This window comes from Ixodes scapularis, unplaced genomic scaffold (genome assembly GCF_016920785.2).
Source record: "Ixodes scapularis isolate PalLabHiFi unplaced genomic scaffold, ASM1692078v2 PGA_scaffold9__187_contigs__length_104089568, whole genome shotgun sequence".
Lineage (NCBI taxonomy): Eukaryota > Metazoa > Arthropoda > Arachnida > Ixodida > Ixodidae > Ixodes > Ixodes scapularis.
In genome coordinates, this window is record NW_024609884.1 from 20126360 (window position 1) to 20414717 (window position 288358).

At 48.1% G+C, this 288358-nt stretch overlaps 3 protein-coding genes and 1 non-coding gene across 5 annotated transcripts; 2 read left to right on the forward strand and 2 right to left on the reverse strand.

The window, feature by feature from the left end:
* The first annotated feature begins 19775 nt into the window (after positions 1–19775).
* Positions 19776–20486, forward strand: LOC8037050 (NPC intracellular cholesterol transporter 1). The gene has a single exon (XM_002412127.5). It carries the CDS (start codon positions 19776–19778, stop codon positions 20484–20486), a length of 711 nt encoding a protein of 236 aa, XP_002412172.1.
* Positions 20487–58569: 38083 nt separating this feature from the next.
* Positions 58570–185334, forward strand: LOC8037048 (BTB/POZ domain-containing protein kctd15-like). 2 transcript variants are annotated; one of them, XM_029974709.4, is made up of 4 exons: positions 58570–59390; positions 132260–132346; positions 161420–161584; positions 184157–185334. In XM_029974709.4, exons 1-4 carry the CDS (start codon positions 59305–59307, stop codon positions 184884–184886), a joined length of 1068 nt encoding a protein of 355 aa, XP_029830569.1. In that variant the 5' UTR covers positions 58570–59304; the 3' UTR covers positions 184887–185334. The 2 variants fall into 2 exon arrangements, with proteins under 2 accessions (XP_029830569.1, XP_029830577.1); XM_029974717.4 differs by having other exon boundaries at positions 58626–59390; positions 161423–161584; positions 184157–185327.
* A 29277-nt stretch (positions 185335–214611) lies between these two features.
* On the reverse strand, positions 214612–215665 carry LOC121045780. The gene is made up of 2 exons (XM_042287250.1): positions 214775–215665; positions 214612–214641 (listed from the first exon to the last, which is right to left on the reverse strand). The coding sequence occupies exons 1-2, from the start codon at positions 215465–215467 to the stop codon at positions 214612–214614; spliced, it is 723 nt and encodes a 240-aa protein (XP_042143184.1). The 5' UTR covers positions 215468–215665.
* Positions 215666–269301: 53636 nt separating this feature from the next.
* Positions 269302–269376, reverse strand: Trnas-gga. The gene has a single exon. It is a non-coding gene; the product is annotated as a tRNA-Ser (tRNA).
* Positions 269377–288358: the final 18982 nt, after the last annotated feature.

The window sequence follows — 288358 nt, forward strand, 5'->3', positions numbered from 1 at the left end:
AAAACACTGTTTCCCCTTTGACAGACTCCCGAGGAGAAGATCGAATACTTGGAACCTTAATAAGCGCAGAGGTGGTCACCGAAAAAATGATTACCTTCAATATGTAGGCTATATAAGGCTCTAGAGCAGTCAACGGGACTGTGAATGAGCTGTTCAGTGCGTCATGGTGTTTGTGTTCGTTTCTAATGTAGCTTTGTGAGATGTATCAGGGACACCATTTGCTGACAAAATCGAAAATAAAAAAAAAAATTGGTTAACCGGTTTTTAATGCACAAATGGCATCTTGAGTGTGAAGGAATAATATTTTTGGTATATCTAAAATATTTTTTGATTCATATTTATAATGTATTTTGAATACATTACGCGCGCATTTCGAATGCGGCCAAAATAATACAGAATAAATACAAAATGAATATTCGTACTAAGTATATTTCAACTTCGTTTGAAGTACGGCCTCTTTTTGCTAAGGGGCGCGTCTACTTACCCGCAAAACACTCGAAGAGCCAATCTCTGCGATCTACAAAATCAGCACAGCGAATGATGTGGCGGAACATCCGTTTAGACCTTGAAATGAAGTCTGCGCTGTGGCATTACTCAATGCAAACATGATACTTTTCATTGCGTAATGCTACAGCGGGCGCAGACTTCATTTTGAGGTCTAAACAGATGTTCCGCCCCATCATTCGCTGAGCTGATTTCGTAGATCGCAGAGATTGGCTCTTCGAGTGTTTTGCGGGTAAGTAGACGCGCAGGAAATTCATAAAGTGAATAGTAAAAAACAAAAAAAAACAAAAAAAAAGTTCGCTGTTACGTACTATACTTTAAAAACATGGCATCCCGGAGGAGCAGAACTTTCGCCAGTTCTTAAAATCTTGATGATGAGTTTGACAGCGACGAAGCTGATGCCAGTGACAACTCCACAGAAGGGTCCCGTTTTTGGATGATTAGTCGGTAATAAAACAGACGGCGTTTAGGGCATTAATGGTCCAATCAATATGTTAATCGAATAATTGCATAGCCCTGCCTGAAATCCCTTACTCCTTTTCATATTTTTCCTACTCACAGGTTTGGGGAGAGGGACTAAGGTGCTAAGAAACTCAAGGAGAGGATCATTTTGAAGTTATCGCTGTTTGACCGCGGCCGACATTGCGGACGACTGTGGGAAAACGCCGGGTCCAACTTACAAAAATATTTTAGGCAGTCTATAGAAATCTTGCTCACATTTTAACGACCTTTTCAACTTCCTGTACAGACACCTCGGGTCCACTATCTTCAATAGATTACTATACAATTGCTATCACGACGCCTCAATATACTTTTGCTCACCATATTTATATAGCATTTCTATAAACTAGACTTGATAGAATAATAAGTTGCAGTACAGAGAGCGACATCGCACCCAGTTGGCACCCCCATGTGCGGAGGCTGCTTTTTTCGTTTGTGTCAAATAATTATCGCTTCTCACAATGCTTTATATTGGGAGATGCAGATCACCAACTTTTAGTAAACGCATTTCGTATAAATCATTTGTGAAAAAACAAAAATCATACTTTGTATCTTCTTATCTTGTTCAAATGATTGTCTTTCAAGGGATTGGTAACTATGGTGGTGGAGCAGTCAACACTACTGAATTACTTGTGTGATGACTGCTCAGTAGCGTGAGTATTCGTGATGTCTGAGTATGTGCACAAAGTAAGTGGCGAGTGCATTCTTCCATGAATGTATTGTGACAAACCTAAAATGGATTTTCAGGGTTCTTCTTTCACAAAAAAATAAAAACTGGTCCATTATCTGAAGAAAGGGGATAGAAATGTTGTTAGAATCACTGTTTTCCATTGAATTTCAGTCCAATCTATATACACTAAGATTTCTATACATTAAGTTCTAACTTCTATACAAAGTCTACAAAGCGACCAAAAAGCTATAGACTGTGGATACAATTTTCTTGTAATATCTATTCGCGACTCCAGCGACCTATAGAGGGCGCCACCACCGAACAAACATGGCGGCTGAGTCCAGGTCGCGGCGGCTTGGCCGGGCCGCCTGAACAGGTGGCGCGTTCAATTTAACAGATTTTCTTTCGTTTAATGCCCAATTTTATAGGTATTTGAACTGAGACGGTTAAGTGTAGCCGGTGCAGATAAACTTGCAAAGCATAGTTTTGTTTTGCCGGTGTTTTTTTGTTCTTTTCGTGTCAAACTTTCGTTTCGGAGATTTCGTTCAAAACCGAAACTATGGGCTCCGGAGAGACGGTAATATACTAATCAGTTTTGATCATCTAAGGAAAGCGGCGATGACTATAGAATTGTACCACAGAGAGTAACTTTTCAGCTAACTCACATGCCTCGACCATGCGACTTATCTATCCGCAAAATCGAGCTTTTGTGCGTATCCGCGTTTACGAAACAGCTCCAGTCGTCTGCTCGGCCAACAACGCAGGCTGCAGGAAAATTACGAAAATTAAGCAACCGGTGAGAACTTGAGATTGGGCGAGTTGGTTGTTCATGTTTGTCGACGTTTAGCACACCGAAGTAACGAAATACAAAGCTGTTAGTGAGCGCTGTGTGAAAGGAGTGTTCTTTGGGTGTGTGAATGCTTGAATGACAGTTTTTGAGTGCGCTAAACGTCGACAAACTTAAGCAACCGCTTCTTGAGCCAAGGACCATGTTAACCCGCCGGCGCCCCACTAAGCAGCTGATACTCGTATTTCAATTCAGGTTTTAGTAGCAATCGAGGTCATTTTGACGAGCGGGTTATGTATTATATTACGTACTATGGGGGGTCCCACTAAAGCGATATTAGTATATCCTTTATATCCTTCGGGTTGAAATATGAGCTTAGTTGACTAGCTATTAGGTGAGCTGCTGAATAAAAGTATATTTGACAGACGGAGACATACTACTTAAACTTAGCCAAATGGTTCTATAGCCGGCAGCACGGAGACAAACTGAAGAGAGTCTTCATTGAAGATCCACGCAGAACCTCTCTGCATTGAACTTTGCTTCGAATCCTGAATGGAGAAAATTAGTATTTTTTTGTGGCCGGTCAACCTGACCAAGTAGACGTATATTGCTGCTGGCTTCGACGTCCTCGTAATATAAATACTGAAGGCGCGATAGGTCAAAATGCCGTGACAGCATCTAACGTTGCGAGACTTGTCTCCCACCTTTTGAAAACAGATAATTTCCCTCATTCATCATTTGCAGCCAGCAAGTTTTCCTGAAACAAGTAATTACGAAATCAGCCCAACTCCTTCAGTGTGGTCCAGAGGCTTTTTCGGCGAAAAGCAGCCAAGATAAATAGCCAACGCACCGACCGGCGTGGGTGGCTCAAACTTGAAGCTAACCGAACACAACCAAACTCAAGAAAAGCAGCTAACGAACCTTCCCATTCACTTGACTGCAACTTTGATGTTCCCTCCAGTATCAGTTACCAAGCAGTCGTCACTTTGAATGTGATTCGGGACAGACAAGAAATCAAAAAGTTTTTCCGTGATTCCTCTCCATCCAAGAAATCGAAAGCACGCGACCGTGTGCTGTGGAGTAAACGGGCTTTCAAACACGTAATAGAAGAAAACAATCTACTGAGGCTTCACCACACTAATGATCACTCAGGCAAACTTAAGAAATATTCGGACTAGAGTGCCTTCATGTGCGCTTCGCATAGAGTGATGCCAACTGCCTGTTTCCCTTTCCCACACCCTCTTCCACCGCCATTTTGTTCCTCTCATTGTTTCCCCGTGCGCCGGAAAGTGGCCTTTGTGTTCATCGGTAATCCCATCCGAGGGGGAAAATGCTAATCCTCCCTCCGTGGGTTCCACAACGCTGCTCCGAACTTCTGAGATAAGGTGCTTGTTTCCGGGAGGGTTATAAGCCCCACGGATTATCGCCGAGGAACAAAATGGCTGCTGGTTTGTCGGCGAGTGGTATTACAAAGGGTGGCATCACCCTAGGAAAGCGCACATGAAGGCTCCCTAATTCGGACCTTCGTCAAATTACATTGTTCGCCACCGCGCCGACAACACGTCTCCGCGAAAGCCACCAGAGACGCGGAGGGGCGCGGAGCGACCTGGACCGGCTGGTTCCCGGTTTTCCCGCTTGGAGGCGTCCGTTTTGCTGGAGTCGCGAATAGCCTCTATAACCTATGTCCTATGGAAATCATGTAGAAAGTGGAGAAATCATTTTTTTTTTTTTTTTTTAAGGGCTAGTCAATTTTCGCGGTAACTTAAGGGTAGACCTCTCCAAGAGTGTCGCAAGGGAAAACTGTGGCCCGGCCGAGCCCTCGCCAACGAGGACGCACCGACGGGGCGGCCGCTCCCAGACGATGCCGACGTCGTCGTCGCGGTGTCAACAACGCAATGGTGGCAGCAGCAGCATTCGAGTGCCCCGGCAGGTAGAAAGGTGGATGTTTGTCTAGAGACGAGCGCGCCGCAGCAGCGAGACCCGGATATCGCGCTGATTACCAGCCCGAGGCCCCGGGAGCGTCGTTTCCGAAGGCAGGCGGGGCGTCGCGAGCGACGAGGAGCCGCAAGAAAAGCGCCCGCGTGGCAAAAATCAAGCCAGGAGGGAGAAGCCGCGCGTGGGAGGCGGACCTCTTTTGCATTCTGCGCGGCGGTCCCCGCTCACGTCGAGCTCCAATCCAGCCTCGAGGTGAGCAGCTGCCGCTGCCCGGGCAACAGCAACAGTGCCACGAGCAGCGCCGAAGAGCGAGCGAGGGCACTCTGTTTGGTTTGCTCCAAACTTTCCGCGGCGCACAGATATTGTTGTGTTTGGACTCTGTCGAGAAATCGCAGGCTGTAGCATCAAACCCCGCCGTGCAACCCGGCGTGAACGCGTATTTATCCGGTGGTGCTGCCGCCTCCATCCGAGCAGCCCCGGTGGACAAGAACAACAAAGAGCGGCGGAAACTTTTTTGTTGCCGCGACTCCTGGCGCGACTCCTTTGTTTTTCCTTGCTCCAAGGCGTGCTCGGATGCTGTTATTCAAATTCAGATGCATGCCTGTCCCGCGCAACCCGCGAACATTCCTCCCAAACAGTCGACAGAAGGTTCGGCTCGTGGGGCAGGCGGCAAAGGCCGTCGTCGGGGCATGCTCGCGCCTGCTCGACGACACCCGCGACCTCCGTCGGTCTCGAGCCCTCGACAGGGAGAACCAGCCGCAGAAAATAGCTGGGTTCCCTCCGTTGCCGCCCGCTTGTTTGGCCTTTGCGCTGAGAAAGAAAAATGCGCGCGCACACTCGGGGTTAGGAGAGTCGACGAGCGTTGTTCCAGATCACTCAGGCAGCACGCATGCAGCAACGGCAGAAGTAAACAGTGCGCACTGACACCGAGCGAAGCGAGTCGTATATTATTGAGTCCGTGGGGGGATCGGAGACGGGGGTATAGAAAAAGACGTGAAAGCAAATATTGCTCGATAGCTGGTGGCCGGTTATACTGCCACGCCCAGATTTCTCACAGCGGAGGCAACAGACGCTAGAGATCTGAGCGGGCTCGAGCAAGCCCGAAAACTCGAGCCCGACCCGCTTTCCGGTCAGGTTTGGGCCAGCATATGAGCGCCCTGTCCGGGCTCGGGCCGGGTTCGGGCCTATTTATTTCGAGCTGCCTCGGGCTCGGGTCGGGTCGCGATTGATGTGTTGGGAGCCGACAACCCGACCTTGCCAAATCTAGAAAAAGCAATTTTAGGAACAGCGTAATTCCAAAACACGCAAAAAGAAGCGGAGAGCGAGTGCAAATTGTGTCGCAAAAATGCCGACGCAGGTGACGCGCCGCAAGAATTATTTTTCATACAAGGGCTGCTCAACCAGACAATGGGGAGTTTTAGGATATCACTTCCGACAATACCCGATAAAAAATTTTCGCAGCAAATTTTTGTTATTATATCTTGCAGAATGAATATAACGGAAAGAGTACGAGACACCGACGTGCACAGTCTTTCAATTCACAACATAGCAGATCGCTATTTGGTATCGTTATCGGAGCGCAGAAAATTATCTACTAAAATTCCTTAATGTGTTTTTGTCGTGTCCGTCAGAAACCTCGTGAGTTCCGATTTCTACGGAAAACGCAGGCAGTCTATCACTGCGAACAAAGGAGAGATCTTAGCCATTGACGAAGCTAGGATTGCACAAGCTACGTTACACTCGGACCTTGAGACGGGTTCGGGCCACGTCCGGGTCAGGTTCATGCTGAAAACAAGTCAGGCTTGGACTGGGTTTGGGCCAATATATACTAATCGATCGGGTCGGGCTCGGGCGTACGTTCACAAGCCACAGTCGAACTTGGGCCAGGTTCGGGTCAGGACTTTATCGGGTCGGGTCGGGTCGGGTCGGGTCGGGACTAAGGCAGTCTGCCTTTAGGACAGGCCCGTGCTGAAGGCAGATAATATCCCGCCGTTTAGTCCATAGAACAAATTTCGACGTAATAATCAATCTTACTACTGACATACGTATAGACTGTAGGCCTTGCAGCCTGTCCCCTCGAAGATCTTGAATTTAGGCGTTTTTTCACGCTCGCCTGGAATTGTATTCTTCTATCGACGTGAATCGTTTTAGGCTCATCCTAAGAAATTTGGAGCGTCTCGTGTCCCGCGAGGCACTTGGCAGAGCCAATCACTGCAATCTGCGGAGCTGCGGAGCTCGGCAAAGGATGAGCTTTAGAATACCTTTAGGCCTATCAAAAAACTGTCTGCGTTGTGATCACTGAGCACAATATTCTACCATGCTCAGTGTCACAACGCGGACTGTCATATTAGCTCTAAACATATTTTAAGCCCCGTCATCGGCCGAGCTCCCTCTAAAAATGAAATGAAATTAAATCTTTATTTCCAGAAATTTACTCTGGCGTGCCTCCAGACGAAAAGCTACCATACGGTTACTTGACTGGGTCTGGGGCTGAAAGGTGTGATACGTTGAAAAGCCTCGTTATACAGCATATAGAGTTTCTCTTAGCAACTAGGCATGTGCTTCAGTAACAATAAACAGAGTAAACATATGAGAGCGCAGGAGCGTTCGGCAGCAAGCATATTATGCGGGGACAGAATGAGCGGGTTGGTATGGATAGTAAACTTGAGGAAGAAAACGAGAAAGGACGGACAGAGTTGGAAGTTTGTGTTTGTCCGTCCTTTCTCGTTTTCTTCCTCAAGTTTACCATATTATGCGAAAGCAAGAAAAAAAAAACTCATACAAAGACATCCGCGTTAGATAAAACACATATACAATTTAGGTCTAGTCAGAGAGTATATATCTCTGTTTTCTAGATGGTACATGTTGAGTAGAGAAGGTAACATATGGCGAAGGGATTGTAAAGCATTGTTCGTGCGGAAATGAGGAACATACCATATCTCAGAGCAGCGCATACTGATCGAGATTTCCTTTTTGTTCAAGTCCGAGGTGCGCCCAAGAAATTCATTGAATTCATTTGTTCCGAAAAGGAATGCTTAAAAAAGACGATACACGTGGAAATTTTTAATGGCAATAATCGTGAATATTTCGAACAGCGCGGTTTAGACTCATATAGGTAGCGTACATCAGCGATGATACGTAGTATCTTTCTTCTTTTTTTTTTTTTTAAGTAGCAGTATTGTGTTTAAATTCGAACTTGTTGTTGTGCCCTACACGAGGTGAAAATAATTAACATGAGACGGGAAAAATGGCATGATAAATCATGAGTTTAATGTTAACAGTCAATACTGAGTGGCATCTTCTAATAACGCCAATGACTCTACAACCTGCAGACCAAATTATCAATATGGCGATCCCACGACAGATGTTCAGAGAAAATTACGCCCAGCGTTTTGTGGTGCTTAACTATATCGATTACTGTACCACCTAAGGTAAGGAATTTAGCGAAGCAGAAGTGCTTATTCAATGACCCAAAATATGAGTGCCCTGGTTTTGTTTAGATATTTTAAAGCAATTTACCTCACACCATCTACCAAACTGCGTGAGAATATCGTTCCCCTTAAAAATTAAGCTTTCTGCGTCTACGCCAGACACAAAAAGGCTGGTGTCGTCGGCATATATTACAAACTGCGTAAGGGTACTAACCTTTACCACGTCATTTATAAAAAAAAAATGTTAAACAGCCGAGGGCCCAGTATTCTACTCCAGGTGAGGCACGCCGCAGGTCACGGCTTTGAGGGAAGATGATCGCCCGTCGATGCTGACGCACTGCAGGCGATTGGAGAGATGGGAGTCCAAGAGTGAGAGTGCTGGACCACATATTCCATAGCACTTTAATTTATCAAGGAGTATTTGATGATTGAGGCAGTCAAACGCCTTACTAAAATCAATAAAAATACCTTGCGTTAAAACTTGTTTTGAATGTTATTTAGAATTACTCCTTTCTGGAGTAAGAGCGCTGACTCTGTCGACCTTCCCTTTCTAAAACGAAATTGGGCATCAGTTGTTATTTTATATCAATGAACAAAACTTTCTACGCGAGTTTTGACAAGCATTCCTAGTCTCTTAGAAAAAATTGGCAGGATGGATATTGGTCTATAGTTGGTCATTAGCTTCACATCACCTCCCTTGTGAATCACAGTAACTTTGGCAAGTTTCATATTTGCGGGGAACTCACCGCAAGCCAAGCTGAGGTTAAATATAAGTGCGAGGTACGGTGCAATTATGTCAATGACAAGCTTGACTAATTTCATTCGAAAATCGCTAATATCACGACTGTTACTATTTTTGAGTCGCACGAATATTTTGTAGATCTCAAATTCATGTGTTGGATTAAGAAAAAGGGACGAACTTGAGCTCTGTGTAATATATTTAACAGCATCTTCATTATATTCGCGACTCCAACTAACTATAGGTGGCGCCACTCATTTTCCAAAATGGCGGTTATAGTGAGGGTTGGAGATGCGTGCCGGGGCTGTTGAGCCTGTCTAGTGTGCTGGCTTCACTGAACGATACAAATTATTTCTGGTAATACGAGGAAGCTAGGGTGTTATGACCGCAGGTCACCTCTTTACCCTGAAAACAAGAACGGTGTTTAGCGTAATATTTACGCAAGGATGCTCGTTTTAATTCTGGAACAAAACCGAAACTAAGGTCTATTTTGGATGTAATTTCTCGGTAGAGGTTTTAATTTCGAATTCTCTCATAACTCAAGATGTGTCTCACATTGTGATTATTCAGTTGGGGAAGTTGTTCGCGAAAACTTTCTTTTGTGACTACATGTTCGATCCAGGCTGATATTTGTAGTTCTTGAAAATATTTGTGCTAATATTTGTGCGTTCTCACTACCTTTTCTCGCTCAGATAATTGTCATGAAAAATAATGATCCAATTTTACGATATGTCCACAAAACGTATAAATTAATAAACGCTGATCTCACTGCAACAACCCAAAGACGGAATCCGAGTCAGACAGCTGATGTGTGTGCGTGTGTTTTATAGCAACGCGTGACGCATAGGACTTTATTTTACCATCCAGTGTTTGACTGTTTGTCTGTCTTAATAACGATTTCAAGAGCTTTTCATATGCCAAAAAAACAAAAAAAAGGATACCTTTCTGGGAAGACTATTATCGCTAGATGGCGTATTTTCGTGATCTTGGCGTTAATTGGGGGCATACATTGCCGCGATTTGTATTAATAATAATAATAATAATAAAATTAAGATATTTGATTACGTAATTTTGAAGCTTTAATATATTTTGTTGCTTATGATCTAATTTCAAACGCGCGATCAAATATGACAATCAAAAGTGTGCTAATTACCATCACTGGTGCCAATCGCAGCATTTTTACTTACCAAGTAATAAAATGAATAGTTTTAAATCAATAAAAACATTCTAGCTAACGTGAGAAATCCACGTAAAATTACCTTAACTGTGGGTAAAGTATATTTTGCTATCAAAGTCGCGACCTTTGACTCTCGGCAAAACCTCCAAAGTCACCGCCCATATCCTTCCAGACTCTATGCCCAAAAATAAAAAAATAAAAGATTTTTTTTTATATTCCTATTTTTTTTCATAACATATAGTTACTTTCATTTTTACGGTCCATCGTTTTGGCAATCTCAGCCTTTCCAGTTCAAAGGAACGCCTACTTGCTTGCACGTCTGCTCGCTGCAGCACGTTGCGTTGGCTTGGAAGCCGGTGAAGCAGTAGTGACGGTTTTAGTATTGCGTGTACGAGCGAACGCAAGCGCTACGTGTTCGCGTCAGCTTTGCTTGTTCCACACTGCGCGTGCGCGGAGCCCAAAATTACGGTGCTGGATGGCGCAGGGCGATGAGGCGCAGGCACAACGTGGGGCACGCAACTCTAACGCAAACGCACACCACTTGCGTTGGTTTCTATGCGCATTTTATGCACAATACTAAAGCTCTCCAGTAAGGAACTATCCCACACCATCAGCAGCACTACGTTGGGACAGTGAAGAGTGTTGTTTTCATTCGGAAATGACATTTCGCGAGCCATGATCGCGAGCAGTTCCGCCGTGCCCGCTGAGCAGGAGAATCGGGGGACCCTCACTAGAGCGCTTCCCGTTTCCGCCGCGGGAGGGCGAGCGTCGAGCTGGAGACGCGAATATGCTTGAAGCAAGATTTGCCAAGTAAAAATTGAAGCATTCTGCCAGAGGGACACCGGATAGCATTTGGTCATTGATCAATAGTTACCCCATTTTATCGTTACGTAGGTAGCGCTGGGGAACCTCATTTACAGATTTCCATATCACAGCAGGATAATTTTTTTATTTATATCTGAAAAGGTTTGCATGATACTGTGATTTTGCTTGTTTTAATATAGACTTTAATTTGTTTAGATGTTTTTTGAAGGATGTCAAATTGTCTGGGTGTCTCGAGGAAATAAACTTTATGAACAAGGTATTCTTTTGTTAATCATTTTGATGTGATCAAGCGTGATCCAAGGTTTTCGTGATTTTCTCTATCGAGATATTATTTTATACGGAAAACATTCATCATAGCACTTTTTGAACAAGTCATGAAAAGTATCCTAGGCAACGTATACGTTGGGTTGTAATGTCACAGATGTCCAGTCGAGAGCAAATATTTTGTTTCGGAAATGCAGTAAACCGTGTTCTGTCAGTGATTGAAAAGAAAAAAAAAAGTTTCATTTCGCTCTTGATTTTAAATCACAGCAACGAAAGGCGAGGAAGATGGCAATATGGTCGCTGATGCTGCAAATGATGGTACCAGCTGCAGGAAGTCTTTGGCACATATTTGTAATGAAGAGAACCAGTACGCTTTCACTTTCAAGAGTAGTTCTAGTAGATGAGAAAATCACATTCTCATACCCGAAAGAGCTCAGAGCATTGCTAAATTGGGTCCCAGCATGGGAAGGTTCTATCATATCAATATTAAAGTCGCCACCGAGAACAACAGAAAAATTATTTGTTGAAGCAAATTCCAGATAAGTATCCAAGAATTATAAAATTCTGCAACGTTGACCGACGGCGGACGATACACGACCGAGAAAAGCCGACTGCCACTAGTTAAGGTTAAAATTTCGTAGTCTTCATTCATCATAGTCAGGCAGTCTAGTATTTGGTAAGGTTCGCGTTGCTCTGCAGAGATGGTGACACCGCTACCCCTCCGACAGATTCGATTTAGGCAAAAATGTTGATTATCCAGGCAAATTTAGTACGGGCTGGTCATCTTGGTATCACGTCTCTGAGAACATTATGACATCAAAAACAGCATCGCAGTCATCCAGAAGTGTGCACACATTGTCCTCATTGGTTCGGAAGGAACGCACGTTAAGATGGAAAACAGTAACATTTTTTAGATTCATGTGCTCCTTAACGTCTGATGACAAAACACTGGCACATTCAACTATATTTCAATGCAGCGATTGGCTCCCCCAAGTGACTTGCGGGAGAGTAGACGCTCCAGAAAGAGTGCATATACAATGCTTCATGACTTCTATTGAACGTGTTCAAAGACGTTTCGTAGAAATTCTCTTTTACAGCAAGAGAAAGAGAGAGAGATAGATAATAAATGATGAGTGTGTCAAATCCACTCTACTAGGGAACTCCACGAAAGTCCAATGGCATGGCACAAAGAGCTAGTAATTGCTGGACGCGTGACGCTCTGGGGGTGTTCCCCCTTTGAATCCCGAGGGGTGGCTGCTGCCATCTGTCGTCGTGGACAGCCTTCGAGACAGCGGAGACGGCCGTCTCTGCTGTCTTGGGGAATCTAGTGTCTCGATGATGAGGCAGCCCCCTCCTCACTCGGCGCAGTGCGATGCGCGTGCGTTCTCTGAAAGCGGGCTGCTCCCATCGCTGGGGGAGGATTTCCATTCATCGATACTATTATTCCAAACATGGAATAAAATAGGAGTGGCACAGTAATGAAGCATCAGGTACAAGACAACGTGCAATGTAAGTGTAGACCCCCGCCACCACAATCCGCAAAAAAAAAAGAAAAAAAAAGACCTGAGGTACAATTGACAGTAGTGGGTCGTCAAGCATTCAGATAAAAAGCAGCGCGGCAATAACAGCACATGAAAAAGACTGTCCAGAAAAGGGTAACAGATATGACGCAATGGTAGCTTTGACAGCGAAGCGCCGATTACAAAAATGTACATAATTATACAGTTAAAAAGAGTTGCTCAAGAAACAGGAAAACACTGGCACATTCAACTATATTTCTAGGCAGTTAATTCCAATCGGGCGCAGTGTGCGGGGAAAAAAAGTGTGCTTAAAGGACAACTCCGGTCAATATTTTTGAATTTAGGATTACGACTGTTTTCAGCTAAAGCTGTGTCCCTAGATTGAAAGATTTTTTTATTTATTTTTAGATATTGTGTGTATAAATATTACAGCTCAAAGTTTGGTTTCGGGTGTCCGCGGCAAAACCGAAACTATCTGCTGGAGGGATAGCAACACTGATCATCAGCCCTACGGCCGCGACGTGACGTCAACGTGATGCTGCGGTACGCGGTACGAGGGCAATCAGAAACTCTTTTGAATTTAATATTCATAAATGAGAACCTTATAAACCACTCATTTGGTTGCAAGATTAACCCGGGAATTTTGGACCAGAACACAGCACATTTTCACCTTTTCCTTAAAGGCTAAGCTCAGGAGAATTGAAATTACTTCGTATAAAAATTTTGAAAAAGCCAATGACGAGCCAGTTATTGGTCACCTTAGCCTGAACTATGACAACTTCAAGCACCTAGCTGGCAGCCCGTTGATAGAAGTGGATGACCTGTGGCTCAAGTTTCAGGAAATGATACTTCAATGCACTCGTATACGTTTGTCCCAGTGGAAATAAGAAAGAAAACCTTGAACAGTCCTTGGATTACAAGGGACATAATCCACTACAAAAGGCGATTATCAAGGTGTAGAGCAAGAGCACGCAAAAATCACGACGGGTTTCAGCAGGCAAAAATACAGTCATTGAGCAAAGAGCGCAAAGCAAAAATAAAAGCTTCGAAAACGATTTTCTTTCATGTAAAAATGGAAAACGTTTTGAGATATTCACCGCAGAAGTTTTAGCGGCAATTCAAATCAAGTAAAAAAGTAGTTATCAAAGTGATATTAGAAGAAGTGATTGAGGACAAGACTAACATTGCAAATTGTTGTAACCAATATTTTGTCTGTGTTTTTTCCGCTGATAATTACATTTTACCGACATTTTGTTCGTTTGAGAATGTGCCCCCAATTGAAGACGTGGAGGTTTCAGAGGAGGGAATCTTTTCACAGCTACTTCTTATCGATCCAACGAAAGCCGCCGGACCGGATGGCATTCATAATCAATTCTTGAGGCGTTATAGCGAATGGTGTTCAAAATATCTTACCATCATTTTAGTAAATCGTAGCTTTCAGATGGGTCCCTTCGCAAAGACTGGAAGCTGGCCGAAATAATACCTGTTCTTAAGACTGGAAATGGTCGTAGGGCCACTAATTATAGACCCGTTTCATTAATATCTACTTGTAAAATACTTCAGCATGTTGTTTCGAAGCATATAAGGATGTTTTTAGATACCTACTCTGTACTTGATGAAAAAACAGCATGGATTTTGAAAAAGCCTGTCTATGACAACCCAATTAACAGAATTAATTCACGATTTTTCTTCAACTCCTGACAAAAGAGGACAAATTGATGTAATGTTTTTAGACTTTCAAAAAGCTTTTGATAAGGTAAACCACAATAAATTACTTTTAAAGCTCAGGCATTTACTAAAATACGCAGAAGTTTTGCGATGGATAGAAATGTTTTTTTGTTGTTTTTTTTTGTGGAAGGCAACTTGTGAGTGTTGATGGACACGCTTCCATGCCTCGTGGGGTCGATTCGGGAGTCTCCCAGGGTTCTGTACTTGGACCCCTGTCATTTCTGGTTTTAGTCTATGACGATCTTTGCGATATTACAGTAAAAGCACGACTGTTTGCTGCTGTACATTGTATACCCATATAAACGATGATTCCGATCATGTTCAACTAAACGATTGTTTCCAAAAATTATTAGAAGATGGTGCGAAATCTAAAAAATGTCTGCGAAATCTAAAAAATGTCTTTAAACAAAAAAACAACAAAAAAGTTTGCGTGTGAAAAACATATAGGAAAAGTTCTTCAGTGGATAATTACTAGAAGAGGGAAATATTGTCTAGGGTAGATGAATTTAAGTATTTAGGGATAACAGTAACCAGTGATTTAAGTTGGAACAAACATGTTAATAATATAATCAAGAAAGTCACAGCTAAACTCTGGTCACTAAGACGATCATTAAAAATGGCAACCTGGAACTAAACTGCTAGCTTATAAAATGCTAATAAGACCTAGATTATAGTATGCTAGTGAAGTCTGGAACCCTCACACGAAAGGTTTCATACTGAAATTAGAAAAAAATTCATAAAACGGCACTACGTTTCATTTTTTCAAAAAATACAGATGACTGAATTCACCAACGGAGCTGAATTGTAAGGCAAGTCTCACCTGATTAGAAGAGAGGAGAAAAAAAAGCGTTTCAAAATGTTTTTAATGGTTTTAGATGGAACACTGCAGATGGATAAACCCAGATTAATTAAACCTCATTTATCTATAATCACACGTAGTAAGCCTACTAGGATAATCGGAGAGTACAGATTCGCCAAAGAATGTTTCAAGAATTTGTATTTCCCTCGGACGATAAGGGAGAGGAATATACTGCCCGAAAGCGTTGTTAAATCCAAAACGGTTTTGGATTTCGTCAAGTGTCTCCCATGTAACCAATAGACCTCGTGTTATTATTTTTGTTGTACTTTTGTGTTATTTGATATGAGTATTAGGTGCCGTATAGTCCTTCATTTTTGTCATTGTGTTCTGCATGTCTATTACATTGTCTATTGTTTTTTGGTACTCACTCGTATCATAGACCCCACTGGGGGACTGATAGTATAAGGAAACACATAAATAAAAATAAGTAAACCGCGGCTCCACCGCGACGTGACGTCAGGAGGGTGATGCGCCAGTGTTGCTTGACTAAAAGCTAACCCGCTTGCCGCCCACTAAAAAGCAGCTGGTCGCAATTTTAGAGTTGGCTTTTGTGGAGTACGCGGCGTCACTTTGACGTAATATTTCGGCTGTGGTCACATTTTGTGCCACTAAAGCGATACCAGTCATTTCGTTTTGTTTCGTTTTCGACCAGAGTTGCTTTTTAAAAGCATCTGCTTGGGTGTGACATTCGATAATTGTTTTCGAGCGTGTGAATTGAGTGTCTGTCCTTTCGGATAGAGTAATATATTTATCTTGTGGCATTCTTATGGGTTAGATAAAGTGTTTTGAGCCGGGATATCCTTCTTCGGGATGAGAGTGGTATTAAGTCCTTTTGAAGCATTAATTCTGAGGTCGAGTGCTTTTTTTCGTAGTTGTTGAAGATAAACCTAAAGGCCCGTTCACACTCTTGCGATTGAGTAAGACCGAAATTGACCAGACCGGTTTTATGCCTCTTGCGATCTCTTAGGACCAGCTCCGCTGCAGCGCATCCGGTCCTAAGAAGTCGCAAAAGGCTTAAAAACTGGTCTGGTCTCTCTCGGTCGTACTCGGTCGCATATATGTGAACGGCGCTTAAGAGCTTTCCTCTGAATCATCTCTTGTTCGTCTACGCTTTTTTTGTGTGAAGGGGTCCCAAACGGCTCTGGCATTGTGCAGTAGGCGCGCTATCTATAAAACAAATTAACAAAGTAGAATGGTTTCTCGTAGTAAAGTACTTGAGAGGGGAGAGCTCGGCCTTAAAAACGGCTACTTCATAACTTAAAAGTAAACAAAACATCAAAGTAAAAAAATAAATCGCGCAAGTGTTACTGCAGCTATGATACGTTGCTTAGAATGCTGGGATTGTACCATTTGTTTGATAGACGACGGTTCCGCGAGTTGTGGTTTCTTGCTTGCAATTGTCAGTGGGGCTGTCGATTCGCCACTTCTGGTAATCCCTGTTCGGTTTCGCTGTTCCTTTGGGTCTAGTAGCTTTCAGCGTTCTTTTTACAAGTGGGCATTATCCAATACGCCGTCACTATCAAGAATAAAACTTGCGTTCAATATGATAGACCAATTTTGTCATCGACATTTTTAGTGGTGTAATACTTTCCGAAAAAAAAAATGGAGCCGAAGTATGCGCATAATAAAGCTTTAGTTTTGCTCCTTTCCTATTTTAATTTACTGAAGACCAGGTGCTCTTTATGGAAGTATCAAGATAAAGACTGTGATTACGATTGACTGATTGTGACTTTGACTCGTTGCAAATGCTATCTATCTCGTGTCTGATTGACAGATGAATCGGATGTGTTACGTTTATGTTATTTGCGTCAGCCAGTATACACACACTGAACATTTTACACTGCTAACAGTCTAAATCAACTTGCCTCGCGGCAATGACACTTTTTTGATTCTGGTGAAAATCATAAAAATAGGACGCGGGAAATCTCAGCAACCTCGTATAGGGATAGTTTCTCTCGAGCAACGCTTTTACAGCAGCAAGCACCACATGCATTCTCACATGCACAAAAAGACATGTACAGACCCAATGAATTCCGCACGAAAGAGGAATCACAACCCTGTTATCTGCTGCACCACCTTACGTATATACTAACGCCCTTTTTCTAAACATGCTTCACTTGTTTGTGCATTTTTTTAATTTGCTGTTTGAGAAAAAGTGACTTTTTTCGTTTTTATATATTGTGGTTCACCATAATCGTACACATGCCTGCAAATGTCTATTGCAATATATCGAATATTTACGGACAAATAAAACATTTTCGGTAAGCCAAATCATGTTTCGGGAATATGAAACTTCTACGTTTCCTATTTTCCAACAGCTGTATACCCTAGAATAATGATCGTACTCTCGTTGGAAAGAGCATTAACTCACAGTTTCAGTACGTTAACCCTATCCGTACGAGAATAAGCACAATTTGGGAAAGAACACCATACAAGTCCAGCTTTCCCCTTGACGAGGGTATACACATGGCCAAGAATCGAAAAGCTTGCCCTGATTGAACAGAAAACTAACTAACACCAACATTCGTTTATAGGAAGTCACGTCGGTTTGTCTGCTTTGTATTTCTACAATGCTTGCCCTACCCATAATTGCTGACGCTGGTTCGTGTATTCCAAGCGTATCCAATTCCTCATTGGTTTCCTAATCAATGTCCACATGTCGACAACAAAATGACTCTTGAAGAAAGTGTTTTAAGTTCTGACTCACTCAGCAAGGCCATGCAGGAGATCGGATGTAAGCAGAAGGCACCAACTATACTCTTGGTGCCTTTTAGTTGTCACCATCACCAGTAAAATCAAATGTAGTGGTGTGTAAACTTCAAATAGGATTATCTCAGTTTCACTTTTTTGCAACAACTTTCGCTTTCGGAAATTATGATTTCGATGAATTGCGAAGTTTATTCTTCACTATGGATGTTTCTGAATTGAAATTTAATGAGGAATGCGCCTAGATATGTATGTTTCAATTTAAATGAAGCTCTTATTGCCACAAAAGTAGGGTTTTGATGAGGAGAAAATGCCTCATTATGTGGAATACTTTTCAAGTTGTCATTTTGCATAAAAAAAAACACAGATTTCAGAATAAAAATAGATAGCCGCACCCCCCCCCCCCCCCCATATGTTCTAGTTACGGCTGAAGCTTACACAATGCTCAATATTTTGCAGCCATTTTTAATTATAGATTTTCTTGCTAAGTGAGACGACTTACATCAATAGCTGTATACCTCTCCCTGTAGGGTATCGGAAAATTTTCCTATGGATGTGAAATGTTATACAGTGCATTTAGGCAACGAAATAAAAAGGCCCTTTAAATGTCATCAATAATAAGTGACTGGTTTCAAAGTCAAAGTTGGAGATGATGTCACCCTTAATATGTATCCTAAAACCCCAGTAGACTATTCTTTAGATGTAGGCCGTAGGTAAAAAACAAAACTCGCACGAACTATGGTTTGCAACAACTTGCGTATCTCATCTCTTTCCCGATCGACTAAACAGACACCATGTCATAACTCGTCCCCGGACATTAAAAACAATACAAAAACAACTTCAAAAATATATTAACTCTATCTTATGATCCGCAGTTGGTACCTCAACTTGTTCTACGCGCAAGTTTTGGTAGGTGTCCGATGGTGATTTTTTTTTTTTTTTTTTTTTTTTGCTTTGTCTCATTTTTTTTTTCTGAGAGCTGTAACCATGTTCTAGGTCCCGTGAGAAGATATACTTGTCTTTTTTCGCCCTAGCCCCTCAACTTTTTTTTTTCTTTTCTGAAATACAATTTAAGGATACACATTCGCAGGTGACCGTATTCAGCAATACGAAGATTAGAATTATACTGCTTGGTTCTCGGCAATACTTCACGTAAAGCCTATTACATTTATGCCCAAAAAATGCATTTCTAAGTAAAAAGCATTGGTATTGACAATTATTATTCGAAGCAGTCTTTAATACAACCTTTGCAAAAGCTCTTTGAAGCGGGTGTCAGTGCAGCGAACACCCTTCAAAGATGGTGTTCGCCTCACGTCAGCACCTTTCTCACACCCTTTTTACGCCCCTTAAAAATAATGGGTGTTCCACGAAACAGCAGCCCATTTACAGAAAAAGGGGCGTACCACTTGAAATAAGAGTGCTGAAAGGGTGTAGCCATGTATGGAGCAAGCGTCTGGAACATTCTTTTTACACGCTTAAGAATGCAACATTTCTTGCTCAGTATTTCAGGCTCCAAAAGAATTTTCGCTGAATGCACCAACCTTTTTATTCTCTTTCAAAAGAAGCAGAGCCAGACAAACATTAAACAAGGGAACTCTCTATAATAAGATGACTCCACGCATGGCGTGACACAATGACAACGCGCAAATTAGCCTACTGCGTTGTCCTTCTTATGCCAACAAGAGGGCGCTCATTAGAAACGCTACGGTGCATCGCAGTCGCACGACGCTCTCGGCCCTTACGAACCAAGTCGAGCAGAAAGAGTCCGCACGAGGACATATCGGCTTTTCGGCGCCCGCGCTATCAAAAGAGGCAGAAGTCGTCCAAGTGGCAGCACAGCGTGCGGACGGCCACTTCATCTGGACCCGGTCGATTCTCACCCACGCTCCAGAGGTCTTCTTTTGAGCAGCCGGCCTCTTTCCCGTTGGCTGCCCTCGATTTCAGATTCTCGCCCTCTCCGACTTCCTAGGAATAGGTCCAGACGCACCAGACGCCCTGACGAACGCTCATCCCGTCCGCGATAACGACGCGCCCAGTCGCGCTCCGAGATACCCCACGCCCTCCGGCACCGGCCCGTGGGAACCTGCCTTCGCAGAGGACTCCCTCCAGTCAGTTGGCCCCCAGCCGCCATGGCCAGCCTTGCAGAGCGGCGTCTGGCTCTATCGCTGCTCTTCGGCTTGCTCGCCCGCGGCGTCACGTCGAGCTGCGAGTTCAGGGGTCACTGCGCCAACGACGCCGACACCGACAAGGCGATCCCATGCGCGGTGCACCAGGACGCCGTCGCCTTGGAAACGCCCACGTCCTGGCAGGCGTTTGCGAACCTGTGCCCGCAGCTCGCCGCCGAGATTCACCCGGACCGCAAGGTCTGCTGCGACGTCAGCCAGGTCGAGGACCTGGCTCGTGAACTGGAGCAGCCGGCTCGACTGGGCATGGCCAAGTGCCCCGGCTGCATGCTCAACTTCAGAGACTTCCTCTGCCGCATGACCTGCTCGCCCAAACAGTCCGACTTCCTGGCCGTGAACGCGACGGCGCGGGAAGGCATCGGTCCGCACGTCGTCGAGATGATCTACGCTGTCAGGGAGGAGTTCGCCCAAGGTGTGTACGACTCGTGCAAGGACGTGCGCAGCGTCGTGCTGGGCATCAAGCTCATGACGCTCATGTGCGGTGGCCGCGTGTTCGGCTGCACGCCCCAGCGATGGCTCGAGTTTTTGGGGTCCACGGCTCCGGAAGGCGGCTACTCTCCTTTCAAGATCCACTACGTCCTCACCGGGGAGCCCGCTCTGCAGCGTGCTGGTCGCAATTTGACTCCGCTCAGCGCGCCTTTCCTCAAAACCTGTTAACCCGGCTCATCATTCTCCGCGCGATTGATAGCGCACTGGCGCGGCCCTAACCTCTTGCCGGCATTCAAGCAGGCCTCTTGGCCACTCTCCTCCGATGAATAACTTAATTTTTATTCTTCGTCCCGGGTCTCAGATAGTGCACGTCTTTACGGTGTCGGGGATGTTTAATTTCGCTGTCATCGGGCTGCGTACAACCGCAGACTGCGAATGAGAGGCTCACCGTAACACGAATCGATTCAGACGCATCCTGCTTACAGAAAGCGAATCCATGGTAGCTGTCGGGGCGTTTGTATTTTACGCTGTGATTGAGAACATTCATGCATTTTTGGTCATGCTTGTACCGTTAAACCACGTATATGTTCCGAATGTACCAGTACGCATTAGATACAATAAATATGTTGAGAACCGACTGTCGCTTCATCTCTTTGTTTGCAGTTGAAGCAAATGGCTCGCGCGTCAAGTTCCCCTTCAGTTCCCCTCTAAGCACACGGAAAATCAAGCACGGCAAGAAATGACCAACTTGTCACACTGTCGTCACATTGTAACATTGCCCTAACAAGTCGCATTATCGAAGAGGACCGTGAGCTTAAATACCTCAAAAAGCGCGTCGAAATAATCGAACAATATAACACGGAGGCGGAGCTGAAGCAACTGAAGCTCGCAGTGCACGACCTTGAGTGTCGAAGTGGAAGACTGAACGGAGAGTTCCACGGAATCCGAAAGATCGAAGGCAAAGACCAAATAAGCAAAGTAAACGAGATAGCGAAAAAGCTGAATGCACCCAAACTGACAAAGACCGACGTCCCAGCGAGTCAGCGACCCACCCATTGCAATCAAAGCCTGTTAAGATTTCCGGACTCATTGTCAGATTTGTAGCACAAACAACCAGAGATGCCTGGGGCCCAAAACTCGTAAAACAAAGTTGGAGCCGAAAGTTCGCGGAGCGCGCCGATTGGATGCCGACGACAAAAAGCGCGAAGTCATTGTCGTGACAGTCCAATCGGTGCACTCCGCGAACTTCGGCCCCAGCTCTGTGTTTGACGAGTTTAGAGCACTTGGTTGGACAAGAAAGCAAAGCTAAGAAGCACCGGTGTTAGCGTGTGCAAGATTGAGAACATGAGAATGCCTTTTCAGCCAGTTTGAGGTTGCTTCAATGTTATCACATAAACCGAAACCCGCAGGTGTTCCGATGAAGGGGAGGTCCTTAACTTGCCATCATATAAAAGCTATTGTTTTAATCCCACGGCTATACTTCGTTTCAGCTTCGGTCCGAGCGCGGCCGATGTTATGAGCCAAAGGGCCAATCAAGCACCGCAAAAAGCGCAGCGTCATGTCGTGCTCTCTCCGCTTGATAAGACTAGCCGGCGGAGGAGCGCGCACAGAGAGACGCAATTACCGGCTGGTCCTATCAACTGCAGACAGCACGCCATGATGTTGTGCTCCTTTCGCTGTTTGATTGGTCCTTCAGCTCATAACATCGGCCGCGCTCGGACCGAAGCTGAAACGAAGTATAGTCATGGGTGGTGGGGGAGTGTGTACGCCAATTGAAGAAAGTATGGACAGTCAGCCATTACCTAGGTTTTGCTCAATCACTGAGAACTATGCAGCGTTCTCCTTGTTAAGAGAAAATACAATTGTTTCTGTATTTTACCACCCACCTGATGGCAAATTTTAAAATTTTCTTGCTGTTGTTGAAACGCTGCTGAGATTTAGTATAGCGATAACAAATTGTGTGTGCTAACTGGAGGTTATTTTAATGTTAACATGCTACAATATGCTACCCCTAAAAATATAGATATTCTACTAGCAACATATCGTTCTGTGAAAGTGATAACAAAACCAACTAGAATTACAGAGCATACGGAATCTATTACTAGGATTTTTATTACGAATGTCGATAAATCTCATGTAATGATCGGAATTCTTACTTTTAATATCACTGACCATTTGCCAATTTTCTTGTGCATATTAGGTGCACATTGGGAAGAGAAAGACAGAAAGTCTAGCAGTCATTTTTATAGTGTCACGCTATAAACACTATAAATCCGGTGTTATCAGGGTACTTCAAGGGTCTATTAGGACTTTTTTTCACGTTTATGTGAACGATGTTGTGAACATCGACCAGACTACTAAATTCGTAATATACGTAGACGACACAACCCTTCTCGTTGCTGCTGATGAGGCAAATCAACTTGTATCTCTGGCAAACACAGTATTAGATAAAATAGGCGTATGGACCGAAAGGAATGCTTTAAAAATAAACAAAAATAAAACAAAGGTGATTATATTTTGGCCTATAAAGTGATTACTTCAACAGCTTGCATTTATTTAAATGAGTTTAGTATTGAAATAGTTGATTATTTTAAAACTCTTGGAGTTGTGCTTTAAGAAACTATGTCATGTTACATATTGAGCATCTAAGAAAAATGTTGGTAAAGGTTATAATTTGGCTATTTTGAAATAGATATATCATTCCGAAGTCAGTTAAAGTATTGTTGTATAAAGTTTCTTTTTTATATTTAAATTAATGTTATCTGGTGTGGGGTACCACCGCGGCAACAAATCTTGAGAAAATGCAATTGTTTCAAAAACGAATGTTACGCACAATTGGAAATGTTCTTTTTGGCTTACATAGCCATAACCTATTCAATAATGATCATATATAGAGAACCTAGAACATATATACTTATAGACTTTTGATAAGGCTTCAAAGTTAGAGCTGAGTTGCTCAACAATAATAGTAAGTACCTATTTGGTAGAATTGTCTGGTTTGAACCAACATATTTTAAAGTATCAATTTCGCAACTCCGAGCGCTGGAATGTACCTACATGTCAATTAAATATTAGATAGGAAATGTTACCCTCCAAACTTTCTAAACTGCTGAATTTTTTTTAGTGATATTTTAATTGAATAGTAATGAAGGAATTGCGCATGTAGAGCATGTAAACTAACGCTTTTAAGGCACTTTAGACGGCCCAAAAAACGAAAAATAGGTTTTTCTCAACTTATCGCGCTATGATTTACTACAGAGGTACAAGCAAGGTGTGGAAGTTTACAGTGAAAGAATCAAGTAATGAACTCACCTCGTTCAATCTACGCCGCCACTTCGCAGACGATGCACGCGTAGTGAGAAGTGCTCCCGACAGATGGCGTACGCCGCGTCGAAAGATTGCCGGCCGATTCAGGTTATGATAGCAGTCGATCCTGAAAAGAACCCAAATCGGCCGGCGCTCCCTCGATGCGGCGTACGCCATCTCTCAGTAGCACTTCTCACTACGCGTGCATCGTCTGTGAAGTGGCGGCGTAGACAGCCTAGAACAGCTGAACAGCTTTCTGTGTTTTGTTTTCCTTCTTTTGAGCGAGGTAAGTTAATTCCTTGATTTTTTTTTTTTTTTTGACAAAAGCGTATGTGGGAGCGTGTGGAGGGTCAACAAGTGCACGAGGTGCTCGAAGAACAAACGAACTTGCTCGTCGTATAGTCTCTGACAGCCTAAGAAGTACAAGCCGAGTCCAGAGTCTTATTGTCGCTCCGCAGTAAATGAGATTGCAACGTTACGCCGAAGAGCGAATTACGAAGCAAGGAGCCTGAACATAATAAGTCATGCACGCCCTGCATTTCTTGAGACGTGTGTGACTAATAGCCCAAAGACACACTCCTTTAGAGCCCAAGGACCGCACCCCCCCCTCCCCCCCCCCCCCCCCCCCCACACACACACACTCCCCCCTAATCAAACGAACACTTTGCACCTAGCTAAACACACAAACTATGAAATTTGTCCCGAAATAATTGACCTCAGAGAAAGCAGGGGTGCTTCTTGACGGCCGATGCTATACCGACAACACAAAGTAACCAAATGGTTACTGTTGAGATCGACCTTGCATTATTGTGCGGACGACGAGGAAGCGAACGGCGAGACGGTTGGTGTGCGATCACCTGTAACCGAAGAAGCGTTCTCGGTTCAAGTGCAAGGGATCGGACGTTACCGTCGGAGTGGCGTCTACGGCGTCTGCAGTGTCCGGATTCCACGGGGACGCCAGACAATATCCGATACTGAACAGATGTGGCGTGTATTGTGTCTGCGTCTCCTGCGAGTAAGACAATCCCCCACTGGACTTCTTCGATTCTGTGAAGAACAACGACCGAGCATCAACGTCGCGAGGAGGTTGCTGACGTCAGGACCAGCTTCGGATTACGGGACTAACCGAGCAATGGCACGGGGACTCCAGAATCCTGCCTTTTATTATATAAAGACCCGTTCGCTGCCATTTTGTGTCTACTCGATGTGCCATTACGCTACTAGCGACACCCAGGTAAATAATCTAGTCTTTCCGTCCTGCTACTTCCGCCTCCACTTCGGCCAACGAGGGAATGGTGGAATGGACGTCAGCTTGAGCACTGGGGCCTTCGGACGGGCAACACCAAACAACACCTCGAACGCGACGCAGCAGACCGGCATTCAACGTGAACACTTTAACAGCCTTTTGATTAAATGATCGAAGGCAGTTGGATAATCGAAGGACCAGCTTATGCTACGTGAATCCCGAGGAGCCGTGATCACGAGCTGATTCGTGGAACTCCCTCTGCTTTAACAGCATCTGGAATGTCCATGAAGCGGGAGTATTAGTTAAGAAAACTGCCGAGGTAGTGCGTTCGTAAACGTAAGCTATGCCTCACTGCAATCGTTTCAGACATCACCGTAAACACACTTGAAGTTCGGAACTCGTCGCACGACTGTGCGGCGCTTTCAATATTTTTTTTAATATATATAATAAGGTGTCCTCTCGACGTCCATCACCCTGTTTCCAATTGATAGAAAGACCGTCAGTTCCGCCTATTTTACGCTCGACAAAGCGTAGAGCGACCTCCCCAAAAAAGAAGAATAAAAGAAAAAAAGGCGAGCGACCTGTTCAACAAATGAAGCGGGAACACCTTTTGAGGTTCCCAATCGAGAGGGCGACGTCCAGCGCCCCGAAGAGGTGTTCGCGCAGAACACAATTGGCCCGGCCAACCGCCCGTGCAATTGCGCGTCGACCGCCGGCAAGACTCGCTCGGCCCCATAACGGGAGCCCAGCGCGCACACACAAAGCACTTGCTCGAGAGCGGCTGCTCAGACAGCTTGAAGCCGAGCAACTCGGTGTGCAAACAGAGTGAGCGCCTCTGCCGCAGGAGCCCCGAAGCAAGGCTTGGAAAGCGGCGAAGCACCGAACGCGCCGCCGCAGAAAAGCGTCCCAGAAGAGTAAAATATTTTGCTTCCATCAGCAAACTGGCTCCGGGGCACAACCGGGAAAGCTGGTGGCGGCTGCGGCGGTGGCAGAGGTGTGTATTTCACCTCCCGATAATGAAATGCAGATGAGATTGAAAAGAATGCCAAGGCTTTCTCTTTTGCCCGCTCCACGCACTTGGTTCCGTCTTCGTTCTTTCTTTCCGTTTCTTTATTGTTAATACGGGTGTTTTAATCGCGTTTTGTTCCCTTCTCGAGTACTATTTTCTTCTGCCCCGAAGGCACCCTCGCGGCGCTTGGAAGCCCGAACGAGAATTACAAAACAAACGCCAAATATTAATAAGAAAACCTGAGCGCTGACAGTCGATATACCACTGCATGCATAGACACCTCGGGTGCTTCTTGGGCGGCACCTTTTTTAGTTCCACAATAAAAAAAAAAAAAAAAAAAAACGTTTTTTTGCACAAAAATAACAAAAATAAAAAAATCTGCTGTCAGCTTTTTTTTTTTTTTTCAGCCTGGTTTCTTCGATCTTGCTTTCTTTTTTTAATTATTATGTCAGTCTAGGTTTTGCGAGATTTTACGTAGAAGGAAAAAAAAAAGTAAAATATATTCAAGTCGCACGGTAAGCATCACTGTCCCGGGGGCGGTATGCATTTTTGAACAGACAAACTGCAAAGAGAGCGTGTCGAAAACCGCCTCGCGAAAGTCGGACTAATTGAATCATGGTACCATCGAGCGATTTTTTTCGCCATTTTCGTAAACGATTTTAAAGACATGGCAGCTTCCTGCGCACTCCCATTAGAGTACCCCGAATAAAAAATGAAGGTCGAGACATTGAAGTCCGGAGATCTTGCGACTTGCCACTACGGTAGGCGTCTAGAACAAAGTAGTATTTTATGCTCTACTCGACATTGCAACTACTGAACAGACCGATCTCACCCTTGTGATCTCACCAGCCAGTTTCGATGCGCCACCGCTGCCGGGATGCATTGTGGGAACTGTAGTCTTTCCTCACGCGCGAGCAGAGCACGAAACGACACGAGCTGTGTCGTGCACTCGCACCCCAGTGAACTACAGTTATGGCGGCGTCACGCATGCGTGGAACGCTTAAAAATTGGGTTGTCTGTATGTTTGTACGGCCTGAACTTAGTCTGACTCAACGGGCGACTTGTCTCTCAGCTGTAGACGAGCGATTTGGCCAGTGCAGTATAACCGCTAGCCTGGAGTCTTTAACGTCCACAACGCGGTAGTGATACAGGACCGCACGCCGGTACGATGCTCATCCAGATCGAAGCGGGCAGGGGTGGGGATTGAACCTAGGATCCCTGGGTTATGCAGCGCAAACGTGGAACACTTAGTGAGATTCGTTTTGGTCATTTTTTGACGGTCTGCGTGCCTAATCGTCATAGGTTCCGCTACGCGCCCCTGTGCACATTGTTTCTGTTCAGCCCACGGAGACACAAAATTGCTGTTCATCACAAAAACGAGGCAGTAACATGCACCTATATATTTTAGAAGTTAAATACGTGTCAGGAACGCACAAAATCAGAAATTTGTTTCATGCTCTCCCAAATCACTTATTTATAAGTGATTTTGGAGATTAAGTGATAATCACGTGTATACACATGCTTATCACTTAATCACTCATCACTTATTATTACCCTTGATAAGCACGTGTATGCACGTGCCTATCAAGGGTAAAAACGTCGGAAAAGATTTGTAGAGCATATTTCAGATGATTTGGGGGTGCATTTACTTATGATGTATATCTTTAAGGTGATCACCCCTTCATTTGGGTTGTAAAATATTCAGTCAGTAATTAAATATGTTTTATTATCATCAATAAATTTGACTCTGTGAAGTTCGCATAACCGACTGGAGGACAATACTCGAAAATAAGCCACGCTGTTAAACCAATCTGCGGAATTTTTTTTCCCTGCTTGGCAGTGTGAAACACCGGGTCGCGGGCTCTGCCAAAAAGAACTTTGTGTTCACATGATATATCTGAAGGCAAAAATACGAAATGTGAAAAAAGTGCTAATACATTTTATTCTTCAAAAGAATTCGATGCACAATGCCTTACTGCAGAAAGAAATACAAAGATGTAATGATATTCCTACTTACACATAAATAGCGCGAAGGTTAGACAAATATTCTTATAATTTTAACATAAATCACATTTGGGCGTCGGCCTGCATAAACTCGAAACTTTGTGAAATACTGTCTCGGGAGGCTAATGTTATATTCGGTTTTATGTGCAGTTTATTGAGCCCTCACTTTAGGAAACTGTGCTTTATCAGACATGCGCTATAACAATATATGAGGCTGCCGTAGATCACCTCAAAACTGTTATATATAATGCAGAACTTTACACTTCGGATATCTACATTTGCTAGTGTTGCGAACACCGGATTTCACCAGAAAACTAAACTGTTTAACATGGTTTACACGTGCCGTTATCCACTATATGCTGGTGGTCATTGCGATTTGTTTTTGCTGGGAAAACCAAATCCGGTGGTGCAAAATGCACACTGCAGAAGGTTCGCGCTCAGTGCAAGCCATCCATTTCAGAGACACAAATTATTCTTGTTCGGCTCAGCGTCGTGAGGAACGGCGCGAGCGTCTGGCACAACAGACGTGCGTTTTCTGGCAAGAGTGCTTCTGCAAACAAAGTAGTTTCCGGGGCCACGCTTTCTGGCGTGTGCCGTAGATGTGGAGCCGAGGAACCTTTACAACACAGTATGCTTCTAAAACTACCCCCCCCCCCCCTCGTCTTCCTTTCCTTTTTATTCCTCAGAGACTCTTTCCTCCATCTGGGGGTGTTAATTCGACAATTAGATTTGAGTCACTTGTTAACAGTAATCCTGTATTGCTTTTATTTTGCATCCAACAACAGTGAAGTTTAAACAAAATATGGAGGTGGTCAAAGCTTGGGGAAAAACTTGAGAACGACATTCCTGTGAGACTTAGAGTGGTTGCCAACGCTCGGCTGTCCCTTTGAGGCCACTAGGATCTTTCTCTTCAGATATCCCTCTCGTGCACACTTGTAGTTCTATGTAATGTCGGGTGAATGAGTCACATTTAGTCCTTTCAATGTTTCTATGCTCGGGGACAACTTTCTGAGGTGTTTCGGCAACAGCGAAAACATGTTTGGGTGCCTCAATGACGTGTATATGAAAATATGGTCGTGCAACAATGTTTACACTTTCAGAAAATACCACTAAGAACCAATCCCTGGTCCTGGTAACTTGCAAAAACACCCATGACTTTTCCTCTGCGCGCAATGGCAGACGCAGCAAAATTGAAGGAAGGAAACAGCTTTCACCTCCTCAACTCTCAATTACAACAAGCTGAGACATGATCTGACTAATTATATACCGTCAGTGGTCATCATAGTCATGCGTGACTCGAGGTGACTCGAGGTGCGAAGACGTGATGTCATGTGACATCGCGGTTTCAACGACGCTAATAAATCTAGTGACTTGCTCAATTTAAATCGACTTGTCGCAGTGTGTCACGTGACTACATCGCGTGACGTCACGGGGCCACGTGACGTGTCTTTACTTCACAGCATGTGTCTTGCCACCATGACGTCACGTGACCACGTGGCACGTGATTTATCATAGTGCCAATACAAAAGCGCCACGAAAACCCACAATTTCTTGTAAGGGTTGTCCGTAAAATAAGGTTCCCATTAATTTTTCACAATAAACGACATGTTTATCTGCATTAAAAATACATTTTTAGAAAGCTTAGACATTCCCCTATTTTTCAACATAATTGCCCTTGAATTCAATGCATTTTTGCATGCGGTGGACCATCTTCTTTATGCCTGAATAGTAGAACTCTCCCACCGCGCCGAGAACGTAGCTTAAAACCTCTTCTCTCAGCTCCTCCCCGGTTTCGAAATGCGTCCCTCCCAGGTGTTTCTTCAATTCAGGGAAGAGATGGTAGTCACTTGGGGTTTTATCTGGGCTGTAGAGCGGAGGTGTGACAGTATCCTATCCAAATTTGTTGATGAGATCGTTTGTAAAGCGGGCGATGTGCGGACGAGCGTTGTCCTGATGGAAACGCACTCCCTTTGTTAGCATGCCTCTCCTCTTGTTCTGAATCGCGCGGCGCAGGTTCTTCAACATCTCCCAGTAGCAGTCCGCATTGATTTTTGCACCGGCAGGCATGAATTCGCGCAACAATAACCCCTTCCTGTTCCAAAAGACGCTCACCATCACTTTGCCGGCAGACAGTGTTTGTTTGAACTTCCGCGGCTTCGGCGACTCTGGATGTTTCCACTGACGGGATTGTTGTTTCGTTTCCGGTGTCGTGTAGTGGACCCAGGTCTCGTCCCCACTGACAATAGATTCCAAGAATTCCTCGCCCTTGGTTTCGTAGGCATGAAGAAATTCGCGGGCAGCTTCAACACGTTGCCGTTTGTGGTCTTCCGTAAGCATTATTGGGACCCACCTTGCACAAACCTTGGCATACCCTAAATGATCTGTCAAAATTTTGTCAGTGCAGGTCTTGCTGACATCAGGGATCATCTCGCAGAGCTCCCGAACCGCCACCTTTAGATCGCAGCTGGCGGGAGAAGCGAGCGGAAGCTCCATCTCTAACAGTTGCCAAGCCAAGACTGAGCGTCCAGCTCCCCGGGGCGGGGACTGGGAGAGGGGGAACCAACCTACACGCCAGTGTCGCCGGATCCCGCGTAACAGCGTTTCTCGTGAATGCAGCTCATTGGGAACCTTATTTTACGGACAACCCTTTATACTGCATTTCTGTATATGACGATTTGGTCAATACAGTAGAAAAAGAGTTGCAATTTTTTTTATTCTACAATGTTCATTTTGTGATTCTAACAAAACGAAGAAAAAAAAAACCGCGAACCGTCTTGAACCGGCTACCGTTATATTTTTTTTTCGGGTTCAGTTCCGGTTCAGTTCCAAGATGGCGGCGATGATTTCGGTTCAGTTCCGGTTCGACTGAAAATAACGGTTCGGTTCCGGTTTTCGGTTCGGTTCGACACTCTGGTATGCACTTGGCCGTGCTCTCAGCGTCGACTGGCGCCGACAAGTTGGGGTCGGCAGTGAAGGCACCGCAAGCACCGCATTTTTAAGCGTCAGCTTCAGTGATGACACCGCTGTTGTTGGTTACTTGTTTTGGTGGTTTCTTTCCTCGTTGAAGCACGCCTCACCCAGCATAGAATTGTAGGGGAGTCCTGAGGTCGCCGCCGAAACTCCACCCGAAAACGTCGGTGGACCTCTTTCATCCTCTGCCACTCCCCTTAAGTTACACCTGAAAGCAGCACGGATGAAAGTTGCAGACAAGAGACGAGGACGCGATGGAAACCAACGAGTGCAAAGCAGACGGCAACGTGTAGCCGAAAATATAATTGTGGAAAAAAAAAAAAACGAGACATCGCATACGTTCTTCTTTATCTTCATTTTTTATGCTTTTATTGTGATGATAATAAAATCATGCACTGACAGTTCGTGCAGAAAAAGAGCGCGTCGCTTTTGGGGAATCCGGAGGTGCAATGGGGGATAGCAGGGCTTAGGGCGCCGGCGGGGTACAAGTGGGCCAGGTGGGTTAATATTTTTAATGAGCCATTCGCAGACTGTCGCCTCGAAGCGGCGTAAATGAAGGAGGTTGGGTGGGTTAACACACGCCCCAGTGATACATCCGCCGTCCCCCATTGCGTGTCCGAAAAGGGAGACCCGACTAAGAAACGTCGTCTGCTATTGCCCTTCTCCGGACGCCCGTGCGCTCTGTTATCGCCTGCAACCGCGGCTCGGTTCAATCGGACTGCGTGCTATCTTACGTGCCGCCATCTCTCGGTTTTTGCGCCAATCAGAAAGCCTTTTTTTTTTTTTTTTTTTTTTAAGTAGATGACCGCCGAAGGTAGGGATTGCACGTTTTTCGTTTCGAAAGTTTTACTAAGGTAAGTTTGTTCAGTGAAATTTTTATACCCTTTATGCCCGATCTTCGGCCAGCTCTCTAAAACAAAACAAAAACAAATTCTCTCAATACGTTTACAAATTGATTTATGCGCTCCCTTTGAACAGCCATCGATCCCTTTGACCCGCCCCTACTGTAGCGCCTGAATCGCTAACTTACGTATGTTCACACGGGTCTCTGCAAAACACGTCCCATCGAAGGCGAACCCCCCCCCCCCCCCCCCCCCCCCCCAACATCGTCTTATATTTTGTTGCCGTAACGCTCAATGACGCGATGGTGCCGTCACTTCGTATAGACCTTCCAACATGCAGAAGCAGATTGGAACTGGTCACGCCCCGAGCTCCTTCCACATGGGTGTGACAGAGCAACACCGATTGCGGACCGATGTCTTTCCATCCGCGATTGGTCGCATCATCTAGGGATTCGATCTGGTCCACGAAGACCAGGTGGGTTGGCGCAAATCGGCCATTGGGCGCCGCGTGTCCTGCAGGCACCGAGCCAAGGTGGCAGGGACGCGTTGTTTGCTTCTGCACCGCCCACCGGAAGAGAAACGAGGGACACAGGCAGCTGCCCTTCCCGATTTCTCGGCACGTAGCTGCCATTACGGACTTCTATGAAGCCGCGGCGCGCTTGCGGCTTCCACCACGTGTCCTTGGAACGTCACCACCTCCGCCGGAACACATCCATACCTCGGGCCCGGGAGCGTGTGCGGAATAGGATCGCGTGCTACGCCGGCTCGGGACGTTCGAAAAAGTCTCCGAGCACCCGGTCATTGTGGTGGAAATGAGCTGCGCCGGCTTCGGGAGGCGGACGCCCGTCGACACATCCGTGCCGACTGGAGACGTCGCGCCAAAAGAAAAAAAAGAGGGAAAATGAAAGGACAATGGTCGTATATTGTTTAAGAAACTCGCGCGCCGGATAAGTATTTTGGGGGATTTTATTCTTGCCGCTCGACGACTCGGAAGATTTTTGCTCGTCGTAGATCTGCCACCTGGTGCTATCAATGCTTGAAACAAAGAAACCACCCGGCAAAGTATATACAGGGTGTCACAAAAGAAGATTTACACGGTCTTTTTTACCGCAAAAATAAACTAGGCATCGCCGAACGCTCATTCTTCGCCCAAAGGTAGAGCTAGAGGTCACAGCCAGAGGCCAAAGTTTCAGCCCGATCCGATGACTTAATCAAAAGTTATAAGTGATTTTCTGAAAATTTCAATGGGAAAATGGAGCCCATTTTTGCTCGTTTTCGGTTTCTGGTGCCATAGAGCCCCATGTGTTCGAAAACTCCGTCGGCCGCCATTTTCCCATTGAAATTTTCAGAAAATCACTTATAACTTTTGATTAAGTTATCGGATCGGGCTGAAACTTTGGCATCTGGTTGTGACCTCTAGCTCTACCTTTGGGCGAAGAATGAGCGTTCGGCGATGCCTAGTTTATTTTTGCGGTAAAAAAGACCGTGTAAATTTTCTTTTGTGACACCCTGTATATATATATATATACTTTGTCGAGTGGGTTCTTTGTTTCAAGCATAGATAGCATATATATACGTGAAAGCTATTCGAATATGGTCTCTGCAGGTGTGTTGCACGACCAGGGGGACATAAATATAGAGGGCTAATCGTCGCGATAAGTCGGATAATTGCCTAAACTTTGTTAGTTATTTATTTTAATTAGTGAGAATAGACATATGGTACCAACTAGAAACTTGCTAAGCGTCATCAAAACCCACGAAATAAAAAAAAAATAAAAAAGCAGAAACATTTGGAGCGCGTGAGCAGGGCGATGGAGCGCTCAAGTTACCACTGGTGCAGCGGGCGCAAGGCTGCTGGTGAGAAAACGCGGTTGATCATCTTATCCAAGTTGGCTCACAGCCAGCCTTGCGGCTGTTGCACCAATGAAACTTTAGTGCATCCCTGCGCTTTCGACGAGCTTTAAGTCGTTCGAAATAATACAAATTTAGTGGTTGTCCATGACGCCAAGCAAGGTTCTAATTGGAACCATATGTCTATTTATAAAAATCGAGTCAATTAGAATAATTTGTTAAATATTCTACTTATTGTGACAATTTGTATGACCCCCAGGCTGTATAACTCAACTGCATAGACCGCATTCGGTCACCTTTCAAAACTTTTGTTTAATAGAGCTCTTCGAATTAAAACGAAACACTCTATATCACTGCCACTGGCAATCATTTTTCACTTGATATTGCGTGAAAACTGTAATAATAAACCTTAACGGCTGGATCTGCAGAAACTGATATTATGTTTTATGCCGTATAGGCCGTGTATCATCTAGTTATAAATGTATGAATAAAACCCAGTCTTCGAGAGAAAAAACATAAGAAACAGACCTCAGAAACGTCATCGGAGTTTTCCTGTCACCTCCCTCTAGATGTATGCATTAGCGAAAACGTTAAACAAACAAGAAATATATGCACGAATAAGGTTTATGAATCATTCCACAAAACGAGGTCGGACAGCTGTTGAAATTTCTTTTTTGGTTCTTGTGGTGCGTTACTGGCTTCAGAAACTGAAAAAAAAAAAAAAAAGGAAGCAAAAAGTGTAAGCTGTGCAGTTGCAACTTTTTAAACCCCGAGCTCTCTTCTTATACTTTTTTGGAAGTAAAAACCTACGTATTCGTTACCCAATTTTTTTTTTCTTCCGAAACAGGTATTGCACATGTTCAGGACGAGATACATAGTCCGTAGGTGTGAGATGAATATCGGAGGATTCTCTACGCATCGTTGTCTGACACTTCGATTAATTCAGCACACGGTTTGTTCTCGACATCTGCCCGCTCGTATGTGCCAGCTTCGAGGATTAAACGAAGCAACGACCGAAACGTTGGACCCCGCGAACAAGAGGGGCATTTGATAGGTCGAAAAGAACGGACGAAGAGGTCGGTTTAACGGCAGACAAATCTAACCCCAGCGATACGCGGAATTATAGCGCGACCCGCGCGTCCATCTTTTCCGTTCGAGGAACTATAAATAATTCGAGGGCCCTATTTTATTCCGAAACACGCGGCGAGCGCATACGCACACCAGACACAACGCAATCTTGCGGCCATCACGGTAGCTTCACAAGGGGTGCGTGCACACACATACACTAACAAAAAACGAAAACAAACAAAAAAAGCGCTTCCGCTTGCGTTTGGATTTTTAAGAATCCCAAATCCGGCCGCAACGGTCCACACAAAGCAAGCGCGACAAAAGAAACAAACAGAGGCATCCGAACTCGACTCCACCCCAAGTTGCGCCACCAGGAAAACGCAACTCGTTGTGAGGCGAAAGAGACAAGAGGAGGGCACATAAAGAAAGTGGGAGGCGGAACAATACGAAACAACGAAAAGCAAGCGCAGCCTAAACGTGCGGAAAGGTTGGAGGTGAAGCGACACGACCGCAAGCATGCCCGCATTTGCCCTGACAGCTGACCGAATTTATTTTATTCGTCGGCGGAACCCGCGCCCCGCTTCGGTTTTTCACGGAACCCCGAGCGAAGGTATTCTGGGAAGCGGTGAACGACGCGATTGCCGCATGCATCGAGAAGCGAGGACTCGAGCGCCTTGTTTCCGCGCCCGAAGAATGGGACTGAAGAGCGGCGGGCGCGGTCAACAGCCCCGCGCGCAGCTGCCGAGCGGCCCTTTCTACCACCGGACGCCCAGCCGCGGGCGATCCTTCGAAGGATGGCCACATACGCGCTTGCTTACACCACATTTGAGCAGCGTCGGGCGTCCGCAAGAGCGGCTTCATACGCGAAGAATGCGTGACCGCGCCGTGGTCCGCCAAGAGAGAGCCAAGGCTGGATGGACTCGCTGCGCGCGGAAACACCTCCATTCATTTCACTCGGAGTTGTTTGCCGACGGGGCCCCGGCGGCAGTCTCGGAGTAGGTGTGGCACCAGCAGGAGCGCGGTAACGAGCGGTAGACGTGGAAGCTCGTTGGCACGAGGTGACAAGAGCCCAGATGTGACTATAGGTGGATATTCGCCGATTGGCCCAAAGAGGATATACGGTCCTTGCGGAGAGACATTTGTTTAGTCGGAGACCGCTAGTAATAAGGTGCGAGCGTTAAAAAGGAGGTTACAAACTGCCTTTCGGGGAGCTTGCGACACCCGGCGACTTATCATACATACGAGCTGAAACAACTTACTACCGCTTACGCAATTGCGTTTGTGCTTGTGTTCTTTTTTCTTCTACGGATCGAGAAAACACTTCGCAGAAACGACGTTTGGGTGCTGTGTATATTACTCAAGCCGTAACGGCGTTTAAAACTTGAGATTTCGTGAAACTGACATGTAACTTTATTACAACAATACGCAAATATCGAATGCTACACATGGCTTGCATTTGGTCAAACGATGACAGCTTTCTTTACAAAAGTGCTGGCTACCCCGCTGGCTGTGTTAGAAATGATCACACATTAGCCAGGACTTTTTCCAAGTCAATGTAACCACGACTTATTAGTAGGGTTCCTTGTTTCCGGCATTTACCGTGAAAAGCCGAAAAGTAACCCAAAAGGAGGCATCTTCGGAATTGGGGACGACCGAGAAACTCCTCTTTGAAGCTGTCCTTGAGTAAAAGCTCGCATTGAACAGTTCGCGAGTCGGCTCTTTTTTTGGGCACCATACCTACCCTCCCATTTCCTTCACTGTTTATGAAATGCGAACGCTATATAAAATTGCATTCACTGTGAGAGCATAGAAAGCCTCGAGAAAGCACCGATTTATAGTCGACACTGAAAGGGAGGGGGGGGGGGGGGGGGGGTTGCCATGCCATCAATTAAAGAAAAAAAATTGGAAAACACAAATTTTGCCTTGTGAAGCAGTCTGTACACTGGTGCACAATCTACGCATGCTTCAGCACTTCACTCTAGCAGTACGGCGAAATGAAGGCACTGATCGAAGTCGTTTGTAAATGGCGCTGGGAGCGAACACGTGTTATGTGCAAGCAATACACTGGAAAACACAAAAACGCTTTCTAAGGTATCATCTCCGACAGCACGCAAAAAATGAAGACATATATTTCAGAACTCTTCTAGGGGTATATCAGCTGAGTGCTCTTCTTCGAAGTTCCGAATCGGAGAGCTTTTGAGGGAGACAAGTTTTTTGCGTGCAAGTTTTTGACCGAAAAAAAAAAAGGAAAACATTTTTTTTTTTTTTTTTGGGGGGGGAACAATATTTTTCGTTGTGTTGTGCGAATATTCGAATTTACGAATAGTAGCTTTAAATAATACGCTATTCGATATTCACTTCGAGATGAACTGTGGTATTCGTATTTTTTAGTATTACTCGCGTCAGATTCGCACCGTTAAGCGCGCTTCTTACCAAGCAGCGGTGTACTGCGGAGAAGCAACACCCGCGAAACTCGCTTTTGTTGGTGTGACTTCTCCGCCGTGCACCAGTGCTTGGTAAGAAACGAACTTAACGGGAATAACCCACCGTGATCAACACTTCAAAAAGTACAAATATCGTACCCGCGTGGTTAGAAGGAAAGCAAATTTCCAAAGCCAGATGATGCACGTGCGCGCCTGGTGCATTTAAAGGGTAACTTTGGCCAAACATGAAACCAAAATAAATGACTGGTGGCACGAAATATGATCACAGCCGAAACATTACCTCGAAGTGAAGCCGCGTACTCCACTAAAACCGATATTAAAGATGCGACCAGCTGCTCTTTAGAGGGTGGCAAGCGGGTTAGCTTTTAGTCAAGGAACACTGGGCGACTCGTACCGCAGCACCCCCGTGACGTCACATCACGGTTGAGCCGCGGTTGATCCCGCACGTTGTTCCGCGTACCGCAGCACCACGGTGACGTCACCTCGCGGCCGTACGGTCGATGATCACTGTTGCCATCCCTTTACTAGATAGTTTCGGTTTCGCCGGAGACGCCCGAAACCAAACTTGAAGCCGTGATATAAAACGGCACATATTATCGAGAAACAAAAAATATACGTTGTGATTCAGGTACACTGCCTGAGCTGAAGACAGTCGTAATCTAAAATTCGAAAATATTCACCGGAGTTTTCCTTTAAAAAGAAAAGGAGGCTGAGTGAATGATGATATCTACATTGCAGTAAAAGTTTCAAAATTAGACAGGCATGCATGAGTATATGCAGGGATGCCTTGACACCCTGTGTCAATCATGCGTGATTTAAGAAAACAATATTTGCATATAGCTATAATATTTATAAATTCCTTTCATTAGGTATAGCTGGGCATCTTTATAGGTTAAATTTTATGTCAAATGCGTCGTTTACTTGCCATCCCAACGTAGGCGCTGGACGTTCGGAGGTCACAGTCAATATAAATATAGTTATATTAAAATTAGCTGAGATATGGACAAGTGGAAGCTTGGCAACAACTTTCACAAGTTCAGCTGGGATTTTGTTTAAGCATGTTAAAGTAGCAAAATGCTTAGAGAAACTATTCGATATATAAATCGATATTTCATTCGAAAAACTACTATTTACTTTGAATACGCTTCGAACTCACAATCCACGATTCGCACATGACTAGTTTTTGGATTATTAATCGTTTCTTTTGACGCAAACTATGCAATTACAAAATAACAAAAAAACTTTAAAAAAGTAGACAGGTCCCCCCCCCCCCTCCCCCCCCCCCCCCCCAAAAAAAAAGTTTTTTTTTGGTTGACAATTGACTGAAATTAAACGGGTCATCTTTTTTTGAGAATTACGCGACTTGAGCATTTCTCTGAGTTCCTCCTTAGTCGCTACTATACCGTTGTTCTTACGAGAAAAAAAAGCTATCGGCAGAACGCCTTTACTGGTTATATAGAAAGTAAATTTCTCACCACATGCCTATTTGTGGAAAAAGTACCTCACTGCTGGCGTTTTGACGATGTTCAAGACCCGGCCACCCAGAGACCGTGCCGCCACCGGCATGGGGTTCCACCAAGTTGGTTAGTTCACTTGCAGAGCTGTCAAACTCAGAACGTCAATTATTGCATCTGGCTCTCAACTCGCACAACTGTATTTAAAGTCAGAAACAGCTGGAGAATTGTGGTTGAGCTCACAGTCAGATTAAACTTGAAATGCTGTTTTTTGGGGTTGTTTTTTTGCAAAGCACAAAGCTGAAATGAGTGAACATATCCGATTCATTGCCCTATGCCTTCCCATTTTATATTGTTTTCCCAATCTTTTCCGTGGTTTTTTTTTTGTATTTTTCTAGAATGTCTTGCAAGGACTGAATCCTCCCGCTGATTTCATTTATGTATACCACAAAGGCGTCTTTTTGGGCGCATTACGTGAGGGGGATCGTCGGCAAAGGGGAACACACGATGAACATTATACAGGAAGTATAAAATGCGACATATAAATACTATAAAAATAAAGTACACAAGATACACAAATTCGTACACAGATTATTCATAATAGAAACACCTCACAGAGTTACTTAAACAGTACAAAATTTATGTTGGTCACGATTTGGTCTAGCAAGTTGTTCCACTCTGCAATGCTCAGAATCATAAAGGAAAGCCTGAATTAGTTATTATGCGGCCGGTGTTGCTCAAGTTTGCACGAGTTGTCTGGTCGAGAAGAAATATCATGAGCTGATTAGTAATAAGTGTTCCCGAAGTATGAGGAACTGTAGTAAATGCCATGAAAGTAACGTTAGTTTGGCGCAGAGTGGTTAATGAAGAAAGACCAAGATTTGATTATAGGGCGAAGACACTGTTTTCAGGTGAAGAATCGTTGAATATAAAGAGGACTGTTTTATTTTGAACGGACTCCAATGAGCACTTATGGTCGGTGACAGATTAAGAGTGAAATGGAAAGTCCTCCCACCTCTTTCCACTTTAGTAAAGAGAACATGAAAGAGAATGTGCCTCGCACCAGTTCCAAGTTTAGCATGGCAAACCCTGGAGAGGAGGCGGCCTCCTCTCCAGCTTTCGCTCTGCTAGAGTGGAAAGAGGTGGAAGGAGCTTCCCCTGGTCTCTTTACCTGTCACCGACTATAGTTTTGATGTGGATGTCATATTATTTTGACATATTCAAGTTTAGGGCGAATTATTGCTTTGTACACAAGTAATTTTGTTGCTGAAGGGACAAGATAGAGGTTTCGCCTCAAGAAGTAATAATTGAAAACAAGCGTGATTGTGAATAGATCCGAATACTTGAAAGGATAAAACATAAAGGACGGGGACGGAAACAGGACTTTTTTCGTTGAGCAACACCATAGAATGGCACAAACTTCTACCCCCCCCCCCCCCCCCCCCCCCAAGGTTTCAACGTTCCCGAAAGAAAGGAGAAAATTGTTAAAAGGGAAAGGGAATTTACTATCAATATAAAAGTTCAAAAAGCGCTGGCGTCACGATCCAGTAATCTAGTTATCTCTGGTGCAAATAATTTGACCTCTGTAATTGTCAGTGATAATGAAGGCGCTGAAATATTGTTATTGACAGTCCCAAAGAAAAATTCACTATAAAATTGGAAGTTTAAAAAGCACTAGCGTCATGACGAGGTATCGGTAATCTAGTCATCTCTGGTGTTAGGAATTCGACCTGTCTTTGTCAGTGATAACGAAGGTAAATAAATGTTGTTGTTGACAGTGCCCATGGCAAATTATTTAATGATTTCTCTCCGAAGTATGTTGTTGTGCCCGCCCAGTATTCTAGTATCAGAAAAATAAGGAGTACAGTCATCGCACGTGAGGCTGTGAACGACGATCGGGTGAAAACACTCGTTTGAAGCCTTTGATGCTTCCAAGTTGTGTTCTCTGAGTCGATGGTTGACGCATCTCCCAGTTTGTCCAATGTAGTGACTGCCGCAGCTTACTGGAATTGAATAAACCTTTCTTTCTTCGCACTCTACGAACTTTCTGGCATGTTTTACATTGCACCCTCTGGGTCTGTCGCTCCCATTAACCTTTTTACACATCTGTGTAAGCAGGCACGTAGCCAGGATTTCGATTCGGGGGGCGCCAATGACAAAATGCTGTATCAGGGGTAGGGGGGAGAGGAGGCTCCAGCAGAATGGAAGATCGGGGGGGGGGGGGGGGGGGGGGGGTCTGGTCTGAGAATGAATCTTTCAGAAGTGGAACGAAGTAGGTCCACAGGAAAGCCTGCTTTTTCCAACCTCTGATGCTGCAACTTCAGGATACTTTCGGAGAAATGCGTACACGACTTGGAGAATGAGGACTTGAAAAGTGGCCTCACTATGCCATGCTTAACTGACTTGGAGTGAGCACTGGCGAAAGGAAGGACTCGCTTCTCCGCTCTCTGCTGGAAGGCCCAACAAAGACCTGAGGAATGAGGATGTAACTGTAAATTCAGGAATTGTAATGCGATGTCTCGATATGAATCAAAACAGGGTCACTGATATTCTCCATAATGGTGACAAACGTGACGCACTGTGAATTAGTAGTGAGAAATAAATCGTATATTGCATTGTTGCATGTTGGTGCGGTGATCACATGCTGATAGTTGTACACACTTGTTATTGTAAGGAACTCCGTACACTTCCGATATTTCGCACAAGCAGGGATGGGCGTTAACATAGACCAATCTATTTCGGGGTAATTGAAGTCGCAAGCAAGAAAGCACTGATGATTATGACAATTTTTTGTTACAGTTCCCGGTGCATTATGCAAAGAATTATTAAACTCTGTGTGATTAAGATGAGGTGGACGATAGCATACACCGACTAAAACACTGCGGTAATCATGCTAATTACGAATCCAGAGAATTTAGATATCAGAAGGGGATTCTATTTTGGAGCATAACAAATGTTTTAACAGCAATGGTTACCCCCCCCCCCCCCCCCCTTTTTTTTTTAGCGAGCTGTTTATCTTTTTGGTAAATATTATATGAGCGGCTTAAAATTAGTTCATCGTTAGGCCGAGAGTTAGGTTTCTGTGCCAAGAATAACACCTGTGTCGATAGAAGACGTGATGCTTTCCAGATCACCTTGTTTTGAAAGGATGCTTCTACAGTTTGCTAAAGTGAAGTGCAGTGCGATCAGAGGACTTCTCGCTTGCAGAAAGATTAGAGGACTTGCGTTCCGCAGTGCAAGTCATTAACTACACTGGTTTCACGGCGCGTACGGAGCGAGACAACTGAGTCCCTCTCGGAATCGCAAACATATGTATACACCAACTCAACTCTCCTACGTCACGCCGCGGTGGTGGCGCGTCGGACGCACTTCCGGTATGGGGTGGTGGGCAGAAGTCGCCGTGCCAGACATGCATTCCTGTGTTCCTTTGGAAGAAACGAGACAAAAAACCTGCCTTCTCGTCAAAATGCTGTGACGGAGGCTTTACCAAGAGAGTCTGGAAAAGTTTGAAGATCAGTTTTCATGTGTTTTTGCACCCTCCGTTCGTCCGAGAACGTGGATAGTAGCCGTGAAAAGGGCAAACCAGACGCTGTCGAACTACGATTGCGTGTGCGGACCACAATTTGTGGTCGCCAGATGTATTTGCTTTGTTCCAACATGAACGAGAGAAAACCCCCAAGTCGTCCGGGCCACCCACGGGTTCAGTGCGTCTTCAAATTCACACGGCCGCCTGATCGTTCCAACTTTCGTCTGCTCTTTCAAAGTTGTCTGCTTTTTGTAGTCTGCTCGTTCAAACAAAAGCGGTCCGTTGACCAAACTTTGACCCGGTGATTGCGATAAGAAGTGATTGCAGGCCTCTCGGTGTAAACAGTAGATACAAGATGTTAATTATTGGTACCGGTGACCATCACCTACTTGTTACGCTTGGTCTGTTCCTGCTTCCGATTTTCAGTATCGACGTCGATCATCGCCGCTACCTTTTACACTTTTGCAGCACGAGCGACGTCGCGACCGAAAATAGCAACAAGAATCTCGTCATGGTTTTGGCGTCCATTCTGCAGCGTTCGTGCGAATGAATCGCCGCACGTCAAATTATTTACGGAAAGTTTAGCGGCGTAACGAGCCTTGATAATTTCGCTCAGGCGATTCAGGTGGTAAGACATTGCGATGAGGACGCAGAATCGACAACTCCAACGCGAAAAAGAGTATGCAGACTCACAGACGCCGACAACGTGGCATTCGAATGGTTTGTTGACGCGGGACGCGGTGCTTCTTGCCCGTACTCCATTGCGCGTGCGTTCGAACTGTCGTCTGCTCTTTCAAACTTGGCTGCTTTTTGTCGTCAGCTCGTTCAAACGACAGCGGCCCGTAAACCAAACGTTGACCCGGTAATTGCGATAAGAACTAAGTGCAGGCCTCAAAACACCTTTGAAGGTTGGTTGGGGTAAGTCGGCTAAGTGTAAACAGATACAAGAAATTGTTGATCATTGTTACCAGTGGCCATCACCGACTTGTAATGCCCGATTCTACTTGCGGTTTTCAGTATCGATGTCCACCATCTCAGCTACGGTCCACGATTTTGCAGTCCGAGCGACGTCGCGACTGAATATAGCGAGCGGAACCTCATCGTGGGAGTCAGGCTTTAGCGCCCATTTTGCGGCGTCCACGTGAAATGAATCGCCACACGTCACATTATTAACGCAAAGTTTTGCCTCGTTAGTTTTACTGAAGCCGCTCAAGTAGTCAGACATTGTTAGGAGGACGTAGAATCAACAATTCCAACGCGAAAAAGAGCACGGGGACTCCCACCGACGCCGACAACAACGCAATTCAATGGTTTGTTTATGGGCGACGGCGGGCTTCTTGCCCACCATCCACCGCGCATGCGCGGCGCCGGTGGCGTCCGCTAGGGGCGCTCCGGTTTGTTTGTAAACATGAGTTGGTGTATAGGTACAGAGACGTAGTTTGTTGGATGTCAGTTTGTATCTCGTCCCGCTTTCTCTGAGTTGTTCTGGGGATTTCCCATAGCTTCTGCAGCGGATATCGTACCTAGCTCATCAGAGAAATCATCGAAACTTTGAATCACGGATGTGACATCCTTCAACTTGAAACTATTATGAAGCACTCCTTCTCTGCTTTAGAAGTGGGGACACCTCATGATGATCGGTTGATTAAAACCTGGACGTTTTCGCCCTAATCTATGGGCCCTGTCGATTTCGTCTAAATCTACTGCAAGGGTTTCTTTTGCGACACCAGTGAAAATGACTTTGGCGTCCTTCCATGTCTCGTTTTCAACTTCGGTCAATCCTTCAAATATTATAATATTTCGCCGCATTCTGCTTTCCATTTCATCAACAGTGTTGTTTATTTCAGACATCTGCTGGAGAGGCTACCGAGTCGCATTTTCGGCTATTCACCGCTGTTTCCAAAGTGTTTCAATTCCCCTGGATAGCCGCGATTTCATCCACTTTAACGTCAAGGTGGGGGACTCCTGCCCCGAGGGCAGCGATGCCGCTATTTATTTGACCGAGCTTGGTAAACTTCTTCCTGATTTGCGTTGGAAGCTTCAATAAGACTGTCAACAGCTTTATGCAGTTGATCTATTTTTTGGGCATTTGTTTGGGGCCCGGGGTTACTCTCAACATCTCCGGCTGTAGCCAGAAGCATGAACAAAACGATAGCCACCAGTACCAACTTCATAGAGCTAAACACATCTCTAACAGGAAGGGGCAGACACTTTGCTGGTGCTGTCGAGGTTGTTCTCTTTCTAGGTACAAAACAGCCGATGCGTGCTCTGTAAGTAGCAATGTTAACACCTATCACAAAAAAAAAAAAAAGACTGGAGCTAAACAGAATCAGAATTTGGAGATTCACAGCACTTCAAGTGAAAACGAAGCTCGCGCGTGGGAAGCTTAGTTCTCACCTGCAACGATATTCGACGGTGTTATTGTGACTTGGCTCTTGATCGATTAACCTACCGATTAATCGATGTAAACTTTAACCGCGGTTAATTTTTTTTAACCGGTTAATCGTTTAAACTATGACACACCACAAAATAACTACAATTTTAACGCGTTCCCCACGCAGACGTGGATGAGTAGACCTGTATGAAGTCAAACTTTAGACAAAATTTTTACCTAAATCAAGCTCTAGGGGCGAGGTTTGTAACTCTAAACAAGTGGAGAAGGTTATACATGTCCCATCGACTTCAGCGCCGTGAGAGTTTCCATTTAGCTCAACAGAGGCTATTGTGAACAATCAAAGGAGTTCGCCCCCTGTTGCCGGATAATATCAACCAACCTCTTTGCCTCTTCGGCTGAAGTAATAATTTGTGAATGTAGGTGTCCTTTTTACTCTTCTTTACTACATATCAAGGTTGATTTAAAACCCGAAATCGTACATTGCCCCGTTTTCATCACATAGAGTATTCACCAAAAACTGTAATTTTGATTTTTTTTTTTAACTATCATGCATGGAAATGAACGAAACCGATTGATCGATTAATTATTTGATTAAAGGGCGGCGATTAATCGGGTTAAAACTTTTAATCGACGCCCAGCTCTGGTTGTTAGAGGGAGGGGTTGAGGGCCGTTAATCCAGCGATGTTCCTTGCGGCGCCTGCTTTTGTAGGCGTCTGCTTGGCTGACGTGCGCAGCAAGTGGCTTGATCACTTGGTCACGAGGTTTCTTCTTTCGCTGAGTCAAGTAGGTGCCGGCATTGGTATCCTCGGGAAGGCGTAGGCGCTGATCGTTCAATGTCGAGATACCCAGTAGTATGTTCGCGTCAAATCCTGCCACGAGTTTCGATGGTGTTCGAGGAAGCGTGAGCGGTTCTACTTTTCCATTGTCCATTTTTATGGGTATGCGATTTAGTGAAATTTCAGCTCGAACGGAATGTCCAATCGAATAGTGCAAAATATTTGCCAAGAATGCAAATGTCGAATCAAATATCAAATATTTTATTTGTGATCCACAGAAATTAAACAAAAAACCGCTTAGACAATACAATAAAAACAATACAGAACGTTTGCTTATTCTACCGCCAGCATGCCGAACGAAGAGCGGCTAGCACGAAGAACAGCGTTAATGATCACTTTCCAAAGACTAACTTGAAACACTGAATTGAATGATGTACCCACCAATTCACGCGTGGGTACACACAGAGCGTCGACACCGTGCTGGATGGAGAGACATATACGGCTTAGCTGTTTGAATCGGAGCGATGTCCTGCGCCGGCATCTAGCCGTAGTACCTCGTTCACACCGTGGGAAGCAACGGGTTAGCAGGAGAGTCGACGAGGCGGGTTAAATTATAGTTTTTCTTCGTGTTTTGGTATTTCATGCTTATATTATGGACGCACAACTGGTTTGGAGCGCAAAGGAATGGCGATAGGTGACACGAGGTGCTTCAACATACGCTACTTCCAAAATTCCCTGCACGCAACACTGCTCGCGTTGCATTATGGGAACTGGTTGTTCACGGAGATGAGAGGCATTGTTTTGGATTTCTATCGGCCCGTTCACAAAGTAGAGGGCATGTTGCATTGCATCCATTCATCTTCGTGAGAGCCCTCGTTGAACTTGAAACACGGACCTCCAGCGGCCTTAGGGGGCGTGCTGTAAGCTTAACGAGGAGTGGGAGTACGGCCTGCCGCGTCTCTCACCTTTCTGGCGGTCTGACGACCACTTCAGTGTGCAGCATGAGACGTGAACCTCCCGACTCACGGATAATTTGAGAAGCCTAGGACATTGGTGTAGAGGAAGGGGATGACCGGACTAGTATATTTGTTCTTCCACGTGTCATAGTTGTCCTGTGTTTACCTGCGCACAAACTCCAGCACGTCGAAAATCTCCCCCCCCCCCCCTCCCCCCAGAAAAAAAAAAAAAGTGCTTTAGCATTTTACCCGTGCCGGTGGGCAACACATTTACAGTATTATTAACCTAAGAAAAGTGGCATATCCAAACAATGCAAGCACTGAATTTGAGCGTGACAGGCTGTTGACAAATAGAAACCGAAACTAAGTGGCCATCCAGTACGCAATATCTTTTGTGTGGCATATTGCGCCGTAAGGATCGCTTCGATTCCGGAAGAGGTCTGTTCGTAATGGCCACACGCGTGTTTTGGTGGTTTTCGTGGAGCGCGTCGAAGAAGCTCGAGCGTGACTGCTTTGTTCGAGGAACACGAGGAAAGGAACTGCTTTCTACCAAAAATAGTCAGTCACTCAAGACTACTAAACGCAGTCTTGATTTGTATACAACCAGAGCCCGCAAGGACTTGGTCACCGTAGAAAAACGTTCTTGAATAAATCCTCTTTTTTTTTTTTTTTTTTTTCCACGCATAAGAATTGGAGAGTGTACCTTCTCGCATAACACTTTGGAAAGTCAATTGCTTCAAGCTACGGAGTGAGCTTGGTAAATGGCGAGGCTAATATTATGTTTAAACCTAAAAAAAAGAAGAAAAAAAAAACAGACTGTCTTGTAACTGAGTGACTCAGAACACGATGTTTTACAATGCTCAGTGTCACAGCGTGATATATAGTATGCAAATTTGGAGCTTTACGTGCCAAACCAACGAAGGGCATCTGGCACGCCCCAGCGGAGGACTGAGCATTGATTTGGACCACCTGGGGACTGTTTGACATGCAACCGAAAGCTCGGTTACCCCCCCCCCCCCCCCCCTTCCATGGTGCCTTTTCTACAATAAGCCTCCATCAGCTTGCGGGAACCTCAGCCGGGATTTGAACCCTCCAACCGGGGATCCGTAGGCCGGCGCTTCGCCTCGGAGCAACCGAGGCGGCGAAATATGGAATAGGAGGAATCCAGAAAACCCCGAATAGACTTACTGGGACAAACAATATATTCGAGTAAAATTCGGAACTCTAATATACGCACACCTCTACCCATTTTCCTTTCTCGTCTCTCCGCTAAAGATAATTACAAAGGAGAACGCGTCAACACCTTATGCGTCTGAAATCCACAGTCTGTTATTAATATAAAAAGGAAGCGTTTTAAAAGTTTCCTTCGAAACCCTCTCGTTTTCTCACTCGCTTAACCTGCCACCTGGCTATACACCAAGCGGCGATTCCTCTGCCAACGACCACTACTTTGTTTCTCAAGAATAAACTTGTCGGAATGAGCGTACACCGGCTGGATTTGTCTAAACGTCGACCTCCCTTCTTTTTTTTTTTTTTTACTTAACCGGCCGCTTTGATACAGGCGCATTGATTCGGCTGTCGTTCGAAGGCAGATAAGCAACGTCGTAATTTAGTGTAGAAACCAGACGCAACGAGAGCGCCTTGGAAGTGTCGCGTGACACTCGTGTTTGGACAAAATATAGGTAGGGACGATACGGCGAGTCTTTTCTTTCGATAGTCTGCTATCACGGTAACTTCGGCGGAATTTATTTTAGTTTTATGCTTAGGGCGGGGTAGGGTGGCCTGAGCCTCGCCAAGTTACGCCCGCAATTTTTTATTTATGTTCTTATCCAAGGGACTCTGACCAGGGGAATCTGACCAAGGGACTTCGACCAAGGGACTCTGGCCAACATCACATAGACAGAAGGCCTCCGCACTCGTCATCCCAGTCAGATCGATTGAGGCGCGAGATTGGGCACGAGTACTGTGTCAGTGTTCGGCTGGGGCTCGTGTCCAATCAGCGAGTCGAAGGTCGAGCTCGGGCCCAATAGCCGAGTTAGCGCGATCCGACTCTGATGACGTTTCATAGAGGGAGAGGATACAATGCGGAGGCTTTCATTATTCTAGGTGCTTTTGCATCAGCACGGACTGCATTTTGACATCAAAAGACCAAGACGTCCAATATCACGAGCTTATGCTCCGCATGCTACGTCAAAAAAAAAAAAAAAAATAATAATAATAATTTATAGGTTATCAATTTCTCTGCTGAGTCAGACCCACTTGCTGCATTTCCGGTGAAATCAGTTAGTTCTCCATTCCCTGACGCAAGGGTCGGTCTCTGCTTCCGTCTACTATTTTACTCTGGAGTTTCCTGTATTAGTCTCCAAGGAATTTTTTTTTAAATGCTCCGAACTTGCTATAGCCGGCTCTTCTTGAGCTCTCGATAAACCTCGTCCGACGGCGAGAAAAAAAAAAAAAAAAAAAGTAGCGTGTGATGATCCTTGCGATTGGTGGGAAGCTGTTGGCGAGACTCTGTTCACCATACGGGCACGAAAGCGGGCTTCGAAAGCGACGAAAATGGCGACCTGGTCCAGGGTGGTGGTACTCCAGCGTAATTTTTTGCAGCGCACGGTTTTCGTGGCATTCGAACGAAATGCGTGAAGGAAAGGTTAAACTCGAGCGAATGAATTGAAATTTAACGATTCGTCAGCACTGCGTTCACCCTAAAGGCTGAACTCGGTGGTGCGAATTATGCGACCAATAGCTGACAAACTTCGCCCGACAGCACAATCGCTTTGCGCGCGACGATAGCAGGCACTGTACTGATGCCTAGCGCAGAGTAAAAGCAGCCGGACGAAATTCGTCGATTTTTCGCAGTAGATTTTTCCCATGGAGTCCAGCCTTTACTGCAGCAGATCCCGCGGGCGTGGACGACGGGAGGATACAGTTTAATAGGAATATTATTTGATGATGCGAAGGACGTGCTTCCATAAATGGAACCGGATACTTCGGAGTTCATGCCAAGATGAACAAAAAAAAAATCATATTTTTTTTAAACAAAATTAAAAAAAGATGTTATTATTTTATTTTTATTTTTTAGACTTAGAGCGCTCTTTCATCCTGGAACGTTGCCTCCCTGTGAAGTAAAAAAAAAGAAAAGAACGTCAATGATTGGCGCTGGTCAGTCAAATGCATCTTTGACAGAATCAGGCGAACGTTACTAATTCTAAGATGTAGGGTACAAACGCATGTTTTCGAAAGTACCCAACGTTGGAGGCTCAAAATTTCTATAAAAATTGTTTCCGAGATAATATTATTTTTCAAAAAATGCTTGACTTAAATCGATAAAAAAAAAAAAAAATCCATGCGATTTGAATCACGAGTCAAATCATTTTGATTTCGTTCTCTTTACCCCGGATATGAGAGAAGATTTCCCACAACACGAGCACCGTTTTCGTGGCCACAATCTGAAGTCGTGCTCACAGCTTTCGGTTCAGTTGAAGAGGAGCGTGAGTAGTGCTTACGCTTCTTGCATTGTAAATAGTTTGAGCAATGCCGCACTATTTGGTTCTTCGACCACCCATAACACAACCGTATTATGTACGTTTTATCGTCCCACAATTGGACGTTTTATGACCATATATTTCTACATGTTAGACCAAAACAATTACGTAGAAATTGACTTATCCAAATTATTTGTATTCTGCACAACATTCCATAGCAAACTTGACTACTGCTAGCAAAAAAAAAAAAAAAAAAAAAGTCAACAGGACTTGTAAATATATTAATTCCAGATTACTTTGCGACTTAACCGAGGCAATCGACCGGGCTAATAAATTTTCTCAAACTCGACTCGACTTCAGAAGTCTATCGATAATCCCTTCGATTTGCAAACATTTCAACAACAGCGTTTTCAAGGTATATACGGAGATAGCCCAGAACTAATCCGCGAAAACACGCGCAACTCGATTTCCCGGCTTCCATATTTACGACCCGTCGTACTGCGAACTATTGGAATTAGGGTAGTTTAAATAAACTAAACGCCGGAGTAAGCTGTAAGCTCTCGTTATCTGACACCAAGGTATTTATCCTTCCTCCTCTCAGGGAACGTCGGATATTCAATGTAGAAACAAACAAAGAAAAAGAAATAACTTCACTTCGGCCCTCGATGATTACGATGTCAGGCGCATTGCCCCGGCGTCTTAGTCGACTTGGGCGCAACTTCTTGCTACGATGGTCTCGTGTAAGAGAATCGACGTACGCTAAATTATAAAATTCGGAATAATACTGCAGTAGCGAGGAAGGGTGCACCAGCGAATGCAAATTCATTCCATATTAAAACGAGGGACTTTAGGATATGGGAAACTGAATGAACACGGCACGTTTGTGTGCAATGCGGTTTTTTCAGTGCTAATCATGCCGCGATGTAGCAGATGGCATTAAGAAGTAGAAAAAAAGACATTAAATCTACAACTTATCCCCCATTTCACGCGTTTCAACCGGCAAGAAGCCAAGTTTTACGTTACAAAGGCAAAAAATAAAAAAAAAGGCGAGGATTGGACGCACTGCGGAGCAGATTTTCACACTGAAGAGTTTTCGTCGAGTGTTTTTCGCCCTCCGATACGCTCTCCGCAACGAAGACGGCGTACGCATCCGTGCCTCTAGCCTGGCCCGCAGAGTTCCTGATCCAGCGGGTTCCGGAGAGCCGTTGCGGGACGTCGGAAACGACGTACGAAAACTTTCTAAGGGAGGGTTTTAGCAAATCGTTCCAATACCCCCGATAACGATACCCGATAACTATACGATGCACATGCAAATGCGTTGGCGGAGTATCGGGTATCGTTATCGGAGTAATCGGAGCGATCTACTAAAACTCTCTAATATCCCCGAATGCATTTCGCGTAAAGGAGGTAGCAGCGCTCATTGGGTTGTCAGGCACGGAGACCTTAGACACAAGAGACGGAGCCACGGGAGCCAGAGCGCTCGCAATTTAATGGTGGACAGCTCCTGTGCACATTGGTTGCTCACGCTCATTTGTGCGTTGAGCACACCAGTCGGACACCGTAAATGTTTAGGAGGCGACAGCTCGGTCCAAGCAGACGTCGCATTTTTCTGTAAGGTGGTGGAGTGCCAGCGGGCGAAGAGCATCCTGTCGCAGTTGGGGCAGCAAATAAACATCAAGATTTTGTCGAAACCTAGGCCAGGGTGTTATACATATATATATATATATATATATATATATATATATATATATATATATATATATATATATATATATATATATATATATTGTGACGATGAAGAAGACGACGCTGCGGCAGTGGTGTGCACTACTATCGCGCGCTAGGCCCACGCGCTAGGCCCTGACGCCATTAAATGATTCGGCTTCATCATGTGAACATCCTTGTCTTCTCCTGCCGGCCCCGCATCTCCGTAACAATATATATATATATATATATTGTTCTTTTTTAGCTTTACAGATTTGTTTAAAAAATGCCGTGAAAGTTACACTTCAGCAATTTGTGCAGGTGAGTTATACGGCCAGGGGGACATTATGAGGGTGGCTAATCTTTGCGATAAGTCGGCTAATTCATTAAAATTCGTTATTTAACTTTTTATTTAGTGAAAATAGACATATAGTTCCCATTAGAAACTTACTGAGCGTAATCGAAAACCACTAAATCAACGCTTTTTAGAACGACTTGAAGCTCGCGGGAAACTCGAGGGCGCGCGAAAGTTACCATTCGTGCAGCAGGCGCAAGGCTAGCAGTGGCGGAACGCGATTATAATCTTATCATCCGCGGTCCGCCACTTGATGACACTGCACTCTAAAAAAACGTCTGTGCGTCTCCTTTCACGCACAACACTAGGAGAGCCAATCAGCACAACTTGCGGAGGCAGCTCAGCAAATGACAATGCCGAAACATATGTTTAGACCAAAAAACGCAGTCTGAGTTGTGACATTAAGCAATGCAAAACGCCACGCTTGCATTGCTTAATGTCACAACTCAGACTGTGTTTTTTGGTCTAAACATATGCTTCGGCATTGTCATTTGCTGAGCTGCCTCCGCAAGTTGTGCTGATTGGCTCTCTGAGTGTTGTGCGTGAAAGTAGAGGCACAGACTTTTTTTAGAGTGTGCCGCGGCAGTGGGTCCTGTCACGCTCTTCTGAAAGACGAATTGAACATGACCCGTATTGCGCAACACGTCGTTCCACGACACGTACGACCAGTGTAAAGACAGCATGTCTATTTGCGGAGAGTTGATTTCCAACGTTGACAGTGATGCAACATTTCTCGAATTACTGCTGGTCATAGAACAGTGTGTTTCACGATTCACAACTAAAGTGAAAATCAGCCCTTTTTCCCGCGGAGCCGCTGCTTCCAGGACAGGTCCAAAGGCAAGGAAGGTCACGCACAAAGGCTTGTTCGATGCCTTGGTCATTGCGCACATGGAATTCATTTCCGAGGGGGCCATTGTGTCAACGAAGAACGGTATGTCGAGATTCTGCGTCGTCTGCGTGAATCAATTCATCGAAAGCGGCCCAAATTGTGGCGGAACTATAATTGGCTTCTCTTCTGCGACGATGTTCCCGCGCATCACTCGGTTCTTGTGCGAACCAGGGACACAAGACAGAGCCGTAATCCGAACCGAAAACCATTTAGTAGCGACTTTTTTTCGGTACGCATAATCATGGTTAGCGAAAATTTTGCGGTAGGCATAACCAAGGTGCAAGGTTGCAAGGTTTTTATTTGAACTGAACCGGAACCTTTAACAATTGACTGGTAACCGGTAAATTAAATCGGTTCGGCGCAATTTTTACAAATAAAAAATTGATGTCTGGAGGTGGAACCTCCAACTGCCCTTGGCATTTGTAGACGCACACGGTGTCGGCGAGTGGGGCTTCTTTTTACAAATTTATGTAAAATGTGCATTTGAACTGCCCGATAAATAGGCAATTTTAATTTCAGTGATCACGCAATCGATACAGTAGACCCCACGGTGTTAATTGTGTTCTATTCCTCTTTTGTTTCCGGTCATGTTCAGAGCATGAACTTGAAGTTATAATCCTGACATGTTAACTAGCTGTCAATGTTCTCGGTTTCAAATATGAAGGATTAAGATAAACTAATCTTCTTCCCGGTTTGGTGTACAATAAAATCTGGCATTCAGTTTCACTTTAACAAAACGATAACCGCCTTTGAATAATTTGAAATCAATTAAGATTAGCAACGTTGCATGCGTACAATTTAGGCGTCGTTCTTCGCGAATGTAATCGGTGAAAGGGATTAGTTGGTGTGCCTAGGACGACTCTAATGGATAGGAGCAAGACACAAACAACACATAGAAGAAATTAACCGCGCTCAGTCTATTTCTTTCTTCTTGTACGTAATCTTTTGGCGTCATTTCCGATTAAACTGGTGAGAAGAGCAAATGCGGCACAGCCGACCCGAGATGGCATACGGCGTCTGTCATGGCAAATGGCGGGGGAAAATTCGACTCCGGTTTTAGCATAACCTGGCAAGCACTAGAAACTACGGGCCCAGTGAGGAAGTTCGAGCACCGGAGTGGAGGCACATGACGACACTCCGCAGGAGGGAACTCCTGTGAGGTATAGCTCGCTGCTAACTCGACTGTGGTCAGAAACCTCTAAAGTCGGAGTAATAGGAGTCGGCATCGACCACTTCAAGGCTTCAAATCATAAGCAATTTAGACAGCTCCCTCATACGTGACTTGCACAAATAGACGCCGTCCATGCCATTCCGATGTCAGACTGAGTGAGAGCTCACAAAACAAAAGTGACGCCTAGCCGGTGTGACCGGAGGTACAGGAGGTCAGTGTGTTCGTTTTTTTTTTAGTTTTCAGAGCAACTGCCCAGCGATTTTGGAGGTGGTTAACGTTGTCGGCACGCTGTTCCTGCCGACTGAATACCAAGACGGAAGTTCTGCTTTGTCATTGATCGCTCATAATATTCATTGCATATGATATTTTATGTACCAAACAGTTGAAAGGATACGTTAGTTCTACACTAGCGATAGCGAAATAATGGCAGAAATTCCTAGAAACCACGAGCAGGCCACAGGGTTGTTCACCCTAAAAAGAAAACTGACTTTTTATTTTTCTTTTTTTCTTTCTTTTGAGAGACGGTGTTTTCAGAGTCTTAAATTGTGTGACGTGTGTAGCCTGTTCTGTTGAAATATGTTGCGAATAAATGTGGAGTACATGTGCCTAGGAGTTTAAATATACTATATGTTGCTACGAAGTTACGACCTATCAAGACAGTCGGACACATATTTGAATTCTTGTAACTGTGAGTTGCCCCACGATTGCTGTTGTCTCGCCGCTCATTGTTTGGTATCGGGCTTACTTGATAGCATTTATTAGGAAACAAATGTCATAGATTTCAGTAAAACAAACTCTTTAGAGGAAAGACAGTTTAAAGTTACACTACACATCATTCCTGGCACCCAGCAACATTCTGACATTCATTTTTCAGCTTCTTTTACCGAACCAAAAATGACCGGCTTTGAGGAACGCTTGTCCGGTAACAGAATTATAAAAAAACTAAATTGGTTAAACGAAAAATCGAAACGAAACGGATTTCATAAATATAACGGTGACCGTATCCGTAAGCGAACCGTCATTTTTTGGGGGGTGAGTCCCTCGTACAAAGTGAGCTGGTGAAAAAAAGGCCGGAGAGCCTTGCCACATTCTACGTACCGTCCCGACCAAGTCCCATGCCATGTTCTCCTTTGCAACCGTATCAAACAACACCTTCCTGAACAGCGTTTCCGATCATCCGAGCAAGTCATCACCGCATTGACGCAGATCCTCCGGGATCCTGGTGTTTTCAGCGGTTGGGTCGACGCTGATAGAGGTACACCGTGGCCGAGGGACATTACTCCAAGATTTAATATGCGCAATCTCACATAAATACAGTCTATGTATTGACATTCTGCTGTGTCCTCGAACTTTCGGACTGTATAGGTAGCAACTCAGCGGGCAAGCTGGTAAGATGCTACAACTTTTTTTTTCTTTTTTTTTTTGCTTTGCAGAAAAGGGTCATCCCTTAGCACCATTTTCAAATAAAACTTTAAGCTTGTGAGTGACACTGTTGCGCCTATGTGTGCTGGCAATACCGGGTCCTTTAAGTAAGCCTTGACCAAGTTCCCCCATTTCTGGCGGAGGTTTCGCGCTGTAGTCGGCAGAGAAATTCACCCCGAGCTACCATGCTTCCCTACTATCCATCAAGATTTAAGACAGGCTAAAGGCAAGAGCATAGAGAAAACATTAGATGTGGGTCAAAGTGTATCCCGTGGTCTACCAAGGGAGGCGTTTCTCTTTTCTTCCGGGCTTGGAACTTGGAGATAAAAAAAGAAAAAAGAGAGATGATGTTATCTCTCAAACCATCGTGCTCCGGGTCATTAACTTGGGCGTAACTATAGAGGGAACGATTACCTATTATCGCAAGAGATTTTTTAGACGCACCGATGGGGGATAAAGAAAAGAGGGTAGATACCCTCAAACATCGTTATTTGTTTTACTCAAGATTGGGGGGGGGGGGGGGGGGCGCGCGAGGAGGGGGGGAGGTGTTTTTGCCCCCTTCAACGCGTCGCGTGGCGGCTGCATTGTATAGATGGGAAACTGAAATACACGATGAAAAGTCTTGTTTCCCTTAAATGAGCTGGATGGAACATTAGGCAGAGCGCATCGAACGTATAGAATTCGGCGGCCGGTGGTTTCATCGACTATTTCGGCAGGCACAAATATCGCAATTGGCTGCACACGTCAAATGAAGGGATTGTTTTCCCATTAATATAATTCATCTGGTGTGTGGCTAGAGTGTCTTTACGTGGAGTAATAGTACGAAAGGGCAGTGCAACTATCGGCCCTTGTTGTAGTACTTTCCTAATCAAACATATTTTCGATAAACCCCCCCAAAATTACTTTCTACTCTTTTTTTTTTTTTTTTGCTTGCACGTCATGAACAATGCAGGATGTCCTGCATAGTTTAGAACTATACATAACGTTGATAGATCTGGCGTAGGACACGCCAGATTGAAGTGTCGTAACTTCATCATACTTCCCGGTCACCGAGTGTCGTGTTAGTATAGTGGAGGAACCGCCTTGTCCTGTCTTGCGATTGGCTCGGTCTTCGTTTTGCGTACTTGGGAGTGCAATGAAGAGACAGAAGTAACATAAAACGGCTACAGATTCAAACCATAGTGACACTTGTCCCTTGGACACGGAAGTAGAGTGAATATCACCATGACCCGAACCTCGATACTGCACTGATTTACTCGCAGTCAAACAAAACACAGAGGTAGTCGAAGCCGTCAGGAAGTACTTGAAGAGTTGCTCCTGCAAGCCTCAGAGCCTTAGCTAAACTTAGCTGCTACAGCAAGCGCCCTGATAAAGCTACGTTTTCTCAGCGAAGTGTCGGCTGTCATTCTAATGATTCCAAAAAGCTTAATTTCAAGTCCAGCATTGTGCGAAGCCAATTTATTAAATGTATATTTTTCACTATACTTCTAGTATTATAAGCTCAAAAATGTATTTATTATTGAATCAATTATTAATCGTAACCTATTACGCGTATATCATGACCTCTTTCATCATCTCCCTGTTTCTGTGCCCATAAACAGTACGTTGCCTGTAATGTGGAGCGACGTGACAGATTGTAAAGTGCTGAAATAAATAAAATGCACACACATACTGTATGTACTGTATAAAACTTCAGAAGCAACCAAAGGCCAAAATGCACGCCTAAAAGAGGATTAGCATGTGACCTAACTGCTTCTTAAGGTAGCATAATTGTCAAAAATATCGAAGTTCGCTCGCCAGAAATTATTGACGCGTGCCCCGAAAATAAATTAGTGTTGTTTTCAACGCGAAAATGGACTATACGCATCGGCGAACGTTCGGTCTTAGCCCAAATTCGAGCGCTAGCGGTCCGAGCTAGCTGCCAGCGAGTTTCAGAACTAACCGTCATCTTATTCAAAGTTTACAGGATTTTCTAAAATTCGTTAAAGTCATTTAATACTGCTTGCGTGTAAGAATGCGAAAGCATTCCTGCACGCAGGGCATTCCTAGAAGCAGCGCGCCACGTCTTCCTTTTCCACACGGCGCTACGGCGCTGACATCAAGGTCCCTCAGTGCGCAGGCGCGGCGACCGCGCCGGCTCATGGCTTCCCAGACGATGCATCCGCGTTGCTGTGCTTTTCTTCGTGTTCTATTTCTGAGGCGCGTCCGCATCTCATATAACGCGTCGCAGCCAATGGGAAATGATTGCTCGTTTCGCTGCTACAGACAACGCCGGCTTCGCTCCATAAAACAAGTATTGCCTTCGCAAAAAAAAAAAAAAGGTAAAATAGCAGCCGACAAAGGCCACGAATACATAGTGCTGAATGGCGTTAATGCACAGGGTGCACCAAAAAAAAAAAAAAAAAACACACACACACACATATTTTTTTTTATTGCGAAAATAAACTAGGCGTAGCCGAACGCTTATTCTTCGCCCAAAGGTAGCGCTAGAGGTCACAACCAGATGCCAAAGTTTCAGCCCGAACCGTTACCTTATTCAAAAGTTATAAGCGATTTTCTGAAAATTTCAATGGGAAAATTGCGGCCGACGGAGTTTTCGAATACATGGGACTCTATGGGCATCAGAAACCGAAAACGGGCAAAAATGGGCTTCATTTCCCCGTTGAAATATTCAGAAAATCACTTAAAACTTTTGAATAAGGTATCGGATCGGGGCAGAAACATTGGCATCTGGTTGTGACCTCTAGCGCTACCTTTGGGCGGAGAATGAGCGGTCGGCGATGCCTAGTTTATTTTTGCGGTAAAAAAGAATGTGTATTTTTTTTTTTTTTTTTCTGTGGCGTTTTGTATATCGGGAACGGGCTTCATTTTTCCATTGAACTTTGAGGAAATCACCGATAACTTTTGAATAACATAATGGCTAGTTCTCAAACTTGGTCATCTGGTTCGGAAGTTAGCGCTACTGAGACTGCTTTAAGCAAAACGTAGTTTATTTACGAAATACAAAAAAAAAAAAAAAAAAAAAACTATTTTTGGTTTTGCTTGTTTTTTTAGTGTGTTTTTTATTTTATTTTATTTTATTTATTTTTTTATGGAAAAAGGGGGGGGGGGGGGACGTTGCACTGATTGTGAGGGTGCAAAGTAAAAACACTCATATTCAAAGGAGCAACTAGTACATTAATATTCAGTACGCACACAAGCTCAACCACGGTAATCGATCGATTATTAACAATATATTTTCGTCAACGTAATTTGCTCAGTCCCTACGAGGAACCCGAGCAGAGACCGCGACGGCCAAGGCAGCATCGAAGCAGAACTGGAAAGTCCCGAAGTGCGCCTGGGGAGGAGCCTCCGAGAGGACGTCCGCCGAGCGCCCGGAGGCCCCCGTTGCCGTTGGGGCGCCTTCCCCGAGATGGCGCGGCGAGCGTCCCAGCGGGCGTCGTCCGACGGGGTCCCGTGGGCGCAGGGGGGCAGCCTGGGGCACCAGGGGCGCGCATCCGGAGAGGGAGAGGGACCGCGCGCATGGAGCCGACGGCGGCAGTCGAGATCGGACGCCGCCGGTGAACGTGCACGTCCGCCCAGCGCTCCTCTGCCTGACGCCGCTCGTGCCACGCGGACTCGCCGAACGCCGCTCCCGGCGCCCCTGCTCGGATAAAGAGTGCCGCCCTCGGGACCCCAGCGGAGCCCCCCGTCGGCCAAGCCCCCGGCGAACCTCGGGCCGCACGTCGGCCTTCAGTGCCAGAGGCTGCGCGGGCCCCCGCGTGTGGACCGGCGGGTGCGGGCCTCGGCCCCAAGACCTCTACGGTGGAGCCCGCGCTCTGCTTCGGCCCCGCAGCCCCGTGGACATTCGCGGACCGAGCGGCCGTGCGTGAACCGCTGAGCGTGCAAGTGTCGGCGGCCGAGCCGCGCTGGACTCCCTGGGAGGCGGTGTTGTTTCCCCGACGGCCGGACCTCCCGTCATGCCGCGACGCTGCTACTGAGCGTGCGGCGGCTCCACGGGCGCGCCACCAAAGCGGGACCACGGCGCGCTCGGAGCGGCGCAGACCCACCGGGTCCCCCAGCGCCACGGCGACCGGCGGCAGCATCGAGCCGGGCGAGACGCTCGATCTGTCCCCCGCGTCCAGCGTGGTCCAGGGAATCGGCGGACGCAAGCGGGACGTCAACGGCGGCGCTGCCATGGCCGTGGCACGCTCGTCGGCCGCGCACCCGCCGCTGTCGCCCGCCGCCAGCCCCGTGTACGCGGGTCGCTTCTCCATCGCCAGGTGAGGTCCAGCGTCGTCGGGCCCCCGGTCGGGTCGTGGCGGCGGAGTGCCGGCGAAACAAGGAGGGAGTAACACGCACGCTTTACTCCCCTTTTGGCTCCCGGACCCCGTGCTCGGCTTCCGGGCCTGGTCACGTGGGGTGTCACAGCCCGCTCGAACGTTTCCACGCCCGGAACCGACCCGAGCTGCCACACGCCCCACGGGGGACGTGGGATTAGAACACCACAGATCGTTGATCGTGCGTTAAGGGCAGTGTCGATACCCACTGGCCCTCCAAGAGGTCTGAAATAGTTACTCTGCCTCGCGGCTCTCTGTGAAACACGGGCCGCGTTTCTACGAGGCGCAGTTTTGATCGGTGTCTTCCTCACACTCCCTTTATTCCTTGAAAACCATATCGGTCCCTAAACGTGACACGGCCCGACTCCTGTCAGACGAAAGGCTCACGTTGGCACCACCCGCATGGTCGCTGGATTTGTCTCGTTTCACGTCTGTCTAGCAGTCATCAGGCCGACATTCCTCCGCACGAACTAATGAAAGAAAAAAAAATCATCGGTGGCGAAATTAAGGCGTACGAGTTTGCCAACTTTTAGCCTTCCCGTTTAAGCAGCGAGAAACGACAGTCATTTGCAAGGGACATGATTGATGTCGTTTCGTAATCGCCAGAATGATTGCGCGCGTATATTCAGTAATGGAGCTACGACTCTGCGAGCTGGCAGGTCATTCTAAACACACCCAGGCAAGTCAGGCACTCTCCCTCTCTCTCCTCTTCTTTTCAGGAAGTTTACGCGAGGTAATCGCAGCTCATTGATGTCTCAGAAAGAATAATAGCGTGGCATACGTGAGCAACAGTATAATATTCAAGCCGTTCAAGTTGCAATGTTTATCGACAAGGACTCTCCGTACAGACGCGTGAGACGGGCGTCCTGATCCGACACCTCAAGTTTCTAGATCTGATGTGATATTTTCACCCCGTCTTTACAGACTCAAATTAAACCTTAATATCTCGAGCGAAACGAAAAGATAACATGCACACGAACACACACATGCACGCACAATTGGAAAAGGAGGCGAGATCTTAGGTTGCCATCCACAAAAATGACTTCGTGGGGTCTCATGGTTCCAGTGACAAATTGTTGTTACTTTCACACTAAGTCAAAATTTCAATTATAAACTAAAGTAAACTATAACAACGTGGATGTTCTGGCACTCCTCAGACAACGACTGGGGATTCGTATGAACCACCTGGGGATCCCCTGAGATGCAACCGAAACCGCACTGACACGGAGTGGCGTGCCGATGGGCCGGGATTTATGCGAACACACGAACTGGAATACCTTACGGAAGGCAATTTGCCTCGGAGCCTACAACTTTCATTTCTATCCTCCTTATCATTTCTTTGGCACTTCGTAATCGGAGAACAACTGGTATCATCCTCCAGACACGATCAGAAATGAGTCAACGTTGTGGAAATTCTTCTTATTCATTAGCCACATCTGGATTTCTGTCATCACCGAGAAATGAAGCAACTCTCATTTACAGTGTCACTGATTCGACGGTAAACACACTCGAGAAATATATCGACTCGGAAGCGAATTAGGACATCTCTGTTCAGAACCTGGACTAATCTAGGTTTAGATATCGGAAAACACATTCCTTCAAGGGTAATTAATATTTGAAATGGTTTCAAAATCCTATTTTTGTCATGATCTTCGAACTCGAGCATCTTACTATTGAAGTACCGGAGAAACTACAAATCTATTTCCCAAACTGCCTGCATCTCTGCTAGCAAACCAATCTGAGTCAGGAGAATATTATTCCCCATGGTCTCGTAACTAGAAGTTGGATTCTAAAATGGTTAAAGTGGCTTTTTTTTTTTAATAAGTGCAAGTTAATTAAGTATGCAAAACTGCAAAATATAAATGCCTAGAAAAAGCTTAGACATTCCAATTTTTACAGGTGTGTCTCAGTCTAGTATTAAAAGCATAGTTATTGACTTAAACGTAAGTGAAATATCAAACTTTTGTGCTATTATTGAAATAGACCCACCATCCTGTAATTATGTTTCCAGAGCAAAGAACAAGCTCTGCCTTATAAAAATGAAGAGATAGAAAGAGAAAATAAATGACGCTCTGGGGTTTGGCATCCTTGAAAACAAGCACAAGCAGAAATGCGTCAGAGATCGTTAAGAACAAAAGTGCTGTTATGAAAACTTTCTAAATGCCAACTTTAAATTCTGTCCAATTAGAGAGGCTAGATACAATAGTTCGGAGCTCCGATTTCCAAGAAGAAAAATGAGGAAGGATACTTTCGGAAGCCCGGACATGCCGTTACAAATTAAATCAGATGTTCTTAAGCTCGGGAATAGTTACTGTTCCGTTCACAATATAATGAGACGTTGTGTCGCTTGTCCGTTCTTGATTTTTTTTTTTTTTTTTTTTTTTTTTTTGCTAGTTTTAGTTAAATTGGGAAAGTCGTGCTCCGGATTGCCTGGGTTTTCACCCTTCATTAAAATTGGTGAAGCTTGTGGTTCTTTAAGAAGAAAAACTAATGAAATAGTACATTTAACCTAGTTTTCTTTTTAGTTTTGTTTATGCCTCCTCAAACCGATAAAACCTCAAAGAAAAAAAAAAAGAAAAAAAGAAGAAAAACCGCAAGCCCTGTGATGAATTTATGAACGCCTTCGGGAACCATGGTTCTCTTCTTGTACAGTATAAATGCGATATGAATGCCGGTAGTAACCGACAATGTAATAAAAGTAACTAAACAGGATGTCGTCACTGGTTAGTCCCGGGCATCGAATGTTCGCTTAAAACGTACTAAGAGGAGGACCCTAAATTGTGAATCAACAAGCGTGATCAAGGAGGTAATTCGCAAATCCTGCCACCCTGCAGAAATTTGAGACGTATTAGCCGGGTACGCATGTATCCGTAAATCACGCGAGCATCGAGTAAATGACGCGATTAGTTCCGCCAACCACAGAGGAACGAAGTCAAACACCAATCTGATTACAGTGTTGTCTCTTTCTTGCCGCTCCATTTATCGAGACACTCCCAGCAGTTTTGCGGCCCGTGGCTTTTTGATCCTCCGTAGATAGCCAAAACGGTTCCCTCATTCCCGAAAAAAAAAAAAAAAATAATAGCAGAAGGCATCGTTGCACGGGGCGTGTGTTCTTTGCCCCATATGTGTTTGCCTCTTGTGCGCGACAACGGCAAAAAATTTAAAAAAAAAGCAAAATAAAACATATTTTTATGTACCAGGCTGGGTGGGGCTTTGTACAAGGAAGAAATCGTTCAAAGGGCCCCTCTACGATGCACTCAGCATTACATGTGAAGGCGCCGTATATGCGATTTTTCCCCCGGCGCAGAATACGAGCTTCTCAGACGATGATTTTTAATCACCCTGACAGCCGCGAAAACTACCAGACGTTTCAGCGAGACGTTTTACGTGAGTGATTCTTGGATTGTTTATCAACTCAGAAAAAGCCGGCAGAAGTGTTCTCGCATCAGTGCTAATATAGCAAATCGCATGTAACTTGGGAGCGCCAGCGCAATGATTGTGATCCAAAGCTAATAACTTGCTATAGAGATTGTGATTCGTGTCTCACGACTATGCACAAAGAACGTTTGACTCCCACAAGTTGCGTGACGCATTATTCATTACGGCCGTGACGATCTCTGCAGAAAATAAACCCAACCTGCAAAGCGGAACAGCAGCGATCTTTTTTTTCTTCTTTTTTTTTTTTTCCCCTATCCCGTGCAGCTGACACGCATGATTGAGTGACTGTTTGAGCGATTCGTTAAGGGAACGGAACAAGAGACGGAGGGGAAAACTCGCTTGTTGTTGGTCGCACGAAAGTATACTACAAGGTACCACGGGGCTACTCTGAATCTCGTGTTTCCAAAAGTAATTAAATTACATTACTAATTTCCCTCCCCAATCACACATATGAGTAATTAAATTAGATTACAGATTAGCACAGACTGAAAGAAATTACACAACATTACAGTTAGTTTTGAAAAGTAATGACTAGGAAATTAATTTTCAACTCTCTCAGGCAGTAATTCGTGCCCTTTTTTGTTTACAGTACTCCACAAGTTTCCTTCTTGCACGAAAACAACCACTTGCGCGTCGAAGTCAGCGTCCGAAGGGTTTTTCCCGTTTGATAGACTAAGGAAGTGACTCGAGAAGTGTCAAGCACGATGAACAGCTTCTTCTTTAGATATGACTCAAAAACAGTCAGTCATCTGACCGGTTTCGCTGTTCATATAACGGTGAAGTTCATCCGATTTCGCAGAACTCATTGTCCATTTCATTTAATCAAGCCATAGCAACTCTCTTTTTTTTTTTGTATGTGAGTGTGTGTGTGGTGAAAACGAACGTTTTAGTGACTTTACAAGAGAAAGAAAGAGTGACGTATGTTCGTTGCTTTCTAACAGGCTAACGATTAACTGTATTTAGTTACTTGTGAAGAAGCACGTCTACAACATAACTTAGTTCTCGCCCCAGCTCGCCCTTGTGATTTTTACCAAGAAAAAAAAAAAAAAAAAAAAGAAACCGCAAGATAAACGGTAAACATATGTGCACAAGGTACTACCTCACTATAGCCGCAGTTATCACTGAATGAATGGGTGAATCGGTTAAAAAGAAAGAAAATCTTAATAACGCCACATATTGGAAGGCGGCTACTGCTTCAGAAAAACGACGCATTCCGAGCAGTGAGAATGGAGCGCGTTACTTCCGACCTGAAGTAAGACGGTCTTTTTATATCACAGGAAAGAGTAACGTACTTAGTTACTCTTTTTTAAACGCGTAACGAGTAACGATATTTATTTATTTTATTTCAGTAACACGTATATGTCTACATTATACAGTCGTCACGACCGTGGTGAGATGTGCTACACAGATCCTTGCGTGGTCTTTAGCGAACGGAACCCATTACTCCCGAACCCGTTTCGCGCATCCATGGGTTTGAGGGAAGGTCCGAGTCATTTTCCTTTCGACTCGACGCATTCCCGGACATTCTGCTCGGGGAGTATTGTTCCAAAACAACAGGAGAGCTCAAGTTAGCGCGCGTTGTCACGCAAGAGGGGCTGAATGTTTTCTGGTCAGAAACGCCGCCAGAGAAAGGAAAGGAGTGGCGGGCTTCTCGTAAGATGTCATAATTTGAACCCCGAGACACGGAGAAATAAAAATAACGCGCAAACCGACAAAAAACTCTCTAACGTAGCTGGGATTGTTTGCGAGGGAACAGCAATGTATAGCCGTCCACACGGACAATAAAGAGGGAAGGCAAAAGACATGCCGCCGCAAAGATTTGAAAGAGCCCAGCCATACAGACTGACTTCCAAGTTCCAACTTCCAACGAAAGGCCCCGTCAATCTGAAATTACAGCTTTTTTTATCTGCCTCCCTTTTTTTTTAATAAATTATAAAAAAATGAACAGTGCGGTCCTGGAGTTGTCTTCACGACTTTCAAACCAGCCGTATTCAAACCAGCCGTACGCCAACTGTGTTTTCAAGCAGTGGCATATTCCGTCATCGCAACCGATTGATTTGTACTTTTAAGCCACCCTTCAGAATTTCCTATTTCGGAAGTACTTACTACGGAGTCTATGTTATGTGCGTCAGTGCTTGGCTGAAGGAATCTTAGGCTAGCTGCAGCCAGTTCTACAGATTACCTTTGGAATAAAATGTAAGCAGAAGTAGGAAACTTTTTGTTTTATCATATTAGCGGACTTTTAATTTTTTGATCGGACGAAAGAAGAAAGTCTGCATTTAGGCACAGAACCGTTCGTTTATAAGGGCTCTATGTGATTTGACAACAACAAAAAAAAAAAAAAAAAGAAAAGTAGCCGATCACAATAAACCGATCTCGCCATCCAGTTTCTTTACACCCCCGCTGCCGTGATGCATCGAGGGAACTTTAGTCTTTCTGCACGTGCGACAACCTCGGTGGGGGTATGCGCGAGCAGAGCACGAGACAGCACAAGCAGTCTCGTGCACTGCCGCCTGGCTCCTGTGGACGAAAGTTACGGCGGCGTGACGCATGTTTGGAAATTGGAACGGCTAGGGAGATCGGTCTATAGACCTGTAGCTAAATTACCCAAGAATCAAGAAGCATGCAGGGAACATAGTTACGCGCGGTGCGCGTGCTGAAGTTGGCAGTAGCATTTTTTTTTTTTAGCGAAAATCTTAAACAAGGGGCAGTTCGCACGTGCGTCCGCAAACGCCTATGATTTCTTTAATATCATAGATATCCTGTATATTTCTTTATACAGGTTACGGCGATCGAGCGTAGCGCGTGTAACTACGTTCCTGCACGCTTCTTGATGTTTCGGTAATTTAGCAGTAGATCTATTCCGGTGCACAATCAACTTGAAGACGCGATAAGGTTGAGCTTAAGCTATTATCTACTGCCACGATAATTCTAACGGTACTTTCAACTCTTACTTCGGTCGCACTGCAGGGGTGCTATGGCTAGCGCTAAGCGACGAAGTTGGACCGGGCAGCTTGTTTATCGCCCGACTTGCATGTATGCCTAAGGGGAGCACTAACTCCAGCGGGCAGGCTGCTGACAACTCGGCTTTGATTTTTGTGGCTTGTATTTAGATGCGAGGCATTAGAGTGCGGGACCTCAGTGGGAGTTTAGCTTGTAATCCGCTCCTGTAGCGTTTAGGGATTAATGGTACTTACTTCCTCCTAGTCTTCGAAGTCCCCACAGACTAAAAAGTGTCCCGCAGCGGGAGATCGCAACAAATACCCGGTTTCATTAGAATCTCGTTATGGCTGGATACCGTAGCGCAGTAAATAAATAAATAAATATAAAGGAAGAGGGGATGGAAGTGTAAACGTAGCACATCGCAGCTCGGAACACGTGGAGCGAAATATCACGCTTTAGAACCCAGACATCCTGAGCTCAATCCCCGCACCTGCCCGTATCGATCTGGATTAGCATCGTACTGGCGTAGGTACGTTCGTTTGATCAGCAGTGCGTGATGCACGTTAAAGACCTGAGGCCAGGGACGGCGCCAGGCTTTTCATAGTGTATGTGTGTGTGTGGGAAGGGGGGGGGGGGGATGGGGGACAGGAGGCAGGGGGGAGGCGAATTAAGTTTTGGGGGAAATAAAGGCTTCCAAATCGTTAGCTGTCGCAATAATAAAGAAATATAAATAAGGTCGATGGTTTGGTAGAGCCCTCGTCGCTTCAGGCAATATAGACTGCGGGCACATAGCCGTTTGGGGCGTTTTTTGCAGCAGGTATCACCAGCTTAGAATTTCTCATTATTTTACAGTGTATCTACATCAACTCTGCTTGCTGTGGCATTTCACAAGCAAGACATTCACACATATTGGCATTCTGCATTACAAATAAGCCCGTTCACGTTCGTGGCCCCAAGATTGAGTGAAGGCGAATTCGTCTGTTATGATGGGAAGCATCAGAAGCTTGACGTCAGCAACGTGTCACTCACCTGTTTTTTTTTAAACAGTCCCCTGCACCGCAGCAAACCGGAGCACGCCAGCGATCACGGAGATGTACTGACGGTGCTCCCTTACCTTTGCTGAATACGCCTGGCTAAGGTGTACGGCGACTTAATTATCCGTGCCACTTTTCTTTATTTGTTCGAAGGAAGCTGATGATGCTTGGGACATCTTGTGTGCCGCGCTTCTGGAATGGAGTCGTAGACCGCCTTCCATCTGGAGAGCGTTCTTCCAAATTCGATAGTCCTCTGTCAAAAAACAACAAAAACAGCACTTCCATTCTTCTGTCCGTTACGAAAGCGTCTGAGAGGGGAAACAAAAAGAAGAGTTCGATGACACGCTGTACTCCAACCACGGAAAGCTGGTACACCAGTCGGACTTGAAGGTCCTGAAATTACCGCCATACTTGGTCACAGGAAAATACTAGCACGTTCTGTACTGGCAAATCACAGGATGTTCGACCTACATCCGGTGGTATTTCTGTCTTCAGTACAGGATATCGGGCTTGGTGTTCTTCGTTCCGAAAGTTGACAATCGGTCCGCCGTCACTGCTATCACAAGACTTGACTCACATCGATGATTCTCGGCGCTTGCAGATACCACCCATTCTTCATCCTTGGATTTAGCAGGTTCATGATTAGAGGCGTCTTCTTAAACTTTCCGCTTCATTGCTTTCTGTTGGAAGAAGTCACTAATCGTACGCTTGTAGTGCGAGCTAGAGCACTGCACGGGCCCGGGCCAGCCCGAAAGCCCGAGCCCGGCCCGGCCCGCGGGCCGGGCTCGGGCCGGGTAGCACGTATTTTCTCGGGCCCGGGCCGGGCTCGGGCTTGAACAAAAAAGTTCTCGGGCCGCGCCGGCCCGGGCCGGCCCGGGCCGTGCCTGGGCAATCTTGTGCCGTAAATCATAAATTGTTGTTGATAGCAAGAAGTTTGCTCATGAATCTTTTAGGTTCATTGAATACAAGAAAAGCGAAGTGAAAATTCACTACAGCGTCGTTAAAAATAATAACTAAAAGACGTCTTGAAGCTAGAAAGCCTTCAAGCATTTTCCGTGTGAGCGAGGGTTCAGTGTTATAAATTGTAAACAAAATAAAGTCCCAGTCATATGCTTGTCAACCTGTCTGATTCATCGCTCGCAAAAATATCTAGTTCACTATTAGGAAGATTTAGAAAAACGTAGGCAAGCGCTTTGGGTACCGTAAAAATAGTGTTGCGATGTAAAACCTATGGCGATGCTAATTTTAGCTTGCCCAAAGTGCTTCGGTACATTATTCTAAGACCCCCTTATTGCACAGAGCGCGAAACTATATTAGCGCAAACAAGCGATCGTCGTGTTTTTATGTTTATCTCATAGAATCAAAACGCTGTTTTCAAAACTATTAGTGTTTTTATAAGTGCTCATCTGGGCCACAGACCTAAGCGGTATACTTTGGTGCCTACTAACACCATTTCGAAGTAAAATTCGAAAAAAGAGCCAACCCCGTGTTCGCGGTATCAGTGTCGCGCAGTGTACATAGTCCGTTCCGCGCTTGCACGTTTTGGGAACCATCTTGAAAAAATGTTTTAAGGGGTTAAGTAGGAATATATTAAACTTAAGCTTGCCTGAAAGGGTTGTATATTTTAAGAACGCGTTGACATGTAAAGCTACTTTAGAACATATTCTTAAACAGAAAAGGTGCGCAGACCAGGCTTAGAACGATGGAGACTTTTCGCGAAGAGGTTGCGATGTGCATGGCCTTATTAAAGTAGGTTGAAACGGGACGCGGTCAAACGCAAAGGGTGTTTCGGAAACTGGTTCAGATAAGAAGGGCGTTTAGGGAATGAGTCGAAACAGGACAAATTCAAACGAAAAGGGCGTTTAGGGGACTGGTCGAAACGGGACGGGTTCAAACGGGAATGGGTTGTTTCGGGCTACAGCCATCGGGCCGGGTCGGGCGGGGCCTAGAAATTAAAAATTCTGTCGGGCTCGGGCCGGGTCCGGGCCGCGTCTCTTCCGGGCCGGGTCGGGCCGGGCCTAGAAATTAAAAATTCTGTCGGGCTCGGGCCGGGCCCGGGCCGTGTTTCTACCGGGCCGGGTCGGGCCGGGCCTAGAAATTCCGGCCCGTGCTGTGCTCTAGTGCGAGCTACACGGACGTACATGACTCCCAACTGGCAACATTTATTTGCTTCCATCCCCCGATCCCCCCACGAACACACTTGCAGTTTTCCTCCAACCTACTGGGGCAAGGTCTCTCTGTGGGACTCCGTGCGCAAGGGTCAAGGGCCCTTGGCGCCAGGCTCCCGAGCACAAACACGAACACAGCCGTCGTCACCAAAGCTGCTTCAAGGACCCGTCATACACCAGAGCCGTAGTCATAGACTTGGAATAAGCAAGATAACTTCGAAGCATCGAAGCCGCCGCCTTGCGAACGCGCCAGTTGCCCCGAACGTTTCAGGACTTGGGAAACTTCCTCGGTCAGGACTCGGAACGCGAGCAGTGCCCTGAGCAGTGCCTTGATGGGTAAACGAACACTCTGTAGCCTTCGTTCTTCACAGGGTACAGAAAGAAAAAAAGTGGGTGGCACAAAGAGGTTGAAAACGTCCGGTATGGGGCCTCTTTAGGATGGCTATGGGTATTCTTCAAGTCAATGCCTTTTTCATGGGACGAGGAAATTAGGAAAGCGACGAGCGGGTCGGCATACACAGTGCCACGTTTGCGCAGGTGTGTGCCCGGGGGGGGGGGGGGGGGGGGGGGGGGGAGGGGGGGGAGGGAGGGAGGGAGGGAAAGAGGGGAGGAGAAGAGGAGGAGGAGGAGGAGGGGAGGAAGGGGAGGGGGGAGAGTAAGGGCTGGTATATTGTACACAAAAAAGTTTGACCATGCTCAGCCTTCACGTACAGTGTTAGAATAAAAGCAAACTAAAAGTACCAGGACGACACGGGAATATAAATGGAGCGATTCCTTGAGTTTTAGCCGTCACTCGACAAATTCACTTGCCCAGACCTAATTGAAGTTGGTATTTATTTTAATAGAGCGGGAACTGTGTCAGTTCAAAGGAGACCCCTTTGCTCCGTCCACGCAGCTGGAGTTCCCTCGACGGCTCTTCTCTCGCGCCACACGAACATGTTCAACGAAACAATGCACCGAGTCAGCACTGACCCTTCGTCATCCACACGCGCAGACACGGAGCAAAACAGAAAGAGAGGGGGGCGAAAGGCAGAGCTCCTGGAAGCGATCCGTCCCACTAACCACAGAGATGATACCCAAGCATCCTCTTTTGTTTTCTTTCTGGCCTGATAAGGCGCCGCTATAATTTGTCCCGACCTAATGTCCCATTGTTCTTTGTTCTTTTTGGCCTGGAGCGAGCGCGTGCGGCGGCCAAGGGGGAGGGGAGCTCGTCTGCCCGCACGCCGGATCCCGTCCGCGTGGCATTCCGTGGACGCCGCGATGACACGTTCCATGATCTATTTTTGATGCGCCCGAGGGTCCCGCCGCAAAGATCCCGACCTTCGGTCCCATTGTGCGCGCTGGCCGCCGCCGTTCGGAAACAATGCACCCGGATGCGCCGCTTTCGGGGGCAACGCACACACGGGGGGGACTAATTGCCCGCCGAAGGGACTCGCCGCCGCCTGAGAAGCCCCGCCGTGCGGGGACCGGCCGCACTCAAAGGCTGCAACCGCGTGTCACGGCGCGAATGACGGCGCCGTGTCATTTGGATTCTTCGTTCGTGCGTACGGCGCGCGCTTTGCTCGCTTTCCGAAGCGACCAACTCGCCCGTGCTGGGCTGTGTGGAGATCGCACGCTAGGCTGGGGATTTGCGAGCGTTGGGACCTTCCGCCGGGCTTGGGGCTGCACGTGCGACGACGAGGTGTTATCAGACAGAAAGCTCGGGCTCGTGGCGGGGCATCTCTGGGTTCCTGCCGATGATGCCACGACATACCGGCTCTCTCCACTGTGTTGACGCTATGAATGACGCGGCGCTATTCGATTGGAACCACTATTCGCACACCCCTAGTTCTTTGTTATTTTAAGAATATGCCGCCGCGACACCGTTAGCGCGAACACATCGCATTTTACTTCGAAGGAGTATTGGGGGTACCGAAGTTTACCGCTTAAGTTCGTGCCACAAGTGAGCACTTCCTATCACACTATAGTCGGCGGCAGGTTAAGAGTCGGTATAGATGAATTCGTCGAAAGCCAGCTCGTCGGCGGCCCATCCGTCGAATAGGCCAATTTGTCATAAGGCAACTCGTCGAAGGAAAACTCGTCGAAGAGGCCAACTGGTCGCCTCCTTATCAAAGACAAAATATAACATTTGTTCTGAAATTTTAGGACAAATACTACCCTATTAATCCGTAAAATTGTCCCAGGGTGATCGACCTCCAATGTGCTCTTTCTTGTCGAATATAACTTGCCGCTCTCACGGTGCAGTGGGGGACGGTCACCACGTCCCGCGTGAATCACTGGGGCGAGTGTTGGCTTACAAGGCCCACGCTTTCACGCCGCTTCGCGGCGAAAGTCTGCAGCGGCTCATTGAAAATAAATAAAGAAGAAAAGGAACAAAGAACGATCCCGAGATGACACATATCTCAACTTGTCTCAAGGTTCTGTCCTCTCTTCGCCTTCTTGTAATATTTCTTTGTCTTGTAATCTAACAAGGGTGCTGTCGCTACTCAAGCACAAATACAAATTTAGGTCAACAGATGACAAGAAACCACAAACTTTTATCTCTAACCGCCATTCGACAAATCGCCCTTCGACAGATTGTCCCTTTCGACAAGTTGCCCTTCGATGAACTTCCCTATTACGAATCGGCGTATTCAACGAATTGACCGTCGACGAGTTGGCCGTATTCCGTTAGGAGTGCAGGACAAGTTGCCCCAACAAAGCCCTCCATTTTGCTACTCTTTCCACACACTTGAAACGACGCAGATCGTGTTGTTCCTTTTCCTTTGCGAACTAAACGTTGTAAGAATTTAAATAGAGTACAAAGCGCTTTTTTTTTTTTTTGCGTTTGTTTAGCGCGCACTTGGTGAGCAAATGTGCGAATGACGACCGCGCAACCTTTGCGATGTCGGCCAGTTAAGTCAGACCCGGGACTAAAATGCAAATCAAATCAACCTGCGAAAAAAAACATCAATTTTAGGATTTACGTTTTAAATAAAGTGAGGGCATCCGACGCGCCCCAGCGAAGGACTAGATGATACATAAGACCTTCTGAAAATATCTAGACTTATCAATTTCACGGCGCGAACACGACAATAAGTTTCTTTCCGATTGCGGACGCCGCTTGCCGGGATGTGAATGCGTCATCTGGGCATCCATATGGGCCGGCACTTTACCTAGCTCTGAGGTAAAAGGTGGTGTTGTACACACTCCTAAAAAAAAAAAAGGAACGAAAGCTCGTTCCTCGTTCCTTCGAATTTTTGGAAGACGTTCCCGTTACAAGCTACATCTGTGAAAAAGGAACTCGTTCCCGTTACAATGAAAAAAATGGAACGTATCGTTACCTTAGTTACATTTGTATTTTGACGATTACCATATTTAGTTTAACCCAGCAGAGTCTTTTTTCATTTTTTTTTTTGTACATTCCTTTAAATGGCAACATACGAATTTGAATGCTGTTATGGAAGGGCACCAGGGGCTCGAAAGTCGTCAAACACGAAGTTGGGGTAGAAGTTCACGGAGCGCACCCATCATCACGACGATGACTGCGCGCTTCGTCGCCGGCGTCCAATCGCTGCCCTTCGAGAACTTTCGGCTCCAACTTTGCGTTTGACGAGTTTAGTGCCCTAGGAGAAGAAAACAAGCGGAAGCAGAGTTTCATTTGTTGATATATTCATCTTTTAAAATCTCTGCTTTTAAGTTCATGTTTGTGGTGGGGGATTCAGACGAGCCAAATGTACTGTTACCCCTACATTGCACGAGCGCTTTACGACAACCTCACACGTTTCAATCTAACAAAGTACCTCGTTCGAATTTAACAACGATTGCTTCCCAATGTTGCTATCCGCAAAACGAGCAAGTGAAGAGGACGATAGGGCTTTTGGAAGGTCAGTCTTGAGAACTACGAGTCCTTCTTCTTGAAAGTTGGATTCGTTGTCCAGTTTGAAGGGGGGGGGGGGGGGGGGGGGGGGGGACGACAAGAGAAGAAGAAATAAGGATTACTTTTTGTGTTTATTTTAAGTGACCAATGTTCGTGATACAAGGGTGTGTTCGATGTATGGTAACCTGTTTTTTGTTGTTGTAACGACAGGTCTCTTTGTGGAAGTTCAGTGATGGCTCTAGTCGGCCTTAGCTGAGTTCGAAACGTCCCTCTTTCTGTCTTTTCCTTTGATTAATTTTTTTTTCTTTTGTACCGCAGCCTCGGGCACTGAAAGATAAATCAATGTCCACTAGCTCTCCGCCACCCGACTTTTACCAAGCGAGGACCACACACAATACACCCTAATATAAGTAACCAAAAGTAAATGAGATCCTGCTCTTTGTAAAGATGTTGTTTTTATACTTTTAGAATTTCCCTATTAGAAATTTAAAAAAGAATTACGCCACGGTCGAAAAAAGGAACGCCGTTCCTTTTTCCGTTCCAGTAAAAATGTAACGAGTTCCCGTTTCAGTTCCACCGATGCAAAAATGGAACGGCGGCGTTCCTTCGTTCCTCATAAAAGAAACGCGTTCCAGGAACACCGTTCCGTACAACACTGCCGAAAAGGTGACTAGCTCCTGCGCGTCCTCGGCTCATCGCACAGTTCCTCGACTTCAGGCGAAGAGCCCGGTCCCGTGTCGAAGGTAGCGGGGTCCCCCCTCGGCCCGTGGGCGCAGTACCCGCGGGTGGCAGCCCCTGTGCGACGCACCGGAGCGTCTGGGGCGCACGGCCAGCCCACCCCGTTCCTGCTCAGACGGGCTCGCGTTACACCGCAGCACATTAGACAGGCGGTTGCGGCGTCTCGAGTGCTTGTGGACGGACGATGGGCCTCGGGAACCGGCCTTCCGCCGGCGAAGCGCGCTTGGCCACAAGCGCCAGGTGAGAAGAGCCAGCCCAGCCTGGAGCGCCCATCACGTAATGGCGGCGATCCATCAACCTGAAGCGGCGCGTCTGAGGCCCGGCGTGCCGCTCAAGCGGTCCGAGCCTGCCTCGTTATCCTCTCGGGGCGCGATCCGAGGCGCTCAGGTCGGCGGACTCGCCGACCCTTCGCGCTGCTCACGCCGCCGGTACGACGACGGCCCGCCCTCGAGACACTCGCGGGGCGGCACCGGCAACGCGCTCGCCGCCGCCTAAACGGGGCCAGTGACGTCACCGTCGGAGACGCGTTCGCCAAGCCGCCGCCAGGGACGCCACGGGGCTTCCCTTTGTGCGTGTTGCGCCGCGAACGAGAGGGCCAGGAAGATGGATACGGACATCCCATCAACTGGCCCCTTCGCGAACTGCCTCATATTCAGCATTCAGTGGGCGAAAAGTACAGCAAAACTCTGGTTTTCCAGCTCGTCAGCATTGTAATTAATAACGCGCTCGTTGAACCCTCTCCCCTTCCCCGTTGGAACCACCCCGCTGGTTTGAGGAAACTTCTCGTTGCCTTTTTCTCTGCGCCTCGCGGCTAAACTCACCCCTCGCCGCAGAAGTTCTTGTGCGGTCAGATACGCGCGCGCGTGAACACCTATACGAAAGAGACCAAAAGAAAATGCCTGTGGTAACGGGCGCTTAAAAGAACGCTTACGCAACGGACAGGCCCCCTCCCCTGTTTATTGTTTCGCCTTTTCCAGCTCGGAGAGGGATCGGAAAAGAGAAGTGGAGGGGGGATGTGTATGGAAAGAAACGAAATCGCAACTCACAATGCAAACGGCATAGATTTCTTTTTAATTAAATTCGAGAGGGAAGCAGGCGTCGTTGGCGATGCCGGCTTCACCGCTGAAGATTGAACGGCCATTGATCCCGCCATTAGATTAACTGTCACGGGCAGGAAACATGCCGGTCCTTTGACGTTTTGGGAAGAAAAAAAAAAAAACAACGATGCGCCGCTGGAGTTTATTTTGTCGCCACAGTGTATTCCTTGTACGCGCATCACCATGGGCGTTATTTTTGCGAGTGCCAACGAAAGAAGAAAGAATTTTTGAAATTGCGTTGCCTTCGCCAGTGGGCCAATTTACGAACTATTTTCAAATGCACGCAGGGCGAGTTAGATAGATTTTATCGGAAAAATATCACTGCCATAGAAAGCCCAAGGCGTTCTTCGTTGCCTTTTCCTGTGATTGGGTCTAGTCACACCCTTCAAAAGAGCTACAAAACAAACAAACAAAAAATATGGGGCTAACATAAACCAAGGCAAAAGAAAACGAATATCTCAACTCATGAAGCGTTGAAACTGTAACACAATCATTTCAAAAAATCTCGTACACCTGTTTCACGAGAATATCAAAAGCTTTCATACTCAGGGCCCTTTAAAGAAATCGGCGAACCAGCTCGTTTTCAGGGGTGCGTGAAGAGTCGGGATCGCGAGCATGGTGCGGAATGTGTGCAAACAAATCAAAGTTGTTGTTGTTGTGGTTTAATAATTGGTCGCAGTTCAACAAGAAACAATTTCAGACATCTTCACGTTAGCGGCAATGTCGCCTTTTTTCGCCGGGTTTGTTCCATTACGTTCTTAATCGTTAACCATGGCCGTTCTCAGTTGTATCTAATTAATTCGCCGTATTTTTAGGCAAATGTAGAAGGAAGCAGTAGGGACCCTCGTGAATAATCTGTACTTAGCGACGGTAGCGTTATTCAAAAATAAACTAAGAATAAAAAAGATGTCTGGCTACCGCGCATAGACTCTCTTGATTACACACACTCTGGATCGTTAAGCCCTTCGCTCCTCCTGGCGTCTCATGCACCGAAAACAATTAAAAAAAACAATGAAAAAACTCGAACTTTTGATTAATTACGCCGAATGATTTAGCCCAGGAAACTGGCTTTCCACTTAATTAATCGCGCAATTTGCAGAAGGAGGTGTTCGTGTGCTTCCACAGCTCGAAGTTGCCTTAATATAGGTGATGTTGATCGTCTGAGTGATATAATCGATTGGTCATCTGGGAAAGGGGCACATGCAGACGAGAACTCAATGGTTCTAATCAGACCGTTCTTTTTCTCTCTTTTTTTTCTTCTTTTTGTACCTTGCGATTTTTTAAGCTTATCTAGAAACCGGGTAAACTTGGGAATCATACCTCACAACAATCGCCATTGCTGTTCCTTCTAGCTCTCTAAATTAGTACGAAGAGACAAGATAATCGAATATCGCACGAAAGAAGAGGCCAGTGGAGGTTACGGACCGCTTTCTTAGGGCTCTGACGAAACGAATAAATAAACAAACCTCCCGTACGCACCCCTAGAAAGGGCCTTTCGGTGGCATTGCGTCAGCTACATCCTCCTATAGGTTGCCCGCTTTCCATAGACTGCTTATATTAACCTTCGAACACAAACAACCTAGTACTTTTCCCGCCTCTATTATGCATGCATCGAACACGCCGACATGGCCGCAGTGCTCTACTGGCCAAGCAGTCCTTGCAACCTAGCGAAATAATTCGCGCTATTAGCGGCGAGATGTTTTGGTGGCGCCCTCCTATGGTTCCCCCTTGTGACGTCATTACCTTGCGAACAACAAGTTCGATGGTGTTTGTAAATAGCATGGTGGAAGCCTGAAATCATTGCGCTCTCAAAGCAACACTGCCAACACAGTCGGAAATAAAGTTCTTTCATTCCTCTTATTTCCGTCGATGGTATACCCTTTCCGACGTCATAGTCAGCTTTTGGGCCAATCGTGGAAGACCGACCACAGCGACGCTTTCGGTCGCGCACGTCGCCAATATCTTATATCACACCGACCTTCTGATATGTAGAAATCTGTTATACGGGTAAGGAAACCACCAGCGAGTTTGATTCCTGCCCTAAACGTGCCTTGAAGTGCACTTCCCCGAGAGACACGATACATTTTTACCATGGGTCCCGGCTTCCTTGGAAGTGGCTTGAGTAAGGGACGACGCCCAAACAACGGCGTTTCCCCCGCTTTTTCTTGCCTCCTCGCTTTGAAACGAAACGACGATGCCGCCGCAATGCTATGGTTATGGGTGTATCTCAAAACGTCTCGTTCACATTTTGTGCTTTTAAATTTCGACCCATTCTCATTCGGACCTTCTCGTTTGAACCTTCTCAAGACATACGAAAATGATATTTCGCATTTGGGCCTATTCGACCCCCCCGTTTGCACTACGACCGAATGGCCTTAATTTGGCATGCTTATGATATCTATACGGCTACCTTGTGTTCAATACACGACGTTAGAATAGATATTATTGGTAATGTAAAACATTGTATTTTTTTTTTCTAATTTGTTATACACTTCAACAAAAAGATACCGCCTTTCCCCCAAAAAACGTACTGACTTATATCTATCGCAAAAAGAGAAAAGAAACAGATTAACTATAGAGTAACAGGCGGGTCGTAACCTCTTAATGTTTCAAGAGCAGTGCAGACGTCTTCAAGGAATCATTAGTCGAAACGCGGAACCGAAGGATACAAGCACGTATCTATGTGTATGTGACTGTGCGCGGGTGAAGAGGCAAAGGAGGGAAGGGGGGGGGGGGGGGGGGGTACATTTGACGGCCTATGTGGTGTCCGATTCAGACCACCGACACCTTAAAATTCACTTTCTTTTTTTGTTAGTGCACCTGTATGTGAGTGGCGGGATAAAATTCCGAGGGCACGAACGGGCCAAAATGCGTCGGGTCGAAGCGAGAGCGGCGTTTTGAGAGTATAGTCGCTTTGACAAGTTCAAATGAGAAAGGTGGAAACGAGGACGGGCTCAAATTAAACCATCCGCCAAGAAAGCAAGCAAGAACGTCCCCCAATCATCCAGCTGACCTTCACTTTCGACGGAGACAGTGACTGACGAGGAGAGGAACTCGCACTCTTGAGCCCGCGCCTCGTACCAGAAGACTGACCGTTCTGGTGCCGGGCAGCGGCTGCGACGACGGTCTGTCAAGCGACGAGTGTCACGCGTCCCGTTCCCACGCCCGAGATGGCTCTGCATCGCGCGGCGAGACCCCAATCAAACGCGACGACCCTCGCGTCATTACCAGCTCGCCGTGCAAGGAAGCGGAGGTCGCGGCGGCCACCCTCGAACGCCGAGTCTTCCTTCCGATACGGAAACCCCCCCGCGCTCGCAATTGGGTCGACAATCAAAATCAAATCGCGTGCACGAGCTCGTTCTAATAGCGCGCAGAGATTCGAGCGTGTCCTCGGCGAGGATACGCGACGACGGCGACGTCGCCAGGCGTGATCGGTACCGTCGGTTCCGAGCGGCGACGGCTCGCCGGCGATTACGCGCGCCTCTTGTTGCTCCCGAAATTACCACCGCATATTTAATTACGACGGTCTCGCGGAGCCCGTTCTCGGCATCCGGGCTTCTTGGTTGAGGGGTTACCTCTGCTGCAGTCGGGTTTGGTTTGCTGTGCGTCGTTAATTAGTCGGGCTGTCTTGTTCCCCGCCTCTGGTTCGAACGCACTTGACTTTTTTCTCTGGCGTTTTTTTTTTTTTCTTTCTTCTGATTTGTTTTTACCCCGCACATTCTGAATGCGATGGGACGATGGAGAAAAGCGCTGTCGGTGCGGGCAACGACGGCTGGAATGTCGTCTGTGCAGAGGGAACGTCTGCGCACATGAGCCGCTGGCCCCGTGATACCAACCTACTTAGACTTTCTGTTCCGATGCGACGAACTGATAGATCATCATTAGAGCCCTGCGCGGATAACAGTTTGGGCATCCGAACCGCATCCGCGGACTTCCTGTCCGCATCCAAACCGCATCCGCAAAATTTAGAACTGCATCCGACTCGCAATCTGCGGATTTATTTAACATCTTAAAATCAAGCGTAAATAAAAAAAAAAAAGGCCTCTGAATGGTACCCTATAAACCGTTTGTTTATTTTGTACAAAGAGTGAGAGAGAGGGAGAGATTCAGCCTACAGTGAAAGTAATTTTACTTTACTTTGTTTTATCTTACTTATATTCGAAATGATCATTCTTCCAGATACATTTCGCGTTGCTGGAAAGATGGTCGCAGTTATGAGATCGTCTTGAGAGTCTGTGACACTGCCCAGAAGATACGTTCTATAGAAAGTCTCTTCTTTTTTTTTTCGTTTTCTAGCACCCATTTTCAGAAAACGCGTATTTTCTAAACATGAAAATTAATAGAAAACAGACTGATTCCATTGTGTTATTTCATTTAGGTCAAACAATAAAAAAAGTGCGAGGAGAAAAGCGGTCACTCACCGCAGCGGACATGTGGTGTGACGCGAATCCAGCATTTGAAAAACATAAAAAAAAATTCAACAATGGCAACCACCTATCGGTTTCCCTTTTCAACATTCATGAATCCGAAACTGCGTGCTCCAAACCACATACTTAGCAACAACTTGCCAACTGTTGAGAGAACACACACACACACACACACACACACACACACACACACACACACACACACACACACACACACACACACACACACACACACACACACACACACACACACACCACACACACACACACACACACACACACACACACACACACACACACACAACCTGTTCAGGTTTTTTTTTGTGTACAAACAGAAGAATATCGTTAACGATGGATGAATTCATACCGCTTCGCCTCTCTTGAATAACAAGGCCCGCAAATGAGAAGACTCTCTCTGCTGGTGCACTTGATGCTGGGGTGGCATCCACGAACTGCGTTACAAGTGTGAGGTACGGGAACTTGTACCTCACACTTATGGTAGGAACATTCTACTTCCTTGTGGCTTTTACGTTTTGTGTCCATTATGCCCGAAGAACGTTTTCAGCTCTTTTCCTTTGAAACAAAAACGCACTTTCCCGGGAGGATTGATTGCTTTCCTTACTTTTTCTATTGACATCATTTTTGGCCAAATAGAGGGCTCTGAAGCGATCTTTGGTGAGAATCTGGTATTTCTTGGCGTAAAGAACAATTTTCACCCCGTTTGGCGCCTTTTTTTCTAGGTGACTATTTTGCTCCCGCAAAACATTCGATGATGCACTTCATAGTATCATTCACGTAAGGCTGAACCGCACGTAAGCGATTTAGCGAGCGAGCGACGAGACGAGCAACGGCTACAAGCGACGAAAGTCAGTGACGAGCGACGCAGATTTCTCACTGTCGCTCGTCGCTTTGCTCGGTTTTGGGATTTCTAGAAAACGTCGCTCATCGCCTTGGTCGCTCGCTACCGTCACTTTCATGCGCTTTGCCTCGTCGCGCGACTGACCGAGCGACAACGGGTCCTCGTCGCCGTCGCTTGTCTCGTCGCTCGCCAAATCGCTTACATACGGTTTATACTTTATTCACTCCACACTCTGCGGTCGCACAGGTTTATGGGACGCCTCGGAAAAAATGCAAATCCGGACCCGCGGATATCCGAATCCGCAGCCCCGGGCATCCGATCCGCAATCCGCCAAATCTGATTAATTTTTTATCCGCATCCGCCAGGTGGCTGCGGATATCCGCGGATGATCCGCGGGCAATCCGCGGATATGCAGGGCTCTAATTCATCAGATGTAATTGGCGCAACGCTGCGCGGCGTGTGAAACTTTGATTTGAGCCAACGAGATACGTAAACCATCGAATGATTACTAGAGTTATATTGATACCATCTTTATTTTTCACCTCTGTACATAAAAGAAGGAGGAAAAAAGATTCCTCCGGTATGCAAATCGACGCCAATCGAAAATAGCTTCGTTTTCTTGATAGATGCGGACAAATACGTGCTTCTTGACAAGGCATGTTAATAGTAGTGTCCCAGCTGCATCTTCTGAGGTCATAGTCTAACTTTGTCATTTGGTACGGAGACTGATTCCGCCGATATTTTTGTCTTGACCCCGCGAGAACAGGAAGTCCTCAAAAAAGTAATTCCCTCTAATGGACGTCTTCGGCGGGATCCACGTTACAACTAATGTTACTGATATCTTCTTGCGTTTCATTGAGAGATGCCAAGCCACCGAAACTGGCATTAACGAACCTCCACAATGCCCGCGTTCCTGATAAGAGCACCGTGAAGACGATAGTTTTGAAAGGACTCAAACGTAATGCGAACAAATACTATTTTAAGGTCAGCTGTGGCAGAACCTTTTTGGAACAACCAGGAACTTCTCCGCAAAGCCTATAAAACACTGCAATAAGGCCGAAAAGCCGATATCGGGAAACATTTCCTTCTTTAACCACATATAGTCGCTCGGAATGGAACGTTATAACTTATAACTGATGGGCTTGTCATCTCGATGGTGTTTTCTTTTTTTTAATGGTAGGCGTTATTGGGCAGTTGTTTCAGCTCTGCTTCGAAATGACATGCGGCAGTTTGAGGAGAAAATTGCGCGAGCGAGAAAAGCGCTCGAAAGGGAAGAAAAAAAGTAGCCGTCCTTTGAGCGGCCTTTGTCACAGCGGGATCGTTGGCCACACATTCCACGCGGGCCGGTTTCGACACGACGTGCGCACGGTACTGGGACGACATGGATGCTTGCACGCTGCGCCCATTCCTTCCGTGTCCGGTCGCGCAACGACCCTGGCCCGCAAGATTTCGAGCGGGCCAGCAGCGCGCGCACCGGTGCCCCCCTCGTTGCCCCTCCGAAGTCTCTTTAATTGCAGGGTTCGTCGAAACGACGAGGCCGGCAGAGCCCCGAAAGAACAACGCGCCAGCCGCCTCGGGCAGTATCCGCTATTGAAAATGAGCGGGGATTAAGATCGACGCCATCTTGCTCCAACGTGCCCGAACCCACCGGCGCTACAAAAATAAGCGGGCAACTAAATGAAAAGAAAACTGTAACAAAAAAAATCAGAAAAAAAGAACCGCCGTGATTTATCGCGCCCGACCGCGATGGCACGCCACGCCATTTCTTTTGTATTTCCTGCCATTATTTGAGGGGCGGTTAATTGTGCTCGTGCTACAGTTTTTCGCTGGGCAACAAAGGAAGCCAAACCCCCCCCCCCCCACCCCCCCCCCCCCCCCTTTCCCTTCCTCTTATGAAGGGTCGTTCACTGCGCGAATGGCACCCGGTGGTGACTGCGTGTGCTCGGTGGTCGAACGTGACACCTGCTTGCGCGTTGAGTGCAACAGCTGTTTGCGGGTTCGAATTCCCGCTTCGCGCCCACTTCCATTAAAAAAAAAAAAATCTACATAGGAGTAAATAAAAAAAGCCCTAAAGCCGCAGTGCCGTCTCTCAAGACAAAAACAAAGAAATCCATGGAACGTGAAAGAGCAATCCCGCCAAGTAAACCGACAAAACGAAAAAAAAAAAAGTCAGGTTCATGCGGGATGCCGTCAAGGGCCCGCGGGGGGGTCAAGGGCAGAAATGTTCGAACGCTAATTGAAAAGGAGGCGAGGGGAGCCGAGAAAGAAGGAGAAACGCGACCGGATCAGGCCAGGGAAACGATTCCCGGAGTCTGCGCTTCCTCGGCCTGTGAAATATGAGCTGCGTGCTCTTTCCACCGCAGAAAGGCAGTGACGCCTAAGTGCATGTAATCATACTCATTAATAAAGACAGCAACTTGGGCGCGCATTCGGACGGCTCGTCCGGCCGTTCGGTCCAAAACGTTTCACGCGCCGAGAGCGCGGGAGGAAAGGGCTGCCGTTGAAGGACGTTTGTCGGAAGGCGACGAGGACCGACGACGCCGTTGGTGCCCGCCGCTGACGCACGGGGAATTATACCGCGGGGCTTTCGCCGGTTGAGAGTGCGGGAGGGTCTCATTCACTTTGATACAGACGAACGACGAGGAGCGACAAGTGTTGCGGCAAATACGGGATGTGGATTTATGTTCGTCCGGGGTTTTTAAAGAGCTCAATTACATAAAGGCCTCAAACGTATTGGCCATCCTGTCCGTGTCTGCGGCTAACGTTCGTGAGACGTTTGGCATGGTCGCCATTAGCATGTTCATCCTCATTGACTCGTTTCATCCCCCCTTTCGTTTCTCAACGCTACCTCTTTCTCTCGCACACTACCCTTTCCAGAGTGGACGTTCAGCCTGGTTAACCTCCCCATCTCTCTTTGATGAACCTATCTCTCCTCGACAGGTATTTCGATCTGAACGCACGAATAATATGTCAGCGACTTTGTTTGAGCATAAATATACCGAGTTAAGAGCATAAACTAGAGGACCTTTAGCTATAGTCCGTTTCAATGTTAAAGCAGTAATTGAACCAAGGTTGCCAAGCGCCCACGCGCATCCGAGACAGATTCCAAGGCAAGGTGCTCACTATGGGTACGTCGCTCCGTTATCATTGAGCGAAATGAGCTCCACTCTACACTCATCCCTCAATTTGTATGCAGTGGTATCAAAAGCTGCGGCACAAAGGTGTCGTGCTTTAGCATGCTTTGTTTGCGAACGCACGCACGCAATAGACTTTTTTTTTTTTTTTTTTTTTAGATCTCCGAGTTTTCGATTGCGCTGCCTTCCGATGCACACTACATAGAACTCTTGAGAAGAATCATAGAGGAAGTCGTGAAGTGGTTGCCAAGTTCTTTTTATTTATTTTTTTCGCGCGTGTGCGTGCGTGCATGATGCAAGGAGGGCCGGTGGGAAGGAGCGAGGGTGTGACTGATAAGCCACTCGCATCGTATTGCGTGAATCAAAAATCAAGCGCCATCCGCGGCATCAACCCTCGGGCCTTCGGCCCCAGCGGAGGCTACAGTGTAACTGACACTGATGCATCGAACGAAGCGATTATTTTGATGCGACTCGACGCACGAGCGGAGGCAATGCACCGCTGCAGCGGATAGAGGAGGGGTGCGGGGAATCCATTCCGACTGGAGTATTACTCTATAAGTGGCACAAAGAATACATTCCCTGTTCGGGGTTCATCTGTGCCCTTCTTGGGACCCGGGCGGAGGAGGGGGGGAAGAGAGAGAGAGAGGAAGTGGCGGCGGCACCTGACCTGCCTCGGCCGCCACAGAAGGGGATCGAGTCCCGTGCGCGCACAGGAGGGGAGGAGTCCTGACAGGCGACCTTGCGGTGCAGCGGGGGTACCGCGACGGAACGGCATCGGCTCGAGCTCTGACAGCCCCTGGCAAACGCTTGAGCAGCAAGCGCACCAGGCGATGACCCGTGCGGGTTTGCCCGCGGCTCGCCTCTACGGCACAGCGGGGTACATCTCGTCCCTGCCACGGGCACGGCCCGGCCACCGACGGGGTTTGTGGCCTGACTCAAGAAGGGCGGCTGGGGAACTGAACATTTGGGAGCACCGGCTGCAATCGATGAGTTCGGTACACGCTTCTTGGGAGCACCACAGCCTGCTTTGATGAGGCAGTCAGAGCGAGTATACCGCTCCTCAATGGCCGCTTCCTTTACTGCGTCTGCTTTTTTTTTGTGTGTGTGTGTGTGTGTGTGTGTGTGTTTATACGCGATGCACGTAGTTGAGAAAATAAGAGAAAGCGTCGCCAATCCCCACAAAGTATTAGTTATTGTAAAACGGTGCCAAACGGGTGCGGCAAAAATGAACGGACAGATTTGTTCGTGACAAAATGATGGACTAGAAGTCTGAACGCTAAACACGTTTTTATTGTCAGGCTCCTTCTTATTCGCCTGTAGGGTTTTCTGTACATACGTGACTTAATCGTTTACCAATTGTGTCGCTTAGTTTTTTTTCTCTCCTCCCATTCTATTGGCCACGGCTGAAAGCCTTTTTTCTGTCTCGAACACATCGATGTGGCTGTGGTGTCCACTTCTTCACCGTAAACGTCGCAAAGCACAGCGGACGCAGGAATCCGATGGGACCGGTCAAACAGCGCCAAAAGTGTAACGTCGCTGCGCTTGCCTTTTTTTTTTTTTTTTTGAGGGGGGGGGGGGGGGGGGTGCGTTATTGACCTCTAATCCATCCAAACGCAGAATGCTCGCCGTAGTTTTGCGGTTTTAGTCTGCGCTCTGAGTTAGACGAAATGTAAACCGTTCCAATAACCACCTTTTCTGCGTGCTGCCATCCTTGTATACTGCGCTGTGCAGCCGCGCATGTGTCAACAGCCCGATGACCCAACAGTTTGAGCTTTTAGAGACAAAGCTTCGGAAAAGGCCGAGACGGCGAAAGCGCGCGGGAGCTCGTGCAGTGCATGAGCTCCCGCGTGACATTGCCCCTGCGTGAGGATCAATCTACGCCCCACCGACAAGCAGTCGAGATCAAATGGGGAGTATTCACTGGCGGCCATATCTCAGTGTGCGCGACTGCTGAGCACGTGCTGACGGCGAGCTTCCACAGTTCTTTTGCCACCTGCATTCCGCACCATCAAGATTGCCGGTCTTAGCAAGCTATTAATGGGAGCTCGTTCTGAGCATGCGCTCTCAAAAGCGTCCTCAAATATGGCGTCCAGTGAATACCTATACAGGTGCCCGCACGACCTGACAGAAAGAACACTATTCCGTCCGTTGCCGTCCGCTAACCAAATAAAAAGAGACTGAATCGCGTTCCGTCAGTGCAGTTTGGCTACGTTACCCCGCGACAAAAGCAAAAGGGGACCCCAGAAAGCACACAAAAAATAACAACGACAACAGCAACAACAAGAAAACGTAGTTCCTTTGTAATCTTCCAGGGTTGACAGATCCGGTAAGCATCTTCTCTCGCGTGAACGCCCCTAAAGCCTCGAGGGGCAACTAAACATTTCAGAGAACGTGAAAAATAACGATTGTCGACTGTGGCTTTTCGCTCCAAGGTGTAGAGGCGACCCGCATTCAAGTTTAAAATGAGCGCGTAAAAAGAAAGAAAGAGAAAAGAAGAAAACAAATTGGAGGGGGAACCTGAGGACATCTGCGAAGGAAGGACCACCCGGCGGTTCTGTAAACGGACCATGTTTAGGGCTATCCAGTTTCAGCGAACTCGCTGACACTTGGAAGCGCTGTGGTGCATGCGTTTTCCTTCATTTTCATTTAGTTACGACATTTCGTATCTATGCGAGCCGTTTACAACACCTTAAAGGGGTACACCGGCGATTTCTTCATGGTCCCCGATTTGCTTGAAATTTCGCTAAACTCGCCAAACAACATCGCCAAAATAGTATCTCAAATATTAGGTCAATATATTTTTTTTCACGAAGTTATTGAATTTACAATTTTGGTCCTCACCGTGTTTTTCAAACTGAAAGTCTCTACTGACAACAACGAAAAAGTGACGTCAGTGGAAGTGCAGGGACTGTAGAATTTGTTCCCAACTGATTCGAAGCAGTTTCATGGTGTTATTGAATGCTTTGGAAGCTCGCTCCAGTCCCCGCGCTCCAGCACGGAACAAATGATTGGCATATTCTATTTTTTAGACTGCTCGCTCGATTGGCAAGCTTGCCTTCCACTGACGTCACGGCACTGAAAAGTGCGGGTATATTTGAATGTTGGTTATTGCATCATTTTCACTTGCCGATTTCGCAATAACTATTATGAATGTCGCGAATTCTAAATAGCATATCAGAAAGGGTAAAGGCCGGGGAGTCAGAAAATATAGTTAGTTGAGGTAGCTAAAAAAATCGCCGGAGTACCCCTTTAACGTGCGTTTCCCTGTACAGTATAGCGCTGTCCTCAGCTCGTGATCATCGCGTTTTAGGCCGCGAGCGGCATTTTTCGCACGATGGCGATAAATATTGCAGTGAGGCATAAATGGATGGGGGCAAGTTAATTGTGTGAACCAATGCCATGGTGGCTGCTATTGACCATGTGCGCGACCAAAAGTGTCGCTGTGATCGGTCTTCCACGATAGGCCAAACACTCACTATGATGTCTTGAGCACGACGAATTCTACTTTCAATCGTGGAAATAAAAACAATGTCAGACTCCCAACTTTGACGCTGGCGGCTTAAAGGGGCGGTGCAACGATATTCAATTGGAATGTTTTTCACTTTACACGAGCTTACTGGCACTAGTGGGACTCAAGGATACTCGCATGCAACGGCACTGACCAAGAAACTCCTTTCTTGCGCTGTAATTTCGAGGACAAAACCGAGCGTTTTCATTCAATCTCTCCTTCGCAAACCTGATGACGTAGCTCGGCGGTAGCAGTACCGCCCAGTGACGATATTTGAATGCGGCTTATAGATTGGACCCGAGCATTGCGTGGGCACTCAATTTGGGCTCGTGATAATCGATAGCTCGTGAAGCATTCGGGTAGTGGCCCGTGTCCAATCGCTGCAATGACGACAACAGCCGAACCATAACAATGTCTGGAACGCAGCGCGTGTCCTGTGCCTTGCCAACCCCAGCGCATGGCTATGATCAACATTGGCGCCATATAATCGGCTCCAGATCACGTGGCCGCTTGTTCTGGCTGCAAGTTGAGGGGGTGAACTCTGCTCGTTTTTCTTTATTTTTTTCTGTGACTTCGATCGCGTTGGTGAAAAACAAACGGGTATTTCACAGGTCATTAACGTCAGGAATCCGTTCTAAGCGGCATTTGCGCAAAATACAAAAATCGTTGCATCGCCCCTTTAAGTACGCGGTAAGTTCAAGCTTTCACCGGGCTTTTTACGCGCACCGTCGAAATTGTCGCTGGCAATCAATAAACCTGGTCGCGACGTCACATATAGAAGCCACGAGAGGGAGCCACCGAAGCAGTTGATGAAACCACATTGCCGTTGGCGTTTTAATATGGGTGCTCCGGAGGTCATCGGCTTGTTTTCGAAACGACGACACAGGAAATGAAGGCAGCGTCTCTTCGCTCGGCTCTACCAAAAGTTTTTGCAGCGCGACGAGGAGGGCGACCAAAGCTTCCCTTTGAACATTGGTACGAATTAATCGCCAGGTAGATTCCCTTCGTTCAGTTTGGAAGCCCTGTTCGTCGATTGCTTGCACCAGCCCGATGCATGCAGCTCGGTCTTTTTGCCGGCGCACTGCATCATAGCACCGTGACTACGTGTTCGGAAATCTTTCTGCAGCGCCCTTGCGAGCTGACTCGGAGCGAGAACGCAGACACGGCAGCGTCCGCGAGTCTGCGATGGTATATGCAGCGAGCCTCGCGCGTGACTTTCCTGGCGGCATACAAACGCGCACCTTACGAGTCCCGCTGCTCGTGCTCTCGGGCGTTCGCTGGCCGCAGATTAATGAATCCGCGGAGGCACAGCCTCGGCGGTCGCGAAAGTGCCTCGCATGAAATATTAAGAACTCAGCGCAGGCAATTACGCGTGTTCGTTTTCATTGCCGGGCTTCCATTGTGTTTCATCTTCATCAGGCAGAGGAGCGTGAGTCGGGGTGTTTGCTCAGGGAATGCCCACCCCCCGTGCGCCTCCGACGCGAGGCCTCTCGCCGAAGCTGGGCGACAATCGCGGAGCCCCCTTAAAAAAGAATTAATCACGACATGGGGTCCCTCACGCCGTGCCCCTCGCTAACGGGAACGGCCAAATGCACTGCCAAATGGGTTCCGCTCCTTTTTGCTTCTCGAGATGAATGACTGCGGTACACTCGCTCGAACGGCAGACCGGCCTGGCCGAAGCCGGGGTGGCTAGAGTCGAACGGGAGTCGGGAAAGTGACGTCTCACTGCGCCGAACGGCGTTCGCACTGTGTTCCGCTGGGATATTGAAGTCACTAAGAATGAATCATGATCACCGTCTTCTTTTCCTTTTTGAGATTGAAACTCGCTTACAGAAAGAACTGGATGTTAGGTTGCGAAGAGGATTTCCAATATGAAGGATGTAGTTTTCTTGTGGTACTGATTCATAGGTCACGCAATATGAATCTGGATCCGAGTTCATTTGAGAATATTTTCTTTGAATGTTTGAAACCGTTTCCTATTAATAGGAACGAACAGCGAAAAAGAATATATGGTTCGCCCACTCAAATGGGAAACTACACCGTTTGTTCATTCTTGTGGCTTCTCCGTTCCGCGCCGTTTCTGCCCCACCAAGGCTACTGCGGGAGGAATATGCCTCTACACACGAAAACATCGGATAGCAGGCAGCGAGAACGAAACCGCGGTGTCACCGGCGCAGGAGGACGCTGACAGGGCAGCTCGAAGCGCAGCTGCCGAGCGCCCGGAGCATCGCACGTGCAGGCCCCGAGGCCCGTGGCTCCCAGCGGGGGGGTCAGCGGCGGGCCCGCCCCGCCATCCGGCGCCGAGCGGGGCCCCGAGCGACGCCCAGGGCGTGACCGGTTCACCTTCGACGTCCCGCGCGGCTGGGCTTCGTCGAAAGTCCGGCACTCGTCCGGAGATGCACACAAAACAAAGTGGCGTCCCCTCTCGCGCGAGCTGACCCCCCGTCGGGACAAAAGCCCGCTCCGGCCGTGAATAGCGAGGCGCCGGGTGGCACGCATGCAGCCGCCTCGGAGGGCTCCTGGAAGCAGAGACCCTCTGGAGAGCGACAAGAACGGATACAAAACGGCAGAGCCTTTTTTCCATAAAGCCCCATGAAAAAGGGCCGTCCCTGCCATTCTGGCGAAAGGCCCGGGGCGAGCCATCCCTCCTCGGCCGGACGCGCTGGCAGGTTCAGCCAGAGGGCAGCCGCGGGAGGCGAGGGGGGCCTTCGAGGTGGTGGCGGGAAATGAAGGCCGCCGTCCTGGCCCTACGCGCCGAGTCGCTGTTGTTGCGCCGCCGCGCTCCGACGGTTCGCGCTCGACGTCGCGCCCTGGGCTTGCTGCGTGCGGTGGACACGTCGCCAACAACGCCACGGGACGCGAGGCCCTGTATGTGCTCCACGGCGACCGGCTGGCAAGGCTGGCCATCTTTCCTTCGACGGCGTTCCGCCGAGTTCGCTGGAGGAAGGCGTCCCAGCTGTTAGTCCAGGTTTGTCACTGGCCAGTTACTACGCCCAAATGTAACAGACAGACCCAAACATCACGTTACGGCCCTTCGTTCGCACGCGCCACTAGTTTCCTTCACAAAAAAAAAAAAAAAAAAGGAAGGAAAGCGCTTAAATCAGTTCCCCGCAGTCGATGAGACTGCCTGTCAAAGCGATAGGGCGTACGACAATTGATGCAACTTTCTGCATCGCGTAAGGATGCGGTCACTCCTTCCAGCGAGACACCCCGGATAGAACAGACGGAGCCGACAGGACGCTCGTATCGAAGCCGGAAGGGCCCGAACAACCCGGCCCCGATCGTGTTCGATAACAAAGTCCGAGCCTCGTGTAGCGTGCCCACGCCCTTATCCCGGGCGAAACGAGCGCGTCCAGTGTAGCCGCGGCAGCTTCAATGCAGCGGCCATTTGTAGTGCGACAGGCTTTCAACGGTCACGGCTTCCAGCGGGCGAATCGGCGGGCAGCCATGATCTTCTCTCCGTCTTTCAGGAACGCGCGTCAGTTGGGGCCGTCGATTTTCGATTCGGCCCTCCTCGTTTGTCTTGTGTCCGGACATAAACCTGTGGCTGACGTTATCGAGGAACTGAACATCCCAGAGTGGTTTATGTTGTACTTCGGACATTTTGCTTCGTTTCCTTCTATACACTTTTAAAAGAAAAAAAAAAAAATGAAAGGTCGGCTCTTTGTGGCTTTCCGATCGTAGATATATCTTTACTCTGGTTTCTTCTCTCCTCGAAAGATTGTGTCTGTCTTTACTGTGGCTGTCGCTTCGTGGCGCTTGGTATTATTTTTTTTTTTGGTTTACTAGAAAGTAAGCTGACGCCGCAATTAAGTTCGGGAACACTAGAAGCACTCAGAGACGGGAAAGCGAGCCTTCGCGTACGCCTTTATTGCGCGCCGAAAACTCGCTCACGAGCTTCACCACGCTGCGCCGAATGCGCACGTTGCTCGATTCGCGTCATTGAGCAACAGGCGACCCGTGAAGCCAGTGGCCTCTCGACAATAAAGCGCCGGCGCGCGGTGCCGCCGGTACAGCGCAGGCAGGACAAGGCGCGCTTCAAATTTACCTGGACGCACGAGCGCGCGCCTCCACGCGAAAAAAAACAACAAAAAACAAATACACGAAGCCGCGCAGCGAAGCTCGCCATAATCAGCGGTAAAAGGCGCAGCCAGGAACCGCCGTCACAGCTTGGTTCACGACGTGCTGCATACCTCGCCGAAGGTTTTGAGCCCGGAGGCGTCGGGGACTCTTCGTGGAAGGTTTCCATGGGAACGGCCAAAGAGGGCCCCGCGGCTATTTGTTCGCCAGCGCTGTATTGGCACTGCAAACTATCTCCGGGCCGTCTCCCAGAGTTGCACGCTCCCTTCCTCCAGCCCCCTCGCCCCTGAGGAGCCGCTTCCCCGCTGGGCTGCTCGGGGGTTGACGAGAGGGACTTTCATGATGCCAGGTAAGCGAGGGCCCTCGCAGCGCGCGTTTTCTGCGAACGCCCCGCGGACTCAGGTGATAGGGAGAAGGCGTCGCGGCCCTGTTCGCGCGGCCGGCTCTTTGACAGATCTGGCGAGATCCTGTTGTCGAAGCCCCCGGGGAGGACGCGTCTCTGGGGAAGGAAAGACGGCGGGCTCATCTGCATGCCGCAGTAGGGCCCCCACACCCCCCGCGACGCCTGAGATGCGAAAGTTCGATTTGTATCGGTGATTCGTGAAATTATTTATGCGATTGTGTAGAGATAGCGATTTATTGAAGAGCAGACGCGCGAGATACCACTTTTTGTGACAGCTCCTTCGCCTGCTCTCCCAAGTTTGGCCATGAGGGATGTAGGCCCTGTGGTCAGTTTCTGGAAGCCTCGGAGTGGCTTCCAGAAACCGCCTTCGTGTCTTGTCCGGACCATTGTATGTTGTCGAATGGCGTCCCTCTCAATGCGAATCATGTTAAGGCCTCCATAGTAAGAACTGCCGACGTCTCCATAAAAGCTATAATTTATTAAGGAAGAACTCTTGACACCTGCATCCGGCGCTTCGTCGTCCCCAAATCACAGCTGGCTACAGCTAACACAACGCTGCTCTAAAAGAACCTCCATAAACCAAAAACACGTCTAGGCACAGCCAACCAACAATCCCCTTCTCGGTGATTGGCTTTTTTATGGTTTCTCCCAGGCGACCGGAGGTCGTACAGTTAATTCCGTTACCTGAGACGCCATTTCAAACGAGACTCCCTCGCAGGGCCTTTTGCCGCTGCTGGTCCGGCTCCGTCTTTCGTGGGGGTTCCCCTCGGCGACGTCAAGTTCTTTGGAAATCGATAAGCAACGTGCCGAGTCCTCGGGTGACAGTGAAAACATCCTGGAGGGTTATTCCCCAGCTCGGCTGCGCTCACAAAACGAAAACGAAATTCTGAGCTCGAAGGTGCAGTTCTTTTCGGTGCACTATACAAATAGCGCCGATTCTCGTAAAGTGCGGAAATTATGGACGAAGGTTGTCGGGATACTCCTGGTGAAGCTTGATATAAGTTCCTTCCGCGCCTTTGAAATAATGCATTTGCGACGCGAAAGTTCATGTGGTAAGACTTCATATGTTACTTTTGTTCTAACGTCACAATGCCAAGTCCGGTCAAGTACAGTCTCCTACGATATCACCCCAAGCTATGGGGGCATGGCCAAAGCTAATCCACCACAGCCGCCTAAAACTGCCGCGTCGAATGAGTCTTTCATATTTATTGAAGACTATACTCCGTTTTAATGTATCCTGCGCCGCTTGAAGGGACACTGACAGGGTATTTATGCTCGCCAAGGTTTTTGTTTGTACATGACACATGAGAGCCCATAAGAAAGTGTTACGTAAACTGACATCGCCTCGCCGAGCAGCGACTTGCCAATTGTACTGCAGGCCCACATGTCTCCGGTTGTCTCTTGTTCTGTGACCAATAAAACAAAGAAACAAAAACAAAAGTGACTACCACTGTGCGGGCCAGCCTTTATTTATTTATTTATTTTTTTTTTCAGACTGAAATATTTTTTTTACGCGCGTTCGGGTAAAACATGTCCACGCTGTGAGTTTTAAGAGCCACAGAAACTCTTTCAGCGCAGAAACGCGATCGGAGTTGGGACACACTGAGCATGGCGTTGGCGTCTTACATGCTCAGTGACCCAGCAGCACATATCGCATTTCCGTTCTTCGCAGCCTCGTTCTTCGCTGCGGAGGAGGAGGAGAAACAGCGGTTGTTGCGTGTTTTTCGTATAATCTGCGCATTATGTTGACGTAGGAAGTCAGCACTTGACATCCACGTCGTAGAAAGCAAAAAAGAAACACGCTATAGAACCCGTATTTTCGCAATTGACAGGCCACCGCAAAGCAGACGTTGAGAAAGTTAGCAGGGCCACATACCAGGCGGCCCGGCGGTCACGTAATGGATAGTTCCGGCAGTGTAGACACGAAGTCGATAAGTACTAATTTTTTTATTTATTTATTTTATTTATTAATACTACTGTCTCCTATTTCAGGAGACGTGGTAGGAGTGGTTTACAACATATGGGTACACAAAAACAATAATAAAAAAACAGCACGTAACAAGCACAAGGATATTCGTTCTAGCTGATCCAAAAACACACAAACAGCGTTATACAAAGACTATGTTCATCGCAAACAAAATTAATAAATGAGCATCAGATACAAGAATCACAAAAATGTCGGAGTTTATTAAAGAAGGACGACTCTGGTGATGCTGTTATTACATCGCTTGGCAGGGAGTTCCAGTCGTGAACAGTCCTTGGGAAAAAAGAGTACTTAAATGCATTAATCCGACAGTTGAATTCTTTGAGCGTTTTGCAATGATAACTTCGCACGGGATAATCTTGAGGTGCGGGTGAAATATATTTAGAGATATCGATTTTGAACCGGTTGTTTAATAAATCAAATAGAAACTTTATTCTCGTAAACATGCGTCTATGCTTTAGTAAGTTCACCCCAGAAAGGGCGTACAGTTCAGAGACGGGATATTTTCGCTGGAATTTATTATGAATGAAGCGTAAACTTTTTCTTTGAACATTTTTGAGGCGTTTATGTTGGTACTTGTAAACGGATCCCAAACCACCGAATCGTATTCTAGGATGGGTAATATGAAAGTTTTATAGGCTGTCAATTTAACGTCGGAAGAGGCATGTATTAAATTTCGTCTTAAGTACCATAATTTAGATAGCACTTTGCGCGCAGTAGACATGATATGAGTGTTCCAGCGTAGGTCATTCGATATAATGACACCCAAGTATTTATAAAAGTAAGTTCGGCTAGTGAAGTACTATTAATTGAATAATCGAAAGAAAGACGACTTAATTTACGAGTTATATGCATTCGAACACACTTCTTGACATTCAATGACATCTGCCACGAGTCGCACCAGTGCGCCGTCTTGGACAAGCAGGTGTTTAGTAGAATCTGGTCACTTATTTCATTGACTTCTGTAAATAAAACCACATCGTCTGCAAACAGTCCAACACGTACTGGAATATTAGCGGTTAAATCGTTTATAAAAATTGAGAACAGTAATGGCCCCAGGACCGACCCTTGCGGAACACCCGATAAAACAGGGACTAATGATTCACTCCAGTTGATCTATACATACTGCTTTCTGTTCTGTAAGTAGTTCTCGAGCCAGCGAAAGATACCTTCGTTTTGAACAAGAAAGAAAGAATACGCAAGAGACGTTTAAAAAAGCAATCTCTTACCAGCGCGCTCGTTACGAGTGTATAATCAGGGTGTTCGCAGATCGCCCTTCAGAAGGTGGGCGCTGCGTCGAACAATTGATACACCTTCGCAGGTTACAATGTACTACGTTACCACGGAGGCAGACACAATGCTTCTCCTCATCTGCATCCGGGTATAAGGCCCGTCCTCTTCGATCACCGAGCGCATAACGATCCCCCATCCTTTTTTTCCTTTGCAGGCACAAAAACGTCGCACAAAAACTGAAGTTTAGTAATGACGGTTCGGCACACCACGGCCGTCTTATGAAAACTGGCACCGCGGACCAATTCCATCGACGTGTGCTTTGGCGTACTGCGAGATACACATTCCATTGCATGAAGATTCAGCGTGTCGCTGAACGCTTGGTCGTTCAGCGGTAGTTTTGTTCCCAGTACTCCGACGTGCAGTATACCTATTCCAATGCACCTTTCCTTTCTTTCTATTTTTTTTTTTTTTTGAACACCAGTACTAATTTTTTATATACGTAAGAAGAAATGCGGGTGTTTTCGACTTTTCTTTGCAAAAATATTCGCAACTTGTAATTTGCCTGATAGTAAATATTTTGCAAGAACTGTGATAAAAAAAAGGCATCTTCTTTCTAGCTTTGTGTGCGGTTTAACCATTTCTTCGGTTACTTAATCTGTTGTTTTCTTTTTTTTTTTTTCGCGGGTTTTAAGAAAATTTACTATAGGATGCGCCCGTGTAATTTAAATATTCTACTAGATCTCAGCGAAGATATCATCTCGGGATCGAGCCGACCGTAATACCGAGCGCGGAGCAAGAAAGCATCACCGCAACGGCAGCGGGCTCCTTCGATGTCTGGCCCTGCCTCGCTGTTATCCACATCCGCTTCGCTCGCGTTGCCTGTCTGAAAGGAACCACTCACGCCGGTCGGGGTCGTGAAATATCCGGTGCTGCAGTGAAAACAATAGGGCCCCCTGGGTTGCTGGGCAATTAAAGGCGCACCATCAATCTGGAATTTCAAGGCGGCGTGGCGGGCATGGGCAAACATGCAAGCGCCGAGGAGATGGAGCGCGTCCACCGGTCGATTGGTGCTCAGCTCGAGGGGGCAGACCATTTAGCACTTCTCCCCGCTTTTAGCCGCCGTTGTCGAGGAAGAGATCAAGGGGGCGTATCGATGCACAGAACGTGTTCAGGGGCTGCGCGGGCTCACTCGGGAAAGGTCGCCCATATATCGTCCCACGCGCGGAATCATTAAATGGCTGTGGCGTCGTCTTCTTTCTTCCCCCCCCCCCCCCCTTTTTTAAAGCATGAAATGCTTTTTAACTCCACCCGCCAATCCTCAAAATTTTATGCGTCCGTCCGAGCGTTTTCGCTAAATTTAGCGGGGAAAGTGGCGTCTCGTAACGTCACGTGACGTATAGACCTTGGGGGAAATCGACGGCACGTGACCTAGACGTCTAGTCAATTTCCCGGCTAAATATAACGGGAAAATGCACGTCTTACGGTCAAAATATCAATTCAGTTTCCCCGCTAAATTTAGCGCGAAATTGACGTGACGTGACCGGTACACCAGTTCAGTTAATTTAGCGGAAAAATTCGTCTTGTGAGCTAGACACAAATCCAGTTTCCCCGCTAAATTTAGCGGGGGAAATTGACGTCACGTGACCTGACGTCACGTGACCTATACAACCATTCAGTTTCCCCGCTACATTTAGCGGGAAAATATACGTAACGTGCCACGCCAGTTCCCTCACCAATTTCCTGCTACATTTAGCGGGAAAATATACGTAACGTGCCACACCAATTCCCTCACCAATTTCCTGCTGCATTTAGCGGGAAAATATACGTAACGTGCCACACCAATTCCCTCACCAATTCTCTATAATGCATTTCATGCATCATGGGGCTTTGAAGGTAAAGATCGCTGCCAATTTTTCTCTCCTCGCAAGATCTTAAACAAGGACAATGTGGCACCAAACTCTATGCGACGAACAAAGGGACAGAAGCCAGCTGGAAATCGGAGTCCTTTCTACGTCCTGGTTGGCTCGTCCCGCGCCACTCGTTGACCGCGAACAGCTCGAACAGCTCATTTTTGGACGTCGCGCTAATGGTGCATTCGCACTGGCTGTTGAGCTGCGTTTGCGAGGCGGTTGCGGACGCGGATCGCGAGCGACCCCGTTCAGACCCACCGAGACGCGGTTGGCGGTTTCTCGGCGATCACGCGTGATAATATGAGACTTGTTTTTGGCAACCTTGTTTTACAATATAAAATCCAGTTTAATCCACGATCCAAAGCCAAAATTTAGCTATTTTGTTACTGAAGGTGTTCCTTCAGGTTCGCACGCATCACGGTAGCGAAAAAAGAGACATGGGCTACGTTTAGATGGATGCGACCGTAGCGCATCGAATTGAGTCAGCGCATTCAATTCACTTTAACCACTGCGTTTACCTGGATTTCAATCGACCGGTGGCGACACCTCGCGTCGAATAATTACAGCGCGTCCCACGTGACCCGTTCGGGGGGGAGAAGGAGGGGATTGGTGGAGTCCATCGGTGACTACGCTGTCTGGACGGTGGCACAAAATGGAGAGGGGAGAAGAGCAAAGTTTGAAGATCAGCTCAGCCTTTCTCCCCTCCCTCCTTGTCCCCCTTCCCCCGTCCTTCAGACACCCGATTCGATTCGCTAGAGTTTACATGGAGGTTTCTAATCGGCTTGAAAATCTCAAACAAACCTCTTCAAACGGATCGGATCGGACTCGATTCGATGTGCTCGGATAGCGAAACGAGGCGTTTACATAAGGCGATTCGATACGCTAACCCGATTCGATGCGCTACACTGTCGTATCCATGTAAACGCTGCCATTGACACACAGAAGCTGCTCCCGAGTTTGATCCCCACCCCCAGCCAGTTTCGATCTTAACGAGTTTCGTACCGGTACGCGTTCGTGTAATCACTACTGCGTGATGCACGTTAAAGACCCCAGGTTAGCGGTTGTACTGGACTGGCTAAATCTCTCATCTACAGCTAAGAGACAGGTCTCCCGTTGAGGCGTGCCAACGTCAAGGCTGTCTAAACATACAAGCAACACATTTTTTTTGTGCGCCTCAGTTGTCCCACTGCTTCCTTCGGGAGAGGAAGATGCGTATGATGGGTGCACTAGCACACCGTCTGAGCCGCGCCAGGTGTATCTGATTGGAGAGGGGTGTAAGCGCACGTGATGCACCCACGTACACCCTTTTTTAGAGCGCAGCTCACGTTCCCGTGTTTTGCGGGGTCGCCGTCGCCGTCGGCGTAAATGGAGGATGAGGAGGAGGAGGAGGGCACGGTAGAGGAGAGATGAGTGGTCTATATATATACTAGTATATATATTTCTTTTTCAAATTCTTTAGCATGGTATATCCCAAAATCAAAATACCTTACGAGCTGCACTCTAATTTCGCATTACAGAGATTTGTAAACGTCTTCAATTTTTCCTTAGAGTGGTGCATCGCAGCGTGTGAACCTAATTCAGAAGGGCGCCGCCATGTTGAAATGTCGTCACCTCCAGTATGGACGAGAAAACATTGTTTTGCCGTCGCCACGCCAATAGAATGTATTTAGATATAAGCGTAACTGTCACCCATTTTATTTTTGTCTCCCCCTTATTTTCTTACCATTTGCAGGTTTTTATTATTTTTTCGTCGCCCATACCGAATACTCCTATTAGGTAGCTGGGGACGAGAGTAAGCGAAATAGGTCCATATAGTATGACATTCAACGTGGACTCGGTCGCAAACATCGTGTATACTAACCGCTAAGAAAATGCTAGCGGACGCGGACCCCGCGTCCTCGCTGTCCCTCGAAGCTGCACGAAGCGCTACGGAACCTCCGCGTAAGGGAAGTCAATTTCCAAAGGAGGAAAAGTGATCGTGCGGGTGACCGAGGCAGCGAGATTTCGCGGTATTTCGCATGCGGGCGCTAACGGAGTTTCCAGGGGCGTCCCATTGTTGGCTGTGCCGTCTTCGCCTCGTAATTAACTCGTCTCAGAGCGCCTGTTGATTGGCCGAATGGTTTCTTTGTGCCCTGGCCCCCCGAATCGCGGTCGGTCGTCGGAACGGGGTCCACACGGCGGCAGTTAAGACCAGCGAGCGCGGCGAGTGTGCGCAGCGAGACTAGATGACCTGATAAGTTCTAAGGCACTGGCGGCCCAATCGCCGGTGCACCGGTAAAGCCGCGCTCGCTAACTAGTGCTAGTTGACTTACAGAATAGTAAACAGGGAGTCGTGGCCATCGCTGTCTTGATACTTTGTCTAATGCGGGAAACGTATACGACCGCATAGCGAGAGGGAAGAGAGTGCGAGACGGGGCAAAACGAACAACGGTGTAAAGAGTGGCTCTCCAATTAACGCATTAAAAAGAGTGAGCCAATCTCGAAACGAAATGTAAGACCGGCCTCGGTTATAGACGTCCAGGAGAGGAATAAATCAGCCAACCGTTAACAACTTCGTGTCAGAAGTGACTTGCAAAATGCCTTTTCTAAAACCGTAAAAAAAAAAAAAAATCAGTGCGGTCGGATTATCTTATTTTGTCCAATAGGTTCTTAGCGTATGCTTAACTCCATCTCCGTTTCCAGAGACAGACGCCGTTCCCACTCGTCTCTTTCCCCACGTTAGCGTTCTTTGTGCTCACAACCTCGCCTCTATTCCTCGAAAACGCCTCTTCTGAGTACAACCGGGCCTGTGCGGGGGATAGTAGTCTATAGTCGAAGGAAATCATCGCCAATGTTGCTTCCGCCGCAGTGACGAGCGCCCAAGGCACACGACAAATTGGCCCCCGTCGGTGAGCTACTGGAAAAGGGGTCGGGCGTCAGGATGGCCGGATAATGAGCGCTCTTCGCACGAGTGCTTCAATTGCTCGCCACTCTTCCGGTGAGCAAGCGGACACGGGCTTCACGGTCGCTTAGCTCTGGAGCATTGTTGAGTGCTGGGGCAATCCGGTTAATCCCGAGCGCGAACGTCTTGTGGCACTAGCGTATACGTTGCGAGCTGGCCGGCGCACAAACAAACCCATCCGTCTTCGGGGAGACGCACTGCACCAGAGAGTTCTCTCACGGTAAAGCGGGTCTCGAATTTCGATTATTCCACTTTGGAATGATCGTGCACTCATTTTCTCTTGACCTCAACTCAGCCAGTGTCGATTCAGAGATGAAGCACGTTCTGGGAAAATGTCACATAATATACATTCACAATGTTTCCGACACCGTGAGCTGCTGCTACAAGAAATGTTTGAGTGTATCTCGAAGAAATATCTTAAACGCACGACGGTCCGAGTCATAAAACATCGCTCACCGGCATCATTTCGCTTTATTTTTTTTAACCTCTCCTTCTCTGTCTCTTTCATTTTTAATGCTACTTTCCGGGCGACCTTTTGATCGTACTGATTGAGCGTTGTAGCAACGACGTGGCATCGCAGAACTCATTGCGAAAGCTAGCTGTATGCGCACGCGACCAACAGGTACACGTCGTTGTCAGCAGGCAATGCGCAGCAACGTCGCAAGAAAAATCTAGCAGATACAACTGGCCTCAGCTTGATATCCCCCCCCCCCCCCCCCCCCCCCCCCCCCCATCGTTTTCTCTTCTCTTCACTCTAACCTCTCAGCACGGGCTCGCTGGCCAGCTTCGCTTTCTGAAATCACTTTGTATGTGCACCTCGCGAGACGCGAACCCTGTCGTTCGGGAGAGATGGATGTCCTCAGCCTGCGGGCCGAAACGCCAAATCGCAAAAACTAAGAGAAACTTTCAAAAAAATACTAATAATAATTGCGAGCAATGCGGTACACGCAATCCACCCCGCTGTGCGAGTGTGCCTCGTCCGAGCACACGCGGTCCGCGGGGCACGCATCGGGGAATGCTCGAGCGCAGACTCGGTCATGTGCGAACTCGTTGACAGCGTCATCGATATTTTATAAAAAGTTGCGAGCCGATTCCGCCGGAACCCCCGGAGGCAGCGCCAGTTAACGAGTTGGCCGGCGGAAAGGTGTGTCGCAGGCGGGACGGCCGCCGTGCGTCGTCGCGCCTTCTCGTTGCACGGCCGGTCTCCTCGCGCCGTCGTCAGCCGCCGGCCTTGGCTGCAGGCGCCGCTTCCACCCCGAGACGTCGTAGACAAGGCTGTCCGGGTCACGACGATCGCCTTTCACACGATGACATCGCGCTCGCGCCATTGCCAACGCCGAGTGTCGTACCCTCTCCGGAAAGTCGGCAGTCAGGAGCGCAGCTAGGCGCGAAAGCGACTCCACTCGAGGCGCGCCAGCTCGCGCTGCTGCGTTCGGCATAATCGCGACAGGCTTTACGAGTCGTCACAATACCGCTAATTCGCCGAGACGGGTACCTGCCGCTGGTCTCGTCGAGAACATTGATGACGGCGTCGCCAAGGGCTCGCACGCGGCCTTGTGGGATCCTTCCGCAGCGCGTTGGGAACGGTTCGGGCTCGAAGTGTCGTCCTTCCTGGCCTTTTACAGTGGCTGTGAGGAGGATCGCCAAAGTGGGGAACGATGACGGCGGGTGTAGCGGCACACGAGAACGGTTTGAAGGGTGTGCACGAGACCACGACATGCGAACGTGGGCGCCTCTCTCTCTCTGATCTTTACACTAGGATCGAAAACTGTGTACGGGCGGAATGTTGTGCAGAACTCAAATCTAACTCACGTTTGGTATTCGGCAGCAAGCTAAAACCCCAACTGAAAAAAAAAAAAAAGCATATTAATGGGAGTTTTCGTGTCTTTTCGTTTTTTTCCGTGCGAACCGTGCAAACGATTTCTTCTACAGTCAGTTTAGAGACATTGGATAACAGCATTTTGACAGCTCTGAATGGCTCTATAGAGCTTGGAACGCGAGCAGTGAAGCTGAACGGGCTGCGCACCTACGCCCAGGTTCACTCTCATGAACGTGCGCACAGATGTTCCTCGCTGCGTTTAAATTGCACGTCCTCTGGCCCGGACTGTAAGCGAGCACAAGCCTCCCTGTCAGAACATCTCCGTGTCCCTTCCGTGTATTCCCGAATGAAACGACCATGTCGTGCGGGCACATGATGCAGTACACGTCGAAATTGCGTTTAAAATATTCCGATACACGTTAGCAGCCTGGGTTTTTACATTTGTGTTGACTTTTCAGATATAATTAGAATCAATTTTCGTTCGCCCATATTTCTTTACCGGCCGGTTTGCAGCGTCGCGTTGAAGAGGACCATAGAAAAGTAGCCCGTTAAATCGTTTAACCAAACGTCGAACGAAAAAAAAAAAAAAGAAGAAAAATACCGGTACGGAACCAAATTACTGCTTGCAAAGCTGATCGGTTCCCGACACCGGCCAACAAGCCCAAGTCGTTAGCATTTTCGTTTTTAGAGTTTCTGTCTCAGGTTTAGAGACCTTTCTCGCTCACGACTTTGTTGGTGCAGACCGACGGGTGCGGTGCGACGAGAAGGTGCGCTGCGCTAAACTTACGAAACTCGAATAACCGAGAGCTCCCGCGCAATCTTGGGACAGCGGTGTTTCGGTCTTGCTTCTTGTTCCCCGGTGGTTGGCGGGGAGATGATATATATGGCAGCGGGCCTCCCTCTTCGAACCACTTGGAGAGCGGGCGTGCACCGCCAGCCACGCCCGGGACGGGCCGAAAGTGCGCGAAAAAAAGAGAAACCCACTCCACCAGTAGACCGCGGGAGATGCAGTTAGGGAAACCGGACGGAACAGAAGAAACAACAAGTCCGCACCCTCCCGCCGCCGCCTTTCCTCGCGATCGTCGGAGGAACCCCCGCAGAATGAAGTCCGTAGACAAAAGGACAGGAGCGATAACCTCGCGATCTGGAAACGCCACGTTTAATGACGTCACACGTTAGAGCCCATTACGGAGGCTCCCGCTGTCTGGCGCCTGATTGCGTCGGTGGAAGCGGGCGCGTCTGCCATCGCTGGTCTGCTTTACCGAGCGTGCACCCTTGCCCCGAGGGCACGGTGTAATTTTTCTTACACCCGTGGTTGAAGGAGCGCAAAGTATAAGAAAAGGAACGACGCTCGCGGTGCGGGACATGCGTAAACCAGCGCGGAAAGAGGAAATTAGTGTAAATACGTCTAGGTGAAACGTTTAATTCGGCAGGGGAAGATGATGGAAATGCCTTAACTCTTGCCCGCACTCCCCGGGGGATAAACTTGAGGTGTTCCAAATTTCCAAGTCCCAAAGTGTTCCCAATTTCCAGGGGGTAGAATTCCCAAGTCCCAAATGTAGGGAAACGAACGAATAAAATGACCTGCCAAATACATACGGATAACAATCGCTAGTAAAATAACATCGAAAAAAAAAACAAAAAAACATACCAGAAGCAGGAACCCGGCCTTTCTCATGACGATTTGACCAGGCGGCAGTGCGAGTCGCACCTGGGCCTATAGGATGTGCTTAGCCACGCTGTTAGTGTGCGCCATATGATATAGGGGCAACGTAGAAGGGTCCACGCTTCGATCAGGTTAGAAGCGAGAAAATATGCTACATTCGAGGAGAAACATAGGTTCATAAGATGGCGACAGGTTCAAGCGTTCGCTTCGAGCGCACAGAGTGATACGACCGCCCGATGCGAATGTATCAGAATGTGGCCATCGCAGATGCGAGTGCGATAGCAGGAGGGGAGTCCTGTCCAGCGGCGGGTCGAGTGAGGCGTTCGCGAGGCGGCGTCCAGCCGGCAGACAGGGCCGGGCCGGCAACCGCGGGGAAAGCGACGAGGAAACGCGCGGAGTGGGACGGCTCCGGCGAGGCTCGCAGGAAGTTGTTGGCGGGCGCCGCGAGGATGTCCCCGCGATAAGTGGCAGCCCAGTTTAGCGACTCCCCGCCGCCGTCGGCCAGTTTCGCCAAAGGGTTGCTCCCCGCTCTCCCATCCCTCACGCGGAGCAGCACGTGCCCTATGGTTGCCCCGTGCCAGCTCGCTGGAACGCCTCGCCTTCGGCATCGCCGCCACCCGACAGCTGTGGTTCGCGCTCGCGCATGCAGTCGCTCTTGTAGCGCGTGAGCGTCCTTCCGTCGAAACGTGCAGCGCCCAACCCCTCCGTCTGCGCGGGCGATGCCGCGGAGCCTGGCAACACGAAGTTTGGCCGGACGGGGAAAGCACCTCGGCGGCTTGGCGCTCTTCCTCGCCGCCGACACGCAGTCCCAGGACCCGGGTCGGTAAAAAAAGGCCTCATCTCTTTGGCAGAACGAGAACTATACATGGCGCTTCGGCACCAAAACAGTCGCGCACCGGCTGCAGTTTAATTTCGTTGTTTTCGCTGCAACCGATTGTCGACACCCCTACGGCTTCTATCGATGAGCAGGCGCGCTAACGCCTTTCTAGGGAATGTATAACGCTCGAGCCGGATTTATTGCGGCTCGAGCAAAGCATTGGAATGTGCGGTCTTCGACTGGGCCATCGGTATTCCACTGTCCCGCGAGAAAGCAAGCGCGCCTGGCCACCGACAGAGGGGGCGCGGCGAGCCCTACGGGTCGCACCCAGAGGCGCCTGATGCATGCCAGCCTCCGGCGGGGCGCGGGCACGCCCCGGGAGTGCTGAATGGCGCTTATGAATGCCCTCTGCACAGGGGCCGCGTGTGCGCGCGACCTCCTACCAGGCCGCTCTGCAGCGCCGGCCCGCCGGGCCGACCCGGCACGAGGCGCCGCGTATTTCAACGGGTCCCGGATGTTGGCGGGCCGGTGACGCGCCGCCGCGGGGCCCGAATCAAAAGCCCGCCGCCGGCTGGGGCCTTTCCTTGGCCGAGGGCGTCCGCCATCGTGCACCTGACGGGCGGTCGCCATGGGACGGCGTCGCGAGGTGGCCGTCTGGTACAGACGTGATGCTGCGTCGCTGGTCCGTTTAGCAGGAGCGAGGCCTTCCCCAGAGAGAGAGAAAGAAGCGTCGAGCGGAAAAATGGCGTGACGTCATCATCAAGAAGAACTGAGCAAAGAAATGCGTTATTTGTTCCGTATTCTTCTTCCATTTCTAGTCGCTGACAGCCTCAGGTAGAAACCCTGCGCGGGTAACAGCTTGATCATCATCCGATACGCATCCGCAGACTTTGTGTCTGCACCCGAGCCGCATCCGCTAAATTCGGAACCACATCCCACCCTCAGTGCGCGCATTCATTTTACACCATGAAATCAAACATGAATAAAAATTAAGCATCTGGATGGTATCACGTAAGCCGTCTGCTTATCTTTGTACATCGAACTCTTCGTGTCCGAATACAATGAAAGTAATTTTATAGCATTCTGTTCCATCGTATTTATATATATATATATATATATATATATATATAAAAGCGATCATCCTTCCAGAGACACTTCGCATCGCTGGAAAGACGATCGCAGGTGTGAGATCGTCCTGGGAGTCCGTGACACTGACACTCTGTCCAGAAGATGCGCTCAAAAGAAAGAATTTTTTTATATTTATTTTCCTTTTTGCTTTGTAAATCCCACTTCAAGTCAGTTTTACCGGTAATGCGTTACAAGTAACGGCGTTACCGGTAAAGCATTTTTTTTGGTAACGCAGTACCGTACTGGTTACTTCTACAAAACAGTAACGGATAACGTACTTACGTTACTTATATCAAGTAACTGGTAGCGTAGTTACGTTACTCGTTACTTTTTTTTTCCAAGACTTAAAAAAATACACTTGAATTTTTTTGTCGTTTTTTTAGGCGCCAAGTCAAGCGAATGTGTGCGTCTTTTGCGTTTTTCTTAGCATTTTTTCTCGTGAGTATTTAGGGGAAACCATAAAAAATATAAATTAATTATGTTCAGTTTTTGCATGAACATAATATTTCATGAAATATGGCGCTTAAGCATGCCTGTACCGTCAAAACAGTAGAACGTGTTAATTCATAATTACAAAAGCCACGCAAAAGTAACGTGCGTTACTTTTTTTAAAAAAACGGTAACGCTTTCCTTTTATTTTGAGGTAACGTAGGTCGGCAACGCGTTCCTTTGATTTGCAAGTATAGAGTTATGTATTTCGTTACATTTTTTTTAGGTAATGCCTCCAACACTGCTTCAAGCAGACACCTATTTTATAAACATGAAAATTAACAAATGACAGACTAATAACATTGTGCCATTTTATTTATTCCAAACAATAAAAAAAAAGCGGGAGAGGAAAGGCGTTTTACTCATTGCAGCGATGTGTACTCGTGTATATCTGGTATAGGCGCGAGCACACCACTGGGAAAATATCACAATATTCAATAATGGCAACAGCTTCTATCGGTTTCAGTTTTAAACACGAACCCGCAACCGCCATGATCGGAACCACATCCTTAAAAACAACTCAGTGCCAGTCGTAGAGAAAAAGAAAACGCACAGACGCAACGTTTTCCTTGTCGAGGTTGCTGTTAGAAGAAACAGAATATCACCAACATGGACGGGTTCAGACTGGTTCGAATCTTTTAAATTAATACCCGCTAATGACAAGTCTCTCTCCGTTGGTACACTTGATGCCGTGGGTGGCATGTGCGAACTGCGCTACAAGAATGAGTTGCGGAAACTCGTGCTGGCTCAAGTTCCACCACTCCAAAGAATCGAATTCAGTCTCCTCGATCTACTTGTACATATGCGAAGAAGCCACCTTGCAGGCTTCTTCTAATTTCTTGTGACTTGTACGTGTGGGGTTTTCTTTGGTCAAAAAACGCTCTCCGCTCTTTCCCTGTCAAAATAAGAAAACGCTTTTCCGGGACGACTGATGCTCCTACATTTTATACTTTTTTTAGGGACAGCATTTTTGGCGAGATAGAACGTTTCTCTACGGACTTTCGGTCGGAATCAAATCTTTCTTCACGTTAGCTAAGTGGCACTAGTGCGACCCAAATAAAGTACTCGGACGCAACGCCACTGACCAAGAAGCGTCTTGGTCGCGATGGAATTCCAAGGATAAAAGTGGACCCTTTTTCTTTCCATCTCTCCTTAGCAAGACTTGACGACGGAGCTGTGGGGACAATGCCAACAATGCGATCCCCAGGAATGCGTCATCAAGCGTTGCGTTCCCCGCTGTGACGATATTTAAATGCTGCTCATCCAGTGGACACGAAGAAAGCGTATACGCATTCGATTTTGGCTCGTGACATCCAATGCCTCGACTCGCATTCGGGTAGTGGCTCGGGACCAATCGGTGGGATGACGGGAATGGCCAAACCTCGACAATGCGTGGCACTCAAGGCGCGCCCCGTGCTCTGCCAACCCCAACGCGTGGCTATGCTAAAAAAACATGTGCGGCATATAATCGGCTTCAGATGACGTCGCCGCTTTTTCTGGCTGCGAGTTGGGGGGTAAAGGGTGTTGGTTTTTTCGGAGTTTTTTCTGCGTAGAGGAAAAAAGCAAGATGTTTTTCATTGGTCATAAATATCAAGAAATAATTCTAAGCTGTATTTATTGAAAATGTGAAAATTGTTGCATCGCTCCCTTTGACTTACCGCGCTGGGAGATACTACAGAGCTGCTCGAATGTGGTACATTCAATAATTAAAAGTAAAAAATAATGAAACCTCCGGAGTGAAAAAAAAAATAAAATAAAAACTGGTTTTGTTTATGGAGAAATTATCGCTTAGCTTTTTGTCTCAAAATATTCAGAAAATGGTTCTGGGCTAGTCTGGTGTTTATTGCGATTAAAAAAAACTGTAAAAAAAAAAAAATCGGCTTACCTACTCTTTACTTCATTTGGCCCAAGTAGGCACCACAGTGACACAAGCAATTTTTTAAGTGAACATGCAAAGGAAAAGGAGAACATAGTTTTCTTTTTATTTTTGTAGTTTTACTCTTGTAAGTCAATCTTTGCACAATTTTAACAAAGGTTTCCACCACCTTCGGGCACCTCTGTAGTAAATTTAGCACGATACGTTAAGGGACTGATTTTTGCGGTTCGTTCAAACAGCCATCGATCCCTTTGACTCAGGCAGTACATTCGATTATGCACTTCATTGTATCACTCACTGCTTCACTTCACACTGCGCGGTCACACACGTTTCTGGACCGCCTCAGAAAAAAATGCATGATCCGAACCCGCGGATATTGGCATCCGATCCGCAATCCGCCACGTCTGAGTCATTTTTATCCGCATCCACCGGTTTACTGCGAATATCCGCGGATGATCCGCGGGTAATCCGCGAATATGCAGGGCTCTACTGACAGGCTCTACCACTGTTAGGAGAAAGACCCATGAAGTAGGGAACATCTCCCTGCTAACCTCGCTGCCAAACCATCATCACTGAATTATAGAACCATCATTCCTTAGTACGGGACATGTTGTGTCAACAAAGTAAGCATACGTGTGTCCGGGACGCCACAATGATGGTACAGCTGCTATTTGCTGCTTGCTACGGGTACGTAGTATGCCGGCATGTTGAAAAGCAGCGCAGATGCTGTTGGAAACGACATTAGCACATGTCCCATTTTTACAAGTGATTCCACACTCAGCATTTCGTACAAAGTGTCCCCCCCCCCCCCCCCCCCCCCCCCCCCCACCCCTCAAAAATATTTTTTTTTTTATTGCAAAAATAAACTATGCATTGCCGAACGCTCAGTTTGCACCCGAATTTACCATTACCCACCATTACTTGGAGCTGAATGGCATGATCTTACAGGAATGGGCCTTACTTTCCAACTGAAACATTCTGAAAATCACTTATAACTTTCCAATAGGATGGCAAGTTCTGAAATATTTACAACTGGTCCGCCCGGCTAGGTCTACATTTGAGCGGAGACTGAGTGTTTGGGCAATGCATAGTTTCTTTTTGAGGTGAAAAAACAGTGTAAATGTTTTAGGAAACACGCTGTATCATTGGACAGGTTTTATAAGTGTAGTTTTGCAATCATGTCGTATTACACCTGAGACTGCGGTGGAAGAAATCGGAAGAACTTTCAGTAGAAGGAACAGACACAGAGACGTTCTCTGTGTCTGTTCCTTCTACTGAAAGTCCTTCCGATTTCTTCCACCGCAGTCTCAGGTGTAATACGACATGATTAGCTACCACCAGCTCGCCTGCACACTCACCGTCCTTTCACTAATAGTTTTGCAAGATGTACCATTTCCTGAAGGTATTTGTATGCTCCTGTTGCGTCACTCGTACATGCACATATCGCTGGTGAAGCCGAAGTTCCTCATGGTGTGGATGCCGCATCTCTTGTACAAGCAATTTCAGTGGTTTCCTGCAATATGAGCATTTACCAAGGGTAAAATATACTTTAAAATTGATAAAGATTTGAAGAAAGGTGAAACGTACATTCTTGGGTTCTGATTGCAGGGGAACACATTAAAGCCAATTGTTTAATGCCTTAAAAAACTTAACATTGATTTGCAAAATTAATAGTACCAGCTGGCCAGATAGAATGATCAGCTACCAACTTACGACTTTCCTTGGAAAATAAATTGTGAAAGAAGTGTTATAATGAATGAGCAAACAAAGCCTCTTGGCTCAATGCGAAAATCTCGATATTAAAGTAAGTAGTGTCCCCTCCCCTCCTCCTCGTTACATAAATAATGGTATAATAAATAAATAAATAATATATGTATTATATATATATATATATATATATATATATATATATATATATATATATATATATATAACGGGCATGGTGGCGGGAGGCTGAAGGCCTGGGTATATAACTGAGAAGAAAAACCCCTTAGTGAAAACAGCAACAACGGACGATTTATTCTTCGACGTTTCGGCCGGAGTCCGGCCTTCGTCTTCCTGACGAAGGCAGAGTCCGGCCTTCGTCATATATATTATCAGCAGTACGAGGCTTATATTTATACATATAGATATTTCTTCCTCGAATTCTTTAGCACGGTATATCGCGAAATCAAAATACATGAGGGCTGCGCTCTAACTTTGCGTTACAGAGATTTGTAACCGTCTTCTCTTTTTCTATTATTTTTTCACTGGCGGCCATATTTACGTCCGTTGCTGCAGAGCGCGAGCTGACGCTGAGCTTCCACTACGCTTCTACAACGTGCATTGCACAACACCAAGATTGTAGTTCTTCTGAGAAGACAAAATAGTGGTTGGTTCTGAGCATGCGCTGTGAACACACCACCCTCAAATATGGCGTGGAGTTAATGCCACCAATAGAGTAGAAGCTCCGCCTGTACCGCACACTCGTTGCTGTTCAGCCTGGGCTCTTATCAAAGGTAGAAAGCTCGCGCTGGAGCGAAGCCTTTACTGCGTTCTTAACAGACGATCTGGCGGCCCAGGGTATAGGCGACGTGAGCGATCGAAAGCGTCGCTGCGGTCGGCCCACCACAATTGGCCGAATGCTGACCACGACGTCAGCAAAGGATGTCTCATCGACGGAAATAAGAGAAATGCAAGAACTTCAATTTCGACGGTGTTGGCAGTGTTGCTTTGAGAGCGCTATGATTTCAGGCTTCCACCATGCCCATTACAAACAGCATAGAACTTGTTGTTCACAAGGTAATGACGTCACGAAAGGTAACCGAACGAGGGCACCACCGAAACATCTCGCCGCTAATAGAACTGTGCTTGCACCGAATCACCGAAAGCACGACATATAACTTGAGTTCGAAGTCGATGGGTTCGGACAATATTGGCTTCAGACACTCGAAGTACTAAAGTACAAATCAGATCATATTATTAGGTTAAAGGTTTTATATAGCCTCTACAGCTCATAATATGTATTATTATTTATTTTTTCTTTCGGTATATTTTTTGCCGCAACTAAAGCTGCCCGAATGCCTTATCAAGCCAAGAGTATCGTTCCCCGATGCCGGGAACCCCACTGCTCGGACCGGACTGCCCCTTCAAACGCTGACGCGGCCCACTCGGCGTGACGACTGGTACGCTCGATGTGAGGTGACCGCGGCGGCGGCATGTTGCGACGAAAAGCGGCATTTTTATGGTCTCGTGTCGGCGGTTTTTCCGGGTCGCCCGATAGGGATCGCGCCGCTGGGGCAGACAACCGCGCTTGCGGTTCCTCGACCACTGTCGCGGGACGCCCTTATTTATAGGCGGCGCAGGGCGCTGCTGCCGCGGCGCTGGGAGACAAAGCCCCATCTCGGAGATGCCGCCCCGGCTCTGCACGGCCACCGTGGGCCGACAGCGGCCGGCAGATTATGCGCCCGCGCTACGGGCACACCTGATCGGGGAACGCCAAGGAGACAAAGGAGACACTTTGCAAGGAGCGAAAGTAGGTATGCAGGCGAGCTGGCTAGGAAGGAAACACCATTATCTAAACCCTGAGACAAGGAGAGATAAGATATAGGGATAAGACGACACAAAATCTCCTACGTTATTTTATTTCTCCTCGTGCCGGGGGGGGGGGGGGGGGGGGGGGGTTTAAATTATTAAACTTTTGGCCGTTTTTTTTTTTTTTTTTGCTTTTTAAACCAAGGATTAATGAGCCTTTCATTCTGAATGGAAACGTCCATACTCCGTTTCAAGCGTAACTCCGAGCGCTAGCAAAGCTACGATGCAGTGAAGCCAATCGATCCGGGCTAAAAGCGCCAAGTCATGACGTTGTTCGTGTTTCACGAGAAGTGAGGAGTTGCAGTCTCGTGGGTTCAAGACGAATAAGCCATACTATATAATGCTTCAATGGCAGTGCGATACCTGCTCTCAAACAACATTAAATTAAGCTAAAAAAAAAGGAGGACCAATTCTTACTTGCGTTAAGTATATTTATCGGATAATCATTTTCTAGTCGGTCAACTTGTATCGCTAATCAAAGTATTTAGATGGAACTTCACGAGATTGGGCGCGGCAATGCAGTCTCCCCCGAGAAGCTGCATCGCAGTTCCAGGGACGGTTGTGATCCGCGTGAGCCGTGGTCGGAGACCGCGCCGCCCCAGGCAACGCCGCCTTGGTGCGACCATGCAGCCCGTACCCCCACCGCGCCCGCCTCGGCGCCTCCGCGCTAACCCCGATTCTAGATCGAGTCCAACTTGTCGAACGCCGCGATGCCTTGACCAGGTCCCGCGTGCATATCGCACTTATACGCGGCCTCATCGCGCGTTAAATTCCAACTAGGCCAGCCGAGGAGCCGCGACAAGTGCGTTCCTCGAGAACACCGACTCGATGTTGGTTCCGGACGGCGGGGGGAAAAGGAGAAAGCCTGGGAACCTTTCGGCGCGGAAAATTGGGCCCCGCGGCGCTTCGCTCCAGGGGGGAGCTCGGCATTCCCAGACCGGCACAATTGATCGCGGACTAAACCAGCTCAGCCCCGACACCGTGCCCGAGGCCAGGGCGCTGTTATCGCGCCGCTGGCCCCGGGCCCTCGGACGGAAATAAAAGAAGAAGCGGAGAGTGCTTCGCTAACTCGACATCGCCGGCGGCGCCCGCGTCGCGCCTCCTTCCTCTCATCACTTTTGGAAAACGATCGCCGGGGGCGGGCCGCCGAATCCAGACTTTGAGAAAATTTCGCGCCGGTACGACGCCCAGGAATGCTCCCCGAATGCCCCCGGGCCTCGCTCCCGGTGGCCAGCGTGGCGCCCCCCTGCGCGGAACATGCCGAGGCCGCGCCGCTAATCCGCAAATGGGCCATGTCGCCTTGCGAGCGTGCCTGCACACTGGCTCGGAAAGTTTCGTTCGGAGTTCGCGTCTTCGCCGCCGCCTTCGTCGCGACGTGTCGCACCTTATGCCGCTCGGCTCGCTCAAAGGAGACTCACTCGCGGCGACGCTAATCGCCCGGGTCGCATTACCTTGACTCCATTCGGATTATACTGCGCGCGCATTAGCATAAATTTGTGTCTTTTCCGATAAGAGGTCGCTTTCGGAGCTGGTCACCAATGTAACTCTTTTTTGTGAATTTCATCGGCCTGCGTCTGAAAGAGAGTGCGACGTTCCGCGCTTTGCGATTGAAAGATCGCCAGATCAGTTCGGCAAGAAATTACCAGGGAAACCTAGTCGAATGAAGCAAGCGTTCAAGCCGCTCAGCTCTAGCAGTTCTGCGCTCCTGAAGGGCCCCCGGGCGAGGCGGTTAGCGACCCGATCAGGTGTGTGGGTCTTTTTAAAGCATGCAGATTCCAAGGCCCTTCGGAAGAAAGTCCGTGTCAGTCTTTCACTTAATGAACGCGTTCGTTTGATAATGCATGTTTCATGCAAATAGGGGAGTCAGTTTATTCATTATCAATCGCAGTCCTTGGGACCGGAGAGCAAAATTAGTAGTCTTGCTCTACGTTGCAGCCATGCCTTCGAAAACAATGAAGAAAACTTTTGTCGTTGTGGCGCCTGCATGCAGTGGCCGAGCCATGGAAGTACCGTTCTGTTGTCCGTGTCACTCTAGTTGCTTTCCTAGACCGTATCATTAATTTTAATTAGATGTCTACTCAGTCTAATTCTGGACCTGATTGCGCCGCTCGACGCCCCCGAAGGGACAGCTCCGAACGGGAAAAGATTGACGTCGCGCTACGCCTATTAAACCGGGTTCTCTTTTTTCTGTCTTCCGTGAAAATCGACGCAGACGTTGGCACGGATTTAACGGTGGCTACTCCATACCAGTCGTAACCCAACTGTAACACAAAGAAGGTTGCGTGAAACTTTAGCACGAAACAAAACATACTCATCCATAAGTTTACCACGCATATATCACTTGCACACACAATTCAACAGATATACACAATCGAGCTCTTCCCCCCCCCCCCCCCCCCCACACTCACCCCTTTTCTTAAAAAGAAAAAAAAAAATAGAACACGGTCACTTGCGGCGGCGGCTGGAAGTCTGCGCCATAAATGAAGCCTTTCTGGAAGTTGGGCTCCTCCTCCGGAGAGAAGTGTGTGTCGGCGAAGTATACGGCAAAGGCGGCTGCTCCGTCGGAAGCACAAAAAGGGGCGTCGCGGTCAGCGGCAAAGGCGACCTCCAACAACACGGAAGAAGCCTTCCGTAACGCGACTAGGATCGTGTCGACCTTGTTTTATGGGCCATTGAAAACACATAAAATGGCGTTCGGCCCCCGGAATGAAATTTTATGTGCGCCATGAATTCGGACGATTTTTCGTTTTGTTTTGTTTCGGTTTCATTCCCGGAGCCCCACTGATTGACTTCAATTGCCATGTGGCTTCGTAACTCTGCTGGTTGCGCGCTGTAATGGATTGTAAAACTCGTCCGCGTCGGTCCAAGGAATTCGGCCGGGCGACGTGGTTGCCTTCCGCTCAGGGAAAGCTCGGCGGCGGCTAAGCAGCGTGTGTAGCGCGTCGCTGGCCACTTTGATCGCTTTAATGATTGACTCCACTTTCTCCGGCGCGCCGGGTCTTGCAGTGTTTTGAACGGAAAGCTTTGTTTGCGAGGGCTAATCGATTGCGCTGCACAGCCCCATCGCGACGTCAGGCTCAAGCAAGCTGCGCAAAAAGCCCTCGAAAAAGAAAAAAAAAAGAAAAGAAAGGAAGGCTCGCTTGTGTTTACAATTGCCTCAGACGGAAACTGAAGCCATTGTGTACTCTGTGCGATCGCGTCGGGGGTTTAACGATCCATTAGTTCTCTTCAAAAAAGGGGGGAGGGGGGCGATGCTTTTAATGTTCCCCTTTCCCGCGGAGGAGAACCGACAATTTCGATGGGGTTGGTTATGAAATTACACGTCTTTGTTTGAATGAATTCATTAATTACGTTTAATTTGGACCAACATGTTCTCGAAGTGTCTTCCCCTTTCCAGTGACACAGCAGCAGCAACATAGATATAAATGCATAGTGCAGTTGAATTGAATAGGGAATAGGTTGGGTGTATTCAACTGGGAGAAGAAAAAGAAATAGTATTTCATTCAAAAGACACTGTGGCACGCATGCGCGAGCCATAGCAGGTGTGGGTTTACATATTACATACAATTCGAACGGTAGAAAAAAATTGCACTCAAGAACAAGTTGCGGCAGAATTAACTGCATCAACAAAACTGTCAAGTGACGGAAGGGTTACTACTTCATTTGTTAACGAATTCCACTCTTGGATTGTCCGAGGTAAAAAGGGATACTTGAATACATCATGCTTATATTAAGCTATCCCTTCCGTCACTTGACGGTTTTGTTGATGCAGTTAATTCTGCCGCCATTTGTTCTTGACTGCAATTTTTTCTGCTGTTCAAATTGTATGTAATATGTAAACCCACACCTGGCTATGGCTTGCGCATGCGTGCAGTAGTATCCTTTAAATGAAATACTGTTTTTTTTTCTTCTCCCAGTTGAATACACCAACCTATTCCCTATTCAATTCAACTGCACTATGCATGTATATCTAGGTTGCTGCTGCTGTGGCACTGGAAAGGGGAAGACATTTCGTGAACATGTTGGACCAAATGTATTGCTTGATAGCTCTTGAATGATTGAGTCTAGATGAACCCGTTGATGAAAACGTGATATATCTCTCACTGTCAAACATTGAACAGCTTGTTAACAAGGAAGTATGAGAAGCTTAATCTGTTTAGTCTTGCTCTGATCTCCAACGGTTGTATACTACCAGCCTGTGCAAGTAAGCCTGACGCAGATATATTATATCTAAAATTGTTAGTTATAAATCGCCCAGCAAGGTTTTTGGACACGTTCAAGCTCACTGATTCCCTTCGCGGTATGAGGATACCAGGCAACATTGGCATATTCCAGCATGGGCCTTACGAGTGCATTGTATGCAGTTTTTTTTTCCCCTATCAGAAAATTTCAAACTACGTCTGAGTGTAAAAAGTTTACTCCTTGCCCTGTTAACAACATCATCTGTATGCAGATTCCAGTTTAGTTTGCCCGTTATTGTTACTCCGAGGTATTTGTATTGCTCGACATAACTGATGAAACTTCCATTAATATAAAGTATAAATATAAATATTGTCGCGAATGAACGGGCAAGGAAACAAAGAATAACTGGCGAAACTGAAACGTCTAATGGGGGCCCGAACTTGTGCCCAAAAATAAAAAAAGGAAACAAACGATAACAGCAGAGCGTCGCGGGCGTCGAGGTCGGCGTAGCAGCAGAGTCGAACGCTGGGGCGAAAAAACTGACTCGACAAGGTCGCGGGCGGCCTCTTATCTAAGGTGAGTCACTATCTCGAAGATTCGGCGGAGAAGGTTCGAGCGTAGCGCGCTCGGGGCGAGAATGAACACGCACTTTCTGGAACAACAAAAGCAGGGATAAACGATAGTAGTTATGTCCGCAGCAAGAATAAACGAGAACCTTCTACAAGTCCGTGACCTTGCGCGCGGCAATATATATAAAGTAAAAATAAATTGGGATGCTAAAATAGTTGTTGGAAAAAGAGAATGACAGATATCGAACATGCGTGTAAACAATTATTACTGGAGCGTTAATATGTAACACTTGTCCTGTTTTTTTTTTAATTAGTCAAAGCAGGACAGTTATTAGTAATGTCCACGCTGTTTGGGGAAAGCGATTTGAAAATTCAGATATCAAAACGCTGCGGTGTTGCAACGCCTAATTTGGCAATTCTTCATTTTAATTATAAAGCCATATTCTTGCTCAGCTCGATTCCGCTCGCATTAAAGCTAAAATTTTATTTTTTATTTATATATAAAAAAAAACGTGTTGAGAGAAATATGATATAGTATAATATATATCTAGCTCGATGCAGCAATCGAAACCCCGAGCAAACTGTGCACGGCATCGCACCACGCAGTCGGCCAGCGACTGTTCCCCATCTGGCGTGCGAAGGGTGCAAATTTATTCTTGAAAGGCACAAGAGGAGCGGAAACAGGAAAACAAAGTAGCACTTGGCGACGTCGCGCCTTAGTCGCGCCGCCAGTGAAACCAGTGCCGGGGAAGTTAGGAGAAGGAGGCGACCGGGGAGGTCGTACGCGGGATAGGTGTTTTTGGGAAGCGCGAGGAACTGGCGCTGCATCCTACCAAAGGTCGCCTCCTCTACACAAGCGGCGGCTTCCACGGACACGCTTGCACGAAGGCGCGGCTTCCATAGCGGGCCCGCCTGCAGTCGCGCCAACAGCGCGGCCGACTTTTAATTACCGCCGCTTTCCGCCATAGTTTTGCTGCCCGCAGCACGGTTCGTTTTCGGCAGAGCCGAAATGCCTCCTGACACCCATCCGCCGAGCGGTGCACCTTTGTGCCGGCGTCCTACTTGGGGCGCCGATAATGAGCGCCCAGGGGCGAAGAGAACCGTGCAAATCAGCGCCTTGATTGAGACCGCCGCCGCCTGTCACACGCTCTACGCGCCAGGCGGCCGCCCGAGAAGTTGATCTACAGCGGGGCTTTGTGTTTCGCGCCGTAATTGCACGCGCTACGGGGCGCTGAAAGCTTCATTAACCTTTCTGCGGGCGCCAACTTGATCCCTCCCCGCCAAAGCTGCTAAAGGAGTTAAGCCGCGCGCTCGCTTATCTGGCGGCCGCCTCGGCTCTGCGGCCGAAATAAATGCGCCAACGAACGGGCTTACGCAAGTTCACCCGTTCCGGGATACATCGGCCGGAGCGAACGTGAGAGCCTCTCGATGTGCCTTCATCTCCGTCTGCATACACCAGCGAGGTCTCCGTGGTGCGGCTGGTTGATCCGTTCATTACGCTTGCATAGTTTGCATACCGGCGCTCCTATATGTTGCTTATTTCTGCGCATCGTATTACGTCGGTGGCACGCAGTTTTTTTGTTTTTTTTTTTCGAGATGGCAAGAGCTCGCTCTTTTTTTTTATCGAGTCGTAATCTGGGAGTCGGCCAGGTTGTCTCTCGGATGGGAGGAGGGCGCGCATCCGGCGGCGGCGGCGGCGCCGCCGAGTGCGCGACCTCCTGGGAACCACCCGGGGCGACGGGCGCCGTGAAACAATGTGCCACCGTCTGCCTGCTTCCCTCACCTCGCAGACATTGCGGCGCCGCCGGGTTCGAGGAAGCGATCACGGCAGATCGGCAGCTCCGTCCAAAGAGCACGGACAGAAGCGGGCCGCGCGTTGCGATAAAAAGAACAGCGCCGAAGAAAGGAAGCGCCCGAGTGTCGTTTCACGAGGAAGCAAAGCTATCAGGGGGAGCCAACCTTCTAACCCCATCCCATTTCGGGGTGAACAAAAGAAGAAAAAAAAGCACGTATATTTTGCATTTTATTGAAGGCGATCGGTTCTTCGTATCTTCCGCTTTTAAAACTGAGCTTCGGCTCAGCGACATTGGGATGGTTGCAGTCTTAGGTGAGTTACTTTTAACAAGTAATTTGTTGCAGTTACAGGTATATTGTTAAAATTTTATTTCCGTTATAGCTACAGTTACTTAAAAACGAAAGTAACGCGTTACAGCTACAGTTACTTCGTCATTGTAACTTAGGTTTTTTTCGTTTTTTTTTCTAAAAGTTTGCTATGAATACATTGATCACAACACACACTGACTAGGATTTATATTTAATACCGTTCTCTTTCTGGCACTATCATTCCCCTTTCTCAGCTGACAGGAGAGGGAGATACCGATGAACAGACGGGTCCATTGCAATAGTAGGGAGGGCAGCAAAAGGCTCAACAATTTGGAACTGAATAAAGTGGAAATGACCGTGAGTATCAAACAAGGTAAAGAAAGGAGTGAACAAAAGCAACACAAGGTCGTCTCGGAGTGTGTTCCGCTTTTGTTTTTCATTCCTTCTGTGCAACATGGAACAAAATGCTCGACCGTGGATCACGGGCTCACGGCCCCTGGGAAGTGCAAGTCGACCAGTCTGTGGTCCAGGTCAGACAGTGTCTAGCGGCGGCGACTCGCTTTCGCAAAGAAAGCCATCGCGGCATTAAACAGTCCACCGTTAAAGGGCGATTCACACACTTGCGTCGAATCCGACCGAATGCAACTGCAACTGCTTGCGACATGCGGGTCGCTATGGCAACGGCTGGGTCGCTATGGCAACAGGGGACGCCGCTGTTGCCATAGCGACCCGTCGACGCAAGCCGTTGCAGCCGCACTCCCTCGGTCGGACTCACGCAAGTGTGTGAATCGCCGTTAAGTCTCCGTTATAGTCCGACGTCGAGCGTAGCAAAAGCGGCATAGTGCAGCGCACACAGATACCGATTGGTCGCAGATATCGGAGTTTCTGCTAGCCGAACAATGAAACTCGCGTGTTCTGCACTACGCTGCGTTCGCTTCGATCAACGTCGGAGTATAACAAAAAGCCACGCACGAAAAGATTGAAATAAAGCAAATGCTAAATGCGCTTTTCCGCGCGATGAAAAAGGAAAAACAGAAGTAGAAAAATGCCCGCCCTCTGCGCCGGCACTGTGCTCCGACGAAAAAAAGCATTGAGTTCTAGTTTCATTTTGTCGCGTCTAATGTGGGGCCCAAACTCCGCGAGGCCCTATTTTGGTAATAATTCGTGAACACTACAGCGGGTCGAACCTATAGTATTCACAAAATGTTGCCATTTTTTTCGCGAAAAGTATCTGTATGTGTGCAGATACTTTTTAGTTACTTTTCAAAAAGTATTTATGTTATCATAACAGTTACTTAAAAAAGAAAAGTAGCGAGTCACAGTATTGCGATCAGGCACGTAGCCAGAATTTTGTTTCGGGGTGGGGGGGGGGGGGGGGGGTAAGGGGGGGGGGGGCTGCCTATGACAAAATGCTGTATGAGGGGAAGGGGGAGAGAAGGTCCCAGCAAAATGGAAGATTTCGGGGGGGCCCGGGCCCCATGCCCCCCCCCCCCCCCCCCCTCCCCCCCTGGCTACGTGCCTGATTGCGATACTGCCCAAGACTGCTTAGTTGTTGAGACTTTGAAGAAGTTAAGCTTCCGACCCATCTCGGATGGGGACTTAACGTCGTTTGGGCCGTTTCACGCGTGCACTTGACTTCTATTGAGCGACATTGGGAGGGCATCTTAGCAATGCATGACCATGCATTGTGTCGACGATGCAGCAGTCGACGACATCTGGAGAATCGTAAGGTTTATTATGTTCTAGATTCTTGCCTCGTGACTTCTTCGTCGGCGCCCTTATACCGGCTAATTCCGCGATCCCCTTGACTGCGAAGCGACATAGTATGATGCCCGAGGAAGTCGACATGCCCTGCGCTTGTCAGTAACTATAGGCTGACTCGTCAAAGGTAGTTCTGTACCTAGAGAAAGCGTAGGGATACGTTGCGACTTGTGCACAATGTCCGCTAAACGTCAATGTCGCTGTATTAGAAAAGAAAAAAAACTTTACAAGCAGGGGCAGGCCAAGAACGAGGAAACTCTGGGGGACAAATGGACACGTGCGGGTGCTTAATTTTTAATGTAAGATCCTGGAAGCGCCAAGTGACATCTCAAACGTAAAGAAAGAAGATAGGAAGAAAAAAAAATAGGAAAGGGTGAAGAGTGCATGCATTAAACAAAATTACATACCATTATGGCTACGTGTCTGTCTTCGTCCCTGGGTGTTTCCACTTCAGTCCCTCCGTATAAAAACGCAGTACGCCCCAGCCTCGCGTCTAACTTTCTTCGCTCCTAATCTGGCTTGACATAGTACGTTAGTGCGAACGCGATATCGGCGTTTTTTCGCACGTTACTTCGAAAGGGTATGGGCGACCACCAAAGCTTACCACTTAGGGTTATCCCGAAATGGGCGCTTCCCAAAGCTCTATGTCTTACTGATTGCCTTTCGAATCTAAAAATAAAAAATAAAAAGAAACAGAAAAAAAAGCGATCGCTTGTTTGCGCTAGCAGTGACTCGCTATGTACACATGATCGCGAGCAAACGGCATCGCCACACAAACCAGTTTACTCAAACTGCACTCTGAACGTTGTTCGGCCAAAGCAAACTGGTTGATCCCGTGCGGCCAGAGCATGCAAATGTTGCCGTCACGCGAGATTTCAAATCGGTGGCTGATAGCGGTTAATAGTCGGGCGCCACCTACATGCGTATGTGTGCACATATGCTGCTGGCGCACGCGATGCTTTGGGGACTGGGCACGTTGCGAAATGGGGTGTAACCAAAGCCTCCCAGCCCTGTATTGGTCTTGGATTCGTTCTGGGCTGTGTAAAGCGAGCTACGGAAAAGCGTTTAACTCGGGCACCCACCTTTACACGCTATATTCCAGTAAAAAAAGAAAAAGAAACAAGAAAAAAGAGTACATAGGTGCCTGTAGTTATCCCACCATCAGAATAATTGTTACCTAGTAACGTCGAGGACGTCGATATACGGAGCCGAGTGATGGCTGTTTGTCCTCGCGAATGAGAGGAAGCTGGCAGCTATAAGCAATCTACCGATGACCACAAGCCTGTATTGCGGCGGCACTTGTCCAAATGTTGTAAAACGCAGTCAGCCAGCTTGAACATTCTAACTGCCCTGGAGGACGAAACGTGGACCTCGGGTGTTTGCCCGAAGAAATATGCCGCACAGAGCTCTTCTGGGGGCCTTGCTTTCGTGATCGCCGTGTATACGATTGGGGATTCACGGGCCAGACTGGAGGAGCCCGGACCGCGTTTTCTGCTGCGGCTCGGGTGTGGTGTGTCTTTCGCTTGTACGTCCGGATCGCGTGGCGCGACATCCAGTCTTCAGCCTTCGTCCAGGGGGGGTATAGACGGGAGCAGAGCGCGGCAAATTGTAAGCGCTCACATCCCTAGTCCCGAGAGAAAGAACGAGAAAAAGAGTGACAGAACACCTGAGAAAGAAAACAAACGATGGTTAGGTGTGTTAGTTTAGCCGCGACGAGGTCGAAGTTGTTCCAATGCCAATGAACTTTATTCATTTTTATATAAAGTGCAACGCAGGTGTTTATGTAAAACATAAAACTAGAAAAAAAAAAACACTAGATACAGATCTTACGAGTGACGTCTTCCAGCTTCCTTGCGTATGTCGTAACATAAAACCGGAGACAGGGAATGTGTGTCCTTCTTGTTCCCTGTCTCCGGTTTTATTATGTTGCATACTATTCACCAGCCCCTCCCCTGTGCCCAAACTCTTCTTTCAATATATTGAAGCTCGCCCGCAATATGGTCTCCTCGGGACGACCGATGTCGGCGTCTATGCCCCGCCGTTCAGAAGCATACCGAAATGGATAGGACCTTTTCCTCTAGATCAGGGGTCTCCAAACTTTTTGGCTAAGGGGCCGAATGGAGGCTCTGTCTCGAGGGCCGGAAATATAAATGGGCAGATGTAAATGAGGGAAATCTAAATAAATAATCCTAGATATCTAAGATTTTAAACATACAATATTTAAAGTTAGAGTAAACATGGAACAAAACGATTCTGAGGTGAATGAATGCATTCACTTTGTTATGAAATTTAATAATTTAGCTGCTTATGACATCAGACAATAATTGGAGCCCAGAAAACATAGCAGCATAAACCAGAGCGCATGGGAACTTTGGCACGTTCACACAGGCAGAAGACTAGTGAGAACGATATAAGTTATGCTGACAATATTTAATAGCTACGACGCAGTACACCAAGCACAATATAGATAGGGACGTAAATTAATTTTAACGTACTTAGTTACCCAGATATGGAACAGAGGACTAGAGTGTGGATTCTGCTAATGACAATGTCCAATTACTAATATGACCAGAAGACACGCCTTACTGTAAGCAGTTTTCCCTCGTTTTTTTTTTTTTTAATTTTTTTCTGGTAACTTCGTTTACGCGGTTGGTGCGCGCCGCGGCGCCGTTTTACACGCGCTTATGTTTTCGCCAGTAGCAGCGGGCGTGCTGGAAGCGGGCCGTGGGCCAGGCTCCATTAAGAGGACTGCAGCCAGCCACGGGCCGGTCGGAAGACCTCCGCGGGCCGAATTTGGTCCGTGGGCCGGGGTTTTGAGTCCCCTGCTCTATATTATTATATTTACTCTACACCTTCGACTGAAGGAAATTGTGCACCACGAGAAAGATGAAACCAAAGATGAACCAAGAGGTTTGTTCTCTTGGTTTGATCGGTAAGTTTTGCCAGCTCGAACCTTCGGGACTCATGCAGTCTAATTGGCGCGACGAAGAGAAAACAAAAATGCTAACGTTGTCCTTCTTACTCACTGGAGAGTTTCGGAATAGGGAGCCCCAAAGCTTTGGGTTGTCGTTCATATAGCTTGGGGGCCCCCGAGATTCCCTACCCTAACACTACGTACTAGCTCTTAGTTTGTGGTCTTCGTGTTTTGTTTTCTGATCTTGCTACGCTTTGCTTTCATTTGGCAAATGAAAAAAAAAAAACTTTCATGACAAAACTGCCATGCGTCGACTTTTCTACCATTAAGGTTGTCGCCACAAGTTCCAGCCAGGACAGGAAAAAAAAAAAAAAAAAAGCAGAGACGCTTGCGGTTATTCGAGCCGGGGAAGCATGCATATCAGAGTCAACCATATTCCTTCGGTGACAAAAAGGCACGCCCAACAGGTGTACCGTTGTCGGATGTCGGCTCACCCGGACTGAGCCCCTGCAAGAGAAAGAGCGTCCGTGCTGCGCATGCCGGAACGTTCGCCTCTACATGGCGCCATTCTCGGACCGTTGTGATCCGCGCCGTAAATTTCGAGCTTCGAGGGCGGATCACGCCCGGAGTGCCACCGAGCGATCCATCACCGAACACTCGGCTGCTGATCCGGCCCAGAGGCGAGGAGTATACTTTTTCGCCATTTCTCGTCACCGAGCGAGCAGTCAACGCACGAATTTCCGCCTCGCTTTTCTTCGTGCGTCTCGCTCGGCCCTGCTTGTTTGCTTTCTTTGTCGCGTGGCTTTCTGGAAAGGTGCTGAGTGATCGACTCGGAGCTCCGATGGAGCGCTCGGAAGGGTAAAGCCGAGCGCGACCGGCTGGGCGTGGGTGGTTCCCCGGCTATCCCCCGCTGAGTGGCCAGCGCGGTCGCCGGGCCCATTCAGGAAGAGTTGAGCCTCCCCCGCTGAGCCAACTCGTTTCGTGTCGTCTTCGCGGGCGAAAATAAAGTGCGCTTACACCTCCGCAGGCCGCCAGACTTTTTCCAAAAGAAGAGCTCGGGTCAACAGGTTATGCCGAGGAAGACGCGGCGGGTGTTCGAAAAGTTGGAGTGAGAAATAATGGCACCCCGACCCGTAGCCATTATGTAACATTTTTGGGGAAAATTGTGACGACGACCGGGAATGATGTAGTTGCCACTAAATCATTCGAAAATAGTGACGTGTTAAATCGGGACTTATGAAGGGGTTGACAGTGCAATCTACGGCAACCACTGGCTTATCTTGCACATTTGGTTCGCGGGAACCCGAAGTTCGAGCAGTTGTTAAGTGGAGGAGCTATACGGTCGCGTTAATGAGCAGGACGCTTGCGCGCTTGACTTCCTTCGTAGCTCGCTGTTCTGGGTCCAAATATTACTGCGCTTGCTCATTCGCTGATGTCGCTTCCGTAAGAATCGAATGTTGGCTCCCGTGCGCACCACCAGAAATTGTACTCGCGGGTCTCCCTCGTAGACAGGCGCGGGCCACATTCGACGAAATGCGATATCTTCGTGAGGACTGTTCACGTCTGTGCTCTTTTCCACCTTCGCGCACCCGAGGTCCTTTGGGTAGAGTTTAACCTTGTCCCGTGCCCACGGCCGTGATAGCGGCATGCGACCGCCTTAGATTGTTTATATACTCTTCTGTGTTTAGTTTTCCAACAAAACTAACACCAGCTCCGTTCATCCGAATTAAGTTCATGCGTTTTCAGAAGGCATTCATATATATATATATAGTATATACCTAGCTCCTACGTGCACCTATATAACTATAACGTATGTAAATATGGCGCATGCCTATCATGATCGAGACCGGATGACCTGGTGCAGAGGCAACCTTCCGCGTTCAAGCAAACCCATTTGGTGACCATTCTCCAAGGTTACGTGCAGGTGCAGTGCGTGACTCAGCGTTACGCGCTGTCCTTTCCTTACCTTCCGCAATCCATTCCGTTATCGCGCGACGTGAGCCACTCAGAGACGCAAGCGGTCCCTACGGGGTCGTCGCCACCGCGCAGTCGAAAGAATCGAGAAGTCCTGGCGAATGTTTTGATGGCTCTTTACCTGAATGGTAAAGATGAGAGCTGCGGACCTGTTAGCAGGAGAGCCGAGAGCTTTTGGTCGTCCCGTCGGAGCGTCGGGGCGTTTCGGAGGTTGCGACCTGAAGCCGCCCTCCGCTTGGCGCGGTCCCTTTCCGACGCCCTTGCCGGCTTGTTAATGAAGCCCCCTGGCTGCCGAGATGCACTGTCGGCGCGGGACCAAGTGGCTCCGATTTTGACCGAACCAAATCCTCAGGCTTTTACGCAAACCTGAGCCGAGATTTGTAATGCGATCGCTGTAAAAAAACATGATAAACTTTGTTTTTTCTTCAATACTGTTAGCCGCAGAGATCAGTGTCTAGCTACGATAAAAACCTAAAATCCATCACCGCGGCTGACGACATCTACCTGAGGCATTGCGAAGCTGCCCGAGTTTTTGTCGTAAAAGCACATTTTGGACTTAAAACAAACAAAACGTAACTGATCTCGTCGGTACTGTTATTAAAAATAAAGAAGCGATTATTATTACGCGATACTTTGTTAAAATCTAGACGTAAACTATAACGTCACGTGTCCAGTGATCAGAAATGTGCGACATGGCGGCGGCCAATTGGGGGTCACTTTCAGCTGCCAGTTTATCGCTCTATCACCCTCTACCCTCGTTGGTCCCAATATACCATTTGACGAGTTACCCAAGCATCAAAACGAATGCCGCGAACGAAGGTACATGAGCTGCGCATGCTGGCGTCTTCAGCTCTAACTCTTCGAAAGCAAAGATCTAAAACACATGGTACTTCGCGCGTGCGTTCCACAGACGCTTTATTTTGGTTGTTTACTTCGAATCTTTTCTATAGGGAAGGCGAGCACGTGCAGCGCGTGTACCTACGTTCCCAGCATTCGCTTTGATGCTTGGGTAATTTAGCGAAAGGTCTATTGCTGAGTTGACGCCATTTTGGTGCGATGACGGAGGCAGGCTGTTGGCACGCTTTGGTTATTCTAGTGGGTGTTAGTCAGGCTCTTTAATATATAGCAAGGGCCTTCGGGCGAACGATTCTGGCCCTTGCAAACACTTTATATATATATATATATATATATATATATATATATATATATATATATATATATACGGAAATCTTTAAATGCTAATCGACCCGACCGATTAGCCGACTTAACTGTGTCGGTTGCCGGTCTCGGATAAGCTCGTAGAATGCAGATAAGCTTTTCCTTACCAAGCCCATTTACCCGCTTGCATTGCTGATATAAGAAACCAGGCAAAAATAACAGCGATAATAGCAAAACAAAACACAGACGGTAACCACGACTATGCAATCGGAAAAACTCAAAACCTTTTGGCTAGTGACCATTCATATGGTGCTGACGCGAAACAATTATCTTAGACACTGGCTATTAGAATAAGAGTGGTAGAGATATCATCGTCTTCTCTACGTCTTTAACTTTACATAACTAACATCGTCACTTTTTTTTTTTTTTTGCGGTGTGTCAAAAGGTTTGTTGTTTTTTTAAACGTGACAGCAGCATTAATCGCCACCGTCCACGTACTGACGACGTCCACGACAAGTTTAAAACAGGTTTCTGAAGGGCGTCACTTGATACCGCGAAACTTCACGGGGCGCCTATCGCTAGAGTATAGTTTAGTTTTGTGCGCTCAACCCAGACTTGCGACGTGCGGAGTCCGGTCGAAGGCGACACCATTTCCCGAGAGAGCTTGCTCACGCGTTGTCATGTTTGATTGGGGCGCGCTTTGCTCCGTTTGTGCCTTCTTTTCACGAGCGTTGATCGTTAGTCTAGACTCTAGATTCACTTACGACCGGGCTCGCGGTGAACCAAGTGCTGGTGTCCTGCGGGGGAACCCAAGCCGGTCGGGAATACTTCCTGATAATACCGTATAACACAAGCGTGGATTCCTCCTGTGGATTGGTGACATCATGTCCATTACAGTCTCAGCATAACAACAAGCTCATATAACGTCTTTCGGCAAAGCAAATCAACAAAAAACTAAAGAAAAAAAAAAGTATGGGCATTTGTTTCTTCAGATCGCTGTTGGTAATTCGAGCTACCACAGATCTGACTCTCTATTGCAGGAAATCTGAAAAAGCAAAAAAAAAAAAAAAAAAAAAACAAACAAACAAAAAAAACCAGTCATATTCTATTTCCAGCAATTGACTAAGATGATGCCTGTTCAACGTATGATTCGCTCCGACACAAAGAACTAAAAAAGGGGCGTCACGCATGACGCAACATCATTCGAAGGGATCGTCTTGACCAAACATAATTACGTTCAAAGAAGAAATAAAAGCGCACACTTCTCCCAAATGCCGCGTAAGAAGACTGCCAAAACATTGATACATCGTCGTTGTGCTAAGACGTTTTCATTTTGTATCATCCAATCATATCATGTATAATTACGCACGCCGTAAGTAAACACTGCAGGTATTCCGTCAGACCTTGGGATTAATCTGGAAGCTTAAGTTCCATCCATGCGGCACAAGCCGCGAGTGTCCTTGCCAAGCCACGCAGAAAACCGGCCGCTCCCACCGATGATGTCAGCTACGCAACGGCAGACCGCCTGGAATGCCCAGCAATGCATGGCCCACTTAACCCGCGTCCGCCGACTCGCCGCTCGGTTCCCAACATTGCCGATCGGGTGCATCTCAAGGATCATTACCCTGAAACTGAGGCAACAGAAGGGTCGGAATATTGGCTCCATCGCTGCAATTGAAGCCGCTTATTTGAGTTTTTTTTTTTTTTTTCCTTTTTCTGAGTTATTTGAACGTTGGGTTTCCATAAGGGTTCAACTGCTCCCTTTCGCCTTCCTACTCATCGTAACGTTTGCTGGGACTGCCTCTTGGTGCCGTGACAACCCCTAAAACGCTAAGGTGTTTATAACGCAAAACTGTGCCCTCGAAAGGTCTTGCGAAGTAGAACGAGCAAAGAGCTCCTAGGCACCACCTCGGATTTCGCGAGGAATAAACGATATTTAGAAATAAAGTGTCGCACGCGAAATTTTACGTCACCAGATGCCATCAATGAAACTTGCCTCCCCCGGTCCGGATCGTACTGGAACGTCGTTTCGCTCGAGCCGCTTGTGGCCAGATGGATAGCCTAATTAGCATCGATAAGAAGACACGGGTGCTGACAGGGTCCTCCATCCATTTTCTCCTCTTCGTGGCGCCTGGGCCGGCCGATGCCAGTGTCCAAGAATTCCTCATTCCGCCTGTCCCCCAGACTCGACGGCCGTTTGTATGCTCCGCCATGCGCCTGACCACTCGCCTCCGAATGAGGGTTTGGCCGCGACTACGTAGCGGGGGGTCAACGATGCCGAACCCAGAGCCGCGGCACATTGCCAGAAAGAAAAAACATTCTGTGCGAACCTACAAGCATTGAAAAAGGAAGAAAAGAAAAGGATCAGGCAACACTACCTCGCCTGAAATTAACGCCTATACTATTTGTTTTTTCTTTTGCAAAATAAACATGCGAGAGATTTGAATTTCAGTAGCGTCTTAAACGCTCGAGGCTGATCGGAGCCTTGAACCACAATGCTCGGGTCAGCTAGTACGACCTTCGGCAGACATAGCGTGTAGGGGCCACAGCGTATAGACTTCGCAAGATTCGACCACGGCCCCTCGATTTGCGCCGTCGCGGGAGAGCGACGAAGCGAATCAAACGGCCGTGGTTAGACTCCCCTTCTCCGTGTCTCAGCGAAGATTCTTGTGACGTCGAACCGCCCCGCCATGGTGTGTGAGAGCTCTCCAACGCTTAGCGTCTTCTCGTACTAGAAATCTAGGAACTCGCCTTATACTACGGTACGGTTGATATCCGGCCTTCATTCGTGTGTATAATGTGTACAACGAAGCTGCGCCGAGCTACATCTGTAGCCTTTTTTTTTTTTTCCTGTGTGTGTCGACATAAACCGCGGGTTATACTTTACACATAACACGAAACATGGTGTGCCTTTATAGTTTTTTAACAATGTCTGGTGATCCTTCCAGTTTTCTGGAAAATAAAGCTTTGATTTGATTTGATTTTGGCGTTCAGTGCGTAGACGGGGTTTCGTGCGCAGGCTGAAAAGGGGTGCCACCCCACAGGGTGGCAGTTGTGAAGGTGTGCGACCCCACTTGAGCCGATGAGGAAGGACACGCGTAAGCGCTACAGCAACGCCAAACATGGCGACAAAGAAAGGACTTCTTTTTTCTTTTGTTCGTAACAGTTTACAGATATTTGACGAAGAATAAAGCAGAAAGCTTGTTTACGTTTCCTCGCATTGATTTAGCCGTGAGTCAACGGGCAACGAAATGCGGAATTCTCATTTATATCCGTCCAGCGAGAAACGCCTTCCGCGTGTCGGCGGGTTTCTTTCTTACTTGTTTCTTGTCTCGTTCGCCGAACGTGATGTAGCTCGAAGGTCTTCGCCGATCGCGCGCACAAGGGTCCCCGAGGCGGCGAGTGAAAGGCGTGCGACTTGCGTCATGACCCGAAGCCACACCGTGGCCCGAAACATGAGCTCGTCGCGTGAAGGCTCGGAGGGGCTTCAACGTCTTGACGTGTTCAGCAAAGCGCGGCACCTCGTTACAGCGCGCGCCTTCTCTGACGGGGTCAAGGCCTGGTGTGCACAAGTGGGCATGTGATGACACCGAGGAGGTAGCGCAAAGAAGCCAGGTACAAGCTCACGACGGAAGCTTCTCGCCAGCATTGACATGTTCGATGGGCCGTCTGGGATGTGTGACCGTCGCAATGGAAATCGATGCCTTCGAATCGAGCTGCGGAAATATTGCCTGGCAAGCGTTCAGAGAATCGTCAGGTCCCAGTTTCGGACTTGCACCACAAGTCCGAAATTTGTGGTACAAATAACCTGCCTGTGTTTTCGACTCGCAGACTTGTAAGGTACTCATTACAAGTAATTAATTTCATTTCATTTCATTGATTGTACCTTCAAAACCCGAAGGCATTACGGAGGGGTGAGAACAACAGGAGAGGGTTAAACCAACAATGAAATACAAATTTGGCACACTCAATGACGAGAAGGTTATAGCAATAGAAAACCATATGAGGCACTCTCGTCAATAAGATGATTGGTGATGGCACACTTGAAAAGCTCAGCGTCCGTGATGGCAGCTGTCGACCCGGGAAGGTGGTTCCGTTTCTGGGATGTTCGTGGAACGAAAGATTAATAAAACGTTGTCGCGACAGAACTTGGCTTGCCCACTTTATGCTGATGATAAAGACGAGAAGAAACATAAAATGATCGAGAGATTAGTGTGGCGCGCAGTATAGATTTATGGTAATTAACTTAATAAAACAAGGAAAGGCGAGACATTCTTTGCCATAGGGATAAAGGTGGCAATCAGAGAGTATTTTTTATGGAGGTGACGCTGGCGGTACCGTGGTAGCTACTTGGGAAAAAACGAATAGACCTGTTCTGAATTGCTTCTAATGTATATGTAAGAGTTGTTTGTCCGGGATCCCAGAGAGAAGCTGCAAATTCTAACTTTGGGCGAATTTTTAGTAAATAGTTATGTTAAGAGGCAACACAGGGGTTAATGAAAAATTACGTTTGAGGTAGCCTAACCTGCGGTCACAGCCCTAGAAGAAATATGCTGCATATGAGTTGTGCATGACAGGCTAAAAGTAATATGTACGCCTGAATATTTATATGATGATACTGGCTCTAATTGGGCATTACTTGGGAGGTATTCAGGATAGTCATGCGATTGGCGAGACGCCCGCATTGTCTCGCATATGTTAGCGTTAAGATTCATAGACCGTGCATTCCACCATTGGTAGACAGTGTTAACGTCTGATTGGAGTTTAGAAGCGTGATTATGGTCTCGAATTTCACGATAAATCACGCAGTCGTTGGCGAACATAACAGATAGATGAGGAGACATTAGTGGGAAGGTCGTTAATATATATTAAAAAGAGTAGGGGCCCTAAGACTGATGATCCTTGTGGAAGACCGGAAGCAACCGCGATAAAGGAGGAGTTGCTATGATTGACAACGACAAATTGTGACCTTTGAACATTCGATCCAGTGACGATTACTTGTAATCGATTACTTTCTTGAGTAATTTTGTAATCACTCGAATACATTTATTATGAAGTAATCCTAAGAGTAATTTGGTTATTTTTTGGAAGTACTACAATTCCTTGTAACCTTCACTATTTTCCCCAGACCTTTTTAATGGCGCCCTTTATTTTTACCTACCGAGGAATCATCGAACGTAATCTCCGACGTAAGGATGGTTTACCGAAATTGGTGGATTGAGAAGATGAGTAGTTTGTAATTCATTGGATACTAATCCAATAACAGGCAGTATAAATGAACCGTTTTGAAACCGGAAGAAAAATTTGTCGTTTTGAAAATCTGAAGTATGATGGAAAAAGTAACCGTTACTTTTTTTTTTCTCAAATAACGTCGAATTACTCTTGTTCTCAAGTGATCGAGTAATATAATTGACTCCTTTTTAACCAAGAGGATTTGTAATTGTAGTCGATTCCTTTTTTTTTTTTTTTCTAGAGTAACTAATACTGGTTTTAGGTGCCTAGGGTTTTATAATTCCAGCTATTGAATCCTTCAATAGCCTATCTATTTGATGGTTGCATTATAGGTGTCTGATTCAGCTGCTAGATTTTTTTTCTTCTGTTTCATTAGATGTATTTTCTGCCACTTATCTATTTTCTCACGTGGTCTCCGCAATACAGCAATAACGCTGGAGCTGCGGCAATCGTATTTCTTTTTGCGCTTTACGCTGGTAAAAGCGCGTTGACCCCGTATACGTGTGACGCCACTGCTCCAAACAAACCATTGCTATAGGGGTGTTGTTATGGACGGCTACATGGGACTGGCTTCGCCGCAATTCCATAGGAGCTAAGCCTTTTTTTTTCTTTACTTTTTCCTCGGGTAAGTTCGCTCTTTGCACATTTTACAAAAAAAAAAAAAAAGCACCATCTGTGGGCAACGCTGCACAAAGTCGAATTTTGCGGTCGATTTAAAAAGCCTGGCCACTCCTTGATACACCCAGTGGTTCCCATTCGGCATTCGAAGCACGGATCTCGTGGTGACTGGCGTTCGAATCTATTTGCAGACCATATTTTGTATGATGAATAAGCAGTGCGACCCCGGCTTAAAGGGGCGGTGCAACAATGTTCATTTGGAATGCTTTTCTTTTTTTTACTTTACAGGAGTTTATTGGCACTAGTGGGACCTTTAGTGGGACGCAAGTATACACACGCAAAGCCATTGACCAAGAAACCTCTTTGTTGCGGTGTAATTTCAAGAAGCATAGCGAGCGTTTTCTTTCAGTCTCTTCTTCACAAAACTTGATGATGTGGTGTGGGGGTCGCGGCGTCGGCATAGTCCCCCAGTGACAGTGCGGCTCATGAATTGAACCCGAGCATTGCGTGAGCACTCGAGTTGGGCTTAATCAAGCTCGACAAGCATTCGGGTAGTGGCTCGTGTCCAATCGCGGCAATGACGACAATAGCCGAACCCAAACAATGTCTGGAACCCAGCGCGTGTCCAGTGCTTTGCCAACCTCGGCGCATGGCTATGATCAAGACTGGCTTCATATAATCGTCTCCAGATCACGTGGCCGCTTGTTCTGGTTGCGAGATGAGAAGGTGAACGCTGCTCGTTTTTATTTATTTTTTTTACTTCTGCGACCTGTCGTGCCTGGGAAGAAATAGTAACGCGTGTTTTATTGGTCACAAACGTCAGGAATTTGTTCTAAGCGGTATTCGCGCAATGTACGAAAAAAACTGCTGCACCGGCCCTTTGAGGGATGTAGTCAGTGACCTTGTTGACTTTTATCTCACGGACAATTAAATAACCAGTCTCAAACACCTTATTGTCGCCCTAGAGCCAATCAGGTTAAGCCACGCCTTTCTTAAGTCGTCGATGAGTATTGTGCTCTCTTCCCTACCTTGGTAGATCGATGATTGGGCAGTACGGTCCCACTGGGTGACACAAGCCGACTGCTACATTTGGCGTGCCAAATGGCTAACATCGTACGAAGTGTGTCGACCGTCCTGACGACTGTCGAAGGTGACGTGAATTTTCTTCTTTGCGCAGCCCCCTCCAGGACGTCGCAAAAGACAACGTCGCGGATTTCCTGCCCAAAAAGAGCTTACGGAGAAGCGTGGCCAACGAGAGTCCAAGGTACGTTCTTCCACGCTCCGCTATCAGACGTCGTTCCGACACAACGACCAATCGCTTCGCTCGCTAACCGTAATCCTCTGGCTTTCTGGAAAAGCAAAAGAAAAAAAAAGGAAGAAAAAAAGAAAAGGAACCTGCTTGTTTAATTCCCAATGCGAGGAATGAGCTGCCAAACGAGAGAATCGGCGCGAAACAAGCACAAAATCGACTTGTACCCAGCGTCAATCATTCGCGGCCAGTCATTAGTGGTGACTGATTATCTCCGTCCCCGAGTTTCCGAGCGGCGGCCAGCCATCGGTTGCCGTCTAATCGGAGATTGTGTAAGTGACGGAAATTACCCCCGACCGATCGAGCATTGGAGTGGGCCCGCGTCAGGCGAAACTCGAGACGGTTTTGCGATCGCGGATCAGCTAATCAGAGGGTGTGTGTACGCGCCAATAACGGGAAGCGATGGTGCAGAGGGACACGGGCCGCGTGGAGACCTCGTGCGGCTCCCAACTGTTAAAATACTTAATTGGATAAGTCATCTCGATCGCCGCCAGACTTCCTCGAGCACGGCAAGAAGATGCTTTTGTCGTGCCACGCGGCCAATTGTTTCGAGATAGCCCCCCCAATCCTTTTTGGCACGCTGCGTTCGGAAGACTGGCGGTCTTCCCTCGGGGAGGCCCCATCTGGAGAACGCTCTCTTCTTAGGTTCCACCAGCCGGTGCCATTAAAGCATTGACGTAAATCAAACTCGTATATATCAGGCCGCACTCCGTGAGAATTCAATGAGTGCGTCCTCCTGCTCGGATACCCGCTTAGACGAGGCAAAATCTGCGCTCATAAATATGAATACGAGGTTCGCCTTCTCGTTGCACTGACGGTCCGCCGTTTAATGGCGCCCATTTTGGAAACGAGCACCGCGCTCTTTCTGTTTTTATTGGAATAGGTTCTCAAAGGATATTAGACAATGACTTCATTGGCACTCAGACGAACGCACACAGGTACCTGGTTCTGTAGGTCCCCGAGCCAGTAAACAGTAGACAAAATAATTTTTTTTTGTTCCTTTTTGGGATGTGCTACTTGCACGTGAAGACAATTCAATACTCATTGAAAGGTAACTTCGGGTAAAGAACAGTTCCTACGTAAACATATGTTGCTCAGCTGTTCAACAGGAAACGACCGGCCATACCCCCAATATATACGGTAATTCTTCCAAACATGCCGCGAATAGAGAGTTTTAGAATAGGACGCCCCCAAACTTTGGGTCCCCCGAGCAGCTTGGGGTACCCAAAGCGTTGGGACCCCGTATTCCAGCACTCTGTAATATTACAAAAATCAGTTACGCGGTATGTAGTTGTCGTAAAACGAGCAGCTGGCGAAATATTATGCAGATTGCGTGAATATTATACGCATATAAAAACTAGACTCACCGACTGCCCAAGGAACGCAGGCTTTTGCTGCGCTGGGTGTTTTTTTTTTTTCCCGAGCGCCGAAGGGGCGATGCCCCACCCGTCGAAAATAGCGGCCGTGTGTCGGTACTTTGTGGCGCTCTTTCATAATGTTACGCTTATCTCATAAAAACCGGCCCAATCATAATCATTAAAAACAAAAAATAAAAAGTTGTGTCGGAACACGTATTACTTATCTCAATGACGAAATTCGAGCAGTGGGATATCTTGAGTGATGACGCTGGCGGGATCTTGCGTCTCTGCTGCGATCGACTCAGCAGCTCCTCGATTCCCTATAGGCGGCGACTTTATGGACTGTCGGGCTGCGAGGTTTCCGCGTTGGGTAGCGGATTTCCCGACCTCGCGCGAAGTCGCAACCGAGCAGCCAGCCAAAGTGGCGCGAATCGACGTCGGAATGACCACGGTGCGACGACGTCGCGTTCGAGCCACGATCTAGCGTCCGCGGCTGCTCGAGCCGTGCCGGCAGAAGAGGGTCTCTCCCGTCCACCGCCGGCAGGGCTCGCCGACGTCGGTGAGTACGGGCGGCCGGACAGCCTCTGCCCAAGAGCAGCCATGGGAGGAAGCGGGTTCCCGATAGCGTATCGCTCGGATCGCGTGGCACTGGGCAGGACGGCCCATACATCTCGGCCGGAGCGGCGCTCCTGACGGGGCACCCCAGGCTGGCGGCGCGCTCCTTGTTAGCATAGCTGGGTCGAGCCAGACCTCCGTCCCTCGGGCACGGCTAATTGAAGGTTTGCCCGCAACCACGCTGCGCCGTCGCCGAGCAGCGCCAAAGCGCCCCTGCGCAACGCCCGCCCTTTACTCAGTACTAAAAAAAAAAAAGAACGAAGTGTGCGCGTCTATAACCTTACAACAGAGCGCCCGGTGGGTCAATCAGTACGATCTACGGAACTCATCCAGCGAATGACGAGGTCCGAAAGAATGTTTGCCCGGACACCCAGTTATCCGTTGAACGCGATATCACTAACAAGGAAGCACGAGGATTCCACTGCGCAGCTAAGAAGTGGCTCGAGATAGTGCTTCGATTTGTAAAATATCGTGGTGGAAAAGTTGGCCATCGTATTATAAAAAAAAGAAGAAAAAAAAAAACGCAATTACGCGGATGTCCTTTTTTTTTTTTTTTTTTTTTTGATAAATGCGCAGTCAGATTTGTGAGTCCGAACGAAAAAAGGCTACACCCTTAAAAAAGCCCGTGAGTCTGCTTTCCCGCGCAACACCTCGCAGAGCCAATCACCGCAACTTACGGAGGCAGCTCAGAGAATGGCAATTCTGAAACATACGTTTCGACCAAAAAAACGCAGTCTGAGTTGTGACATTCAGCAATGCAAGCATGACGTTTTGCATTGCTTAATGTCCCAACTCAGACTGCGTTTTTTGGTCTAAACGTTCCCTCGGCATTGTCATCCGCTGAGCTGCGTCCGTAAGTTGCGGTGATTGGCTCTCCGAGTGTTGTGCGGGAAAGTAGACGCACAAACATTTTGTAGAGTGTATATACTTTTCCTACGCGGGTTAACTTTCTCGAAGTTTGCGGGAAAGTTTTCCGCAAACGCGAGCATGACGTTTCACTCGCTCATTGTCCCTGCGTATTTTGGGCTTCGACATTTTCTGTGACCTTTTTTTTTGATCGCCGTGATTGGCTCTTCCTGTGCTCTGCAGGAAAGTGGACTCATGGCCGTATTTTAGAGTGTAATCGCCCGTCGCTCAAGAATCACCGCCCAAACCCATCGTGCCCTGATCGGGCGCTAAAAATGGCACGGACGGCGCCCGCGGAAGCCGGCCGTGGACGTGCGAACCGAGGGGTGCCGCGCAGAGCTCCCCGGAGATCGGCCGAGATGTTGCTCGCGGGTGCCGAAAGTCGAGCAGGAGAGCGCTTCGGCGTCGGGCATGTATCGATCGGGTGCTACATATAATAATATCGCATCACTCGTGTAATGAGGCCGCCGTGGTTTTGCTCTTAGTCGGCGAAATTAATGATGCCGAGCGAAGCGTGCCCGTTTAAACCAATCTTTGTCTTTCGCGGATAGCAGGAAGAAATAAATGGATAGAGATCGACGGTGACGAGCCGTGGTGCTCGTTCTTGCTTATTCACAACGCGCGGTCGCCACCAATCGCTTCAGTGTATGCGTTCAATGGATCTCTCCATCCATTGAACCAAATCAAAGGCAAAATAGGGCAGAATTATTATTCCGCCACAGAGAAAAGAGACCGTCGTTTTTGTTTTATGTCGGACGTTAAAGGGGCGATGCAACAATTTTTGTACATTGCGCAAATACCACTTAGAACGGATCCCTGACATTAATGACCTATGAAACACGCGTTCGTTTTTCACCCCATGCAATAGAAGTCCCAGAAAAAAAATGAAGAAAAACGAGCAGCGTTCACCCCCTCAACTCGCAGCCAGAACAAGCGGCCACGTGATCTGGAGCCGATTATATGCCGCCAATGTAGATCATAGCCACGCGCTGGGGTTGGCAAAGCACAGGGCACGCGCTGAGTTCCAGATATTGTTATGGCTCGGCTATTGTCGTCGTTGCAGCGATTGGACACGGGCCACTACCCGAATGCTTCTCGAGCTAGTAATTATCACGAGCCCAAATCGAGTGCCTACGCAATGCTCGGGTCCAATCAATGAACAGCATTCAAATATCGTCATATGGGTGTACTGCGATACCCACGTTACGTCATCAAAATTTGCAAAGGAGAGATTGAATGAAAATGGTCGCTTTTCTCCTCGAAATCACACCGCAACAAAGGAGTTTCTTGGCCAGTGGCGTTGCGTGCGAGTATCCTTGAGTCCCACTAGTGCCAGTAAGCTCGTGTAAAGCGAAAAACATTCCAACTGAATATCGTTGCATCGCTCCTTTAAAGTAATTTACCTGCACCCTCACCGCTTTGCTAACCCCACTGCACCTGGCAGCTTTTTCTTTCTTTTTTTTTTCTGACATTTGAAGGTGTGTTTAGTGAATGGATCTAGAAGCAACCGATAAATCATCAGTGCACGAGAACAGGGCTATTACATACTTCAAAGCGTGGAGCCCCTACAATTGCACCGCTCGCTAACATCCTCCTCGAACTCAACAAAAACTTGGGGGACGCTTAAGCTTCGCTTTTAAGAGTGGAATGGCATAGCGCTGTCGGGTCCCGTTCGCAAAGCCTTCTCTTATAAACGCGTGCTCGTTGCCAAGCCGTGCAAGCGTGTGTGCGTGGTCTAGTCGGTAGCGTCACGTGTCACCTGATGTCAAAGGTGACTTGACGTCATGACCCCATCAACCCGCTAAATTCGGAGGGAACATTTTCTCGCCAAATTTAGGGGGTAAATCTCACAATGCAACGCGCGCAGCCACGTGTGATGTCACACGTGGCCGCGCGCGTGGCACTATGGGAATTTTTGGTCCCACCGACGCCGAGGCCGGAGTTTCTGCGACAGGAGCTCCTAAACGCTATCGCGTTAAAATTTCTTTGGGTCAGAACAATATCAAGGAAATTGCTATCTAATAGTGAATACAATAAAAGGGGGTGCGTTCCGCGTCAACCGCAATCGTAGTTACCAGAAAGCGGCTCCATCAACCGTCATAACTAGGCGAGCCTCACGGAGATCGGCTGCTTTGATTTCAGCGAGATGAGGCGTCCTTCTGTTTCGCTACGAAGCAGGGACTGTTTTGTAGAGCCGCCTTGTGAGCTGCCTCTGGCTACACACACGTTACCTGAGGAATAAAGCCACAATCGCACTGCCCGGACATCAAACAAACGTTCGTTGCCAACACGATGATCTGCGGAAAGGCCTGAAGCATGGTCGATGCGGTATATAATGTCTGCATGCACGTTTTGTACGACAGCAATGTTACTGTCACACGAGCAACACCTTGTGTCTGTAGACTGTCTCTTCTTGTATGATATATGAGCAGTGTAAACTCGGCTTGGCTTCCACACACAGAAAACAACTTTAGAGCGAACTTCCACTCTATGTGCAGCCGTTTAGGTCTCCTATGTCTGCCCAGGACAAAAAACATGCCTTCCTTCCTAACTTTCGGATCACAGGCTCCGAATTTCGAGAAAAACTTGCACACTGGCGGAAATTTTCCCCGGGCACTCAACGAAAGCTTCGACTGGCCAACACATTGTGTGTTCGACGTCCCCGCGCAGAGGGTCTGATGGATGTCCGGCTAAAATGTCGCTTCCACCTACCGCCGCCCGACAAGACCAGAGTCTCGTGATCAGCGGGTGCGTCAACACGTCGAGGCGCAGACGGTGTGGCGGAGAAAGCGAACGCGGTTTTCACGGTGCCCCGAAGCGAAGGTGGCGTAATTTGGACGCCGCTCGACGACAACGACGGCGGAGATTCGAGGAGCGCACATAGCCCACGGCCACGAGGCGTGGGCGTCGCAGCGCTGCGGCCGGCGAGGCCGTACGGGAGGGAGCCTCCTGGGAGCTTCGGCCGTCGCGGGTGTGGGCGGACAAGAGCGCTCACAGGTGCGGCTCCGACGAGCGCGCCAGCTGCACGCAGGCTGCTGCCACCGCTCGGACCCGGTCCCTTGGAACCGGCTCGCAGGACGCCTTCGAGGCTGCCGTAAAGAAGCAAAAAGAACGTTAAAAGGAGCGTGCGCGTGCGTGCGCTGGGAATCAATGAGCAGCGCGGGTAGTGTCCATCCTTTCTCGCTTCTTTCGAATATTAACGAGACCGCGATGAGCAGGCAGCGTACGAATTTGCTGAGGCCAGGTCAAAAGGAAGCGGCCGGCGAGGACGCGAGGTGACACCTCATGCCGTTCCTCCGAAGGACCATCTGGACTACAGCCTGAGACAGCTCGAAGCTCGATCGTGGCCGGAGTGGCCTCTTGGATGGCCCACTCTCCCGATCGTATCTGGTCAGAGGCCGAGGCTCCAATTGGAATCTCGCCGATGTGGCGATGCTCCTCCGTGGGCGACAGAATAGTCGACGAATCCAGATTGGGAGACGGCCTTCCGGGCCAACCGAGTTTCCGGTCGGCAGAAAGGCGCGCCTGCTTCGGGCCCCGTTCTCCGCGGACGCCACCGGTCAGTCGCGATCCAGTGGGGGGGTTGCCCGCGTGTCTCCTTCCCCGCAGTGCACACGGAGAAGTAATCACTGCGATCTACGGATGGAGTCCAGCGAACGACGACGTTCCCGGGAACCGGCTTGACCCAGAAATGCCATCTACTCGGTACGGCGTTCAACGGGCTCAGTATCCCAGCGTGGATCGCACTTTTGGGCAAAAGCTTAATTTTCTTAAATGCGCATCTCTTTCGGCAGTTCCCATGGAAAAAAATGTTTGATCTGTAACATGAAGCGAATGCGCGTGCGCCGGAGAGGGCAAAGCTCCGATGGGGAATCGAACCCAGGTCCGCAATATTGTAAGTATGCACGTGTATCCGCAATTGTGCAGTGATCATTCAACACAGGGCACACTTTCGAAAGGGGTCATAGTACACAATACTTATGGCAAATATTCGAAATAGATCGGGGGAACTAACTTGGATATGTGGAGAGGAAGAGGTCAACTTGGGCCTGAGTTTCGTTAGTGATAAGTCTGGACTGATAGTGTTTAGCGTCGAAAAGAGGGAAACCCCGAAAACGGAGATACTGTAATAGAATAGATAGACCAGGTAAAAAAGACAAATATCTGGAGGTATGGCTCAATGAGTGAAAAAAGTATTTATAGGAACATGAAAGATGTATAATTAGGAAAGGGAAATAAATGCAGCTATTATGAAACTCGAAGCACGGAGGAATCGTAATAGATATGAAGTGGTCAGGCGGACAGGAGTGATGTTGAGCTCAGAGATTCAATTAGGATTAGAGATTCGACGAAGGGGCGTGGGTACATTGGCGCTGGGAACGAATTGGGGAGGGAGGGGGGGGGGAGGGGGAGGGAGGGAGAGAGAGAGAGAGAGAGAGAGAGAGAGAGAGGTACAGGGGAAAATCGGCTAGTCGCCTTTTGGAGCAGAGGGGTAGTTAGTAAATCGCACTTTCATCAAAGGTTAATTTAAATGAAGGATACGTGGTGGGCACAAAAACTATACACGAAAACATTAAAAAAAAAAAAAAAATAGACGATTCGAACCCGAAAGTTGACATCTAAAGACCTACACACTAGTGATGGCGCTGAGCAGACTAGTTTAGTGGAAAAGAGGGTAACAAAAGCAGAAAGAAAAAAAAATGGAGGGGGAAGGAATACAAAAGAAATCAGCTTTAGAAATGTACAGGTCACAAAAACAGGACAGAAGAAAGGCACAGGTGTTTGAGAATTCATGGGGAACCTTCTTACTGTTTGAGGCGAAACCGTGGGTGACAAAGTCATACATGGCTGCATTTCAAGAGATAGACACAAATGTGCATTATGCCATAGAAATAGCGAGAAGCTAGAAAAATGTGGTTTTTAAGTGCACGGGGCTTCGCCCTGACGTTACTAAAAAGGTAACAGATTTGGCGAGAGCGCTGGGTTTGGCTGGCGAGGATGAATGTACGTAGGAAAAAAGGATAATAATAAAAAAAAAAAAAAGTAGGTTAAAAGATTGGTGGAGAAGGTCTAGAGAAGCGTGATAACACACAAAATTGATAGGGTAGATGATTTAACTAGACACGCAATGCTTAGATATTTAAAGGTGAGGGGTGTAAATGTTTCTGGGCTAGATGGTGAAGGCTTCCACTGGATACAAAGGGTACAGTCTCCGAACCATCCATCCATTCATTCATGCGATGATAGAAGACATGCGCTTGCTGGGAGTCGTCTTCAGAATGCCTCGCAAGAAAAAGGTCGTCTTCACAACGCCTCGCAACAGGGCAGCGTTCGACTAGAGACGGAGAAGCAAGGCGGGCTCGTTTCGCTACCACCAACGGCTAAGTGAGGGAATGGTCTCAATTAAATCAGAGTGATATAATTAATTTTAAAAAAAACGTCTTTTTTTTTTTTTTTTGACGCAGTTTGCAGCGAAGCACCGCAAAAATTAACAGATCCGTTTTTCCAAGTATCGTAATTTTCTAAGATTTATGCTCGGATCACTATGCTTGCCTCTCCTCGCATTCTGCGAAAAAGTAGCTGCACGTGAAAATGACGTTTTTAGAGTTTACCGACGTGATCGAGCATCGAACAAAATATCCCAGCATGTCTCGACGAAGTTGGCTTTCAGAAATGTGCGCCCACAACAGACAGGGCAAGAGTCGGTCATGACGCTAACTCCGCGTTGTTGTTCTTATGGCTTACGTTCATCAAGAATTAAAACGAATGAGGTCGCCGTCGGCAAGAGATTGTTCTTTTTTTTTTTTTTTTTTTTTTTTTTTTTTTTATTCGTGTCGAAAGAAGGCTGTAATTGACGGTGAGTTCGACGGAAGTGCTGCACTCCTTTCGCGCGGTGCGCGACAGAAATGCATTCAAAAATTAATACCGCATGCAGCTTGCATCTTAAATTGGCTGTGGTCCACTGACGAATGCTCGCGTTTCTGAGTAAGATATAAGCAAATTAAAAAAAAAATACTCGTAGAATGCCAAAGCATATTTTTTAATGCGCCATAAAGTTAGATACACTATTTACGACGTATATCAACGGTCGTGACAGTGCACTGTCACGATCGAAGACAGCTCAATCAGAATCATTATAATAATAATAATATAATCGTTTATTTTCACTCCAAAGGAGTGTGGAGAGCAGGGAAAAAAAGCAGTTGCAGCTTGACAGGCCCCTGCCCCCCATCATTCAACCACCGAGGACACACAGACCGCGAAGAAGACGCTCCCAGTGTCAAGTAGGAGCGAAGCAGCGAAGCTTCTTGGAGGGCGAAACCTATGCCACTGAACCGGCTGAACGATCACCGTGGAGCGGCGGATCCGGTGACGAGCGGACACTTGTCTCCGGCTCGTTAGAACTATCCTCAGAGCAGTCTACGTTCAGGCGCACACTCGTCCAGTCGGGCGCACGAACGTAAACTATGCACTCCAACACGGGAACACGAGAACAGCACACGGCAAAAACGGCAGCTTTGCATTGCAGAAATTAGCGTCTCGCAAATTCCGACTGGTCCAATGGATGGATGGATGGGTGGATGCTAACCAGAGCCGTGTATAGAGAGAGTCTGGTCAATGCGAGGCGCGGGCAGAGCCAGGGCGTGCGCCAGACGCAGAAAGAGTGCTTGACATGCTCTCTTGGCCAACCAGAAGCCGAATCCCCTAGCGGTGGTAGCGAGAAACATTTTTAATCACTGGCATATGGCTTTAGTCATACATCGGCAAATTACTTCCAAAATGTAATTTAATTACAATTACACTTAATTTGCTTTAAAAATTACAATTATTACTACGTGAAAAGTAATTAATTACAGTTACAAATTACCTTTAAAAAGTAATTCATTTACTTTACAATTATTTATTTCTGAAACCGACCTGACTTGGGCCATAAAACTTAAAAGTTAAAACGAGTTGTAGAGAACGCAACACATTTGTTCATTCCTTGCCTTAATGTTTGTGGAGGCTTAATTAAGCATCGCAGCATAAATGTCACGTATTGTACTTTCCTTTTATGAATTTTGTTAAATACATGATAGAACTTGACAGCTTGGGGAAATAAAGTAATGCGTTCTTATATTTTTAATAAACAATAATAAATTAGTTCATATGCTGGAAGATCGCCAAAGAAAAAAATGGGTTGACAGACTTGTTAGCCAGGCCAATACAAATGCAACAATTAGTCATATATAATATTTTAAAAGTGTTAATATAGAACTAAAATTCACACGCGCTAATACGACCACAATGATTTAGATCGAGTTGAAATTATAATGGCTCAGAAATACATAAGAACCAAATCGGGGCTCCCGAATCATTGGCGACACTATTCACAGGTGCAAGGTCAGTCTCCAAAATGCGTATGCAAATAATATCCGAAGTAAAACCACCAGGAAATAAACTTTGAAATAATACAAAGATACAAATATGCGACAGTACTGAAAGACGGACGTAAAAAACTGGCAAAAAAAGAAAAGAAAGATAAATTCATAGACAATTAAAATTCCCAAACTCAGCTGAAAGCTCAAGCTAAATTTTTTTTTCTGTCAATATTTTGGCATGTTTACGCTATTTTCTTCTGCTCGCACCGCAGACAGCGCTACACTGCGCCGTTGAGGTAGGCTTCAAAGAGAATTGTCTCTCACCCCGCAATGTAATAAATAAAAAAAAAACAAAAAAAAAACGCTACGGGCTATTTTTGTTGTTCATGCATGTGCATGAGTGTCTATGTGTGCGAGTGCGTCACCGAGTGCTAGGCCGCTTGTGCGAGCGCTGAGGCTTTCGAGAGGTTCCGTCGGTGCCGCAATGTTTTGCAAAAGTAGTTGTAATTTTGCCTGAAATTTTGCAATTACTGACGCTAGAAAGTAATTAAATTACAATTGCAATTCGTTTTCGCCAAAAGTAATTAATTACAATTACAAATTACCAAATGGGTAATTAAATTACAGTATTTCACTTCCTGTAATTGAATTACTACCCAAGTATGGCTTTAAAAAGTGCGTAAGAGTTAAATTTAGTAACCCTTCATGGCTGAAAATAGGGTGCACGTGACGTTTCGATCATGATTATGCAGAAAGATGTAAGAAACGAATGTGGCCGTTCAACCCTTTTTTACTCGGACAGAGTGTGACTGCTTGGACGACAGATTCTCGGCCCTCGGCGCCTGGCGTGCGAATTATGTCGATCGTTCAGCTAGTCGCAGTCTTCCATCAGGATTTTGGATGACCGTGATTGAAACATCACCGTGCACCATATTTTCAATCCCTGAGAGTTACTCCGATGCACTTATTAAGTTTGTTTCTCGCGACCACCGCCAGGGTATTATTTCCGGCTTCTGGTTGGCCACATTCGTATTTGTGAAGACGCCCTGGAACACACGCAGCCCGCTTTCGGCCAATGGCGCCTCCTGATTTGTCTCCTATACTTCCCAATAAGTGGTCAAACTCTCTAAATATACGGCTCTGATGGTAACGGCCGTACCCTTTATATGGGGTAATATGGGGCGGTAGCTTGCCCCACCTTGCCTAGAAATTAAGAACCAAAACTACGATTTCTTCCCTTCGCCAATTTGCTTACCCTTTGCAATTCCGTAACTACCACCAGGCGGTGTGGGATATCACCCCTCACCAGGATGACCTTGGGTGGTTTGAGCAAGGAGAAAAAAAACCTGCTTTCGGACAATGTTGCCAAGAGTCCCTTGCGAAAGAGAAACATATATTTTAAAGAATAGGATAATAATAATAATAATAAATAAAAAAAAGAATAAATCTTAGTTGTCTTCGGAAATTCTTTTATCACGTGCTACGTGGCTATTTTCATCCCAGTTAAAACCAAAATGAAAATATAAACGCTTTCAAAAGAATGCCAACGCGAAAGAAAGTCAGAAGCCACATGACCATTGCATCTACAATGGCTGCCGCCTGGCTGCCCTGGCAGCGCTCGCGGCTGCGCTGGCTTCCCCGACGTATTGGAACGGAGGTTGCAATCGTTACAAACGTCAGCTCCAACCCTCAAACATTACCCCTCCCACAATATTTGATGCGACTATTGTGTGTGGATACCTCCCCCTGCGTTCCGGAACAGTAAGTTCGTCGCTAACGCTGGCCATGGGCGATGCATCCGATGCAGCAGACGCCGCCATCTTGTCCGTGCCTTTGGGGTACTAAATAGCTAGTAAAGAGGTAGTAACGGTCAGAAAAAGGTAGTAACGCCTGCAGTTACTAGCTTTTTACCAGCTTTTTTGTAAGAGTGTAGCCTTGGCCTAGGTAAGTAGATGCTTTTTGTAGTCGGGAAAAGTCGCCACCCGTTTGTTTGGAAAATACACGTTTTAAGAGGTTTGCGCCATCCCTTTCCTCAACTGGCAACGCGTCTGCCCAGCAAAAGCCCCCTTGTGTGACAATGCGCAATAACTTGGAATATTCGGGGGTTTCGGAACACTACTCCTCGAGAGGAATGCCGGGAAATGCGTCAACTAGTGAGCTTGAGCGAAAATAACTAGACTGCGTCCGAGTCGGAAGGAAAACGTTTCGAATGACGATTTCTTGTAAGAACGAGCTCCCATGGCCCGACTTAAGTTGCATCCAAAAAAGAAGCTATTCTTCTTGTTTAACACTTCTTCCGTGTACGCGAGCGGAACGACTGTTCAATATGGTTCACTTTGAGGAGTATGAGGTTGACTTGTTGCGGCGTAAACAGAGTACCTGAGTTCTGGTATATATACTGCACATAAAATATGCACGAATTACTGCCTCAAGGTATTGAAAAGTAATTTCATTACTTTTGGGAAGTAATTGTAAGGCAACGTCATCACTTTCAGTCTGTGTAATTTAATTACATTTTTGCAGTTATGAGGGAGTCTTTAGTATTGTAATTTAATTAATTTTTGAAAGCTTAATGTGGCCATCTCTGGCGTCATCACACATATAGCTTCAGTGGCGCAGCCAGGCAACAACTGCAAATCCAGAACACGCATAATCCACAGGCGAAGAACTCCGGGGATGATAGAGCTCTCCATGAAAAGAGTATACTACTTTCGCAAGACTGTCGTTGCCTTTCCGGCTCCTCCGCCGAGCTATAATAACAAATCGAAAGGAATCAATTTCGCCGGCAGTCGTAACTCTGACTTTGCTTACCGGCGCTGCTCATCAATTAGCCGCCAGAGACGACAGCGCAAGGAGAGCGCCGGTGGCGCGCATTCCCCGGCCCGGACGTTTCTGTCTTGCCCCGGCGCTCGGCGCCTCGGGTGCGTTCTCGGCGGACGTCGGCCGAGGCGGCGAGCATCCCTCGGCCGCACTGGCACCGAAGATGAAAGATACGGGGCGGCCTTGGGGTTCGCCCTGCCCCCCCGTGGCTCTGCTTGCAGGCCGACCCAAGAACGATGGCGGTTCACGAACGGGGCAGCCGGATTCCGAAGCGTGCCAATACGCCTCCCGGGAGCCGGGGGCGCACACGGTGATCCGCGCGGCTCCCGAGCGGACCCCAAGTCGAGCGTCCAAACGTCCATCACGTTCCGATTCGGTTAGTGGGACGCAACCCGCCCTCCCGGGTGCCGCAGCAGATCAACCGTTGCTCTCTCTCTCGCCGCCATTACGATTAAATACGCGTAGTATACGAGCGGCTGACGCAAGTGTTCGCAGAATTTGCGCCACCTTTAGCAAATAGCTAGAGGCAATGTGCGTTTTGTTATCACCGTCCGTCCTTCTGCGAGAGAGTCCGGCCAAGTGTGCGAGGTTACATCGGAGCTCCAAAGGCGAAGCGGGGCATGGTGCCCTTCATGAGCGGCTGAGGGGCAGAGATGTATACCGAGAGAGAACAACTCGTTTCTTTGTGGAGAAAATATCGCGGTAACCGCGAAACCACCATGTGAGCGGCAAGGAACGCCTTTTGTGCACGTCGTCGGGGCGCAGTTAAGTGACACCAGGGATCACGTAACCACCTACGCACTCCCTCCCTTCCCTCACCTTCTCGGTTCGTTTTACTATTTTCAAAATTATTTTGACGTCCCCCGTCAAAATATTTGTTTCTCCTTATTTTGACATCTCGAACTTTGGAGCATGGGAGTTAGGACTAAAGTGATCGAAAATCCATGGCGAACAAACAAATATTTTGCTTGCAGGCGGCGTCACGGTTCAACACGCATTTTCAGAAAACACATGTGCAATGGACTGCAGTTTTTATTGGCTTTTAAGTGACGAGGCATGCAGAAGGAGACTTCTCTTACATCAGCTATCAGACCGCACGTAAAGTTTGCTTTGGTTGAGCCCAACATTACAGAATGTGGCACCGTTGCTTTTCATAATTTATTTCACGTGTTTTGCATAGACAAAGGAGCGGAATATTGTGTCATAAAATTGAGTTGATGGGAAAATGCGTGGATCTCGTGCAACCGCGCCATAACTTTCGTATGTTCGTACCGGTCTAGAGACTTCAAGGAAGCAGTGTTTGCATTCACGACCTTTTATTTAACATTTCGATCGTTTCGTAGTTAACCCGACTCGTTGTTCCCGAGTTCCTAAACAAGGAACTCGGGACACGCGGTCAAAAACAGGGCAGGAGTCAAATGCAAGGCGAGACTGCAACCGTACGAAGACGCGTTCGCACGATATGGAGGCACAAAAAGCGTGCCAAATTTCTCAGTGTTACGTAGTGTACGCACTTACATGTGTTACGTGCAGGCAATACAAAGGGATATCCAGCTCGCCCTTGTTGTAGTTTCAAAATGTCGTGCGAGCTCAGAACATCGCCGCCGAGCGTGTCACGTCCGAAAGCATCAACATCCGAGCCAGTTCCGCACACACGCTGAAGATATAACTAGGACCGAAACTTCTTAGGCACGCAACACATGACTCCGTCAACACGTCAACACAACATCGACAACACGTGGACAACACCATCAGAAACTAGAGCGAAACCACGAAACGGCTCCCACTGCGACGGCGCAACCTATGGGCCGGGGGTGGAGGAGAGGAGTGAAAGCGAGGGGGCACGTAGGTGGTCACATGATCCCTGTTGTCACGTAACTGTGCCCTAATGACGTGAAAAAAAATAAATAAATAAAAGCGTTTTGAGCGGCAAGGTAGCGAAGTTCTGGTTTCCACGTTATCTAAACTTGTGGTTGAAGTACCTGGAATAATTGATCGAAATGCATATCTAAGGCGCTGCGAATATTTCTGCAAAGACGCATCTGAACATTTATTAAGACACATCGAAAGTAGAAAAAATGGAATCGGTGAAAGTTGATCTCGCCAACGCAACCAACCAAAGCGCGCGTGACAGTTTTTTTTTTTTTTTTTAGAGCGTAGCTTTTAGGCGCTTGCATTATGGGACCTCACAGGCACCAATTCAATTCCCCGCTAAATAACAACCTGAATTGGTATGTAGGTCTGTGATATCCCATAATGCAACACTGCGCATTCAGTTTACTCGCAAATGTTTTAGCGGCAAAACTGACGTCACATGACCTCAGCACCAATTCACTTTTCCCGCTAAATTTAGCAGGAAACTGAATTGGTGTTGAGGTCATGTGGCGTAAGTTTTCCCGCTAAATTTCGCGGGGAACCGACTTCGTGTATACGTCACGTGAGATGAAGTCATGTGACAATATTTTCCCCTTTAAATCTAGCGGAGAAACTGATTTGGCGTTGAGGTCACGTGGCGTCAATTTTCCAGCTAAATTTAGTGGTGAAACTGTGACGTCATGTGACGTCACAGGCCACAACTTCACGAGATGCGGCTTCACCGAAATCCGGAGCAACTAGCCAAAAACGTTTCACGTTGAACAAACACCGCGCGCGTTGCATTATGGGGAAGGTAGGCTCCACCCTACCCATCTCGTCCACCGTAACCGAGCCTCAAACGAAAGAAAAAAAAAATAAAAAAGATAATGAACAATATATATATATATATATATATATATATATATATATATATATATATATATATATATATATATATATATTAACAAAAGCGAAGAATGTGGTTATTAAATTTATTACATCAAAGTGGTTGGTTAAATACATTAGAAGTGGAAGACGGACCCTTTCCGACATTTGCAAGCTGAAGTGACGTGCTACGTCACTGCCGCAATTCAGAAGAGCAACTCCGCTTCATTTTCGTTTAAAAAAAAACAAAAAACAATGGAGTCCCCTTCAGTATCGCCTAGGAAGACCACACGTCAAATATTAAGACGACGCCGTTCAGTCTAAATGTTTCTTAAACGGTCCGGCAAACTTTGCAACTCTCCAAGTTGCCGAAATCGGCTGACTCGAGCGGGCGAATCGAGGCGAAACCAACAGAGCAGTCAAGGCTACGGCGTGGATGTAGCCAACATTGAGCTAAACGTCATCCCCATTGCCCCCTTTTGCTTGTTTTGACTCCTCCCGGCAAGCGTAACGGGTGACGTCAGCAACGTTTCCTCGCGGCGCTCAGCGGTGTCCACGTGATTACCGTGCTCGCCTGCGCAGCGCGCTTCTTGCGCGCCGTCTGACCGCCCCGCCGTGGTCCCGCCGTTACCGCCGTCTCCCGCGTCACAACAGCCGTCATCGTCTCACCGTTCGTGATTATTGTCTCTCGAAGTTTCGTCCACACTACGGACACTACGTGTGCAGACTAATGCCGCAGTTGTGTAGACATCGTCGAATGCCATAGACACCAAGACGTGGTGAAGAGTGTAGTGCAGACGACCCTTGGGCCTGACGCACGCCTAGCTGTCCCAATCCCGCCCGTCGTTGCGTAGAGGAACACGTCAAGTCTCGCACCACGTGATAGCCATGTTCTTAGCGGCCCGAGGCCAATGTTGCCGACGGAGCTGAAGTTTCGGTTTCGATTTCTGCTCGTGTTTAAAATTAGATTTAAAATTATATGTCCCATTTTTCGGGAGGCAAAATGACGTAGTGCGTTTTAGTAGGGCTTATGAGAAATCACTCATTAGTCCGAAATCTTTGGGATTGAGCGGAGTTTCCCTTTAAATCAGCAAGGGCTGTCGTTTGCCCAGTTAGCGAATTCGAAACTAAGAGTAAAACAGAGAGGTGGTAAAACATTGAGTCCGCCGAAATCAGTGGCCGGAATGGTCCGACTCTTATCGGTTAAGGCGTCGCCCCGGATAAGCGAAGGTTGTGGGTTCGATCCCCGTTCCTGGCCCAATTTTTCGCCAGCTCTCTTTTCCTTTCCCTTCCCCTAACTTTGATAGAATAAATTAATATACTCTTTCTCCACACTTCGTATACAATATTACCCCGGCTGCACTTGTCAATCTTCTCAATCAAAAAGAGAGTGAATATATATATTTCCTCAAATTCTCTACCACGTTATATTCACAAAATCAACATACCTCAAGAGCTGCGCTCTAATGTCGCATTACGGAGATTTTCATTTGTATGCGATGCATACACGAGAGTACTTCAGCAGACGACCTTGTTTCAGTACGCTCGGGCGCACGTCACCTTCGACTTGCATTTCGCAGGTCGCAATGATGAAACTCATCGTCTTTAACAGGACGAAAGAAAAGTATAACGATATAATACCGCGACGCTTCCAGACGTCCTGAGCCTTCTTATCTGCTGGATCATTTAATCTAGCGCAGTCAATAAAATAGTTTGCGGGTCGCTGAGAACTCGTTCAGGGGCCCATGGAGCACTCCGCACCTGCCCCGCGGGAACATTGTGGTAAAGGCCTTTTTTCTCTATCCTGAATTCACTTGCCTCGACCGAGCATATCGATGCGCGTAATGTGTGTGATTCACTCTGAGAGACCCGCAAGGGGACTCGCGTAAGGTACTGCTCTCGGAAACGCAATGTCTCGTGGCAGACCAGCTACAGTGATCGCTGAAGTATCTCTTGCCTCGATGAGAATTTAAACCAAGGACTACCGTAGAAACTGAGGTCGGCAGTTTGAGACACTATAGACCTGCTCTGCCTCAAGTGCAAGATGCGTGTACGTGCTTTGATTCCGCTGCATGCATGGATGTCGAATTCCTGCCAAGGAAAAGCAACAGGAACCGACATTCAACAGACATGGAATTCAGCGGTTTTCTTCAAACCTTCGTCGTAGAACTGACACGTAAAACTCGCTAATAAAAGAAAAGTTTCTTTACGCGAATATATTTTGATTATTTACTGCACCGATACCTTACGAACCCGCTGAACGCGTACAGCACTCCATTTCACCATTCGATGAACCGCGGATGACGCTACGAGCCATCAAAGGGACTCCAATACTGTGGGAGTGTCCATGACCTTAGAAAAGGGCGCAGTGACGCGCCATGGTGCGTAATCATATGATACGTCCCCAGCCAAGACGAAATATCGTGGTCGCCATCTAGTCCCCGGAGAATGAAGTCCACACTGTTCACACGGTCGATACGGTGTGATGCACCCAGCTATCTTCGAGAGTTGTTGTCTCCATGGGCACAAGTCTATCATTGCGCCGGCATCCATACCATTGCGCGAGCTCATTGCTCTACCGGCTGCTTCCGCTCGCCGAGCCGATACACATTCGACAAGGATTTCTTAGCTCAAATCCTTCACTACTAGCTTAAGGTAAAATGAAGATATAACGATGCTCACCTAAGGGACCGACCTTTCCTCGCTGAGCCCTCCGTGCTCAATCTAACGCTCACCCGTGCACAACCAGCCGAGTGTAACCGGTGCAACGTATACGAAATTTCGGGCGAGAGAGTCTCCCAGACAGAACCGAAAGCGTTGTGCCGGAAAGAGCTTGTCCACGGCGGACGGGCCCCGACAGCCTGGGGCCCTAATAGAGGCTGCATCGTGACGACGCCGAAGCCACGCTCGTGACTTCACGATCGCGTCGAAATGCGCCCCTGTTCCTTAAAAGGAGTAATGCAGACGGCGCGGAAAGAAAACACACGCAATCTCCGCCAACGTTGTCTGCGGCACTGTGCTGCTCGTAACGCGGTGGCGTGCAGGATGCATTGCCGACCGCTAGCGCGAGCGTTTGGCCCACCTGCCAATTGACCGCGAACGCCGCGCCTCCCGTCGGACCTCCCTGAATGTCGGCAGAGCGCTGTGGGTTTTGTTAGAGAGATACGCATCGGGGAGCCGGCCGCTCCTCGCAATAACGCCGCGGAAAGTGTATGGTCGAAACGATGGTGGATTTTCTTTCTGCGGAACCGTTGACAAAGACATCACCTGTAGCCTCTGGCAAGGCCTTTTGACAGCGCGTGGAAAATTCTTCTGGCTAGAATCGGTATGCTGTCGCTTTCGAAAAGCCATCGCAGAGACCCATTGACGACGGAAAATACGTAGGTTATTACACCGTAGGAGTGCGTGGGTGGTCACATCTCGAGAGTTGTGGAGTTCTGCCCGATAACCCAAAAGACGAAGCTGGTTCATCGTCGTGTCCCTCGGTGTAAAAAAAGATTCCGTGAAACGTCAACTTCAAGACCAAAATGCAGCCATCTATCTCCTGGCTTGCAGCTGATTAAGCTTACGAAGTCGTGCCGAATTCGTAGCTGAAAAGCTGCGTCCCGTAAAAGAATTCCGCTCTCCACTCTGTATTTCGTCGCCTCTTTGTTATACTTTTCCTCGCAGTCCCAAGCTCATTTCTTCTGCGTTGCAAATGTTCTTAGGGATAATCAGCGTCCTACGCAGTCGACCGCATTAATCTAAAGAGTGAGAAATCAATCTTCAACACGCTGACCTCCGTCGCCGGCAGTTAAACCGTGAATTGCTTAACGGCGACCATTTACTGCGCCAGAACGATGCGCTCGAAGATATATTGACACCGTCGTAGAACTCACTATTTTGCCAGCCGGTTAGGCAGGACATCGAGGAGTCCCCAAGTTTATAAAATAAAATAATAAAAAAACTCCGCAGTTTTTTAGTTTTTTTTTTTAGTTTGTGCCATCTTTCTTTTATTTATTTTTCAGCACGTACGAGGGGTGTACCATATTGATTTACAATATTTTTTTTTGCTGCAGATACCGGTCATTTTGAGGTCTGCACATATGTTCTCTACAGCCTCCCTCTGCAGGCGAATGCCCAATTGCGCCACCTGTATCGCAACCTTTCCTTGGCCTGCTGGAAACACGTTTTGGAGTGTCCTACTCCCACGCCTGGATAGCGGCTTTTAGCCTATCAATGACCGCGGAGTGGCGTCCTCGCGGGTTTTTTTCATGTCCCCCTCCCCCTACCTGCCCGCCCCCCCCTCCCCCCAATAGGTGATAGCCACTGGGGGCCCGGTCAGGCCGTACTCATGATGCGCGACCCCAACGTCTGACTGGTCGTATCAACGTGTCAGAGAGACGGCCGAACCCGATCAGGCGCCGGTCAATCACTGCATTGTGTGCATTTACGTGAGGCCCTGATTGGCCTGCATTCCTCTACGGGGGGAGGCTGTAGAGAGTTCTAAGTGACCGGTATCTGCATAAAAAATAAATTGTAAATCAATATGGGACGTCCATTCTATATCTGTCATTGGGCGCAACGATTGAATGAAAATAGTAGTATCAGATTACGGGAACAATAGTATTCCGTTTACAGGCTCGTCTCGATCGAATACAAAGTTTTGATCGCGTGCTGTCAACACTAAACTGTCGTTCCACTACGCGTATACGTAAAACGGGAGCGTAAAAAAAATAACAAAAAAAGAAACAATGGAGAGAATATCGTTTTCATACCTTTTCCCCTAGTCGCGGGTGTATCTAGGTCGTAGGAAAAGGCTAAACAAAGAAATAAAAAATAAAATGATAGAAACATATTTCCAAAGAAGGTGTGAAAATGCAGGCAAGCTGGCAAATTATTTTCATAATAAATCGACGAAAGAAAACAAATGATCCAACAGCATGCCCTCACAACGTTTCAAACTCGGCTAACTAATTTCTCTCGCCATACAGAACTCAAGTAGCAGCATGATTTCTTCAGTAAACTTTCTTTATTCGAAGGATGGCGCTTCTCTTCACTCTCACTCTCTTCTCTGAATTTAATTACAGAGATTTCTTATTTAATCGAAATGTAATGAATGCAAAAATGTAGCTGCAGAAAATAAACGTTTAAGCTGACCAAACTTTTTTTTTTACTTCCTATTTAAGAGAGTCAACACCGTACCTGCAGTCACTTTTGGTCCTCCAAAGTTGCCACTAAAATATTGAAGTGAAAGTAATGTCTAAAGCAAGCACAAGATGGTATAAAAATGCACCCGAGAATAGGCGAGCTTAACGCACACACACACACAAAAAGAGAAGCTGAAAAACTAGAAAAACAGGGGTAAAAGAAAAAATAGAACTGAGAAAATCTTGGCGTCTGCCTGAGGCCACGTTCTAAGATATCGCCTATAGCCGTGCCAGTTTAGACGAACTTGGGATGCCAAGGTCACAAAGCGGGCCAATCAGGGCCGGCAATTTAGGCTTCTCTATCCCCCCCTGAGAACGTCATGTTTGCCCGAGCCTGGCGGACGGTAATTTCATTGAAATGAGATGAAACTAGTTTGATGGTTCGATTACCCGGCCAACGCTCTGGGTGCAATCCGCACTTAACCGGTAATTGCAGCTCGTTTGGGTTAGTTAAGACATAAAATAAACGTATTTTTATTGCGGTGGCGACGGCTGTGGTCGGTCGACGGTCGATCGTGACGGGAAAGCCGGAAACCGCCCAGGGCAGCCTTCAACGCGCTTTAAGAGCACCCAACAGCGCCAGAGGTGCGAACTCGCTCGCCTCGAGCGAGAGGGGTCCAACAAATATTCCCCCCACAGGGCCCTTTCCCTTTCGGAGTAGGTGCGCGACACTGCGAGCAACATGGCTTCGCCGCATTTTGGCATTTCTCTTGGAAAGGGTATCCGGTGGGTGTTAAAATTGACCCGTTAGGTTACTGCCCCAACTTGGCACTTTCTACCACTGTAGTAGTTTTTATGACATTCATTCAATATCGAAAGAAAAAAAAGAAAGAAAAAAAACAAAAAACGGCAATGATCTGTTTATGCTAACGGTATCGCGGAGTGCACGGGGTACAGCAAACAGAGGCAGCACAGCATACATTAAAACAAAATTGGGGGGGGGGGGGGGGGGGGGGGGAGTTTACGTACCCACACCAATGAAGGGCACCTGGCATGCCCCAGCGTAGAACTCAGGATGAATCTAGAGACCACCCGGGGATCTTCCGAGGTGCAACCGAATTCTCAGTCAACCGGCGCCTTCTCCGCTTTAACTTTAAGCATCCGTTACGTATGCATGATGGTAGAATTCCAACAAAGATGCGGCCAAGTGCGAGTTTAAGTGTACACATCCAAGGTTTGAAAAGGTGCAGTATCCGTCACCTGGCCGCGCTGCACAGGCTCAAACGGGTCGGTGACCCATACTGCGTGAACTGCGGAGCTTGTGACGACATTACACAGGTGCTGTTTGCGGAAAGGGGGGGGGGGGGGGGGGAATAGGAGAATTCGAAGGTCCGCTTTCCTCGCTACATCACCATCGGCCTTCCCTGCCACCTCATGGTAGGAGAACTGCTCTTCCCCGATTCACTCCGAGCAGAGACTCTTTGGATTTACCGAGTGAAGCATGACTTGCAGACTGCCCGTAAAAAGTGGTGAAAAAAAAAATATAAAAAAAGATGCAACAAAAAAGTTTGCCTTAAACATATCCCCTTAAATTAATTACTCCAACCAATTTCAACTCTCGACCCTATCTCCTTAACATATTATAGCTTCCCCCTTTCCCAGGCCGGGTTGCGACTTGTGCCCCGTAAAGTGGGCCCCGTCTCTGCCGGCCTTCTTCTTTTCTCTTGTCCTAACCAGTGTTGTTGGCATTACCGAAAAAAAAGTAACGAAATACGTTACTCGTTCCTTGAAAATCAAAGGAACGCGTTACCGACCTACGTTACCTCAAAATAAAAGGAACGCGTTACAGTTACCGATAAAAAGTAACGCAAGTTGGTTTTGCGTTACTTTTTTAAATTATGAATTAACACGTTTTACTCTCTTGATGGTAGAGGCATGCATAAGCGTCATATTTCAAGAAACATTATGTTCATCCAGAAAATAAGCATAATTACTTTTGTTTTTACGGTTTCACCTAAATACTCACCAAAAAAAAACACAAAGAAAAACGCAAAAAAAAAAACTGAAAAATATATATAGGCTTGGCGTCTAGAAACACAAAAAAAAATGGAAGTGTATTTTTTTTTTAGGTCTGGGGAAGAATAATATTATGTAACTTGTAACGCAACTACGTTACCCGTTACTGTTTTTGAAAATTTAACGAGTACGTTACAACGTTATAGAAAAAATTTACGCGTTACCGCCAGCACTGATCCTACCACAAAACATACAAGAATTCCAAAGTTTAAAAGTAAACTTTTTTCTTTCTTTCTTTCTTTCTTAAAGTTTACATTTCCGTTGTTAATTTTTGACGCAAACGGGAAATTCGCGCAATATTACGGTGTCCTTCTAAAATCCTCATATTTGGTAGGCGAATCGTTGTATCTGACAACAGCAACACCCTATAGAACATAGGGTGTTGCTGAGCGCAGTTTGGGCGTAAAAATATTCGTATAAATGAACCAATGAACGGAGTGCATTGAAACTTTTCACAAAGGTGTGTTTAGGCGGTGCATTTATCGTACTCAAATTGTATGAGTGTTGGTTTGAGAAAAAAACACTTAAGCCTGAAAAAAAAAAAAAAAATTTGTGCACAGGGAGGAAAGCAGCAAAAACTGTCTGGTTGGCGCTGCTAGTCGCAGACGAGACAGCTCATAATTTTCAAGCATCATAAATGCACCACCTCATATATATATATACTTATTTATTTGTTTGTTTATTTATTTGTTTGTTTGTTTTTTCTACGACGAGGATTCAGAAAAATCCTGCAGAAACAAGGCGCGTAATGATGTTCTGCTTCTATTTCCATTGGTTCCCTTTGCGTTTCCGATTGCTCTACAAAAGAAAGCAATGGCACTGCGCCAGACTGTGCCTTGAAAAGACTACAGTGTATTAGGAAAGAGTTCTGACCCTGAGGTTCTGCGCCAGCTTCAGTCCTACGCTATCATTCTGGACAGCATTATTTGTTCAGCAGGCATAAATCACAACTCGTTCCTCAACGTACGAAGGGGGGGGGGGGGGGGGGGGTGACAGGCCGGGCGGTCGCGTTGTGTATATTACATGCTCACGAGTGCAACGAACTCGTAATAAAAAGTAAATTGTTTCGTAAGCTTTTTAAAAAAAAGGTGGCATCTTCACTACCTTGTTGCCACCGCAACAAAATTAGCACCGGTGGTTGCGATGCTAACATCTGCACGATCCCGCTACGCTTGAATCTCTGAAATTCTGTGATTGGGCATTATGTTAGCGCAAACTAAAGTCTATATTCTCGATCAAATCAACGATGAGGGGCAAGGAAGCGTTTATTTATCTATTTATTTCGATTGACCTTCAAAACCCCCTCAGGGAGGGTATTACAGAAGGTTTTAATACTCGCGTTTGTAAAATCAGTAAACAAAACAAGAACGACAGGTATAAAATGAAGCAAGAAAGTATACGTGGTTAAACTGAAATCAGTCAAAAACAAAACATTGTGAACGCACTTTCGTTTTCTTTCCCTTCACTTTTTCAACTATGAGGCAGCGGTGAGAATGACTTCGCTCAATTTCTCTTTGAAGTTAAGAGGATACGATATGGGGGGAAACGATGTTGTGGGGAAGGTCATTCCATACTTTCGCTGCGTGTAGGAAAAAGCAGACGAGATCACTGTTCTAGTTTTGGTGCGCAATTACATCAGTTGATTATATCGAATAACACCTTTCTTTTGCCGCATATCAAGCCAGTGCATCAATTAAATGTGTGCAGTGTGCAGCGAACGGCACTTGCCACTCAACGTCAGATCTACGCCGAGTCGTCTCGTGGATGGGGACGACCCTCCGACCTTTTGCCGGCGTAGCCGTTTCCGTACGGCATCATTGCACGGAGGGGGAGAAAGAAAACGATCGAATAGTCAACGCACTTGGCCAGTCAGCAACCCAGAGGCGTCGCCAGCGGCAGTTCCGACACCCGTCGCCCGGTGACTCTCCGGTCTTTGGGTCCCTCGCACGTCTTCTCCGGGGTTTATTAATAGCGGAGAGACGAAGTGGGCCGCCAACCGGACGCCTCTCGAATCTGGACGCAGCGCGGTGCGCGGTAAATCCCTCACGCCGCCCAATCGGTCACCGGGAAGTCGACCGGCGTGAGCGCCGAGACGTCACCGGGAATCCCCGTCCCACCCTCTTAACTGTTTCCGTACCTGGAAATGACCGACAGAGCGATGTAATGCATCCTCGTCTCGCAAAACACGAGAATACGGAGCAGGAGGAAGACGTCGTAGAGGATTCGGAAAGATCCGCCTTTGACAGCAGCGCCGTGCGAGGGTCGGACAAAGCCGCCGCACGGAAGCCGTCCGAACGAAACGGAGAACGGCGGACGGGGGACAGCAGGGGTGTACGTGGGCGTATCATACGTACACGCGCGTGCGTACAACTTACAAGCGTGTGTATGTCGGAGAAATGAAGAGAGGGGAGCGGAGGTTGGAGGGAGGGAAGGGAGAGGGTTTGCTGGAATTGTGTGTGAATTAAAGGGATGCACAGGTTCAGGTACACTCGCGAGCCTCCACGCGGTCCCTCGAGCACGAGAGGCGCTTTTCAAAGTTCCGAGGCCGCACCCGTAGACCCGAAGCGACCTCTCTGAATACAGAGGAGGCGAGTGTAGCGCGACGACACGAAAGCCAGCGCTTCGTTGTAATTCCCCCAGCGAAAGATAACGTCCTGTCCGGGGGGCACGGCGGGCTGCGGCGGAGTCGAGAGGGAGCTGGTTTCCTCGAATGCTGGAGAGCCGGTGGCCCACTTCGGGAGGCTGCCCCGGCGAGGGGCTCCGGGGCAGCGCCCCAGGCAGCACACGAGAGCTCTTCCGCGCACTAATGAGCGCGATCGCGCGAGCGCCGCCCCGCCGGCCGCGTACGAGGCGAGCGACAGATGAACTCAAGTTCCTCTTCCGTCCCGGTCGCCTGGCTACTGGCGGAAACCCGTTCCGACTCGGGTTCTTTCCCCGCCGCAATGTTTCGAACGAATTTGACAAAACAAGTTTGCGCGGGAACTCGAGAGGGATTCGTGAAGCACAGCGTTGTTTGCGACAGCCCAAAAGTTAAAGGCCTCTCGTACGGTGCCAACTACGAGGGCTGTTGCTAAAACAATTCCCGAATAGTTTCGGCGCTGATTCCCCGAGCCGAACCTATTCCCGCCTCAAAAAACTGTGTCGTTCGGTCATGGCTCGAATAGGCGTACGGGCCGCCACAGCGTGCTTCATCCATCAATCCGGGGCTTCTTGGGCGGAAAACCGCAACCAAGCCGCACGTGCGGATAGGTCCCCACAGCAGCCGCCGGGGTTTAATCGCGCAGTGCAACGAGGAGACGACGCTTTCGGTTTCGCAAAGCCAAGACATCAGTCAAGCCGGCCCGGAAACCTGTTTTGTACACTTCTCCGTAGCTTCCCGTTGGAAAGATCCATCTTCCATTTTCTTTCTTTCTTTTCTTTTTTTCAAAAACAAAGAGGGGAACATGTTTTCGCTTTACTCGCTAACTCGAAAAGGCTGGTCACAGACAGCGCTTGTAGCGATTCCCAAACGCTCAAACTCAGCGCGACTCGCGGGGCACCGCGTGCGAAATGGCTTACGTCGTCCCCCGGCCTTCGCCAATCAGTCCCGCTTGTCCCACGGAGTCCGCTGCCGCATGCGGCGAACAGTCCACTCTGACAGACGCCCCGGCCATCCATCAAGGTCGAGCGTGCTGCAGCTCGGGGCTTCCACAGATTCCCGCTTGCGATTAGCGATGTTTTAAAGAGAAAACAGGCTCCCGCGTTCGGACCAACTCACGTGAGACCAAATCGGCGGCTACTGAGGATTACGGGACGCTTCCGCCTGCTGCGATGTCGCGCTTCCTACCTCCAAGGAGCGAATAAAACGTCCGGTCTAGAGAAGGAGTCCCGTCGTGGATCATTTACGCAAATTGTGCGAGCGAAAGCCCGGATGCATCTAGTTGTGCCGCATGTCTAGGAATGATATTGATTAACTGCCACAACATCGATCGTGCCCAGTCAACCTTCGTTAAAGCGAAAGCCGTTACAACGTCGAATGCAGCGAGACGAGAAGGTCATAAAACGTCCAGCCCGTTTACTACTAGTAGTATTCACAAACGATGCCGGCGTTTCGAGGAGGGGTTTTCCGCGGTGGTCGCGAAGAACACGCCTGCATGGTCCGTGCGCTTCGCAGAAAACCCGCTTTGATGGCGTCTCATCGACCATAATTACATCGGTCGTTTCGGATAACGGCTTCCAGAACCACCTTGCTGAAGGTGTTACAGAAGTATACAGCCGCTGTTCACATTAACGATGACTGTCTCTAAGCGTGTTTCTTAATATTTCGTCGTCGTGCGGTGGTGGTACGCTCGATCACCATGGGCCAGATGTCAAGGAGCGACCCAAGTCGTATCGAAATAGGACGGAGGCGGAAATGTCTAACTCAAAGCTCGAGCGCTCTCGGTCGGCTGGGGAGAGGGATGACAAATAAGAGGCATCGGTGTGGTGGGTGTCCGGTGGTACACGGGAAGTGTCATCCCAGTGGTCACGTCAGGGACTGCACTTCCTCGACGCGATCGAGTTCTTTCGTGTTTCCATCTGAGTAAGCTATAGGTAGCTTTGCTAGGCGAAGAGACAGCGGGGTGCGCGTTAGGTACCCTCTTGCTCGTATCTACCAGTAAATTCGGCCTGGGAATATATTCCTGCGACAGCGTCGTGCTCACGAAGAGAAAACACTGCGATGGGTCCTCCGTGGCAGAACAAGATGGTGACCACCCAAGAAACGTGGGACTGAACGGAATCGCTTATAGCTTTTATTTTATTTTTTCTCGTCAATTTATTTGTTTGTTGCGCGTTGTGAATAAAAGAACACGAGCAAGAAAAAAAAGAACGAGGTCACGGGTTAGGTTGTCCCCTGAGGGGAACCATGAAAAACGCGAAAAGATGGCCGTGGGAGAAGACCAGAAGAGTGGAGTGACGAGCATGCCAACCGAAGAAACTAATTTTTTTTATAATTTTTGGCAGTTGTAAAAGAACTGTCAACCATTACATAATTCCTTTCTCTTCAGGCTAGAGCTTTTACTCCGTATGCGCTCGCTTCCGCGGCGCGCATATTTGTGTCAGAATTTTCAGATGAATACGCTTATCGCGGTATAATCATCACTTCAGCGACAGTTCATGTAGTCTATTCCTCTTAGTCTATCCGAAGCTAAAGCTAACTGCGAAATGATCTCAGATCCACGAATATGATTACGTTTAAACGCTGCAAAACCAGTAATGACATCCGAACAGATCATATAACCCACGCAGTCTACGAACACTGTACTCATTTTCGGGCGCATTTCCTGCTTCCGTTCACATTCCCGTATATCGCCACTAAATGAAAGTGTTGACGACGGCACTTCCAAATACAAATCAGTTACACTCTTTTGATAGTGGTTCATTTTGCTTACGCATCAAAACACGCCAGCTGAAGCCTCCCTGTTGGAGGGATTGCATACAAAAATCGGTTTTCACCCGCAGTTATCTTGATTATATTTGCGGTCGTTCCGTAGGGCTGGACTCACACTGCTCATGCATCATATAAAAAGAGACCGCTACAGCAGGCGCAAAGCTAGCAGTGGCGGAGCGCGGATGATAAGATTATCATCGCGTTCCGCCACTGCTAGCTTTGCGCCTGCTTCACGAGTGGTAACTTTGGCACGCCCCCGAGTTTCCCACGAGCTTCAAGTCGTTCTAAAAACATTTGATTTAGTAGTTTTCGATGACGCTCTCCAAGTTTCTCATTGGAACCATATGTCTATTTTCACTAATTAAAAAGTTAATGAACGAATTTTAATTAATTAGCCGACTTGTCGCAAATATCAGCCACCCGTATAACTGGCCTGCACAAACCGCATAAGTGTAACTTTCACGGCTTTTTTTTAAAAACAAATCTGTAAGAATAAAAAAAAAACGCTCCAACAAAGAGAGTCCGCAAACAGTGTTTGCGGACTCTCTTTGTATGGAGCAGTGTGGCTTAAAAGTGGCGTGGAGGTCTCTCTCTGATCGACGCCTTTTCCTCAGAAGCTGGATGGACCCCAAGCTGATGCTGTCGGCGTCGCCAGACACCAACTACAGTCCCAAGATCTCCGGGATCCCCTGCGTGGCCGCCGCCTCTCGGTACACGGCGCCCGTGCACATCGACGTCGGGGGAACCATCTACACCTCGTCATTAGAGACGCTGACAAAGTGAGTGCGGGTTGTCGTCCCTCGCCTTTCGACTCCTTGATATCGGGGTCGCCTGCGCGAGATTAAAGAAAAAAAAAAAAAGAGATTAATTTGACAAAATGCACTGCCAAACCCCGCAAAAAAAAAAAAAGAAGAAGAAAAAAAAACTTTAAACGTTTGGATTGTGTATATAAAAGGGCACTCAAGTGGATTCTGAGATCCTATATTTACGGTAATAACTCGATCTGCGGGCTCTAAGTATCCTAAAAACACCGAAACTACACTCATATGTTTTCCACGCTATTTCCATATTAAAAACCTAATCAAAGATCTTATTGGAGCAGACATTAGAGAGCGCCGTCAGACGGCGTTTTCAAACAATGATTGCTGTATTACGTCTCCTACACCGAATGTACTCAAAAATATTTTTCATCGAGAAATTCAAGACGTTAAGAGAAATGTTAGTAACTATGGACACTTTAATCCACAGACGTTTGGTATTGAGTATTGCGTTTCTCCGTGTGTACACACTGAGAAAGGAAAGACTTTCCGAAACGTCTCTGTTGTTACTATAATTTATCTTAACGTCTCCTACACTCAAAGATTTGACTTTTTTTTTTTTTTTTCAAAATACAATGCACAACGCTAGGTAATGCCACGTGTTTCTTCTTTTTCTCCTCCAATAATAATGTTAAGAGATAAGTAATTTTTGGTTCAAGTTAATTTTTTAATACACTTTCAAACAAGTTTTTTTTGTAAATCTCTTACTCTCTTTTTTATTACAGTACTGAGCATGCGTCGTAAAAAGCACCCGTCTACCTTTAGGGTTAGATATGAGAAAAATGAGAAACCCGTGGCATTACTTACTCGTTAATTATCTAATTAAATAATTAACCCATAACTATATCAGCTTGTTCTCGAATCGCCAAGAACACGGAGAATATGTTAGTAAAGCTACATTTCAGTATGCATTTTACGATTTCTCCTAAAGAATTCAAAAGCGTTTTGCGGCCATTCAATATGACCGCCGTGGAGCCGGAGCCTTAAAATGTGCAGTCTCTCTACGCTCACGTGCTCCCTCCAGCCGCCACACGTGCTGATCTGTGTTCTCGTGTGACTCCTTTCGTTTAGTTGCACCACATTGCACAAGGTGAAGCAGAGGTTAGAGTTCAACCTCGGCGGGTAGCTGTAGCGCCAGCTTTCCTGCACAGCCCTAGATTGTTTGCTCGTCACGTGATTGAATTCGGCCAATAGCGGCGCCGCGCGCTCCGCCGCGCATGGAAAACAGGAAAGGAGGAGAAGTGGAGGCCAAAGCAGAGGAACATACGCCGAGGCGCGTGCAACGTCGCCGAAGCGACCGTGTCGGTGGCTTTCCTGCACGGCGCTGGATTCTTTGCTCCTCCCGTGATCGATCTCGGCGAATAGTGGCGCTGCAACACGTGGAAGATGGACTCGCAACTGTGACTCCCGTATACGGAGCCTATTCAGGAACTCTAGCAGAAATGTACCGAGCGGGACACAGTTAACACAGTTACAAAAAAGCGAGCACGCAATCGCGGTTTCTTCCATTCATCTATGATATCTCAAAGGTTGGTATCAAGTCTTTTGGGCCTCTAAACTCGTCAAACACAAAGTTGGGGCCGAAGTTGACGGGGCGCACCGATCTGCATATCACGGCGATGACTTCGCGCTTTTCTCGCCGACGCCCAATCGGCGCGCTCCGCGAACTTTCGGCTCCAACTTTGTGTTCGACGAGTTTACGGGCCCTTGGTGGAATGGCATGTAGTACTCGCGTGGAGCACCATTCTATAGGTGGTTAGAATTATGTTGAATGCACACCTGCATTATTAAACTACGACAAATGGCATATGTCTTGTTCGTGCTAATTGTGTCGTGCTTTGTCCTATCCGAGTACACGTTTCAGGGTACGTCGTACTAGACGTTTTACACCAGTGCAGCAGGTAGAGAGTGCGAATAGGTTTTTTTTTTCATTACCGGACGGAGGTCAACTGACTCGCTTCCCTGTAGCTAAACGTCGTGCATCTACAACTTCAGGGCAGTTCACAGGTTGACGGTAGTTGTATGGTGGCTTCTTCGCACGCTATACGCCTCGCAAGTGGGCTCATTTTCGTCTTCTGCGCATGAGAAAGGAAGTAGCGGTGACGTCAGAACGCCGAACCCTGATTGGCTGATCGCAACCCCCTATCTCAGCGTCGTCTGCTCCTTTGCAACGTCGTCTGCTCGCAACATCGTCTGCGTCTGTCTTACCTTTCCTGCGACTTTCGGAGCGAACTCGACCTTTAAGAGAGGGCAGACGGAATAACTCGAGCGGTACGTTGTTTTTGTCTAACAACTAGCAGACGCGCATCAAGGAGGGAAGTCAAAGGGCTCATTGGCGAGGTGTCCCGGGGCGCCGAGGTTTTTTTGCTTAGAACCGAGGCAAGTTCCCTCCCAAATACTTTTCCCCTCCATTCGTGTGCGGCGAGACCCCTCACTCTTTAACGGCGTCGGCGGGTTGGCGCAGTTAACGTCGTCTGCTTTACGTCTGCTAGTCAAAGCGATGGCTGCTTTACCTTTGCTGCGTCTGTCGGAGATTCACCGCTTTTTCATCGGCGATAGTCACCGTTGCCTCGGGAAACAGGGAGATAACAAGAGGAAGAAATTGACCCCTTAATATAAAATTGAGGTCAGCGATCAAAGTATAATATGGGAAGGGTTCACAAGGGTCGCGCGGGCATATTCCACTCAGCACGCCAGCCGGTCGTGGGCAGACGGTCGACGAGTCGCGGAGCGCCTGCTAGGCCTAACTGCCCAGCTCGTTTGGTCGCGTTCGGTGGGATCGTGGCCGTGGGAGCTTTTCCCGGGTGTTTGTGGATCCAGCGTTCTTGTTCGTCGTGGTCTGTTTCAAGGACTTTTTACTTTTTTCTTGCTGCTTGAAGTCGGGACGCGTCAGAAGCGCATGTAAAAAAATAAACGTTCGTGGGTCGTCGCGACCGCGACGCTGTCGGCCATGCTGATTTGATCGTAAGACAGCTTCGGAGCTGCCGCAGAATTTCGTCGTAACCTGCGCAAAACTTACGAAAATTTCGTTTCGTGAATACGAATTTGTTCTTAAGTTCTGTCTTACGCACATTTTTGGCGTAAGATCGTTTCGTGAATCTGGCCTCTGCACTTCCGAAAGTCGCAGGAAAGGTAAGACAGACGCAGACGACGTAGCGAGCAGACGACGTTGCAAAGGAGCAGACGACGCTCAGATAGGGGGGCGCGATCAGCCAATCAGGGCTCGGCGTTCTCACGTCACCGCTACCCCCTGCGCGAGAAGCAGACGAACTTGCCCTCCGCATTGAATGAAAACGTATAATTTGCGTCGGTGCCGACGCAACTTTACGTTCAATCATGCATTCTAGACAGATTCTTTTTTACTAATATTTTTTATAGGAACGTTGTCTACCCTATACAACGCCTACATGGGCTTATGCTGTTTATGCCAAAAAGTTGAGGACCTCGGATGGCCTCAACCTTTGGAGCAGCAGCCGCGAATTGAGATTGGGATATGCATGTGTCTCAAAGACAACTGGGCATTCTTGTAACAGTTTGATCGATTCGCACGCCATCCTTCACCCGCCCCCCGCCACTTTTCTTCGCCATATGCAACTCCAAATGCACGACTGATTTCTGTAGAAAACGAGACTACCTCGCGAAAAACTGTTTCGAGACAGCTTGATAGATAACAGCAGGGGGAAAATTGAGTTGCCTGGAGCTTCGCGAAGGTAGCCGAAGGTAGCAGGGTCGCAGCGGGCAGCTCATCCCAACCTCGTTTTCCAATTACTCAAAGCACTCACGGAGAGGGCGAAGAGCTGAAGGTCGTCGCTATTACATCTCTCGCAGTATTCGCCGAGGAACCTGTCAGATGTTCCACAAAACAATTGCCTCCGAGCAGCGCGCCTTATCTTCACTCAAACTCCAACCGTGCACGGCAAGCGCGCGTGAAAGTAGCCAGAAAAAAAGGCCAAGCAAACAATCGAGGATTTCCGTCGGCGCTTCCCCAAATGAGAGAGCGCACGGAGCAGTAGCCAATAACAAGACAGCTGACAAACAGATTGGTCAAATCGGCCTGCCGTCTTGGGACTCCCGACGCGGCCCGTCTTCCTACCCCCTCCCCGAAAGGGCCTCAGGGCCTAAGGGCAGGCCCATTTCGCTACGCCCTATCCCACATCCCAAGCTCGTCAGCTCGGAAACCGCACTGCTGGTAGCTCGGCCGCCGGTGGCGATGGCTGCGAGGCAAGGCCGTGACACGACGGCCCCCTCTCCGAAAATCGGCGTCATGGCAGCGAGCAACCTCCTGCCGGGGGACCCTCGGAGTAACGAGCGACATGGGAAAATTCGCGGCGCCTACGCCTTCGCCCCGGGAGGCTTCTACCCAGGTGCACTCGAGCGGTAGTGCGCGCCGTACGGCGGGCTGGCCGCGATCGCCGAGGGTCGCCGAGATGCGCGTCTTTGTTCCCGCGGAAGACACCCGGCGCTTTCTCCGGCACTGGCACACCTTGTTCCTCGCGGCCGCCTCGGAGAGCCGACTGACGACGAGGCACGCAGAGTTGAAGCGGACGAGGCCGGATTTCATTAACGCCGGTGCCGGCTGATTGCCTTACGTAGAGGACAAAAGAAGAAAAAGAAAACACCATGCATCACTCACGACGGATTAAAGCAGCCAGAGACAAGCGGCATTCTTCATTCGCCGTTTCCCTGCGAGGCATGCAGCAGCGGTCAGGCGGCTCGGCGAGCATTTCCTCCTGCTGCCAATCAGGCTTACAGGCTGGCCGAGTGCGACGCAGTCAGACCTCCGCGCGAGCGGCGCCGCCGGCGCGAGCCCCGTGCGGCTGCGAGTACTGCTGCTGACGCGACGCGGCCCCGCTTCAACCGCTTCAATCACGGGCCGAGCTGGAGCGTGGTGACGGCATTATTCGGCACGTTTTTTTGTTTTGTTTTGTTTTTTTCTAGCTTTCTTCCGTTTTTTCTTTTTTTTTTTTTTTTTTTTTGGCCCGGCTTTTCCACTTTTTCACTATCTCTTCCTTGGCGCTGAGGTTGCATCACTGCTAATTTGAAGGCAGAGCCTAAAATTACCCCGGTTGATTACAGTGACGGGGTGCCGCGGCTCCTCATCTCGACCGCTTGTTAGCGCTATCAGATGAGTTCTGAGGTCGATGCGGAGGGCGGCCTCAAAGGAACCACGCGACCAAGCAGCTGCGAAGGGAATACCTCCGTTGGTCGCCGCTGCCGTACCGCCTTAGCGGCTCGTGAATCGCGGCGCAGAACAGGTTGGACGGTCATCACGCGTGTCGACGCTCTCCGTCACGGGAGCAGACACCGACACAAGCTCCGCGCTAAATTGCTTTTGCAGCAACTCGGGGTATCTGGGTTCGGTGGTATATTAAGGCATGGCCGGGCGACAACCAGGTCGTGCCACCCTCCTAACTGTTGCAGAAAGAGGGAAAGCCACTGTGACTGGGGAGGGGGGCAAAGTGTACTTACGTGTTGCGTACTTGAGAGAAAAGATAAAAACGGTGGATCCAATGGAGTTTTCATTTCTTGTTCGAATGCATAAAAACTTCGTAGGCTTATATGGTGCCCCAACAACAGCGCTAGACTTACTTTTGTAATTAAACGCATAATGTATAGACGCATTAGTATAAATTGTGGAACCTTATGTCAGACGAAAGTGCTCAACGGGAAGAGCATACATGCCGGCAGATGGTTTGCATGCTCTTCCTGTTGTTATGAGAACCATTTCGTGGCCAAATCATCTCGCAGAATGGCGACCGGCATTGGCCACCGGGTGATGTGATTCGATACCGTGCGACTTCTTTTTTGGGGGGTTTGTCTAAATGTCGTGTCCGTACCAACAAATCACAAATAATTTCTGAGCTCAGGCGAACACTGGGCGTTTCATTGGCGAAATTCAACCGTGTAGTTATGCGGAAATGTCATCGAGATTCGTGAATTTCGTCAAAAGAAAACAAAAAAAGTGTGCCAGGCTGCCAACAGAGTCTCGGGGGCGGCTATTGGCTCCGCGTTGAGTATTGTGTTCCACGATGTGTTCCACGTCGGATATTGTTTCATATGATGGATAGTGCGTTCCACAGTTATCACACTTATTGAAATAAAAATATCAGCGTCCTCTTTTTAAATTCAATTATGCGTTTGATTACAAAATGATATCTTGCTTTCTGGGGCATCCTTTACATTCAAAATATGTGTTTCTAATACAAGAGCACCGGCATTAACTTTTAATATATATATCCGTTTGATTTATTATCTTTCTGTAACGTTACACCCTTCCAAGACGTCGTCTTCATTCTTTACATGAAGCCTCAACCAGGTGTCGACCAGCAACAGTGCTGCCGGTTCAACAGCTCGTTTTTATTCGCACAGATAAATAAAACAAAAATGGCCGTGCAAAGGTTGAGGAAGGCTCCCGGACATTTGACTGGGCCACGCAGCTTATCAACAGCCGCGCAGAATCAGTATCCAGGTAGCCTCAAAGATTCCGGAAAGATTACCACAGAAGCAACAAAAACCGCGGCGGTCGGCCGGTGGAGACGAACGACCGTAACATCTTCTGCGGGCAAGGCCCACGGCAGTTAGTTCACTCCGAAATCCGCGAAAGGCGTGCCGATCTTGCATCCGTCTTGAGCACTCTTCATCCTGTGCCCGGAGAAAGAGCGAGCCCGTGTTTGCGCAGTCTTTCCCCTACGGAGACTCGGCAAGAAGAAAGGTCGCTTTATATCGCCGCGTAACTCACGCGGTATCCATCAGGGTGCGCTGATTGAACTCTGCGGGCGTCCAGAGTTCAGCGGACGTGATTTATCTCGAAAGAACGGTGCATACACAACATCGATGGAACGCCGCAGACGCCACTCCACTTGAGTCCTAAATTTGCTTCTGCTGGTCGTTCGGGTGCCCTTTGTATTTTACGGCGCTTTGCTTCTTTTCGAAGAGCCATGCTAGGTCGAGTAAATTGATTTCCCAAAGTTGTGGATGTTGTGACAGTGAGGCTAACTGCGTTGCGGGCCTCGCCTTCGGTTTGTTGGCGTAGTCCATCTTTCAGAGTTTGTTCGTCCGTTCCGTGGAGAATGTGAAGGTGCCTCTGACTCCTGGTCGTCCGAATGCTTGCGAAGGCGGGCATTAGAAGTGACGCCTGGTCCTTGATGGTAGGTTTGTCAGTTTGAAAAATTGGAGCATATTTGAGTGGAAAATATGAGTCGCGAGTTACACGATACTTTCAATCTTTATTCCTGAGGAGGCGAACGAAGTTCTATCGACGGAGCTGAAAGATGCTAATGAGCATTCATTTAGGCGCAGTGGTCAACGTCAAACCAAAAACCGTTGCTCACTAACCGGACGCAACACTGAAACCCGCCGACTATAAAGCTACCTTTATCTAGGGACCTTTAGGGTCGGCGGCCAATCAGTTCACGATACTCCGCGCGTGGTATGTGCTCGTGACGCAAGAGCGCGGGCTGATTCGCCGATTGCAAAGGGAGCTATATTAAAGGTACCTTTATGCCGGCCGTGCGAATGGGGTAGTAGACCTCCATTGCTAAAACGTAAATCAAATCGATTCACTTTTTTTTTTTTTTAAGCAAGCTTGTTGGTGTGCGCAATGCCAGCTTTCCACAAACGTAAGACGGCAATGGTAATATGAGTTAGAAAAAGAATCCCATTGATAACAGAGAATGGCGTGTTCGTCTGCCTACGTTCAATTACGATCTGGCGTGATAACGAAATGATGACTCCCATCCTGGGTGCGCACAATAAGCAAGGAAAAATACGAACAACAGAACTACGAAAAAGAAAAAGACGAACCACTGTTAGCGATAGATAGGTAGATGCCTAGCGCGATGATGAAGGCCTCGCTACTGCGCGGCTCGAAAGCACGATGACGCGCCGGGAGTTTCCTCGAGTCTAGCATGTCTCGCGCGCGCGTGGACACAACCTAGCTTACGCGCAAAGCGCAAAGTGAATGGCGTGACCGAGTGCGGCTGCGCGGAACGGCAATGAAGCCCTGGCACGTGCAGCGGCCGCCTGACGCGTCGGGGGAAAAGCAGTAATTACATCAGCGCGAATGACCGTCATCACGCGCAGATGAACAGGTCCTTCCGCGGCGGCCAAGTAGCGTAATACGCTCTAGATAAATACACCCATTGTGTCCCTCCGAACGGGGGTCTACAATTACAAGCGTTCTGGAGACAGCCCAGTTGAAGGGACCCGTAGTTTTCGGGGCTACCGTGTCATTTGGGAGACGCACTTTACACAGCGCACTGCGTATATAGATCGCCGCTGATTGCTGGCGGTGTTCCTCCACTGCGTGCCACGCGCAACTGTCCGCAGCGATGGGACAGGGGGTAGGCAGGCAGGCAGGCGGGCGCAACGTGAGTCTGTCAGTATGAAATCACCCCCGTCTAATCGCTCCGCAAACGGGTCTCGGAGCTTTGTCTCGGCGCGTCCTCTATCGCACTGCCGCGACGCAGCAGGGCCGAGGACGGTGCCGCGAGTCAGGTGCCCGGTTGACGAGCGTCTTGACGAGCGGCCACTGTCGGACCTGGTTTCGTTCGCCGTGCATGCGACGCAACGATTGGCCGGCTGTGCGCGTGCGTCAGGAGAGACCATGACTCTCGCGCACGCGAAGTATTCCCAGGAACTTGATCCCGATCACGTGGAGAAATAAAGGACTCTCTGTTAGCGTGAGTAGCCGCGTATAGCTCTAGATGAGCCTGCTTGGTTTCCTCGTGAATTTGGGTACATTTTTTTGGCGTGTTACTAGGACGACGAATATGCGATTTGACAGCAGGACCGTAGCCTTTAGGAAGAAACCTCGATCGCAATGACGCGGGCCGCGGAAAGAGCGTGTGTTTGGAATTATGTTTTGTCATTAGATTTGCACCCGTCCATTTGCGTATAAGTTTAGGAGAAATCAATATAAATATAAAAGTTGAGGCTCCAATCCACGCTGTAATCACTCATTCACACTGGAAGCGGATCCGCGTTCGCAAAGGGGTTGCGAACGCGGTTGTATAAAGATGCAGTACCATTGCACGCGCACTCGATGACATCAAGTGCGCGTGCAATTGTACTGGATCTTTATACAACCGCGTTCGCAACCGCTTCGCGAACGCGGATCCGCTTCCAGTGTAAATGGGCGGATAAGGTGGTAGGTTGGCCAGCGAAGTTGTGGTATCACCCGCAACGATTGTCCACTGCACTATATATATAGACCCTTTTTATTGGAAAACTCCACCAAGTGATGCTCCAGTCCTTGACGTCGCATAGAACTTCTGGTTTGTAAAAAGAATAAACAAAGGCCACCACTGCTTGAAATGTAGATAAAGCGTTTAACCACCGATTCTCCAGGTGAACGCCAAAAGAACGAAGGAGTGCGAGATCTGTTAAAATGTTTCGAATATTCCTGTAAACCAACTTGCTTCCTCTAAGAGGTAATATTCCACAGCCGAAGGCCCTCGTTAAATCTCCATCTTTGTGGCCCGTGCAGTATTGATGCTTTCCACCACTGGTGACATAAGCAAGCTCAACAGGCTTCCAAAGGCGGTGCGGCCGGAAGTCGCTTGGGACGCGAGCGGCAGTTCAAGTTTGTAAACAGCAAAAGGGTCTATATTATACCAAATGAATCGCGAAAGAAAAGTAAATGCACGGTACCAAATCTTTTTTTTATATATGGAAGACTTCGTACGGCTGCCGTTGTCGCGGTAACTTATGCAACCGCAATCTTTACCGGGAAACCCATGCGGGGAGCGCTTCGTGCTTCGCATTGTTTGTGGGGCTAGTGACGTCACTCCCCAATTCGTACTCTGCGCGCCGTTGCCGCTGCAGCTTATGGAATCGCAATCTTTACCGAGAAACGCATGCGGGGAGCGCTACTTGCTTCGCATTGTTCGCGCTAGCCTTATCATCTACCATGTGGTTTTAACACTTGTTTTGTGATTTTCTTATTGAAACACGCGTCAAATCCACATGATAGATGATAAGGCGCGCGCGAACGATGATAAGGTGCGCGCGATGGTTTTCTGTCGTCTACTGTTCTGTCGACGGACACGAAAAAATTCGGCAAACAAATCATAAACAACTTCGATGTAAGAAAAACAACAAAAAAAAACACAAATTTTAGCAGACATGGCAACACGTCGAACTAATGCCTGAGTTAGAGCTTGTCGCTTTTCGGTTGTCTTCCCGACTTTTCGATTTTGACATTGATGATTGAGAAAAATCCTTCAAATAGCAGAGCATAAAGGTTCACACTTGTAGCTGCTTACGACCGTGTATCTTTAGACCTCTTAAGATCCCTCACGACGAAGTACACACTGGCGCCCCCTTGGGGGAACCCGTGGAGCACTTGACATTTCCGTATAATAACCTATTTACATCGCGCATCATTCTAACTTGCTTGACTCGAAAAAGTAAAAAAAAACAAAAACAAAAAAAAAATTTGACAATGTTATAAACGACCATTTTTCATGGATAGCACGTCATTGGATCTCGCAGATACCGCAAAACCTTCGCTCTGGTGAAATGCAGTTCCAGGCGCCACCTCACGGTCATAGATAGCGCTAGGGTGCCAGTGCGTTCCCTGTCGTAAGAGATCACAACGATGCAGTCGTAAGAGATCACAACGCAAGTACGTAAACGGGCCTTTAGGTGTAAAGGCAGGTATGAGTATTTCTAACGACTGTTATAAAGTGGCGAATCTTTTTCTTTTTTTTTTCTGGTACATATTTTACGAGAAAAAATACGAGTGCTTTATTTGTAAAAAAGAAAAAGTTGTTTGTTAACATTATTTGTTCCTTCAGCGAATCGAGTAACAACAAGCGGTCAAAATCCGAAGTTGTCCAGTGAGGTTCTAGCGCTGTTCCGCGTCAAACTATCCGGTCACTTGGTGGAATAAGAATGGCGTCCTCTCAAGTGCTTCGAGGTGAGAATAGCGCTGATTACTGTATAGTCACTGACAGGATTAGAACGGCGATGAAGTTCTTAAGAGGTCCTACCCTCCCGTGTTTCATATATATATGTATATATATGTTGCGGTCGGTGTATTTACTAATGGTTAAATTTACCATCTCCTGCAAAGACACCAGACGCCCATTGAGGCTGACTATAACTTTCCTCTGTATAAACAAACACACGACACAACTACTTTGTTCCTTAAATGACTTTGGCAGCTCTGCCTTCATCGAGAGTCCCATTTTTTTTTTTTTTTTTTTTTTTTTTTTTGTGGTCCGACATTTAGCGCAAGCCAAAAGCTCATTCGATTGCGCTTTGGCTCCGGTTAGAAACGCAAACCATAAAAAAAGAAGTCATTTTCAAATATTAGGCTGATCCAGTGGCTGTAATGCATAATCTCCAGTGACTCCAGTGGCGGTAACGGAGAACAATATCACCATTAGAGCGACGAGTTCTACGTTGTTCAGGGTGGGGACTACAGTGACTTTGGATGCACACAATGGTCAATTGTGTGTGATCCGACCCTGCAGGCACCACTGAAGCACACACAAAAAGGTATATTACATATATGAATCGCGCTTTCTCTACATTTAGATACGTTAGGCACTGGCATCAGAATACTTCCACGCCCATTTTATACATTTTATACGACCAAGTTGAGGCCTGTCCGAATTAACTCGCGTGATCCACGTGCGTCGCGTGCATGTCTTTTTATACCGGATGCACATGACGTCGCTCACATCCGGCCGGTTCCAAACGCTGTAAAACTTTAAAGATAAAAAAAAAATTATATATATATATATATATATATCAGTACCTTTTTTTAAATATAGAAGGACAGGGTTCAGAATGAAGAACGAGGAATCGGCGCCTGCCCCTGGAAACAGCTCCTGACGGAGACAACCGGACATTAGTCGCGTGAAGGGCGTGGCTAAGAAAACGTCATATCCATCCGGCAAAAAATTACGCGCACGTGACGGACATGGTTGACACGCGCGCTAGCGTTCTCGGCGGCGTGGCGGAGTCACGCCTGCAAGCGTGGCATATCTGCGCGAAGACGAAGCTCGTGTTCGCTCTGTCTCGAGCTTGCGTGCAAACGGTCCCCCTGCCTGCGGCGACCTCCCACCGCCACGTGGAGTCCGCCTGGGCTGTATACCTTGTTGCAGGATTTGGCAGCAGCCCAAAGACGCCTGAGACGCGGACGAAACGCCCGTCGAACGCCAGCCGGCTCCTGCCAGAAGGGGACGACTCACCGGAGTCGTACTGCGGCCGTGTTTAAACACTTTATAGAGGCCGTAATTACGTAATGGCAGCCGCAGTGCATGCGGAGCGGGCCGACGCGGGGGCTCGGGGGTTCCCTGGCGGCTCCGCGAAGGAGACCGGAGTGCGCGCTGCTTGCCTCAGATTAATGACGTCCACGCCCGAACATTTTGGGCCAGCGGCGGGGTCGCCGCCACGCCAGAGATCGGCCGGCGGGCCAGGTGTGGGAAGCTGGCCGCTTGGCAAGGCGGCGTCGCGAGCGGGCCGCCGGCGTACCTGGTGGCCGGCGTTTGGAAGTTGTAACTATATTCGCAGTGTGCGCGACCAAAAGCGTCCCTGTGATCGTAACTCGCGATTAACAAGACCCTCACTGTGGCGTCTTTTTTTTGGATGAATCGTTCTTTCATGGGCGGAACTATGGGAGAGTGTCAACTGTAACGACATTGATTTAAGAATGCGACGACTCCACGCTTTCATCTTTTTTTCTGCACGCACCGTCGAACTTTTCGCTCGGAACTGATGATAAGTGGTCGAGATCACGACTCATGACGTCACGGCGGGGCAAATTCTGATCGTGACGTCATGAACGGGAACTATAGGAGGGCGCCACCGAAACATTTCGGCGCTAATAATCACCGACAGCTAATGAAACCCCGAAGTATCGGTTTTCAGTCAATGAGAGTGCGCCTTTAACCGATCACCAGAGAACCAATCGGGAAGCAAAAAGTGATAATGAGCCAGGCCCTTCGTTTTTGTCAGAGAAGTTCTCTCTGGGTTCAGCGAGCCGGTTAGGATCTAGAGGGGAGTCTCGCCCACAAATAACAAAGCTCTGCCCACGCAGAGGAGGGCTCGTGTGCCAGTGGTCCTTTTCTGGTCGAGTTCCACTCAGTGACATGGTGCCAGGTGGTAAACGACACCGAACTGACCGCTACTTAAAACATATAAAGCTACTTTAAAATAACTGTTATAGAGGCGCATGTTTCGCGGTGCTCCATTCGACGCTTTTTAATTTTTTTGTTTGTTACTGAGTTAAACCTTTTTTTTTTTTTTTGGGGGGGGGGGGGGAATTCGCAGGCGGGGTTTTTACTGCAGATCTTACGCTGCAACAGACCTAGTGAACACGTTTTCGTTGTTTCTCGTGTACTCCAAACAACTTGCGGCAAGTATTTACAGACCTAGTTCGCCGGATCCCATGCGCCATCTAATCAATCATAGGCGGGTTAGAACGCCTTCGCCATATTTTATTCATTATGCTTTCTATTCTCTCTACGTTCGCCCCACCAGTCCTCTTCTTGCCAAGTTGAAACAAGCCCCCCCGGCGTGGGAGGCTATCAGTCGGCCTGGTCTTTTCGCACTTGTGCATTAAGCACAACACAAGAACCACCACGTTTGATTTAAGTAAATCTGAACCCCAGACTCGGTCCTTCGCGAATCGGGCTGGGTGAGCATATCCGCCTTCTATAAAGAGGCAAATGCTTCTTTAAAGACCGGATTTATGCCAAAATTAGCGAGTAATAGAACAAAACGAAAAGAAAAAAAACAACTTAAATGTTTGTAGATCCAATTCCTTGGTTTCTTATCCCGAAGGCGTTCTTAAGGGAGAAGACTTTTCGCGAGTCGTGAAACCTCTTCTCACTGAAGAACGCCCGCGGGATAAGAAATCAAGGAAACGACGCAACCCGAGTGGAGAAAAATGGTGCGGTTGCACGGCGCCCGCTGCCGGCGGTCGTCGGGCTGATGAGGCCTGCGTCCGGCATGCTCCCCGAAACCAGCTGCAAGGGTCGAACTCACGAAGCCTCGGAGGCTTCCAGCAGAGCACCATTGTTCGACCAGTTCGTGACGACCCCTGGGCCGGGGTCAGTGGCGATCGGAGCACGCCGCGTGAAATCAGTCGCCTCCGTCGTGATGCAAACTCGACCGGAAAAGGCTCCGACAGCAATAACCGGTCATGTTGCCGCTTGGGGCAACGCGAGAGCGCACACACACCGCCGAGCGGCACCGCGACAGTGCCCGCCTTCGAGCCCAGGAATTTCGGGCAGAGCTGCCACAATTCGAGAGCGAGAGAAAGCGTTGTGAATGAAGAGGGGGGGGGGGGGGGGGGGGGGGGGGGCAATAGTGTATGCGCACTGGGCACTTTTGTCACTGGCTCGCCAAAATTCGAGTCAAAACATACCACGCTCTCGCTTCGGTCGCGCGATTGGTTTTCGTCGAAGCACTTTCGTGCTCATTTTTCACAACGGCAGGGATACCTGTTGTGATAGCGCGACTTCGGGTGTGTAAATGTTTAGATGAATAGCGGAAACCATTGGAAAAAGGGGCTTTGCGAACGTGTATAATGCAATATTCCGAAACGCGGGGGAGTACATCGTAAAAGAGTTTACTTCGACTTAAAAAAAAAAAAAAAAAGCAAGGTTACCTTAGATTCACAGGGAGAAGTCATAATAGAAAAGTCTATAGCTCGACTTAGCACAACAGGGTTAACAAACAAGAACGTATGGTTCGTACGCCGGGACGCGTTGGCGTGCAGTGCCAACTGCGGCTCCCATCGGACATGTACAAAGGCATATTAGATAAATATAAATTAGTTGGCTGTCCGCATCATTCGACCAGTAAATGCTGAATATGCCGCAACTGAAGGTGCCGCCTACCTACAATAATCGCAGCTAAGTCGTTATGAGTGAACCGCATGTTTCAAGTATTCCATCTTCGAGTCAGAAAGATGCTAGGCGAGCTTGTGAGTTAAAAATATAAACTAAAATAAATTTGATTTTAGGACGAACGAGTCCATAATGAAACAAAGGATACACTTTTTTACCTGATCGTAAAACACATTTATATAAAATGTATTATATATAAGAATATGTTTTATTGTTCTTCAAATCACAAACCCCGTTCTGAAGACAACTGCTGATGGGACCGGCGCTTTCATAACTGGCTGGGCGGACCGCGTGGTATAGTGAACACTAGAATGCTGATATTTCATTAAGGTTACTAATTACAAATCAAAAACACAAAGCATAACGTATCTCTCGAACGTTTAAAGACCTAGAAATCTAGAACTTCAAGTGCACGCAGGCATCGACGCCCTGCGGATATCGCTGTTCACCACTATAATAGAAGCGCCTCCAAGGTCGTCTTTGGCCATGAGCTTACAGGCCAGTTTTCATTCAGATCGCACGAATATATGAGTCACAGGAGGCAGACTCTACGCATAATGGTACCGTGCACCTCCCCCCAAGGACGGCCACTTTCGCCTGATTGCTCTCTTGCCGGGGGCGAGGGGAGTTGCAGCGCTACAGGGGCATGCCGCCCAAGACTGAATCCGGATCGAAGGCTCTCGATTTCGCGCCATCACTAGATATGCCGCCAGTGCAAGCCATAGTGTCTGACCTCCCTGCCCCGTCTGTAAAACAACTTTGAAGCGTCATTTGCGTTCACCAGCTGTTCCCCGCTACTGAAACGAAATATTTGACGCGAGCCTGGTAACGGGCCCTGCTCCAGCACCTCGTACAATACGAAACGTTAGTTCCTCATGTGACGCCAGGTAAATTGCAAGGCAGGCTTGCATGGTTTGACCACCACAATTGACCCCGTAAGTGATGACGTCAGAACATGGTGCTCTGCTCCAAACAAACCGCTGTTATGGACAAACACATCGAGGCTGGACGTGAGGCGAGAAATTGTCTGATTAAAAAGTTGATATTTTGTAACCATTGTTTCTTTTCAGTATCTAATCATGAAGACCTTTTCTGTCGACTCATAAAGCGACGACAAAAGCTCCTAATAAAGTTTCACAACCGGTTTTGCATTGCTAGCAGACGACACGATGGCTTCGCGCGTTCTGTGGTTCTTTCTGTGGAAGTACGCGACTACGTTAAAGGAAGTTGGTGACGATCGACGAAACTTCTACTCTCGGGGTCAACTTTCTGTGGGATTTCGGACGCGAAGAACTCGAGCGTCGATCAAAGCTGCGCACGGGCTGTGCGCAGCTTTGATCGATGCTTGAGGTGAGTATTACAAGCTGGTACGAAACACGCACCAATACTGCGAGCTTGAAAATGGAAGTGGACTCTATCCGCTCATGTTAGAGTCAAAATAATTGCTCCCTCATTACAATGTACTTCAACTGCAAAATCAAAAAGAGGGCCCGAGGCTGCTATGATATGCTCTAACCAGATGCTTTTCTCGCTGTAGTTTTAGCAGATCTTCATGCGTGTGATGATTCCCGTCAGACAGTATCCTGTATCGCACGCAAATACAATTTGTTTCTATAAACCTGGTGAGTTTTCTTAGGCGATTCCATGTTCCCAATAATTACAAGATCAACATCGTATCATTTTGCAAATGAATCAAAATTACAGACGGCATACTTCAGTCATAGCGTGTGCGTTCTTCATGCGTTCGTTGTCTGCAGCAGGCGTCTCCAGACGTCTCGAGGACCGGAAGTTGCCGTCGAAAATATTTCAGAAACAGCATATTCTCGGCGAACTTCTGCCGTGGTAAGTGGGAAATCTAGGCTTCCCATATATGTGGACGTTTAAATTCCACGTCCGATGTTTGAACGATGGCCCTTTTTGAGCGAAATCCAGTCCCATGTATTCGTTCATAACAACGCCCGTAGCACACGTTTGGTTTGGAGCAGTGACGTCACACTTACGGGGTCAATGACGCTGTGTTCACACTTGACAGGAACCGCTGCGTGATGGTTCATTCATTTAAGCATCTCGCGCCTCTTTAGGCCTCTGGATCCTGTGTCCTGGAAGAAGCCAAGGAGTCCTCACGGCATGAGAGTCTACGCTTGTGAAGGAGGAACATTTCATAAAGCTGTGAGCCCGCGCTCACAGTCGCGAGGAAGGGAGAGAGGAGTGTCCCCTCACCTCTCCTGAGAACAGGCTTTAGCGTCCCAGAACGGCGCAGAGCACTGCCGCGGAAAAACGGCTGCGAGGGATGGACAGGACGCGCCTCGCCCTGCCCTTCATGACTACTCAACTGGAGCTGAAAAAAGCGAAAGAAAATGCGGCGCCCGCGCCTCTTCACATCGAAGCCGCGGCCAAGTTCTTTTCTGCCATTCTCCAGGAAGTACGTTTGACAACGGCGCGTCGGTGATTACAGTGATTAAGCGGAGCCTCATTGAATCCTGCAGCCCTTCTGTCGGGGCGGGCCGTCAAACGCGAGGCGTTGCTCTCGTTCGGCCTAAAGATAGATGAAAGATGGCTCGCTGCTGCTCCGCTTCGGGTAAAAGTCACTTTGTTGCGCGCTGCGCGAGACAAGATGAATGCTACTTGAGGAATTCATGATGTGCTGCACACGTTGGATTCCGATCGACATTTAGAGCCATACGAGAGCGTTTCTGGTGTCATATCACTCACCGCCGTAGGTCATTAGAGCCCTCAACGTCCGCCGCTTTTGGCCTTGAGGCAATCGAACCGCTCGCGATACGGGTCGGATGCTTTAACGGCCGATTGGGAAATAAGGACGATGACGAGCGCGCGGGATTATTGGGGGCATGCGGGGGCGTGAACGGCACCGTTCCATAAGCGGCCATCCGAACCGGACGCGTCTCGCGGGTCCAACACGGCGCATGGCTTTTGCTAAAGGCATCGAGTTTCGCGTGTCATGAGGCGGCGCTCGAGTTCTGTAAAATGTGGGATATTTTCACGCAGGGCAGGTTAAGGTGAAGCCCGGCAGCGGCATCCAAGTGGCATGCCTAGTTTGCCAGAGATCGGGGAAAACTGCCTTGTTACAATTTCTGAACAGATTGCACGCAAGTTGTGCAGCGACTTGACGCCACGAAGTACGTGCGTTATTTGCTCTTCAGTGAGTAAAAATCGGACGTGTTGTACCAGCACTATAGTCCTGTCCATGCCAGCGATTCTAGTGCCATGCTTACCAAGGAGACGTTTAACCACTACGAGGAACTACTACTATATGACAATACCACTGCACGGCTGCGATGCCCTGCGGACGAAACGCGCGCGACGCCCCCTTTTTCGAGAGCATTTTCCGACCGAATGCTCGCTTTGAGCGTCCTGTGTTTGTTGCGGGCGGCCATTGTGCATGGCTCACGATCTTCTTTCCCAGTCCCGTGCTGGGCAGTTATGCAAAGTACCGCGGATTAGATCCACAACCGCTCGGGGAGCTTTCGCCGGCACAGGGGCGTGTCCCGACTATCGCCCCCAGCAAAAGGTCGCTGTGCGCACGCAGGCCTGCTCCCTTTCTTCGATTGCTCCGAGGACACTGTATCACATTGTACGACTCGATTCGCGGTTTGTATACTGAGCGCCTTCTTGAACGCTGACTGATGACGCGCTGCTGTGCCTGTTGCGTGCATCGCGCGTGGCAAATTGTGGGAGGAAAAAGCGAGTTTCGGAAAATTGCTACCAGCCTACTGCTTTGATCACTAAAATTCTCAGACTCAAACCCGCGTTTTCCTTCGATGGAAACCTGTCATTTCAACCCACCTCGCAACAACTATAGCTTCTCTACCCAAGACCATAGGGTTCAATCGCTGCACGAGCAAGGATTTCAGACTGGATGGTTTTAGTTTTGTATCATTTTCAGTTTGGAAGCGTAGAGCACTTGATTAATTCGCAATAAATATTTTAATGCTATAATATACACGGTAACAGGCTAACGCAATGCCAGTCAAAGGTACAGGCGCACGAGCATAGTTCTTCACAGTGTTCTGTTCCCGCGGGAATTTAGACACGCCCTCCCCTCACAAATATGATCAATGAGTTTCAGTTGAGTTGCTAATGCATTCCTATAGAGTCAATTGAAACTCAATATAAACTCGACGTATAACGAGTTTCATCATAAGAAACTTGAATATCGATTCTATTGAATTAACTCATTAGGAACGCAATTGAGTTTGATTCATGATAAACTCAGTATCGAGTTTATTGAATGTATTCATTAGGAATGCAATTGAATTTGGTCATTGAGAACTTATTATATATTCGTTTGAATTTACTTATTAAAAATGCAAATGAGTTTGTTCGTTATGAACTTCATATCTATTCATTTGAATCTACTCAATTGACATGGAAACGAGTTTTATCATCAAAAACTCAATATCGATTATATTGAATTTACTTATTACATTTGCAAATGAGTTTCATTATTAAGAGCTCAGTATTGATTATTTTAAGCTTACTCATTAGATGTATAGATATCTTTTGTCATTTCTTATTTTTGAGCTGAGTCACTGGACATGCACTTGAGTTGTATTACTTGACAGACATTTCTTTGTCTCCTCATTGGAGATTCAAACGAGTTTTTGTAATTGAGTAGTTGACATCAGCTGGTTTGCGCCCTTTGCTCTTGAGGAACCCAGCAAGGGCACAGCTGCAAATAACCATGAGTTATTTCTCTCAGAATAAACATACTTGCTCAGATTTATTGGTCCAAGAAATGGAAACCATAACTTTTGACACCTTCGAGAGCATATCGTGCATTATGTTAACTCTAAGGTCGCTGACAAGGTGAGAACAACGCGGAGGAGCTTCACGTGTTTCCCCTCAAGCTTGAAGGCCCGTTCACACTCTTGCGACCGAGTACGACCGAGAGAGACGAGATCTGTTAAAACTTCCTAAAATTTCTTAGGACGAGAGAGCACACTGGCATTGCGGCGCCATCTATGCGGTGACCCTGGAACTGCATTTCACAACAGCGAAGGTTTTGCGGGATTTCCGAGCTCAAATGTGCGTGAGACCTATATGAAAGGTTCGTTTATAACGTTGACAAAGGTTTTTTGAGCCAAGAAAGAAAGGATAATGCGCGAGAGAAATAGAAAATATGCCGGACCGCCGAGTTTACACTGCTACCCAATAGATGGCGCAAGTGTCTCCTCTGGTTGTAAGAGGTTTTAAGGAACCCACTTTTAAGAGGTCGCAAGAGTGTGAACGGGCCTTCAGTCTCCCCCTTGAAAACGCTTCAACGCATCGCGCACATCAATCAATCGCGCGCGAGCTGTCGAAGCATGGTGGAAAGCATGGAGCGGGTGCTGAAGGCCGGGAGTTTGAAAGACACGCCATGCCCTTTTCACTTTGCCAGTGATTATAATGAAATCACTAAGCCTATTATACTAGTCAATTCGTAAAAAAAAGGAATAAAATGTTTTAAAGTGAGCAACTACCGTGCCTGGTCTTGTCCTGAGTGCTACTATGCAAAGAAGCAATAACATACCAGCTAGGAATCGCTTTCGTGGATTTAGCGACTGCACTGAACGATTATTGCTTGCACCAATGTTTTTCTTTTTTTTTTTTTTTAGCAAGTATGGGATAAGTTTAATGACGCCGAAACACTGATTATCATTTATCAGACTTCCGAGGAGGGGATAGCATTCTGGGAACCCTTATAAATGCTGAGGTGGTCACCGGCCAAATGAATACCTTTCATATGTAGGGTATATACGGCGGTGGGGGATGGAACTTAACACGACTAAATGCAAGGCCACGAGAGTATCGCTAAATGTAATTTTTCTTATTTTCTCGAAGATGTCCCCTCACTTTCTGTCTCTTCTTATAAATACTTAGGTGTGTATATAACCTCAGGTATTTCCTGGCAAACGCATGTTGAGTATGCTATTAGTAACGCTAATCGAATGCTGGGTTATCTAAAACAAAACTTTTCACTTGCCCCTTCATCTTCGAACTAACACTGTACAAAACGCTTGTACCCTCTAAATTACAATGTGCTTCTTCTATCTGGGACCCCGGTCATTCCAAACTAACTAACGCCCTGGAATCAGTTCAGTATCGTTCCGCTCGCTTTTATTCCTAATAACTTTCATCGAACCGCAAGCGTGAGCTCAATGAAAACTAGTCTATCAATGCCTAACCTCAATTTACGTCGCAAAATAGCTCGCTTATGTCTCTGTCATAAGATATACCATACTAACTCATTACCTCACAACCGACTGCTGAGTCATTCGTCTTATATTTCGCCACGCATTGATCATACGTATAAAGAGTGTGATTACTGTGTTGAGTGAGAGTGTGATTAGTGTGTAGTAAGTGCTGTATGATGTTTTGCTTGTTTCCTTCATGTGCTTCGTTTCCTCCATGTTCTATGCTCTAAGTAATTATGAAATAAAAATTCCCAACGAGTTACAGAATTTTTTTTAAACGCAGTTGCAAAGACTTATATTGAAAGACAGTTGCAAAAATTCCATTGAAACACTACTGCCAAAAATTCAATTGAAATGCAATTGCGAAGCATTTAATTAAAACTCCGTGGCCAATATCCTGTTATGGTTTCATAGTTTCAATTGAGACTCAATTCAGTGAATCCTTTACAATATCAATTAAAACTCGTTTCATTCTTTTTTTTTTTTTTTTTTTTGTAAGGGTCGGTCTATTCCTGCAAGCACCACTCCACGGAACGTTTGAGATGGGGTATTCCTCTGCACGAGCGCTTTTAATTATTATTATCTCCGTTTGCGTAGAAAGATGGAAGGTGGGTCACGCTCATGCCCCGGGGGAATCAAGAAGCTAACATTTTCTATTTTGGTCGGAAGCTTTTCTAACGCCGCACGAGGTTAGTCAAGTGGAGGCAGGCCGAAACTCATGATGGATGAGCTCTTCCCGTCCGATATGTAGAGTGGAATGAACCGTCGAAAGCTGTACGAGGAACTATCAACAGAAAGACGACGATCCTTCACATTAAACGAGCGGTGCACCGAGTGGGTTTCTAAACACGGTTACCGAACCGCGACCACGACGGTTAATTCAGCGGCGTCACATTGAATAAGTAACTGCATGCCCTCCGAATAAAGGCATTAAAAAGTAAAGCCTCGAGCGTGTTCGAGAATTGTGGGGTGCCGCTTTAGAATTAAGTGCAACAATTAATTTAATAATCTCTCCTAATGCGATCTATTTGTACCGATCGATTTCTCAACAATTTTGCTTTTGCTTCCATTCTGAATTCCTGTAAGAAAACAAAGCCCGAAAGGAACTCTACGAAAATTAACAAAAAGACATATCAGGCTAAAAATGAGCGCTTCTTCGCGTGATGCATTGTAATGCCCGGATGAATTGCGTTTGTGCCCCCTAAATTTTAGGGTCGCTGTATTTCACGAAGGCTTGTGCAGAGAGGGCATCAGCCAAAGCAACCCTCTATGTTATGCTAAGACGAAGTATAACAGGTTTTGAAGGCTATAAATGACTTTCGGATGCATATGTTGGCAACAGACCTCTCCAAAAACCCCAACAGATTCCTTTTAGCGTCAGTTTGAGCCACAGGGAAGTCGGGCTAACGATGTGTTTGTTGCCGCGCAGTTGTGCGGATAAGTTGGTTGATTGAGCGCCGTTGTCGTTGCAGGCACCCGGAGTCCCGGCTGGCGCGCATGTTCAACGGTAGCATCCCAATCGTGCTGGACAGTCTGAAGCAGCACTACTTCATCGACCGAGATGGCAAGATGTTCCGGCACGTGCTGAACTTCCTGCGCACCAACACGGTGGCCGTGCCGGCCGACTTCCCGGAGCTGGAACTGCTGTACGAGGAGGCCCGTTACTACGATATCCCGGCGCTAACGCGGCAGCTGGAGCCCCTGCGCGAGCAGGCGCAGCAGCGGAGACGTGCGGCCAGCGTAGGGGCGAGCCCGGCGGCCATCGCCAGCACCACGTCCCAGCTGAGCCCCGGCGCCCCCAAGCAGAGCAAGCGGCCGCCGGCCAACCACTGCGACGGCCTCGTCTCTCCGTCGGAGAAGGACGCCGAGCGCTTCCAGGACGCCTCGTACCAGTGCCTGGCGCTCAACATCAGTCCGGACATGGGCGAGCGCATCGTCATCAGCGGGGAGCGGGCCCTGGTCGAGCAGGTCTTCCCGGAGATCGCGCAGGCGCTCATGGACGCCCGCAGCGGTGTCGCCTGGAACCAGGACACCAAACACGTGATCCGGTTCCCTCTCAACGGCTACTGCAAGCTCAACTCGCTGCAGACCATCACGCGGCTTCTCAACGCGGGCTTCCGGGTCATGGCGTCCAACGGCGGCGGCGTGGAGGGACAACAGTTCAGCGAGTACCTGTTCGTGCGCAGGAACCTGCCGTTCTAAGTGGGCCATTACGCCGCCGAACCCTAGCAGCGGCCGGGACGCGGTGAACTGTCGCGTCGAGCGACCCGGAGCCGCCCTCGGCTGAGACTCATTTCCTGTGCCACGCAGTGTGCATCCGGGAGTCGTCGGAACTGTGCCCTCGGAGCCCTGTGGACTGCGTGTGCCGCCGATCGCTGGACGGACGCGAGTGACAGTCGCGAGCAACGGCACGGCTTCTTTTATTTGTGCAAACGAAGGAGTTGTGGGGGAACCGTGGGGCAGGCCCTCTTCTCTTTGGGCTGCCGTCTTCAAGATGGCGAGCGCCGTGTTGTTCGATGGGTATGTGCTTTATATCACACCACGCGCTCTGTACTGCAAGCTTCATCGTCGGGACACCGCCCCGTGTATCCCCGCTACCGTCGACTTGACGAGCGACTCTGCAATAAAGATCTCAGACCGCATCGAGACATGGGACGACTCATTTCTGAAGGGCTGTCGCAACGCCTCCGTTCTTAGCCAGCTTATCTTTTTTGAGCCAGCCTGAACTCGAATGGACACAGCTATGTCGTTACGGCAGTTTGGAGCGAAAAAAACAAAACCACAAAAAACCTTTAGCATCTTCCTAAGCAGGCGCGTATGAGGCTTCATGCGCAGGGCTTGGCAGTAATGGAGAATTCACGTCAGAGTCGAGGCACCATCTTTGGTGAATTTTTTTCTGATTTCCAAATGCTCAGTAATAATAACTTGGCTTGTCTCCCTATTCAGATCCTGTTGTGCTACTAGCCGCACACCTAATCTTCGATCTTCCTTTGCGATTTTGTTTGCTGCTCACTCCTTGCATCATCGTGCACATCCTCTCGACCTTCCTGCAAACATGTGTCCTTGAAAACACTCCATTTCTTCCTAGCATGTTTCCCATAAGCTATTTTTAATAGGGCTAACTAGGATGCCTAAACGTCCTTCTGTTTAGGGTGATGACATCCTTTGTAGTACCCAATGCCGACAGCACGCGCTGAAAAGGAAAATACGAAGAAATCGCCGAAAACAAAATGTCTCTGTAGCGCCGTCAACGCTAAGAGCCCGTGCAGAGAAACGCTTTTTCACGCGCTTCGGATCAAAAAAGAAAAATAAGCGTTCGGAACGAAATGGCCAGATATGTCATAAACCTAAGCAAAGCGCGCATGAAAGCACCCTATAGGGCTAAAGTCGGGGTCACAGGGGATCGTTGGCCGAGTGGTCTAGCGCACACCAGCTCGGAGCACGTGGAGCGAAAGCTCGCGCTGCAGAACCCAGGGATCCTGGGTTCGAGCCCCACCCCTGCCCGTTTCGATCTGGATGAGCATCGTACCGGCGTGCGGTCGTGTATCACTACTGCGTGGTGCACGTTAAAGACCCCAGGCTAGCGGCTGTACCGCACTGGCTAAATTTCTCATCTACAGCTGGGAGACTCGTCGCCCCTGTGAGGCAGACCAAGTTCTAGGCTGTATAAACACACACACAACCCAATATAATATGTCGGGGTCACACTGCTTATACATCATACAAAAAAGACAATCTACGAACATCAGTCACCGCGATATCCGTAGTTCGAATGCCGCGTTCGAAGTTTCTCCTTGCTCTCGTTGACATGCGGCATTCGAAGCACGAATCTCGTGGTGACTTGCGTTCGAATCTGTTTGCAGACTGTCCTTTGTGTGATGTATAAGCAGTGTGAACCCGGCTTAATTTTTCACATCTACCAATCGTTACACACAACGTGATGTTAATGAGGCTTCAGAGAGGTTGTTACTCATCTTCCACCCACAACGTAATACGAACACGTAGAACTTCTGCTGCTTAAAAGGCTTAAAAGGTTTAGACGGAACTTGGAAGTGCTCCAACCAAAATCCAAAAAACGGTTCAGCCCGACGTTCAAAACCTGCTCGGTTTCTTCATCAGGGCTCGCGAGGACTAAATCCGAAAAAGGCTTTTCCTGGAGTCTTCCCCTAAAAACGACAGATTTCTGTCGAAAATGTTCTCATTCAAGGCTTATAAGGTTTGCGTTTCAGATAAGCGTACAAATCGTTGTCATTCACCGCCCCAGCATCACGCGGCGGCCATTCTGGAAATTAAATTGTCATACCTCGAACATACGCATAGAGCAATGGCTCAGGGACCATGGCTCTATGCACATCTACGAGTCATGCTCCCCGAGTCATCTACCCCCTCCCCCCCCCCCCCCCCCCCCCCCCCACACACACACACACACCCTCCCCATTTTTTTCCCAAAGAAAAAAGAAATACTGATTACGCCACTGTGCTAGAGTGAACCTCTAAGAGCTCTAAAAACTTGATGGAGCTCTGATCATTATTTTTTTTTTTTTACTTCGTTGTGAGACTTTAGAAGTGATATCCATTGAACGAAATCCACCAACCGTGTTTTCAACTTTTCTAGGAAGTGAAAGTGCTGCTCCCTCCCATTTGCTGACACCACCCTTTGATGTGCGAGTATGTGTGCACGTGTACTGGCGCATGCAATAACCCCCAAGTAATTTGGACGACCATGTTTCACGATAGATCATCTCCAGAAGATAGCTAACCAAAAGTAGCCGGTGTGGTCAACAACTGTTCAGCAGTCAGTTTGCCTGTTCTAGCTAATACACCCCCCGAACGAGACTCGTTCAGCCCGCCCGAATCCCAAATCTGGAGCTGCGTTTGTTATACGTTCGAAAATTCGCCATCAGGATAGAGACGGCGTGATTTTGACTTGGCCTAATCTACTATTCGCAACTTTCACTAACTATAGGGGGCTTACTGGCAGATATAAAAATAAAGCCCCTCGATGTGTTTGCATTTGTCTCGCAAGTAGCGGCAAATGCGTCAGTGCACGAGGCCCGTGTCTCGAGCGGTCCTTGAAAGCGTATGGCGGCGGAGCAGCTGCTCGTGACACCTGTCTTCCGCGTTTCCAATACAATGCTTGGCGGTACTTATAAGCGTGAATTTTATCAGTACGTCCCAACAACAGTCGGTTTCCCAACCCCCACCCCCCCCCCCCCCCAAAAAAAAAACAAAAAAAAAAAAAAAAAAAAACACGCATATTACAAAAGGACTGTATATCAAAATGGCTCTCCTCTGGATGATCGACGTCGACAGCAGTACGATGTTCGGTCTGCGACACCTAGGTAATTCTAGCTTTGTTAAATACTCGCGATATTAGAGCCTTACCTCTTTTTTATGTTGGAAAGTTGTATGCAAGCATCCTTATGGTGAAGTCGATCATTCACGAACTATGGAGCGCGATTCTCACACCGCGGTACCACCACTGGTAAAAGTTGCGAATACAGATGGAGTATACTAATGTACTGGACAGGTGTGAATTGTAAGTAACGTAAGGTCGCACCGAATATAATAATAATGAGCATTACGAATGCGCCATTTCAAAGGGGAATAATTTTGGAGGCTTGGCTAAGCTTTTAGAGAAAGTGCAAGGCGATTCATTTTACTGAGTTGTTGATTGAGTGGACATCAGGAAGGCCAGTTCTTTGATCCTGCGCGTTGTAATTTTAATAAAAGCCATCATTAGGCCATGGAGGTACGTAGTAAGGTGGATAGTTGAGCTAGTTGGTAGTAGTTGTACGTACATGATTAGGGGAAAACAGCGCCATAAGACAAGTGCAGAGAGATGTTCCTTCTCTTTATCCTTGTCTTACAGCGATTTTCCCCTAATCATGGAGGTATGTCTAATGTCTCATGGAGGATGACGGTGCAAAGACTAACTCTCAAATGCAAATGTGCGTCTCGCACTCTACCTTCAGAACATCTGGCGTTCATCACCTACGATACTGCTCATGAATGGAAGGCAGCATATACACCCGAACAAAAAGCTAGCTTTCGTCGTTTCAAGTGTGAAAGAATCGTAGGGAGAGCCGATAAATATAGAGTAGAAGTGAGCGTCATTGTGCTGACAGAACAGCACGGGGCGCCTTGCGACACACATCCGAGCTGTGGTCGCGAGACAGGGGCCCCAGTCGGTTTCTGTGTAGCAGGTCTGGTGCCTCGCAAATCCACCTCAAATGAGCAGCACCGTTATTTTAGGTTAGTACAGCACAACTTACATTCTGGGAAATGTACTACGACCGTTTTTCACTTCTAAACTTTCCACAACCGCCAAAAAAAAAAAAAACAATAAATAAAAAACTCAGTTTACTTAACACAATGTAACTCGTGTACAACACTTTTTTTTTTACTTTGTTTTAATGCAACGGCACAACGAATTCCCTTGTTTTTTTTTGTGCATTTTATTTTTGTTACTTGCTTTTTCCCGGTCAGCATCCTGACCTTCACGAGCGAAGCGTCCTTGGGACCTCGGTAAAAATCGCTCGGGGGGCCAGCGAAGCGCCTCCTCGACACGCCGAAAGCAATTTCGCTTCTTTCGCTGCTGCTGTTGTTTTGGCGCAGTGCAAGCTGTCTCAGTTTCAGAGCGCGCAGCGCACAGCGGGCTGCCACGGATGGGATGGGTCGCAGACGCATCCAGCCCGGCGGCAGTCGAGATCAGCCCACGCGTGCCTTTAAACCGGTTATGAACCCGCGCACAGTGCGGACATTCCTGAATTTGTCTTTCCGCCAGGCAGCTGGAACACTAAAAGGAAGGCAAGTGAAAAGGATTGACCCCTTCAGTGAAACCCTTCGACCTCGCGCGAAAAGGGAAGAACGAGAAAAAAAAGAAAGCGTCGCTCCAGGCTCGGGCGTTGGAGTCGCGGTGCTAATGCTGGAAATTTATGGTGCACCGCAGCGGGATGCCCCCAGCGATGCGGCGGGAGCAGCCACACGACCGTCTCGGGGAACTGCTCTTTTGCATCTCAGGAACGCGCATTCGGAGGCCCGCGGGCCACTGGAAAGGCACGGGCCGTGTCCGTCGAGAACTCCGGGCTTTATTCATTCGCTTATTCAAAGCGAGTTTCATTTTCACTGGCTCGACAGTAGTCCACGCCGTTTTCGTTTCTGCAAGAAAAAGAAGAAAGCATTTATTTAAAAGTTAGAAAGCGTTTCGTCGAAAAATGAACGGCTCGACGCCATCGTCCCCGAAATAAGTTAACGCGCGTTTAGTGCTTTCTCCGGCAGGTACGCCATTTGTTTGGCTTTTACTCCGCAATAAATAAAAGGGAGAGACGCAGCAAAGAGCGGAGGGAGCGACGTGACCGGGCAATTTCTTGCGGTCCCCTGGGCGCGCACAGACCGAAGGCGGTGGCGGCGGCGGCGACCTGCGCGAGACCACCGACAGCGAACATCCGAAACGTCGGCTCGGTGCGAGAAGCGGTCGCTCGCCGGAGGTGGTCCCGCGGACGCGTGGGCTGCCTCAGGGTTTCCCGGATTAACGCCGCCTCCTCCGGGCCCCTCGACCGAATGGGAGAGCGCCCACGGTGATACAAATGATCCCGTGGCACCGATCCAAATTGGCGCTCCAACAAAGAGAAGAAAGGGAAAGGGCGCGCTCCGCCGCCAGCCGCCGCGGCGGACGTCGCCGCTGCACCGTGCTTCCGCGAACGATAACGCGCCGCGGCGCGCGGACCAGAAGGGCGTCACGCGATGGGCACCCTCGTCGCTCATCGCTCGCCGCCACTGCCGCTCGCAGACCGACAAATCCGGTATCCGTGAACGCGAGTCGAATCGGAACGCGCCCCGACACGAAGCCACGTCGTGGGTCGCGTGCTCACGGTCCGAGGTTTCGCTGCTGAATTGACAACGTGCGGGAATACTGCTTCGAATTCTAACACGAAGCGTCATTCCCATGCGCGTAGAAAGCGAGGGAGGGGAAGAGATCAAAGCGCGCCGGGACTCCGGTGAGCCTACCTCTGGCTGGGACGATGAGTGGTAGACGCAAAACGCGTTGGTCTCTCTACCCACTGTTCGAAGGCGTTCGAACGCCGAAAGCCGGACGCCGGCGTTCGAACGCGTTCGAAGAGTAAGTAGCTGCCTTTGCGCCTATCCACTGATCATTCCAGTGATCGGTCAGAGCTCGGCTCCTCTCAGTTTCTAACTTCCTACCCACATTGCTTGAACACTGCAGAGAGAACCGGTACTCGTGGCTTCTTCTAGCACCGTAAAACCGGGGTCACCACTGCTCATACGTCCTACAAAGGACAGTCTGCAAACGCGAGTCACCGCAATATTCGTGGTTCGAATGCCGCGTGCCAAGTTTCATCATTGAACTCGTTGCCATGCGGCATTCGGAGCACGGATCTCGCGGTGACGAGGGCGACGAGACGTGTGACGTCACGACGATCCTCATCTCCTCGCTTCGTCACGTCGAGTTGGTGAACCGAAGCGAGGAGGAGAGAAGCAGGGCCGCTTCCCCTCATTCTCAACTGTTTCAGGAGGATCGTGACATCAGAGTCCTCGCTTGATCGCGCCCTTCTTTTTAAAAAAAAATACGGCTATCCGTTTGAGATATCGATGTATGAGTGATTGTCTTGGAGTTCGTATACTCCAGTTCAACGCTTCTGCGGCCTTATTTTGCACAATCAAAATTTCTGTTCAGTATCCCTTTAAGGCTACGAATGACAGAGCGGTATTCGATTTGAATCACTATAGGGTGTGGCTCATCATGCTCACGCTTCGCAATTGGTTCTTGGGAATTCTTAGTGGCTAATGCAGCGATCTCATTGGCTGCGAAGTGCAAATAACATCTTCGGGGCTCGCCACGCCCTGAATTTCTTTACTACCTATTAGCCTCGAGATCGACCTAGATGTGGCGCTACTGCCGCGCTATCATCATCATCAAAGCGGGGATAGAAGCATGGCCGCCCCATAGGCTCTCCACGTTCGCGCGCGAGACGGTGTAGATTCTTGCGTTTACTTTGTCGCACAGTATCGGAGGGAAAACAATTCTAGCGGAAAATGATGTGGTACCGTTCGGTACTTCGGTGACGATCGAATCGTCTTACCAGCGTAGGGCCTAAATTTAAATAATCGCTGGTGTGGATGCGTCGTCTGCTCTAGGCAGACGTTGGGAAGCATGGATCACCACGACGGATGCCTGTCTCCGGGTGAACTGCACTATTTATGTTAAATATTTGTTTCTTTTAAAATAGAGGTGTCGGTTCTCCAGCGTGGTAATTCAACAAAACAATGAATTCCAACCCGGATAACATAATACGGGCACTGTGGGTTGTGAAATCACAGGTTGTGTGCGTTTTTGCTTTTGCAACTTTTAGCTTTTGGAGAAACACAAACATTTAGCATGGAGAGAAGTTAGTGCTGTATCGGAAATTACCGTGCTACTGAGTTCCGCTGCAGCCAATGTTCCCCTTTACTGTACCATGGTGTGGGTAAGATTTTCGGACTCGGAACGAGTATCGTTATCGGGGGTATCGGAACGATCTACCTGTCTAATATACCACTCACTGCGGCCGCTCTGAGAACTTTCGTTTCTCCCGGCAAAAAGAGCCACTGAGCAGGGCGTTTCCAGCGAAGAGGGAACCAGAGTCGAGAGACCGTGACCGTGGTCACTGTCGTGCGTCATGTAGCGTATAGACAGTTTTAGTAGATCATTAAGATGACTCCAATACCTGATACTCTGCCGAAGCCAGTGCGTATGCATCGTATCGTTACCGGGGATCGTTATCGTATCGGAACGGTCTACTTTACACCTCTTGTGCCTCGCGAATCGTCTGGCCCTGGACGTCCTGGGCGTCTGGAGTAGTTATCAGCCTCTGTCCTCGACCCCTGATCGGGGTCTATCGGCATAACCGGCGTCGCCCAGGGCGTTACCGACGGAGGGGACACTCCTGGAGCCCGGCGGGCTGCTGCCGCGGAGCGACGCGTCTCCGAAAAAAAACGCCTCGGGTGGTAGCTGTCTGGTCTGCAAGCCCTCAGCCGGGGAAAGCCGCCTGGGGAAACTCCGGGTGTTAATTATATGTCAATTAAAAGATATGCCGCCTTTCATTTTTTTTCTCGGACGGCCCTCGCTTCGGGGCACACTGGCGGCCAAAGTTAGTCGAGTGAAACGCGACAAAAAACAATCCTAGGAAAATTGGAAGAGCTGCAGATCCCCGTGGGGCACACACTCAGACCATGCGCCTGACAGGGCTGGCAGACGCGAGTATAGGTGGTCATGCAAAAGATTACCCTTGTGGGCCATGCTGCTACGCGCGTGCGCATGATATTTAAAAGTATATTGCGCGAGTTCAGAAATCGCGCTGGGAAAGCATGCCTTACCAGCCACCAACGTTACTAAAACACTCAGTTGGGAAACTCGCTGTCGAAATCTGGGCCGCTGGCGTCCACCGAGACCGAGCTAAATACGACAACAGCGCCACTCTTTATCATTTGTCTGTACTGTGGTCACATTGAGCTTTTAGAAAGCATGTTTTTGCGTAAAAACAAACGGAAAAGAGTCTTTTTGTATGAAATTTGTTGGAGTTTAGTACAAAATGAAGTGCGCGTGATGTTTTTATCATCTTTAGTTTGCAAAGTCTTGCGGAACAATTAATATTGTTTTTATACAACCATGCCTCAGCGGTCCTTTCATGTAGCGCGTCCCGACCTATGTGCATTTTAACTTCGGTAGAAATTCGCGGCGCGTCCGCTGGGGAGACGGGGGTGGCACCCCTGTAGCCTCTTCCGCTGTATCTGTTTCGGCACCAAAACGGCCGTTTAAAGCCAAAATAGAAGTAACATGCAGTTCCTCGAGAGGCCGCTGCGGGAAAAATGGCGGCGTTGTGTTCGCCATTAGCTAGGTTCTGGCGGACAGATTGGGGCCACTTTTTCAGAGCAGTCTCTATGGCAGTTTCTCAACTGAGTGGTTCTAGTAACGTTGCCAGCCACAGTGGAAAATTAATGGAGGCGTCTTAAAAGTGTAGCAGAGTGCGTTGGGATTGATCAGCCAATGGTTGGTATTATATATACTTATTTTCGACAACTGTATTGCATATCGCGGTCCCTTTGGGCTAAAGGTCATACTAGCGATCCAAACAATTGCGTGAAAACACCGAACACATAATTGACCATTTGGGAAAAGAATGACGCTGTGAAAGACCAGCTGCATCAGGTTGGGTTTATATCATTAAGAAATTCCTGCGAGTTCAAATATCGCGTTTTGGTATGCTCAGAAACAGCGGAGAATGCAACGTGACTTTTATCTCGAAGTTTCAAAGTCGTTCAGTCGCGTTTCGTTGAGCTTGCGACGTGAAAGGGTGACGTGCGAAGTCGCTTTTCGTATGCTCAGCTGACCGTACCTTAAAATAAACCGAATCGAGTAAGCGTGGATCTATCTATGATCTCCTGACGCTGTGCCAAAACATTTTTTTCCCCAAAGTTTACCGAAACCAAACATTAAATACGGATACTACAATAACAAGCGTCACTCGCTCCGCTAAACGGGAACCCCTCGGCGCAAAAGTGTTTATCAACCGAGCCCGCGAGTGGCGAGCTTCGTTCGCGATTCTTCTCCCAAGGACATTGACCACGTGTTGCGGACACACCCAAACTACCAGCACCCTTCGTGCAGTCTTCAACACTGCCCGACGAGCGCCTGGACGGCCTCACTCGATCACGGGAGACCTGCTTTTCATAACGGACGATGCCGCCTTCGGTCAAATCACAGCTCCTTACTCATACGCCGTAAGAGTAGCCAGGGTACCCGAAACGTAAGCTGCCTGCCGCATGCTCGCAGCACCCATTCATTAATCCATCCATCTCCTTCTAACGTTTTCTTTTTTTTCTAATTCACACGGCTTCTTAATCCGATGTCCTACCAGTAGTTTTGAATGTTTTTTTTTTTTCTTCTTCAAATCGTATAGTTACCTTCGTCTATTTCGAATAGCATAACAAGTTTACCTGGGATTTTGCACTTGGCTACAACATAAAAAAAAAAAAAAATCTAGTCTGTTGTATTATCGTGGCAAACGCAGTGGTAACACAGTTTGTAATGTGTTAGTGTGAAGAAACTGTAAGCATGTGCAGGGGCAGATACCGGTATTTCCTGAAGAGGAAAGCGTATGAAATATCAGAGAAACCCCCCCCCCCCCCCTTTTTTTTTCCTGCCCAAAAAGTTTACTCATCTATCCGGACCCCCCTTTGAAATTGCCACTGCGCACGTGGAGACTGGATGACGCGAATGGTAGCTGGGTGCCGTGTTTTGCGGTGGCAATGGAAATCCGACTTTCTCGGAGCCTGTTGGAGTGAGACGCAATAGACGTAGTGCGCGAAAAACCGAACAAAAGTGGCAGTGCCGACTAGAGCTCGGGTGTTGCAGCTCGCGGCAAAAGGGAACCTAACACTGGAACATACCTCAGACAGTTGCTGCCGTTGCGGTAAAGTAAACAGTCTTATAAAACGTCTCTTGCTATTTTTTTTTTTGGTCGCCCCTTTTTTGCGCTTTTTCTCTCTGGAAGACCGGCGCGCGCTCGTTTCACGGAGAAGAGCGCGGCAGTGTGGCTGAACACTTGATGTTTTCCACCCGCCGGGGGTAACACGGAAGGCCTTCGGCTTATCGACTTCTGTCCCTAGCTGGGTACGGAAAATGGTTAGGTGACAACCGTATAACATACCTTGTGTTAAAACACATTCTGTGTAAAAGAAAAGGTCTCCTTAATATTTGCACGCTCGAACTGGAAATAAGTACTTTGCATAGGGATAGATAGAAGATTCCCGTGTGCAGTGGTTAGTGATTACCAGCAACGTGCTCCCTTCAATCATATGTGCGGATAGCTGTCTTGGAAGACGGAACAACACTATCGTGAAGGGCTAACGTGAAATGAAGCAAAGGGAGGGGCGGTGAACGATCGTACAGGAAGCGAGAGAGAGAGCAGAAGACGGACGGTAATGAAAATGAAAGGAGGGAGGAGCAGGACGACGGCGAGTCCATCACCAAGGACGCCTAGGGTGCCACTCCGTCGTCACGTATGTAGTTACGTTCACCTGTGCATCGCGTTAACACCCGACCTGTTGAGGTAAGGAAAAAGAGTCGCTGTATTCGCCGCGAACGATGAAACAGACCGCTGAACCGGAATGTTAAGTTTCAAAACTAATGAGCGAGCTTCCCGGGTTGGTACAGTACTCAAATATGTGATTCATGCAGATGAATGAAGATCTGATTATTGTATTTCTTTGAACAAAGTTCTCTGATCGCGCCGATCGGGCGCACCGTCAGCAAGAAGGAGACGGTACGGGCGAGGCCTTCTGGGAGTATGGCCGTGGCGGAGCGTATGCTGACTTGCTCTCTCTCTTTCTCTCGTTTTTCGTTCTCATAGGTGACGCTTCACGTGACGCTATATTTTTGCACGTTGTTAGCAGCGGATGTTCAGAACTAGCTCCCATTCATCGTATTCCATTCTGATTGTGTGGAATGGACGTGGAACGTGAATCCGCGTGTGTTCCTCGAAAGCAGTGAAGAGAAAGCACCCGTGTGATCGGGGAGATTGAGCACCGATCAAAACTGTGCACGCGCGGTGTGTTCGCTTCTGAAATGCCATAAAAAGTTGTCCTCGAGCATCGCCTGAGCATGAGCTGTGACGATGACGACGTGGGCGGGTCGTAGGTGTATGGCAGCACTCTCTAGGCCTCTTCCTTAGTACATTTTCGCGCTCCTAATCAGACGGCACTTCGCTACCGCTGCTGTTGCCGCACGTCGCCATAGCACAACCGAGGTCCGAGCTCGAGGTACGAGCAGGTACGAGCATGCTTGACGAGCACGGAACAGACCGAGGTTGCCAAATACCGGACGGACGGGTGACTACTATGCGCTCTGTCAGAGGCAGCACCTTGCACCACCTAGCCTAGACCGGGCAGAGCGCCTGCCCAAGCTAGGTTGCCCAGCCGGGCAAGTAACGCGGCGTCGCGAAGCGAGGTTCCAAAGGCGCGCACCAGGGGTTGCGAACAATATTATATTTTTATTTAATAAATTTCGGACACGATCTCGCTCAGGACAATGCAACTTATAAGTAACTGACGTGCCATAAATCCCTTTACAACCAAGAAGTTCTACCCAAAATATTGGTTCAGTATCCCTTTAAAGTTCCAGACACATGCACGCACAAAGTGTCCGACGCGTCCAAAAGCCCAGATAATCCCACCTAAAAGGATGCGCTGAACCGAAATTTGGATTTCGCAAAATGAGGCCGCAGAAGCTTTGAACGGGACGCTACGAACTCCAAACCATCACTGATACATTGATATCTCGAACGGATAGCCGTATCTTTGGTGAAAGAAGGGCGCGATCAAGCAAGACTATGACGTCACGATCCTCCTGGAACAGTTGAGAACGAGGGGAAGCGGCCTCACTTCTCTCCTCCTCGCTTCCGTCGAGCTCGTTCACGAGCTCGACGGGACGAAGCGAATGGAGAGGGAATGAGAATCGTCACGTCGCATGTCTCGTCGGCCACGTCGGCCGACGAGACATGGTGACTGCCGGAGCGCGATTTGAATAAAACTTAATAATCATCGACCCTATACTCAAACGTCAGATGCCAAAAGACTTTATACGTGGTGCTTTCTGCAATGGCAGCGGAAACTATTCAGCACGTGTTTCGTAAGCACAGAGGTTACATATTCGTCTATAAGAAAGCACTAGGCCGGAGTCAAAGTGTAATAGATCCTTCAGACAGCGCGGTGGGAACAGAACAACAGTTTATTTCCGTATGAGCGTTTATATACACTGCGCATGTTATGATAAGCGAACGCGGCTTGCGTTGGTGATAGGCGCTGACAGCGATAACAACAAATATACCTTGTCACTACATGACACTCCTTTCTCCTACGATTAGATGCACAAAACAATAAAGAACGCTTGGTTAATCATTAATGTCATAGCGTACAACAGGATGTCGATTGCGTGTTGATCTTCGTGGTGGAGCCGGAGCTTGCGTTGCTGACTCCGTGCTCGCCTCCGGCCGCTGCGACGTTCCCGCTGTAGGTGGGAGCCTGAAGTGATAGTCCACCCTTGTGCTGGCATCCCCTTGAGGCGCCGTCCAGGCTCGTCTCAGCTGGTTCCGGTGTCTGTGATGGCGCTCCCCGTTGGACCGTGTACGACACCGGGCCTCGCACTTCCACCACGGTAGCTTCTTTCCACAGGGGTCCTGGATTGAAACTCTTTGCGTAGACTGCGTCACCCACAGCAAAACACTTTGTTGGCGACGCCTGAACCTCAGGTTCACGCTGACGATCTGGGTGAAGTCTGTCCAAGGCTGTCCTCAACCTCCGCCCCATCATCAATTCTGCCGGTGACTTTCCCGTGACAGAATGCTGCATGGTGTGTTGTTTAAACAAGACCCGCGCAATCTTGCACTGAGTTGTGCCTTCCTGTTGTTTCTTCAAAGCTTCCTTGACTTCTCTTACCATCCGTTCGGCCCTGCCATTACTGGCGGGATGATAAGGTGCTGCGAACACTGTACGAACACCGTTCAATTTCAAGAACGTTTGCAATTCAGCACCAATGAACGCTGTGCCATTATCAGAGACGATTACGTCTGGCACCCCGTGAGCATAGGTCGGCATTTTAAGCTGTCCTCACTCAAACTCACGATCACTATTTTTTCCTCAATCAGGACTCACGCCCACTCACGATCACGATTTATTCAAAATAGGGTCATCACCCGGACTCACCCTCACGGTTCAACGCAAGACCAAAACTCACTCGCCGTCATCATCGCGGTCGTCACGCTCACATATCATCACGGTCATCACGCTCAGAGGTCATCACAAATCATCAGACTCACAGGCCATCAGACTCACAGGTCATCACACTGACAGGTCCTCACGGTCCTCACACTCACAGGTCATCACGGTCCTCGCACTCACAGGTCCTCACACTCACAGCTCTACACGGTCCTCACACTCACAGGTCCTCACGGTTCTCACACTCACACAGGCCCTCACGGCCCTCACACTCACAGGCCATCACGGTCCTCTCACTCACAGGTCCTCACACTCACAGCTCCTCACGGTCCTCACACTCACAAGTCCTCACGGTCCTTGCACTCGCACAGGTCCTCACGGTCCTCACGGTCCTCACGGTCCTCACACTCACAGGTCATCACGGTCCTCGCACTCACAGGTCCTCACACTCACAGCTCCTCATGGTCCTCACACCTCACAGGTCCTCACGGTCCTCACACTCACACAGGTCTTCACGCTTATCTTACCCACAGGTCCTCACACTCACAGGTCATCACGCTTACAGGTTGCTTTCTTTGTTTTTCTTTTGTTCCTCGCAAGCCGTTGGTCTGTCTCCGCGTGAGTCGTGCGACGGGGAAACTACCCCAAAACAGTGAACTTCTGAACCGCTTATCCAATTTGAAAGAAATGTACTATGTTTATGTTTATGCTCCGCACATTTCTACCAAATCTCGTTCACCCTGATTAGTCACGAAAATAACTAAATGCAAGCTGACGAAATTGGGTGTGTTGAACTTTCGCCTGCTGGCAAGGGCAGCGGAAAAACACAAACGCGCCTTCCGACAGGTTACACAGACAGCGTCGCAGTGATTAGAGCATCGCCTCGCTGTGCATACCTCGCTCATTTGTACACAAATGAACGATTAATGCATATACAGTCGAATCTCGTTAATTCAAACTTGAGGGGGACCGAAACTTTGTTTGAATAAAGCAAAGTTTGAATTACCGGGAGTTTCCTCCCATAGAGACGCATAGGATGGGACCTGCATGTTAGTTTGAATTATCCACAAGTTTGAATTAAGAGAGTTTGAATTAATGAGAGTCGACTGTATTATCCCAGTTTCTTTTTTCGTGTGCCACCCACACGTAATTCTACGGAAGTTTATGCAGCATATATATAATAAACATATGCACTGACCAAATTTTTTTTCTCTCTTTTTTTTTTTTTTTTTGAGGAAAAGGGGGGGGGGCGGTATCGTTAGGTAGGGTGACGTCCGTCTGGTTTGAAATCTCACCATAATCCCTGTTGGATGTGTTGGGTGAGGGGTTCCGCAGTTCTGTGGTGTCCGTCAGTCGTATGCTGTTCTATGAGCAGAGACCGTTGGAGGCCGAGTTTTCCTTCTCACTCGAGCTACTTCTGCTTTTGTTGATCGACCGTGCTTGCCGCACTAGGCTGCGATTTAAGGAATCATCAGCCGACATTGTTTTTCAGTCATCTCGGCCTTTATAAAATACTGCCAGCATTTATTATCTTGATACGTGCAGCCGTCCTTGGATTGGTTTCATTTGGATTGGTTTGGCATGGCTTTGCTTAATTTGGCTTAGAGTGGATCGGGGGGTTTGGGGTCGTCTCCGTGTGTCTCTTTGTCGCGCTCTCGATCACGTAGGGTGCGCCACTTTTTATGTGGCAAGCCGCGCCATTCTTGGCGCGCACGGTTCATCGAACAAGGTTTTATAGACTGATCGTTTCATTGACACTGCGATGTTTCATCGGCAGACCGTTTCTTCGACATTCGATGCTTGACAGAGTTTGCTACATTTCGTCAACACGTCTTTTTTTTTTTTTTTATTCGGACGTCTAGACGTCATTTCTCTTTCTCTCTCTTTCATCGACGCGGCTTCTTGGCGCCTCGCGTTCTTCGCATGTTCGCAGCGCACTACCGTGGTGTCCGCTACGGACAGGGCGCAGGTGGCGCAAGCGCAAATGCTCCTCACTCTTTGTACACAGTGCGCTGTGCGCTTACGTTGCTGGAGTGGTGCGTGCGGCGAGGCGTTCTTTTGGATACGGTTGGCTGTACGGGCGCGTGATCGGCCTGTCTAGCGGCTATTTGTTTACGTAAGGAGCGTGCCCTATGAAGCTGAGGCTCGGCACTCGACAGCCAGACGGCCGGACGTAATTGTTGCTTTCTGTCGTGCTCTTGGCTACGTGCACACTCAAAGCTCGCGAGGTGCATAATCGTTCCAAACTTTTTCTAAAGGAGTGTTTCTCGACGCGGTAATGGCCTCGTATACCATTCTTTTTTTTTTTTTTTTGTAGTATTATGTAAGGCTTATTTTGTGCCCAGCAATGCACGCAAAATACCAAAACTGATGTTTTGCATTCTCGTCTTGCAAGTTTTCCGAAAAAGGTAGTGACGTAGCGGTTAACCTGTCGGTTTCGGTAGTCTTTAAGAGTCGATGAACAATGTATTTACATTGTTGTAGTGTGTAGAGTCGGAGCTGGCGGAGATCTATCGCCTACGTCGTCTTCTTTGCCATTGGGCAGCTGACCGATTCTAGAGCGTTGGGCAGATCAGCTCATGAGAAACAGCGACGCGCGCAATCTAGCTGGTAGTTGTGTCTCTTTCAGGACTCATATGAGTCACACAGGTCTGTCGCGTCGCCGCGAAGCGGCGGCGCGATTAAGTTCGCGTTTCACGGCTACCACAATTGTCATTGTGGTAGCCGTGAGAGTGTGTGAGATCGGCCTATTGGTCAAAGCGAACGGCGAGCTCTGGTTTTCATTTTTTGTCGGGAGGTGTTTACAGATATTCCGTTTTCCTGGTTGATAACAAGAACCTATTAATATGTCGGCCTGAAATGTTCACTACAGTACACACGAATGAGCACTGTTAAGCACTATATAAATAGGATTACGCTGGAAGCGTAATCCTGTTTATATAGTAGCGTAGCGAAACTGGCGGTGGGTCGGTCTATTACCTCAAGCACGGTTCACACATCTGCGTTCCGAGCGACAGAAACAACACGAACGACATCACACCGGGACGATTCTGTTCGCATAACAGAACGTGACAGAGATGGCAAAGAGCAGCTTTATCAAGCAATCATGTGTCACGGTGGTCTTGGTGTCATGTCGTTCGTGTCGTTTCTGTCGTTCCTCTATATCGGAACGCAAATGTGTGAACCGGCCTTTACGAGCCTACTCTGATGTTACGCTTGAACGGCACGGAAAATAGGTCTTCCCGCCTTTTTGTGGCGTCGCCACGGGTATGAATACTAACGGGGTCTATTTAAGTGATTTGTTCGGCACACAACCGTCAGTACAGGTTATAAGTTATGACTAGGGATGCCGCGAACTCCTTTCGAACCGAAGGTTCGATTATCGGTTCAAGCGGTTCGAATTATTTCAAATTTTTGAACTTTACATATCGAGAAATTCGACGGAAATCGAATTTTCGAACTTGTTACACTAAGAAGTTCGACGCTTTTAGAAATTTCGAACTTTACACGTTCAGAAACGCAATGTTTTCCGAACCTTCGAACTTTTTACGCTAAAAAGTTCGATCCTTCGCGAACTTATTACGCTGCGAAATTGGATGCTTGTCAAACTTTCGAACTTGATAAGACTAAAAAATCGATGATTTTCGAACTTTCGAACTTGACGATGACAGCGCAGGGAAAACCAATCTCAATCCGGACACTCAGGAAGACAAGCATTCGCGCTTGTCTTCCTGAGTGTCTGGTGTGAGGTTGGTTTTCCCTGCGCTGTCACCGTCAAGTATGGTTCACCAACTCGCCCAAGCATCCATCCTATCAAAGAACTTTCGAATTTATTTATCTAAAGAATCCGAAAATTTTCGAACTTCGATTCCTGAAAATTCAAAAGTTCGAAGAACTTCGAACTTTTAGGGTAAAGGTTTCAAGTTCGTCGAACTTCGAAAGACGGGTGGGCGGTTTCATTTGGACTCAAGCCGTACGATGTACATTCGTAATTTCTTTTCTCAAATTTCGACATGCGGTGCCGCATTCCTTGCAAAAGAAAATGCCGTTTATTTCAATCATCTGGCATGCTTGCTTTTAAAGAAATAAATTCCCGAAGGAGCAAGCAAGGACGACGGGTTTTTGACAATTGTCGTTCGTTCCATATTTGAAGCACCTTATAGCCGAAGCTCTGTATGGTACAGATGTTAAACTTTTTAAGACTTATCTATGTATAGCCTAGGTAAGTGTAGTCTTTAGGTAAGAATATTGCTGTTCAAGATGAGTTTCGAAGAAATGTCCAAACATGTATCTACGGGCGATTATGCCCTAAACTCGGTAATTGTTTTCGTCTCGCATTTAAATCAACACCACAGACAGTACATATTATTGCCATCTGCAGAATACAAAATGATGTATTTATTGTTTTTTCACGTTGAGGAATAAATTAACTCATGGGGGAAGGTTTGTAATACTGTTCAAGTCAGACATGTACAAATTACTCAAAAAAGGTAGTTAAGTTAAGTTACTGAGTATCGACGCCAAAAGTAATTGGAGTAGAGTAGAAATTACGCATTTGTAATAGTAATTGAGTAAACTACTAACTACTCTAACAAGTAGCGAGTTACTTTGAAGTTACTTTCGAAGTTACTTTTTTATATTTTTGTGGTAGCGAAACGAACAACAATTTTGATCAATGAAAAACCCTGCGAGCCTAAAATAAATGCAGTCTATTTATAGCTTGCATTTGCGCCAACATAATTTATTCGCTCGCAGAAGCAATTGACTTTCAAAGTTCTTGATAGGAGAGTTTTCCCCTTTTCCTTTTAAAGACGTCCCCAGCCGAGGTAAATAGACGTTCCACCGTGGCACTGAATAGAACGGCAGCGTTGAATTTGAGAAACAGGCTGTGCAGGGTCGAGTAAGCGAGTGTCGGCATCTTAGGTGTCCATGACGAAACATGTGAGGTTTGCCTCGGGTAGAGGGTCTTTTATAACAAACTTTCCTACTTTTTCTTTTTTCTTCGTAAAGTTGAGATTGTTATGACTGGCCCCTCTTTATACCGACGTCGTTCTGAGTACGCTGAGCGAGTGCACCAGACCGTTAAGGGTTCAAGTTTCGCGCCACGACGATGAGATCATCAGGACGACTGCGCGTCCCGTTGTAGTGCTAGTGCTACGCTACTGAAAAAAGAAATGTTTTGGTCTAACAGAAGATGAACCGAAGTATACTTCGCCGCTGACGCCGGGTCCAACAAAAGGATCTCCCAAGGGTAACTCGCAATCCTCGCCGGCGACTGCAATATTCTGACGCGCCTGACATGCCTGACAAGTAAATCGTTTTTAACAAAGAGGAGGTCTCCCAGGCATGGATGGTCGGAAGGACACGAAGGATTACGTGAACAAGCATCGTCGCTCGTATACAGTTACAGCTGGAAGCGGGAACGTGCTCCCATGAACGGATTATCCGTGCCAGGGTTTGTGCGCGGGGGAGTCCGGCTTTGCAAAGGCGTATGCGCTGACGACAAGGCGACCATGGGAACAGGCGCCCAGCTGCGAGGTCATTCCAGTGGCGCCTCCCGTGGAACCTACCGCTTGAGTCAGAACTCTCTAAAGACAGACAACAACTCTCGGAGTGTCCCCGTCTTTCACGGTTGCAGCTGGAAACGCGGCGCCTGCGTGCATTACCGGATTAGGTCAATACCCGACCAAGGCTTGTTAAGCATCTCTTCCTGCGTTCGTGCGTGCCGGTGTTATGTTTTGGCTGCTCGTCGCCACCTTGACCCAAGGACGCCTTCCCGAACAAGGGGGCCCCTTCTTAGGGAATGCCACCTCATCTGCCGGCGTCTTATTCATTTCTGCGCTCAAACTTTCGTGATGGGCAAAATCAGCACTATATAATTTCGAAAGTAGTTAGTAATTTGAGTAGAAGTTACCTGAAAAAAGTAGTTAAATTAAACTACTAATTACCTAAATCGAGTTGTAATTGAAAGTTACCAAGTTACTCGAAAAAGTAGTTAAACTACAGTAGTTTGAGTAGAGTAGTTGAACTACGTCCAAGTCTGGTTCAAGTTCAGCACGTCATTAAAAAAAAAAAAATCATTTTTAGTTTTTTTTTTTTTCGTTTTACGTTTTTGGAACGTGTTTCTTTTAGCCTGTACACATTTTGGTTGGAGAAACTTGTTTCGTAGTTCTGGGCCTCTGAATTTGCAAGAATACAACACTTCCCGGCGGATTCTTGATAGTTTCTTTTTTCTCGCCAGCTTTTTATTTCCGCATTTATTGTTATGTTTCATTTTTTATTATTATTATTATTGGCATGGTTATATAGGTTGCAAAGACATAGCTTTGAACTTCCGAACCACTGAGCATGCGACGAGTAGTGACGAGTTTCTAACAGCGACCATCTAGGCGATCTTTTATGCTGTGAAGGACGACAGTAGCTATACATATGCATAAATAATTTCAGATTAAAATAAGCTCGACCACACCGTCTTTCCCCGTATTGTTTTCTTTAACAGTCCAAAATACCCCCCCCCCTTTTTTTTGTTTTCTTTTTTTTTTGTCCCCTGTTTTTACTTTTCTGACGTCACTGGTATGGTAGAACGCTCCTCGACCTCGAGTTGTGTCGGCTTCTGTGCTTTTTGCTCGGCGTTTCTTCCGTCCCGGGAAATAAGCATCTAGAGCAATTCCAAACTGAAAAATTGCCAAGGTGCAGGCGAGCTGGTGTATGTTGATCGTGATGCAAAATCCTGAGACTGAAAATGAAATTTGAAAGAAAAAGTGTAAGAAGACAGAAAAAAGGGGACAGGACAACGTCTCAAACTCGACGTTGTCCTGAGCTAGCTGAGTTTGAGACGTTCTCCTCTCGTTTTTTTGTCTTCGTACAATTTTTCTCTCAAAGTTCATTCCATCATGGTTTTGCATCATGTACAAACTAATATTACTATATGCCAGCGTCACTCGGGCGGCGTTCGATCGGATTACTATCAGCGTGCAATGGGTAGGGAGGCAGTTTGCCAGATCGCTTTAAAGGGGCGATGCAACAATTTTTGTATTTTGCGCAAATACCACTTAAAACGGATCCCTAACGTTAATGACCTGTGAAATACCCGTTAGTTTTTTACCCCACGCAATCGAAGTCGCAGAAAAAAATAAAGAGAAACGAGCAGAGTTCACCCTTTCAACTCGCAGCCACGACAAGCGGCCACGTGATCTGGAGCCGATTATATGCCGCTAGTGTTGATCATAGCCATGCGCTGGGGTTGGCAAGGCACAGTACACGCGCTGAGTTCCAGACATTGTTATGGTTCGGCTGTTGTTGTCATTGCAGCGATTGGACACAAGACACTACCCGAATGCTTCTCGATTATCACGAGCCCAAATCGAGTGTCCACGCCATGCTCGGGTCCAATCTATGAGCCGCTTTCAAATATCGTCACTGGGCGGTACTGCTACCGCCCAGCTACGTCATCAGGGTTTGCGAAGGAGAGATTGAATGAAAACACTCGGTTTTGTCCTCGAAATTGCAGCGCAACAAAGGAGTTTCTTGGTCAGTGGTGTTGCGTGCGAGTATCCTTCAGTCCCACTAGTGCCAGTAAGCTCGTGTAAAGTGAAAAACATTCCAATTGAATATCGTTGCACCGCCCCTTTAAGCTTTTCTGAGCCTCAACCACCTGCCTTCCCCTGGCCGTTTCATACTGGATGAGTATCGACTGTATCGTTAAGCATTGCGTTCATGTGATCACAACTGCGTGATGCACGTTAATTACCCCCCCCCCCCCCCCCCCCCCGGGCTGGCGGTCACAATCACTGTTCTATGGTCACACGTCGCTCTGCACTGGCAAATATTCCAGTACATCCGGGAAACTCGTCGTCTCATTTAATTGCCTGACCAACTTCGCACGGTCTAAATATCACACCCGAACTTTTCTAAACCTGATTTCATGAAAACCACTGAGGCGTGAAAACAATATTTGAAACTGAAACTGTGGAGGAACATGAAAACCCGACTTCGAACTTTGCGCACTTGGACTTTAAAGAGATTCGAAACCTTCTAAGTTATTTTCGAGTTAAACCTTCGAACTTTAGAACTTTGTGCAGAAATAAATTCGAAATCTTCAAATTTATCGAACTTTATGCCTATAAAAATTTGAAACGTTCGAATTTTTCGAAATTCAGATCCAAAGAAAATCGAAATCTTCGAATTTTCGAAATTCAAATTCAAAGAAGTTCGAAATGTTCGAAGTTTTCTAACTTTAGATCCTAAGAAGTTTTAAATTTTCGAATCTCTCGAATTTCAAGTTAGGAAAGTTGGAAATCTTCGAATTTCTCGAATAACAAGTAAAGAAATATTCAAAACAATCGAATCCGAATTCTAAGAAACCGTAAAAGCTTCGAACGTTTTGATTGCGAAACTCCACGGTGTTTGAAAGTTGCGAACTTTTCCAATTCGAACCTCGGTACTGTTGAAAATATCGAAATATTTCGATTTCGAACCTCAACTCGGTCGAAAATATCGAAACCTTTCGAATTCGAACCTATGGTGGTTTGCGGCATCCCTAGTTATGACTTTGACAAGATTGCCTGAAGCCTATTCCAATTGTAAAATAAAATATCGAAGGTGCACGCGTCTTTATGGCCCTTTTAAGTGTGCGTGCTTGCACGACATGAAGTGTCACAGCTTTGCGACCACAACAGCTTATGCGGGCACAATCAAAATTGAACTGGTCGGTGTTCTTAAACACCATATTTAACATCATCTCGCGCATTTAGCTCCCGGAAATTAGCAGCACATTCGGGAAGTTGAAGTTGAGTGGCATTCTTTTTTTTTTTCATAACTGGCAGAAATTATGACAAACGGTTTTTCTAGTCATTTGGTTGCACATTCACAAGAAATATTATAATTTATGTTACATAATTGTCAAACCCGCGTCGTTTCTGTAGCCATCGGTTCAAGACAGGTTTTCTGTCGCTCGGTTGACAAGTATTCATTCAACGCAGTAGCGTGCTTCAAGTCTTCAACGACCCGCTGATCAATCTTGAACTGTGCTAAACCATTGTAAAATTTCATTACGGTCTTGAATCATCACGATATGTGTCATAGGCCTTCAAGCGATAAGAAGTGTTTTAGAATTTAATCAATTTAATTGTAAAAAGTTGATTCTCAAATATATTATTTTTGTTTTACAAGAAATTCTTACCACCCTCTGAGGTACCCATACATTCAACCGGGAGGCACTCACTTGATCGAATGACGTTTTAGCGAACGCCCACGTTTCATCGAACGACACTTTAGCGAATAGTCGGACGCCGCGAAGCGGCGTTTTCGGGTGGGCCAAGTGAGTTCATATTTTTGTAATGAGTTGCCGCAGACTGTCGCCGCGAAGCGGCGTAAAGCGCAGCGCGACGGATGGGTTAACGCGCGCCCCCGTTATTCGCTAAAACGACCATTCGCTCAAATGTCGCCGTTCGCTCAAATGTCATTCGCTCTTGTGATATGGACCCCATTCAACCATAATAACGTAAAAACGCAGCACGAGTAAACAACGGGCAAGGGGAGCACAGCGTCATGCACGAAGCCCGAGAAGCCCGGGCAATTGGCGCCTCGCAGTCGCGCCCAGCCGGAGCGCCGGCAACCCGGCCGTGGCCGTGGGGCAGGCGCCGCGACGTTGCGGCGCCGCGCGCCGCCGTCCTCTACTTCTCAGTGTAAGCGGGCACACGGCACACGGCGAATTCTACGCATCCCGTGGAGCCAGTAAATTCATTGGAGTGAGACAGGTGGGCGACCCGGGTCGCACGGGGACTGCGGGCGGGCGCGTTTAGGAACCGCGTGTGAACGTGGCATTTCGGATCGGCGTGAGCCTTTTTGGAACCGTTTTTCGTAAAAGTAAGTCTCAACTTCACGTCTCCATGGCCTCACCGGGTTCCTGTGACATTTCGCCTACTCGTAGTTTCCCCCAAAAATAAACGTCGTTATTGCTGCGTGAAAGACTGCCACAGTCGCGAAGGTGGCTCAAGCGTCAAACTTTACCGCTTCCCTTCAAGATTGTGGGAAGCGACACGGCGATAGTGGTGGATTACTGCAGTGCGACGCATCAAGTCAGTGAATTTTACATTAATTGTTGAATTGAACGAAAATACATGTGCAGGTTTGGAAAGTGGTCTGACAAACTCGTTTTGCAGACTACTCGGCAAAATAACATATTAAACAAGTTGTTTTACAAGTCTCTGAGACAGCCACATAGAGAAATACGGTGGGAAAAATCGGGCTGATTGTTGGGCTTCGCTGTGTCATCGAGGATCAGGCGATCAGGTCTTCAAACGAGATGCCCGTTGCCCCGATCTGGTACTCGTAGTTGTGGGCGTGCATTTGGTTGCGACCGCGCGAGCCGTTCGGCACGCGCGGTCGCAACCAATGCCTTTTAAACCTGCAAGTTTTCAAATAGTAGATTTTCGTAGAAAAAATGTTTTGTTTGTTTCGGCTACAAAATTTAATCCTGAGTCTGGTAACAAATGTGACGGCGTGCAAAAAATAGGACGCAAAAGGTTTTCTTTTGAAAAAGCTCATGCGAAACGTAAATATCCTTCTCACGTGCACTTTGTTGCCTGTCGCCTTTTTACACCAGGCTTGTGTACTCTAGCATGCAGAGTTCGGTTCTAATTATGCACATTTTATTCTAGTGTCATGGGGGCGTCGGGAGAAGAAGAGGACGGCCGAGCGAGGCGCGAGCGGGAGCCAGCCGGCGAGGAAAGAGGAAGAGCGTGCTGCACGAGGCTGGGGCCGGGCAGGAACGATAGGGCCGTTCTGGCTGGTCCGGCCCATGTCGATCCCCGGAGCATTCCACCAGCGAGGTTCGGATCATGGACTGGCGGAAATGGCGAGCCCTTGCTATACCGTCCTAGGCCATGACGGTCCAGGAGTGGTTCTGCAGCGAGACTCTGACTGTGATAGCCCGGAACAGCTAGCCAACGCAGCGCTGGCGTGGGAAGGACGATCCGCAGGCCTGGACACGGACTCCGACTGCGAGCTATGAACGACGGGCAACAACTATGGTCGGCGGGTCCGACTGCCGGCTCTCGAAGACGGGCAACCGGGAAGTGCAGTAAACCCATTCGCTGCCTTCTCGCTGCCTTCTCAGAACGTTCGGGCGACGATTATTATAGAGCGACCCCACAAGTGGTGAAGACAACTCAAACTGGTGTTCAAATGACAACTCTAGAATATGCTCCAAACATAAAATAAACAGGGACATGGCGCGCACGTGCACACAGGAACTGCTGAAATTAGGGTCGCCGCCGCTCGCCGCGGCCTGACGGGCAGACTGGCCGCCCCATTAACAGAGGCACCTCCGCTTGTGGAGCTGAATGCAGCACTCTCGTGGCTCCGCCTGGCCATTGCTGGCTGGATATCCTGCGCTTGTGCTATCTTGCCCCGAACGACACATAAAAGCACGATATCGCACAATGTAAAGCACCTCACTAAAAGCTTTGATCTATCATGACACCGCCTTCGTTGCACTTTTTGAGTGTTAACTCATGTGCGAAAAGTACGGTGAGGTGTGCGGAAAGATAAAATTGTTTGTTCGATTGGGTGATGATGAGGATCATGCGAGTCACTTAATTTTGTCGCAGCCGTGCGAACGGTAAAATTGTTTGTTCGATTGGGTGATGATGAGGATCATGCGAGTCACTTAATTTTTGTCGCAGCCCTGCAAACGGTTGTGATGATCGCTACCGGAGGTAGCGGTTACACCACCCTTGGGGTCCCTTTTGGGGTAGAGAGGAGAAGAAATGCCACGAGACTCGGATTTAAATTAGGACGTTTATTGTCCGACTGGGGACGTAAGGTGTCCGCTCACCCGCTTGGGCCGGCGCTTGGAACCTGGCAGGTTGCACGTCATTCTCTCGTGTCGTGGCCTCTTGTCACACGGCACGGGCTGGTGAGGTCGGGCTGTGGCTGCTTGTCAGCAGGCACGGGCCGGTGAGGTCTGGCTGTGGCTCCTTGTCAGCAGGCACGGGCTGGTGAGGTCTGGCTGTGGCTCCTTGTCAGCAGGCACGGGCTGGTGAGGTCTGACTGTGGCTGCTTGTCAGCAGGTCGCTCGCCGACGTTCGTCCCGGGACAAGCTTCAGTCGCCGAGCCCTGACGGCCGATGCCTTTCAGTCCTTCGTTTCGTTCCCTCCCTGGCAATCGGGGCAGGCCTCGATTGGGACGCTCTTGATCTCCTCCTCGTTCTCGAGCCTTTTTCCCCTTCCGGAACCTCCGTGACGCTCTTCATCTCCTCCTCGTTCTCGAGCCTTTTCCCCCTTCCGGAACCTTGACGGACGCCAACCTCTAAACCCGTCAGGGTCACCAATTTTTACAGTCCCCGGAGACGCCACCCGTCGAAGATGATCCGCACGTGCAACACAAAAAGCGCGGAAACGCGCCAGACAAAAATAAGCCTCGCGTCGCCAGACAGCCGAAAGTTAGCCCTCTCCTTGACCCCATACCTCGTCTCCTTGGAACGGAGGGCGCGCTGAGGATTAAGATTAGCCACGGTGTCCCCACGTCCGGTCACGGATAATCCACCAAAGTTGTTCTCGGGGAAGGTCCCCAGTTTGTGCGCACTTCACACGGTGTAGTTGACGCAATCATAAAATTCTATGCGCACCGGCACCAACTTGGCAACAGGAGCCGAAATCCACACGAGCCTTTCTACGCCACGGAGAGAGGAGCGCTAACCGTTTGGAGCGCTTCCCCAACTACGACGTTACCGCACCGCCTCGAGGCGCCGTCAGTCCGTTGGCGTCTCGCCGTCTGCCGAGAAGCGGAGAGCGAACGCCGAGGAGAGACGAAAGCGACCGCGACCCCCCCCCCCCCCCCCCCTTCCCCATACTCCCTCTGCCCTCCACAGCGGGTTGACACATTGCAGAGGGCGCTGGCAAGGAGGAGCCTGCAAGAGCAAGCACCCCCCCCCCCCTTTCCTCCTCCACCCTCCACAGGACCCAGCGCGCTTACATGGCGGAGGAGCAGGCGAGCGACATCCAAACCAACCCTGTGCCCCACACAGTAGTTGCGAAGCGGGAGTCTCCTCGCACACTAAGATGGCCCGGCAGCTCTCACGTCATCAGGCAGACTAATGCAACCACCGGACTCATATCTGCCCTAACCGCTCATTCACACTGGAAGCGGATATGCGTTCGCAAAGCGGTTGCGAACGCGGTTGTATAAAGATCCAGTACAACTGCACGCGCGCTGGATGACATCAAGTGCGCGTGCAATTGTACTGGACCGCGTTCGCAACCGCTTTGCGAACGCGGATCCGCTTCCAGTGTGAATGAGCGGTAGGACTCACGTCTTGAACCAGGCTCATGCTCATGAGCCTTGAAACTCACAATCTCACTCAAGAGATCGCAAAACTCACGCTCATGAGTACTTCACTTAGAACTCAAGCTCACACTCACACTCATGAGTCCTCAGAACTCACGCTCATCAGTTTTCAGAACTCACACTCAAACTCATGAGTTCTCTAAACTCAAACTCACATTCAATGGTTTTCAGAACTCACGATCACACTCACGATCAAACTCACGCTCATGTGTTCGCAGGACTCGCACTCACACTCACACTCATGAGTTCTCAGTACTCACGATCACACTCACAATCAGACTCATGCTCATGAGCCCTCGGGACTCACACTCACGAGTTCACATAACTTACGATCACACTCACACTCACACTCATGAATTCATATAACTCACGATCCCACTCACACTCACGCTCACAATTTTTCGAGACTCGCGGCCTCACTCACGATCACCTCAAATCTGACGGTGAGCGTGAGTGATCGTGAGTGATCGCACTCATGAGTGAGAATGCCGAGGTATGCCCGTGAGTCGCAAACATTTTCCTTAAGCTGGTGACGACAGCTGAAGATTTCATTGATGGCATGATTTCTACCTCTGCCCAGTTGCTGTACGCATCAACTACAATTAGAAACACTTCTCCCTTGACTGGCCCCGCGAAGTCTATGTGTAGACGACTCCATGGTTGATCTGGCTTGACCCAGAAATGCACTGGAGCCTTAGGGTCGCTTTGGCGGTTACTTTCACATGGCTGACAGTACCGCACAAATTCTTCAATCTGGCTGTCCATCTTTGGCCACCACATAAGCCCTCTTGCTGAAGCTTTCATGGAACTCATTCCCGGGTGGTTTGCATGCAGCAACTGAAGTACCCTCTCTCTTGCCACTTGCGGGATGACCACACGGTTTCCCCACAGTATGCAATCACGATGCAACGACAACTCGGACTTCCTTACCTCGTAAGGCGCGAACGTATTGTCCGGTTGCCTCGACGGCCAGCCACTGAGGATCCAATCCTTGACCTTGGATAAGATGCAGTCTTCCTTGGTCATCCTTGCGATGTCTGCCGCCTGGAGTGGAGCATACTCGACAGCTTCAAGCAGGAGCACGTCCCCCGGTGGCTGTGGCTCGTCTTCGTCTCCCACGATTGGCAGACGACTAAGCGCATCAGCGTTGGAGTTGTCTTCGCCCCGCCTGTACTGAATGCGATAATTATACGCCCCTAACAACAAAATCCAGCGAAGCATCCTGGGCGACAGCACTTCTGGCACCCGCTTCTGTGTTGAACAACCGCAACAGCGGCTTATGATCCGTTACTACGGTAAAGTCTCTTCCGGCCAGGTACTGGTGAAATCTTTTCACTCCAAAGACGACTGCTAAACCTTCTTTGTCAATCTGGGCATAGTTGCGTTCACTAGCACCGAGAGTTCGTGAGGCGTATGCTATAGATTGCTCTTTTCCGTCATCAGCCCTATGCGCCAGCACGGCCCCTACCCCGACAGGCGACGCGTCGCAGCACAAAACCAACGGCCGCTTGGGGTCATAGGGAACAAGTACTGCATCCGAGCTAAGCAACTTCTTCAGCTTTTCAAACGCCCGCTGGTGCTCACCTGTCCATTTCCATTCTTGCTCGTGGTCCAAAAGCCGATGAAGGGGTTCCGCCACTTCTGTCTTCCCCTTGAGGAAACTGGCGTAGAAATTTAACAACCCCAAGAAAGCTTGAAGCTGCTTCCTGCTTGTCGGCGGTGGCGCTTGCTGAATGGCGTCCGTCTTGGTCTGGCTCGGGTGGATACCTGCGGCATCGATTCTATGTCCCAGGAATTCAATGCTTGCTTGACTGAATTCACACTTTTCTTTGTTTACTCTTAGCTGCGCTCTTTGCAGACGCGCCAGCACGGCTGCAAGCCTTTCCGAGTGTTCGTCTGCGTTGCTTCCCGATATCAAGATATCATCGAGATAAGCCTTCACCCCCGGAATCCCTGCCAATAACGTGTCGATGACTCGCTGAAACACCCACGGAGCCACCGAGATTCCAAACGGCAGCCGCCGGACCTTGCATAGCCCTTTAATCGTGTTGACGGTCAGCATTTCTGCTGATTCATCATCTAGGCTGAGCTGTTGATACGCCTGAGTTAAGTCGAGCTTGGTAAAAATTTTACTCGACCCCAAGGTCGCTAGCATTTCCGCGGTCGTGGGCAAAGGATACCCGCTGCTTTTAATAGCCTTGTTTACGGTATTACGGTAATCCCCACATAAACGCAAGGTTCCGTTTTTTTTTTCTCACCACTTTTAGCGGTGTCGCCCAGTTTGAGTACTCAACCGGCTCCCAGACGCCTTGTTGCACCAGGCGATCCACTTCCTTGGCCACGTCGTCCTTGAGGGCCAGCGGGACAGGATGACTCTTGAGAAACACCGGGCGGGCGTCCTCTTGAAGCTCTATGTGAACTGGCGGTCCGTTGAATCCAGGCAGGTCACTGCCGAAAACCTCAGCAAAACGCGATGTCACGTCCTCCACCTTGATCTGCCGAATTCCACTCAAACGGATGCCCAGCGACTCAAACCAGCTACGTCCGAGTAAACTGTTACCACGCTTCTTTATTACTAACAAAGGTAGCTCTGCTCTACAGCCTTTGAATTTCACTTCCACGTTTGCCCGACCCACCACGGACAATGATTCATTCGACCAGGTTACAAGCTTTGTGCCTGCTTCTTGCAGCGGTATCTGGCCTCGATTCTTCTCGATCAACCGAAACGTCTCTTCACTCACAATCGAGCAAGATGCTCCTGAATCGACTTCCATCGGAACTTTCTCTCCTTGAATGTGCACTTCTACCATGAACTTTTCAGCCTGTTCACGCACTTCGCATACAGAAAACAATGCGCTCATTTCATAGACGCCCTTGTTTTTTTCTTCCCGCTTGCGCAGGTCAGTTGGCTTCCGCGGCGTCCGATTCTCGTCTTTTGAACGACAAGCTTTTGCCACGTGTCCAACCTTTTTGCATTTGAAACAAGCAGCCTTTCTAAAACGGCATACATGCGGAGCGTGCTTACCGTTGCAGCGGAAGCAGCTGACGTCGTCCGCCTTGGTGTCCAGTTTCATGCGTGTCGCTTGAACCAGACCCTCGCTTTCTTTGGTTCCGTCTTGAGCTTGCTTGCGTATATCGCGCTGCTGCTTCTCCGTTGCTTCCGCCGTCAGCGTCATGTCGTACGCCACCTCGAACGTCAGGTCGCGTTCTGCGAGCAGCCGCTGTTGAACCACTTCATTCTTGATGCCGCATACGAACCGGTCCCTCATCATGACGTCCAGTGGAAGCTGTTTGTCACCGAAACCGCAGTCTTCAGCCAGCTTACGGAGTGCCGTAACATACTCCGACGCCGCCTCACCCTGAGCTTGGTTTCTTCGGTAGAATAAGAATCTTGCGTACAGCTCCGAAGGCCTTGGATGCATGTGCTTCCGCACCGCCCCCTTGATGTCGTCGTAGCTCGCCGCCGTCGGTCTTGCTGGCTTGACCAAGGTCACGATCAACCCGTAAGTGTCCTCGCCGCAACAACTCAGCAGAACCGCTCGTTTTTGCTCGTCCGTGGTTATCTTGTTTGCAGCGCAGAACATCTCTAGCCGTTCGACGTATTCATCCCAGGACGCATTCGCGCCGAGACGATATTCGCCGATCCTGCCGACCGACATCTTGCCTTACTCGACCGGGACTCGCCCGTCCGTCGATTCGCCTCGTCGCCAATGTAATAGATCCTTCAGACAGCGCGGTGGGAACAGAACAACAGTTTATTTCCGTATGAGCGTTTATATACACTGCGCATGTTATGATAAGCGAACGCGGCTTGCGTTGGTGATAGGCGCTGACAGCGATAACAACAAATATACCTTGTCACTACATGACACAAAGGACCTTTCTTGAGTAACAAGCGCTGTCTGGGGGGGGGGGGGGGGGGGGCTGTTTGTGAGCTACAAATGAACGGCAGCACAACGTGCCTCCGCCAATCAGAACACATTGGCGTCGTGCCGTTGTATCGGTCTCCATTGCTTCTTATGCCCTATACTACCGATGCTAAAATAAAAATCATTAAAAAAGACAAATAACGCGTAAATAAGTACAAAACGAGCGTGTTGGTAACGGTAATTAGACATGAGGAAGATACATAGAAAGGGAGGACGGACATGGAAGTCTTCGTTGTCCGTCCTCCCTTTCTATGTATCTTCCAGATGTCTAACTAACGCGTAAATATGGGTGCTGAAAAGTTTGATCGTGCGGAACGGTGCTCTGCGAAAGTAGCCACAGCGGGTAGTAAGGGTCAGGGAAGAAGGTGTACGCATGCCCAGATCTGGAGAAAGCTCCATTACATCTAGGTCAGAGTCGTTTATATTCCCATCGACGACGTAAAGGATTTCGATAGTGTCCCCCAACCGGCTTTGTAAACTTTCTGAACTCAACAGTCATTAATGGCAAAAGGAGGCCGTGTATGTTGGAGAAATTAGATCAGACTACACTAGACTATACTAGAAACCGCTGACTTCATTTGGTGTCATCATCAAATCTACGAGCTGAACCCTTTTTTTTAACCATAACGATACTTCCCGCGTCATTGTTAGTGGTTCCTCTGGTGTTAGAACCGGCAAACGCAATCTCGGTCTAAGATTACTAGCGGACAGAATACCATTATCACACCTGAAATCAGTAACCTGTCAAGAATGACAATTTTTGAGGTGGCGAATAACTTGACAAACTAAACGTTTGATGGGGCGAGCTTGTGCCCAAGACAAAACAGGAGGAGGTTAGCGTCGCAGGCGTCGATGGCCGCGAAACAGCAGGATCCAGCGCTGGGGCGAGACTGAACCCGGCTCGCCATACGGAGTCCCTTATATACCCATGTGGGTCTCTGGAACATACGGCGTGGAACGTTCGGCACGTAGAACCTTTCGTACCTCGATCAGACGACAAGGTTCTGGAACTTACGAGAACGTTAAATTAAAAGAATAGATGAAAGACGCTTCCGCTCACAAGAACCGAACCTGGGACCTCCGCGCGAAAGCCAAGCACGGTAACCATTCGGCCACGCACGCACTCGCTCGGCGACGCTCGTGGCAATATGACTAGAGATTTGCGAATAGTGGATTTTGAGTTCGAAGCGAATTCACAGCGAATAGTGGCTTTAGGCGAGTATTTTCGAATCGAATATTGGATAGATTCTAAACCTTTCATTAATGCAACATGCTTAAACGAAAACCCAGATGAACTTATGAAGGTTGTTGCCAAGCTTCGACTTGTCCATTTCTAAAATAAGTTAATATTTAACCAAACTATATTCATCGACTGTGGCCTCCGAAAGTCCAATGCCTACGTTGGGATGGCAAGTAAACGAAACATTTGACCTAACATTAAACCCATAAAGATTCCCAGCTATATCTAATCAAATGGATTTATCAAAATTTTTGCTATATGCACACAGATCTTCTTCAATCACCCCTGATTAACACAGACGTCAAAGGTCAATTGGCATCTCTGCTTGATTAACATATACTTATTTCTGCCAGTTTAATTTTTAAAATAGCACTGCAATGTAGATATCAACATTCACAGGGTTTTCGTTTCTTTTTAAATACACCAGCAGCGCGCGTGTACCGTCCCGCTTTGCAAATTAGCTTTGGTGTGAAGCACGCGGCTGCGACATTTCTACTTTTCAGTGTGCCGATTGCGGCGGGTTAGCCCTGTTGAGTGCGCTTCTTACCAAGCACTGGTGCGCTGTGGAGAAGCCACACACTCGTAGGCGAGCTTCGCGGGTGTTGTTTTCCAGCAGTGCATCGGGGTGCGGTAAGAAGCGCTCAACGGGGCTAACCTGCCGCAATCGACACTTTAAAAAATAAGAATATCGCGGCTCATCTCGAAGCGAACATCGAATAGCTTATTATTCAAAACCTATACAATTCGAAAAATTCAAATATTCGCACAAAACGCTATACAATTCCAACCGCCATGAGCGCCTCTTGAAAGTTTATCCCATCTTACTTCAAAAATGAGCTATTTATAAAAACAGTCTCAATGGAACTCTATGCCAGACCACGCGGTCAAAGGCAATGACAGAGGCCAATGCAGCGAACAATGTAATTATATTGTTTAAGCTAAAATTTAAAAAAAAAAGTTTTCTTGTGGGCACTTTTATGTTTCGACCACTCTATAGTTACTTTTTTTTTCATTTTGTTTCTTCCATATTTGATCCCCGGGGTCTCTTTAAGCCACGGTTCCACTGCTAATATTTGAGACAAAAGAAGATTGTCTGCAGAAGCTGTATGATGTCTTCCTTGTACGACGGTCACATTGGTCGTACAAAGACTGTATGCAGGCATGTTCCAAGCATTCATGTCTTTGAAACAAGTTCGAAGATGCTTGAGGCGCATTCGCAATTAATTCTGTCATCGCGTCCGCGGCGAACACCGTGTGTCTTTTGTAGAATGTACGAGCAGGGAGATTGCTACTTTCAAGGTAAATAAAACTGCAACTCGACAAAACTGTCTCGTCCAGATCTAAAAACAAACGATTTCTATCCCCCCGATATCATTTCTGGGCTAAATTTCGTTTGAAAGGGTCTTTTCTTGATGAAAAACAAAACGATGCTCTTGCACCAAAAAGAAAATAAGGAACAGTGGTTCCGAAACTGCTCCAGCAGTATGCGGAGCGCAAGTTCGTCTGCTTCTTGCACAGGGGTTGCGATGATGTCAGAAAGCCGAGCTCTCATTGGCTGTTTGAAAAAAAAAAAAAATAGTGGGTAGACCTCCAGGCCTCTAGCATTGAAGTCCACCGACTATCCTTCCAATCGAAGCCAATCAAAGCTCGGCGTCGTTCTGACGTCAGCGCAACCCCTGCGCAAAAGCAGACGACTTGCTCTCCGCGCATAGGTAGCCAGTGGGCCACAACTCAACAGATAAAATTCCTGTACCTTTATCGCCGCTTGAATTCTAGAAGAGAAAGCTCATCTCGTGCCGCTCGGGCGTTTGACATTTTCCGTGTCGCCAAAGCGCACGAGCAGTTGACACAATAAAGTTAATAAGCTGTCCAATGCGGCAGAACACTCGCGCATCGTCGTCTGCCCACGCGCAACCTCAATAGCGTCGAAAACAGGCATTCGGGAAAACGCTCAGAGCATGTAGCGATAAACAAAGTCTGACCAAGAGGCTTTCCAACCTGTCCAAAATCTGTCCTTTGGCGACATTGAAGCGTGTCAAACGTTTCAGTGATGATTCTGTCACGAACTAGGAATTTTGCCGATGATTACGCTTCACTCAAGGGAGAAACATAGAAGCGACCTCTACGACGGCACGCATCGTGGTGTGACCACGTCCTTTGCGGTTCAGCTCCGCCGAGGAACGGCGACTGAAGTGATGGCGGAGTTAGGTGTGTTGTTTGAGGAACGGCGACAAATGAACCAATGTCAGTGTGGGCGGAGTGACTCGTGAGTAGCTGGGAAAAAATCAAAATTGGCAGGCGTAGGGAAGGGGAGGAGGGGGTGGGGGGATGAATCACGCCACTTTATACGATACACAAGTAAAACAATAAAAAAAATAGTCAAGACGGACTTGGATAGGTACAGATGGGATAAGCGTGTTGTCAAGGAAAACCCCAACGGAAAAGTATAAAAACGCGTAACAGAGGTAACATTGACAACTAATTGTCTTTCAAGGGGTGTGGTTGTCTATGTATTGTCCCTGCTGTGTGTGTGTGTGTGTGTGTTTGTGTGTGTGTGTGTGTGTGCGTGCGCGCGCGTGCGTGCGCGTGTCTGTGTGTGTGTTTCTTTTTGTTATTTCGCCTTTCGTGTTCCAGAAAGAAGGCCCTGTAATGACTTCAAGCACTAAGTGTAAAGCAAAGCAGCTATCAATCGCTTCAAAAACGTGTGCATTAATGCATTCCGATCCCTCTCCCTCTCTCTCACACGCACACGCGCGCGCGCACACACACACACACAGAAAGAAACACGCGCGCCTCACGCGCCAAGTTAGATTGCCTCAACACGGCATTGTGTTGAGCAATCTAACTTGTTCAAGAGGGGACTACGAAGGCATCAATGCTTATGCCTAGTTCGGAGATACTGAGGTTCTATACGCTACCAAAGATTATGATTCCCGATAAGTATAATGATGGGCTCTTGAGCAAGATCCTTCTAAACAATTCCGAAACCAAAAACAAACAACGAGGGAACTATTTGGAGCCCAGCGGACGATTCAATCTATGCGTGTTAATGCAGTTGCTCATGTATAGCAACTCGACAGAGAAAAGCAACTAGTCGCAGAGCTGCCCCTCGGGCATCTATTCACGGATTCGCGTGACGGCGGCCGGCTTTCGGAGAACACCGTCTGCGGGCAGCCTCTGGCAGGGGAGCGCACGAGTGGCCCGGGGGGCCTCCGGCTGCCCACGAGAAGCGGGGCTGCATTCAGGCCCGGGGCGCTCCGCAACGCGAACTCCGCCCTGCGACCGAGGGAGGGTCCTTTTGCGGGCGCCGTGTACCGCCGCCGGCGGGCTCCGAGCCTGTCATGGCCCACTCTTCCCCCCCCTGTGGGCCCCCGCGTTGGCGGTTGGGGCTTGGCTGGAGGCGCGTTCGGGCAATTGGGACGGGCAGACGCGCGTTCCCGCGGACGGCGTCCGCCCGCGGCGTTCCCCGGGGCCCCGTCGGGAGCATTGCGGCGTGGCCCCGCCGCGTGATGGCGTCGGGGCGGCTGCGGGGCCCGTGGCATGCCAAGGACCCCCGGGACCCTGCCTTCGGGGAGACACCCTGGGTCTGCCGCGAGGAAAACGTTTGGCGAGCGGCGCTCCTTGTCGAACGAGAGCTGCCAGCGAGTCGGCGTTGGTTCTCCTGGTCCACACAAGAGCCCAGCAGGCCGTATATCTATCTGCTTGCCCCATGCAGCGCGCCGCCGCCGCCGAATCCAGGAATCCCTGTTTGGGATACCACTTTGCACCACGTACGCGCAAACAAATTATGAGCGCTAAGCTGCCCTGCCCCATGAACATCGGCAACTGTACGACGCTAAGGACGCGCATGTGGGGGAGGGGGGGGAGGGGGGGGCGCCCTTACTCTAGCTGGCACGTTCGGGAGGAAACCGTGCGACGCCTGTTTCGATAGAATTAGCCGGCAGGAACCTCTCACCAACGTATCGATCGAAAAATCTGCTTTGGGGAGTTGTTTCCTCCGTGACGAAAACTCCAGCGTGAGCTCCAAGCAGGAACGCGGGACAGGCAGGCAGGGTTAACTCGGGGAAAAATTCTAGAGTGGCGATAGATGTACTACAACTAGAAGAATGAAGATCAGCCTCCAGCACGCGCTCGTCGCCTTTTGCCCGGCTTTGACTACGCGCGAGCCACGAAGTGTTTTATTGAAGTCAGAAAGTTCGCATTAGAGGCCGAGCAGCTATAGATCAACTACGTATGCGTCAGCGACGCAAAATAATGCGTCGGTGACGCATTATTTTTGGGGTAAATAAAACCATGGAATATATCTTTTTTTTTTTTTTTCGTGTGGACATTTTGTATATACTGCATCCTTAACCTGTCACCGACTAAGGGAAGGGAATTATATGAGAGGTCCTGGTGGCGCTTGGTATTTTAACCGCCTGCCAATCAATTTACTTCGCGCCCTTTAAAGTAGGTAATGAAAAGATACGATGCATGAGCTATCGCGTAGGCAGTTGAAACAAGGTTACTGCCCGACCACTGGAAGAAGAAGGTTTGTGCGTGAGAAATGACGTAGTTCAGCAGCCAAGAGAACCTATATGCCTGGTTCCATCTGAAAACACTCCACAACACTCAGTTGCACATGTTTCACTTTCACAACAACGGAACCATGCCGCATTACTTCACATGTATGAAAAGTGTGGAGTAACAAATCTGCGGAACGTAACGACTCGTCAGCGACGGAATGTCTCGTGCTCGTCCTTCGTGTTTTATTCTTTCACTTTTAAGTATCTACATTTGAACACGCTCGCCCTAATCGGTTAGATATGTGAGCTGTCTTTGTTTCCCTTTGCTGTTTTTAGTCGCGGCTCCGACGTTATACCGCGACAGTCAAATGCAGACAGGTGAAGACGTATTGGTAAGGACTCAGCGGTTCCGGAAGTATATCGGAATGCGCCTTTAAGGGTTTCTTTCGTTCGATTCCCACAAGTCGAACAGATAGACCGTGATCGAGACGCCGTGACCGGATACCACATATCAGTGGCGTACACAGGGAGGGGGGGGGGGGGCCGAAGGGGCCGCGGCCCCCCCCCCCCCCCCCCGAAATTTCCGAGGGGGGGGGGGAGTCGGCGAGGTTACTGACTCTCGGGTTTATCAATATCAAACTTCGCGGAGAAGTTGTAAAAAAAGAAGGAAATCAAAAAGAAAGGGAATGCAATATGGGGGGGGGGGGGGGGGGGGCATTTATGACATAGTAAAAATAATAAAAAAATGTGTAGTTTTAACGTCTTTTATCTAATATCACTGGAAAATAATCAATTAACGAATATCTTTCTTTACTTCTACTTTTATTGTTTCGCGAGTGCCCCATGTCCCTCTCGCGGAGCCGCCAGGGCTCCGCGAGAGGGACATGGGGCACTCGCCATGTCGTTTGTCGTCGCCACGGAGCGGCTCCCGTGTCCCCTGTCTTATCCTCGAGGACCCCGCTCTGGGTGCGTACCATGCGCTGTGCCTCGCTCGAGCACAGCGGGGCCCGTCGATGTTTTGTAGCCTTTTTTTTTTTTTTATTTTGAGAAGAAGCGGTACTGCTCTTGCACCCCCACGACGGGTTTTTCCTTGAAGCGGTGTCCGGCTGACGGTCGACAGTTAGGGCAAAGGTTTTTAGGAGTTTTCGGGGGTCTATACGCGTGTCCTTTCTTAATTGGATTGCGTATTGTATGTGTTTGTTTTGTATCGCGTGGCTCTCATTGGTCTAAAAAGAGCGATATCTGATTGGCTCCTCGGATGGCGGGAAAAGTCTTAGAAAAGTGAATATAGGCGCCTAAAGGCGCGGGATTTGCGGTTCAAGGTTCGAGTACGGAAGTTGTTATCGGCAGTTTGAGAACCGCGCGAGATAGGGGCGCGAGTGTGTGACCCGCTGCCTCAGGACGAGAGCCAAGTGCAATATGTGAGCGTGTAAACCATTTTACATCGTCCCTTTGTTGCGTTGTGTGACTTCCTTGACTTTCTTTTGTGAGCGGATTTCGGAAACCTTAGAAATCGACACCAACGAACAAATCACGTGAGATTTTTGTTGGTTAGATCAGGTTAAGATAGGGAGTACTTTATGGTGCAGCAGCTTTCCAGTGTTCTATCCATCAAGATGTTCCGCGTTTCTACTTATGCATCATTGTTTTCTCAGCCCCGATGACTGGAGGCTTTGTGCATTGGAGTCGTGCTTCATAAAATATTTGTTTTTATGATTCTTGTATTCTGCTTACTCTGGTGCCTTCTTTTGACGTGACTTGTAAATAAAAAAAGTAAAATGCAAATGCCTTCCTGGTGGGAAATTTCCGGGGCATCATATTTATGTATCATAATCATCCCCAAACCTATATGACAACTTTATTTTAATTACTTAATAGAAGAATGCATAGTTATTAGCAAAAAAATTAACATGCTTTTATTTTCTCTTGGACTTTCTTTTCTTTTTATCTTGTCCCCCTTTACTCTCGTTGGTCCGGCCCCCCGCGAAATGAAATCCTGCGTACGCCACTGCCACATATTACTACACAGATGCCAGTCCCGGTCACAATAGAAGCAATCGGCCGTAGTAGGGAATGTGTAATGTTGTTCTTTATATTATATGCAATAAATCACACGAGACACCTGCATGCGTTAGTGAAATATTCACTGCACAATAAAAGATAGGAAAAGAGAAGCGTATTTACACGGGACTATAGTCCCGTGTAAATACGCTTCTCTTTTACATATACTGACTCGTGTACATATATGTACACGAGTCATTTGAATACAAGATATATGGGTGTCTGTTCTTAATATTCGAATCGGAGGAGCTCACAAGGGGGAAGTTGGAAGAGTCCGGTTGAAGGATCTTGACATTTGGTTTCGTGTTGATGGAGGAAACTGTCATGTCATGGATGTCAGTCGTAAGGACAATAAATCAGCTGGAAAAAGATGAAGCGCCGGAGCCTGGTGGTAGTAGTTTCTTGCTGCTGATCGACTCCCGCGCAGTTGAGTCCACCTCGCGTGGAAAGCCAGGGTAGTGCGTTAAAAATACCACTCGTGCGACAGGCACCAAGCTGGCGGTTCCGAGGACGCAGTTGACAAAAGGGAGGTCAAATCCAAATTCGCAAAACGGTCGTGCGGGAAAGTCCGGGAGCATGAAGTGGAGGCCGCATTTCTGTACTGCGCAAACCGCATTTCTGGAGCTAAAGCAGTTTTTTTTTTTTTTTTTTTTTAACAGTTTGCAAAGTCTAAAAAGCACCTTCATAGTAAAATACAAAATACAAACCATTCAATGCATTTTAAATATGCATTTCGAAGAGGTAAATAAATAAAAAATAATCTAAGTAAATAATCTAAAATTGGTTGGTCTTGTCCGTTCTTAAGTTTTGTTGCGTGCGTGCGTTCTTGTGTGTGTGTGCGCGTGCGTGTATGAATGTTTTGGGAATTGGGTAATGAGGGGGGGGAAGGGGGGCACGAAGTTTGTATCCAAATCGGAAGATGACAATTTATAGGGCTATATGCACAATATTTCAACAAAATATATACGAATGTAAATTTTGACCGATTTAACGCTTAATACATTAGTGATGAATTAACGTATTAATCGGTTCATTTTTAGGTAAATCGGTTAATTTCACCACCCTAATAATTTTCTATAGTCATATGGTGCTGTGCACAACGTCATGGTGAGGACGGCACTGTGGATACTCTGCTGAAAGCGAATGTGGAAATTATAGTCACAAAATTCCGATGCTGCACGTAGTGTCAGGAAAAAGAACCAGTTCTGGCAATCTCCTGCCTCGGCGGTAAGAGCACACCGGCCTCCACATATAGATAATCTTTCTGTGTAGCGACAACGCTCGCTCAGTTACTCTGAGGAACGGAGTCTGCCACGCAATTAACGCCCCAGTTGTCGTGGTGGCTGTCAATCGGGTCCCTCACACTAAATAAGAACTCAGCGCACATGACACCCCTGGGCTTACCCGAAACGTTTGGCGGACAAGACACGTTCGGCCAACACGAGACCTCCACCCAAGCTAAAACTTTCAGTCCGCCTGAAACTTCGGTCAAGCCTGAAACGCTGGCCCTTCTTGTACCTTACTCGGGCCAAATGATTCGACGACCGCCCCCCCGCGAATTCCGAGATGTCCGTCGATACCAGGGCGCGGCGCCGCACGAGTGCGCCAGTCAAGGCAACAAAGGCGTCGCTGCACGCCGAGCATCTCGTCCGCTGTCGAGAGAGCCCAAGGCGAGCGTGTCTCGGGGACAGCGGCAGGGCTCCGCGCCCTTGCGGGGGCTGTCATCGTGAAGACACCGCTCGCGGTGCTGGCTGCCTCGAACGTCGCACAAGTCCCCCACCGTGCCGGCATGACCAGCGGATCATCCGGACGAGCGCAAAGCGGCCCAGCGTTAGCAGCCCAGGCACCGCTCGCTCGCAGCTAGGGAGCTTACAACTGCCACGCCTGCTGTCACGTCAGGCCCTGGCAAGCGACGGGACATCGCACAAAGTCGCGCGGGAGAAACGGCCCTATGAACACACCCATACGTGCCTGCGGCCTTCCGGCCACTTACGCGCTAGCCACTCATTCGTGGAGGAAGAGAAGCTGTGCACCTTGCACTGTCTACTTATGACATCATTACGAGATCGAATTTTTCGTGCCATATGGCTATTGTAATGTATCTGAAGAGGCGCTATAAGAAAACAAAAAAAAAATCCCGTGGTGCAAGCTGAAGAGGCCGTTTCGAGACAGATCTACCATTTTCAGAAATCGCTGTTTCGGGAGGATTTGGTATGAGCTGCGATCATCGTCGAACTATGGCTGGCCAGGTGACAAGTGACTGCATCCAGTAAACATTAGTTGTGAGAGAAGATTTGCGGGTGTAAAAATACTTTCTTATTTCTCTGAAGGGGTTTGCTTTTTGTGTTGCAAGAAGGAAACATCCTGGGGATACGAATGGCGTTTTGGACAGCCCTCTCCAGTGTCCTTGTTGTTATGGACGTCAGGCTATACGAGAGCATGTTTTTGGACATCCACCACAGTACTCGAAAGGCGGACGCTACCCCAACAACCAACATCTACTTGTTTCTGCACGCGATACATTCTTCGCACGGTTAAATAGGAAACGCTGTGGGTTCTGAGCTGCCATCAGGAACTTGTCTTGGGGTCGCGCAGCAAAATCCAGACACGACATTTGTCGCTGCTGCCCCTAACCACGCGAACGACCACACAGTATACGGCTGCTCGCTGAAGACACAAAGACGCCAGTGCTGGTCGCTCCTTAGCCAGCTTGAGCCCGATCTCTGGACGGCCGCGACCATTATTCGCTACGCGCGGAGGGGGAAGAGACGCCAATGAAAGAAAGGATGGACGGAGCATTGGAGGGATTATGCTCGGGGACGAGTGACACGGCCTCCTCGAAGACACCGTGCCGATGTCGCGCAGTCCGGGATCAGCGAGAAAAAAATATTTGTCGGACCGATTGCGCACGCCTGTCAATCGTGAAACGCCCCTCCCCCCCCCCCCCCCCCCCCCTTCTTCCCGCCCGACGGTGACACGCTTCGGGACAACGACGCCACGAAAAACGTCCGTCCGAAACAGCCGGATGAAGATGTTCGGCCGCGACGCGGGAGCACGTCCTAAACCCGAAGCGCGGCGTGCCGCTCCCGCCGTGCCTGGCAGCGGGGACACGCCGCGGGGTCCCACGCGTGGGACTCGCCCCGTCGCCCGTCCTCGAATGCTGCACCACCCCCCCCCCCCCCCCCCCCCCGCGCTGCTCCGGGCGTCTTCGATTGAGGGGTCTATCAAAGTCCCTCTTCCACGTCTCTGCACTCCAACGCAATTCGGACGCCGGGTGGACGAATGGCTGTTTTCATCTCTTCAGGCACGGTTTTAAAATCAAAATTTTAATTGAAAAAAAAAATGTTTTTGGAGGATTTTTTTTAATGAAAGACAAAACAAACAACACAATTGGCAATTAATTATTTTTTTTATTGTTTATTGAGGTGGACGAGGCGAAAAGTGACGTTTCTCCCACCGATCGGGGATTGCATGTTGAACGTTCGCTATTTTTTTTTATTTCTCAAAACGAAGCACTATATCACTCTTTTGTGAAACTCTCGAGGTAGATTTCTTCAATAAGCTAAAAAAAAAAAAAAAGTACTACTGTAAACGACTTATTTTTCGTGGGCTCAATATCTTGCGATTTAGGTCAAAGTTGAAGTTTTGGAATAATTCGTGGGTTCTAACTTTCGCGACGCGGTGCAATCTCAATATATATTACAATGTGTTTACATTTTACCGGAATTGTTCGCGGGACCTATTTTTCGCGAATTGTAGGCGATTCGCGAAATTTGCGAAAATTGAGTCGTTTACAGTACTTTAAAAATAAAAAAAAAATGCCGAACTGTGTTTTTGATGATTTTCAGAACAGACTGGCAAGCTTTTTCACATGTAACATATTTAAGATATTTCAATGACCTTGAGATAACCAAAAAGCTCGAACCTAGCTCTTTTCCACGATTACAAGTTCCATATTATTTGTACAAAATAAAATTTGTTACATACATTTGAATGAACGAACGTTTCGGAAATCTAGCAAATTGAAAATCGATTTTCTCAGGAACCCCACTTTTTACTTTCTTCATTTTTTTTATTAGTAGCAAGATATAATATAGTGGTTTATTAGAAGGCATACTATAGTAGTTTGTTCATACGAGCGAAATTAAAGCTTAAACCTTGTCAGATGTGCGTTCTAAAGCAGCAAGCTTTGTTGGGGAATCGTATACTTTTTACTCCGCATTACGCACAATTTCACTTGTTCTTAAGGTTAGGTCTTAATTAAAGTATTAATATTAAGTAATTAACAATACTACGCCAGATTATTGAACAGAATAGCATATATGCGAGGACGCAGTTACAACGAACAACTGACAAAATCCAAGCTTTAATTGCGATCATACAGACATAGTACTATATTTTCTGTATATTTGCTGATAAACCACGTTCATACATTGCTACAAATAAAACACGAAGCAAATACAAAATGGGGTTTTTGAGAAAACTGGTCCAGAATTTGCTGGAGTTTTAAAACATTTGTTCATTCAATTGTATGTAACATGTACACATTATTTTCAACATATAGTATTGAATTTGTATTCTATAAAAAGAGCTAAGTTTAACATTTCCCGTGATTTCAAAGTCAATTTTCCAAACTTTGCCAAAAAGCATCAAAGGGACACAGAGTGTGTTTTCTGCCAAATGGCGGGAATCGCATGTCTGACCCCTCGCAATTTTGTTACTTCTCAAAATACTGCACAAAGCACCTACTGTGGCACTCTCAGAAATGGTTTATTACGCTTAATGAATGGAAAAAAACATTGTTAATTTTTAAAATAATGTTCGAAAAAAAAGTCAAACTGTGTCCCTTTGGTGATTTTTGTCATAGTTTGGTATTTTTTAAGTGTGACCTATTTAAGATGTTTTAATTACCTTTATATCACCGGAAAGGTAAAACGTAGATCTTTTTATTGAATGAATAGGAATGAAATATATGGTTAAAAATTATATGTAACATGAATTTGAATTTACGAATATTTCGAAAATCTAGCAAATTCCGAACTAATTTTCTCAAAAGCCCCATTTTTTATCGGGTTGGTAATTAATATTCTCTAATAAACCACTGGCACTTATATATACCTAGCTACCAATAAAAACTAAGAAAACAAAAGTTTATGAGAAAAATGATTTCGAATTTGCTAGTGTTTCGAAACGTTCGTTCATTGAAATGTATGTAACAAATTTTATTTTCTGCATATGATATAGAACTTGTATTAATTTATAAGTGCTAAATTTGAACGTTCTGGAGATGTAAAGGTCAATAATATATGTTAAATAGGCCACACGTAACAAGTTGCCAAAATTCGCTAATAAGCATCGAAGGAACATAGCTCGATTTTTTTTTTAATTCCAAAATATAAGTTTGCTTTCAAGTCCTTAAGCCTAATTAAATATACTTTGAATGTTTCACAAAAGGGTTTATAACTTTATTTTGAGAAATTCGGAAATAGCGAGCGGTCAAACGTGAAATCCACTGCCAGTGGGAAAATCGTCAGTTTTCGAGTTGACAACTTGAATGGTCAATAACTCGAAAACAAGAAATCTGTCAAGCTTGCCGTTTGCGCTGTCTTTCATTTCAAGAATACTCCCAGAACATATCTTGTCTTTCCTCAAAATTAAAAGTTCGACTCCAAAACCGTGCCTGAAGTGAGATGAAAACACCCACACATAGGCGACAGGCGAACCGTTTTAAGGACTGCCCAAACAGGACACTTCAGAAATCGTGAGGCGACACAACTCCGTCAAACGTTGTGGAAGTTGAAGCGGTTGAAGTCGGGCAGTCCGATTCACTGAGCAAACATCTCGACTTTCCTCCTCGCTTCATCCGCTTTTCGGTGGCCTCGGTGCTCGTCAGACTTGACGTCACACGACACCCGCCAATGCTGTCCATCTTTTCTGCCGGGCCCCATCGTATCCTAAGCCGCGTTCTGAAATGTATCCGATCTTACCGCAGTGTAAGGGCTATCTGCCTTGGCGTTCGAAAACCTACTCGCGTCCAGCGTCGCTCTATCTGTGTTATCACGTGACACGACCCGCCGGAGTAACTCGGATCTATTTGGGTAAGATTTGGAGCACAGCACTTCTTTTTCCCGTTTTCTGGACTTTAAAAGCAGTGGAGGCCTTGAGCGATTGACCGACAACCAACAGAGCGTGTGAGTGGCTGTCCGGACCCACGTCTTCTCGTTTTCACCTGCTCATATCAACCCAGCGCAAAACAACTTTCGCTTTTCCCCCTTTCTCACTTAAACCGTTCTCAAAACATACTTTCGGGTTTTGACCATTCTCAAAACTACTTCTCCCATTTTATCCGTTCTCCTTTCAAACTTTCTCAAAACATACTTTCTGGTTTAACCATTCTCAAAGAAACTTTTTTTCTAATTTTAACCTTTCTCCCATTTCAAACTTACTAAAACATACTTTCTGGTCTTGACCATTCTCAAAACGACTTTTCTCATTTTAACCGTGCACATGGTCAGGCTAGGGAAAAACAATAATTTCAGCATACACACACGGGAAACCGAAATAAAGGAACCAATGACATTATGAAGTCCAGGTACCTGAAGCTTAATAGCCCCTTGAAATGAATTTTGGAGAATGGCATCTAGAGGTCATGCCAATCCACGGCATGACGAACGACACATAGGCAAATATACAATGATCGTAGATCTGTAGGACCACTCCGACACCGGTTGTAAATATTTCGATATCCTCACAGGGCATGCCAGATGAGCATAGTTTGCATCCGATGATTCACGACTGAAATGAAGAAAAAAAGCTGTGCCTGGCAGCTCTCAAGTTCCGCAACATCCGCCCCTGCACATTTCGAAAAAAAAAAACGAAAAAAAAAAACGCCGCAGCCCCCCAACACCTGTCTTCATCTCAACGCGTTATAGCGTGCACCCCCCCGCATTGGAGCAATGAACAGCCCCCAGCGTAGACGTGCTCATCTCAAAGAGTATGCATAAAATACTCGCAATCTCGACGTGACCACTGAACCCGAATTAATCCAACATCATGATCTCGGAATCTCTCTGCGGTACTTACAAGCAATAACACACGCCGAGCACAATGATCCATCCGCTCCACAAGACGACAAATTAACAACATCAACAGAGCCAGAGAAAAAATTAAGTACCGAAACAGCACTAGCACTTTTGAAACAACGTCACCACGTCATCATGTGCCCAGGTAACTACGTCAACAGACTCGGGGCGGCACGCAGGCATGAGTAAAATTGTTTCATGGGCTATGCATGATATGGTGCCACTTTGCAGCACATATTTACCACCTTCGCTTCATCTTCAACCTTCATCCTCAACTGTTTCTCCTTCTTTCTGTACCTCACTGCCCTTTGTTTTGAGCACGTTGTTCAAATACGGTGTTCAAATCAAAACGGGTTCAAATGAGAAAGAGTCGAAACGCGAAAGGTTAAAACGCGAAGGGCGTTTTGTGAATGGGTTCAAACGAGAAGGGTTCAAACCAGAATGGGTTCAAATGAGACGGGTATAAAGGAGAAAGGGTTAAAACGCGAAGGGCGTTTCGCGAATGGGTTCAAACGAGAAGGGTTCAAATCGGAATGGGTTGTTTCGAGATACACCCCATGCTCAAGGCTCCCGTGAAGAACACAAGCGAACTTTGACAAAAAAAAAAAAAAAAAAAACTTTTCCCCTCGGCAAAAAAAAAAAAAAAAAGAAGGATGGAGGCGGATTGCCGCGGGACTTATGTCGGAGTTGTGTCGCCTCACGATTTCTGAAATATCCTGTTTGGACAGGACTCCAGAAAGCGTAGTGCCGTGTGGATACAAAGTGATGGTGATGATGATGATCATCATTATGCGGCCCATGAGTATGACAACTGTGTATAAAATACAGATCAGTTGATCACCCGAATTCCTGAAATTTCTAGAGCAGACCGGTGGAGTTCAAGGTACTAAGTGTGCAATTCTCCTCTCTTTTTTTTTCCGGTTCTCACGTAGCCAGACTTTTTTTTTTAAGAGCGGGGGGGGGGGGGGGGGGGGTAAAACTTCATCTGTATATTAAACGGTCGGCCGGATTTCGGGGGTAGCGGGGAGGTTGAGGAGCTTGGGATGTCCATGCCTTAGGATGCATGGTGTGTGGGGATCAAGCTGCATGTGTGCTGTATGATATGGTCGACTGGATTTCGGGAAGGGGCGGGGGAGAGGGGTGAGGCGCCTGGGATGTCCATGACTTGGGGTGCTTGGTGTGTCGGGATCAAAATGCATGTGTGCTGTACAGAGATGGCAGTAATGACATTACTGTAATGGAACTACAGTAATTAAATCACTTTTTGGAGTAATGAGTAATGTAATGAATTACTTCTGCAGGCGAGTAATTTAGTAATGTAATGAATTACTTTCGGGCAGTAATTTCGAAAAAATTACTGATTACTTTTGAAATTACTTTTGTTCTAAATTAGAAAATTTGTTTGCAAGCTTTAAAAAAGAGAAACATTATTTTGCATGCTGAAATGTTGTGAAAGAGCATCAGAGCAAGATAATCGACGGCCACCTAAACGCAAACTGTCGTACGAAGAGCTGAACAGGCGCACAAAGGAGGGCTGGAATGGCGAAGGAAAAAAGCTTCCGTGTAGACATCACTGGAAGGCAATGGCTTACGAACTCCAGGCACAACAGATTCACGGCGTCGCGTCATCACGACGATACTAGACTTCGTTTATCCCTAAGCTGACAGTGTGGTGGGAGCTGCGAGCTAACCGGAACCAATCAAACACCTCCCTTTAATCACCTGACCCGTCTTTTTTTTCTGCGCATGGGCATGAACAAGAGCTCTGTTACGTGGCGAAAGATAGACGTGTGACTGTTCCAACGAGCACGTAGCATCCACCGCCCTGTCAGCTTAGGGGTGAGCGGCTTATTCGCGACTCCAGCGACCGATAGGGGGCGTCACCACCAAACAAACATGGCGGCTGAGTCCAGGTCGCGTCGGCTCGGCCGGGCCGCCTGAACAGGTGGCGCGTTCAATTTAACAGATTTTCTTTTGTTTAATGCCCAATTTTATAGGTATTTGAAGTGAGACGGTTAAGTGTAGCCGGTGCACATAAACTTGCAGAGCATAGTTTTGTTTTCCAACTGTGCTTTTTGTTCTTTTCATGTCAAACTTTCGTTTCGGAGATTTCGTTCGAAACCGAAACTATGGGCTCTAAAGAGACGGTAATGTACTAATCAGTTTTGATCATCTGAGGAAAGCGGCAATGAATGCAGAATTCTCCCACCGACAGTAATTTTCAGCCAACTCGCATGCCTCGACCATGTGACTTATCTGTCCACGAAATCGAGCTTTTGTGCGTATCCGCGTTTAAGAAACAGCTTCAGTCAACAACACCGGCTGCAGGAAAATTACGAAAATTAAGCAAGCGCTTCTTGAGCCAAGGAGCATGTTAACCCGCCGGCACCCCACTAAGCAGCTGATACTCGTATTCCAATTCAGGTTTTAGTAGCAATCGAGAAGTCATTTTGACGAGCGGGTTATGTATTATATTACGTACTATGTCCCACTAAAGCGATATTAGTATACTCTTCGGTTTGAAATATGAGCTTAGTTAACTAGCTATTAGGTGAACTGCTGAATAAAAATATATTTGACAGACAGAGAGATACTAAGTTAAACTTAACCAAATGGTTCTAGCCGGTAGCACGGAGACGAATGCGGACAAACTGAAGAGAGTCTTCATTGGAGATTAACGCAGAACCTCTCTGCATTGAACTTGACTTCGAATCCTAAACCGAAAAAATGAGTATTTTTGTGGTCGGTCAACCTGAGCAATGTAGACGTATATTGCCGCTGGCTGAATTCGACGGGGGTATATTATAAATATTGGAGGCGCGACAGATCATAATGCCGTGACAGCTTCTAACGTTGCGAGACGCGTCCCCCACCTTTTGAAAACATAATTTCCCTCATTCATCATTTGCAGCGAGCAGGGTTTCCTGAATCAAGTAATTGCGAAATCAGCCCAACTCCTTCAAAGTGGTCCAGAGGATTTTTCGGCGAAAAGCAGCAAAGATGAATAGCCAACGCACCGACCGGCGTGGGTGGCTCAAACTTGAAGCTAATCGAACACAACCAAACTCAAGAAAAGCAGCCATCGAACCTTCCCATTCACTTGACTGCAGCATTGGTGTTCCCTCCAGTGAAATGCCTCGTCTGTCGTCCTCCAACTGTTCTACATCCTCATAAAGAAACCCCTTATCAGTTACCAAGTAGTCGTCATTTTGAATGTGATTCGAGACAAACAAGAAATCAAAGCGTTTTTTCCGCGATTCCTCCCCATCCAAGACATCGAAAACACGTGATGGAAGGAAACAATCTACTGAGGCTTCGTCGCACTAATGAACACTCAGGCAAACTTAAGAAATTCCCGGACCTTCGTTAAATTACATCGTTCACCATCGCGCCGACAACACGTGTCCGCGAAAGCCACCAGAGACGCGGAGGGGCGCGGAGCGACCTGGACCGGCTGGTTCCCGGTTTTCCCGCTTGGTGGCGTCCGTTTTGCTGGAGTCGTGAATAGGCTACAAGGCGAAGGAAACGTCACCAGTGAGGTAAACACATTTTAATACCTAAAAGGATATAACAAACAGATCCCCAGTTTTCTTGCTCTTTCACAATTGAGCAATTGAGTTCACAATTGTGAACAACCAACGACCGGAATAAATAGTTAATTCCAAATGCCTCGTCAAAGCCCCAGAATGTTTCGTGCGTCCTCGAGCAAACCAGGTGCAGCTCGCGCTATGCCTCGCTGCCTTCCCTTGGGACGTTTATTCGGTAATAAGCCTACAAGGAGATATCGCCCCCCGTTTCTTAAAGGCCGACCTACAAAACCATTTTCCGCGGGAGAAGAAGTTTCCTCCTTGCCACCCAGAAAGGAGGAAACCCCTTCTCCTTCCCGCGGAGACTAGCTTCCGGATCCGCCCTTTTCAGGGGAGGAGGAGGAAGGAGTGCGAGAGGGGAGGGAGCGAAGGTCGTTGGGGAGCACTTTCCTACCTTGCGGAAAATGGTTTCGTAAGTCGGCCTTTAAGAAAGAACACAATTTAGAAAGCTCGCGCCATTCCCGAACTGGCGACGCTTCTGCTGAGCAATTATCCAGGCCCTTTGTGGGACAAGGCGCCAAAACTTGGGCTCTTCGGGTGTTTGGGAAAAATGCTCCTTAAAGGGGCCCACCAACAATTTTTTGACAGGTTTGAAGTTTGCGCTGAAACGGAGCTCCATCAAAACAGGAACACCCAGGAAAAAAAATATTACAGAAATTCGCAATATTTTGCGAGTTATTAGCAAATTATATTTTGCAGAAAACAACTTTTAATAAGCAAAACATTGCGCTTCATGACGTAAAATGAAACAGTTTAGCGATTGGAGCGAAGCGGTTGGCCAATTGGACGCGAGTTTGGTTGATAGCCCGTCGGCCAGGTCGGCTCGTCGGCCATTAGGCCTAGTTGCAACCATCGTAGCTTTGGGATCGGGTTGCCATCATCGATGAATTTACCGGGCTTATCGGAATTTGAGGGCGAATCTGGGCGTCGCGCCGTACGAGGACACTCCACGCAAGCGCCGCGTCTGTGCCTCAATCCGCTTCGACAGCCGCGGAAGACTCGTCTCCCGCAACTCCGCCACTGAAGCCGCCTCGGCGACTAGGAGGTACAAACTGGGGAGCGTTCCCGTTGGGCACGATATAAGCTGGGTCCCGTCGCCGCACTTCACTCAAACAGTGAAAAGTCTGTCACAGCAATAATAAAAATAAGGGTTCCCCTCGCTCCTCTTACTGCTTTTAGTTGACCGGGACCGGGGGCGCACAAGTGAAAATACGATGCGCGTTGTCTGCACGGACCACTTGTCGTCTGCTCGCGATGGTACGTCGCGGACGCCGCTGGGAGGCGCGCATGAGCGACGAGGCGCGGCTCTGACAAGGCGTTTTTTTCGCCCTTTTTGAACTTTACTTTGCAACTTTATTAGCTCTGTAAAAATGACTTGTTTGAGAAATAATGATGGTTAACATGTGATATACTTTTTTTCACTTCAAAATTCCTGGGACGGCTCTCGCCAATCACGAAACCCAGAGAATGTGACGTAGAGTGAAAGGGAGCGCCGTTTTGCGCGCGCATTCGGCACCTCGCGGCGCCACCGTCGGAGGAGGTGTTTCCGAGTTGTCAAATTAAAATATGATGCGCTAATATTTTCAAACTCTTTCGTTGTCCACTGGGTTTCCGGGACCACTAGCGTGTAAAAACCGCAAAAAAAAAAAGTCGACGCTCAAATACTGTTGGAGGACCCCTTTAAAAGGAATGACCGAGAATAGGTCAACTATACTCGGCGACAACTCTTCTTGGCAAAGCTGTGGAGGGTACAGGCACGCGTTCTCTCTCCCATTTTGAGCGCTGAATAAAGCTGTGCGTGGGCTCTCCTCTTCTCCCCGGAAATGCCACGCAAAGGTTTTGCCGAGGATATTAAGTGATTTTGGGAGAATAGAATTAGATTGCATCTCAGGCGGAAGGAAACGTTTCACGTGACGACTCCTTGTAAGAACAAGCTGCCATCGCCCACTTAACAAATTGACACGCACTACAACTTCTAAATCCGGAAGACGGAAACATGTCACCCTTCTAGTAAGAACCTTCTCCCTTGAATGAACAGCTAAACCGGTGAGTCGACTGCCCTTCTGAGTCGCATCTAAAAATTTTATCTATATTCATCATGTCTAACACTTATGTCATGTGCGCCAGCAAAATCACTTTTAGTATGCTTCCCTTTGAGGCGCATAAGGTTGTTGGGGTGTAAACAGGAAGATCTGAGTTTCGGTACGTATGAACCAACTCAGCTCCTTCACGTCACATCACTGCGTTGGCGCTGCTGGCGGCACTGCGCATGCGCAGCGCCTTGATTCTACCGGATCTGGTTCCTGCACAAGGGTTGTGTGGGCAAACGAGGGGTTGTTTTATAAACGCAGTGTTGGTGTATACTGTAAAAAAATAAGCACGAATTACTGCCTCGAGGTCTTCAAAAGCGATGAAAAAGTAATTTCAAAGTAATTTCATTACTTTTGGAAAGTAATTGTAATGTAATGTCATTACCTTTAGTCTGCGGTAATTTGTAATGTAATTTAATTACATTTTTGCAGTTTTCAGCAAAGTAATTAGTAATGTAATTTAATTACTTCTTGAGAGTAATTCGGCCATCTCTGGTGCTGTATTATATGGTCGGCTGGATTTCGGGCAGGCGGGGGGGGGGGGGAGGGGTGAGGCGCCCGGGATGTCCATGATTGGGGTGCATGGTGTGTGGGGATCAAAATGCATGTGTGCTGTATTATATGGTCGGCTGGATTTCGGGAGGGGGGAGGGGTGAGGCGCCTGGGATGTTCATGACTTGGGGTGCATAGTGTGTGGGGATCAAACTGCATGTGTAGTGTATTACATGGTCGGCTGGATTTCGGGAGGGGGGAGGGGTGAGGCGCCTGGGATGTCCATGACTTGGGGTGCATGCTGTGCAGGGATCAAACTGCATGTGCGCTGTATTATAAGGTCGGCTGGATTTTGGGAGGGGGGAGGGGTGAGGCGCCTGGGATGTCCATGACTTGGGGTGCATGGTGTGTGGGGATCAAACTGCATGTGTACTGTATTATATGGTCGGCTGGATTTCGGGACGGGGGAGGGGTGAGGCATCTGGGATGTCCATGACTTGGGGTGCATTGTGTGTGGGGATCAAACTGCATGTGTACTGTATTATATGGTCGGCTGGATTTCGGGAGGGGGGAGGGGTGAGGCGCCTTGGATGTCCATGACTTGGGGTGCATGGTGTGTGGGGATCAAACTGCATGTGTACTGTATTATATGGTCGGCTGGATTTCGGGAGGGGGGAGGGGTGAGGTGCCTGGGATGTCCATGACTTGGGGTGCATGCTGTGCAGGGATCAAACTGCATGTGTACTGTATTATATGGTCGGCTGGTTTCGGGAGGGGGAGGGGTGAGGTGCCTGGGATGTCCATGACTTGGGGTGCGTGGTGTGTGGGGATCAAACTGCATGTGTACTGTATTATATGGTCGGCTGGATTCCGGGAGGGGGGAGGGGTGAGGTGCCTGGGATGCCCAAGACTTGGGGTGCATGGTGTGTGGGGATCAAACTGCATGTGTACTGTATTATATGGTCGGCTGGTTTCGGGAGGGGGAGGGGTGAGGTGCCTGGGATGTTCATGACTTGGGGTGCATGGTGTGTGGGGATCAAACTGCATGTGTACTGTATTATATGGTCGGCTGGATTTCGGGAGGGGGAGGGGGGAGGTGCCTGAGATATCCATGACTTGGGGTGCATGGTGTGTGGTAATCAAACTGCATGTGTACTGTATTATATGGTCGGCTGGATTTCGGGAGGGGGGAGTGGTGAGGTGCCTGGTATGTCCATGACTTGGGGTGCATGGTGTGCAGGGATCAAACTGCATGTGTGCTGTATTATAAGGTCGGCTGGATTTCGGGAGGGGGGAGGGGTGAGGTGCCTGGGATGTCCATGACTTGGGGTGCATGGTGTGTGGGGATCAAACTGCATGTGTACTGTATTATATGGTCGGCTGGTTTCGGGAGGGGGGAGGGGTGAGGTGCCTGGGATGTCCATGACTTGGGGTGCATGGTGTGTGGTAATCAAACTGCATGTGTACTGTATTATATGGTCGGCTGGATTTCGGGAGGGGGGAGGGGTGAGGTGCCTGGGATGTCCATGACTTGGGGTGCATGGTGTGTGGTAATCAAACTGCATGTGTACTGTATTATATGGTCGGCTGGATTTCGGGAGGGGGGAGGGGTGAGGTGCCTGGGATGTCCAAGACTTGGGGTGCATGGTGTGTGGGGATCAAACTGCATGTGTACTGTATTATATGGTCGGCTGGTTTCGGGAGGTGGAGGGGTGAGGTGCCTGGGATGTCCATGACTTGGGGTGCATGGTGTGTGGTAATCAAACTGCATGTGTACTGTATTATATGGTCGGCTGGTTTCGGGAGGGGGAGGGGTGAGGTGCCTGGGATTGTCCATGACTTGGGGTGCATGGTGTGTGGGGATCAAACTGCATGTGTACTGAATTATATGATCGGCTGGATTTCGGGAGGGGGGAGGGGTGAGGTGCCTGGGATGTCCATGACTTGGGGTGCATGGTGTGTGGGGATCAAACTGCATGTGTACTCTATTATATGGTCGGCTGGTTTCGGGAGGGGGAGGGGTGAGGTGCCTGGGATGTCCATGACTTGGGGTGCATGGTGTGTGGGGATCAAACTGCATGTGTACTGTATTATATGGTCGGCTGGTTTCGGGAGCGGGGAGGGGTGAGGCGCCTGGGATGTCCATGGCTTGGGGTGCATGGTGTGTGGGGATCAAACTGCATGTGTACTGTATTATATGGTCGGCTGGATTTCGGGACGGGGGAGGGGTGAGGCATCTGGGATGTCCATGACTTGGGGTGCATGGTGTGTGGGGATCAAACTGCATGTGTACTGTATTATATGGTCGGCTGGATTTCGGGAGGGGGGAGGGGTGAGGCGCCTGGGATGTCCATGACTTGGGGTGCATGGTGTGTGGGGATCAAACTGCATGTGTACTGTATTATATGGTCGGCTGGTTTCGGGAGGGGGGAGGGGTGAGGTGCCTGGGATGTCCATGACTTGGGGTGCATGGTGTGTGGGGATCAAACTGCATGTGTACTGTATTTTATGGTCGGCTGGATTTCGGGAGGGGGGAGGGGTGAGGTGCCTGGGATGTCCATGATTGGGGTGCATGGTGTGTGAGGATCAAACTGCATGTGTGCTGTATTATAAGGTCGGCTGGATTTCGGGAGGGGGGAGGGGTGAGGTGCCTGGGATGTCCATGACTTGGGGTGCATGGTGTGTGGGGATCAAACTGCATGTGTACTGTATTATATGGTCAGCTGGTTTCGGGAGGGGGGAGGGGTGAGGTGCCTGGGATGTCCATGACTTGGGGTGCATGGTGTGTGGTAATCAAACTGCATGTGCACTGTATTATATGGTCGGCTGGATTTCGGGAGGGGGGAGGGGTGAGGTGCCTGGGATGTCCATGACTTGGGGTGCATGGTGTGTGGTAATCAAACTGCATGTGTACTGTATTATATGGTCGGCTGGATTTCGGGAGGGGGGAGGGGTGAGGTGCCTGGGATGTCCAAGACTTGGGGTGCATGGTGTGTGGGGATCAAACTGCATGTGTACTGTATTATATGGTCGGCTGGTTTCGGGAGGGGGAGGGGTGAGGTGCCTGGGATGTCCATGACTTGGGGTGCATGGTGTGTGGGGATCAAACTGCATGTGTACTGTATTATATGGTCGGCTGGTTTCGGGAGGGGGGAGGGGTGAGGTGCCTGGGATGTCCATGACTTGGGGTGCATGGTGTGTGGGGATCAAACTGCATGTGTACTGTATTATATGGTCGGCTGGTTTCGGGAGGGGGAGGGGTGAGGCATCTGGGATGTCCATGACTTGGGGTGCATGGTGTGTGGGGATCAAACTGCATGTGTACTGTATTATATGGTCGGCTGGTTTCGGGAGGGGGAGGGGTGAGGTGCCTGGGATGTCCATGACTTGGGGTGCATGGTGTGTGGGGATCAAACTGCATGTGTACTGTATTATATGGTCGGCTGGATTTCGGGAGGGGGGAGGGGTGAGGTGCCTGGGAAGTCCATGACTTGGGGTGCATGGTGTGTGGGGATCAAACTGCATGTGTACTGTATTATATGGTCGGCTGGTTTCGGGAGGGGGGGGGTGAGGTGCCTGGGATGTCCATGACTTGGGGTGCATGGTGTGTGGGGATCAAACTGCATGTGTACTGTATTATATGGTCGGCTGGTTTCGGGAGGGGGGAGGGGTGAGTCGCCTGGGATGTCCATGGCTTGGGGTGCATGGTGTGTGGGGATCAAACTGCATGTGTACTGTATTATATGGTCGGCTGGATTTCGGGACGGGGGAGGGGTGAGGCATCTGGGATGTCCATGACTTGGGGTGCATGGTGTGTAGGGATCAAACTGCGTGTGTACTATATTATATGGTCGGCTGGATTTCGGGAGGGGGGAGGGGTGAGGCGCCTGGGATGTCCATGACTTGGGGTGCATGGTGTGTGGGGATCAAACTGCATGTGTACTGTATTATATGGTCGGCTGGATTTCGGAAGGGGGGAGGGGTGAGGTGCCTGGGATGTCCATGACTTGGGGTGCATGGTGTGTGGTAATCAAACTGCATGTGTACTGTATTATATGGTCGGCTGGATTTCGGGAGGGGGGAGGGGTGAGGTGCCTGGTATGTCCATGAGTTGGGGTGCATGGTGTGCAGGGATCAAACTGCATGTGTGCTGTATTATAAGGTCGGCTGGATTTCGGGAGGGGGGAGGGGTGAGGCGCCTGGGATATCCATGACTTGGGGTGCGTGGTGTGTGGGGATCAAACTGCACATGTACTGTATTATATGGTCGGCTGGATTTCGGGAGGGGGAGGGGGGAGGCATCTGGGATGTCCATGACTTGGGGTGCATGGTGTGTGGGGATCAAACTGCATGTGTACTGTATTATATGGTCGGCTGGTTTCGGGAGGGGGAGGGGTGAGGCACCTGGGATGTCCATGACTTGGGGTGCATGGTGTGTGGGGATCAAACTGCATGTGTACTGTATTATATGGTCGGCTGGATTTCGGGAGGGGGGGAGGGGTGAGGCGCCTGGGATGTCCATGACTTGGGGTGCATGGTGTGTGGGGATCAAACTGCATGTGTACTGTATTATATGGTCGGCTGGTTTCGGGAGCGGGGAGGGGTGAGGCATCTGGGATGTCCATGACCTGGGGTGCATAGTGTGTGGGGATCAAACTGCATGTGTACTGTATTATATGGTCGGCTGGATTTCGGGAGGGGGGAGGGCTGAGGCGCCTGGGATGTCCATGACTTGGGGTGCATGGTGTGTGGGGATCAAACTGCATGTGTACTGTATTATATGGTCGGCTGGATTTCAGGAGGGGGGAGGGGTGAAGCGGCTGGTAAGTCCACGACTTGGAGTGCAGGGGGTGGGGATCAAACTGCATGTTTTTATTATATGATCGTCTGGATTTCGGGGGGGGGGGGCTGAGGCGCCTTGGATGTTTATGACTTTGGGTGCAGGAAGTGTGGGGGTCAAACTGCATGTGTGTATTATACGTTCGGCTGGATTTCGGGGGCGGGAAGGGGGGGGGTGGGGCTGAGGCACCTGGGATGTCCATGACTTGGAGTGCAGGAGGTGTGGGGGTCAAACTACGTGTGTATACTAAAGGGTCGGATGGATTTCACGGGGGGGGGCGCTGAGGTGCCTGGGATGTCCATAACTTGGGGTGCAGGGGGTGTGGGTGTCAAAGTGGATGTGTACGAGGTGTGATAGCCAATTTCCGAGACAGATTTTGTTGCGTAAAAGAGTGACCAGCGCAGTGATGCGCGCGCAGCAGTCGAAGGCAGGGACCTTCCTGCGTCAATGTGCCAAAGGACGTCGCTCTGTGAACATTTGGAACTGCACTACATGAGTTTGTTTGACCACATGCACGAGCATAATGGCGATCTCTCCATAGACTGAAAACCAAAGCGAGAGCGAACATAAATTTTACGTCAAACTCGACAAATATAAAACAGAGACCTGTGAAATTATTTAGAAGGTTTGCGTCAAAAAGCAGTGAGGTGTGTGAAGTTTCCTGAGTGGTACTCGCGCCTCAAGAATGGCAGAACATCACTGAAGTCAAGGAGAGGTCAGATCAGGTCGCCCTACTGCTCTTCATCTTCCAGCGATGTCTGGCGTTCCTGAAGCGCGCGTGCCACTTAGAACCCTTCGCAAAATTTATGAAGAAGGATGAAAATAATCCCTGGAGAAGGGGAACAAGGGGGACAGAGGACAAACACAAATCTCCAAACACAGCTAGGTGACTGGTGTGCGACCGGAAGAAATCACCTTGGCCGCGCACCAGTCACCTAGCTGTGTTTGGAGATTTGTGTTTGTCCTCTGTCCCCCTTTTTCCCCTTCTCCAGGGATTATTTTGATCATTCTTGTCCAGCTCGCTTGCACCTTTGCAATTAATTGCATTCTAATTACAAAATTTACTAGTTTTTGACACAAGGCTGCAGCCTGCTGAATCATTTCAAATGTCTCTTTTTTTATATTTTCCAAGTTTGACGCAGAATTGATGTTCGCTGTCGCTCTGGTTTGAAGTCTATTGAGGAGTTTCAGCGAATATAGGGGGCGCTCCGGTCGAGCCAACATGGCGGACAAGAGGGGGATAGATTTGCGACGCCCGTAGACCGGTAGCGTATAAATTAAACAAAGCGTGTCGTTCTCTGTTTGTTGCCGTGTGCGAGACGATCATCGTTTCAACCAAGACCTACCGTGATGCTACAGATGAAGTGTTCAAGCCAATCGAAGGCAAGAAATCTTGCCATAGTCAAGATACGTGTGCAAGTGTTCGACGTGAGCTCTCACGCTGGTGCAGCTGTCATCAAGTTGAACCGAATGTACGCGGGTCCAAAGAAAGGTACATATCAACAATGTTCGCGCGTTGAAACTATGACGCGTACTATCGGAAACAATATGAGCGCGAACGCGCGTCCGCGGCGACTGTTCGCGCGTTGAAACTATGACGCGTACTATCGGAAACAATATGAGCGCGAACGCGCCTCCGCGGCGACAAGCGCAAGCGCGTTCACGCTCATATATTGTTTCCGAGTGCGGCTACGGGAGGCACTCACTTGATCGAATGACGTTTTAGCGAACGCCCACGTTTCATCGAACGACACTTTAGCGAATAGTCGGACGTCGCGAAGCGGCGTTTTCGGGTGGGCCAAGTGAGTTCATATTTTTGTAATGAGTTGCCGTAGACTGTCGCCGCGAAGCGGCGTAAAGCGCAGCGCGACGGATGGGTTAACGCGCGCCCCCGTTATTCGCTAAAACGACCATTCGCTCAAATGTCGCCGTTCGCTAAAATGTCATTCGCTCTTGTGATATGGACCCTGCGGCTACAAACATTTTCGTTGACGTTGCTTAGATGATGTAACCATTCAGGCCTCGCATTAAAAGGTGTTGCGAACTCTTCTATCCTTGGTGTTATATTGCGATCAGCTGGTCGCCGATCGTCCTGTTTTTACGCATAATGTAAACAAGCCCCGAAAGCGCCAATCTCATTTCGATGTGCTTGTGCACCCCTACAAGCCTCGTTTTGGCTCTTGTGGAAAGCTTTATTGTAATAGCAATAGTCGCATCGATCATTCGAGTTGTATGTGCCACGGTGATATCCGCTGACAAACATGTCTGTATTAAATGCGAGGAGAACGAAGGTAAAGCTTTTTCAACTGTTTTCTTTTTACAGAACAGTGTGCTCAAGAATGAATGCCAAAGGTGCTTATGCTAAGTGGTAGATGTACGCAGTTGATTTTCTGTTTGCCTCTGCATTGTAAATTCGAAGATATGTATCAGCAGAAGACACGTGTCCTTTTGAAAATGTCTTTTATTAGGGCAAAATAGGTTTTCATACACAACCAAAGAGTTCGCAACACCATTTAATGCGAGGCCTGAACGGTTACATCATCTAAGCAACGTCAACGAAAATGTTTCTAGCCGCAGACCGATAAATTTAGGTTTGGATAAGTATGCGTTATAGTTTCAGCCTCAAACACGCAACATTGTTGATATGTACCTTTCTTGATAACTGCACCAACGTGAGAGAGCCCACGTCGTGGAACACTTGCACACATATTTTGACTATGGTATGGCAAGATTTCTTGCTTGAAGTGAAGATCATCTCGCTACGACTAGCTACGACCACCCACCGCAGCGATGCAGGCGTCGAAAGGGCGGAAAGCAGTCAGTCGCCGTCACCCGACGCTGCTCGTTTGGCATTCACGGCTTTCTGCCCAGGTGCTTCGTTTGTACTTGGCACCGAGTGTTATTTTCTGTGCTTGTGTGTGCTCAGTGGCTAGATATGGGCCTCAAGAGCAGTTCTTCAGGCTCAATAGCGTTCGCCGAAGAACTTCTGGAGAAAATGCTACCCAGGAAAAAAAGCTCGAAGACACAACGCACCAGCTTGGCGGACTATGCACTGGGCACGGAAATCGGGCCCTGCGGATTATACACCAAATGCTAACTATCTAAACAAAACAAAAACATTTTTAAGCTCAATCGGCTTCTGCAGACTATACGCCTGGACACTGGTGCCTGTTATTATGCATTGTATATTCAGTGCTGTTTGTTGCGGCTTGAGACTGCCTTCCTGTAATGATGCAGAGGGGTCCACTGAACCTTGAAATAAAGATATTTAGGCATATCTAGATGCAATGTCCCTTGAAGCCAGATGGTCAGGGAAAAGGTGTGCCACTACCTTATTTGCCAACAGCACACCAATGGTCACGATCAAAACTCACCGAGTCAATGGGCAGTTTTTCACCACAATATTTATTGCCGTGTAATCACCAATTTGGTTCATTAAAAATCTTGAGGCTGTAGCCTATAGCACACCCATTCTGAATCTGCAAAGCTTATGCTGTCAACATGCATCATCAAATGGGCATGGTTCTTATCAATCTTAAACGTAAAACGCTAGTTATGCCACGAAATTCCCATATCATCACATTTTTAGCAAAATGAATGGTCCCACCTGTCACACTGTTAGCTTTGGAAGTAAACCAATTCCCAATACCACCAGTGGCATACATCGTGCCAAGCATTAGTGCCGCATGTGGCACAAGAATGTCCTAACTAGGGAAGCAAACTTAATCGATCGTGTTGATTAAAGCACAAGTACGGGAGAAATTATCAATCAGAAGGTCACTCGAAAGGGAAGTTTTCTCGCTGAACGAATATGACTTTTTATTGGGCTTTCCGCAATGTAAGGCCGAAGACATTCACTCCGTGACATTCACTCCGTGAATCATTTGCTTAGCAGTCGGTCGTGCGAGCTAAAAACAACAAAAACAAAGGAGGATTAGAAACGCGATAGATTCACCTTTGCACGGAGTACTTACACTCAAAGTCGTGTCAACATAAAGCGACTATGGCCCACCTTGCTAGCAGCAATCTTAAAATTTATCCGTGCTGTCGTCGCACCCGTGCACCAACCGAAAGCGTTGCTGCAAGCACCTCCGCCGTCAACTTTGAGTCGCTGTTGAGTCTGAAGAACTGCTTTATGAGGTCCATATCCAGCCACTGAGCACATACACAAGCACAGGAAATAATACTCGGTTCCAAGTACAAGCGAAGAACCCGGGGCGGAAAGCCCTGCCAAACGACCTGCGTCGGGCGACGGTGACTGACTGCGTAGTACACAGGTTGCGCTCCTTGGACGACTGCATCGCTGCGGCGGGTGGTCGTAGCGAGTCGTAGCAGATCGTGTCACCTCTGTTGCTCGTACCGAAACACTAGAGCCGCGTAATATTCTTGTTGCCGAAGTTTATAAGCCTACGTTCGCGGCCAACGCACGTACACAAAACCAACGCCCAGCGAAACTATCCCCCTCGTTCTCTTTCGGCGACCGGCCGCCAGGGCGGTGACACCGTCGCTGAAACTCCTCAATGGTGAGGTCGCCATTGTGTCCGTGCACGTGGTCACAAACAATCGTGCAGCTCAGCTCCAGAAGTCCAAATGTTCACAGAGCGACGCCCTTTGGTATATAATGAGACACGAAGGTCCCTTCCTTCGACTGCTGCGCGCAGATCACTGTGCTGTCCCTCTCTTGTTGCGCTACAAAATGAGTCTCGGAACTTTTTGATCATACCTCGTGTATTATAGGGGCCGGCTGGATTTCGGGGGTACTGAGGAGCCTGGGATGTCCATGATTGGGGTGCAGGGGGTCTGGTGGTCAAACTGTATGTGTATATTATATGGTCAGCTGGATTTCAGGGGGAGGGGGGGGGGGGTGGATGAGGCGCTTGGAATGTCCACGACTTCAGATGCAGGGTGTGTGGGGGTCACACTGGATGCATATATTATAGGGTGGGCTGGATTTCGGTGTGGGGAGGGGGGCTGAGGCGCCTGGGATCTGCCTGACTTGGGGTGCAGGGGGTGAGGGGGTCAAACTGCATGTGTGTATTATTTATTTTATTTTATGTATTTATTTGGTACTTTTGAGGTGCCCCTCAACAGCCCATGGGCCTATAGGAAGGTACAGTGCTCAACGAAACGAAATGGGCCAGCGGAACGCGTGGCCTCCAGAACTTGCTGCGCCATCTACCGATAAAAGACGGGCTGCCTGGTGACGCGAGTCGGAGGTGTGCAAAGCTGATACGAGCGCTCATCGGCTGTTCCCACGCTGTGCACAACCCCCGATGGGTAATCTCTGCAGAGTGATAGCCTTTTTTTATTATTTAATCGCCGCGTGGTTTTATCGCGATCTGTTTGACGCCCTGTGCATACTTTTATCTTGTCTCAAATATGAAAGAAAAGGAACAAAAGGGCAATATTTTTTTCTTTTAATAAAAAGCACAGTGCCATTTCACTTCACATTTATTTTTCTATAAATTGTCGGTTCACTGACATCAGTATCCATTCGTGAAGATGCCGTCGCGAGTGCCAATTCACGAACGCTGGCGAATTGTGGCCCTATGCCGCGCGGGAATGCCCCAACGAGAAGTCGCCCGGATGACGGGAAGGACCCGAGCCGCAGTGGCCCGAATTTTCACGGCGTTTCGAGACGACAACGGCCGCATCCATGACGCTCCTCACGACGTCCGCCCAAGGTCCACTACCGATGAGGAAGATCGATGGATCGTCGCGGCTGCAGTCGACCAGCCTTTTATTACGGCCCGTGACATTCGAGGCGAACTTGGTCTGAATGTCAGTGACCAACTTGTGCGACGCCGTCTTGCAGAAGCGGGTATTAGGAGCTATGCTGCGTGCAAGAAGCCAATTTTAACTCCTCGACAAAAAGATATCCGCCTGCGGTTTGCCATGGAAAAGACATCATGGACGATTCAAGACTGGAAAACCGTTGTTTTCAGCGACGAGTCCTCTTTCTCAACTGACTGGCACTAAGGAAAACAAGTTTGTAGACCGCGAGGTGCACGGTATGTTACTTTTGAGCAACACGACAATTTTTAACAAGCCGGATCTTATAATTTGTGATTTTGATGTTTCAGGTATGATGCCCCTTACTTGCAGCGTGTGGGCAGGAGTGGGCGACAAACCGTTAACGTCTGGGGGGCATTGTCAGCGGAAGGACTTGGTCCACTTGTAAGAATCCAGAGGCTTAACTCCGAAACGTATTGCGACGTCATTGAGCACGAGCTCATTCCTTACGTTCTTGAGGGACCTTTCCCTGACGGATGCTTTTTTTTTTCAACATGACCTTTGTCCTGTTCATCAGTCAAATCGTGTGCGTGACCTTCTAGAGGAACGCGGAGTGGCGGTTATGCCATGGCCCCCAAAAGGGGCTGACATGAACCCCATCGAGAACATCTGGGGAAACATGAAGATCCAGCTATCGCGGCGAGGACTTCACTCCGTCACGACTGACCAGCTATGGGATGCTGTGAATGAAGAATGGGACAGGCTGCGGCAATGTCCAGAGTTGGTGGTGAATCTTTATGAATCCCTTCCGCGTCGCATGAATGCTATTTGTGAAGCCAATGGAGAGTTCAGTTCTGCAAATATTAGAGTAAGGTGCTGATAATAAAACAAGCACGTTACTTATATTATTTTTTTTCTGGTAGGCGCAGCATTGTGTAACATGTCAAATAAACTATGTTGACACAGCACACGCTTTTTAATGACTGTCAGACGCTCGCTAAAATTGAATAAAACCACGAAAAAATAAAACTATCTGCATTAATATATTATAGCTGCAAAAGGCCGGACGCGCTGGCTCATCAATCTTTTATGGAATAAAAAATGAAGCTTTATCTTTTCTTTTTTATATATTTGAAGCAAGATAAACTCATGCACATCATCACGACAGTGTCTCTGAGGAAAAATAAACGTGGTCACTCCGCAAAATCATGGCCTGCGCAGATTATCAGGGGTTGCGCGCCTGTGTGCGAACAGCCGCTGAGCGCTCGTATCAGTTTTGCGCATGTGCGACTCGCGTCACCAGGCAGCCCGTCTTTTATCGGTAGATGGCGCAGCAAGTTCTGGAGGCCACGCGTTCCGCTGGCCCATTTCGTTTCGTTGAGCACTGTACATCAATGCATACATGCAAGAGTTCAAACAACACGAAATACAGGATGCAGAAACAAAAACATGCCTGAAAAAATTACATATTTGCATATGTAATATCAACAAAATGGGATACTACATATGTAAATATGTAATTTGTTTTTAATGTAAATAAGTATTTTTCAATGAATGTAAATATGTGACTTGTTTTCATTGTAAATATGTATTCTTCAATGAATGTAAATATGTAATCTTGTTTTCCATAGGGTCGGCTCGATTTCGTGGGGGGGGGGGGGGGGGGGGGGGGGGGGCGGCTGAGGCGCCTGGTATGTCCATGACTTGGGGTGCAGGGGGCGGGGGGGGGGGTCAAACTGCATGTGTGTATAATAGGGTCAGCTGGATTTCGGGGGGGGGGGGGGGAGGAGGGGAAACTGAGGCGCTTCGGAATGGGATGTCCATGACTTCGGGTTAAGGGGGTGTGGGGATCACACTGGATGCATATGTTATAGGGTCGGCTGGATTTCGGTGAGGGGGGGGGGGAAGGGGTGAGGCGCCTGGGATGGTCCATGACTTGGGGTGCAGAGGGTGTGGGGGTCAAACTGCATCTGTATATATATATGGTCGGCTGGATTTAAAGGGAGGGGGAGGCGGCCTAAAGCCCCAGAAGCCAAACCCTCCACCCTGGCTACGCCACTGGCCCCCACCCCATGTCAAAGTGCGGATAGGTCAACCGTTAAAAAAAACTCACACCACGGAAAGCTCTGTAGAACAAGACGGCTGCAACGATCCTCCCTTCGCACATCGTGCGCGTGTTTGTCTAGTCCGAGCGCGTGAGGCGCCTTCTCGTGTCGCGTCATCACCAGGGTGCACCTGCAGCGCTTCCGGGCAGCAGCTGCAGCGGCTCCCGCGAGTCCCACGGCGAGCAAAAGCCCCCGAGCGAGCTGGGGGCCTCTCAGAGCGTACGAACGCTCCCTCGGGACCCCGGTGCCTGCGCTCCTCGTTCAACCGGAAAGGGACCCTGCTCAACCCCTCCCCCGGGTTCGCATTAAAAGCCCCGGCCAGGGCGGCCGCCCCAGCGCAGTCATTAGAGTAAAACACCTGGGGTCCTGCACGGCGCTTTGATCTCGCGCTGAAGCGCCGCGAGCAAAACGAGCCATCGGCTTGCTTTGTTCGGCCGCAATTATTCATGCCGCGTGCGCCTCAGGCGACGAAGGTATGCGGCGCTCGGCACTTGCCGAACCCGCCGAAGCGCCCTTGACGGGGAGAGGGGGGGACCCGAGCCACGCTAGCGCGGCTACAGACGAGACCCGTGCTCAGCTGCCCCTCCGCCCGCACACGCGCCACTGGACAACACCGCTGCGGGCAGACTTTTGTAGGAGCTCGGAAAAATCGGCTAGAAAAAAGGCCACGCTGGTCGGCTCATTTAGCTATGGAATGGCAAAGAAACGACGCGGCGAGCACGTTCCCAAGCTCAGCTAGCAGATCACGCTCCTCGAGGCCCGGACTTGGAAGAGCCTCTCTAGAACCTCGAGGAGCGAACATCTCGACCGAGAAGAAAGATCCGACCAACGAGGCATCTTTGCTCTGTCTTTTTGTTTCGTGCGTAATATCGAACTGAATTTACTATTTCCGGCGTAGTACTTCGTGGGACTTTAATATCGGGGGTCTAGGCTTGGCGACTAAGTCAATACGTATTCTGCGACAATCAAAGGCGTTATCGGAGATTCGCCGGTGTTGATGAGGTTGGAGAACACTTTCGATAAAACGTTTCTCTCATGCATTCGAAGACAAAACAACCTGACACCAGGGCAGCGATCGGGCCCCTTCTCGTTTTCCGGCGTTCCGTCGCCTGCTCCACACGAAACTCGAGCCCGTAAACCCGGGTTCACACTGCTTATACATCATACAGAAAACAGTCTGCATACAGATTCGAACGCCAGTCACCACGAGATCCGTGCTTTGAATGCCGGTTGACAATGAGTTCAAGGAGACACTTGGCACACGGCATTCGAACCACGGATATTGCGGTGATTCGTGTTTGCAAACTGTCTTTATTGTGATGTATGAGCAGTGTGACCCCGGCTTAAGTTGCTTAAACAAGCGCCTATTACGTTTTCGTGACCTCGCAAATGGTTTCCGTTAGGAGGACGAAAAACAACAACGACTACAAAAGGAGCCGACAACTGAAGGAAGGAGACCAACCACGACGGAAAACAAAAGAAATAAAAATAACCAAATCGGGATTATAGTTCTAAAGACGTCGCCTACTCAAGAACAAACGCCGTGGGGAGTCTCCGACACAAAGAAGTCAGAAGGAAAGAGCTAAAAACAAATCCAGCCTGCTTCGTTTAAAATTATGGGAACCCCCTCCAGAGGAGAGATAATAGAAGACTCAAAGGTCACTAACGCTTTATGCGCGCAGAGTCGCGCTTCTTTTGTGCCACGAGACGTACACGCACACTCCAGTCCCGTTCCCAAAGGGTCAAAAAAAGATACCTCAGAAGCAGCGTCATTGTACACGACGGCATTACCATTGTGAAGGGGCACGCCGCCTCACAATTATGGGTCCGGCTGGCGTGCCCCGCTTCCCTAATTAAAACACCGGGTCAGCTTCATGGCTGGGAGTGGGAAGGAAGTCTCCGAGGCAGGAAGCAGTCAACTGCTCAAAACTGAGCGTTTTGGCCTCGTCGACACCACTGCAAACTACAACCGCGAGGCTCGAGCCTTTGCTACGTTCGAGACAGAAACCTTATTCTCTAGGAAGGGGGCTTCGCACAAAATATAAAACACCGGGTTTGACTCGTTATAATGCTGAATGAAGAAAGGTGTGAGTACTTTATTAGCGCAACTTATCAGGTGTGCGCGAACGACAAATAAAAATCGTGACCGAGCGCGAAAAAAAAAAAACAAAGCAGTTTCAAGGACTGAATTACAAAGGATTCCAAAGTAAATTGCTTTCGGCATTGTATTTTATTTTATTTTTTAAGCAAGGGGAAGCAGCAAGGAGTGTGTAATGAAAGGGAAGAGAGGATGTGATCTATAGCGCATAACTTCGCTTGTGATTTTCTAACCTTGTTTGACGGGTTATTTCAAAAGGGTGTAGCTCTCGTCGATTCGTTGCTCATTTACTGCAGCTCACTCAATAGAGAGACTGTACAAAGAAATTGAAACACGTGTTTCCTAAATGGAACATTCTACGCGTCATAATGAGATATATATCACAGTTTAAAAGAGGAAAACTATCGTTTTGGCCGGTGCGTCCGTGCCAAAGCAGCAAGTCTTCGCGATATATCGAAAGCCACGCGGTGTTCAGAATCATGCATGCCGGCGTACCCCACGGAGGGACGAACCGCACCGAATATGACCAAATGCCGTGGCAAGAGGAAGCTGTCGGGAAGGGTCATCCGGATACTGACGCATGGTTGTGTCCAGAAAGCATAGAAAACGTATCCAGAAAACACTGCAGAATTGAATATGAACCTTGACTCACCAGTTTTCACAAAAACTGCTCGTCCTTCACAGGGTGGATATTCACGGCCGGGCAGATATAACAATAGTGAAAAACAGCGCGACTGGGACGAGGACAAAGAAGATACCTACACAGGACAGGCGCTGCAACTGAAATCTTAATAGAACAGAAGCACGAAATTGACGCTGATGCTCGAGCGGACACTGGCACGACGTGATTTTCAAACACTTCTTTCTTCACCTCATGGAGCTAGCTCTGAACTCCGACCAACTCACACGGATGTTCATTCTAATAGCAATAATATGGCTCGCGCTGCAGAACCCAGGGATCCTGGGTTCAATCCTCACCCCAGCCCGTTTTGATCTGGATGAGCATAGTACCGGCGTGCGGTCGTGTATCACTACTGCGTGATGCACGCTAAAGACCCCAGACTAGCGGTTGTACTGCACTGGCTAAATTGCTCATGTACAGCTGGGAGACTCGTCGCCCGTTGAGGCAGACCAAGTTTAAGGCTGTATAAACATACACACAACACAAGTTTTTTTTTTTTTTTTAGCCTTAATATGGGTTACGAATTCTAAATGGTGCCATCAACTCGAATATTGAATCTTCGAGTTTATTAAACCTGAAATATTCTATGATGAATTCACTTTCACTGTTTTTCCCAAATCTTGGAGTGTGGAAAAGTCCTTTCTTCACAGGCTTACGAACCGGTCTGTTTTGTGCTCAGAGTGAAACACGCAAGTGAATCAGCGGTGGTTTCGGGTGTGATAACCTGGCATTGTCTATGCCCACCGATTGGTATCGATGGGCCCATCACTGCCACAGACTATCGGGCCATTCTAGAGGACCAGGCACACCAATGATTCGAACATTGTACCCAGAAAGTGCGTGCTACTGTGTATCCCCAGTACACATAACAAAGCTGGTTACAAAATTGTCTGACGAACACGAAAGTGAGGTCGAACGTCTGTCAGCCTGCAGAGTCGCCTAAACAAGATATTATTAAGGTAATATGGGATGTCTTGGAAGAACGAGGGAGGAATCGTCTTGCTCCACCAGCATTTTGAACTTGCCACTATCTTGCAAGAAGGACGGCTCCAAATCCCTCTGGCAACTGTACATGGTTAGTTCACACACTTGCAACCTAGTACGACCGAGAGAGACGAGACCTGTTGAAACTTCTTAAAATTTCTTAGAACGAGAGAACTCACTGGCACGCTGGCGCCATCTATGCGGTGACCCTGGAGCTGCATTTCACAAGTGCGAAGGTTTTGCATCATTTCCGAGGTCAAATGTGCGTAATACTGATGAGAAAGGCTGGTTTATAACGTTGACAAAAGTTTTTCGAGCCAAGAAAGAAAGAATAATGCGCGAGAGAATTAGAAAATATGCCAGACCGCCAAGTTTACGCTGCTGCCCAACAGATGGCGTTAGTGTGTCCTGTCGTCGTAAGAGATATTACGATATTAAAGGGGCGGTGCAACGATTTTACGATTAAAAGAATTTGCATCTCGTCATTTTTACGTTGTTTATCGTGTCCCGGAGGATAGAGAAAACACCTCCTTCATTAAAAATGCGCGATTCCGCTGCATAATCGCAAAGCAAAAGTCGAGCTTTTTCCCCCACCTGCAGCCCCAAGTGGCAGCCGAAGGAACTACGGCGAATAGATTACGTGACCTCGCTCGGCTCTAAGCTGCAGCCTAACCCACGCTAATGTCAGCAGAGAGAGGGAGAGGAAGCTTCCTCCGGGATAGCACACGGGAAGCTACACGGCACTCCGAATGACGTCACTAGGAGGGGGACCAGGTGTGACCCCGAAGACTGGGACTGAGTTGAGGGGTGCCCGAAATGCCAATCTTTACTTTTTTTTACGCAACAACTAGGACACGCAGGCGAAATCGGTTTTCTGTTCTTTACTTCAGAAGTGTCAGAGGGCAACTTCCAGAAATCTTTGACCGAAGTCCGGATATTGTTGCACCCCCCCTTTAAGTGTGTTAACGGGCCTTAACTTCTGTTTGTCCTTCCCGAAGCCAAAGGAGGCCCCACACCCGACAAGTAAATAATTGTGTTATAAAGCATGGTGTACCAGTTTCGCTGTTCAGTCCCCGTAGATACTCGGGCTCCGGATGTGCGTACGAGTCGGCACACGTTTAGCGGGCACGCACGTCTCCGACACCTCCTTGCTCTCCTCCCATGTCTCCCGTGCTCGCATCAATCAGCTGGGCTCGAGTCGGCACTTTGAGGCGGGTCCCAGAAACGATGGGAGACGGAATGAGCCTCGTCTCCTCGTCCGTTCCGTGTCGCGCTGACCCAAGAAGGAAAGAGAATGCGGGAACTCCCAAAGGGCCGGACCACACAGGAAAGAAGTGGCGAGGGAAATGACGAATAAGGCAGGACCGAATCGTACTTGAACTGAACTGATCCCTATACAAACCAGGAACTGAAGAGAGCGATCGACTCCACTTTTGGGCACGCATCTCCTCTGCGAGAGCATCGCAAAAGCTTGACTTATGTGTTGGCATACTTCGCCGGGCATGCGAGCTGTGTTCCCATTGCTTGCTAGTGTCGAATTTGTTAATCGTCTTGCTGCGTTGATCAGCCAACCGGCTAAGCTAAGGGTCTGACCGTGTGTTTGTAAGTGTATACAAATATACATGTTCGTTTACTTACTTTGAAGCAAAAATACCCGGCAGACGCAATAGCAGTTTCAGGCATGGGTAAAGGTTACCCCAAAACAAACCCAAGTTACATAGAACGCTTGTGCATTGAAGACTCTTCACACGAGATACCTGTAAGGTAGCGAAAATATATAAGCGGGGGACGCTGCAGAAAGTAAAACAGATATACGACGTAAGCACACGTGTTTGATCCCAAACGACATATATGCCGGGGGGATAAGTCACTCTGGAACTTCAGGCCTAATCCTGTTTTCTTTGGGCTTTGGGAAATATATATATATATATATATATATATATATATATATATATATATATATATATATATATATATATATATATATTGTAATACTTACAGTTTAAATAGGCAGCTATACTACACAGTGAAAATAAAGGTATTAAGTGAAGTAAGGGATAGACGACGATAAGAACAGTGCGCGTGCGATATCTCCATTGCATGTAATCATTGACGCTTTGGGCTGTCACCCGTGTCATCATGTTCGTGGTATCAAAATAGCAACAGCATCCTTACGGCATGGCCCCCACTAATAGTTGCTATCCGTGACGTCACGACCAGGATTATCAGTGGCGAACGACAGACTCGATGGTGTGTGTAAAGAGCACGGCGGAAGCTTGGAGTTATCGCGTTCTTAAACAGTAAGTTGGTTTAAGGGCTGGACGCCGACTAAAAGTTTTAAACCAATTAATCGTCACGCTTTAATCGATTAATTATTCAATTAATCGGTCTCGTTTGTTTTTATGCACAATACGAAAAGTATACACACACATTATATTATATATAATATGAACGTGTTATAAACAGCGCAATATACAACTTGGATAATGAATTAATCTCGATGTGTAGTTCAGAGCAGTTCAAATACGCTCGCACTCACAGATTATTACTTCAGCTCCCTGAGGCCAAGAGGTTCGTTGATATTCTCCGTCAAAAGCGACCTCCTTTGAGTGTGCACAATAGTCTCTGCTACGCTAACCGGACACTCGCACGGCGTTCAAGTGGCCGGCGCACGTGTAAGCTTCTGCAATTGTCAGGAGTTACAAGGTTTGCACATACAGTTTACTTCATTCTCAAATTTGACCTGAAGTTTGTCCTTCCTACAGGTGTGGTCGTCCACGTCTGCTTGGTGAAAGAGTTTAATTTTTACTTTCTTTTGGTGTGTCAAAATTGCATCAATTAATCGGTTAAAGGATTTAATTGCGATCAAAGCATCGATATATTAATCGGTAGTTTAATCGATCAATTGCCCAGCCCTAGCCTCACCCATTGTTGAGATCGACCTTGCGATCCTGCGAGGACGACGACCAAGCGAATGTCGAGACGGTTGGCGCGCGATCAGCTGCAACCGAAGAAGCGTTCTCGGTCCATGATGCGTGGGATCGGACGTTACCGTCGGAGTGGCGTTTACGGAGTCTGCAGTGTCTGCATTCCACGGGAACGCCAGACAATATCCGATCCTGAACGGATGTGCCGTGTGTTGTGTCTGCGTCTCCTGCGAATAAGACAGTCCCCCACTGGACGCCTTCGATTCTCAGAAGCACAACGACCGAGCATCTACGCCGAGATGAGATTACTGTCGTCAAGGCCAGCTTCGGAATGCGGGACGGCTGTACAGCACTAGAGCGCACGACATTAGAGCGCCAACAGTAGAGCGCCACGACGTTAGCGCGCGCGGCACTACAGCGCCGCGACGTTAGGGCGCGCGACACTAGAGCGCCGCGACGTCGCGACCCGAGAGCGCGCGACTCGCACAACCAGTCCAGCGCGAGTGGCCCGACCGGACCGAACCCTTGTTCGGGCATCGCGTGTTTTATGTAAAATAATGACATTGCGAAATGAGTCGACTAATTTTTTTGCGTGTTACAAACCAAACCACGGTACAAAAAGTTAACAGAAAGAAAAAAAAATCTGTAGCGTGCATTTTCGCAGAAAAAAAAAAACATTGCAGCTGATTTAGCTTCATTAGTTCTTTGATTTTGTATATCACAGATTTGCAGGGCAGGTTTTCCTGTATCCGTCAAAAAACTGGAGAGATCTGCATCCGATAAAATTGCGCTGAGCTTTCCTTCGATGAGTTTTTGCTGATACTTTTTTAGTGATGAGCTTTCTTCATTACGGACATGGACGTCAGAATAACATTTAAACTAATGCGAGGGACGTCTAAATAGCCATCAAATAGATCGGAGCCCAAACGCCTGTCAAGAATAGGCCAAATATAGGAAAAAGTAATCTATTTATAGTATATCCGAGAGGCGCACCGCAGCGAAGAAATGTTAAGGCCCATTCACACTTGCGACTTGGGACAGTCGCTGGAGCGACTAGCGACAAGCGACTGGCGACCACCAGTGTTCACACCTGATTGAGCGACCGACGAGTCGCCAGGCTCGCTGCCAACTTAACGGATAGTAATCAACACCTTTTCGAGCCGGCTGAAAGGTTTTTCTGATCAAAGGTGTCGGCAGGAAAAAACAAAAAAAAACGTAATGGTGCTTCGGAACGTAAAACAACGGCTATATGTGCGCTCCTTCAACCGTAATATGGTACGTACCTGCCATGCCGAAAATGTCGCCGATCTCGTTTTAGGCTTGCAGCTTTTTGCCCCGATCCTTGTGGTCGGGGTGCCGCTTATTGTAAAGAAACAAATAGTCTTTGCGGAGAACTCCATGCCAGTGACCGCCGCCGTGCGCGCGTCGCTATATCCCGCGGGAAGCAGTGCCGGATGTAAACAAACGCACACATCACTTCCGACGGGACTCTGATTGGCTCCGCCGTCCAGCGACTCGGTTTTGCGACTCGAGAAATCGGTCAGGGAGCGACTGCCCAAAATCGGTCGCTACCGAACTGTTTTGGTCGCTCCGCGACCAAAAACCAGTCGCTAGTCGCTAGTCGCTCCAGCGACAGTCGCAAGTGTGAACGGGCCTTTAGACTCGCTGCTCCACCCAACTGCAGAGATTCCCGGTACCTGTATGCCCCAGCCCACTCCCCTGCCCCCTTTCTCTCTCATGTCAGTAAACAATAGACCGATCTCAACAGCTAGTTTGAGTACGCCACCGCTGTCGCGATGCATTGTGGGACCTGTAGTCTCTCTGCACGCGCGACGACCCCGCTGGAGGTCTGCGCGAGCAGAGCACAAGACGGCACGAGCTGTCCCGTGCACCTACCTCTTGTGAGCTACAGTGACGGCGGCGTCACGCATGAGTGGAACGCCTAGTGAGATGGGTCTATCGGTTAGAAAGAGTCGTCCCCGTTTTATTTTTATTTTTTATTGAAGGCCTATTCAATCAATCAAAAATTGCTTATGCTTTAATCCGATGAGTAGCACAATTTTGTTCTGTCTGTGGAGCCGCGGGTACATCACATATTTTGCGGTTTTCGCTCAAATGGGATGCGCTCTCGTGTCGCGCGCTCAAATGGTCGTACGCTCTCGTGACGTGCGGTCTATAGTCAAGCGCGCTACTGGCGCAGCGCCCTTGTGTCGCGCGCTCTAACGTCGGCGCTCTAGTGTCGCGCGCTCTAAAGGCGCTGTCCCCAGCCTGAACACTGGGTCCCTAGGACGGGCAACGCCGAACCCCACCTCGAACACCATGCACAGCTCATGCTGACGATGACATGTGAATATCGACTATTGTAACGAAGAGGACGAAGCTGAAGCTATTATTTCCGTCGATTAAAGGAGAAACATCATGTCAGACGACGTCCAAAAGTTCATTTTCATTAACTATCCTTTCCGCTATAGGATATTCTGCTAAAGGAGCTGTGCTGTCACACGGCCGGCAAAATGCTATTTACCACGGATATTGGTTCCTTTGGGGCTGGCCACAGGGAGTTAAAAGCGAAACTAAAAATAGAATTCCAATATTTTATAATCGTTTAAAACATTAGTCGATCGTTCGTTTACGAACATTTTTTGAAATGTAGATAATTCAAATAATAATGAAAGGAAACATTCGCAAGAAACTTTCGTGTCATAGCCAGACACTGGCAACCACGACAGTATACTAAATTTACACTGTACTAAATTATTACCGGCTCACTGAAACCTAGAAATCATTGAAAAGTAGTATCTTTTTCCTATAGTTAAAATGTGAAAATTATTTATATCCGAGTTTAATGCTTTATACCAGCAATACCCGAAAGAGGAGTAAGTGCGCAGGTGAGTTGTTGATTAGTCCGAAATGCGTGAGAAATAAGATACAGATCGTCTCTGACAGTTAAGATTCGAATTATCAACGAAAGCTTTTGATCGTACAGTACCGTCTGCCAACGCCCGGAAAAACAATACTGAGGTCAGTTTTTCAAAGTTCTAACTCCAGGGAGAAGAAATGATGCGCCAGCTCTCCTCCAATGCCGTTAGCGCCTACTGTCGAGAGTACTTCCTTTGTATTAAAGGACCCTAGCGAGCTCCTTTTCCGAAAGAGACGCTTGAGGGAAGACGAATTTGCGGTGCCGTGTGGCACAAACTCCTCCTTTTAGGAGATTGTCCTTTCTAATAAAGGTGTTTAAAGGCCGACCTATAGAATCGCCTAGAGTGCCTTCATGTTCGCTTTGAAGCCGGACATGAAGGCACCCTAGAATCGTCTTTTGCCGGGCAGAAAACCGGTTCCCAGTTTCCTCCTCTCCCCCTCTCCTCACAGGAACGGGGCTCCGAGCTACTGCCTACAGAAAAGAGTGATCTCCCTCTTTCTCAAATGGATAGGAGGAATTAAAAGAGAGTTTCCACCTTTCTGGTTGTTCGTCGCCTTTAAGTGGTCCATCTGGCAGGGGTATTAATCCCACTAGGGACGTAATAATGAGCATTTGGCCAATCGACGAAGGCCGACCACAGCTTTGCTTTTAGCCGCGAACGTCGCCAATAGAATGAAAGCGGTACGTAGCTAAAACATTGCTTAGGTGCTCTAATAGGAACTTGGCGGTCTTCATGCAAGCTCAGCTGACGTTTATATTACTTCCTGGTTGTTTTCGAAGGAGCTACAATTTTGGAGCGTCATGTGTTCCTTTTTTAGATACTCGGCAACGATCTCGAAGGCGTGCCTCATCGAAAGTGGGCGCCGCTTCGTGTATCGAGGAGATCCGAAACGACGATTCCACCCAGGACTCCTTTCTGGACCTTCGATCTGATGCGAGCCGGTCGTCAGACACTGACAAAAGGCACAAAAGGCACAGCCCCCAAACGAACATTTGAATAACTCGGAACAGATTCGGCGCCAAGTTTCCTCGAGCTGCCGCGAAGGGAACCGCTGCGAAGCCAAGCCGCCCACGTCGTTCCGCCTGCAGGACGGACCGGGCATCACACCCCAAGCTCTCCAAACACGCGTTAAATCGATGCCAGATCAAAGCTGTCTGTCACGCTCAGACGATGATCCCTCGCCGTCTCGATGTTCTTGGCAGGTGCGACCAAAGAGTTGCACTTTCGCTTCAGCCATCGATCTCGATTCTCCTCGATCGGTCAGCCGCACTTCCTGCTTGGTCCGCTCCAGACATCGGTCCCCGAAGCGCGGTACGGCGCTCGGAGCCCCGGCGTGTCGAGATCCCGCCCGGGGACTCGGGCGGACCGGGGAGCCCGGCGAATGGCTGCAGCGTCTATCGCGTCCGGCATCAAGGATCTCGGTGTGGCCGCGGCGTGACGTCGGGCGCAGCGCCAGCGGGCGGCCGGCGCGCGGGGCAAGCCAAAGAGCGGCCCATTATCCGCATCTGCCTATATCCCCGGTAAGCGGGCGCTTAGGCAAGCGCTCTCTGAGCCAATATCTCGTCGATAATCCGGTGGGAGGCGCCAGTTGTCCGACGTGGGCCGGCAGCGACTGACCGCCGAACTCGCTGCTGCTGCTGCTGCTCCTGCAGCTGATGCGCCGATAAACGTGTGCCGGGCACCTCGGCAAACGCGGCGCGATCGCCATCGCGGAAGAACAAACTGATCTCCATAAATCACGCCGCGCTGAGAGCAAAAAATAGCCGGCTCGGGGTTGGTGGGGGCTGCCGCGGGGGTCACGGGGGCGGGAGACGGACGCCCCGCGCCGCCGCACGTCGCCCGCATTCGGGGCAATGGTCGATCGAGAGCGCCCTGACACCTTCTCGCGGTGTCGAGGGTACCTCCGATAATGCGCCTCGAGGCTACGTTCCCAAGGTTCCTACCAGCAGAACGTACTGTGGACGAAAATCGGGTTGCATATATAGAGTCGCGATGGGCATTGAACTTTGAAAAGCTCGAATGATAATTGGTATATTGTCGCGAGGTTATGCCTGAGCAGCTTTGCTGCCTAGGCGGGAGAGTGGATCGGGGAGCCATGGTTGTACTTTGTTCCTCTCCACGGGTCCCCCAGTGTTTGTGGGCCGCTGGTCACCACCGCGAAGCGGATGAGGGCTTTTCCTCGAAGCGGTTCCCGAAGACACGCTCCTCAAGTTCCCCACAAATTGATTTTTTTTTTTTTTTTTTTTTTTCGAATGACCCCCGCTCTGAGTGCCGACATTGTCGAGTCGCACGGTTCGCGTCTTTGTTTGCATGTTTATTAGTGATGGACCGAATCTGCCCAACTTCACATTTCGGCAAAGTTCGGCACAGGCCGAACTTTTGAAGGAATGTTCACCAAAGAATCGGTAAAAATTCGGCAAACGTTTGCGCACGCGCGACAACGCGACGGGGCCATGGACTGCGAATGGACGCCGTGCGGTCGTGCGGTTACCATCGTACAGTGTAGCAGGCACGTAGCCAGGGGGGGGGGGGCATCGGCCCCGGCCAATATATATATATATCAACGTGAAGTCTGGTAATAATATATTTTTGGCGAATCTTTGCCGAATCTTTAGAAGGTCGCGAAAGTTCGGCTTTCCCAAATCCCAAGACTCGGCACCGAATTTTCGATTCGGCTAAAGTTCGGCCCATTACTAATGTTTCTTGTCCCTGGCTTTTGGAACTTTCTGTCTAAGGGTCTTGTTCCTTAGCATCGTGAAACAGGGAAGGCCCGGTACCCGGAATTCAGCGATGGCTTCCACGTGTGGAATGCGATTAGCTTTTGGTGATTTACAGGTGTTTTATTTTAAAGTACATTTTAGGTTGCTGATTTGTTTGGCACGTGTCTGTTCGTGTGCTATTACTTTTCGGACGTAGTTTTGTCTTGAGTGTGAGGCTGTTCTAGTGATGTTTGCGTTTGCCTAAAAGGACATCAACACCCCTCAAAAAATTTTTTTTTTTTCATTTTTGTTAGGCGATTTAGTATGGTGTCGGATGACAACCCAATTAATATTTTGCTACAGAGTCACGTATATCTTTAATAAAGCCAAGAAACGCAACTCCTCGAAACCGAAACCAAAACCTGCGCACGGAGGTCGGAGAAATATAAAGGAGGAGAGTGCTGGAAGTCACGTGGCTACATCCGACCGTGCTTTTTTTCTTCTTTTTCTTTCTTTTTTTGTTGAGCGTAACAGACGACGCGGGTACCGTTTGCCGTGCGATTGCTTTGCAGTTATATTTGTTCCGCTCGCTGTTCTGCAATTTAAGATAGTTGTTTTTGTACATTGAAGAGTTGGAAATGAGTAGTGAATGCTAGTGATCGGCTCCGAAAAGAATGCCCCCAATGTTGCGTGGGGAGCTGCCTCACAGGTTCTGAATCCAAAAGTGGCATTGTGGGGCAGAGTCTGCACAAGTTCCCGAAAGATTAACGGGGTCGGGACCAATGGCTGGCTGCAATAGACCATTTGCAATATTCCCAAGCGCCCCGGCCCGCACTCAAAGAATCATGGGAACGGTGTTCCTTCAGCCCCTTAGTGACCGCTAATTTCGACCAACTCCATGGTCACACAACTTTGGTGCGTAATTGAGAGTCACCCTGAACGAGCGCCTGATATACCCCAAGGACCTGTCATATCACTTTTAAATTTTTTTGTCAATGTCAGCATTTTTTATACTGTGCATGCAATCCACCTTTCAACCTGGCTGAGCTGAGCTGCAGAAATCTCTTACAATATTATCATTCTCGTGATTGTTGTTTGCGCAGGAATTGCTTAAAAAGCCGAGAATTCACAACAACAAAAACCAGGATTTAGCTCGGAGTCTGCGCGGCTGTTTATAGCATTTTTAGCGTTTCTAACTTAATATCAGCATGATAATAATGTAAGAGAATTCTGCAGCCCATCCAGGTTTAAGGGTAAAAAGCATACACGGTACCGAAAACGCTGACATGGAGAAATTTTAAAATCGATATGACAGGTCACTGGGGTATATCAGGCGCTTGTTCAGGGTGACTCCGAATAACGCTCAGAAGATGTGTCAGAAAGGGTAGGGTCAAAATTACCGATCACTAAAGAGCTGAAGGAACACCGTTCCCATGATTCTTTCAGCGCGCCGGGGCACTTGGGGGATATGGCAAATGGTCTATTCCGAAAGAAGAGTATCGGACACCTCGAAAAGCGACAAGAGATGGCTTGCGCCATCTCTTGTCTCCCGTGCAAAACGGCGTCGTGTTGTTTGAAGACCGGTCGCGTCGCTGCGTTTCCATAGGAGCTAAGCCTTTTTCTTTCTTTACTTTTTCCTCAGGTAAGTTCGCTCTTTGAAACTTTTATACAAAAACAAATGCAACATCTGTGGGCAACGCTGCACAAAGTCGTAGCGCGATAGGTTAAGAAACCGAATTTTGCGGTCGATTTAAAGAGCCTGGCCTCTCCTTGAATCACCCTGTAGCAGTGTTGCGGAATGGGCACCCTCATTCCATTCCAATTCCATTCCGGGAAATTAGAGTTTTCGATAATTCCATTCCTTTCAACTCCTAGGAATAAGGACACTGGGCCCATTCCCACTCCTGGAATGGCTGAGTCGCTCCATTCCATTCCTCCAATTCCTAAACGTTAAAAGTGTCACTTGACAGCTGCATTACGTTGCAGGGTTGGGCAGAAATATTCAGAAATGTATTTGGAAATACAAATACTGGGATAGATGAAAATAGTTGCTAAGATACTGATACTCAAGTCTCAAATATATCTATAAAAATGTATCGTGATACGTATCGGAAATACATTTTAAAAAGAGGCAAAAAGTCTTTGGAAATACAAATACAAGAATACATCTTAGACAGGGCAGAAATATAAATACTGATAAACAATACATTTTTTCAAATTTCTTTGAGACGCCAACTGAGATGAGGCTTTAAGTTTGAAGTGCAAATTTTTTTGTTTGTTTTTTTGGTCCCGAAACTACTTTTCTGCAGGCTTGGCACTTCGCCTAGTGGTTCTGGACGAAGAGTCCTAAATGGGTTTAAAAAACGTTCCATCAAGGATTGACCGCGGTCCCTTCCCTGGCATCCTGTCTGACTGACCAGTGATGCGAAAAGACTTCGACCTCTAAAATAAATTTCATCAAAACATCACCACTACCCTGTCCAATAAGGGCGCCCCTGTCAGCACTGCATGACATCACGGTGGGATGAACCAGTATTGAATCTGTAGGTGTTGCCTTGAACATGAAACTTTACCCACGCTGCTGTATGAAAGGACAATACATACTTTCGTTGTAGCTGACCTCGTTGAAGACCATGCAGGCAGTTGCATTTGGAATTTTTGAGAAAAGTGAACCACCTGAAGCATCCTGAAGCACATGTATTATCTTCTGTTACGGTTGAAAAATCGATACGGTGGCATCCCTGTTGTGACGGTCCTTCCTGCCGACTCACCGCCTCCAACGCATGAATGGCAGTCTTCAAGTTTTGCCTGGCATCATTCAAACAAGGACCTCGTGGATTGCGACCTGAGATGGCCGGCACAGGTGCGAGCTATTCGAAAAACAGCGCGCTCAAGACGAGTCGAAACTGTACGAAGTCTGGGTCTGCACAGCGAGGCCACGTCTGGCCTCCTTCCTTAGTATCGGATCACCAGAGCAGCAGGTCACGTTCACGTCGGCTGATGACGTACCAGCCGTGCAATATTACAGGCGCAGACGCATTCGGATATGTGTTGAACTTCACTGGTGAAAGGCGCCACCGTCCCCCCCCCCCCTCCCCCCTCTGTTCTTTGCTTTGACGCTTGTTTTTTGTATTGCATGTTTTTCTTTTGCGAATAAGTCTGCTAGGGCCTTACGCGGGTTCGCAGTTTCCCGCTCATTTTATTTCTGTACAACCGACTCCTTGACTGGCTCGGTATAGCTAAACGTAAAAAATAAATAAATAAAGAATATAAAGAACCGGGCCCATTCCATTCCCATTCCATTCCGGGCCAAAGGCATCTAATTCCATTCCCATTCCATTCCCCTGAACGTTGCCGCCATTCCATTCCCATTCCATTCCGGGGTCGTGAAAATGCGGAATGATTCCGGAATCATTCCAACTCCGGAGTGGCAACTCCGCAACACTGCCCTGTAGGTCGGAAAGCTTGCTGCCAATTTCCCTGCAGCAAAGGCACTCGCCAGGCTTGAAGTCGGGCAGCACCAGAGATTGGCCATATTCGCACCTAGGAAAAACATCGTACGCATGCATATTCAACTCGAAGTACGCACTTCGTGCTTAACGTTTGCACGTTTTTCATGCTCTCTCCATTTCGTGTACGTATGACGAGCGATGTCTTCAGCCACGAGAAGGGGCGACGACTCGGCGACGTTCCCGTGCCAATCGGCTTGGTGGTCGGGCGTGTCATACAGGGTGAATCCTAATTGTTTTGATCGGTCCAAAATTTCTCTTTCGGAGGAAGACAGATTCGCCGGTACCGCGAACGACAGTTCTGAAGCAGAGGTCCCACGCCCGTCGTCCGCTGCCATCGCCCCCGCGAGTCCCACGATACGCGATACGACGCCATGTTGAAAATTACGCAGTGAACGCACAGAATGCTTCCGGTTGTCTGTGCACCTTTTTGTTTTCAATCAACGTATCTGCAGCTTTCTAGAAGCCACAAAAAATGGGATTCATTTTCTTTCTTTTTTTCTATTTTTAATATTGACTGTGTGCCTTCAATGACCCACGACTTTGATTAAATTTGGTGGTTGTGTCTAAACCTTAGAAAGCGGTCCCTGGCCACGGAGAAGAGAGTGAGCACGACTCAAACCGGCCAGTTCTTAATCGGCGGTTTTCGGGCGGAAAGAAACCGAATTTCGAGCCCAAAATTCTGTTCCGGGCAGTTGGGCACTCATATGTCATGTACAACTAAAAACCTCGGCGAGCATAAATACACTGTCAGTGTCCCAAAGTTTAGAAACCTGCTTCGTTTCTTCTTCATGCGTGACAAAATCGCACGGGGAAGCAGCGCGTTGGGACACTTTTTCAGGGCTTTAATCGGAGAATCTCTTTTTATTATATATAAAATAAAACAAAACAAAAAAAACTTGTTTGATCGTGTTTTTTTTTTGTTTTTTTTTTGCCCGGCGCCATAATGCTACAAAATGCAATATAAGAGACACCAAAAGGGTTGCAGGGACCAAAATGTGATCTACTAAGCCACTGGCTAAGAAACAACGCATTTGATTCCTCTTTTTACAACCCTCTCACACACTCGCAGGGACACTTGGCTCCGGGGTACCAAGCCTTGACCAATCACCCCGCCTCTGGAGGCCTGCCTGCACGTCCGAACTCCTTCGGCTGTGGAGTGTTCCGCCCGCTGACTCGCAAACTTGGGACCCCTTACGGCTGTGCAGGAGTTTGGCTCGCCCGCCTTTGTGTGGACTCCTGTTTGTCGAGTTCCACTGTAGACCGGTCGCCGTACCCGCTGATTGTGTGGGTTCGGAGGACGGCATGGAAAGTTGCCTCGTCAGAGGTTAGGAGCACTTCGGTCCTCCCTCCCCCCCCCCCCCCTCCCCCCCCCCCCCCCCCCCCCGAAAAAGAATTTAAAAAAAAAGGATTATGCACCGATTGTTTATTGTGTTGTGGGAGAGCTTTTCTAATCTACTTTAAATAAAGTTTTATATTTTACATCAAGGAAGATTTCTTCATTACAATATGGTGCAAATATCTGTGTGATGTAATTCGTAGTGAAAAACAGCGCTCAAAGGCCTCTAGGAAAGGAACTATGCGAGACATACCATGAAAGTGCTGTGTTTCACGGAATTCCTCCTGCTTTTTATGCGTCATTTTTCACTATGTTGTGTCTAATCCAGTTTTGTACCCTATATAGTGGGCAGCCTCAAAGATTGTGTTAGAAAACTATGTGGCACGAGCACTGCCCATGTGCCATCCTTGCCCGTGTGCTAGCTTGGCTGAGACATGTCTCATTCGTTCATTTTGTTTCGAGCCACCACGACGAAATATTTTGACTAAAGGGACACTTCAATGATACAGAACCTTAGTTTGAAAAGAAATTGGAGCACAAATGCAAGAAGGCTTTCTGCAGACGAACAGGAAGGATACAAGAAGTATTAGCGTGGTACTTGTGTGTACGTGAACCGTACCGATTGTACTGCGAAGATCTATGGATTGTCATGCCTCGGCTACAAAAGCTAGTCACCTGAGTGGGAGAAATTTCGTAAACCGCATTTACTCACTCGTGCTGCCGCAGTTTAGTTGGAGGGAGATAATTCGTTACATCAGGCATGATCATTATGTAGTTTTAATCGAGCGTGACTATCTGGATTCGGCAGATGACACGATCTAATTACGTCACAATTCTCGGTAACGTGAATGCCTCGTCAGTTCCCACTGACGTAGCATAAGCTGCTGTGTGATAAGGTTGACACCCCTTCAATTTCCCCATCTGTCACCGCGGCCGTGATTACAAGAGCACCAACATCTCCTGACATGAGGGTCTCCGGAGCTTGAACTACGCGACCAGGACGGCTCCGGAGAGCCTGGCTGTCCCCCGACCCAGGCTGCCTCGGCGGCCCAGGGGCGGAGCTGGGTTGCGCCCGCGCGTGAACGTGGCTCTCTTTTCACGCGCAACGTGCGCGCAGCGGCGATAAGCGCGAACGCGGGCAGCCGCCCTCTCTGGCCGACAACCTGTTGTGGATCCGGACGGGGGCTCGTGCGTGGACGGGCGCCGGTCGATAACCATCGGCCAGGCCATATGCCGAAAGCGTTTCCACGTAGCCCCAGAGCAAACGCGCACGCCGAGATGGGCGGCTCTGGACAACGCACGCCGCGCGCGCCCCTTGATGCCGGCCACGCACTCCGCTCGGAGGCTTGACCGCGGCGTCGCACGAGGAAAGAGAGGCGACCGGAACGAAAGTGTTCCGCCGCTTTGACCCCCGCGAGACGAGCGTCCGCTTCGTCTTTGTTTTCCGAGCTGGGCCGTCGGCAGGAACCAATTTGGCGTAAATGAGACGTCTGGCGAGCATCGGACGCGGCAACGCGGCGTCCGACTCGGCCAGACAAAAGCGCCGGAGAGGCACGGTCCTCCGCCGAGCTCCCAGCACCTTCGCTGACGATGAGTGATTAATGACGGGTCGGGAGTCGGGCCTTCGGCACCCTTCAAGAGGCCTTCGAGTGGCCGCTAACACGAAGCGTCCGCGCGCCTTGTTCGCCCACTGATTGATCGATTGGCCGGCGTTTAGTTGATGGCCCGGACCCGCTGCTGAATGCCCAGGGCGCCCCCGAGGAATCGCTCGGCTCACGAACATCCGCGCCTAATTGTCGCAGGCGGCGCGTGCACGCGCGCATCGCTCGCCCGAACCTGTCCCGGGGAGGCGCAGCCCCGAGCAAAGCAACGAAACAAAAGAGGACTGGATATGAGACTTGGGATGACAGAGATCGCCGCAAAGAGTGCGAGAGGCGCACACTCAGGGGCGGATGCAGGAATTTCCTGAGGGGGGGGGGGGGTCAGGTGTTGGTCGGCGTACCATTTGTTTAGGAAACCCCTCCCCCTCTCCCTCGTTTCACGCCCTAAATTTTACACATGCAGAAATCAAGAGGGGGGTCAGTACATCCGGACCCCCCCTCTAAATCCGCCCCTGCGCACACTTTACGATGCTGGAAATAAGGAGAGGAACGGCACACTCGCATATTTACAAGGACGAATAGGCCAACCTGCGTCAGTGGTGATATGCTCATTCGCGATAAAAGAAACTGGCTCGGGAACTAGACAGAACCGAATGTAGAATAGGTGGACAAATATGCATTATTTACGTACAAGTCTAAAGCACTATGAATAAACGAGTATCAGTGAGAAAATTAACTAGGGTGTTTGTGACCATCCCCTGAAGTCCGTCAAGGCCCCAGAAGGAGGTGCAATTAAATTTTGACATATGCTGTACCTTCATCGCCTTTCTTTGAGAGTCATGGGTGTTTGCACGTATACCATGGCACTGCCTTCAATTGAGGAACACGAAAAGCGCATGGATGATTCTTCCTTGCCAGTCAGATGTAGGTTATGATTATAATGCAATTAAATGCAAAAGTGCAAGCGAGCTGGACAAGAATGACAAAAATATTCCCTGGAGAAGGGGAACAAAGGACAAACACAAATCTCCAAACACAGCTAGGTGACTGGTGCGCGACCGAAAAAATCCGCCTGGTCCGGGACTCGAACCCGGGACCTCTCCATTTCCAGTGGAGCGCTCTACCAACTGAGCTAACCACGGGTTAGCTCAGTTGCTCTACTGACGTCTAACCAGGGGTTAGACGTCAGTAGAGCAAACGGGTTTTATCAGCTGCCACCAGTCTAACACCAACAAGGGTGAAACTTGCAATTTAAGGTTATGGTTATAATGCAATTAAATGCAAAGTTGCAAGCGAGCTGGACAAGAATGACGAAAAAAACCCCAGGAGAAGGGGAACAAGAGGGACGAAGGACAAACACAAATCTAAAAAAAAAATAATAATTTCGGTCGCTCACCAGTCACCTAGCTGTGTTTGGAGATTTGTGTTTGTCCTTCGTCCCTCTTGTTCCCCTTCTCCAGGGATTATTTTCGTCAGATGTAGGCATTTATTTGCATATGCCACACTGAGTAAATTGTAATTGTGTTGTGCGTATGTTTATAGAGCCGGGAGTTAGCTCCAATGGAAGTCTGGTGTCTCAGTTGTAGATGAGCAATTTAGCCAATGCACAACCGACAAAGTGTCGTTTCTCAAGCTCTTAAAGGTCATCGTTGCATACGAAATTCTAATCTTAGATCAATTGAGAACCTGTTCCTATTTTGAGTATTATTTCATTGCCAATTTCTCCAGCAATACCGCTAGTATCGGTTCTTGAAAATGAAGAAGACAGTTGCAGTTTCCTCGCGAGCGTTCTAGCTGCCATGTCCGACCGTTCCCAGCAACCTCACATTGCACTCTCATGTGCAGTGTAGAAGTACAGCATGACATTTCACTGGTGCGTTTTTTTTTTTTTTTTTCAGTCCACAGGACAATGTGAAAGGTGATCAAATTGTATAATGGTGATCCATATATATTATTCTGTTCAATTTGAAATCTAATTTTATATCTGTTAAAATTTATATTCAACAAGGTACAAGGTTTTGATTTTTGTTTTTCTTTTGCAGCTGTGCTGCTGAACTGTAGAGGGGATGGAGCCTGGTGAGGCGACATGAGTCACCTTTTGCCCCATTCCCTCGGCGTTTGCTTGAATACAACTATTTTTTATTAGATTTTGATTGATTTAAAGAGTTGGATATGCGAACTGTGCTTACTCACTGAGAGGGCTAAAAGTTAGTGTTTTGACGCAACGAAGGTCACCCAGAGTCTCGGTGCTTGAAGACTGATGCACCCAGAGCTGCTCTTATCGCCGCAAGCTACGCCACTGTTGAGGATGTCGTATGACTCAGCTTTGCTTTGATAATAGTTTTGGTGGATGTAATATGCACTTCGAAAGAAGGTGATCTCCAAGTCGTACAGCCGTCCGTATGCATACGTGAGTCGATATCCAATATGTTCGATAGGTTACGAAGAGTGCAAATGTTTTTTTTTTTTTTTGTTTTTTTTTTAAATTTAATTTTGAATTCGACAAAGGTGGGAATGTACCTACTCAAAGACGGTTCTCCTGATCATATTCGTACACTTCACATGTCCCGGTAGGCCGTGTTTCGTAAGAAATGCACTCTGAAAAAACTACGAGCCAACTAGAATTACTCTCCCTGTTTGTGTTTGGCCCCTCTTGAATTCTTAGCAAACGTCGGCCGCGGTACTCGCTGTACAGAATACATATTCAGAAGGAAAGAGGTCCGTGATGTGAACTGCTTCTGAAGAATGGGAAATAAATATAGAACAGCCCGAGAGGAGCTTTTCAATGGACGAAAGTATTATTTTATTCTTACCAGAAGAAACCTTTTGCGACCGTCGTCTTAATTTACACCGCGTTTTTTAAAATGTTTAATGAGCTTAATGCGTAATTTCTTTTACAATTTTTTTTTTTTAAATTGACTAGTGGGTTTTTTTTTGTTTTTTTTTTTATATAAAAATATGAAATGCCCCGTAATATGGTCACTCAAAAACATATAAAATTAGACTGAGGAATAAGGCTTTTTTATTTATTTATTTATTTTTATTAAGAAGCCAATACTTAGCTGTAGATATAACTTTCGTATCCATTTTTTCTTATTATTTTATATCTCGCGTGCACACACTACAAGCGTGACTCACCTTCTCGGTCGGCGCATTTGGTTCTTCGAGCCGTTCGTCATCTATCGCCCCAAACTAAAGAGAGCGCACACACGAATTCGGGGCCGCAGTTTGACGGACTGCCAAAAGCGTCGAAAGCGCGGCGGCCCCTCCCCCACTGAAATCGTTTCGGCTTCAAGCGGGTTCGGGGCCTTCGGGTGCGCTCGAGAGACCACCGCCGCGCCCCATCACAATGCACCCAACGAAGCCGGTGCGCCCAAAACGCGGTCTCAAAAACTCCGGTCCCGTCAATGCCCCATTGTGGCCGTCCGGCGGGCGCCGAGCGGGCCTCATCCGCAGCACATCCGCATTCGATTCGGCGCGGCCCGATACAAGCGCGCCTGCCGCACGCGCTCGCTCTCTCGACAGCCGTCGGACGCACCCAAAAACCCGGCCGTACCCGACGACGCCTTCCGGGGCCACGCCGTGACCCCGGCGACGTGGATCCGTCCGAACCAACGACATGGAGTCATCGCGCTCACCGAGAAACGATATCGCATTCCCCGCTCGCTCATACTCGGCAAGAGGGGGGGGCGCCCGGGAAGAACGAGCGATTGGCGGAGTTCGCTAACCAGCCGCGACCCCCGAAAACAATCAACAATAAGGGGGAAAGGACACGAACGTCTTTAGAGAAAAAAAGAAACCGGGTCCTGCAGAGACGCGTGCGCGCGGGGATTCCTTCCAACAGAACCACAAACTGCCGGCGCTGCCGACCAGATTGATTTACATGGCCCGGGGGTTTCGTGCAATTCTGTCAAAAGCCGATATCGACGACGACGGCAAGGCGCCCCGGCCAGAGGCAGCCGCGACGGAGAGCTGCTCACCGCGCCCCGATCGAACCGTTTAGCCCGTGGCACTCGGGAACATTTCTTTCGAGCGAGCGACAGACAGTCTCGGCTGCCCCGCAGCGGGAGAACGAGTCGTGCCTCACGCACTCACTCACTCGCTCACTGGGGAAGGGACAAATCCAGACGGCGAAGCCAAATAGCCGCCGATAAAAGGAATATTCGTCCCGTGTCTACCTGCCCCGTGAGCGGTCGTTAATACGCGCACTTCCGCTGTCCGCTGAGAAATTGACCGCAAAGCAAATATTTCTCCAGAGAAGGACACGCGGGGGGGACCTGCGGAGAGAAGTGCATGACAGCCGCCTTCGGTCCCTGGAGAACCTGTTTATAAGGCAGGCTGTTCATAAAAGCACGCTATATTAGGCAGCGCTGAATATCTATATATCCCCGGGAAACAAGAGATTAGGAATGTCGCCCCCCCTTCTTTCTCCGCGGCTCCTCTCCCGGCGGAGAAAGCGCGCATGGCGCTGCCGTGTTACAGGTGGCACCCTCCGGCCCCGTCTCGGCGCCATTCAGCTTCCGCGCACGTAGTCCTTTGATCTGCGATTCACGCGCACCGGCGTCCAAGTCGACAAACACTTATCGGAGGGGGCCTTCGTTTCCGTAATTGACAGGCAGCGAGAAATTGAAACATCCCCTCGTAGCGAGGTATTCGTGATCGTCTCATGGCTGAAATGACATGGATGCAGCTGGCTTCTCAGCATTTTCTTTTCTTTGTTTTTTCTATCCCCGAGTCGGGTTTTGCGTTAAAAAAATATTAACCACATATAGCGGAGCTTCGATGCTGGCATATGGTTTAAATGCCGAGCGTAATTAGAAAAAAAAGAGAGAAGAAAAAAAAAAGGAGAAAAGTGAATCTTTAATATGGAAAATGTTCCTGAGGGGCGTTTAGAAACTTGCATCACATTAGCGTCGAGCTCTTCTTACGCCAGCACTTCGTTTAGATGCTTGGTAATAAATAATAATTGTGTTGTGTGTATGTTTATACAGCAGGAAGTCACTCTGCCTCAACGGGCGACTTGTCTCTCAGCTGTAGATAAGCAATTTAGCCAGTGCAGTAGAACCGCTAGCCTGGGGTCTTTAACGTGCATCGCGCAGTACATGACCGCACGCCGGTACGATGCTCAATGAGATCGAAACGGCCCGACAGCAAGGGTGCTTGGGTTATGCAGCGCGAGCTTTCGCTCCACGTGTTTCAAACTTGGGCCCTAATCTAGATACTTGGCGAGAAAGTCGGCGAGAAATCTGGCGTCCGTGATTGGCTAGCGCCGCACTTGACCTTGACCTTGGCGCCGGCCAATCATAGCAGCCAGATTTCTTGCCGAACACGGTTAAAAATCGCGCACAAAGAGACGAGGACAAACGAGGAAGGAACACAGAACACAGGCAGGCGCTCACTCACAACTCTAGTTTATTAAGTGAAGAAAAAAAAAACTGACGCACAATTTTTTACAGGGGACAACGTCACCAGGGGTTTTTTCGCCAAGTTTCCAAATTAGGGCCCCTTGTGTGCGCTAGCCCACTCGGCCACCGGTTCCCCCTCTCAAGTGGGAACGACTCAGGAATGGATAGGGTGCATCATATAAGAAACTACGATTATGAAATCTGCGCACAGTGACTGATGCATTGAACTATACCGCTAAACCTGAAAATAACAAGACCTTACAATATGAGAAATGACAAAGCCGATATAGGCATCCGTGCAATTGATTACAGTTAAATAAGAAGAAAATATACAAGGACCAGGACGAGCGACGAGCGCACGGAGATGGGATAGGGTATCGCGTTGACGATCTTTCGCGAGGCTGCCCCCTTTCTCATCCCTCTCCTTTTTACCGGTTCCGTCGTCTGTTTCACCAATACATTGTCGAACCGTGCCATGGTTGGGGTAGAATATATGTGGATTCGGTGACACTGTAAGGACGTGAAGGTAAGTTACTACGAATAACGTATTCAAGTAGGTGAATAGCTTCACCTGGTCGCTATGCGTTTACGCTGCCACAGATACGGTACGCCGCCAACGACGTACAACGTTCCGGCGGATAGGAGGGATGGCTGCTGGTGGTACTTGCCGCGACTTACGCGCAGTCGCGGAGGCGCAACGAGAAAGCGCGTGATCTGTACCGAGGGTTCCCAAAATCCCCTGCCGTCGTGGCGCTGTACGTTTTGCAACATGTCTATTGGCGTAGAAAGGCCAGGGGATGAATCATGCCTTTGGTTTCTAGGCTAGGTGGCGCAAGCTACAGCCCGTTATAAAGGGTATATCATTAGCATTGATCCGTCCCTCGATGTGCTCAACGTCTTTTATGCGATGGCCGCAGGTACAATGTGGTGTTTAAAACTGTCAAATTAAAAAAAAAAAAAATGTGCTGACGTACGCGAGGTGACGGATTATTTAAGACTAGGTCTAGTCGAGCACTGGGCAGTGAAGGTTTGGTTCACTGTGAAGCAGGCTTTTTTCTTTGATGTAGTTAAGTCACGTGTCGTCGGACATTATTTCACGCAGAGGATTCTCTTGACAACGCCTTTTGTAAAAAAGGGGGGTAGACGCTGCTGCTTGTATGCGCAGCAGTTGTTATTGAGTAAGCTTGGGTATTTTCTGAAGTATACCGATATGTCCGGAAGCCCATTGAAGGTGTACCGTGTTTCAAAGTTTAAAGGCTGAACTTCATGGAGCGAATTATGCGACGAATAACTGCCGAACGCCGCCCGACGGCACGCTCGCTTTGCGCGCGTCATAGCAGCCACTGTGCTGATGCCACGCGCAGAGCAAAAGCCGCCGGGCAAAATTCGTCGATTTTTCGCAGCATATTCGTCCCATGGAGTTCAGCCTTTAAACTGATTGAGCAAGTTCTTCGAAAATTCGGTACACAATAAAGTGTTTTTCATCAGGACTGTTCATTGTCCCAATAGACTGTGAGCTCTTTTTGAGAGAGTACATTTTAGCCTATAATTGCCTTCTAAACTATTTTTTTCTTTATATTGCAGCCGCGAGTAGAGCATGTAATTCCGCGATAGTTGAAAGAAGTGGGATGTGACCACCGAAAGGATGACCAATGGTTAAATCTTGAAATATGGTACCAAAAATGCTGATGTTGATCCATCCGCTGTCGTTGACCCGTCAGTACACACAATTATGACACGAATATCGCCATTTTCTTTTTCTTGTAGATATGAAAACGTCAATCTTGAAAGGTGCGTGTTTAGCCATGATTTTGTTTGCAAAATATTTATGGTGATATCTAGTAATGGTAGCGCCCGCCCATGGCGGCTTATGTATGTGTTGAATCCAGTTTGTTTTGTTCAAGAACCAGTAAGGGAAGATAATTTCGTGTCTTGAAAAAAGATGGTGTCCCCTGCCCCCCCCCCAAAAAAAAAAAAAAAAAAAAAAAAAATATATATATATATATATATATATATATATATATATATATATATATATATATATATATATATATATATCACTAAAAGAGGACACAGGAAGAGTCGAAATGAATAAAGATGACCTCTTGGGTAGTGTAGCGATGGCACGAGCACCTTGATTTTTCTCTAAGTACACTCGTAGTCTTTTTGCAAGCAAATAAGTAAAGCAACATTTCGATGAGTTGGAAAGCGTGTAACGCAAGAATACATTATAGATTTGATTGTCACACTAATGCCTTAGAAAGTGAAAGCCTTGAAGGATCTTAAATATATTAAGGCTCCCCATCTTGGCCGCCGCGAAAGAACGGAAAACATTCATTACACAATTAATTTCGTCCTCCAACATATACACATACATCCGCTTGGACCATGTATGACAACAAAAAATATGTACAATGCAATTAGTTGAATTTACTCTCCGTTTATAGTATAACTCAAAACTAGAAAGATTTTTTTTTTCCTGACAAATGGCGTTTTGCTTATTTCGTTGGCAGATAGTTCCATTCCCCGTTCTCATGCAAACTTCCAGGTCGCGTCTAAGCCTTTCTGCATTTTTTCCTTAAAGACAACGTGGGGCGAATGACAGATCCATATAAAAATGTCATCCGCGTAAATGCATATTCTCAAAGGCGATTGGAGATCCTGCGGTAAGTGCGCCATTAGAATATAAGAAACAGTAAGCTTCAACATGCCTTAAAACAAAAGAAACACACAAGAGGAGTGCTCCGTGATGCAGTTCGTGCTGCATGGTGTCTCTCTTATATTAGGGAGTTTTAGAACAGGAGCCCGAATGCTTTGGGTACCCCAAACAACTTGGGGCGTCGCACTGCACGTGCGGCTGCAGAAGTTCTGCGCCTGCGCAGTGCAACGCCCCAACCTGTTTGGGAGACCCAAAGCGTGGGGCCCCCCTATCCCAAACCTCCCTATTTACTGCAATGTTTCCGCAGCGAAAACTTTTCTCATCCAGTAGAGCATCCGTCCGCACACACCAAGTCGTACTGCAAATGCAATGCTCCCATTGTCACGCTGATATTCAAGACACGTCGTGAGGTCTGAGATGTCATCCATTATGCATCTGCGTGGCCGGAATCCTCTTATCTCTTCTCGGAATGCTCTACCAATTCGCAACCACCATTGTAAGCGGCGATGTATAATTTTCTTGAGTTGTTTTCCGACTCAACTTGTTAAGGCTTACAGGGCGGAACGAATTCAGGCTCAATATGGTGGTTTTACTGGTCTTAGAAGTGGAACTACCCCAGCCAATTTCCATGATTCGGCTATCCTCTGTGTCCCCCAGATTTAAATTTAGATTTCAGATAGAACGACGGTAGCCCCAGGATGCAGTAACAAAAAAAAAATGAGGTAGCCAAAATGAGCAGAATAGCGTAAAAATTCGAGCTTACAGGAAGAGCGGTTGAAATTGGCGCTTCTTCTTCTACAGAGCACCACATAATGCTCCGTTCTTTTTTTCTTTATGTTGTACACTGGCACGTAGATGTTAATTGTTTTCTTTTGTGTCTTTATGGCCGCGAAACAAACATGGGCCCTCCTTCGGTCAAACTTCCTGCTCGCTGTTTGTGCCGAATTTCACAGTTGGGCCGTTCCGTAGGATGCTCGTCCCGCAGACCGTACAGCTCACGGGCTCCGTCGACGATCCCCCTGAAAGATGCGTCCCCAGCGTGCGAGCGGCCCCACCTTGCGACAACGACCGCGCCCAGCCAATCGCAGCCTCGGCAGCGGAACGAGGCGTGCGCACAGCGTGTGCACCCCGCTAGTGCCAGGAAACGGCCATGCATTGCTGCGCACACCCTCCGGTGGAAGCACCGACGCTTCAAGCTGAGAAACGGCACCGTTCGCCAGACTGACAGAGCGCACTGCGGGCAAGACGTAGAGTGGCGTGAGGCTCTCCGTCTAAGCGGCGGCTGTTTATAACCGGTGAAGGCTCGCCGTTGCCCCGGGAGTCGCAGTCGTGGAAGGGTATGGCGAGAGCAAGGACGTTCACGCCACTTCTTTGCGGGACTTACTTGGAGAATTCTTCGCGCGAGATACAGACGACGTTGGCGTCGCGCAGACTCATGGGTCCAAGAGAGGCAAGAGACGAGAAATCGCGGTTTCTTGGCGCAGCTTCACAATCCGAAAAGCGCCATGAAGTGCTTTACCTCATCCACACTGCGTCCAGCCTCGGATTGTTAGGCAAGCCTGCAACACTCCGCCCTGGGCTCATGATGTCTGCGGTTTAAGAGCAAAATAGTCCCCATGAATATCCTCTACTCCTTCCGAAATCAAAAGGGAAAATCCTAACATTACTTGTCAGACAAAAAAAGAAGAAAAAAAAGCTACCAGTTTTGAAATTGTATGGGGAGGTTATCTTGCAGAGGACCTCTTGTTCTCAGCTGATGAATTTTCATACAACCTCATTTCGAATAAATGATCACTTGGAAAAAAAAAGGGGGGCGGGGGAGATAAGTGATCACATCTCAACTGCGACTTTGACAGGGGTCAAGCAATCAAATCAGGTTGTGGCAAGATAAATCACGTAACGGGACACTGTACGCGCGCATCTGTTTCCTTCAAGCAGCAGCAAAAGTTCTAACCAGGGACATCAGAAGAACGAGCGTAATGTATCCTTACAACATGCACCGCGCAAAAAACCCTTTCCCGGTTACTGCTACAAACAAAAGTCAAGTATCCCAAACGTAGATTAAAGCTTAACGGCAGCGAGCATTTTCGTTACTCAGTCATCCAGATCGACCGAATGTGTACAGATCAGCGAGATACGAGACAGTTCCCGGCGGCAACCTTGGGCGTCGTCCGGCAATTTATCGACCAGATCGCCTTTCGTTTTCAGAGTCCGCGTTCATTCGTAGCAAGATGTCGCAAATTAATGGGAGATACGAGTTCGGTCAAGTAAGACGGATTTATACGTCAGTAGAGCAGCGGGTACAACCTACAAACGAAAGAGGTAAACATTACTCCCTTTCTTGTCCCTGTTACCTCCTCCCGATCGCAGCGATGTGATTGGTCGGAGCAATTTCGAAGCACCTTTCTATAAGCCGAAAGTCAATTTTGGAACAGCAAAAATAACTTTTGAAGCAAAAGCACACACTTCATTATCATTCATACCACTCCAAAGATTATGCTAAGATTCGTGTGTTGACCCGTCGAACTGAACGACAATGTCTACTTTGCCTTCCCACTTTTGTGAAAACCTTTAGTTAGCATCAGTTTGACGGCAGGCTTGATTCACTCCAACACAGAACATGCCGCTTAGTTGTACGTAGGAGCACCAAACAAGGCAGCAAGATGCCGATTGATGGATGACAGGATGAACTGCAGGTGCATAGGTATTTTCGGTACAGAATCAAGGGTAAATCAAGTAGTATATTTCACTAAATAATTTTGTGCACCCATATTGATGTTGTGCTGAAATTCTCAAGGTTATAATAAAACTGCAATTTTTAAACGAGGTTATAAATATCATTTTGTGTTTTATTATGGACATCAATAATATCTGATATATAGAACCTATAACCAGGATATATAGCCAGGATTTTGTTTCGGGGGAGGGGGGGGGGGGGGGTGCTTATGACAAAACGCTTTATGAGGCGGAGGGGGAGAGTGTGCCTCAGCAAAATGGAAGATTTTAGGGGGAGGAGGCATGTGCCCCTCCCCCCTGGACACGTACCTGATGTGAATTATAGAAATATGCCGTCTTAAAAACAATCACACCGAATTCGTTAAGGTTCTTTCTGAGCTTCCATCCACTGCACCAGATTATTTAGTTTTAGTGTACTCTATTGACTCTGCCATCGAACATATATGAAGCCCTATAAAGGTAGTAACTAAACAAGATATTTGACATGAAAAATAAACCTAGAAAGGAGTTCATAGAAATCTTTTAGCAATACTCAATTATCCTTGCTATATCTTGACTTGGAAAAATAAATCGTCAAAATATTGCAGTCCGGCCGCTTTACTATATACTGTATAATAGCCACAGCTTTATTCAGAAATCGTGTGTCACGCCCAACCCTGGAAGGGTACTTCCCGTTAGCACGCGTGTGCACTGTGGCGAAACAAGATAATCAAAATCGCGATGTTCATTTTGCGATTGTCGCTTCACTGCAGTGCACCAGTGCGCGGAAAGAAGCGCACTCAACGAAGCTAGCTAACCTGCCAGAACAAATCGCGCACATGAGAAATACTGCCAAACTTCCGAGTGCTGTCAGTGTTTGATAGAGATAAAATCAAACGATGCAATATTTGACGATATAATCAAAAGTCCTCAAAATGCACAAAGAGCCCACCGTAGCATCTGGCAGCGTAGAGAACCTGAGCTATAATATTTCAAGTACTTCAGGTGATTTTGACTTTTGGCGCAATGTTGGCGCAAATTCTTCAAATGTTGGGAAAATGTAGTAGGAGGTAGCAGGGCAAGCACTTCGGCGCAAATGGCGCAGCAATCACATCACTGCAATCGCGATGAATATATAATTGATCGTTTAACGTTTCAATTCAGGGCAAATGGAGAGGCGTCGTTTGGCTTTGGATGCGAGAGCCCTGAAAAACAGGACACTTCAGTATGGCGTTTGGGATGTCAAATTCGTCGGTCGGTTAAGGCGCGTTCACACTCTTGCAACCGAGTACGACCGAGAAAGACTTCTTGGGACCGGATGCTCTGAGCGGAGCTGGTCCTAAGAGATCGCAAGAGGCTTAAAAACCGGTTTGGTCTCTCTCGGTCGTACTCGGTTGCAAGAGTGTGAACGGACCTTTACTCAAAAAGCGTGAATTGGGTGCAGACAAAACCAAACACAACAACATTAGTGTAAAATGTGTTTGCAGCAGAAACGTTGCGGGTCATTTTCGGGTCACGGTCTGGGTTGGACACCCCGCACAGCCCTGAAAGCAGCGCCCTGGCCGCGAGGAGGTGCCCGCCTCGAGCGGCGCTCGGAGGGCGTCTCTGCCCGCTCTGCTCGCGATCGGCATCCCTGGGAGTCGCGGCAGTCACGACGACGCGCCCCGCGATCAGGCTGCCGCCAGGCCCCCGGGCCGAGGGAGAGCAGCCAGGCGTTGCGAGCGGCGGACGCCCCGAGGCGGGAGCGCTGGACCGGGCGCGGCCGGCCGCCGGCTCCGTGGCCCACGTCGGCTGGGGGCCCACCCGTGGCCAAGGTCCCGCCCCGGCCAAGCCCAGAGGCGCTCCGGGGGACCGTGCCAGCGTTCGTCGGGGGCCCCGACGGGCCGGCAGCCGGCGCGGTTTTTTTTTTCGCGCGTGCCCCCCCCCCAGCCCCTCTCGGTCGTGCCAAATCCATTCGTGGGCCATCGGCGCTGTCGATGGCCGGCACATCGCGCTGAACCGCTGCGAGGAGAAGCGACCACGCGCTGGGGCTTTTTCGCGACTCCTTTCAAGCGGGACTGGATACCGATTAAAATAAAATATAGTGCCCAGCGCGCGCGAAAACGTTCAGCGCAAACAAAATCCCCCCCCCCCCCCCCCCCCTTTCATTTCCGAAGTAACTGAAATGCTCGTTTTCCCAACGATCCACAATTAACCTCTCGCTCTGCCAAATAGTTCAGAATGAGACTGGAGCATTAGCCGATAAAAACATCGAAGAACGGATGTTCACAGTGAAAACGACGGAAGGAAATTTAACGCCCTTCGGTGAGAAACATCTACGTTTCCCGCTTTCAACCACTGACCTATATAGAAGTGTGAACCCAAATATCAAGTTTCGCGTGAAGGGACGTCATTTCTCTCGAGTGCTAGGGCTTTATTAGTCATTGGAGGCAGACTAGTTGTATAGCAAAAGCTTTTCAACATTTCCGGCGAATGGATTCGGTGATATGAACGCCCAGGCCTACGCAGTGGGTGCGTCCAGGGTCGCCAACAACCGAAGAAACGCGAGGTCGTGACTTATCACTCTTCTCGCTTTGTGATTGGTACTTCGGTGTTCTTATCTTTTAGTGCCGCACTCTGATTGGCTGAGGAGCGATAATGAGATGCTCGGGACTCGCCACGCCATGCGTCTCTGAAGATGTCCGTGGCGCTAACTAACGTTATCGCTCCGAAGACGACCCCCTAAATGTCTTATTGCACGTGTGGTTTTTCTGCTGCTGCTGAGAACATATAGTCTACAAACATTATATGCTGAAAACAAAAAAAGAAGAAAAAGGGCACCCACTGTCCTAAGGACACCCCGTGGAAAGACGAAAGGAACGACGGCAAATGAGAAACACCGCTTATGGTCGCCATTAAAATAAGCGTTTGTGCCCGCATTGTCTTCTCGGGGACGCCGTGACACGTGGCGTGAAACGCGAAAACAAGGAGGCAGCTGACGAAAGATACGCGTAGAACGACTGCAATTTGCAGCGACGATCGTGAACCCAAAAAAAGAAGCCGGGAGCCTTCAGACACTTTCTCGCTGTGATTGATATCTCCCAAGGACGTCTAGTTGGGAACTTTCGGTTAGCGAGACGAAACACCTCTGACGAATCCCGCGGGGAGGCGAAATTGGGTTCGTCCCAATGTTCGTGATAGCGTTCTTTGAAAAGTGGCCCCACGCAGAGTATCTTAAAGGAGGGTGCTTTCGTTGTTGTTAATTCTTTGTTGGAACATAGCGCTGTCAGGCTGTAAATGGAGTAGTATCATCAGTTCGCCGAGCAGTGCACCTGGGAATTTAGCGTCCTTCTCGACGAGAAAGTCGTTGACCGGTAAGATGGTAAGTTGGTCTAGTTGGTAATTGTTGAACGTGATGAAAAACTGCACTCAAAGGCAGAGGACAAAAGGGAGGAATACCTGTTTGTACTGTGATCCTTACTTTTGTCCTGTCCCTTTGAGTGTTGTTTTTCATCATGCTGAACAGGAAGCTGTTTAGCTAACATGACAGTTCTGCGGCAGCTCAACTGCAGTGCCCGTTTTACCTCAAGAACCGTAGTGAAAAAAGTCCGGCTTCTGGCGGAGCAATACTGATTTCTCCTTTTATGTAGATAATTAGAATATATGTAGGTGCAATTTAGATTAGATATGCGTTATCTTATCAAGGTGCACATGTTCGAAACGCCAAAATTTTTCTCCGCCAACCAAATCTCCTAAGGACTACTTTGTGCGGCGTATGAACAATGCGCAAAACTTGCTTTCTTTTTTTTTTTTTATGTGAGAACTGGTATAAGTATGATTGTCGCTTACCCTCATTCCGAACACATACGGTAGATAAGGAACCAAACCTTAGTGTCTATACGTGAAAACAATTTCACCAGAGTGCAATATGAAAAACCGATTATCAGATGTGGGCATACCGCGAGCCCTTTAGAGCGATTTTAGCGCGACGCTGTACACATCAACGCTCCATCGCTGCTCACTCGCATGTTGAGCACTAATGCGCTGAGTACAAACGCGTGTGCTCACGGGTCTCACACATACGAACAGATTCTTGTGAATAGTTTCGACGGTCGGTAGTCACCTCACCCACACGGATTGTATGGGAAGTTAGATTAAAATCTTGTTTTAAAGTGCGTTAGAGTATGTTCCTGGAACAAGTGGGCATCCAAACAAAGAAAAAGAAAATTTGGCCGATTGTTTCTGGATGCTTACACAGGAGGCAATCTACAGACCACGGCACAAAGATGGCTTTGTCCCTTAATACCGCCTTTACGGGGAGGGGTGGAGCTATGCAGTTTGAAAATATAGGATTTCGCCGGCGGGAAGCACGTAAATTTTCTTCCCTCGCGACAAGACATCGTGATCCTTAGGCCCGCTTCAGACGGGGCAACTTTTCCAGTAATTTCGGGGTTGCTGGTGGGTTGCTCCCTAGTTTTCCCTAAATAGACACGAATTGCTGAGATCGGGTCCGGCTCGAAACGGACGAGCAACTGGAACAACTCGGAGACGTTTGAAGCGGCAGCAGCCAACCGGGGACGCGATATTTTCACGTGACACCCCTGTGGCGGTGATTACGACAGCTAAAGACTTAGTTCTGGTTTAAAATGGATCGTTTTTGGAAATAAACCTTTTCAGAAAGATGAGTTAGTATTCTCCAACGCGATTCATATATATATAAAACACGTTTTTAGCGCGTAGCTGTGCGTCTAAATAGTGCGAGAAAATACAATTACATGATGACGAGGGCACGTCGTGGCAATTCGGTTGCTGCGTGTGAACACGAGCGGCCCGTGTTGCTGGTGTTGTGACGTCAAGTTGCTGGGTGAAATTGCTCCCTCTGAAGCGGGCCTCATGCTTCGCAAACAAAGTGCGATACGAAGGAAGACGAAAAGATTATCAATTAGGTCACATATCAACGTTTTCTTACTAACCGTAAACAGGCAGTCCAATGAAAACCTCAGAAAAAGAAAATGCAAAGCGTCCACAACTTATTTTTTTAACCAGTACAGTTTGTTGAGGGGGTTAGTGCTTAACCATAACACAAAAAAGAGGAAGGTGATGTGGCATTTTTGTTTGAACGAGTGCGCGAATAAATGACTCTTCTTGATCACGTAAAAAACAAATTGCGATACTTGCTGCACTTGCCCACAAATCGCGCGGAGTAAGATGCTTTCCTGTTTGTTTTAGAGCGTACTACTTCCGTACTTTCCCCAGCGATGTATGCCAAGTATGAAACGAGAGTACAGAAACTTCCATGTCATGGTCATTATAGTTGTCATTACACCCTTGTATATTGGTCCGACTGTAAGAGGAAGCTGAACAGCGCAACGCCCGTGTACGGAACGGTATTCTTACTGTTCAAGTTTTAGAATGTCTCGCTACGTCCTCAGGCTGCGCTCCTTACGTACACATACTCTCCACATGCAACACAAACCGCGTACAATTTTCAAGTACAAAAAAAAAAAAACGGATAATGGTGCCATGAAGCACACGTACGACTCCGGCAGAACGAGCGTGCTGACTGCCCCTCTGCGCTTGCCCGACACTTTAAAGGCAATCAGTTTTATGAGGGCCACCTCCTCAATTATTCAGGTTGGTTTCAAGTATGTTGCGTTTGCTTCACCAATATACGGCATCATGCCAATTTCTTAAACCACCTGAGGCATGAACGGAGAACGAGAAGAATTCAAAGTGGAAGAGAAAGGAGCAGAACGACAAAGGGCAACATCTCTAACTCGGCTGACTTGTTTATTCCGTGGCATCTTCATATATATTACCACATTCTTAACATCGCAAACCAACCACCATCACAAAAAAAAAAAAAGAAACACCAATCCACATTACGGAGATTTTTTTTTTTTTCGTATGGTTGTTGTTTGGCGAACCTTGAGAATGGTGTATATAATCAAGATGCTACGGAATAAACAAGTCATCTGAGTTTAAGGACGTTTCCCTCTGTCGTTCTGTTCCTTTCTCTTCCACTTTGAATTATTCTCGTTCTCCGTCCATACATGTCTCCGGTCGTTGAAGAACATGGTAAATATACGCCAGCTCGCTTGCGCCATCACTGTTTTGTCAAAAACGATTATCCGGAGGTGCAGCCGCCTCTCCTATAGTAAAAAAACATCGCACCTTACGAGCATCATGAGGAGTACCCATAGATACACTCTGAATGCCATTGCATACACAGCTGCTTTGTCTTGTCCCGTCCTTTCTACGTCTGTTTCTGTTAAGTTCCTGCTGACCCATCGCAAATATAATACCGTGACTAGCTCAACTGAAACCTGTAACTGAATACACTCCTCGTACACCCTCGAACATGTGAGGAACGAAAGAACTGTGAAACTGTGAAAACACCCGTCATGCCTTAAATAAGGGCTTTTGAAGGGTGTCGTTCACTATCATTATGCCCTTCAAGCCGTAGTCCACTGCTCGATCATCATTCAAAAGGGCTGCAGACATAATAAAAGACTTACCTGCGTACACGCCCCAAGCGTATTCTATAGCATGTCTGCTTCCTACATATGCATGCTTCGAACATGGCTGAAGACAGGTTTTGTATGACCAATGGGGCCGTCATATACAAGGAAGAAATACACCTCAGACGCAGAGTGTCTTTTGTATGATATAATAACGCCTTGACCTTGCCGCTTTAGACTCCTGCCCAACCAAGTGCCTTCTAGCTGAGCGTTACGAGCGTCTCAAAAAACAAAACAGACCAGTTATTAAAACTAATAATAAATAAATAAACATAATGAAAACTTTTTTTTTTTTTAATTAAGCACGTTTATTCTTTCCTCGTCAAAAGTAAGAGCTCTTTCGGGACAGTGCACTACACGTGCCGTGGATACACGCACGCAACCCTGCGCGTTCAACCGGCGACTATAGCGTGTTTTTCTTTCGCCTCCGGCACAGCAAGCGCCGAAATGAAATCCCATTTCGCGATTACTAGGCTTGAAAAATAAGGCGCGAGGCCCCCGCGCGCGGCAGACGGCAACAAAACGCGCGTTCGTCTCTCGAATACGATCTCGCGAGGCGCGGACGGTTTGTCCCTGCTTCTCTTTTGTTTACCGTGGTGCGGGCATTGGGTAGAAAAATTAGGTGCCGTCGCCGCCTCCTCGTCGGAAAACAGCGTCTGAACCCATCATGATGGATTCGAAGGAGGCGCCTCCGGGCGTCGTTACGTAAAAACGACCCGTTGGCACAACCACGGACCGGGAAAATTGTGTCTATACGCTTCTGCATGCAACGGCAAGAGTAATCCTTTCAGGCCAGCCCGGTAGCATCTATGATGTACGCGCAAACTCCGCTCCGCACGCAGTGTTTAGCGTCAAACGGCGCCCGAGCCTATGGGAGAGTCGCATTACGCCGCATATGCATTCCGCCACCGTTCTAAGGCAATAAAAATAAAAGCGCAATCCGAATCGCGTTGCTTAAAAGCGCATAAAACGAAAGACATACAGCTTCGCGCACGCACGGTAGTTTCCATTTTCTTTCTACTTTCCAGGGAGTCTGGAGGAGCCGTTCGATCGACTTCTTCGATGAATAGACCAAGCTGCATGGTGAAGCGTTCGAGGCAAACTGCCACTCTTAAGAAGAAGGAAGTGGCCCTAAATGTCTAACTGACTTCGCGAAAGAAGACGCCAAGCGAATACGACGACCTGTTTCTTCGAAATTCGCGGGTGGCCGCCATTCGAGAGCGTGTCGGGCGATGCCGCTCGAGCTGCCCGCCAACTCCTTCACAGTGTATCACGAGCCCAGCGACGTTCACACCGCACACCCCTGGGGCAGACAGGGTGCAACGAGCACGCCAGGTCTCGGCGGAAAACACCCTCGCCTCACGCAATCGCAAACTGACGGACCGGCTTTGCCGCAACGTTCCTTGGAACCAGTCTGCCGTCGAATGACTTTCTTCGAGTTCAAAGAGAGCACGCCAAGGCGAATCAGAAGACATGCTCCGACAAGCGCGGGAGAATCATCGTCCGCAGCCCCTGTTTGTGGGCCGTTACGGCACACATACAGGGGCCGATTTTTCGCCGGATAATGATTTTGCTAGTGCGCTTGAGATCAAGCTCTTTCTATGTATACAAGCCATGGGCCGCAGTGCGTCGGTTCGGTGCATGTCTTTGAGGTCCCGCTTCGGTGAAGAGAGGGCAGAGATAAAGCAAGCGCTATCGATCAATAAGCAGAGCAGACCACAGGAACTTTCTTCCGAGTAGCGGTTGGAGCGGTTGCCGTTCCTATGATGCAGGACGTGTTTCCTATTCAAGAAATGCCGCGTGACTTCGAGGCAAAGGGCCGGCCCACGAATCCCCAGGAGACGGATTGGAATCTCGCTCAAGGCGGCCACATTCCGAAGGTGCATGGTATATTGCTCCGCGGAAGACACTGTGGAACTCACAATTCTGTTTCACGTTAGGGATATCCAGGTAGCCGGTGGAGTTCACCCCCCAAAATTTAAATGTCATTGCGCACAAAGAAGGACGTACTACAAAAAATAACCTTCACTGTATGATGAGAGTATGCGTACCATGCACCTGGTAGGTGAACGTGAACGAACTTATCCTGACTAAAAAAAAAAAAAATGAAAGACGTACACAAATCTTTGTAATGTGAAAATAGAGCGCAGCTCTTGGGGAGGAGGAGAGGGCATGCCCCTCCTCCTCCGTACCCTCCTCCACCTCCTCTCCTCCTGCCGCTTAGTTTGTTCATAGGTGACGTGACAGGAAGTCGTGACGTCATTTTTCCCCCTAAATTTAGCGGGGAAACGTCCCATAATGAAACGCGCGTGGTTACGCCTACGCCGAAGCCGACGCCGCTCAACCTGGTATCGGGCGCCCAAGAGCTGCGCTCTAAAAAGAAACTGCGACATGTGTCGAACCCCGCACTGCAGCGACATGTGTCGCACCCCGCACTACATAAAACAACCTTGAGGTGCAGTGCGTCGTCCTTTTCCATCCTATCTCTGAGCAAGTAGCATTCAAATGTACCACATCCTCGACAGAAGCTTCGCTTCCACCCTACACGAAGAGTGTCCAACTTTCCGACTAGAAGGCAGTTTTGTGCGCCACAGATAGCCTGGAACGGGCGTTCCGAAACAGGCTACCGTCTAGAGAAATTTGCATTGAACTCCATTGAAGCATAGTCGTCTTCGGCCCTTACAAAATAAATAGAAGATAGGAACGCATCCAGACAGAACTGTGCGCGACGCATCGTAATATGCATATATACTCCGACACAGGAGCAACACAACACTCTGCTCGATTTGAATGCTTCACGATCGCCCGCACGGTCAGCGATCTCCAAAGTCTCACCTCCAGACGACG

Bases quoted from the DNA above. Each gene is read 5' to 3' on its own strand.
- LOC121045780 (XM_042287250.1), bottom strand. From the start codon at position 215,467: ATGTCGGTCGGCAGGATCGGCGAATATCGTCTCGGCGCGAATGCGTCC. The intron at 214,642-214,774 runs GTTGGACACGTG...CTGTATGCGAAG, and splicing joins CTTGTTTCAAATGCAAAAAG to TGCGTGAACAGGCTGAAAAG.
- LOC8037050 (XM_002412127.5), top strand. From the start codon at position 19,776: ATGGCCAGCCTTGCAGAGCGGCGTCTGGCTCTATCGCTGCTCTTCGGC.
- LOC8037048 (XM_029974709.4), top strand. From the start codon at position 59,305: ATGGCCGTGGCACGCTCGTCGGCCGCGCACCCGCCGCTGTCGCCCGCC. The intron at 59,391-132,259 runs GTGAGGTCCAGC...TTCTTTGCGCAG, and splicing joins GGTCGCTTCTCCATCGCCAG to CCCCCTCCAGGACGTCGCAA. The intron at 132,347-161,419 runs GTACGTTCTTCC...CCTTTTCCTCAG, and splicing joins GTGGCCAACGAGAGTCCAAG to AAGCTGGATGGACCCCAAGC.